The 274,729-nt window shown below is 38.8% G+C and overlaps 3 protein-coding genes across 5 annotated transcripts; 2 read left to right on the top strand and 1 right to left on the bottom strand.

Annotated features, from left to right (window-relative positions):
• The first annotated feature begins 52,126 nt into the window (after positions 1–52,126).
• HTR2A (5-hydroxytryptamine receptor 2A) lies at positions 52,127–74,094 on the top strand. The gene is made up of 3 exons (XM_062514756.1): positions 52,127–52,714; positions 56,693–56,893; positions 72,851–74,094. The coding sequence occupies exons 1-3, from the start codon at positions 52,315–52,317 to the stop codon at positions 73,663–73,665; spliced, it is 1,416 nt and encodes a 471-aa protein (XP_062370740.1). The 5' UTR covers positions 52,127–52,314; the 3' UTR covers positions 73,666–74,094.
• Positions 74,095–87,475: 13,381 nt separating this feature from the next.
• On the top strand, positions 87,476–98,200 carry ESD (esterase D). Of its 3 annotated transcripts, none has more exons than XM_062514758.1 (9): positions 87,476–87,494; positions 88,932–89,007; positions 89,936–90,024; positions 91,531–91,629; positions 94,201–94,325; positions 94,642–94,761; positions 94,971–95,069; positions 96,811–96,978; positions 98,054–98,200. In XM_062514758.1, the coding sequence occupies exons 2-9, from the start codon at positions 88,940–88,942 to the stop codon at positions 98,132–98,134; spliced, it is 849 nt and encodes a 282-aa protein (XP_062370742.1). In that variant the 5' UTR covers positions 87,476–87,494; positions 88,932–88,939; the 3' UTR covers positions 98,135–98,200. The 3 variants fall into 3 exon arrangements, with proteins under 3 accessions (XP_062370742.1, XP_062370741.1, XP_062370743.1); XM_062514757.1 differs by lacking the exon at positions 87,476–87,494 and adding an exon at positions 87,722–87,861; XM_062514759.1 differs by lacking the exons at positions 87,476–87,494; positions 94,971–95,069 and having other exon boundaries at positions 88,865–89,007.
• Positions 98,201–112,136: 13,936 nt separating this feature from the next.
• Positions 112,137–217,233, bottom strand: LRCH1 (leucine rich repeats and calponin homology domain containing 1). The gene is given in 22 exon segments (XM_062487709.1): positions 112,137–112,343; positions 119,941–120,018; positions 121,497–121,634; positions 125,055–125,164; positions 128,898–129,002; positions 134,822–134,894; positions 136,104–136,151; positions 138,159–138,272; positions 138,969–139,005; positions 139,099–139,114; positions 139,117–139,187; positions 141,872–141,958; positions 142,850–142,917; positions 144,436–144,548; positions 145,659–145,764; positions 150,116–150,200; positions 152,027–152,154; positions 153,320–153,456; positions 153,931–154,036; positions 159,270–159,396; positions 162,245–162,389; positions 216,990–217,233. Coding segments are annotated over 22 exon segments (2,343 nt in total).
• Positions 217,234–274,729: the final 57,496 nt, after the last annotated feature.

The raw sequence follows: 274,729 nt of genomic DNA on the forward strand, positions 1-274,729 counted from the left end.
TACAGAAGTTCCTAGAAGTAACCTTGTCTGATAAAGACCCCCCAGTGACAATTTTTTAAAATCTTTGAGACAGACAAATTAAGTCACTCATTATTTATTTTGTTGATACCCTAGAAAGCTCCTTTGTTCTTCACCATATTGTGTGATACTAAACTGAACAATTTGTGGAAGTCTGAATAATACCACACCTGTTTGATTGCCACTGCCAGCATAACTTGTAATTCATAAAAAAAATGAGAACAGGGTTGTCTGAAAACAGCTGGATCCTTAAGCTATATTGACTGTCATTAATTGCCTACATTCACTGTGTACTTATGTCAGCTGGTATGCTACTTTGCCTGTAGCAGACATAGTTAAATATCTGTGCAACTTTAAAGTCATCCCACTGCACATTTAAATATTGGCAGAGGAGAAGCACTTTTAAGGTCTTGCACACTTGAACTAATATTGCAAGATTTAGTGGGAAATTACTCAGCTAACAAATGTAAAATATATTTATCATCTCTTGATTGCAAGTAGTGTAGGACTGACAGTTACAGGAATATATGTAATCTACACAGAGTAATGTCCTGATTTCAGATGGGATGGAGTCAATTTTATTCCTAATTCCCGTGTTTTGGATTTAGCACAAGAACAATGTTGATAACACACTGATGCTTTAGTGCCACTGAGTATTGCTTGCACTATGCCAAGGACTTTTCCCATGTCTCATGTCCTGCCAGCCATCAGGGGCATAAGGAGCTGTGAGGAAACCATGGTCAGGACAGCTGACCTGAACTGGCCAAAGGGATATTCCATACCATAAAACATCATGCCCAGTATACAAACTGGGGACAATTGGTCCATAGGGGCTGATCACTGCTGTGGGATGGGCACAGCATTGGTCAGTGGGTGGTGAGAAATTGTATAGTGCACCACATGTTTCTCTTGTGTTTTATTCTTTCTCTTTTTCCTTTCCATTAGTGGTGGTGGTGGTGCTGTTATTAACAACATTAATATATTTCACCTTATATCAATTAATAAATTGTTCTTATCTCAATGCACAGGTTTTACCTTTTTCTGATTCCCTTCCCCATCCAATTGGGCAGGAAGGGAGAGTAAGTGAGCAGCTGTGTGATGCTTAATTGCTGGCTGGGGTTAAATCACAACAATAAAACAAAGCAATGCAACATCCTGCAGCAACATACACTTCATAATTCTAAGACCTCACTCTGTGCTTTCTGAACAATCTGTAAAACCTTTTTTAGTATCTTTGCATTTTCAGCACCATTATTAAAATTCCCATCTAGTACGTAATCTGTACCAGTGGCAGGGCTTATTTTGTTCCAGAAATGCCAGTTCCTTGATACTTTCCTCTAACTCAGAGAGACCAAGACTTTCCCCAGTGCCTACCAATTTCTGTTGGTTGCATATTCTTGTGAGGTGTTTCCTGGTTTAGCAGTGACATGTATGAAGCTGATTTCAGGACCCCACAGAACCTCACCACCTTGGACCTGCTCTTTGAAGAAGGTGATGAATGACAACACATCACCCTCAAATGCATACTAAAATTATCAGACAAGCACTAAAATATTATGCCTCTGTATGTTTTGTGTAAGGAAGGAACCACAGCAAATGATGGGTATTTAACTTAGTCATGTTACTACACGGAGATTTTAGCATACAACAGGAGCTTAGAAAACTGATGTAGATGTAGGCATCTGAATTAAGGATTTTTGGACATGCACAGATGAATTAATGTGTCTTGATTTTGAACTGAATCCCACCCTTCTGGTTCCTTCATGACAACCTGGAACTGAGCCTTTTTATTTTCTTCTTTATTTCCTTATATTTATTTTAGAATGTTGTCATCTCATACCAAGATAATTGCCAAGATGGGCTAATCCTCTGAGGCAGAAGTGATCTCTGTAGTCCCGTAAAACTTCTCAGTCTTATGATGATGATGTGGGTTTTTTGCTTTTAACTGTTTTTCTGTTCATTCTCAACATGTTTTGAAGCATTTTAGTTCCTTACTTTTATCCTCAAGAGTAAAGCAGTGTTAATTTTACCCTTTTTCATCTCTACTCAGCCATGCAGCGGCACTGCAGATGTTGAGGCAAATTCCTATACTTTAAAAATTGAGTTCTGCCTTCTACCACAACATCAGATGTAGCTCAGAAAAAGACATTTGTCATTAAAAGAGAAGTTTAAGCTTTAGTCCATAAGGCCACTAATTTAGCAAAGCTTTCTGCAGCATGGTCTGACAATTCTTCAATTGTCAAACCATAATTTTCAAATTATCTCATATAACAGCATGACTGAAGAAGGGTTAAATCTCTGTCCATTTGATCTTATTGATGCTGAAAACATCTTTTCAGTTTCTCATACCAAGCCTTATGTGTGAGAATCTACTAATAACCCATTAGACTGTGCACTTTTTCACTCATTAGAACTCCTTTTTTTGTGCTGTTTGTTCCCATTAGTAAGGCAAGAACAAAGACGTGAGCTTTGTACTTGAAATGGCATGAAGTGTCCTGTGCAGCCACTTGTATTTCCTGCAGATTTTGCTCACTGTGCCTTGAGACTGCCTTTATCCTCTAGACTCCCAAACGAGTTATGTCTTCTTTATGATTGGATATCTTGACCTAGACACCTCTGCTGAGCTACAAGAGTGGAGATTCCCGTTTGAACCTTTTGTGTTTGGGTCCTCTCAGCTCACAGGACTGAGCTATCGGAAGGTTGGGATGTGAGACTGAAAATAAATTGGGACAAAGAATAAGTTGGGAATATGATAACATGGGTTGTGAGCAAGACCTGGTTTTGCAGTTAGTGTCACTGTTGAAGGTCGAAGGTTTTGTGATCAACCAAAATATGCTGCAATACTGGGATCCCATGCACTACAGCTGTGTGAAAAAGGCAAGCTGTCACCACCCAGATGAAAAGTAGGCCCTGTTGTCTTACTGCATTTTCATAAAACAAGGTGTGGCACTAACTTTTCATTTACAAGCAGGCTGATTGGTCATTGTTGAGGGTTAGTTCTCTCCCTTTTTTCCCTCTGTGGAATTTTCCCCATTGTCATGCTAAGATACCTGTTGACTGGGCCCTGGTGACAAGGGGGAGGGGACGGGAGGGAAGAAGCAAGCCCTGCGAGATTCAAACAGCCAGAAGAGGAAGCGGAAGGCTGGGCCTCGGCCCATTTCCCCCGCGGAGTTCAGACGAGAAGGACGATCGCCGCCTGTGTCCCATCCCAGCGTCGGGAAACCACCATCGGACCCTGCCCGGCTGTCTTCTCGCTGTGAACTACCACCATCCAGCACTCTGCTGAGCACCAGGACCCACACCGTGAGCGGAGAGCTCTCTCTCCATCTCTCTCTCCCCCTGGGACAGCGCTGCCATCACCCCCAGCCCTCCTGCGGCTCTGCGGGACCTGCCCGCCCCCAGCACCGGGAACTGCAGCTCAGGGAAAAGGTGCCTGCAGCCAAAAAACACTGGGACTGAGTTACTGTTCTGTTTGTGGGTAATTTCATAGCTGTTGTTGTTCTTGTTTGTCTTGTTAGATATACTAGTAAAGAACTGTTATTCCTACCCCCATATCTTTGCCTGAGAGCTCTCTTAATTCCAAAATTATAATAATCAGAAGAATCACGTTTTTTTTCAGTCCAAAGGGAAGCTTCTGCTTTCCTTAGCAAACACCTGTCTTTCAAACCAAGACAGTCATGTACATTGAACATGCCATGTGCACAGGAGAACAGTTTCAGCCCAAGGCCCTGTAAGATGGCAGCTGTTTCGAGCTCTCTCCTAAACTCCCTACCTCTGGAAAATACAATTTAGCAACAGAACTTCTATTTTGGCCTTGAGAAAAACTGGGTTTATTTATTATTCCCTGATCCTACATTCCTCAGAATCAATGGAACCATTGATTGGCAGAGTTTAATTCATAATTTTGTGTTTATATTTCAGTTGTGCAGTACTGAAATTGTATTTTAATTCTATGCCATATCCATCAACTAGTTCTGTAGTAAACTGCAGGTAAATCTCTATTGAGGGCTGTTTCCAATGAACCTCACTAACCCAAATATTAATCCAGCAAGTTCGTCTTGATTCTAATGTAGAAGTTTCTGTTTCTCTATCCTAGGAGACAAACTAAAAGTCAGAAAATGAATTTGAGGCAAAAAAAAAATTATTTAATTATAATAATTAAATTATTAGTTAAATTGATATATTTGACCATTTGTTCTTCATTGCTGTTTTACTATCTCTATAGTCATAAAATAAAAGCTGTCAATGTAGTCTTCTAATCTTCCTTGTTACATTGACAAAAATGGTGATTCTGAGGCTTCAGTTGGGTCCACACTTGAATTTTGCCTTCATAAATAGAAGTGCTTTAAAATCCCCTTACCTTCATGATTTCAAAATAGGTTTTACATTCCCTATAGAAATGGATGCTAATTAGGAGAACTTTTAACCTCCCAATTACACAGAATCAAAGTTTACATGATTGCTGGAGGAATCATGCCCATGTGAGAAGAGAGTGATCACCAAAAACTCTCTGACAAGCATTTTTAATCTTTTATTCATTATTTGCAGGACTCTGCTAAATCAGACCTGAGAATTTTCACTTTACATTCCAGGGGGAAACACAGATTTTTCTCTGCATTTCTTACTGAGACTGAGAATAATCCTGATTTTTTCTCACTTGAGTCATAACATTCTTTGAGGATTAAAAAATCAATGAAATTCTGATTGCTAGTGTTTGCATGCCTGCAAGTGAGCCTCATCACAAGTATTTTTCACAGATTTAAAATTAATAATGAATGATTCAACGGTAACAATCATGACTCCTTACACCCCAGCCATGGTGCCTGGGAGAAGGAAAGGACTCACCTTTGTGTTCTGCCTTTTCTTCATCTTTCTTTCTTTCCTTCTGTGCTGGATAAACTTTTTGCTGTTGTTTCTCTTTAAGTCACCCGCTGCTTATTTTTTGTTACTTGCACTTACTTGTCTCTTTCTACCTTTCATCCAGACCTGCTGCTGTAACGCTTCTCAGGCAACATTAAATTGTGAAAAATGGATTCATGCTGTTCTCACCTTTCATCACAGTTTTTAAATAAGAGAAAATCAAAGCAAAAGCTCTTTTTCAAGTGGAAAAAAAAGTCTGAATAAACTAATTACATTTCTTTCTTATCTTTTTATTGTTCATGCAGGTTCTTTCTCCACTCTTACTCCATCTCTCAAATTTCTCATTCAATCTATAATAACTTATATTTAAAACTTAGGAAGACAAATTGCCCAAACTTTTGGGCTTGTTCATGGGAATAACTTTGCCAAAATAAACCTTTTTTCAGTCTTTTCAGAATATAAATTATTCAAGCCACATTTTAAGCCCTGGCCAAAATCCAGCAGAATGTTTATAAGAAAGTAGTCAGAAAGTTCTTCTCCTCTAAGTAAACTCCAGTAAAAGAAGAAAAGAGAAGTAAAAGAGACATTTGGGAAAAGGTACCTCCAGCAGCATCTCTATCACCCTGCCTGAGACAATTTTCTTATGCCATCCCCTTCCCAGAGACTTATGGACAGAAGACCTTCCCTTTCCAAACTCTTGAAGATGGAAATACTGAAAAATCCACTCTTACTCTGGTATGATATATTAAGAAATAATGGTGCAGTGATAAACTGTGGCAGACACAAGCTCTTTGTCATAGTTCATTGCTATGTTGTAATATCTTCAATCTATTCTTAGGTTTCCTTATGCTACTGATGCATTTTATTATAAACTCTTCCCTTTTTAAGATTTACACAGTTCTGGCCTGTATCATGGTGAGTGACACATGGTTCCAGGCTCTAACCTGAGAGAGTTTATAGTCTCTGTATGAAAGAATTTATACTCCAAGTCAAATATTTCAGTTGTAAATTCTGTCTCAGCATCCTTCAGGCACCACATCAACACACAACTCTGTTCTCACCACCACTGTCCTCTGATTTCTTTGTACTATAACCTTTTGTACAGAGTAGAGAGAATTGACAAGCCACAGCTTCTTATAAGCAAATAGCTGATCCTCTTGGATGGAATGAAACCTGTGCACCCTGCTGTCCTTTTTGAGGGTTCTCCCCTGCAAAATTAAAATCTCTTATAAATTGCACAAGTTTGGCATGAAGAAAAAAAATCTAGAGATCTGGCTTTCCTGCTGCGTCCCTGAAGTGCTGAATGATTAGCTTTTCCTGTGGTGGTGAAAATAATGTGTGGAAACTGGCTAAGCTTTCTCAGGATAATCTCTGAGCTGGTGAAAGAAAGAGCCCTCCACAACCAAGAAAGAAAGCCATGAGCTCTGCAAGCTCTTTCCAAAGGTGAAAGGAAAGCACCTTAGTGCTCACCAGAGAAAGGATATTGCTCACAGCAGCTTTGACCAACTTCACTGCAGTCAGTGAACAAATCACACTAAAACCTTATGTTGTGGCTGACAAAGACAGATAGGGCTGAGGAATGAGTAACCAGGATCTGCCCTAGCAAAGAGCACAGACATTAGACAAGGTCCCTGTCCCATCTCCCAGCATCTGAGAAGATGAAGCACATTGTCTCTGAGCATCCTTAGCAGGGAGAGTCCCTCCACTCACAGGTATTGGAAGCTTTCTGCAAACACGTGAAAGATGGCACAGACAAAACTAAGGAAAATGCAAAAGAACGTGCTGTGTAAACAGCAATTGTATCTTGATCCTTTGAGAAGGCTTAGCAAAAGTCCACCTCATTCCTCTTCTCACTCTCCACCTCTGTCTTACTGATGTCTATGAGGCAGTTGTCCGTGGGTTATTTTGTGTTTTCCCTTCACTCATACTTTTAATCAATTGTAGCAACTACCCACAAACTTCTGAAGAGCTGACTGGGACTCCAAGAATCCTCATCCCTGCTCCAGCGTGAAAACACCATCTTTAAAACACTTCTCTGATTCACAGTTTTTAATTTAAAGTTTATCTAGCTCTTGTCCAGTGATCTTCATCTTCCTCAATACCTCTCAGATCACAGAGCTGGAAAACCTCTTTACAGGAGTTCTCTTCCCTTTCAATCATGTGGGGAAGTGCCACAGTGCTTGTAAAGCAAATATTCAATTTGCATTGCCATCCACAATGCCAGTAATTAACTCACTAGCTAATTTGTTGTTAGCTGCAACTAATGGACTCAAGATGAAACATGTTCTTATTTTATAATGAGTTGGTCTTTGGCATACTTTCTTCTTGCACAGAATCTGAATAATTTTACTCAAATGCCCGTGTTTATAAATTCCTGACAGGGCAGAAATGAAATGTTGCATGCAGAGTTATTTCCACCTTTCATAAAGTCTGATGTGTTTCTACTGAAGCTCAGTTTTCAAGTTATACCTATCATTGAATGCTATGATCCCTTTTTCCTATTCCAGTAGAAAATTGTGCTGGGCTCTGAAACACAGAAAGCACTGAAAGGCAATTTAGTTGCCATGAACAACCCAGAATTCATCTCTTATTAAACAGAAAAAGTGGGTAGGAATATGAATTTTAGAGGTCAGTAATACTCATGGTCAGAAAGGGGCAAGACCTTCTGAACTTACAAGAGGAGGCTCTTGATCCCACTTTTCACACTATGACATTTACTGGAGCATTTATTTCCTCCTCTTTCCTATACGTCCCTAAGATAATTTTACAGACACATAATTTGAGCTATATCAGCAACCTCCCTTCTGCCCAAGGTCAGAAGGAATCCAAGGGAGGGCTGAGTGACTTCGACCGGAATTACTCCCAACAGTGCATGGATCCAGCGGTTCAGATATGCTGAGAAAACACAAAGAACAATTACATTTGTGCCAGAGTATCACATCTCATTACAAGAGCCAACCATGAGATGTTTTCTCTTTAAGTGCTGCTTGTGCCTTACAAATTAATTAACAGAGGAATTTGCTTGCACTTCAGTTGTTCTCCTCCTTACGTAAGTGACCTGGAGGGTTGCATAACCCAGCACTACACTGTGATTCACTGCAATGTTCTACCATATTTAGTCTTATTAGCAGCTATTTGAGAAACGCTGCTGCTCACTCTGGAGAGACATCATTTATAGTGCTATATAAAGGTCTCTATATTTTTCCCTCATGAAAAGGATTACTGCAGCATTCTTATCTGTAATGCAATCCAGAATAGGAAAGACTCATTGATTTTTGAGGAGGCGTTTTCAATATGGTGACCTGTTCCATACTTTCATTTGAAGTGTAATTATAGAACAAAAGACTAGGATGGGAAGTTCATGTTGTAGAGGAAAAAATCAAATGCACATTTTTTTCTTGACATTTACTGAGAAAGAAACCTTGCCTGTTTTCTAAATGTTAATGAACAGCGCACACAAGAAGAACCAGGGCATTTCTTCACAGAGTTAAATACCTACCACGCTTACACCAATTGCAGTGACAGTATTCTGAAAAATAGTGTGAGGGCTGAATTTTTGCTCCTAATGGTAGCACTTCTGCTGGAGAGGAGCAACCAGAAGACAAATCTTCACTGAATGAGCATTTTAACATCAAAGTCAAGGAATATATCCCTTGTCACTTTGTCCTCCTGCACTATGACTGTCATTTCCTGGATTTTGACAGAATCAAGACTAGTCCTAGTCTTGTTAGTGCAACTGGAAGTGGAAAAGAAAGCTCGGTGCTAGTGTTAGTCTGTTTGCCAGAAAACCCTTAATTTTTGCAGCTTTAACCTGTGTATTTTATAATTCCTTCTGTCTCACAAAACTTGAGACAATTCATCAGATTACACTCTGCTAATTTTAACAGTAAATTATTTTTCTTGGAAAAAAATAAACCTGTAATTCTGGTTAATCTTGATTTTTCATTTATGGGAAATGCCCATTTCCTTCCCCATCAGAGCAAACCTCAACCAGGCCCTACAGAATTTATCAGAAGGAATATGATTTTCAAGCTGTGAGACATCAGGAAAGTCCTGACAAGTAAAGAACAAATTCCATATAAGCCACTTTCTACCAAAAGTTATATCCAAGAGCATTTCCAGGAAGAATCCAGCATTTTTGGATATTTGGATCTTTATAACTTTTTCATTTTTCCATGGAGAAAATGAAAAAAAGGAGGTGCCTATATGGTATATGTATCTATATTGGGTTATTTTAAAATAAGTATTTTTATTCTTTATTATCAAGTTATGCCTTTTCTTCTGCTATATATGATGTACATAAAATCTAAAAAGGCACTAGAATTGCTTGGTAGTTTTATGAAGCTTTTAAAATGCAATATTTATACTTCAGAATTATTAATTTTTTTCATATTATTTCTGGTATCACTGTTGTTTTTCTGAGACGTGGAAGAAAGAGAAAGAAGCTAAAAGAAAGGGGATTATTTTTTTAATATGGGGAGAGGATAAAAGACGTGGAGCAGTTCCTAACCATTTAAACTTTGGTTTCATGTGCAGTAAAGATTCCAACAGTACTGCCAATATCATGAGGACCAAGGATACTACTGTGTGATATAAGAGACAGATGTCCAATACTGCTGGATGACACACATACAAATATATCTTGGCTTTTTTAGCCCCTCCATCTTCAGGGGGAATATGCTTCTCAAAAACAGATATTCTCAAATCAGCAGGGCAACAGGGTTGTCACTGTCCTGATCACAGCTTTGCAGCCACCTCCACTGCAGCTATCACACAGGAGATGTTGTCACGTGTTTCCACCCATCAGACAACTACCAGATCTCATCTTCAGGGTGTCAGGAGCTTCCTGCAGTCAGAAGATTACAGTGTGATAGCAGGTCTAGATGAGTCAGCCCGGGGGCTATAGAGATGACAGATAGGATGGAACAGTGCTCAATCACGACCTTTCAGATCAGAGTCCTCTTAAGCAACTTGCATTTGTTGTAACAGCTGCCATCTGTGAACATGTTGATTCTGTTCATAGTCAATCAACCCCCTCCATCACAGTTTTCTTGTGCTATCTGTCTGAAGTGGAGACAGGAACACCAGGGAATCAAGCAAACAGGACTGGACATAAGGAAGTACTTTATTACTCAGAAGGTATCACAGAGCTGGAACAGATCCCTGAAGCAGTTGTACAAGCTCCACCCTTGAAGGCTTTTGGGATTTGTCTGGATGAAGCCAGAAGTGCTAATTCTGGATTGATGTCAGTCCTTTTTTCAGTGGAAGGCAGGACTATATGACCTCCTGAGGCAATTTCCATTTTTATGCTTTTGTGAAATCACTTTAGGTGTCATGTAGGTAACCAACACTTCTTTTCATACTAATTTATAATGGAATTGAAGCTATGCCAAGCACTGATCACATGTTGCCCATCCAAACCCCACAACACTGGGCTAATGCTTTAAGGTAAAGAACAGGTACCACAGTTCTGATGACTGCTGTGATTTCAGTGATGAACTTTTTTTTGCCCAGTGCTCTGACTACTTTACTTAGCCAGGATTTACAACTGCTTTCTTCTTACTGCAGGTCTGCTGGTTTAGCAAAAACTCTCATTGAATGTCACTGTTAATTCAGTCCCCCATCCCACTGTCCCTTAGACCTGAATATCAGACTTAACAAATCTATAAGACCACAGAAAAGAAAATTACTGTGGGGTAGTAAAGAAAAGTAGCAACAACGATAATTTATAAACATACACATTTAAGCAGAAATGAAAGAGTAGGTAGTGTCTTTCTGTCACACTGAAAAAGATGGAACCCAGCAGAAACCAGCTGTGACCCCACTGATTATGTATTTTTTGTGGACTGTTAATGAACTGAAAGTACATACAAATTTGCAGATAACATGAAGGAGAAAAGTATGTAAGCACTCTGGAGGACAGGTTCAAAACTGAAAATAATCTGGATAAACTGAAAAAAAACCAAACCAAAACAAAACAAAAAACCAAAAACAAACAAAAAGAAAAAAAAAAAAAAAAACAAAACCAAAAGAAACAAAAAAACCAAAAGAACCCAAAAACCAACAAAAAAAACCCCAAACCAAACCAAACCAAAACAAAAAAACAAACAAAAAAACCCCAAAAAACAAAGAAACCCATTAAATCTGAAGGGTAGAATTCTGCAAAGAGAAGAGCAAACTGGTCCACTAAGGAGACACTGAATGAATTAGTCTAAAATGGGAAATGATGCAGTAGGGAGAAGTACTACAGAGCATAATGGATAAGTAAGAAGATAAGAGTCAACTGTGTGAACCTGCCGGGTGGAAAAGACAGCTCTAATATCTCTATTAACAGGAGAGTTACACATAAGACATAAGACACAGGAAGAAATTATTCTGCTCTATTTGTAACGGAGTAAGCCATAGCTGGAATAGTAGGTCCAGTTGTGAACCCTGTTCACTGAAGAAATGTAAAATTTTTGCAGCCTACAAGAGGGATAAGAAACTTAGAAAATATGATTTAGGAGGAAAGAATTTGGTTTGTTGTAGGAATTTTTGATTATGCAAAGGATTGCTCTGGGGATGGGGATGATTCACTTTACAGTTTTCAATGTCTCTGCCAAACATCTACTGAAAAAATGTAAGAACTGATTCCCCCCCAAAACAAATTGATGGACTGCATGATATCTTTGATGTCCTGCTCTACTCTTCCAGGACATGATGAGTTGGTCACAACTTCATTGTGTTCTAAGGAATTACCTTGCTAATCCTCTCAAAAATCCCATAGCCAGTTTTGTGGATAATTGTGTGAGAGCAGTATGGATGAAGCAATTAAAACTGAGGACCAGGGGGCAAAGCAATACTACCAGAAACTCCTGTTCAGATCAATTCTACTGGCTATATTTAAATCCTACTTCATCTGACACCTTGCACCAATATCCTATGTCATCCCCAGGACATGTATGTATTTCTGGGAATTGCTTAATTCAGACTTTCCAACTCCATTCTCCTCACACAAGAAGCACATCCTGTCACACACACTCTGATATCCCCCTTACAGAATTCTTTTGCAGAACCTAAGGTGGCCTCTGAAAAGTGGCATGTTGTAGGCAAAAGCTTTTCACCTTTTTGAACAAGACTTTATTGCTGGGTAGCCATGGGAACATGTCTGCCTTCAGCTCCAAGTCTGCATAAATGCACACCTCATTGTTCTAGGTCAGAAGCAATGAGTTATGATTTGAGAGGTAGCACAGTGGGTGAGAAATCTCAGTGAAAAATCTCTTTACAGAAAAGATGCAATCTTAATACTGACACAAACCTCATTGCTGTGTTTCTTCAGCCACACAGAGATTTTATTATATTTTATATTTTCAGTACTTGTCATGAAATTCCCCACCCTATGAGGAAGAAAAGCACTTTATCTTTCTGCTGATTGGAATGTGGATTGGAAAACCAACCAATGTCCATGACTGAGATGATAGCAACTCCCTCCACCTGCAATGCTCTGCCAGCATGTCCTACCCTTCCAGGGCCTACTGGTGATGTACATCACTTCCACTGCACTGTGTAATTCTGATCCCATATAAATTTGTTTCATGACATATTCTGTACAGTCTTCAAAACCAAAAACCATTCTGTAAGAAAGCATCATTGTCTAATGGTTGTCCCAGTGAAAAATAGAGAATAACATCATCTATTGGCTGCTCCAGGTGTTGGAATCCTACACCCCTTTACATACATCCCTGTGATATAATTCTGACTTGCTATTACCCAAAATGGAGCCCTTTTTTTTCTCAGTATTCCCCCTGCATGAACTATTCTATGAGATTTCCTAAGTAAATTGGGCCTTCACTGGGGGAATCAGACTGACTCCAAACATTGTCATGTGGATAATTTTTGAAGTGTGACTTTGTGTGTTGTTGATTTTGAGGTTCTGCTCCTGGGAACAGTTTGGTGAGTGTTGCACTGATAATAGGTCTGCATATAGGTAATAAACAAATGACTGTAGTTGCTGCTTGCAAGCTACAGTTTCATAGTAGGCTGCAGTATTTAAATATATACTAGCTGTTACTATTAATTACGGTTACCTTTGGTAGATATAGATACACACATACTTTTCTGGCACAGCCTTTGAATAACTTCATATATACGTTTGCCTTATTAGTAAGTATAAGTAAGTATACTTGCAATAATAATAATAATAATAATAATAATTTGCATCAATCTGTGATAAAAATATTTATAAAATGAATCTTAAATTTCCTTGCATATTATGAAATCATTACAGTGTCACAAACTCAAACACAGTGTCACAGTAACCCTTTAAGTCACAACTGTTGCCAAAAAGCAGGTCTACTGAAATTACTATCAATACCAACAGGCTTATAATTTTGACATTTCTTACTTTATTTTCTAACATGCATCAGAAAACTACGAATGACAGCAGTGGAAAAAGTAAAGCATCGTAAGATGCAGAGTACAACCTGGTTACTGTCCTTACCAGTGGCTGTAAATCTCCTGAAAAGGGTGACCATTTGATGCAGTGTAGACATTACAGAGCTGGTTCCCAAAGTGGGATTTGAGGAGAAAATAGTAGAAGAAATGTAAGCTGGGGGTGGAGAGATTTTTTCTGAAAAGTATAGCAATTCTGTTTTGTAGTTTCAAAACAAGCAGTAGCAGGGGAGAGGAAAATGAGGCAAACATGAGAGATGGGAGAAAGGAGAAATTAAATAGCAACCATTCAAAGGCACATGAGTGGGGAGAAAAAGGACCTTCAGACTAAAGTACCAAAAAGTAAGGTGGGCTGTTGTGATCATAGGCAGGAGGATCATTGCTGGTAGGGGGACTGGGAAAATGCTGTCCTTCAGCCCTTCTCTTGTTCCCAACCTCAGGCTAGCCTGGGAACACAGCAAAAAAGTCTGAAGCTCTAGGCCAGCGACTCATTTCATTGCACTCAGCAATGCTGGTCATTTACTGGAAAGACCTGTCCTTCTGCATCTCCCCATCTATCTGGAGTGGAGATTTCCATCAATATTACAGAACATGACACACAAAAAAACTTGTACATCTCTAGAGCTGATGTCAAATAGCTGATTCAATCAGTTAGATAGACACAGAAACTTGATGTTCCATCAATAGGGAGCAGCTTTTCTTCCTGGACGCTTTGGCTTCTTTCCCTGTCTGTAGTGACATATTTGCACATGCTGGAGCTCATTATGCTGCTTGTGGGTTTTGATGTAGTTTGGCAAATAGATAATTGCAATTCAGCATTTGTGTCCATTTGTTCAGAATCTCTGTCTCACCAACAATGCAGAATAGGGGCATGAAAAAATTAAGGAAGTTGGTAAAACAGGCTTTTATTTCCAAGTTCTTCTGTCTGCATGAGAGGACTCTAAGTGCACCCAGCTCCACTCACTCATGTTTTGTGGTTCCAACAGCACAGCCCTGTCTGCCAGAACATGTCCCAGGCTTTCTTCTTTTTCATTTTCATAGTGCCATTGTACCACCGAGGTGAACCAGAGACTTCACAACCTATGACATGCAGAAGCCCACTCTTCTTGCCATCAGAAAGGTAGTGATAGACTTTTCAGTCACACAAATCTCCTTTCATTGATAAGAGCTCATTTTAATTCACACTGATCTGATGCACAACCTGAGCACTTCCTGCAGCCCAGGCTAGTCCAGACAGAATGATATTTCCCCCTGCTTTAAATGAGTTCGCCTGGGAGAGCTCATAATAAGGAAAAATACACTGAGCTGCATTCAGTGAGAGCCTTCAGCTGCTCTTTCTTCAAATTATTTCATCAAAACTAATGAAAAGTTGATCCAATTTCCCCTAGCTTCACTCACTTCACTTCATCCCAGAATAGTGCTAAATCATCCGCAGAAATTGTTTTAAGTATTAATGTTTCTGGAGGGAAAAACTGTTTTGCAGTGTTGTCACATTGAATTTGTGGAGGTAGGTATGAATGATGCGTACATGCCTGCCACAGGACCACATCCCTGGCTGCTCCTCCAGGTCTATGAGGTCCTGTCCCCTCATCCTCATTCACCCACTACAGGACTTCATAGTCACCACATACTCCAGAATGTTAATCCAAGAAAAAGCTTCAGAGGTCTTTCTGTCCACAATCATGTCTCCCTATACACTCAGTGAGGGATGCCTGTTGGGGCCCAAAGCAAGACACAAAACACCAAAGATTTGAGCATAACAACATAACATCATCAACTTCTCTCCAGTCTTGCACTGCCAGAGTTTCCAGTTCTGCAGTTCTTTGCTGGGGGAAAAAAAAATGGCTTAATAGGTCTCTTGGGCTTAGATTTGGGAGTAGGCAGCTATGTATGGTATTGTCAATAGAGCTGTGCTTGTCAGAGCAGTCACAAAATGGTTGTTTCTAAAAGGCAAGAACCAGTGTTCCGAGATAAGCCTTCTAAAATGAAATTGTCTGGTTAGATTTTTCTCTATGCACAGGCGAAACCGATGGGGGGCACACAGAAAATTGTTTTAAGGATAGCATATTGAAATGCTAGCAGGACATATATTTGCAAAAAACACAGGTGCATAACTTGATTTTGTGGACAAATAATGCAACTGTCTGGATTTCTGCTCGAATGGAGACTTCAATCATGTACCTAAGCCCTGCTTTAAATTATTTGCATATGTATTTGTCTTTAGAGGCAGCCATACCACTGTGATAGGGAATATAAATGCTGTTTTTAATTTTTATGGATTCTAGTTTCATTCAAATTGAACTTAACTGCCTGCTCACATCTCAGCAGATATAAATTTTGCTGGCAGGAATAAACGCGGCTTAAAATTGTGATGTGAATTCGGCTCCTGCTTTTTTATGCTCCTTGATTTTTAAAAAACAACTCACAGAGTGATCATTAGACATACATCTACATTGGTTATTAGCTTCAGCTTTGAAGTTATCTGCAAGGACTCTCAGGTACATAACAGACCTTTTACCCACATTACAGAATATTCCTCAGCAAAATGGAACAGTAATACAGCTTTATCAAGGATGCCTTTTCCCTCTTTCTGGACAGGAGAGGAACTGGGAGAGGCATGGAAAGGTGAGTGATTGATGCTGGTTGTCTCATTGTGTTAAATACTACCATAGGGAGGTAAGTTCAGCAGACTTGGCAGAGGATGGCAGGAGAGACAGGGATGGCCCAGGCTCCGTCCCTCAGTGCATGGACTATGTGAGACTGGTCTGGATGGGTGAGGAAAACCATAAGCCCACCCGCAGGTCCCAGAACCTGGTCATATTCTAACCCTAGGAAGGAAGAGGGGCTCTCCTTCCCCAGACAGAATAGGATTGCTGGTCAGGGGAGCAGCAACCTCTTCTGTGGATCTTATCTGACTTTGTGAGCTTGAAAGAGACAGAAGTTTTTGTCCATGTAAGGACATTTCCTTTCAGCCCTTGCAAAGGGTGAGTGCCCAATAACAGGAGAAAATAAATGATGGCAGAAGAGTAGGGGGAAGATCCAATCCTTAATGTGATTCTTGTTTTTCCTTACCTGGAAAGCTCACGCAGCTCCTCCAGTTGGGATGTGAGTCATACACTGCACTTCCATTTACACTGTCATGTCTTCTCTCTAAGGATGCTTTGTATCACTACTGTTTACTAGTGGAGCCTTAATCTCTCTGTTAAGCCCAAGCCCATGTGTTTCTGATTAATAGGCAAGATTTCTAAAACCTGAAGAACTGACACTCATTAAGAGGATTAGTTCCTAAAATTAGGTTGTGAAAACAGGTTTACCTTCAGCTCTGGGTGTACTAGTCCAAGGAACTATTAACATTTATTTACTATTGTTGAATCCCTCTGAGAAAATTAGGTTATCACTTCATACAGATTAATCAATTACTTTGCTTCAACCTACACATGACAGATTTCACTACATTCTCATATACTTTACATCAGTGATTATTTGAAGGAGGAAAGTACCAAAGATAACAGAGGAAGAAGTGTATGTTGCTGTGTGAAATGAAATTTTATGCTGAATACCACAATATTATTATAGTGAAACTGGAAAATCAGTATTACATTGCTTTCCTTTTTTATACAAACAGAAACTTAAATGCAAATGTAAATCCACTTAAAATTTAGTATGAAAGGTGACCACTGGGAAAAGAAAGCAGAATAAAAGAAAGTACAACTTATAAACAACTTTCTAAATGTTGATAAATCTCTAAATGATATTTGTCTGAATCATGGTCAGTCAATATCACAGCAGATGGTGCCTGACAATTTCAATCCTGTTACAAACAGTATCACCAAAAACATTCAGTCTTCTGTATTGTACAAAATCTAGCACATAGGGATAGTTGCTCACAAATCCTTAGTTATCATCTCAATTTTGTCACATAGATTATTTTTGAGACCACAGGGCAGAAATTAACAATAGAAATTCATGGTCTTTCTGCACCATGAAACAAAGTAATTTTATTGAGTGTTTGCCCACAGTTAAGAACCATAATGATTCTGAAAGCAACACCATAAATAATAGAGAGGCGGTAAAATAGTGTCAGGAGGCTTTCATTTTAGCCAAAAGTAGATCAATGTACTTAGAACTTTAATATTGATCAGAAGATGAGACGTCAGATTTCACTGGTTTTTAGCAGGTCAGAAGAGTAGAGTGTTCAAATTATTAGCTAGATAAAAGAGGTACACCTTGTAACCCTGCAAACCACAGGAAAATAGATACTGCTCTTCACACTAGCACTGAACACAGCTTTCCTGATGCGAGCAAGCAGCTCACATCTCCAAGGAATACTGTCTGCTCATGTAGCTGAGGAAGACTCAGCATATTCTCAGTTAGCTTATAGCTAACAAGAGGTTAAAGAGATCCTGCTAGAATTATACATCATTGAGGACCTTAAAACTGGAAGCAGATAGTCAGCAGCTGATAATTTAATAGAGATTCCTGAGCAGTGCCTGAAAGTTCTCTAGGAGGGAGGCTCAGCTTACAGATCATCCTGTCAATCACTTTTACCCTAAAATAAAGGACCAACCAGACTAAATAACTATGTGGAATGGGCATAATGGCACTGATTTCATAAACTGCAATATCCCAGAAAGAAGCTACTAAATATATCTACAGAATTCTATGAGATGGGAGATATTATAGCATGCTTGTTCAGAATAGGACATTCAAAGGTAAATGAAGGCTCCCTAAGACAAGCCTCTTCATTGTTGGAAATCTAGTGTCATTAATATACTCTAAGCAAACAAAATGAGAATTATTAAACCTTCAATTAAGCACTGTCAGCTATATTATAATAATGTAAAAGCAATACCATGCAAGATGAATTGTTAAACAGCTAAGAGAAACAGTGGATAAACAAAGATTTTTTATTATAGAATATTATGAAATTACAGATGTTTCAGTCAAGAATAATATGCCATGTATGAGATGGTCAGATGCTTTCCTGTCACTGGTAAGTGCTGGTTTTACTTCCATATTCCATACCTGAGATTGCATAGTAATGCCAACAGACCCCAGAGGGCCCTTAAAATGACTGCAGATCACTTTGCAGGAGGGTTGGTAGCCCCCATAAGACAGGATGACAGAACCCATTCTAGCTAGATTCTTTCTGCTTTTTAAAGCTGCTCTAATTTATCTCTGCAGTTTGCAGGAAACTGTCAAAATTCAGCAGACAGAAAGCCCTCAGGCTAAAGAAATACTTTCTCCCATCAAATTGCATTTAACTTTGTTTGAGTTATAAACTGTTAAAAATCACAAGATTCCCATTAAACCTTGAAAACCTCAAGAAAATTCATTTCCGGCAAAGTGACAAAACAAGTTTAAAAAGAGGGAGGGAAGAGGATTTATTGGTTTATTGCACTGCCAAGGAGCACCAGTAAGTTCTGGGAGACACCAGGCCATGGGGGCATGTGCCAGGTCTGGTTGCTCTGGTCATACCTCTCCTTACAGTTTCCTCTGCCCAACAGCTGGCACAGCAGCTGGAGCACTCCACCACTGTGCTAGCAAGGCTAAGTCCCACATGACAACCTGCTCCTGAGGAGGTTACAAAGATTTCTTATAACTACCTGAATAATCTTGGTTCTCTAATTAATTCTCCACATCCATCATGATATAGTCTACTTTTATTCCTCTGTGCTATTTTTTCCCTTGTTGTGATCCAATTCATCCCACATAGTATAATGATATTCCTCGTAGAGGGGAAAGAATAGTGATAGCACATGCAGCCATGGTATGATTTTTCCTTCACTTACTGTACCCTTGTAATGCAATGCTGATCAGGTCTTTTTACCCCCACTAAAACATACAAGAAATATTGGTGAACATTTGCAGTTGATGAATTTTCTTTTACAATTTCTGACCATTTCCCCCTAACTTCCTGTTTGTGATGTGTCACAGAGTTGTTTTGTTTCATTTCATTTTGTCTATAAACTTCCTTACAGTCAGAAAAACTATTGTGTCATTTAATCAATGCCCCTAGCACCATAAAAATTTTATTATTACATTTTTCTCACTACTAATATATTTTAAAATGTTGCAGCTATCTTAAGTGGTGAGCTAACAAAACTTTTATTGTAAGATTACTTCCTCTTTGAGATTTTACTGATGGAAATTTTTGCCTGACAAAAACAGTTCCTTTAATTTTTTTAAAAAAATCAACATTTCTGCCTTATAATTCCACGCCTTTGTTTCTATGTCTTTTTTAAGCACCTTCACCACGTTCACTGCTTATAATACTCAAAACTTGTCAGGCAGTAAAGTTTTCAGCTAATCAGCATATACACAAATTAAAGCTTTAATTTAATTTTAAAGCTTTTAATTTAGCTTCTCAAATATTTTCTCCCAAGTACCAGGCATTTTGACAGTGATGTTGCAGGGGCTCAGACACTGCTAAATTCTAATGAACAATTAATCTGAGCTGTGTAATTTAGCTTCAGAGTTTACAAAAATCAGAATTCAACTACAATTGAATACAACTGCAACCTGCTACAAAAAGGTTAAAAAAGTAAAGGCAGATAGAAGATTATTACATGCAATTTTAAGATAGCGAGTGAGCCCTTATTTTAAGATGTTTTTTATCCCTTTCCTTTCTTGTATCAGTGAAAGGAAGATGAATCAATTATGAAACCTGGCCAGAACAACAGAGAGTCACATAGCTCTTAGAGTACTATAAGAGCTCTATAAGTAGTGGTTTCAGAATAGAATTCAGCATCATAAGATGTAGCTTTTAAATGAAAATTTTGAAAAAGTTCGTGGAGGTACACCCACTGGAGGTATTCAAGAACCATTTGTATGCAATCCTGGGTAATGTCCTTTAGGATGAGCAGGGAGGTTGGACCAGAGGACCCGCTGTGGTCCCTTCCCACCTGATCCATTCTGTGGACCTCCAAAAAGGAAATCTCTGTTGTTCTAATATGGCTCTGAGGTGCACTTGAAATTAAGATGCACACTTGAAATTAAGAAATCACAGACAAGGCTTCATGTTTGAACCTTTAGAGAACCTTGATGGCATTTATATGCAAAACATCCTTTCACTTACAGCTCAGGTAGACTGCACACTAGTGAGAAACTCCTAAAAAGACTAATGAAGAGCAACAGCTGCCCTACATGGATTTCAGATATTTTACTGCAAAGGTTTAGTACATAGTGTGTTCACAGTAGAGCTGTGAACCTGGGAATAAGCCCTTTTACTTGCAGAAGTGAAAGGTCCTTGGCAGACACCTTACCAGAATCTGGGTATCTGTACAATTTCTTCAGCTTATGGGGATGGAAGGACTCCAGCCCCATTGAGCTCAGTACCCTGAGTGTCCACCTGTCCTTGGTTCATGAGGAAGCTGGAGCCAGAAGAAGTGATGGGCTCCCTTCACAGTCAACCTCCATGCAAAGTATTTTAGAGATAACTGGAGTGGAAGATGACATGAAGAAGAAAAATTTGAAAATTACCTTACTATTTTGCTGTTAAATCAAGAAACCCATCAAAAAGTTAGGAAGAGCTGAGGGAATTATTACTCCATGGGGGATGTTGTACAACTGGAGTGGAACTGTCTGTTCCTGAAGATGGCTCTCATTCCTCCAAAGCACACAGGTGTTTGAGGAGAGGGCCTGTGGGCAGGATCTCAAACCTCAGTTTAAATATCTTCTAGAAGATACTTAAAACCAAAGGGTGTAGCACTTCCTTATAAATGGTTTACAAAAATTATTCCACCTTCCATAGTAACGCAAATCAAAGAACTGCAGCTGAATTTACATCACACATGCAAATTTTCATATCTGAAGAGGTCTTTATGCACAGTGTTCATCAAAAGCAGAGTTAACTACTGTCTGTATCACAAAAGCAGTTTATTATCCCAACATACTGTGGACTGGAGTGACTGATTATATCAAAGCAGGAATGTGTACATTGGTTGCACATTGATTTAGAAGTAGTTGATGACACTGCTTTGTCATGAGGCTGATGACACAGTAGAGATCATGATAACAGCATTTTATCAATTAATCAATATATAGTCCTTAAGCTGAACCAGAGGAACAAGCATTCCTAGAATTAGTATAGAAGTGAATTTGCATGGTTCAGCAGAGAAAGCAATAGCTCCCATAAGACTTAATGTACTTTACAGAGACACATTTTCTTAATTGCTTGTAGACATGTAAATGATCATAATAAATTCCTAGTATGAGAAAAAGAAAACTTTTGAAACATTAGGCAAAGAAAAGAAAACAGCCACCACAGATCTCTACTATATATTGCATACATTTTTTTAAGCAGGTCACTTTAATTTGACAACAAAATTAATTATATTATTCCAAGTTTTCCATAAAATGTTTTATCTTCATAAGACAACAACTTCAGGCATCCTTCACAAAATATTAATTTGCCATTCATCTGAGAATGTTTTTAAAGCCACTGTAGAAAACAGCAAACTTTTTTCTGTGGCTACTAATAATGCAAACCATGGATATATAAAAATGTTCACGATAAACTGTTATTGCATGATCAACATGGACAAATTCCATGATGTTCAAGGCACTATTAGAACGGAAAGAAACACTTCTAAATGTGAAGTGCGTACTGCAGTCAACTTGCTTCAATTTGGCCATACATCATCTGTGACAACATTATGACTATACTGCTAATGATGACTTCGGGATGCACCTTTCTGCCCACAGATAAATGGAGGATAACAAATGGCTTCTTGCCAACTGCCTTCATCTATACAAAACAGCAAAGCATTCAAAAGAGAGATCAACAGATAAAATTGTGGACTGTATAGCAATGATTTTGACCTTTTTTTTTTTTTCTGGAATTTCAAGTTTCAGAACTACTAAGATCCTAAATTTGGTCAGTCTTAAGCAGTGAGGTAGGGTAGCCTGGACCGTGGATCCTTCCATGTCTTGTGATTAACAAAATAATAAACTGGTTTTCTGTTAAGAGGAGTTCCTACAGAATGGTGGGAATTTCCACCTTGAAACTTTGAATTTACTTTAAAATAATATAGTTTGGGAAGAAGCAGACATATTTTTTGTGGCTTTCATTTCTCTCAAAAAGTGAATACTTCTCACAACACTTACAAAATTAGAATACTCCATACATGATGACGTTTATGAACTCATAGAAAAGTAAAATATAATAGAGGAAACATCAGGTTTGTTGGTCAAGAATGCTACTCCTATTTAAAAGCATGAACATGACAAAGCAGGTAAAAGAGGAAGCGAAACATTATTTAGAGACATAAAATTAATATAAATTTCTCTTTGAATTGAGGTACAACAGTATAGCATCTTAACCTATTAACTTTCTTTAAAAAATGCAATTACTTTTTAAGAAACACATAAAGATTCCTGAAAGGATGAAACCTGACAAAAAAGCTAGATCATAGAAATATATATGTGTGGGAAAAAAATTGTGTAATGAACAATTCCGTAGGAGATTTATATATATTTCAGGAATTTTACATTAGAAAATAGGCAATATTCAACCTTAAAATCTTCTTCCAGTTTGTCAAACCATATGGGTTAAGAACAACTTTATTATGTCCAGCTTAAACTCTACCCAGACTAGTTCTTCCAATTTTGAGGGGATTGTTTCAGTGAGCTAGATTCTTCCTAGTTTTTAGATATCCATTCCATAAAGCTGTCTGCTCTGCTCTGTTCTTCATTTTTACCGTCAGTAAATGTTTCACTAAGATATTTTCTCAATCAGAAACATTGTCTGTAGAGTCAAAAACTTTTTAAAGAAACCCCACTTATTTACTTCTCTCTGCATTGTATCCATGTTAGCTTTTCATTGCACACGGAGAAAAAGAGGAACTTTTGTGTTGACAGATTCTATGCAATGTATTCGGACAGTTAATGGAATGTGAAACATGTGGGCATAAAAGCAAACAAAATAAACACCCTTAACATGTGTGTTTATTTTGTTAGCATGCAGTTTGAGAAAATGCACATTCACTTCAAATAGCTGTGCAAAAATTCATCTGGTTTTGTGAAAGAAGTTTTAATCCTTGTTTCAGGTGTGCAGCTTTACATTTGCCAGTAACACTATGGTGTAGTTACTGTTGACACGGTGATGGACACACAACTGCAGCAAGGAGAGGATAAAGGAGTGACATTTGTTGTAGAAAATAGGATAAAAAAACCAAATAAGATGATTTTCATTTTCTCCACTTCCCCTGCTTATTTCTCCTTTCATCTATGTTAGCACACTTCTTGTATATAAACATGAAGACAAATGTATATGTTTCTTTGAAATAAAAATGAATAAATGAAAGAATCTGAACTTGGAGTTAAAATTTTAGTTCCTCCAAAAGGTGTTCTCAAACTCCACTCATGTAAAAGCTCCATCTCTGACTGCTCAGGACACAGCCCAGTGCTGTGTGCCAGGTGCAAGGAGCACAGCCAGGCTGGTGTGGGCAGACTTTTCTTTCTACCTCTCTGTAGATGCCACAGGACTCTAGCAAAAGTGGCAAGAACGGGTACTCCCTGTAGTCATCCTTTATGAGACATAACTTGATGGCAGACCCATGGCAACAGATTTTCCATCGTGCCTTTTATGAAGCAAAACAGCTCTGGTACTAAACCTCTTCTTACAGCTCGGCTTAACGTTGTGAGAACTCTGACAGGGAGCAAAATTATCCTATTTGACAGAGCAAGATCCCCAAGGAGAACTTGAGTACATGCATGGAGGGAAGTGATTAGAACTCTTATTTCAAAGCTCTTTGTAAGAGCTTTGTAAGAGCTCCTTTTCGTAAGGAGTGAGGGATTCTCCATTTGTAGCTGTATGTTGGGTTTTTTTTTCTCCCCACAGAAAAAGACGTGAAATACATCCCCAAAGCCTGACAGTAACTACATTTTGAACTTACTCAGGTTTACAGAGAGGCAGGTAGCAGATAAGGCCAAGTTCTGTCTAGTGTTTTACTGTGCAGCTGTGATTTGGGAAAACAATACCTCCCAGAACTTGCAATACAGGTTGTCGTTCCCTGTGCATGTTCACTGAGATTAATTTGAACAGAATTAATGGTTTAATCTAAAGGTTTCTAGCTAGTTGTACCCCAGACTTATCCCGTTATAATTTAGGAAGTGCTGTTCAGCTAAGGACAATTAATAGGTAGGATGAAGGGTGACAATCAGGGAACTGATAGTGTAGGTTAAGAGCTTGAAGCAGGTGTGAGAAGCCCAGTTAGCATCCGACAACAGAAAAAAAACCCCAATTCTTGGCCTCACACTCAAAAGAAAAATGAAGAGTACTTGCAACGGTGTGATTTACCATTCTCTAACCAGGACACAAGATAAGAAAAAAAGGAATAAAGAAAGGAATAAAAAAAGTTGGCAAAGGAAAAGCAGCTACTGAGGTAAGCACTCCCAGCCTCAAAGGAAAAACTGAAAAAATGATAAAAGTAACAGAACAAAGAACCTGTGACACCAGGACCAGAAAGCTGAATGTACACATAGCCTGTGGCTTGGTACTCATGTACCCCTTGGCACTCCATGTATCTCAAGTACCCACTGCTCCCTAGACAAGAGAGAAGTCAGGTGATATTAGAAAGGAGTACTTATCACTGTTTAGTTTTGTGTAATTTTGTTTGCTCCCAGTAAGTTTCTCCATTAGATTTGTACTATCTCTTACCTTCACTACGAACTGTTAGATTACTTGCTGTCTGGGTTTATCCCTTCAACCACAGCTGTGGCAGTGAAGCAGAGAAAAAAGGGTGAGGGACCAGAAGAGGAATAACTTAGGCAAGGATAGAGTTTCTGTCTAAAAGGAAAAGTTGTATGTGAGAAAACAGTAATTGTAGGAAAGTATTCAGTCAGTGGAGTGTAGTTTTAAATGCAAATTAAAGCTCAGAGGAAAGTGTAACTCTGAAAGTGGGGTTGATGCCAATTAAATAGAAATGCAGCCTGAAACTCAGCAGAAGAAGCAATGGTTCCGCAGCTTTGTCACTAAAGTCTGTTTCCTTCACGAGAAGATGCCTTTTCCATTAAAAAAGCCACACTGCCTTGTTCTCATCTCAAAATAACTCAAAATTTTCTTCCTTTGGTTGTGACTGTTCAGTTCCTTGTCATGGCAGGAAACCAAGTTAAACTGAGCTGCTGCTGTAATTTTCAGGAGTCAATTTTAAGTTCATGCAAGCTCATCAGGGAGAAATACATAAAGCTCCATGGGGTATTAGCATGGACTCTGTGTATAATATCCCCTCTTCTCCACACCTATCCTAAAATAGTGCCAGAAACAAGCTAAAAACACTACTAGTACTTACTACTATTGAACATAACAATTTTGATTTCTTGAGTAATTTACAGGAGATTGAAATGCTGTTAATAGCTCCAAAATCCAACCTCCAAAATGATCACTGCCATTTTTGACCATATGTGTCCTAAATATAACTTGTTTTCTTCTATGAAAACTATGATTAGGAGACTCAGTGAGCCCTATATTTTTAAAATTATTCCACAATTATTTCCCTCATTTTGCTACTTTGCAGCACTTGCTGTTTCCTGTGGCACGAATCTCCATTCCCTGTCAAAGGACTTTGTTATAGCTTTGCCTTTTAAGATCTTGACTGGAGATTGCACCAGGATATACAGCCAGATAGAACCAAGGAGCAGCCTGTAAACAGACCACTTGTTGGTCTGTTATAAGGACATTATAGAAAAAAAAAATTATTGGGAGGTTATAGTAGGTTAGAAAGTGACTATGAGTCAAGAACATGCTGCAAGAAACTTCAGTCCAATTGTGTGATGTACAGAGGCTTCATGAATGGCAAAGGATGATTTTTTTTTCTGTCCCACACAGAACTGTTGAGAACTTGTCTGGACTACAAATTTGTAAAAATATGATGACCACAGAAGAAAATAACACTGTTTCTGAGAGCTTTAGAAAGAGAGTCATGAGAAATTATGTTCAGTAATTTTTTGTTTTTATCTAGAAGAGAGACACTTAAAGAAAAAGAGAAGCAGAGGTCAAATGTTTTCCACATCTTCCAAAATAAACAGTTTTCATAAAGCACTGCAATCAATGGTTTCATTTTGCACCAGGCATGGAATGGAAGGTTCTTTGCTACAGAAGATAAATAATCAAATATAAGAGGAAAAACCTTCCAAAGGTAGTGATATGATGAAACACAGGTACTAGGAATCTATGGTACTTTCAAAACAGCACCAAGAACACACAGTCTCCCCCAGAGAAGGGAGGTGGCTAAAACGACCTCTTCAAGGCCCTTATTGGTTTAATATTTTCTTTAGTTTGTGCACAACATTAATTCTACACACCCAACTTTCTGAGTATCCCACCAAGCTGCCCTCACAGCCGATTGAAAAATGTTACTGTCATCACCAGAAACTCCTAGAGAGATTTCATGCATCAAATATCTGTTGCTATTAGTTGCCAAGTAGGCAGCTGTTCTAGCAGTGAAATCCTCCCTTCCATGGTTCTTCTTTTGCTGGTAATGTTTTTTGCTAGTCTAGTACATATTGTATAAAATCACTTTTTTTTCCTCCTCATTTCTGCTTACAGAAATTTGTTGTCCTCATAGAACTCAAGCACCTTTTGTTTTATTTTATACTGTATATAATATAAATATATTATCTCTATAAACCATATGTTAAGCTGACTTTTACAATGGAACAACTGCCTTGGATTTGGTGGGATGGTTCAGAGAGCTCTCAAGAGCACTCACTCTAAAATCACTGGAGCAGGTTTGTATTCCTCTGACAGAGCCCCTGGTGTATGTGCAACAAGCACACACCTACTTGTGATATGAACCACGTGTTAAGAGGAAAACAGGATGGACATTTGAATGGGCAGGTGCTGTTCCAGTGGCTGAGATTGAAAAGAAATTATTTTTAAACAGGAGGTGTTGATCACTGCTTCAGTCCCAGGCAAGATTTTAACAAAACTGTGTCATATTCATAGCATTTTCCTGCCTTAACCTTCTGACTTAAAAGAAGATTAAATGAAAAAATAATGTGTAATGTACTCCTAATGATTTATCCTGTAAAACTGGTACCCAAAATCAACTGAGATCTATAGTCACCATCTTAAACTCCTTATCACCTATAGTGTTCATGCACAAATGATATTCCCTCCGATATCATAAATTCTAATTATCTTTAACTCTGATGCCTTACAGTTTCTAAGGTCATAGAATCTCACTTTGCTGCAGGATCACTCAAGAAGGAAAGCAGAGCATTGGAATGATAGTCTGATATAATGTTTATAACCTATGAGCATTATGTTCAGGTCTGATATCCTTAATTACAAAAAAAAATACAGTTGTCCCATTTGAAATTTCCTAAGAAATAATAGGACAGATAAAAGTAAAACATTTACAAAATGTTTTGATGTCTACCCTTAAGAAAAATCCATATCACAAATGTATTTTGTACTAGTGTAGTTCACCATAGAGAAATTCAGGAGCTGGTATCTGAATTACACCCTTAATGGTTTAAACTGGAAAAGTGTTGAAGGGTTTACTGCATTGCTGGTATGACATGTTGCCTGCAATTTGGGGAGCCCACTTTTCCTTGAGTTACTGTTTGGTCTTCCTTTATTTAATGCTGCCTTTAAAGATCCAAAAGCCAGCTGCCTCTCACATTTTACGGTTTGTGCCATTAAAGATCTGGCATACTGTGTGCTTTCTTCCATTCTGTTCTAGGCTTGTCCTTTTTATCCACAGCCTTTTTGGCATGGGGATAAAAAAAGTCTTCGTATTTTCTGCTGGCAAACCCTTGTGCTTCTTTTCACCTATGCAGACTGACTCTGTTCCCAAGACAGGCTTTTTTGAGTGCTACCTTGGAAATTAAATTTGAATTTCCCTGGGCTAAACTCAGTTTCACTTTGACTGTATATTACCAAATATCTTTTGCAGAATTACAGGACTCTGACTATCTTCTTTATTCAAAGAGAGACCTGTCCTATATCAACAACAATAACATCTATTTCCACTACTGTAACTTAAAGCTAGACTGCTGCACTGAGGCAAACCCTCCAGAATGATTCAGTGTTCTTGCAGACATGTAGGGTGCTATATACACAAATAATGATGTGCAACATGTTGAGCTAGTTTTAAAAGTATCCTGTCCATAGGAAGTGTTGACCAAAAATTTAAGAACCAGCATATTTTGCCTTATATAAAGCAAAACCTGTTATGCATGGAATCTTTGCCATCACCTTCCTCACGTACTTGTTTTTCTTCACTTCCTCTCTCTTTCTTTCTGCTGGAAAAAAGTAAGAAAAAGTGAATAGGAAGCAGTGGAGTGAATGGGGCAATTCCTCAAATCTTCCTCCTTCTAAAGAGTCTCATTCTGTTTTCTTGCCCTCCCTTCCTCTGTTTATCACAAGCACAGTTTTAAAATAGAAAGGAAGAAAGCACAAGAAGTCCCAAATATTTTCCTTTTAATCTTCCCTCTCCCTTACCACTAAGAAGGGGAATAAACCAATGAGATACACGAAAGAATGAAGGAATCTTCCATGTTTTCAAGACAATCTACTCCAAAATCTTCCCAAATTAAATCAGTGTATTCAATTATGATCATGGATATCTGTAAGGTGACAAGATACAGTGGTTTTCTTTTAATTAAAGTGAGCAACTTGAGATACTCTTTTATGCCTGAAGTTTGACTTTGATATTCATTTAAGATCCTCCCCTTCCAAAGGTGACAGAGAGACAGCAGACATGGACAGTTTAGTTACAGCTGAATCTGCAGTAATGCCTTCTGCAGGAATCCCCCTGTATTAAATATTCATGGAGATTTTGCCCTCTGCCTGTCTCTCTTCTCAAATTTAATTTGCCCTCAGCCCTTTGCAGCACGGCACATCTTCCCAAGGAATTCACCCCTGCATTTCAGAGTGATATTTGGCTTTCCTGCATGCACAGAAATTGCATCTCCTCTGCTGAATCAGAAGATTCTCAGATCTGTGTGTGAACTGGATTTGTTGTGCATTCAGTGGTTGCTCTGTGAAAGCTTCCTAAGTTGTGGAAGAGCAAGGATCAATAAAGAGTCCATCTTCAGGAGAGCAGGGCAGAAATTCAACCCCATTGCTCTCAGGATGGGTGCCTAACACAGCCACCTGCTTGTGGCCACATCACAAAGCAGGAAATATTCTGGCAATGGGGTCCCATACAACTCCTGCTATCCTTTACCCTATGAAACCTGCATCTATGCCAGACACCCACAACACCAGACAAGCACATGATGGAGACGTGCAGCTCAAAACCACTGAGCAATGAGCTCTGGATATTCGTGGTCCCCACTGATACATCATCTCCAGCGTTGGGCAGTGCAGGTGTCAGGCACAACACACAGGTGGGTGGGTGAGAGAAGGAGGTTTGTGCTGTCAGGCTAAAGGCAAAATATACAGTTTGGGGTCACATCTGTACTTCCCCCAAGACATCCCACAGAGTTATGTCCCTGCCAAAACACAGGCATATGTTCTGTTAGCCAGTGTCAGCAAACTGTGTGGTGATGGCCACATTTTTCCTTACACAAGCAGAGGACTTTATCACAGTAAATTACTACAGTACTAAAGCAAATGTCATGAATTGGTTAAACCTCTCTGAAGAATTAGGTCTGAGTTTCTACTTGTCATCCTTCTTGGAGAAAAAATTTGAAAACTAATGCTATTTCTTTAGCTGCAACAGAAAGCGGAACTGAGAAAATTATTCTGGAAATGGAGAGATTTTCCTTTCTTATAACATTATAGCAAACTTTCTCAAACTGAAAATGTTACAGTGATAATGCAATGCATTTCTGCTTGCACTGCTATAAGGAACAGTAATTCCTCCCAGGAGAGGACAACAGCACTCCAAGAACTTTTGCTGTCCTAGATAAAAAGATTCAGCTATCACCTGGCAGCAGTGATATATTCAGGAATATATTCACGAATCTTTGCTAGAAGGGAGAGAAAAGAGCAAACACCTACAACTCCCATGAGATGTTCTTAACACATGTTGCCAGGAATTAATAAGAAATTATTTGATCCCACAGCTTCTATGCTCCAATTGAGTATTCTGTGGTTTCCAAGAACTAGTGAGACTGCATGTCTGGAGGGTCGGTTTTTTTTATTTACATCTATTTTCAGGTTTATAAGTTTCAAGTATTTTTTTCAACTACCTGCCTTAGACCCCTACCAAGGGGAATATCTTCTGCTCAATAAATATGAGCTGGTTCCAGCCACCAGGACACAAGACTGGGGCCTAAGGCTGAGCAGGCCAGAGAGGAACAGCCACCCATAAGCCCCAACACTAGTGCAGCATTTCTTGGGTCTGGAGCAGCACCAGGCAAGTCTGAGGTGCTCTTGGGCCCAATGATAGTCAGAACAATGGCTGCAATTCCTGGCAACTCTTCCAAGCTGCCTCTAGCACAGCTTTGAGCATCACCTGGACCTGTGATCTGACCACTTAGTGAGTGAATTCATTCCTTTATGAGTCAGAACTGATCAACTGCTCACAGAAGCAGGTACAGAAGCAGGTATGGGTATTTTTCAGCTGAGCTCTGAAGTAAAAACTTCAATCACAGAAACAGAGATTTCATGGCATCTTCCTGAGTGCTGTTAGTGATCACTGTCTGCATACTGCACCTCTGGTAGTTTCCTTTTGTACGCAAGAATTCCTAACTTAGGTATCTGATAGAATGCAATGTTTGGGTCTTACCACATTATGGTCTCTTAGGACAGAAGACTACTTCAGTTCTACAGGCAAAAGAAGAAATCCTTTACAAAGAAAGGGTAGAAAGTCCACCAAGGCACTAATTCCAAAGTTTGACGCTGAGAAATATTTTTCACATATATTTTTATGCAGTACGTGCAAATGTACTGTACACATGGTGTAATAAGAAGTAGGGTACTAATTTGGTATGCAACTAGGAAATATCAAGTTTTCAAAACTTCATCAAGTTCAATTTTTGAAGAGACTTGACTTACTCATTAATTAAAATCTGGTCCAGCCTGTTTGTTAGACTTCAGTTAGCTGCTTTCTTTAAGCAATATGTACTCAGTGATTAGACAAAGAAATTTTTTTGTTTTCACTGCAATTTCCCAGCCTTACCAAAACAGTCTGCTCTCAGATACTTTTCTCAGTCATATTCGACATACCTACAGAGATTATTAAAACTTATTCAACAAGGAAGGGTTCCATCTATAAAAATATAAAATAAAATATGTAAACCCCAAGCCATGTCAACTCAACCTCCCTTGTACTCTTTGCTTTCATCAATAAAACACCAGTACCTTGGTTGTGACCTTTGCTCTGACTCTGTGTATGATTCAAAGAGTACCCATAACAGCCCAGCTGGTGTGTAAACAACTTCTAAAAGTTAATGTAGCAAAAACTATGGGAAGTATTATATGCTGCGCAGTAAATGTGCTCTTAACTTTAAGGGGCACTGCAATTGCTCACCATTATGCAAAGTGCGAATCTGCATAAAGTAGGTAAAAATTATTTTTGCTTTCACCAACACTTGAAGCTCTAAATTATGTTGAGTGCAGTTAATTATAAGATAGTTCTTTGCATGGGGAAAAACATATGGTTGCAGAGGGGTGCCCATATTTATTATCACCTCTTGACAGAGGTTTAAAAAGTCTGCTTATAAAATGTTTTCTAGTTTTCTGTAAAAAAAAATTGTCTTTGTTTCTTATCAGTCTAATCCATTTCTCTCTGGCAAAAAAAAAAATATATTTATTTTCCCCAAGCTGTGTCTGTTTTACACATCACAATAATCAGTAAGCTACTTCCCTGTCTTTATCCTGATCTATGAGATTTTTCACACAATTTTCTCTCCTGGTCCTTGTCAGGAGGGGGACAAATAGCATAGTTGGACTTGGGGAACTTGACGTGTAGCCAACAGAATGTCTGCTGGAAAGACTGTCTCCTCTCAGAAGTAAGGTGATTATCACCATACACCTGCTCAGAAGCAATTAATCCCTGCAGGTGATGACCAAGGTGATCATGCAAGTACTTGCAAGTACAGATGAGCCCATCAAGAACCTACATAGAAATAGCCAAGTTTATAATTTATTCTGAGCTGAGCACTCAATTCCCAGTTTACCTCAAAGGCAGAAACTCTCTTTCAGTTCACCCTTTATTCAATAAAAGTTATTTTGCTTTTCTGTCAAGTGCATCAAATTATTTAAGCCTCAACTTTAGTGGAAGGGCAATTTAATTAATTCACAGAGTTATTCTTTTAATTGGATTTGGGTGAATCAACTTTTCTGAAACTCAGAAAAGGGGGTTATTGGCTTGACTTTACAGATGTTATTCTTACATTTCAGCTAGCACCAGAAGCAAAGTTATTTCTCTCTGAGGATGTCAGTCTGAGACAGTTGCATCCACAGAATTTTTATTATCTTACTAATACAAAAATTCAAGAAAATTGAATGTTAAAATCAAGCTCTCTCCTCCTGGATGCTTTTTAAAATTATGTAAATATTAATTAGACTGACACCAAATTGACCATCAGGCTATATCCTTAACTGTCAAGAATAAAAGTCAATTAAAGGGGAAAATATTCACATTTTGGGGATGAAATATTCTTGTCAATTTCATCATACAACTATGGTGATTGATCCACCTGAGCTGAGCCTGATAGATGACACCAGAGTGATGTCCGCAGAACTTTTATCAGTTGCCTTTGCTGTCTAAAGTAAATTCAGTAAAACAGTGAAGAACAACCAGACTAGTCTACACTAAATTAACAGTAGGTTCCTGCTGTATTCTGGCAGGACAACGTAGCTGAGGCCATATTACAAAACTAGGACTGAAACAAATAAAAAACTCTCAACAACAATCTTCTAACCTAAATCTTGAGATGCAAGACATGCATGAGATGCACTTTAGCAACAAGATATGCCAAGGGAAGGCTTTTTCTTTATCTCTTTTTGTAGCAGTGAATTCTTGAGTCATTGGGAAGCACAGATCTATTATAGTCTCATTTCCAAATATTAGGAGCTTCCAATGGTGCTGTAATATAAAAAATGCTCCTGCTTTCACTCCCTTTTCTTTCCCAGTGCACAGACAGGAGTGGGCAGCCTATTTGTGTTTATGTACCATGTAAAAGCCTGATCAGAGTCTGGGACTGAGCACATGGTCCCTGATGGACCCCGGGATGGTGTGAAATGAGAATAAGACACAGCACTTTCCTCCAGAAAGATAATAAGACAAGAGTCTTATAAGAAAAGTCTGATAAGACAAGAAATACTTGTAAAAAGAAACAGAATGCAAAGGGGGTGAAATAATGTTATCCTGCCTACCCACTGCCAGAGCTGGAACTTTGCTTCTCTTAAAACCACACAATATGTTTTGCACCCGCTTCTACAGGACCAGCAGTGAACAGTGTCAGAGAAAGTCTCTCACAAGGGGGACAGTCAGTGCTACCAAAGAGACTGCGTATCTGAACTTCTTAAAATACATAAAATCCACAACCCCACAATAACATAAAGTTCTTCTAAAAGCAAAATAAAGACAAAACTGGAATTCAGGTAAGGCAGTGAAATCGCATTCTGTGGCTGCACTTGTAAACACCAAGGTAGATGTTGACATTTAATTTTCTCACATTTATATTCCTAAGAGGAATTATACATTCAGTTTACACAAATTTATTGCCTCAATTTCTTAGCAGCCCTTGGTATAATATTTAAAAGGTCAGAAAAAAGTTTTTCAATACATATTGTGAGGTCCTGAGTCCCCATGAATTACAATTAGAAACCCTTCCCTCTAAAACAAAGGGCAGTCTAGATGTGAATGTGCACAAATGAAATGGTGTCAGAGATGGGAAAAAGAGGTAAGTGCTGATTTAAGACGTGTGCAAAAGCGTATTTATGGAGGTAAATGCTGTCTTCTGTCAGGATAGAAATATGAGTGCACAGTTGCATCTGAAATCTTCAGGTGTGAGCTTCTCATTGCCTTTCCTAAGCAAAGACCTCATAAGGAAAGGGAACTTGTGGTTCTGTTCCTAGGGAAGTCTGATAAGACCATTCACTTCCAAACCCTGGGACTCAACTAATGTTTTCCATTCATAATTTGTAGTGATGGGGAAATTAGAGGGGTTTATTAAACAAAACTCTTTTGCAGAAAGCTTTGCTCTCAAATGCTTTCAGATTCTGAGGGAAAAACCCTTTCTTTTTCTTAATCAACTATATATTCCTTTTTTCCAATGAAATATCAGTATTTTTAAAGAACATTTCCAAACAGTTCTAGTAGATCTCTGATGTCCAATGACTAATTATGTAACTGATGATCATTTAGAGGTTAATATATGATCTTGTGTAGTGCAGGTTAGCTCTGCTGAAGTCCAACAAGCCACGCTCAGGCAGAAAATTTTCCAAGATAGGATGAAGTCTGTAGCACTGAGCCACACTGTCCTCTCTCTGTTGATGCCAGCCTCTTAACCTGCAGTGATTAATGTTCTGAATCTTACACACCTCCTTCCCCATTCAGATCAGGGCTGCATGCACCACTGGCCATGTGAGCATGGGCAGGAGAGTATTCCTTCTAAATTCCTTTGCACATTTCCCACTTGCAAAAAGCCTGAACAGCTTATGAGATGCCCACTGTGGCTAGAGAGGAAATTGCTTCAATCAAACCATTTCCCTCTCTGCGATGATGATATGTACTGTGACTTCCCTGCAGGACTCCTGCTGCTAATTCAGCTTAATAAGAACGTGCAACATCACGAAATTATTTGGCAACGGCAGTGTTAGGATTCCAACCAGAGCTGTTGGCATGACATGAAGAGCAGTTCAATCTTCTAAACCAGGGAATGATGTTTTAGCTGGAAATGCTACTGACTGTGAAGAATTTAATCTGAAAATAAGGATATGGATTTTTCCAAACGACAGCATGTACATTACCAAACCAGTCTATGACATTACACTGACAGTACTGTAATTTTTACAAATCCTACCTTAATACCATAATCAGTACCTTTATTTTGAATTCAGATTTTCATCTGATTTTGATGGAAAAAGAAATGTCAGAAATTGGTATTCTCTGTGCTTCCTCAGACCAATATTGCTCTGAAAAAAATTCCCTGTGACTGTACAAATAGAAAATACAGCAGCATTTGAGGTATTGTTTTCACCTTCTAGACTATCACATTTGAGTTGGATGTTAGAAATTAGAAAAAAACCTCTCCAGACGCTGAATCTAAATCAATGCAAAACACTTGTTGTCATCTCCCTGTTTTCTAAAATCCTCATTCATGAAGTTCTCTGAGGTAGATTTCTCCAGAAAGGGAAGGAGGTAAAATGATGTAAGAAAATTGTCTCTTTGCTTCAACCTGGTTTTAGTCTACCCTTTTCTTTCCTTGCTTAGACTTTGCTGTTTTCATTTATTCTGCAGAGAGTTCTACAAATACTTTGTGTTTCTGTTGTCCCTTCTTGTATACCTTTACTAACAGTCCAATAAATTGAATTTTTCCTGTTCAGCCCCTACACTTGTTGGGGTTTGTTTGACACCTGGTATGTTCTGTTTCCATTGTCCAATAAAACTAAACTGTGTATGTCTGCAGAGGCAGACCCCATCTTTGATACACAGAGCTTTGCCAGGTAGGAATGAAAACCAAACAGGACACTCCAACCAAATCTGGGTGAAACAACTCTACCAGCCCTCAAATCTATATGCAATTTCAACCTGCTTTCATTTTCACTGAGGTAACTTTAGGGGACCAGCCTTTTACATAGATGCAATTTAAAGTTTTGTCTAGAACTTTAATTCCCAATACTATATGCTGGATTCACTTAGGAAAAAAAATGTCTCACTGTACATTTGAATCAAATATTCAGTAATGATAAAGTAGTGAGCACCCTTTCACTCACAGTAGCTCCTCCTCAGATTGCATCCACTCAACCACCCTTTCAGGGTGTGTTTAATGCTTTATCACTGCTATCTCTCAGTGCCTCCTGTCCTCCACGTTTCTTCAACAGCAGCACTGCCATCCCTATGTGACTTCCAGGATGGGACACTGCTTGGCCAAACACACTGTGAGGAGAGGATGAGGTGGTATCTCTCTTTCCAGCAGTGCTGTAGCCAAAGCAGGTCACAGCTGAAGGCCTTGCCTTCTCCCAGCCTGGCTGCTGTCTGCTCTTCTGCCATCCTTCAGATCAGCCTAGCTAGAACAAAGAGACCGGGAATTATAAATCCTTTAGAAGACCATCTAAAGTGATAACCTTCCCTTTAAGGCAAGTGCTCTCTTTTATTGTGAGAGCTCTGTAGCTTGACCGTTTGCTGCTACAGACAGAAGATTTATTAATCTGAAGTAAGAAAAGAGACTTGCTTTTCAAACCAAAAGAGGATTTTTAAAATTTTATTTAAGACAAAGCTTAAACTATTAAGCTGTTCCAGTGTGGGTGTAAAATATAGCACCAGATCCAGTACAATATTTTGTAAATAAATCTGAGAAGCAGAGACAAGGGACTCCTTGCAATTTCAGATCAGTTTTGGAAAGCAATTTCTCAAGGTACTTCTGTGGCAGAGGGTACACGTGCTCAGAAGAGCAGCACAGAGTGAACAGAGGAGTCAAAGCTAGAGTAGCCAAATGTACAGGCTTCTGCAATGAAAACACATTTTGTAACTAACCCATAAAACATACCGATAGGGCTGAAATCAGCAGGCGCAACAAATGTAGATAACAACATTCCACAGACCAGGCACTCCATGGGCACAATCTACCCTGGAAGTCTGTCCAAACACAGATTCTTCTTTTTTTTTTTTTTTTTTTTCTTTCTTCCCCAGGAGTCAAGAACAATTCAACATTTCTTGAGGTTCTGGAACATAAACAAGCTGTCAGAATTACACTTGGGGGCAGTCCTACTTTGTTTTGTTCATTTATTTTTATGTGTAGGACAGGGTAAGCACCTACAAATATTTTCCTGCCTGGAGCAGGAAGGGGGATGGTTGCTGGTTCAGCAGGTTGAATTGCTTCACACAAGGGAGCTGCCCTTGCCCCTGTGCTCAAGCAGTCATGCAGTTAACACTTATGCAAATGCCCGTCCATGTACCATGGAACCCCCAGATCCATCCTGTGCAAAATAAGGTTGCTAGAAAGCGTCCAAAACCCTGCCCAAGAACACGCAGCTGGAACAGGGGATGGTGACACCACTAAGACTAAAGAATGCAGGCTATTAAATAATCAAGGAACTTCCAACCTCAAATGCGTTTGGGAAACCCTACCACTGTGCTTGGGGAAATTATATTCACTTTTTGTCCTGGATGCTTACTGGTGTGGCAGTGTCAAAGACTTAAAATGGGAAGAGTCAAGTTTGTTTAACCCTTAAATACTTGTTTGCTGGACACTGTTTCCAGCAAGAAAATCTGGATTGAACATTTAAAGGAAAAAAACCCAACCAAACAACCCCCCCCCCAAATGTAGCTAAATCCTATGAGTATTAGAACAGCTTAAGAAACGTGTAAAAACTGCTCAGAAACAGAACAAAACCAATCATTATTTTTGCACTCCAGTCTGTTCCTAGTGGGTTATTTGCAAACCCCAGCAGGTTAATTGAGGCTTCTCTGGCTGTTACCTCCTGTGATGTTCCTGTGACCATTCAGCACCATGGAGCTAAAACCAAAACCAGCTGGTATATACGGCTTCCTTATGCCAACTGCAACAGTGAGTATTTTTCAGAATATCTGTCATCCTGGAGGAAGAGGCAGGATCCATGAAGATGAGGTGGTTTGCACAACTTCCTCCAAATATTGCAGATCCAACTGCATTCTATGCATACTCCTGGGCTTCTCCTGCAGAGGCTTGTTTCTGTAATATCACAATGCTCCCCTTCTAGTGCTATAAAATGAAAGAGGAATCCTTGAATAGAGATTCCTATCAGAGTTTGAAGACCCCTAGCTCCCCCCAGGGTTTTTTTTAAACTCATTAAAGCTCATACCTTTGGCAATCATTTTTGTAACAGTGCTGTATCAAGTTATGCCAAGCACAGGCTGGTGGAAGACCTTTCCATCTTAATGTCTGTTCACTCTGCTCCATTTTACCATCCACATCAAGCCATAGTCTCAGTACAGAAGAATCTCCCAGATCATTAACTCAAGTCTCAAGTTACAAATCCAGCTTTCCCATGCTCTCTGCTGCACTAGGAAGATTGCTTTTCTCACCCTTCACACCCAGAAAGTAATCAAGTCAGTTGACAGTGGTACAGAACCTTTTCTTTTTCTCCCACTGTCCCTTAGCTGCCACTAATATGTCATTTCCTGCTACCTACTTTGGCCTCCCCAGTTCAGCCTTCCAGTGTAATCATTGCTACACCTTCTTCAGCTACCCTGCTCAAAAGCATCTATTTCACACTGAAGCCCAGTCCTCCAAAGCATTTGTCTTGCTTTATTCCCTTCACCTGTTCACAACCTCCTCTCATGCCTTACTTTTCCCAGACCTTTTGAACACAGATAGACTTAATGATTACATGAAACAGCTGAGAAATGGGAAGGGCAAAAGCTTCTCATCCACTTTTTTTTTATTTTTTCCTCTCCTGTTTTTAAGGGAAAAATTCCAAACACAATTTAAAGGACTGAATATGACTGAAATTACACTGGAGGGGACAGTCTGTTCCAGCTCAGAAGGTGGTGGGAAGAAAGTCCAAGCAAAAGCAAATTGTCTATCTCCTACTGTAAAATGGAAGAACAGTAGTATTAATTGTCTTCCATTCTGTATGCAAGGGTTTGGCAAACATGTCCTCACTGCTGTACTACCACCAAAGCTGAAATGTTAAGATGTATGCCCAGTGAGAAATTTTAAAAACAGAGCAGCAAAAAGGATTTGGGGAATGCAGGAGGGAAGACTTGGAAAGCTAGTTATGAGTACAACTGGGCTTAAACACATCTGCAAAAAAACAGGGACAGAAATTTTCTTATCCATATTTGAAGGGTCTGCACACCAAGGGGAGTTGCCTCCTCTAGGAGAAAGAATGCAATTAGGAACAGTGGATGAAATAACAAGGTGAATTTAAACTGCCCATTGTGAAGGGGAAAAAACAAAACCTCTTTACAAAGGAAGATATTTTAGGAAGCAGGCATCCCATTGCTTGGAGTGTGGAGTACTGATCCAATAGAAGCATGTTGCTTGCCTCAGTCCTACACAGTAACTGACCTAATGGGGTTTTTAGATCTGTTCACTCCATGTTCTGGATTAAATGATCACAAACTCAGTATTTGTATATATTTATTAAAACAGTTTAGGATTATACTCCCAAGACAGAGTTGGGGTTGTTCAGCCTGGAGAGGAGACTTTATAGCACCTTCCAGTACTTAAAGGGGGCTACAGGAGAACTGTAGAGGGACTTTTTACAAGGATGTATAGCAATATGACAAAAGGAAAAGGCTTGAAACTGAAAGAGGGTAACTTTCGTTATTAGGAAGAAATTATTTCTTGTGAGCATGATGAGGCACTGGAAGAGGAGACTGTGGATGCCCAGGGAAATTGCAGATGTCCCATCCCAGGCAGTGTTAAAGGCCAGGATGGACGAGGCTTTGAGCTACCTAGCTTAATGGAAAGTGTTCCTGCCCATGGTTGTCAGTACACAATCTTTAAGGCCCCTTCCAACCTAAACCATTCTATGGGCCTATGGTTGGCTCTCTGCTCCATGTCCCATAGCCTGGCATTATTTCATTTTCCTCTGTTGCCAGCACAAGTGCTGCTTCAGTTGTGAATGATGGAGTGGGTTTTTTGGAACCTTTTCTTATCCCAATATATTAAATCTGTCTTGGAGTTGTACTATTGCGTAATTAAATTTAATGCATTTGAGTTGGAGGCACAAATAAGGAGGATGCTGCAGTAGCAGTGCAATGATGGTATTTTTCTCCAGCTGATGACACACACCGGCATGTTTCCAGTTTTCAAACTGTGACTCTAATCGGTCATTCCTGTTCTTTAGCAGGGGCACCTGTGAGACAGAGACACAGAGTGCAAGCACGGAGCTTCTTGTTTTGTAAAAGTCAGTAGCCACACAGCGTATGTGAACCCAGATCAGTAGCTCACCCCAGAAACTGGGTGGGGGGACTTTCAGAAAGCAGACTTCAGGTGGTAATTTGCTATTTAGTTTGGACAGTATAGAGCTTATAGATCTCCCTTGTCAGCACACATGGATGTTGTGGGAACTTGGAACAACATATCTAAACATCTAAAGAGCAGCAGGAGGATGGGAAAATTAGGAATCTTGTCCTAGACAGCTGCAGACAGGAGGTTCGCCATTCTTCAGCTTCATGTTTGCGTTTTTCTGCAGCTCAGGAAATTTCCATTCTGAAGATTTAGGTGGGTAGCACTGACTTACTTATTTTGGAGAACCACCTACAAGTCCCAGTAAGTAATGTACCCCCATGCCAGGAAGCACTGAAGAGTGCAGCCCATAAAATAGGATCTGGATGACACCTTTTTAGATTCACTGAGATAGTTCATGCATTTTGACACAGGAATATCTGCCCCACATTTTCCATGTTACATTTTGTGGGAGCTCAGTTCTCCATTAACTTCACAACAGTGAGAACATTGATGAACAATCAGTGAATTCACTGTGATGAAAAAGAAGTTCTTGCTCTTACAGAGTCTTCCTTTATTTGTCTTGGATCATGCAATTTTCTTTGTTCATGTATCACCAGCACAGGATCAGTCAAGTCGGATGCACCATTTCAGCAGCCTGATATTTAAGCACATATTTACAGGAAAAAGGTATTCCCTGAGCAGCTCTTGACTCAGGACTCTGGCCCGGGCTGGCAGGGCCCAGGGGTTTCAGCCATTATACAGAGCCACAAAACAAGGCTCAGCTCCTGTCAAGCATTTGGGTGGATGCCCGATTTATTTTCAGAGGCAAATTTTTGGCTTGAATCTTGCATTTTAATGCTATGCATTAAATTAAACACTACACAGACAACATCAAGGAAGAAATTCAGCTCTCTTCTGATGTACTGATTCCACCTACCATGTGCCAGGTATGTCTCATTGCCTTGAAATTTTCCAACACCACTGAACATTTTGATTTCTGCTCCCCTCATGGTGGGCTTCTTGGGCACAATGTATAAAGCACAAATGGTAGAAGTGTCCTCCTTACAGCTAAAGTGTCTCTTCAAAGACAGTGCTTTAGGCACTTCTGTCATTTTCACTCCCAAAATGCCCTTCACTCAACTTCTGACTTGAGTAAACAGTATGTTGCTAAGAAGTGAGTTGTGTTCATAATAACTGTGAGGCAACCAGGAAAGGAGATACATTTTTCCCACTGCCTTTTCTCCTGGATTGTGCAATCCCAAAATGCCCTATAAATAAAACCAGACGCATATAAACATACAGGCTCCAACCTCTGCCAAGCAGTCCGTGATGAGACTTCTAGTGGCACCGGGTCTCTTCAAGCCAAAGATCACAAATCCCTGTTCTCAATCTGCTCCTCATTATAACCACTGCAACTAATTATGACTTCTTGCCCACACATCGTTTCTACTGAAAGCACACATGTCCATTCAAAGCCTTCCTTTACAAAGACAGGTTCTTTACTGTTTTTTCTCAGAGTGTCATGGGATTTCCATTGTTCCAGGTACTAAAAGTCAGTCTCAGTCAGGAGAGCATACTGGCACAGTGCCTCGGGAAATGGCAGTAAGAAGGTCACTAAGGCCCAGATTCTGGGCCTGGCAAAGACAAGCTGTTTTCGTGTTAGAGTGAAAACAGATGATTTTCCATTTACATTGATTTACCAGGGGTTTGGAGGACACTGCACTCCCTTGCCAAGCTCTCCTTTTCTTAGTACAAAGAGGGACACAGGTCTAAGTTACTCAGAGCAGTTTTTCTTCTACAGCATGCCTGACAAACACATGGAAACAAAACAGTCTTAGAAATACTGAAGAATAAATGGGCAGTAAAATTAGCTCTTGATAGTGTATGAAAGCCAAGAACACATTGAAATTTTAAAGAGAACCATGAACCATGAAGATTCCTTTGGAGTTTTTGTTTTGTTTTGTTTTTGTTTTTGTTTTTGTTTTTTTGCAAGTATTTGCTCTTGAAGTAACAAACTTCAAACCATGAATATGGGAAAATATTATTTCTGGGCTTTGAACAGAATTTTTGTCAGACTCATCTGATTCTGCATGCCTGATTCATTAATCTGTACATCAGACCATGATAGAGCTTCCTTTTCTCCCTTCTTTCCTTCATCCATCAAACACCAAATCCTTCTCTAGCTTCCCATACACCCTTCACTTTCTGTTCTGCAGGTCCTGCCACTTTGCAGCAGTCCTTGCTCCTGGTATCTCTTCACCTTATCAAACTGAAAGTCTAGTTTCACATATGCTTTTGAAGCGCCTTCCTTTTTGCCCATGACTCTGTCACCACGTGAGAGCTGTGGCACAGGTCCCAGTTAATCATTGCCTGCATGTCCCAGGAATTGCAGTCTGGGCTTTCCAGGCCGCCTCCCACCCTTCCTGTGGGCAGCCCAAGGGTGCTCATGCATCCTCCCTGCCCTTTCAGCCATAGAACTGGCAACTTTGGTGAAGTCTTTCCTTGGTGGTATCTCACAAGGGATAGCTGTCAGGGCTACATGATGTGCTAGCAGCCATCCTCATGAGGAATACACATGTTTTGGGAGGTACTGTGATCCACATTAGTCGTAGGGCTGTGCCCAGACACACATATCTTCCTTGCACTGGGTTGTGCCAGCACATCTCTTGGGACTTTCTCACAGATCACCAGGGCAGAGCAGCAGCTAACTGGGATTTATTGGTGTGCATTAGCTCAGTGACCCTGCATGTACCACAGAAAGCTGCAGTGCCCTATAATGTATTAGAAGACACTATAAAAACTTGTGGCTGGAATAGAGTGGATAACTTCCACCATTCAGCATTTTCATACTCCTAATGCTAATGACTGTTCCCTCATTCCTTTCCCTCATCAGCAGCTCTCAAAGAAGAATCATTAAGACAGCATATTCCCATACAAGAAAGTCATCAGGCTCAGTTCATTTAAAAGACATATTTCAAAAAAGCTAATGTAACATTCAGATCAGAGGTGTCCTTAGGGATTCTTGTGCCTGCCCTGCATGCCTCTAACACTCAGCTGTAGCCCACGTTTGCACAATATGGGTGTGTAAGATCTGGAGATGCCCACCCAGTGAGTGTGGATTTTCCTAAAATACTCTTATACTCAGTCAGCCTTTCATTGCACCCCACAATAAAGCAGTGTTCTGACACATGTTAGAATGATATAAATAAAATTACATAAAGCAATCAGTTCTTCACTTGTAGTCCAATTTACAGTACTTGCTTCTCAGGCGGAAATTGATAATAAACTTGGTATTTGGATCCTCAGTGGACTCAAAAATGAATCAGAAGAAAATTACATCTAAAATGTTTACAGAGATATCAAACTTCACTGGAAAACTATTTTATATTGTAGTTGTATTCCACTTGTTTCTTTAAGTGATTCAGTGCTTTCAGTAAATACTTTTGATTGCCTTAATTGTTCTAAAGAAAAACATTTGGATTCCAGTGATATTTAGGAAACAGAACACAGATAGAGCAGGGTATATTTAGGTAAATAATAACAGCTCCTTTTACAAATCAAGCTGTTGGGCTTTGTGATCTCTCTAGGATCTTAGGAGCAAAGTTCTGTAGGGTCTGAAGAGAGTACCTGTTCACATGTTATAGATATAAAGAAGGTGGGAATTAGCTCCATCACTAAGTGAAAAGGATACTACATTTCCCCCTGAACACCTTAAATGATAGTAAAACAATGCTGTGAGAAACACAGTATTTAAAATACTGGAAGTTACAGCAAAATATCAGCACAATTGTTTGAGTCAGCTAGTTCAGACAGCAGAGTGTCTAGATGTAAAAGACAATTTACACAGCTGGAGGTAACATAATTCTTGTGCTGCATTTTGTGGATCTGTCTTGGCTTCCGCTGTTTTAAGAACCAGACCCTACTACGAAGATACATAAATATCTGGACATGTGAATCGCCATCTTACATGAAATGAGGAGAGGGTGGGATCCAGATCAGCACTGAAAGACTGGCCCTAAATTCACTGCCACACCATCAGTGGAAGCAACCATGTTTCCATGCAGGGAGCTGTTTCTCTATGCACCTACAATTAAGGTGCACATCTATCTTAAACAGGCAAACTGCATCCCAGCATGTAATGCCAACCAACACTCCTGGCAAGCCATAGTAATGATAGCATGAGTGATATTTAAGGGTTTTTCATCAGTCAGTGTGTCTGTATTACTTGTTTGCACCTCCCTGCCAGTCCACATTGCCCAAACAACCTTGATTTAATGCTGGACTATTATGCATGAAGAAAACAAGTTTGCTTATTTCGCACAAAATTGGACCTACTGGGGAATGTCTTTTACAGAACTCTTGCTGACGTCCATTAAAGCTTTTCTAATCAGTTAAATATAACTAAACAGTACCTGATAGCAAAAATCTTAAGTTTACCAAAGAGGAAAAATTGAGTATTTCTAGAAATATAGCACATATTCAATAACAGACATTCATGCTAATTCATGCACTTCATAATGTTCTGCACTTTGATGGTTATAAATTATACACTGTAACTTAATAACTTGGAAAAATTCCCACCCCAGAAATAACAAAGGAAAAACATATCAGCAGTCACCTGCCCGATGTAATAGAGAGTTGTAACAAATAGCAGCTACATTTACTTATGTATATTTTTATATATATATGGAAAACTTCAGGGCTGCAGCTGTTTGATTCTGCCAAATGTATGGAAAGTAAAAATATTTTAATCATCACTCTTGGGGTGCCCACCTATTACACAGCTCTGTGGTACTCTCTGCCATGCACTGGTGAACCCATGAGCCTCTGGAAAGCACAAATACATTTGAGTTAATCCCTGCCACCACCCAATGCTGCAAATCCAGAAGAGATGATCCACATATTTGGAGTCAAAATTGATTCTTCTTTCTCTTAAATGTTTCTCCACCTATTAACATCCAAGCATAAATGTAGGAAAGTCCTTATGGATTAATTTTACTCTTGAGTTTCTGTTTGCATGCTACTAGAGAAATAAGAGTAAAAAAGTAACCAGAGAAATATGGCCAAATCATAGACTGGAACACAAAAAAAAATTGAAATTGCTTTTGCCTTCCTTTTGTTTTCCTTTTCCTTTGTACTGACCATCAAAGTGATGGAAGTTTTTTGAAGAGGGGAAAAAAGAAAGGATTAAGTGCCCCCACTATCTTCTGCAGTGCCTACCACCTGGTAAAAGGCTTTCAACTGTAAGTTCCCCCAGAGACGATGCTGTCTTGGCAGGCAGTTCCCACGAAGCCACCTTTGCAATATGGTGTGTTGGTTTTGATCACCCCACTAAAAAGATAACTGGGGAACAGCTGATGGGAGACAGGCTTTGGATGATGACCAGTGTTAATTGTGGCAGAAGTGCATCTTTAAGCAGTAAGCTAAAGCAAATCAAGCGAGAAAGGCTTGCTACTGCTTGGAAGTTTAAACTGAGGAAAAAGATATTGGAAGAGATTAAGGTATTAATGCATGGAATTTGGAGCTTTATATTATGGAATTTGAAGTGATGCATGTCAGAATGCAATAAAATTATACCTTCAGAAAAACTGGCCAAATGGCAACTCAGCTGACCATAATACAACACAATATTGTCTCAGAGCAAGCCAACCTATCAGCTAGAAAAACTGAAATGGAAATATTCAAAGCAACTCAAGTATTAGTAAATCAAATGTCTGCATAAGCCTCTTGTGGTATAAAAGGCCATTATCAGGTACATAAATAGTTAATATTTACAGCTGAGAGCAAGACATGAAGAAGAACCTTTCCCTTCCAGTTTCAATAAAATAAAGCATAAATTTTTAGAGAGGTTTCTGTAAATAAGGATGCAAGGTTCCTCCTTAAAGCATCAGAGGCTTTTCACTGCTTTTACACAAAAGCTTAGGGACACTCCCCAACAGTTCACCCTCTAGTGGGAAATAAAGTTTTCACAAAATCAACTTTCTATTCAAGGAAAAAAAGCCAAATCAATTTTGCCCAAAGCATTCAGGTTTCCTTTGGGAAAATCAAAACAAAATATTTTTTTCACTACATGGGCCTGACCCAAATCAAATGTTTCAGTTTATTTTTTTAGCTGAACAAGAATATTTTATTTCAACTCAGTTCAACTTGAAACTGCCTCTGGGTGTGCTGTCATGGTGGATATAAATTGCCCAGGAGAATCTGGGAATAAGACGATTTGCATCCCAGCCGGTTATCTGGCTCATAAGAAAATATTATTAATTCAACAATATTAAAGTATCATATTTAGAACAAGGCTGAAGTAATATATTTGGATACTATGAAACCAAAGTCCTTCACAACTTTTCCTCCCACTAAAAAATTTTGATATTGGGAAAGAAATATTTAGACAGGTAAAATTGCACATGAGACAAATAATTCTGACTCTAATTTCCAGCCAACTAATCATTCCATCAGTTTTATGCCACAGTAATTCCATTGAGCTCCACTGGAATGACACAACCTAAAGGGGTTGAAGGTACAGTATTACCAATCTGAACTCAGAGCATGGGTTTAGGCAGATAAAAGATGTGTCTTAAGGTGCTCTGGGTTCTCTCTCACATTTAACTTCCCCTTGGTACTGTAAGTATGCATAGGAACTTTTAGATCCTGAAATAATAGCGTGGTTAGAAAGGATGACACCCTAAATATCCTCAGGAATATGGCACATCTTTCCAAAACTCATAGATGAATGACACAATCAAATTTTTAAAAGCAAGCTATGAATTCAGCTTCAACTGGGATTGAACAGAGATTGAAACCAGCATTAGTGTGTGGGATAGACATGAAAATTTAGAGAGCTTCAGTTATATATATATATATATATATATATGTATATATATATGTATATTTTCTTATTACTTAGAAATTATAGCTAAACTGAGTTACTCCATCTTTCCCTTCTGCTTCAACTTTTAATGTTCAGTTGTCATTCAAAAGCAATACAGAGCAAATTATTACTACAGATACCCAGTTTCACAGCAGATACCCCTACAATACCACACCAGTTACTCACCTCAGGTTTGCAGTCATCAAGACACAGGACTCTGGTGCTGCAACAGCCAGCTTGCTCAGGATGATCACCTGTGAACAGCAAGGTTGAGGGCTGCTGTTCCACATGGTTTTCAGAAGGCTCATGTCAAGTTGTTGTCACCTTACTGCAATGGCATGGGTCTAGAAGGCTAAGAGGTCCAGAATGAGCATGACTGACTCAAAAAGAGAGGAGGGTTTTTAGTTATTAGTTCTGGTTTGTAATAGCTTGCCTCTGATTCACATCCAACAGCCCCTGATGAATGCAAACAGAGACACCAATCTGTAGTAGTCTCGACCACAACACAAATTATTCACATTACACTTGCCTCACTTTTAGATATCAGAGTGATTGATTAACATCTGCAGTTACTATTACATTTATTGATTACAAAATCTATTCAGAACACCAGAGAGCAACAGCAAACTCAGAAACCGGGGATTTTTACACCTTAAACAATCCTGAGAAAACCAAATTTGAATTATGTAAACTAGGTTTTTAACTTCTCATTTACAGATGAAAATTATAGAAAAGCAGCATTTCTAGGAAGTGTTTATGTGCACCAAACATAAAAACCCTGTCCAAGAGAACAGAATAATGTCCTACAAAAAATTTCCAAGCAGAGCTAGGGAACAGGGGAGGGGCTGTCATGAATTTGTTCCATTGGTGCCTTCCAGAAATTAAAAAGCAATATGCAGTCTGTTCCCATGCCAGCTGTTTTTCTAGAGACTGCTTTCTGTCTACCACAGATCACATTATTGCTGTTTTAAGCTAAGATTTCCCTTAATTTACATAGGCTGGGACAGACCGCAGCTGTCTGCTTTTAGCGCAGACGCGCTGCCTGGGACTGCTGTCGGCAGCGTGCGAGGCTCTGCTGCTATCGACTTGCAAGCTCGTTTGTTTAAAATGGAATATCGTGGGACCTACAGGTTTCCAGAGATTCCCACCTTTAGCAAAAGCAATGGTCAAGGATGGTTTGGATACGACTAATCACCCAGGAGTTGTTCCAAACTAAATTCTCAAGGTAGAGCTCGTTCTTGGTTTTGTGGATGGATGAGAGCCCTGGTACCCTCTTTTTGTTGGGCTCTGCAAGTGAAGATTGGACACTTCTTTTGCTTGATACCTGAAGTGATAACATATGGAAGGAAAAAAAATATTCAGGTTCTTGGGAGGAGGTGAGATGAGTGACTTTTGCAGCAAAAATAAAATAAAAATCCTGAGATAAATAATACAATGAACTTGTGATCAGTTGCATATCCACCACACTTTGATAGAAGACATAAGATCACAGATTTTTTTCTGATATATCAACCTACACAAAACTGGTTTCTGATTTATCCATGCTTCATCTGCAAACCTTAAAAAAAAATTAATATGCCTGTGCCTCAGTTTCACATATGCCAAATTGCTTTCTGTGAGGACATCTAGGTTTTCAGAAGGCACTCAGACCTTGTGGTAGATACTCATGTGTTTACAGCCACACTAAAGTAAACAGTGCAGTCCTTAAATGAAGAGCTTATGACTGTAGCTGCAAAGATCTTAGGCAAGGCAACATTCAGCTGACTTGCACTTCACTTTTATGTTCTTGATGTCCAGAGTAGAGATGCAGTTTTAAATGAGTCATTGTACACCCCCAGCCATAGTGTTTGTCAAGGTTCAACTCAGGCCAAGTTTGGAAGAAATTAACTTCTTTATCTGGTATGCAAATATGACTATAAGTCAATTATCTTACTTCATAAATAGTGAACAGTCAGGGCTTATTGATCTCTCCTGCAGGGTAATGGACAGTTTGCCTGGGTCTTTGCTTTGAGTAGTAGCTCTCAAGGTTACTCCTTGGAGTTGAGAGATTCCTTGACTCAAGAGATTCTCAGTAAGTGATCAATAGCATGCTAAACTCTGAAATCTTAGCTAAGTGACACAAAGGATTGATTGTGCACATATAATCCTTGAGACATTAACCATCGCCTAAATCTGGGATTAAGTTTGAAATTCTGAGAAGGAGTTTAGAACACAAGGAGGTATTTTCTGAACCTCATGACTCAAGAGGAGAGTCTCTCTCCCTGCCTGTTTTGTCTGATCCTGTCCTCTATGCCATAAATAATCAAGTGCACCTTGTCATCAGATCTTATTAAACCCTTCTCACATTTACCATGAAGCTTGGCAGAATCACTGGGTTATATTAATAAACATATTGCTACTTCTTTCTTAAGAGTGACATCCATGACTGCTACGCTACAGCTGTCAGAGCCCAGAGCCAGCCTTCTAAGAAAACAACAGTACTCCTGGGCTGCTCACAAAAGTTGTAGGTAGTCCTAGCCAAGGGGTCCTGTGCCCTGTTCTGCACAGTAGCTGCATTCAGCAGAACTGGAGCCCACCCTCTGCATCAGATATGCACTCTCATGTTCATGGGGATGGCTGCCAAACCCTCTGGAGCACGGGTGCCAAATTCACTTGGTGAACACAGTAACCCATTTGGTTATTGTATGAAAGGAGAGAGGATAGTTCCTCTTCTGGCTTCTGGGGAAGACTGCCAGGGCTGAAAAATCTCTTGCTAAACTCAGCATTATCACCTTTTTAAACCAGTTTGTGTTGTCTGATAGGCTTCTGGCCTCAGCCATGGGACTGGGAAGCTTTAGTACTGTGATGACACATTTCCAAGTCCCACAAGGGCACCAGTGGAAGTTACTGCCTTGTCTGACCAGTCTTGCTGGGTTCATCTGTAAGTAAAACTGTTTCCAAAGAACTTTACCGTGAAAGGCTTTCTCTAACTGTTCCCCACTGATCTGAATGGGCTTCAGTGTGTGCTCTGAGGCTCACTTTGGTAACGTTTGGGTCCATAAAGAGATTAGCGCATGCCAGCTGAGCTGTAGTAATGCTCCATGTGTTTGAAGCTCCCTAGGATCTGCAGCAGGGTTAACAGTGGTGCACACAGAGCTGAACTCTGGGAGCAGCCTGCAGCTCCCAAGGGTCTGCCAGGACTCACGGGTGCCCTGTGACACCGGCACCTCTCTGTGCTCTCACTGTAAACTGCCTGAGCCTCCCTCTCTAAAGCCACTGCTCTCAGCATGAGGAAAGTCTGGGAGCTGGTGTTTGTTGGTTTTGTTTGTTTGTTTGTTTTTTTCTTAGTGGCAAATTGAAGAGTTGGCTATTTCTTCCTGCGTGTCCTGGCAGCAGAGGTACATGGCAGAAGCAGTGTCAGTCTGTTTTGTTTCCCCTTTGCTCTATACACACTTTGCTTTACAGAACTGCTTTATTTGGGATGCCTGCTTGGGACAGGCTGGAGTAAGCTGTTACATCCATATCCTGACAAATGAGTATGACATCAGAGTGACTTCAATTTGTTATAAATATCTATTGCCAATTTGATTCACACGTCATCACAGACCTGGAGTTAAAACTGAAGGGGACTGAATATTATGCCTGCCTTTTAAGGCTGGCGGAATTTCCCCTCTTTATGGAAAAAATTTCCATAATTTCCTCTTTATGGAAAAAACTTCTCACTTACATATTTCACTAGTATCTACCATCTCAAGCCTTAGATTTTATCTCTCTCAAGCCTGCATCCTGTAAATCCCTGTAATTGCATGCAGCTGTTTGTCAGCCATCCGCTGCAAATTGAAAGCATGCATTGAAAAAGACCCCAAGCAGAGAACTCTGAAATAAACACTGGAAAAGCTGCTGGTTTACCAAAAGGACCCTCTCAGCTCTGCCCTCCCCTGCCCTCCTCTGCTGTCGCTACCTTGCGGTTTATGACATCCAGGGAGTGGGAGGTCTGACAATCCGAACAAGGCAGCAAGGAGGAAATTCCATTCCTGTTGCAATCAGTAATTCCTCCGTGGAGGCTGCTTTCTCGTGAGTGTGTGTGCGCGCTTTCTTTTGTGTCACTTCAAGAAGGGCTCTGATATTATTGTGACTTTAAATATAGCTTGCCCTAGGGCGGGGAAATGCACGAGGAATGAGCCGGCAAGCAGCCCATCTCTCAGAAGAAAACAGCAAGCCTCGCAGCACAGGAGCTGGCTTCACTCAAGTGTGCAGTTTAGAAGTCAAAAAACTATTTGAAATACCATCATTGTGGAGGAGGCTGAAGAAAGAAGACACGGAACTGGCTAAGCACAGTGAAGAATATTGTAAACCAGGGTGCAAAGTGCATCTATTTGCAGTTTGAAAGTGGGCTCTGAAGTGTAATGTAAGTCTTCCTTAAATTGTATTATTTTATATCTAGTATCTAGTTGTTTAATTTCCATTCTGAAGCCATGCTGGGCCGAAAGGTACAATTAGCTAAAAAAATCAGCATGGGGCAGAATGTGTAGTCTCTGATATAAGGCAGAAAATGATTCTGAAATACAGCAGAAGACAGAGACTCTCAGCTGTATTATGGAAGATGCACTATAAATAAGAGCATATTTAATTATTTCAAGAGAAAGATGCTGGATGGAATCACTAACCAACTTCCTTAATAGAGAAGTAAGAGCTTTGCTGTTTAATACGGCAAGCTATTTTAATACTGCTGTGTTTAAAATTGTGTGATTGTGTTACCAATAGCAATAAGATGTAGCTCCAGAGAGGAGTCTTAGTGGTTGCAAAAGTTCTATGTCTTTTATTTCACCAACATTTTTGCTCTCTGAAGCTTCAAGTCCACATTCTGTATCCTACAGCCTCGTTTTACTTTTCAGCTGGATTTTCAATATATGCCTACACTGGACTTCCTATGGAACTGAAAACAAAACATTTCAGTTTTCAGAATAATTCTGGTATGTTTTTCTACATCATACTTAAATACAAAATACTGGCAAAAATACAGTCGACAAAAGATTGTGCAACTTCAACTTCTGGCATGGAGATGTGAGGAATATAATGCCCAATGGTGACAAAGGGTGATAATTTCCTGTTTTTCACAATTTGTCTCTGTGGTTTTGGACATAGCAATGGATATTCTTTGTGATGGAGAGAGCTCTGTGAACCCAACTGCAAACTCTTTCATACAAATAAATCATGAGAGAAGATTCTACAGAAATGTTTATGGAGCTGGAGAAATTAATATATCACATCTCTGCAACTTGACTGTGAACTCTGACAACCTAACCAATCTTTCATGTGAAAGTAACATGAGCCCACCGTGCTGCCCTTCACAGAAAAACTGGCCAGCTTTGCTGACGGTGATAGTAATTGTTTTAACCATTGCTGGAAATATTCTTGTCATCATGGCTGTTTCACTGGAGAAAAAACTACAGAATGCCACTAACTATTTTCTAATGTCACTTGCAATAGCTGATATGCTGCTGGGTTTCCTTGTCATGCCTGTATCCATGTTAACCATACTGTATGGTGAGTATTAGCTGTGTAACCTACTGCATGTATTGATAAGCCTTAAACATTGCATGCAATAACATTTTGTTGTTATTATGATTTCATTCTCTTACCACAGAAAATTGTTATCACCTCATATAAGTTGAAATATATGTCACTGGTTAATGGATGGAACAGGTGAAGTACTTCTCCTACTTTATATTTCCAGCTACAGAAATACAGTCCATATCACTAGTTTATTACTCAGTTGTCAGATGAGTTGTCTCAAAGTGTGCATGGAGATGCTTTGCTCTTTCTACTGCTTTCAGGTTTTTTCCCTGGCTCATAATTTCCATATTCCAAATGAGAATGTAGGGTCCTGCCAGGGTCCTTTGCTCTCCAAATATGCACTGAAACATTAATGACTACTTTTAGATTTAAAGTAGGGAGTTCCCTCGATTATTTTTAATGAAGTGATACAAATGTAAATAATTTTCTTATCACCCACCCTGCTTAGACATCTAATTACTAGCAAATGCTGGAATAAATATTTCAGGAGTTAAGAAATGGAATGGGCATTAATTCTGCCTGTTTAGTAACATTTACAAATGCAAAACTATAATTTCTTAAGAGAAGTTATTTAACTGAATAATGATTCACACTTCATGCCCTTGCAGGTGATTAATAGTAGATCCTTCTCATTTTCATAAAAAATCCTTTGCAGTACAGCTCACACAGGAACAAGCAGCACCCTGTATGTTCAGCACCAATTTTGTCAGGCTGTTACTCTCCCTAAACTTCAGAAATGAGTCTTCCAGTGCTACAACTGTATTGCTACAGTCCAGAAAGAAACTAGACATTGTCAGGAGGAAAGTGAGATTGTTTGGAAAGATTTCTATTAACTTCACTACTTTGGAACTTAAGGTCCAAACATGAGCCTGTGACTTAAGGGAGATTTAATCCAGCAAATTGGAAGTCTATTTTCCGTTTTCAGTATCTCTACCCATATCGCCCCCAGCAGCATTTGCAAACTGCATTTGGCATCAGTGATGGTGCAACACTGTGACTTAGTGTGTGATTATCTTTGGCGGGAGAAACAGCGTGAAACAGAAATTGTCCTATGGGTGAGATTTGAGTCGTGCGTGATTCCCTGAGACAAGCAAGAGGGACTCCTGCTGGCCAGGCTCCGCTGACGAGGGAAGAGACGCCCGAAATCCGTGTGTCGGGAGGGGTTTGGGGGCTGGGGCGCTGGATGCCTTTCCCGCACGGCAGGAATCCGGAGCCCTGTCCCGAGAAAGGCTGTCCCCCCTCCTTGGGCACCTGAAGGCAAAGGCAGGGGCTGTGTTGGCTTTGCCTCCTCTCTCCCTCCTTCTTCCCTTGCAAGACCAGGAATGGAAGCAGCATAATTTAGGGTGAAAAACCATCTGGTGGCACACACTGGTACCAGGAGAAGCATCTTGGTGTGGTGCACCATCACCCTCTGGGACGATCAGTGATAGCACGGAGGGAAACCTTCCCTTCCACAGGAGCATTTTCTTGGCCACCAGTGCTCAGCTTCAGCCACATCACCTACACTGACAGTCTTGATCTCAAACTGGAGGCCCTTGTATACACCTGCTCTGCCAGGACTCCTGCAAGGCTGTGGAGCAAGAGGGCTCCACCACTTCTGCAGCCCCTTGAAGGGCTACGGTGATTGCTTGGCTCAATGGAGAGATTATTTTCTTGAGAGCTTTATATCTACTATGGCCAATCCTGGTTTGGGTGCCCAGTCATGTGCCTGTGCTGGTCTGCACCCTTTGGGCTGGGCAGGGTTCTCCATCCACACAGCAGACCCAGACTCTGCTGGAAAAGGCAGCACCCAGTAAGTCCTGCCAAGGTGGATGTGTCTACAGAGCAGAAAACTTCCTGGAAAATGTTAACTACAGCCTTACTTAAGGGTACACCTTATTGCATCCAGAGTTTTTTCCTCTCATATACTTTCCCTTTCTTGAATCTGTAGTCTCTAAGGAAGTTTATCTGGCAGATGCTGTTTTATCCCTGCCCCATCCTGGTTTATTGCAAAGACGAGAAGTCTAGAAGGGTATGATAAATGTGTTCCCAAGGATCACTGAAGCAAGAGAGCAAGTGTATGTTGTCAAGTGTAAAAATACTTCAACAGTTTTCCCTGTGCAAACTGGCCTGGCCTAACAGAGAGATGCTAGTGGGAAGTCATGCCCCTGAAAGCCAGCCATCACATAACACACCCCAGGGACCAGATTTCCCAACAGAAGACCTGAAAACGTGATAAAATACATCCATAAATGCTGTATGGCTTGTCAGGGACAGCTTGTATTACAGCAACCCAAGAGCACCAACAAATAGGTCTCCTCAGTACTCACTGAGACTAAACGTAATTGGGCACAGAACTACCTCCTCCACCTCTCCTTCCATTCCTGCTGTTGCAAATCTTGTACTGTATCTCCAAAGGAGACAGGCATTCCCCAAAATATGAACATATTCTCACAATATGAACTTTGAGATTGCCCCATGCCACACTATCATGGGCAGCTTGGGTAATACGCTCTAAATTTAATCACTACAAGATAAGGACCCTGATAACTGCAGAACTTGCTCCAAGGAGAGCTATTAGTGGCTTCCTGCAGGAATAGAAGGCTTTTGAATGGGGGTCCTGCAGGGCTCTCCTTAGCCTGGGTCTGCTCAGTATTACTTTGAGCTACATGTATAGTGTGTGAGTGAGAGCACACAAAGCTTTCCAAAAGCACCAAGCTGGGAGAGGTTACAAGCACTCAAAGAGAGAGGATGACAATAATCAACAAGAATCTGGACCCCTGAAGAGAAAGTCTGAAACCAACAAATACCATCCAGTGAGGATAGGTGCAAAGGTAAAGAAGCAAACCAACTTCTGCTGGTGAAATTTGTCCAGGCTTCAAGAGTGCTGAACAAGATCTGGCTGTCAAAATGTATCACTAGCTAAATGTGCTTCACTAGCATGATATTTTCATACTAAAGGCACTTACCATTCCAGGTTGTATCAGTAAAGACATTATCTTCAAGTTCCATGAAGAAATCTTGTATTTCACTTAGCAGTCAGGAGGCCTTTGCGAGAGTACCAAGTCCTGTTTTAGTCTCTGAATGCTAAACAGGATGCAGATAAATTATACAGATTCCATGGCAGAAAAAGAAGAAGGGAAAAAGTTTTAAAAGCATGATCTGTAAGAAAAAGATAAAGTACTAGGCTTTTCTTAGACTGGAAGACAAAAAAAAACCCCACAAAACTAGGTAAGCCATGATAGCCATCTCCCAACAGTTTTGAGAAAGAGAAGTAATCAATTAATCTTCATAGGTAGTGGAAAGAACAAGGAAAAAGTAAGGGCTTAATTTGGAGCATAGAAGCTGTAGGTTAGATATTGGTAAACACTAATGCATTTGCTTTGGACTGCATTCCCTGGAGGACCCTATCAATATTCATTGACAGAGGGAATATCCTTATTTAGGTATGTGGTAGCAGCCTAAAGACAGGTGCGATAAATATCACTGGTAGGCAACAAAATAATTTTTCTTCTTTAGCTTCCATTAAATCCAAAGTTTTTCTTTCAGAAGGCGGCTTTACATATCAGCAGGTGTTGATAATGCAGTAATTACGTAGATAAAAAGTCCTAAAGCAAAACTGAGAACTTGCAGATTTACAATGACAAAATTGCTTCTCTTTTCATAGATTTGCTGCCAAAAATATTTAATCATAGCACCAAGCACTAGCATTACACAAATAGTATTAAAAAGAAAAAACATATGCTGCCTGTAGCCTGGGAAAGAAGCAGAGTTAACCCCAAAACTACAGTTAGAAGGCTGCAAACAAAAATATTTTCTTAAAACAGTGTCAGGCAGCTTCTAAACGTATCACTTACTACTACTTAGTACTTACTACTATAGTCCTAGAAGGATATATGCACTAAGGCACGTGCCACAACAAAAGGTACATGCCACACCTTTAGCTGATGCCAACTTTCTCTTGTGCAGGATACGAATGGCCTCTACCCAGGAAGCTCTGTGCCATTTGGATCTACTTGGACGTGCTCTTCTCCACCGCGTCCATCATGCACCTCTGCGCCATCTCACTGGATCGATACATCGCCATCCGGAACCCCATCCACCACAGCCGCTTTAACTCAAGAACTAAAGCTTTTGCCAAAATAATTGTTGTTTGGACCATATCAGTTGGTAAGTGAGGCAATATTTCAGCATGTAATTGCAGATTTCCAGCTTTTGAGAGGATTTGACATATATACTGCAGTCTAAAGTTTTATTATCTGCCTGCAATATTTTGCTTTCCACAGTCTAAGTGCTGTAATGTATTAATTATGCAATGGAAATCAATGACAATGGGAAATGGAGGAGGACTGAGCAGCACTGAAAGAATATACATCAGTGATAGCATGACTGCATTCAAGTTTATTATACAGATGTGCTGATTTCCCATATTGGTGATCCATCATTACCTAAACATCTGAAAAGAAAATAATACATCAACTGGAAAAAAAGTATTTCCCTGTTTTATGTAAGTCATTTGTTCCCAATTTCTTATTTAGGTAATTCGCTTAGAGATTTTTCTCATGGGCAGATCTTCTCTGCCATCTCGGTGTGTATGGTGGGGAATTTAGGCATCCTATTTAGGAGACAAGAGATACTATGTACAGTGAGAATGAGAGGAGTCTCTCCAGAGGACAGTTTAAAGTTACAGTCTAAAATAGGTGTTGTGAATGGCCCAGTGCACAAATCTCTTTTTGACTGGCAAAACCTAGAGCCTTGAAACTAGGCAGGGAACACTGATCTTTCATTCCCATGGTGGCAGCATGTCCAGAGAAGTCTTATGGCATGAGAATTGGAAGATTTGGTGCCTGGTGCCATCAGGGATTTCCTCACACACCTGGGGTGGAGGTTCTCAAATGCTTTGAAAACATAGTTTTCTTTCAGTGCTTGTGGTTTTGTAGACCCTTGAGCACTGGCAGCTCACTTATTCAGAGGCAGGAAAAACTCATTCTTTTGGCCTAGAAGAGATGTGAGCTGTCAGCAATCAAAGGCAATTAGCTCCTTCCCTGGCTAATACAAATTACTGCAAGTGGTAACAGTGATCCCTTACCACTCTTCCCAGAGGAGGGAAAGGAGATGATGCCTAACATGCTGCCAGCCTGGCACTCTAAATTGTCTCCTGACTTCCCTCTTGATCCCGGCCCACAGTCTGAGAAAAAGCAGTCTAGCATTGTTAGGATTTAAAATAGCTGTATCTTCCACTGCACAGCAAGAAACTGTGGGAGTCTTCACTCAACCTGAGGACAGTTCTGCGTTTTCCACAACCTGATGAGGTTCAGCAACATCTGGCTCTGGGGTGCAGTCAGCTGATCAGATGTAGATGTCTAGCACAGGCCAGGTGAACTCCACCCTAAAACTACCTAGCTCTCAACTCTAAAGGAAACCTATAGCAACTCAGATGTAGATGTCTTCATTTGGTTTAGATAAATCATATCCTGTCTCTTCTACAGTCACATTTTTTAATCCAGTAGAAATCATATTACCTACTCTGTCCAGTTTTTTCAATTTTTGAAACTGGTAAGTACAAGTATTTTCAATACGTTTCTCTATATAGCCTAAATAGTTCCAGCATTCCTTAAAATTGTGCACACTGTGTTTGTCTGCACTTGTGTGGGGTGCCTTGTGCTTAGTGTGTGTGAAATTACTGTCCTTTTTAAACACAAATTCACAGAATTATCAGAATGACCATTCCAGGGGAAAACCAGCCATCCACTTTTCTCAGCATCTTTTCTCAGGCAGAGGCTTACTGACAGAGTGTCTGAATTATCTCACTATTGAAAGGAATCCAGAAAGAAAGTGTTATTTTAGCCCTATTAGTTAGAACATGGTTTATGTCCTGTAGCAGGAGGGTTTATTTCTTTGATAGCTTGATATTTTGTTTCAAAAGTTATGGCTTTTCTTTGCAGTAATAACTAGTAATATATCAATTGTAAAAACACCTTTTCTGCTCTCTGGAGAAACTATTTTCTAACAGTGATGAGATGAGTCAGAGATGTTACTTGTTATTATTATGGCAAGTGATAGCAATGTGTCCTATTTATATAACTCTGAAAAATATGACTCCTTATTTTATTTGAAACCACTCAAGTGTGGCATGAAGAAGGAGAGAGTCCTGCTCTAGTGCAGCTGGATAAGGACAAATGTAAGGGAACAGTGGATGTCAGGAAAATAGGAAGGGTTATAGGATAACTCCATCTCATTCACACATTTCATATCACCAAAACAGTGAGAAGGTTAAATAGGTACAAATTAATGTAGGCAAGTACACTTAGGTGGGCAGGAATGAAGTGGTGCTCAGCTGCTTTCTGGTCTCATGGAAGCAAGGGGCATGGGGAGACCAGCTGAAGGAAGACAGGTCAGTTTCCAGCCTGGCAACAAGCTGTGGCAAATGGGATGTACTCCAGAGGACAGATAAGAAAGCAAACACACAGGAAGACTCTATAAGAAACTGATGAGCGAGTCACTGCCAGGCTGGACTAAGTTTGCACTGTGCTGTATTGCTATATTAATAGAATAAAGAAAAATGCCAGTATTATCAGATCACCCATGCAACCTGCTGTCTGTCAGTCATCAACCCTTATCCTCCTGATCTCCCACCATCCAGCTAAGAATATGTAGAAAACGGGTTTCTGAAGGTGTTTTCTATATCACTTACTAGCAGGAAATGCTTTCTGGACAAACAGGTGCTCCATGTATCATTTACCAGCCTCTAGGCTCTCCGTGCTACTTAGAGTGACAGGGCGATAAATGATTTAACTCTTTGCATTTTCACACAGCTATGGCTGAGAACTCTCACTGGGATGACTGAGGTGAGGATGGTGAGACACTGGCATAGATTGCCCAGAAAAGCTGTGGATGCTCCATCCCTGGAAGTGCTCAGTGCCAGGTTGGATGGGGCTCTGAGCAACCTGGTCTAGTGGAAGGTGTCTCTGTCTGTGGCAGGGGAGTTGGAATGAGATTATCTTGAGGGTCCTTTCCAACCCAAACCATTCTATGATATCTGGCACAAACAGAGCTGGTGTTGGGCACAACACCATAGTGCCTGGTGTGGCTACCATCTCACTTACAGATACAGATCCAAGGTTTTGCTCTCCAACCTCACTCAGATAGACACCCTTTGACTTCCCCATGTTCCTACAGTTTGCAGCTGAGCTGGTGACCTGTGCACTCTCGTGAAGTATGAGATGGAGAGTAAAACGCAAGAGAAAGACAGGAAAGATGTTATGTTCCCCTTTGCAGAGGTTCATTTTAGCAGAGGAAGAGGGAGGAAACAGCCAACAGTCGTGTGTTGGCAGCACATTCACTCAGTTCCTGTGATTGAACATGCAAACAGCTCAGGCTGAACTGAACAGCACTGATGGGCATACAAGGCTCTCAGATGCTGCCTTCTACCACCATCAATGTGGAAACAATCTGCTTAATCCTACCACTTGTCTTTCAACCTTCTGTCTTTCAACCCATTATTCTTCTACAAGAGGACCTTTCTTCTATTGCCATTAGAATTTAATTTCACTAATAGCCTTTGACAAAAAGTACTGTCAGGGATTTCTGGAAATCCAGGAACATTATATCAGCTGGATTCCCCTTATCCACTGCTCACTGACTCCTGCAAATACTTCTAGCTAATTTGCGGGGCCTGAAGAAGCTCTTGTAGTGCTTCACAACCCACCTAGATTATAACTTCTAGTGTACCCAACTAATCACACTTTTGTTCACTAAATTTGTATTTTTTTCCTTTTATTCACTAAATACACAAATACATTCAGTCGGTTTTAACTGGAGGCAATCTGTGATCTTCCTTCCATTGGCTTCAGTGATATATAAAGCATTTACAAAACAGCAGATAAAAGCACAGATAGTTTCATTTACTTGACTTCTGAAATCTTGATTTTCTCAGTTTAAAAAAAAAAAGTAAATTGTGCTAATATTTGTTTTTGAATTTAGTGGAAGAAGAGCATTTAGCCAGAAGCCTTTGTTTCACTAGACCATGTAATGCCACAGGCAATTGGTTTAAAGAGATTCTAATTACTGTAACGGATTCTAATTGTGTCTTTAATTCTTAAATCATCCAGTATGCACAGTGGCTACATAATTAGATTATTTGTAGTTGTTGAAGGCAAAAGCTCATTAAACCCTCAAAATTATTCCATTTGTTTTAAAGCACAGAGGTCATTATTGAGAACAGGTGTAAAAAGCCAAGGGATTTCCCCCTGTTGGAAAAAAGTAGAATTTTGAATAGAACAGGAATCTATAGAATTGCAAATAGAGCCTATACTTAAAAATACATGTCAAATACCTTTGAGTCCTAAATGGGCCTACCAAATGCATTGCTCTGCAAGAGGCCAACAGTGCATCATTCCCTCCTTGAAAGGGTAACATAAGAGAATTACAGGCATGAATGTTAAGTCCTTATATATACAGGCCTCAATTCTTTTTTTCCCTCTATTCCTCTGTTAATGGTCTAAGTAATGTGAAGTCTGATGAAGCTCAAGAACTCTGAGTTTTCTCTTATCATTTCTCACTCAGCCTACACATCTGTTCACTGCCTTCAGGCAATCTCTGCACTCCCCAGTCACTAACAGCTTAGATTTATTCAGTACTTTTCATACAGAAAAAAAAGCCCAACATGGATCTGGATGAAGTTGGTAAAATACTTCCCACCACGTAACTCTAAAATTTTGCCATTGCTTTTGAGGCTTTGAAAATGAGAAATGCTGTAGCATGTGAAGCAACATTGTCCAAAATCCAGGGTGAAGTTAGCTCCAGGTGTATGAATCCAGCCCAGTGCAACTGAGCCCCCAGCAAATTTTGCAGTGTGACATTTTATGCTGACACAGAGGCTTACACCTCCTTCACAGGCAGCCTGCAATTTCTGTGCATGACTTCTTACTGCCTTACAGCTTATGAAGGGCCAGGCAAGCAGCAGGGACTGGGAGAGTTCAACTACCAGTGCCTCTGGATTGTTTTGCTGACAGCTTTGGGCTCCTTAGGCTCAGTCTTCTTTCTGTCAAGGACAGCTTTCATTTGAAAATCCCTTTACAGTTTTCAAAAGGATCAAACAGCAGGTTGGGAATTCCTGCCATGAATCCTCTACACATCCATTTCTTCCAGGTGACATAATTTGCCATTTAAATCAAGTCTAATTTACAGATGCTTTGGCATAGGAAGAGATAATTTGTTAAAACATGGAATATACTGCCAAGATAAACAAAATTGCAAATAATTACACACTGAACTGTACTCTGGCAATATAGATTTAAAGGTCAGCACCTAAATTTGGAGGTGCTGGAGCTAAACTTAAAATATCTACTACACTACCCTCTTTCCCATCTAGTCATCTACTCTGCTTCCATTTCTTCTTTTGAAGACTTTGACCTTTTGATTTTGCATTCCTAGAAGTTTTTTATCATAATTTTCCTAGGGAACATTTCTTTTATCATAGTCTTGAAACCATCTCCCAGAGAGTGAACATACTATTTGCTCACTCCAGATGCAGAATCTCAGGAGCACACATTGTAGGTTTTGTGTTTGAGCAACCCTGGGACCTTCCCCAACTGTGGATGTAGATGATGCCATAAAAACAAAATGAAGTTGTAAAAAATTGTTGCACAACATACAGAGGAATTTACATCAATTATAATGAAGGAAGTTGGCATGAAATTTCATTAATAAAGTATTAGATCTTCAGAAACATCTCAGAAATAGAATCTTAATTGTATTTTTTCATAGTGATACAATGTATGAGGCTTCATTGCCATACTAATGACTCCTACAGTAAGAACTAATGAGAACAAGCCCTTCATGTACAGGTTATCTCAGGGGAAGATAATGTTCAGTTCCATGAAAAAGGAATATGCAGTGCTGTGATGAGCATTTCTGAGTTGACTAGCACATGTATTCTAGTCATGAGGCATTACTTAAGATGGTTCTGAGAAAGACACATAAATATTCTATTAACTTTGATGTAAATTATCCCCATATTTCCCATGTGACAGAACCCTTTAATTGATTTGTTCTCCCCAGAAGAGTGAACACATCCACCAGACCATCAGCTTACTACATGTACCTCCCTCCCATAACTGTGAAGGTTTAAAAACCTTGCATTTTGAACTTGTATGTGTTTGTTCACCTGACAAGGAGTGTTACTAACATTATACTTTTCTTTACGGGGAAAAAAAAATGCTTAAAAGAATAGTAATGATTGAACTGCTTTCTAAATTCTCCAAAATTGGAAACACAAAGATAAAGAAATGAGGTACAGGCATGTGTCCATAGGGACACATTTGCAAACCAAAGACACTGAGTAGCCCAGCATTCATCAGTATGGGGAAGAATATATTATACCAGTAAATATGTGTCATCAAAGGAAGAATAATTATTATGTATATATTTACCACGTTCTTTGGGTAATTACATCAGGATGAGATGAAGGGTTTTGCCTATGAAAAAGGAATATGCTCATTTTGTAAGCACTCCTTTTGCAAGAAGCAATCTGCTTTTCAGCTGAAAAAAGGAATGAGAGGTAGTCATGACCCTATTGTGTGGCATTTGTTTTGGCTTTAGTTTTATTTTTAAAGGCAAGTTATAAACAGTAGAGCTGTATTTTTCATAGAAAAGAACCTGCTCAGTCAAGGTGCTGATGAAAGAATTAGTTGCCTTTTTTAAAAAAAACTTGTCTTTTTCTCAAAGACCATAAGGACCATGTTCTTCTTCCTCTTGAAGCTACCAGCAAAGAAGCATCAAGTTCAATAGGACCAGGCCAGTCCTATTATGAGGTTTTTTGAATTAATAAGTAACTGTTGGTGGGTGCCAATATGACCTCTAATCAGCCAGTCTCTCTTTGTAGGGTATGTCAGAGTAAATGGAATATTTTAAGAAAAAAGGCAGCATCTCTAGCCAGAGGAGCTGGATTTCTGCATAGAAAATGCCACACGCAACACAAACGAGGACAAAAGAAGTGTACGAGGAATTATGTTTGGATTCATAAATTCTGTTGTCTGTATTCTGTGACTGCATTTAATCACCTTCTAAATTAAAAATGACACTGTTTAAATAGCACTATGTTGGATAAAAGAAAATGTCAAGAGAAAATTTCATTAATTTTAAAATTATACAGAACAATATCACAAGTTCCTTTATTTATTATATTTGACTAAAGCCAGATGTTGTGTTTTATGACGTTAAGAAATGTTCATGTATCACAGAATTCTTCAAAATTAAAGCCTTATATTTATCTTTATCAACAGGAACATTGCAAACTATGGGACACTCAGGCTGCACTTAACTTTCCCCACACATTACCTAGCCTGTGCCATTGGCATTCCTTCCAAGCAGAAGCCCAGCTAAAAAAAGTCAGGGGTTTTGTCAGAACTGCAACAACACATTCCTAATTACCTGAGACAAATTTATAAACAACTGTAAGGTGATTTTACCTATGATGTCCTCCAGGGTCATTGATGGAAGATAGCTTGTTGAGCACCTGTGATGTCCTGAATGCAATCTGTAGCATTGTGATAAAGGCTTTCTTTTCTGCCTGATCAAAATTGGAATCTGTGTATTTCACAGTATTCAATCCTGCCTTTATGTTGGAAATAAATCACACCCACTGGGAAGACTTATTCCCTTTTGGCAGAACATAGCACTTGTTACGACTTTTTGTATTTGGTCTGAGTTCTGAAATGTCAAATTGACCACTATTGCCAGGATCACAGACTGAGCTGAACTGTGAGTATCCTGAGAGAAAAACTGTGTGATTTTAGGTCCCAGGCACACTGAGTGAGCAGTGTAAATTTCCCCTCACAAGCACAGAAGTAGTCAGAAGTTTTAGACTGAAAGTTCCCCAGTTAAATCCAGCCCTGCCTTGCATACTACTGCAGGACATGAGGAGGTCACTCATGCATTTCTTGTTGCAAGGACAGTTCATGTATTTATTTTTCATTTTCAGGGTGCTTTGTGACATCTAACAGAAATATAATCCTAGAGATCATGCTGTAGCACCCACATAGATACCAGTATATGGGAAACATGGGTAAATGTGACTGGTCTAACCCAGTCAGACAGGGTGAAGGGCATTAGCTGCAGGGTGGACAGCAAAAGCACAGAATCCTGACTCATCATCTTCAGACCTGTGCAGGTCTCTAAGGTGCTTCTCATTCTGTTTTTCCTTCCAAATTATTCATGGCATCAGAACATTTATCCCAATAACTGCAGCCACTGCTGCAGTCTCCTTGTGTTACTAGTAACAAGCTGACAATTTGCTTATTGAGAAGCTTCTGCAAGCAACCAACCACAAAAGGAGGCATGGAGAAACAAGTGGGACATGGTCTGAGGTCTAGAAAATTCAAAAGAATTACGTTTTTGTTATTTCTGCCCTTCAGATGGAGTGTGCAATTATTGTAAAATACTACTACTACTACTACTACTAATACTATTAATAATAATAATAATAATTCTAAAATTTATCTGATAGCTACATTCAGCCTCCTTTTAAACTACATAATGAGGCCAAGTAGCAGTGCTGAAGAAGTCCTAGAAATACTAACAGAAATCTCTATTCAGTTCAGGAGAAGATTAGGGCAGAGTTACGTAAATTATTCGCATTCAACAAATCACACCATGTAATAATTAAAAGACAGAGATATAAAAACTGGGATATTACAAAATCTTGTCACTTAGACGGCTCTAGGAGGCATCACATTATTTGCTTATGGTAGTGAAATATCTAAGATCTTTCCATAATTTCTATCTTACTTCTGCTATAAATATTTTTAAAAGTATTACTGTGCATGTAGCATATACAGCACATATAAATTAGCTCCAAGGATCCTTTAGGAGCTTCATAGCTAAAAAGACAAACTGATAATATCTGATCTAGGAAGACCCTGTTAAAAAGGTATGTTATTTCTTTCTTCTCAAAGCACTATAATCCCCAAATCTTCTCTCCTAGGGGCCTGAACAGTGAACACTGTGAGGCCATCTGACATGGAATACAGAAAGGTCATATACTAAACAGAGGAGGCATCATAGGTGGCTGGAATTGATCCTACACAAGGCTCTTTTCTTCTGCAAATTAACATATTTACCTAGACCAGTGCCAACTATGAATTTGTAACTTCTTTTGAGTAGAAATTAAACTGTTGCTGCCGGGAGGTTAAAAACACCAATGCAATATAAACAACATTAACAGAGACGCAGAAAGCAAAAGGGTGTTTGACCTACTCTGCTGCATCTTGATGAGCCACAGAAGCAGCAGCCTTAAATAGAAGGAGAACCTTGTCCCTCTGTGCAAAGATAGGCTGGAGACCTGTGGAACCCCTTGCAAATTTTCAGACTAAATGTTAAGCTCTTTATTGTAAGGCCAGTCACTTTTCATCACTTCTAATCACCATGAATGAAGGGGTTATACAGTTGTCATTAGCCTACGCCCCCTGGAGAAGCACATCAAGCCCAGCTCCCTTCCAGCTTTCAAATGGCAGCAGAATTGTAGCTGCTGCCCATCTTGGACTTGGGCTCCACTCAGACAGCATCCCTCAGGCAAGTTGCTTCCTCACCTTTCTTTATTTCCAGCTGTTTGATAAGTGTAGACTTCTGTATGCCCTTTTCTGACTGGGTAACCATCTTGGAGAGATAACAACTTCTCTCAACTGGAGACCTCTGTGAGAAGCCAAAAACACCTTGGAAGAAGCCTCTGTCCAAATAAAAAATAATGTCATTAGTTGGAAATCAAAGATTATACTGGGGAATAATCTCCACTGGAAACTGCAATGCAAAAATATAGCATAGTATTTGTATCTTCCTTAAATACTCAGCCTGAAAAATGCAACAAGAAAATTAGAAGAACCGGAGTGTACACAAATCCTGCAGCATAACTAACAGAGAGAATTTCAGGAGTGCATAGACAGGAAAAGCACTTAAAGCCAGAAGCAAAAAAACTGTTTCCTACTGTTGGATTCTTGCTGCCTTTAGGAAATAAGGCTGTGTGCACATTTTGAGGATTTTATCAAAGCAGAAAGCAACTCCAGTGGCTTCCTTCCTCATAACTCAGCTCACTCTGAAGCCCAGGGTGTCTAAACAGCCAGGTCAAAAAGGGGCACCTGTCCTTCATTTCCTGCACTGTCCTCCCTGTAATTCTCCTCTAATCCTGTTAATAGTTATTTTATTATCACACTTCTACAAATTAATTTGAAGATGCATATCTCTGTTCTTGTTAAGAAAGAGGCTTCGGGACTGAGGACATAAATGAGAAACAAATTAGGAAACTCAGATTTCTCTGCTTCTTCTTCTTTTCTAAAGTGAAATAGATAATTTATGGTATAAATTATAATTTACCATATTCTTTTCACATAGCAATAATTGAATCTATCTCCTGCTAGGCTAAATAATATGTTTCCTTAGAGTTTTTCTGAGCTGTCAAGAACAAAGCCATTTCAAAATTAATAGAATAATCCAACTGTTACCTTGCACCCCCTCTATGCGACATTAAATTTGTTTTCCTTTCTCTTGTATTATATAGAACATGCGGGATCAAATAAATAACATGTGTTCCAAGGGAAAGATACAGAAAACCAGCTCCATGTGTACCCTTGAATAAAAAACTAAATTTGGTCTATCAGCAGTTATAAGGAAAATGCCTGGACCCACTCTGATTTCATTCCTGTGAGTACAGCCTCTTGGGATGCAGAAAGGAGACAACGCTCCCCCATCACTGTGACTCACTTAGCTCTTGAGGAAATCCATCTGAAAACAAATATTATGTGGGGATTTGTGAGAGAAAGCTCCTCATCTGCTTCTGCCTCCGCCAACACATGTACCTACCACCAGGGAAAAATTCTGTGCTGGTCTCACATGTGAGAATTTCTAGCCCAGACTTTGGGGACACTGTCACGCTGACTAGGGAAGGTGGAAGATTTTTAACATTCCTGCTAACTAGAGGCAGCCTCAGATGGTGATTCCCAAACCACACAGAGGTTTTCAACATCCCCTCTTCCCAGGTGGAAATTTCTGCTTCTGCACTGCTGCTCATCAGCAACCTGCATACATTGGAGGTATGGCTGGCACTACTCCGGCAGCAACAACGTTATCACAGCTAAGGGTTTTTCATGACTGGAAAGAAGCCAGTGAGGGAATAATATTTTCAGGTGCATGCAGAGAGCAGCTAAGTGTTTGCAGGTCTGGGGAAACAATGATGTAATGACAAAGCAATGAAATGTAGTGATGTAACAACCATAATGGTGAGTGTCAAAAGCCAAGCAGAGACATGAAGGCAGACTGAGCAGCACTCTGTGGATGTTTAAGTGAGGGTAACTGTTGCTAAACTCCACCTCCTCATATGAGATACAGGCACATTGTCATCCTTGATACTCAGAGAAGGACATGGTCTATGGTCCCCCTGCCACAAGTGGGTCACAGTGGTTTGTGTTCCTTGACGAAACATCCACACAGGGCATCATGGTAGCCCAAAGGAATAAATATTCTTTTGTGTGGTTAATTAAGTAAAAAATACTGAAAATAATATGATGGCAGGGTGCAACAAGGAGACTTTTACACAACATGAAGCTAAGAGTATGCATTGCATGCCTTGGGATGTAGCAGGTGAGTTATACATGGATATCTGTTTGCTGTTTGAATATGTAGATGTACCAACAGAGGTATTTTCTGAGTACAAATAGGCACCAGATACCTGGGCTTTTCTAAAGAGATTAGACAATATGGCCACATTACCTGCTTGAAGGAAACACTGGCCTTCTCAAGCAGCAATCTTTTCAGAGGTTCCCAGAGTCACATCACATCTTTGTGCAGTGGCCTGTGAGCTGGCCCATGACCCAGTATGTCTGAATCAATGTGACTGCTAAAACCTGAGACAGGGAGAGTTTTTTGTATTTCATGAGAAGGTGAACAAAGGTGCCAAAGTTTTTGAGAAACTGTAATGACATTTCTAAAAGGTAGTTCCTAACCCTTGGACGTTTCTTAAGGCACAGAATAATGCCCTTTTGTATTAAACAAAATTGAAATGGATATATGCAAGGTGAAAGCATGTGACTGACAGCTTCTGCTTCAAGGAGACTTCACTGAAAGAAACTTGACCTTATAAATTCACTTCTCCCTCCTTGCCTTCAACCCTAGTAACCCAAGTGTGCCACCTACACGCACATTGTAAATTATGGCTTTGATTCATTGATAGTCTCAGCAGCTCAAGGCAGCTGCACACCCAGTTTACCTGTCCAGTTAAAGTGGTTTTACAGCTGCTGTATACTTCTGAAGCCAGCAATGTGTACCACTATATCAACCTTTGTCAGTTTCACCAGGCTTTTTGAGAAAACAAAAAGCATGCCATTGCTTTACTTCTTAACCTTTGGTGTTTTCAAGAGCCTTTTGTCATTCTGAAACTGTGCCAAAATTCTTGAGGTTTAATGCAGAACTTATTACTCATCTTTATTGTTTGGGATCTGATGTGTGGTTTATTAAAATTCACAGTTTGTAACAGCTGTGTGTGTATAAATCAAACCATATAAAAAAACCACCTTGTACCAAAGGAGCATAATATTTAGGGCTTGTTCACCAGGGAAAATGTTCTAAATGGGAATGTCAACTGGAAACAGAGTGGCTAATGTACCTTCAGTGCTTGAATGGATGCTCCTATTCTGTGCTGAATGCTCCCTTGTGCCTCAGTTTAGTTATTTTGAAAGCCAAAGAAGATAAACCATAAAAAAGCCCTCAAGGGATACCAAGATTTTTCCAGACTGACCTTGAGCTAGTGGGAGCATGGAATGGGCAGCGTGTGGAATAGCTGCTCTGTTCCAGCCCTTCCAGGTTGTTTCCTCCAGATCTACTGTTGGCACATGCTTCACTTCCCGAACACCTGTTTGTCCCTACCTGGTAGCTCTGCATGATCCTTTCTTGTGAAGCTGATTTTTCTTCTTATGACGTTTGAATGCACAGGCACCATCTGTGTCTTCTTAAACATCCAGTCACCAAGAGCAGGGAGCTGGAAAGCAAGGACAAGTAAACCAGCGAGTATACCTCTGAATCATCCAGGTGAAACAGATCATTCATATTCAACATTTAAAGAATTAATTCAGTCAGTTGCAATAATGCCAGTGCAACTTTAGACCAAGACTTTTTGTTATGGGTTACAGCACAAACTTGATCTTGACCAAACATGACATGTGGGTGATACTCTTGGCCATATGTGATGATTCCTAAAAATCCCATCAAAACAGTGAATGTGAGTTGCACATGCAAGCTCCTTTACTGACAGTTTAAATATGGCTGCCTTGGAATTTGGTCCCTGTGTCCTCATGGAATTTGCCGTACTTACACTTCAGAAGTCAGCTGTTGAGGGGGGGACAAACCCTGTTCCTTTCAGGAGGGAAACAGTAAATTTAGTTCCTGTAGAGATATGGAAAGAGAAAAGTGGGCTGGACATTAACATTTTCCATGCAGGAATGCTACAATATCATTTGGGGGATGCCCTGCATCAACTGAACTGGGGTTACGCAAAAAGCAGTTCACAGCTGTCAGTGTTCTCTACCACCAAAGTGTGGTATCTCTGCTGTTTTCAAACTGTATACAGCCCACTTCCCTGTGGCTGTAGGGGAAAGATGCCTTGAATGGTCACTCAGAAAAACTTACGTGAATACAGTGCCAGCTACAGCTCTGTTGGTACAGTATTTTTGTGCTTATTAAAGGAATGGCAAAGAAATGCAGGAACTTCTGCTACACGCTGAAGCCTATTTCCATTTTTTAAGTCAGAAATCTGGATTTAGATGCCAGCCTCTAGAAGCTGCTAAGAACGAAACAAAGCATTTGGGGAATTGCTCCCCTTGTTTCAGGTGAGAAGTTGTAACAGACTTTGGCCCTTTACTTGAAAAAGAGTGCAAATTATGCTAAAACTTTCCTCTTTTTAGTGCTTCTGCCTCTGCTCCCATGCCTCCTCAAGCATCTGAACCATTAGGTAGTAATGAAAAGCATCTTTTTACTCTGTCAATACCATTGTTTATTTTATCTCTGCAGCTCACAGTAGGTCTTTGAATTAAATGGAAAAACAGCCTTGCTGTTATCAGCACAGGGCAGAAGCAGATGGGAAACTTGTGGTATTGCTCTGACTAATGCTGTGTCTTCATGCAGCTGGAGTATGATGCTGGGAGGTGCTGGATGCCTTCAGCACCCCTTCAACTCATCTGAAAAATGAAAACTAACTTCAAAGCATTCCTCATTTCCCTGGAGTTTTCAGCACCCCAGATTACTCAGTCATAGCTGGACAGTCTGGCTTCTGATGGTGACCTCTTCCTCTGTGTTTTCACTGAGATAGACTAGGACCTTTTTAGCCAGTAGCTAAAAACACTGGAGGTTTCTGTCAGCTCAGCTCAGGAGCTGCCACACACTGCAAGAGTTTGCATCTCACTCACTGGCTTCTCTTAGCTCAAGTTCAAGCATTTAGAGCTTGTGCAGGAGAAACTGAAAGGGTAATACCATAGGCTCTCCACCAGCTTCTGCCCTGGTCAGATAAGAGCAGCACTTTTCTAAAGTGGCCTGAGGCAATGCCATGACTCAGTTCAAAACTGCAAAGACAAAATAAGCTACAGTGTTCCTAGAAAAAAAAAAGATCTTTGTAGAAGCTCCAGAAGAACAAAAAGAATGAAGCATTTGAACAGAATCTAATATTATTATTACTGTGATTATTATTTTTGGGTGTTGAGCCTGTACTCCACAGCCTTCCTCTAGAACTGGAGCTGTTATGGTGGGAGCTGGATATGAGCAAAGTGAAGAGAAAGGCTATGGTTTTAAAGGGCTCCCAGCTTAAGCAGCAGAGGGGGAAGAAGGGAAAGAGACAGAGGAAGGTACCACTGAAATGCAGATATTTTAGGACTCCTCTGTGAACCAGTAAGGACAATCCTGGGCATCCATTGAACAAAGTAGAGCACAGCATCCTCATATCATAAGCAATTCTTCCCTAGTCAATGTTTTTATGTTTCATAAACCAAATACAGCAAATGGAATTTCTGTTCCAAAATGCAAACGGGACTGAAGCTCCCAGGAGCTCACAGGAGTCAGATTCCTCAGTGCTTTTATCCAAACAGGGTTGCATTATCACCCCCTGCTTCACTCCACTTCTGCTATCTTCACAGCACGTCTTCTCTTTCATTGTCTGAACACTGTCTCTCTTGGAGAGACAGCATCCATTTGGAGGGGAAGTGACAAATGCTGAAAAACCCCCAAAACCAACAACCTAAGAAACAGCTGCTGTTTGATTTTACCCAGACTCTAGCAGCATTTGCAGAAATTCCTGAGGAAATGGCTGAGTAGGCTTGAAACAGACAGAGCAGTCCAAGGAGAATGGACTTTGTCACTTGTCTTGCCATTCATGACAAGACAAGGACACATGCTCCAGGGGAAGACAAATTTTGCATGGCTGTGCACACAGAAGGCAACCTCTAGCATCTGGAAATACAGTGAAAGGGCTTTTGCAGTCCTGCAGGATAAACTACATCTCAGGCTGCCTCATATCAGTGTCTCTAAGTGCTCAATTTGTTCCCATTGTTCATCTGGCCATTGCCACATGGGAAGCTGGGTTTTGTTTACAGTCAACATATTTAGCCCATGTTGACCATATGGAGATTACAGCAAGAAAAGAGAAAGATACAATGAAAGATTGCTCTTAGACCTATGACTTAAAATTATCTTTCCTCCTAAAATCAGTATTTCCCAGCCTATTTAGAACCCAGAACACTTTTAATCCTCTAATGAAAAGCAGCCCAAGATCACTCTTACGCCACTCCAGAAAAGAAATACGTAGTGTCATCTTAGTCATAGTACATAAAATCCTTTGCCAAGGTGGCAGGGACCAAGGAGTAAGTCTGGAGATCATTACAAGGGGCCCAAGATCCAAAACCATGCTTTTCTGACTACCATGTGTTCATAGGATAATTGGAAGGAAATAAATGTTTTCTACCTGTGGCAGAGGTAATGTTTATATGATCACCTCAGCCACAGGTAGAACACAGGTAGAAGTTTATTTGTGTTTTCTTGGAGGCTGGAAGTGCTTTTCATTGTTGTTTTTGACCTCTCCTTTTTCTCATCCACCTTCAGGTATCTCCATGCCTATACCTGTCTTTGGACTACAAGATGACTCCAAAGTATTTAAGAAAGACATTTTTAAGAAAGACGTCTGCTTACTCGCAGATGAAAATTTTGTTCTAGTAGGCTCTTTTGTGGCATTCTTCATCCCTCTAACCATCATGGTAGTCACTTACTTTTTAACTATCAAGTCACTGCAGAAGGAAGCTATGCTATGTGTGAATGACATTGGCCCTAAGACCAAGTTTGCCTCATTCAGCTTCCTCCCTCAGAGTTCCCTGTCCTCAGAGAAACTCTTTCAGCGCTCCTTGAACAGAGATACAGGGACTCCAGGGAGGAGAACCATGCAATCCATCAGCAATGAGCAGAAGGCTTCCAAGGTCCTTGGCATCGTCTTCTTTCTGTTTGTTGTGATGTGGTGCCCATTTTTCATCACCAATGTGATGGCTGTTATTTGCAAGGAGTCATGCAAAGAAGAGGTCATTGGAGGACTTCTTAACATATTTGTTTGGATTGGCTACCTTTCTTCGGCTGTCAACCCACTCGTATATACGCTGTTCAACAAAACCTACCGCTCAGCTTTCTCTCGCTACATCCAGTGTCGCTACAAGGAGGAGAAGAAACCTTTCCAGCTGATTTTAGTGAACACTATCCCAGCACTTGCATATGACTCCAGCCAGCTCCAGCTAGCACAAATGAAGAGTTTGAAAAAAGAGGCGAAAATTATGGCTAAGGATTACTCAACGGTCACGATAGGAACACATCGTTTAGATGGTACCTCCAAGGGAAGTATCGGCCCAGGGAATGAAAAGGTTAGCGGTGTGTGATGGTCAGCAGCTGCCATGACAACCACCTTCTGTGCACTGAAAATTTCACCTGCTGTGAGAAGCTCTGGTAGCTTAGGAAAATCAGCTGTGCTCAAGAGACCTTCCAACAACATCATATACTCCTCACATTATCCTGTGGATGAAAAGCAGGGTTGAAAGGGTATCAAATGTGCAATTTTTTTCCATACAGTACTTTGGCTGTTTTAAGCACAGGCTTTATTAAACTTATTTTTTTAATATTCTAAAGGATATATTTCTTAAAGAAAAAAATGCAATTTCTGGTATTATAATATGGGCTGTGAAGAAACCCACGCCTTTCTTTTCTCTTTGCAAATGAAAGCTAAGCTGTCCTTTGATGTTCTTGCAGAGTATGCTCCAGCTAGTTTGTCTTGCTACAATTGAGTTTTGTTATCATTAACTGAATGAGCACTTTACAGAATTTTAAATAAAATGATGGTTCATTTGCTAATATATATTTAAAATAAATCCTAAACTATTAAACAAAATCTATTCAAACTGCTATAGATTAATTATATGGACATTTTGTTAACTGTTTTTATGCTATTTTTTTTCCTCAGTAACCATCCTGAAATGCCCCTGGGCCTTTCTGCCATTTCTTCTGTATTTCAAATAAGCAATCTTCAAAGGTAAATTATACTTGAATAATCCTCTGTTCCCACCACCACCTGTAATCTTTATTTCAGGACTTGTAGTTTATTTGCATTCAAAAATTTCACGTGTTCATCTTAAAAATTGAAAATAATGTTTTCAAAATTATTAATCTTAATTCCCTGCTCTTCCCACTACCTACTAGTGTTGTCAGGGAGGTGAAGTGAGAGAACAGTGGAAAACCAGGCACAACATTGCTAAATAATTTCAGCATCACTTCCAGATTCACGACTTTGTTCAATTCCAAAAAAGTCTGATTTAAATAATGTCAGAGGAAGCTTTGCATGAGAAAAAGCTTTGCTTTTCTCTTTGGTTAAAAAAGGCCATTATGAAGAATGTTCTAGTTTCAGTTTAGGGCTTGTAAAGCCAGAATTATTGGAAAACTGTTAGTCGCTATAAATTGTTTTCCCTTGTTTCACTGTATTGCTGTTAAGGCAGATTGCTCAGGAATGGTCAGAAGATTGCACTACTAGGATTCAGCCTTAATGAAATATGTATGGGCAAATGGGGTTCACTTGAAAAATAACAGGACCTGTAAGCAACACTGCATTTCACCTGCAAAGATCCAAGGGCAGAATACATTGCATAAAGAACATAAAACACATTGCTTGACAGACATGCCTAGTCATGAAACTTTTTTTTTCAGGCATCATAGCCAATGTGACTGAGGCCAGTGGGACTTTGCTATCCTATCATTTGATTAATTCCATTAATTTTGCAGCCATAATCTCATCAGAACCAGGATGAATTCCAGTTTCTCTGGAAAAAACATTGCCCACCCAGAAGCAAAATCCCAATACTTTCACCTGTCCTTCTATTGAAGTTGTTCAGTTTTTACAGAGCAATTAAATTTCCACTAAGTCAAAGAAGGAGAGAGACAGAGAGAAACTGAACCTTATTCTAGCCTACCAGGTGGGAATCTTGGAAGAAGGCAGCATTTAGCTTAACATACTGATCTGTGGCAGACAAGGGTTTAAAGTTGGCTGGGTATTTGACTGACTTCCAAGAAGCTGGTTTATTGTCATATATACAGTATAACTAAATCTGCTAGTTTTATGAGCCCTTTCCTCTGACATGGGATAAGTAGGAGCCGCTGTGCACCGGTCACACAGAACCTCTGCATGCACATCATGACACTGACTCACCCCACAGACCTCAGCCTCCATGTCTGGGACAAAGTGTCATGCTCTAAACCCATTTGCAGTGATGATGCCATGCATGTCATCTTCTTCTGATGATGACATCACTTCGCTGACATTCATGGTTTTCCTCCCAAATCTGGTAATTTAGGATGAACTGATAAATCAAGTGGAATAAATGCAGTGCTCACCAGGTGCTTTATATGGTCTCTCTGTCTCTGGGCACATTTGATTACCACAGTCAAACTGAACAGCTTCAGCAGAAGCAAAAATGAACTCACTGCTCCTACCTCTCCATGTATACATCCTACTCCTGTACAGCATTGTGTGAAGGGTGTCACACTGGCAAAGAAAGGATTCCAGGGGGATTATGCTAAATGCAGCTGAGCATGAGGACTACTACAGTAGTAGGTGGGAGCAGTGACTTTCCACTGTTTCCTGTCAAATTTGATATTGACCCTAAAACTGCTACTTTGAACTAAGGACAATACCCATCTTGTATCCCACAGATGTCTCCACTCTACAACTGGTTGGTTTTGAGGATTTGCCCTTGGAAACAGGTATCTCAGGGAATAAGCAGGCAGTAATAAAAAAGCAAAGGTGTTTTGTGAGAACAGGTCTGAGGCTCTAGACCTGCCACCAAACCAGATTGCCTTCATGTGATGAATATTGAAAGGGGACTGAAGGTCTCTAAACCTACATGTGAGGGGAAAGGAAACAGAGGCTTCCACCAGTGGAGAGAATTGGCACAGTTTTTCCATTTATGCCTGACCTGATGCAAGTTTCTCTGGCCTTGGTAAAGAAAGAAGTAGGTGGGACAGACAGCTTGGGTCCTGTAACCCATTTATGCTGGGGAGCAGAGCACCTGCATCCTGTATGATGTATATGGCAACCTGCACTTCTCCAGAGCTCAATTCCTCCCAAATCTCCCAAGGGTCCAGTTGCTGCTTTGCACGGTCTCCTTCACCAGCTCGTAGCTGACAAACTGTTACTGAACATTTCACATTCAATGATTATGCTCTCCACTTACAGTCTGCATTTTGCCCACGTGGAAGAGCAGATCAGCCCTCTGTTTCCTCTTTCATTTCACCTTCTGTTCCTCATTCACAATATCAAATTGCTCAGGTTGCAAATACTGACAGGGAATGTTTCACTACAATCACAGAGGGTTTCAATTACTAGCTTGAAGTTTCATTACAAGATGACTCTGAACAATATTTTTTTTCCAGCTTACTAAAATAAAACCTATGTTTTGGACATAAGAAACTTGACAGCATTTCATTAATTGACAGCTGGAGATAATATAACACTTAGTTCTTGCTTAGAAGCGGGGAAAACTGATGCCTGACATTTTGATTCTGAAGCACTCAGATGGTTTTATTGAGTGATCAGCAGCTTTTGTCTATGAAGCTTCTCAAGGCCAGGAATGCACAGCAGATAAAAGCCAGTATCTCCAGCTCTTTATAGACATTTTTGATAGCTTAGAAAGCCCTGATTCTGCCACCTTGTATCAAAATATTAATAGATTTTTGTGCAGTTTGCCTTAGTGAGGATGACAGAGTCAGGACAAGAATTTGTTCTAGCTACCATGCCAAATCTGCTAGAGGTTGTTCATCAGTAGACAGAATTAATGGTCTCATTATACTGCAGACAGTTGACATAGTTCAGCTGTTTTAAACTAGTATTTACAGCACTTGGCCCATCCTTGGAATGAACATCATAGTTTAATATGACCATCTTCAGAGCAACATTTACATCCTCAAAAAAAAAAAGTGTTTTCATTATGTATCAGACTGGAATGGAATTTTTTGTAATTATTCAGGTTAAAAAAAAAGAGAAGACATTTATACAGACTGGTTCAGAGGTTAGGGCCTTTCGCTACTCCACAGGAAAAGCATGCTGAGTCAGTCTGTCGTATCTGCATCCAAAACAACCACTTCATCTGAAAAAAACTTTTCAGCATCAATTTTTTTTAAGTAGATTGAGATTTTATTACTGTTAAGACTGCAGCTGAAAAATGTCCAAAGACATGAAGCTCACCATGTATTTCCTAAGCTGGTGTGCATCCTTTTTACACTTCAGGGTAAAAATTCCTATGTACCTATCCCATCCAGTCAACCATGCACTGTACTTATGTAATTATTGCCAGATGGTGAGATGCATTCTATTTTGAATACCTATATGTTTGCTTATGTAAATACATAGAGAAAAAATATTGCTGTATTTTGTAATGTTAATGTAAAATGGTGTTTCAATGCTTTACTCTTTTGTCTGATTGCACTGCTAGTAAAGCAGATTAAAATATTCAAATGCCATCAGTTGTTTTATAAACTGGAGGTTTGTCTTAAGTAGTTAATTTGGTTTGGTTTTATTTATCCCATAAATATTCAGTACAATGTCTGCTGAAGGCAAAAGTAATTTTACATATTTTGCTGGACAAAAAGAAAGAGCATGCTGCAGAATTTAACTATCTCAGTAAACTGGTCCAAAATGAGCCATTGCAATCATTCTCTTTTTCTAAGGACAGCCATCCTTCTACTGAAGAAATACTCTTTGGGTAAGTATATACAGTACATACATTAAGAATTTTCAGTCTAAGTAACAGTGTATTTGCAATAGTAGAAAGACAAATTAATTTCATTAAGAAGTAGAACTGTAAGATTAAAATTAATAAAATGTATTGGTTTGCATGGTAAAGTTTCAGAAGTGAGGAAGCTACAGGAATAGGTTCTGTGAGATGCTTCCAGAAGTTTTGCCCACATCTGACAGATCCAATGCCAGCCAACTCCAGGACAAACTTCTGGCCAAGGCAAAGCCCAGCAGCTGCTGCTATGGTGCCAGCGGGGTAATAGATTTAAGAAGTGGGGAAAAGCTTCTCCCTTGCAGCCAGAAAGAAGAGTGAGACTATGTGAAAGGAGCAGCTGGGCAGACACCAAGGTCAGTGGAGAAGGAGGGGCGGGAGGGAGCAGAGATTCCCTGGTGCAGGCCATGGGGAGGCAGCCCCTACAGCCCAGGGAGGTCCATAGGGGAGCAGTATCCCCCTGCAAGCCGTGGAGAACTCCACGCTGGAGCAGGTGAATGCCAGAGGAGGCTGTGACCCCGTGGGAAGCCCGTGCTGGAGCAGGGTCCTGGCAGCATCTGTGGGAAGCCAGTGGAGAGAGGAGCACCTCTGGAGCAGGTTTGCTGGCAGGACTTGTGACCCACAACGAAGCAGTTCATGAAGGGAAGGGATGTGTGTTGGAGAAGTTCACGGATGACTGTCTCCAGAGGGAAAGACCTCAAGCTGGAGCAGGGGAGGAATGTGAGGAGTCCTCTCCCTGAGGAGGAAGGAATAGCAGAAACCACGTGTAATGACTAACCACAGTTCCCATTCCCCATTCCTTTGTGCCACTGTGGGGGAAAAGGCAGAGAACATCAGGAGAGAAGTTAAACCCAGGAAAAAGGGAGAGGGGTGGAGAGGTGAATCTGTTTTAAGATTTAGCTTTTATATGTCATTAGACTACTCTGATTTGATTGGCAATAAATTAAACTAATTTCCCTAAGCCAGGTCTGTTTTGCCCGTGACAGCCACTGGTGAGTGATCTCTTCCTCCCCTTATCTCCGCCCACGAACTTTTCCTCGTGTTTCATCCGCCCTGCCAGGCTGGGGAGAGGAGTGGGAGTTCGCTGGGTACCTGGGGTCCAGCCCGGGCCAGCCCCACCGCCAGAGCAGCACGCACAGCACGGCACCGCTACAGACAGAAATAACCCCGGGTCACAGAACCACAGTGCCATCTATTGTCGGTATTTTCTTTCGCAAAGAGCATTGGAATAAGAGCCTCAAATGGATTTTAATCGTTTTTATTTTCCCCGTCTTAAAACCAAAATAAATTTATTCCTCCAATTGATCTTACAGCATACAAGCCCTTGTTTGCGATGGTAACACATATCAAAGTAGTACAGCTGCTAGTAAGTAATCCCTTCAAAACCTTGCTCTAATTTTAAGATTTCATCGAGCTATATGATGTGTAGAAAAAATCATACAAAGCTGTATTTTTCAGGAGCTATCACACACAGGGAATCTGGTTGTTTTAGCGGCAAATATGTGACATACCACAAAGTGAAATGTACCAAATAAGATTCCTGAACTGCAAATCTACTCACTGTTACCTCAGTACTACTAGACCTCTGTATGTAGGCTCCAGCATATCATAATTTGTTATGTTCTTTGGAAAACTCCCTTCCTGCTTTACCTATTTCTACATAATTTCAATTGACAATTTCAATTTTGATTGAAAGAGAATACATTTAGTTTATCAATGCAGCACTTTGAGACATAAAAGGAAAGACGTTTGGAAGACACTAAGTTTCATCTACAGATGTATTCTCTGAAGGGAGTCAGCATTTTAAATGCACCAGCACAGTCCCTTATCAAAGGGTCAAAAAACCCCAGAAGTTAAGATGGTTTCTTGTTATTATCATCAGTTATCACCATGAAAGCAGGACACCTACTCTTCCATAAATATTTCTGCAAGTGCATTTGTAATTGCCATAAAAAAACCTCAAAGAGTTTATTTGCAAATTCTTAGCTCACAGTTCACTATCAATACAAATATTAGTATTTTGTGAGTTCACTTTTATTCTTCCTGTTACATGGTAAACGTTCTTAGCAGTAGAAGAGATTGAGAGTCTCAGAATCCTTAAACACTTTTGTTCACAGCTCTCAGGAACCCAGCAGTAAAAATTATATTCCTGCAAACACACAACTGCTGCAGGAAATTGAAGCAAAGAAATCAGTAGTTGAAATTATGGTTGCTGAGTTTCCAAGCAAATTTACAACATGCTTGTTTTGTAAAGTATCTGCTGCTGAATAATTTGAAATTACAAATTACATGTTTGGGTGATCCATGGCTCTTTGCAGAAAAAGAAAAAAGTGTGCAAGTTGAAAAACTTATTTTTTTCATGGAGTCATTTAGACTGGGAGCTGCTGGTGACTCCTAGTTAAATGTCCAGGCCTCAGCCAGTTGGGCCAACTCCTAGAGGCAACAGAGAAAGAGAGGCAGCCTAAAATTAGTATTTTAAGCAAGTGGAAAGAATTACCTTTGGAACTGCTACTGAAGCAAACCCCAGCCTTCAAATATAACAAGTATAAAATATCTCCATTCCCAACTAACAGCAGATATAATGTGGCTACATAACTACATAACTTTGCTTTTCAAAACTAAATACTTGGGGCTTATGGGCCTAAGGCAAAGCCTGGAGATAGGTATAGGGAATGTTTTTCCCCCAGTAAGAGGACTATTAACAGTCACACTGGAGATGCTTGAGGGAAAACAGCTTCTTTAATGAATGGGTCTTTTGAGAAACAACCACCTGGAAGAAGGTAAAAAGATTGAACTGTGCCATCTTCTGCTCTGCCCAAGAAGCCAGTGGCTGATGAAAGAGGATAGCACACTGTGACATATTAAGCGAGGTTTCACCTTACAGATCTATACCTAATGATAAAAATGGGGAAAGAAGCACATCAAACAGACTACTATAGCCACTGTCAGATTACATTCACTTTTATTTAGTCTCACAACTGTTTTCAGGAAGAGACAACTGCTGCTGGGGACTTATTTGCTGATGGGCAACTGAGGTACAGTGAGATAGAATTAGCAAAAGAAGCCTCTCACTAAGCTATGAACAGAAACCAGAACTTAAAAGACATATATTAAAGTCCCCTTCCTACAAACCTCTCTTTTCCAATGCTGGTGAAAACAGATTTCAAAAGCACCTCTGGAAATCTGCAGTTCTTATTGACCCATGGACAAAAAAATTCTAGCAATGCAGTTATTGCAATTGAGATTTACATATTTGAAATAAGTCACATTTACTTACTTTAGGTTTGTAGAACCAGCAAAAGTAGTTTATAAAGGCACTTCTTGAGATGAAGTACAGCAGTTGTGAGACCCTGAATGACCCAAAGAAAGATGGTTTATCCTAAAATTTCTCTTTGAAACTTCCCACAAGAAAAAAAATGACAGCCATTTGGGAAGCAGCACAGAAGATTTGAAAATCCATCCAAGGCAGGATACCTACTTCAGAAATTTTTTGAAAGAGATGGAACTATTCAGGGTCCAACAAAGGCAGAAAATCTCAGCATTCAGAAGCAGACTAGTCCAGCAGTTATTCCACCAATATATTTGGAGTTGCTGCATATAACTATGCATAAAATAAAGGATGACGTTTCCACAAGAGTGTAATCACCATGGCTGCACTCTGGAAGTCAACAGTTCTCCACAGAAATTATTTTTCCCCCCTTCCTATCTTGTAGACAGTGAAACTTTCAAGTGAGAAGGTTTGCTTCAATAGGTTTCTCTGCAGTGCTTTGCACTGTGGACCTGGTCACTGTCAAGAGCAATAAGTCCTTTCCCATTTTTTCAACGAGCTGCATTATCAATAGTGACCTATATTATCAATAGTGCCTTCTTTACTGCAACTTAGATTCTTTTTTCCAGAACTCCAGAATATGTTTCTGAAGTCTCTTCTTTTCCCAAAGATCTATTATCCTTCTCTCTTTATTACTGCAGGGAGTGATACAAACTGGCTTCCTCTTACCTACACATCTCAGACTGCACTCCATCTCATCACCCCGGCCATTAATAAAGACACTAAGCAGTCCTGTCCCTCGTATTGATTCCTGAGCGGTGTCAGTCTGACAGCTGGACTCTGGACTGCTGATCAATATTCCCTGAGCCCAGCAATGAAGCCAATTTTCCACCCACCTTATTATCCACTAATCGAGCTCATATTTCTCCAATCTTGTTAAAGGAGACAAGGAGACTATTAGAATTTATTTCAAAGCCCTTGCTAACGTATACAACTCCCACTGCTCCCGCTTTACCCATCGAAGCAGAATTCTCTTGAGAAGGTAATTTAACTGGTCAGGTGTTCTGTGCTCTTGGCAAATCCATGTTGGCTATTCCTACCTACCTTCTTGCTCTTTGTGTACTGGAAATGGCTCCCAGGAGGATCTGTCTTATTACTTTCCTGGGAGTGCTGGTAAGGCTGACCTGTCCTTCATTTTCTTGATGTTTGAGACACTAATTCAGATGCTTCCAGACACTAATTATAACTAAATAATCCCTACACTAGTGACTGAAAACTCGTTCCCTTCAAAGTTTATTCTTCTTTTAAACTTTCAGAAGACTTTTCTTAAAATTCAGATCAATCAAGTTTTTTTGCCTATTGTCTTTGCACAATATAAGCATCTACTTTAACTTTTTCATCTTAAAGGATATTTGAAGTCTTCTGACCCTTTCACTGCCTGTACTTCTTCTAGGAATCATACTATTGAAAAAATATTCTTTCTGCTGGGGATCATGCCGGTTGTTCCAAAATCCATGTAGGCATGTTACCATACTCATCTTTGACAGCGATAAATTACTGCTTTTTCCTCAGCTTTTCTAAAAGCCATGTTCTTTAAAGTAATTTTTTATTGTAATTTTGTAGGACTCTCTGTCTTACCTCATTATAACAGATTTAAATAATCCTCACAGGAAGAATTTATTATACACATGAACTCCTGCTACTTCAACTCTAATTTTGATAAATGACTTCAAGTCTGTGGCCTGAACTGTCCACCAAGACCAAGAAGGAAAGTCTACTGTACATGTATTACTTCAAGGCTCATATAGGGATCAAGACACGCCAGCTGGTATTGCTGACCTTAACTTATTCCACAAGACCTAAAGAAAAGTCTGCCTCCCTTGGAAAAACAACCACAAGCCTAAACAAATGGCTTTTATGCCTCCACATCTCCTTGCAGCTCCCATTAATAAGACAAGCCCTGATGTTCTACTATATTATTTATTGGCTTAAATTGAATTTAAATTTGTCCTTTGGCATTTACTGAATCAGATCTTCACTACTACATTCCTGTCAGCCAGTATCTTTCCTTAGCTGCAATTATACATCAAAGTTTATTTGAATATCTGAATTCAAAAACCAGCCTCAAGGGCTCAGTAAATAAATGTGAAATTTAAAACTGTATGTGGAAAAATTTCTCAAACAAGCAGACTATTCATAGCTTCAAAATTAATCTGTACTAGAAAGAAATAGAAAACAAAAGACAGAATACAAATGCATGCAATTAATTTACTATGGAAAAACAAGACCTTCATTTTTAATTGTAACACATTAAGAGGAAAATACTTTCTGTCAGAATTATCAGGAGTGTATTCCTCACTGTATTTAATGTCAGTTGTAATGTGCTTAATTTTCCATTTTTCTGAAGTGATAAGAAAATATTATTAATATTTCTTACATTACTGTAATAAAAGAAGCATGATTGGTTTTTTTTTTCCTTTGAAAAAGTTTTAAGTGCTTTACCTGCTCGAGGGACAAAGATTTCTTTTAAAAAACTTACTTTTTCTATTTTCTTATCACAAATTACTTGTTTCTGCAACTGCAAATCTTCTGTGTATATATTTTCCACAGCCTCTCTGCAAAGAGGATTTATTAACATGCTCAGCCTCGTAGCAGCTCAGAGCTATTGAGGCCACTCCTGACCCCCAGTGCAGTGCTGCAAGAGCACCAATCCAAGATAAAGCCAAGTGAAAGAGGAGTCAGGGGAGCTATGTAACTGGGATTACAGTGCAAGCAAGACCAAAGGACAATGCTGTATTCCCAAAAGACCAAAGGACAATGCTGTGTTCCCAAAAGACCTAGGGACTCATATGACACATTAATGAACAGAAAGAAAATAATGAAATCAAGAAATGGAACAAAGAAGAAAAAAGCCCTCAGTGTACACAGATAAAGAAAGTGAGGGTGCGTAAGAAGGAAAGAAAAGAAACTCAGATCTAACTTCCATCTAGGAATAAAAGGTAACATGGATGGATGTAAAAGGAAGGGGAAATAATACAGATAATCAATAACAATACAGTTGTGCAGAAAATTCTCCCTTTCCCTGTGCAAACTATCTCCCTTGAAAAGCTACAGATCTGAAACAGGTTGTGTCAATACAGCCAGCATGAAATATACTGAGGGATGATACCACTGCAAGCATATATGTTTCTTGAAAATGACTGATAGCATGGCATAAGACCATGATAAGTCTTAAGATAATTTAGATAAATGTCACATTAGAATTCTAAAATATTTAATTATAATCAATTGCTAAAATGAACACTGGAGAAGATCTTTACAGAAAAGAACAGCATACAAATAATCTTTGGGCAAAGTCAACAGTGAAGTGTAAATTCAGAGCCCTGAATAACCAAAGTGATGGGATCACATACAAAAAGTTGAGAAAAAATTACTGAAAAGCAGGCAGGAGGAAGCTAGTAATCACCAGTCTTAATTCAGACTACCACAAAAACATTAGAAAAATGTGTACCCAGATGCATGGCTGAGGGACTGTACTTACCGCAAAGAAAATGGGAAAAATTTGGTGCCATAAAGACATATAGGTTGTTTGGCTACAATGTGGAAGTTTCTTGCTGGAAGCTTTACAGAAAATCTGTTTGAGAGTGTTGAAGATAATGGCATGTTCCCCCAATGTATAGAAAAGATGGTGAAAATGCAAAAGTCTTTCTGACAATGCAAAGACTTTCTTACTGATACCAAGAGAAATTCTAGGTAGATGATGCGAAATCATATCTCATCACTGGATAAGATCAGTGGTAAGATGGTAGAAAGCACTGTCTGTGTAGGGGGAACATAGACAAAGTATGTTGGAACAGTATGTGCTGTACTAAAATATAGTAAAGTAATAAATAAAGCAAGAGTACATAAGTCAAAAGGTTTTCCAAAGTGAGTATCTGTCATTATTTTCTTTTAATGTCCTCATTTCTACTGGTTGCCCTGCTGCACCATATGAGAAGCCTTTTAATGATGAAGGAAAGGAAGCCTATTTCACATCTGGTATTTTTTAGAGCATCTGAAATGATAGGCAGAATGGAAACAAAATTATTTTACAGGTGAGAACTGCAGATGCTGTCTGAAAGGATACAGTAATTGATTTAAGGTTAAATAAATGTGCATAACCAAAGATACTAGAAAGATCTATACCACAGCACAGAAGAGACTGCACCAGCTTGGCTCCCTCTGCCTTACACTGTTCTTAACACTATCCTGGTCCGTCAGCTCTGTGCCATGCCAACACCCTTCTGGAGGACTGAGACACAGCCCTCACATAATTTACCTATGCATTTATGTTCAGTCATTTTTGACTGAAAAGATATAAAAATAATGCATACATCTTAACATCTTGACGTGGAGATGTGGGGAGGCAGGGAAACTCATCAGCAGCCTCTCAGGTGAATCCTTCTGAATATATCACTCTGAAATGGGAGTAAATAGGGCAGAGGTTATCTAATGGACTTGGATAGGAAGACCACAAACACATCAAAATCTTATCAGTATCATTGCCTGAGTTAGGCAGATTTCATACTGACAATAGATAAACAGATAAACAATTGCAGATGCCCAGGAAAATGAGATGTGTGTAACAACAGCTCTCTATAAATATATATCAGAGAAAACAAACTGGCTACAGTTCAGTTCAGATAACTAACTGGGCATATCTTGCTGGTAAGAGACATTTAGGGAGCTGCAAAATGCACACATAGAGATGGAAGGCACAACCTGAAGAGTACTTAAGTAGTGAAGAAACATAATTGAATTTGATTGATGGCAACTTAGTCACAGCTTGAAAAAGAGAAGTTGAGACCAGATTTAAACAGCTCAGAGACAGACTATTTGTATCAACTGCATCCAAGTACAGAGGCAGGATAGGAAAGCCACTCTGGAAGACAGGATGCAAGGCCCAGGTCTGGAGTCCAGCAGCTGTGGTCCAAATGGATCTGCTGGGAAAGGATAGAAAGTAATGGGGGGACAAAATTGTCAGTACTGTGCATTGCTAGAATTAGGGACCAAAAATATAAAAGGAATTGGAAAAGTCAAGACTGTAAAATGTTACAGGCAAAAACAGTTACTGCCAATGCAGTACATGGTACCAGACTACAAAGTAGGAGGGAGCTTTGTTGAGGACATTTTTTGACAACTAATAGGCATGTTTAACTGCAAATTAATAGATAAAGAAATAAATAATGAAAGCCCAGCACAAAGTGGGATAATTTGGGTTATGAATAAGATGGAAGCACTGCCAAACAAGTATGAAGTAATGCAGTTATCTTTGTGATCTTGCAGGCGAGGTGTAAACTACCTACACCAGAATTTGGATTTATTATAAAATCAGCAGTTTGTCTGGTGGCACCTGCTATGAAGAACTCTGAAATCCTGAGGGGAAGTAAAACATTTGGAATGCAGCAATGCAGTGGTCCCAGCTCAGGCCACTACAAGAAGATTTTTTCCCCCTTGAAGTGGTCAAGGGGCAATGACACAACCAGAAACACGGCTTGGAATAGTTCTCTATTATGCATTCTGTGGTGGGTTTCTTGAGTCAGTGGGCTGCGAGCCGATGGTCACGATTTCTCCATCAGAATTTTCTTCTACCCAGTTAGAGCTGATTTCAGCAGCGTTAATGAGTTTTCTTCGTTATTTTCTTCCCAGTCCTAGGAGTTCTGCCAAATGTCCTTGTGGCCCGTGAATTCCGTGTTCTTTGTGCCCACTGTCAGCAGCACATCCCTGTCTCCAAGCTCTGCTAACCTCCCCCTAGATCTGAGACCACGGAAACATGCCAAGCTCTAAAATTTAACAAGGCAATTTTACCGACAAACAATTTGCCTTTCTAGCACCTGAGCATCAATTAGAGCTTGTTCGCTGCTGTTTCACGGATTAAATCTCCTTTCTTGATTAGGCTTCAAAGCGTATAACGACCAAAATCACAGAGCGACCTTGTTTAAGAACACGTTCACTCATCGGACACGCCGCAGGCCCCTCAGGCCCGGCTAGCCCGGGAGAAGGTCGGGCCCGGCACCGCCATGGTGGGAGGGAGGGAGGGAGGGAGGGGGCGAGGGGGCGGTGCGGGCCAGCCCCGGGGCGGGGCAGGAGCCTCCTCCGAGCAGGGGCCGTCCCTTCCCGCCGCTCCGCCGCGGTAAGGCAGCGGGAACGGCAGCGGGAGTGGGCCGGGCCGGGCCGGGCCGGGCCGGGCCGAGCCGAGCCGAGCCGAGCGGGGAGCGCGGGGAAGTGACGGCCGGAGGGGGTGGGGGGGGTCTCGCCGCCTGCGAGGGCGGGAATGGAGGCACGGGAGAGCGCAGCGGGCAGGAGTGACTGTGCGGACAGAGGCGTCCCGAGCCGGGCCGGGGCCTTGCTGCTGCCCCGGCGCGGCGCTGCCGAGCCATGGCGGTAACGCGGTGCCCTCGGGCCCGGCCCCGCGGGGGCGGCGGGAGACGGCCATGAGCTCCTGAGGGCTCCCCGTGCTGCCTGGTTCTGCTCGCCCCGTGTCCCGCAGGAGCGCGCAGGTGTGAGGCGTGGAACGTTTTCGTTTTGACATTTATTACCTGGTCTGATGTTACCTGGGTTCCCCTCGGGATTTTCTTGTGTGCCGGTGGCAGGACCAGAGAGAATGGCCTGAAGCTGTGCCAGGGGAGGTTCAGATTGGGTGTTGGGAAAAGGTTCTTCGCCCAGAGGTGTTTGGGCACTGGAACAGCTCCCCAGGGAAGTGATCACAGCACCAGCCTGGCAGAGCTCAAGAAGCATTTCCACAGTGTTCTCAGGCACAGGGTGTGACTCTTGGGGATGTTCTGTGCATAGCCGGGAGTTGGACTCCGCGATCCTTGGGCCTCCCTTCCGACTCGGCATGTTTTGTGATTCTGTGACCCTGCAGTCTGTTCACCTTTCAGCTGCCTGCTTGGCCTTCCTGCCCCTGTGCAAGCTGACAGCATCCACTTTTGTGTCAGCATTCCCGAGTTTCCTTAGCACGCTTGCACTACCAGCTGTTCTAAAACTTCAGTGACTCTCCTTTGCTTGTATTTTTCGTGCTGTTTGCCCTGGAAATGCTGCTCCTCTGTTCCTGCTGTCCCGCAGACTGTTAGAACATGGTAATTAACTTCCATCAAAGATGAGAATAAGGCTCACTCTTATGTGGTAGTTAGTGGCTGGATACTGTCACACACAAGAGAAGGAAAGGTGGGACAGGTTTTTCTCCTGCATTGTGACTGTGGAGGTAACAGCCTGGCACAGGGAGCTCCAAGTTAAACCACAGCATGTGGGAATGCTTGTTTGGTGGCCAAAGAGCAAGCCACAGTTAGTGCTGAGGTAAAGGTCATTGGAGATGTGGGTCTGTAGGAAAGAAGGTAGGCTTTGCCCATTCTGCTCACAGGAGTTCAGCCTCCCCTGCCTCTTTTTTTGTGAGGAAATAGAAAGTTAATGAAAGATCAGAAAGCATGTGCAGGAAATTCTTCTGAGAAACAATAACATTAAGCAGAGATACTACAAGTATTCAATTATTCTGTTCTCAAAAAGTCTAAGACCAGGATTGTTTTATTTTCAAATTTAACTTTCTCCCTTTTTTCCCCTTTTTTTTTTCCAGTTCAAATCATGGCACTGAAACAAGTTTCCAGCAACAAATGCTTTGAAGGTTTCCAGAAGGTGTTTGAACACGACAGGTAAACACCACTAAAGCAACAAAGGTGTTTAGCTTGAGGCAGTGAATCCATCCTGTCAGTCTGCAGGAAGACAGCATGCCCTCACTACTATCCATATTTCAGTCACGAATAATGTCTACTACTGCTCTGACTGTGCTGTTGGATTTCTGTGTTAATGTTTAACATAATCTAGTATGCTTAGTGCTGCAGAGCTGAGATGGGAAGCTGGTATTTTTACCTTTGAAAATCAAACTTTGTTACTTTGGGCTGTCCTGTTTGCAGAGAACCACTGTGTGTGCAAAGTTCCACTTACTACTGGATGTCTTCTGTGCACGCTGGAAAAGTGCTGTGAGCAGTGACTCAGTGAATAGATTCTTGTTTGATGAAGGTGCACAGAAAACAAGTTTTTCTGAAAAAAAAATGATCCAAATAAAAAACGAAATCATCAGTTGTGTTTAGATAAGAGTTTATTGATTGTTTTTAGGCTTTAGTATTAATTGAGCAACTAATTGGTCTGTAGACTTAGTAGATTGAAAACCTCCTCTTCTGGCTCATGCTGTGCATTTTATGTTGTGCAAGTCATGTGGATGTGTTCTTCAGTAAAAATTATTTTGCAATTTGGCAGCCAAAGCACACGCTAAATATTGCTGGGATTCAAAATTCGATTTTCACATGTTCTCGGTTAGCAGCACTGTGAAAATTTGGCTTATTTGTAAGTCTCTGTTTTAAGTATATTCAGAACAAGGTTGAAAAGTTAGCTGTTGCCAAATCTAGAGTCTAAGGCTGAATTTAAAAATTGATTTTTCCTTCCCTTAACTTAGTTATTACAATTCACTGACCAGATCTCCCTTTGAATGAAGTGCACTGATGCACTGATTCTTTTTTTTTTAGTGTTAATGACCTTGTTGATTAAGTAGTGGTGATAACAAGAAGTATTTTATTAATACAGTGCAGAGCTAAAATGCAAAATGAAATTTGGAATCTACTTGCCTCCAAAAGCAGAAACTGGGAAGTGTCCTGTGCTGTATTGGCTCTCAGGTGAGTAACATGAGTCTTAGTAACTTAAAAAATACAGTCTTATATATTTTTAAACTACTACATTACAGTTACTGAAAATTTAATATAGAAGTACTGCAAGTGGCAGCTCTTGGATTCTACAGAAACTCAGCTTTTGGAAGGCAAGCTTAGGTTGAGTATAATGTGATAAATCAGGATGCAGCTTGGGGGTAGCCAAATCAGATTATGTTCTAAAATGCTCAAAATGTTCTACCCTTTTGTTCTAAAATGTTGATACCTTTTGTTCCAAAGCATATATATAAAGGCTCTCCTGTAAGGCCTTCCTGTTGGGACACCTCTTGCTTTCCTCTGTTTTTAAAAACTGCTTCAGCTAACAGAATAGGGGTGTGAAAAGAGCCCATGGAAGCCAGCACATTTGTCCTGTGGACTCTACCTTATTCCAAGAACAACTTTGCAGGAAGCAGCTGGTGAATTTGAAAAGAGAGGTGCTGTCAGCTGCCTTAGCACAAATATGTCTAGTGTGAAGCAAACCTGTGGGATCAGAAAGGGTCAGGGGCTGAAGAGGCATGTGCAACGGGAGTGAAGCTTTCTCATCAAAAAAATAATTAAATCCTTTTTTTTTTTCTTTTATTCAAATAAAAACCAGAAACTCTGCTCTATAATTTGAGGAGTTGCTTTATTCAGACTTGTATTTGGAAAGTTGCAGGCTGGATTGTTAGTGTGGAGACTTTGTGGTCCTTGTATATATTCATTTCACAAAATATCTGGTGTGTCATGACAGTGGACTGGGTAAAAATGTTTATACTTGAAGTTAGGAACATCAAAATTGTCTGAAGATCTCTAAGCCATGCAGCACATTTATTTTATTGAATGTAAACTGTATTGTCTTGAGTAATATATCAGTCAAATTAGGTTACTGGCAGCTTGTCCTCAGAAAAAAATAGAATCATTAACTCTTCTCAAATTCTATAGTGAAGAAAAATTGAAATATTGGTAAAAAAAGTAATTTATTTGAAATTGGACTTTATTTTGAGGTGCTGCTGTACAAAAGGCATGTATTGCTGTGGGTTTTGGAGCCAGGTTGCTTATGAGCCCTTTATCCAGTCTGTAATATGTAGAATTTGTCAGACAACATGTGTAATTCTGTGATGCAAACAGCTGAGACAGTATGAAGAAAAATGTATTTGCAGGATTGGGTGTCAGAAGTTAACAGTGTCAGCCTTAGCAAATGCCTGTGCTCAACAGGTTTAAATGCACAGTACTTGAAGACACTATGCACTGCATGAGTGGGTGCTCCAGGGAATACAGGGTGCACGTGCATCTGGTTTTGATCACTGTTAGTATGTCCAGATGGGACAGTGCAACTGTGTTTATGTGGATTGTTAAGTATTGTTGAGCCTAATGAAAACATCTTCCATGTTTATGGAGATAGGAATCCTTGTTTTTCGAAACCTTTTCTGTCAAAAAGAGTTCTGGAACCAGTATGCCATGAGCAATGGGTAACCAATGATATTTTTCTTTCCCTAGGGCTGACCTGCACAGAACAGAATTTTATAACAAAAGCTGCATTTCAACAAGCAGCCGCTGAGCACGGCCTTATTGTGGTGGCACCAGACACGAGCCCACGTAAGTTCAGCAAGAGACATGGCAGCAGTCATTGCACTGAAGTGCACACTCTGCCCTCAGAGAATGGGGTGCTGCAGTGTGCTGAAAAGTGTGTTGCCCACCTGAGTCAGAACTGGACCTCACCTCTGCATCTTGCATTGTTCACTAGATTACACTGTGTGTGCTCTTAGTAACGGGGTAGTGAGGGTTTGACATTTGGAGCTCTTATTGTTATGGCACTAAAACTAGAATAAAGGGGCTCTAGAGTTCAGCACACACAAGGAGAGGGAAGAAAAGTAAAACAAGAAATGTGTGTTATTAGCATTCTTGCTGACACTTTGTGTGCCTTGCTAAGACCCTATAAAACCTGTAGAGCTGTGTTGCCACACAAAGATGCAATGCTTGCTCTTAATTGTATTGTCTTCTGAAGCAAATTAAATACATGCCTTCAGAGGATTACAGTACTTGAAATTCTAGAAACCCGTCTTCCCTGCAGCTACAAAAGACTGTGGATAAATGGATTTTTAAATGATGTGATGTTATTTGTATAAGGCTGAGCTTAAGGTATGGGAAACCAGAAAATAGTGGATCTGCAATTACTGGAAATACTGGGGATTCACATTTTATATTTCGTATTTGTTGGATTCTGCCACAGTCTCGTGAGTGCTGTAAACGAAAGTGCCAGCCTTCTAATGTTTCCCAAGCTTGAGTGGGTTACATCTGACTGCAGGCAATATGGGAAAGAAGTGATGTTCTTTCCATAAAGTATTTTTTACATCTAGGTTTTGAAGTTGTGTCAGGTCAAAGAATGTAAATGTTTCGAATGAAGGAGAGGGACAGAAGAGCAAAACTTGTGACTGAATGAGTGAATTTCACACTTTGTTGATGCTATTTGCTGTAGGCTAGAGATGGGCAACTAACGTTTGCATTCTTCATTTTGGGTAGTTGTTTTTGGTAGTATCTGTGTAAATTGTCTCTATCAATGTGTAACTACCTTTGTGAAGGTCATTGCTTTGTCCATTTTCTTTTAAGTCCTTTGTGGCAGCTTCTCTCTTGCCTTTTAGCCTAATAATTGATAAGGATTGCTATTTAAATGAGTTTTGACATGAGCTTCATATAATAATCTTAAATTTTATCTCAGAGACCCCAGATGTTCTTAAGTCTCTTTGAGCTATCTGGGGAAACAAATGAAAAGCAATTCAAATATAATCATGAGCTGAGACGTATTGAAAATGCTTACTGTGTAGTGCATGAGATTTACCTTCCTGGAGCCAGGAGATGTATCTGGATGGGGAAAAAGACTGCGTGAAATCATTAATACTTGTCATTATAGACCCTCTGTCAGGCCTCGATAGATTTTACTTTTCCTACTTTGAAGGGGTTTGTTTTTCCAGACAGGTATACTGAGCAATATTGTGTGGATTCCTTTTCAAGCTTCTTTTTTTTTTTCAAGGCTTCCTGAAAGTTTTTTGAGCATAATGAGCATTATGCCTTTTTTGCCTGGCAGGACTTTGAGTTTTTGTCCATCTCTAAGGTACTGAATGTAGACTTTTTCCATCCAACACATTGTTTAAGTACCCTAGTCCCTGTGATTGCTGGATTGTTAAGTTACAGAATCACCCAGTGTTCAAGGGCATGTCACTGGAGCAAAGTCATCTTTGATCCTTGTACAAATCTGATTTCATACTGTGGCAGGGTGGCAGCCATCTCTGCACAAATTGTGAGGGACTGTTGAGTTACACATGGGTTTGCAATGTAATCTGACAGTGGTAAAAGCCTGTGTAATTTTGGATTGCAGAAGCTAGGAAATAATGGCCTCTCTTTCTCCAAAACATTCCTATCACATATACCTTGGAATATTATATTTTGTTCTGCAAACCAGGCTGGTAAATCACAGACTAATCCAAGGGAGGACTTGGATGGGATGTACTGACTTTCAAGAACACAGCTGCAAATGTATTACGAAAGTGTAGCCTTGGAAAAGAGGATACAATCTTGCAGTTATTCAAAGCAGAAATATTTAAGTTTTATGGAAGTTTTAGGTGGGAGCAATGAAATAAATTGCAGAAAAGCAGAGGTTTGCACTTGTGGAGTTATAGGAACAGTGAATTATTCTTCTGGAGAATCTTAAAAAGGGAGGTGTAGCAGGCATTATTTAAAGCACATAAATCTGCTTGGACTGGTTCTGTCATTCTGGGTAAAAAGGAATTTTTCTTCTGTTTCTCACACAGTTTCTTGTACTTGATAGGATGAGGTCTAATTACTGAAATAAGCTGGTAGCACCAATTAACAAGTGCCAGCTTTTGATTACATTTCTAGGTGAATTGGACAAAGCTTCACACAACTAATTTAGGAGATATGTATATGCTGTATTTATTTATGAAGAGATATTGAAACTAGAAATTGGATGTATCTGTAGGTATTATGTGTAATTTTGAGTGTTTAAACAACACTTGCAAACATTGTACTAATGAATTAAAATCTGAGTTGTCTTATAGTTGAAGAGGTAGCGATACAATTGGGAAACTTGTGTCCTGAGTCTGATTTGTATGGCAGGTTCACGTAGTAAAGGAATGATTTTTTTCATGTTAGGTGGCTGCAATATTGAAGGAGAAGATGAAAGCTGGGATTTTGGCACTGGTGCTGGTTTTTATGTGGATGCCACTGAAGATCCTTGGAAAACCAACTACAGGATGTATTCCTACATAAAGGATGAGGTAAATTTGCTGCTGGGTTTTCCTGGTATTGCTGGTAGGATAAAGGGCTGTGGCTCCATCATGGGAATCTCCCATCTCTTGTGTTCCAAGGTTATGGGTGATTTCTGTAGAGATACTTTGAGTTACTTATGGACTGTTTCCTTTTGATTTCTCATTCCCCTTCAGGTTGCTTTCAGGCCTTGATCACAAATGCCAGGCTAGAACCAGAGATGTGCCTTTGGTTTCAGTGGCATTAAGAGCTGGTTAGTTGTGTGCTTTTCTTTTACAAGTACTCAAGTTGCTTTAACATTTTACTACACTTTTGTTTCCTTTACAGCTGCCTAAACTAATAAATGCCAATTTTCCAACTGACCCTGAACGGATGTCTATTTTTGGGCATTCCATGGGAGGACATGGAGCTCTTATTCTTGCTCTGAAGAATCCAGGGAAGTACAAAGTAAGATGAATTATAGCTGATATGAGGTATACTAATGCCTATATAGATTTCTGTAGATGTGACTGAAGAAAACATAATACTGAGTTCTTTGAGGGCATTAAATGTATACATAGTTTCATTTACTGCAACTCATTGTTACATATTTTTGTTTGTTTGTTTGTTTTTTGTTGTTTTTTTATTTTTTATTTTGCTGCTGTCTTTCTGAGCAGTCGGTGTCAGCGTTTGCTCCTATCTGCAACCCTGTTCAGTGTCAGTGGGGGAAGAAAGCCCTTGGTGGGTATCTGGGACCAGATGCGAGCAAATGGGAGGTATGTGTTGCAGCCCCGGTTCTTTAGTAACAGATGAATGAATGATCTGTAAATACATCACAGCAGGAGCCTGGAAACAAACTCTGGAGTGCCCATGAGCTGGTACTGTTGTTTTACTCCACCCCTAAGCACAGAAAACCATTGTTTGTCTCTGGCAGGAGTTACTTGCTGTTGCCTTATGGTGCTTATGAAAATCTAATGAGATACAGGTCTCTCATCAAATCAACTACATTCCTCTCAGTTTTCTGAAGATTTAAAAGTCTGGGGTGAGAACAATTATGAGCAGTGTATTTTTGTAGTAGCCTGAAGAGAGACACTGCTGCAAGCTGTTCAGACTGATGAGCCTCATGGCATCTTGCAGGGGCAGCCTGTAGGAGGCTTGGATACTTGGAAATTGGTACCTGCACAACAGCATTAAACTAGACAAAGTTAGGTTTTACCTCCAGGGCCTTAATTTTGAGCTATCAGTAGTTTTATATGAATGGCTAAGATAAAAAAATATTTTGTCTGCATGATTGCTGCATTATTTGATCAGCCCTTCAGTATTTTTAATCTCAAAGGTTGCACTGTATTTCTATCATTAAGTTAGAAGGGATTGTTGTGATCGTGTACTCAGGTTTCCTTGTAAATAAGCACAAGCTGCAGTTCAGTCCCTTGTAAATTGGATTAAAGTATGTTGTAGGAAGACTTCCAGGTCTGATTAAAACTTTACAGGATTGGAGAGTGTTCTCTGCTTTTCTAATTGTTTATAGAGTACTTTGTGTACTTAGAAACCACCAGTTAAACTTCCTCAGACTTAATGTGATGAATTTGTTGGGAAACAAAACAAAACAACCACCCTGTTTTCTGTTCCCTTGTTTTGTAGAGCTAGTCCAATAGATCAAGAGCATTCATCAGGAACAGATGTAGATCTGCCTTTGGTACAGATATGCAACCTCTGATCTCTCTATTTTGGCTTAAAATTGCCATGTAAATATGTTCAGGATAATTTGGTACCATGGTCACAGTGCTGGGCTGAGCCCAAGCTCCCATTTCCATCATAGTGTCATTTCTGGATCTGGTGGCATCCTGGAAGGATGGCTCTGATGCCTTGGTGTAGGACTTTGGATTTTGCTGTCCATTGGTGATTGGTCTTCTCCACAGCCTTAAACACTCTGCTGTCTTTTTAAAGGAGTTATTTTGAGCATGTAATAAGCACAGGACCCCATGGGCGACATGTTCCCATCATTGAATTTTGATACATGTATGTTTAGAGTTTTGAATTTTTGTTTCTCAATTGAACCAAATTTTCTTTGTCAAATGATCACGGTAACCTTCAGGTGCAATGCCTTCCCAGGAGTATAGTTGTGTTACACTGGTGTTCTGACTTTTAGCTGCCAGAGTAATTACACTAAGACACCAAGTTTCTTCAGCAGCTTATAGTTTCTGCACAAGGGTGTGAATTAGTACTGGCTTTATGGCTGTTCTCCCATTCTGTAGGAATTCAGCCCTGGGCTGGATGTGCTGTTTGGTCAAACTGCCAACTTCGTTATTACCTAGCTCATACATTTGCCCTTTTTTAAGCAATGGGTATTACTTTTCAGTTGCCTGGAATTTCTCTGATTTTTTTTTTTTTCCTTCCCAAGTGCAACTTCATGTCCTGATCAGTGCTGCCCAGGACTCTCTTCTTTTCCTGCAGTCGACAAACTGAAACCAGTTGAACATATGTAACAGAACATAATTTCTCTTTTTTTTTCTGCAGGCATATGATGCTACACAGCTTGTGAAGTCCTACTCGGGCCCTCGCCTCGACATCTTGATTGACCAAGGCAAGGATGACCAGTTCCTGTCTGCGGGCCAGTTACTGCCTGATAACTTCATCGCTGCCTGCACCGAGCGGAAAATCCCAGTGGTCTTCAGACTGCAGCAGGCAAGTTGCTTCTGCAGTCCTTGGTTGCTGGATTCTCGTTTGTGATTTTTAGTTCTGTACTGCAGGCAGTGCTCAGAGCGTCTGTAAGGAGGCAGGCAGGCTCTCAATGTGGTTCTGTCCCTGGCCACTTGAGGAGGAGGGTGGGAAAGTGACACTTTTCCTTCTAGCGGGCCATGAGGGTGTGCATCTCCCACCCGATTCAGCCGTGCTTCTCCACTAGGTGCCGTCGTGCTTCCAGCTTGGACAGGCTGATCCCTGCACGGGGGCTCAGGCTGCCGGTGCTCGGCTGAAGAAACAGCATTTACAATTTTAAGGAATATCGCAGTCACTGTACAGCCAAAGTGACACATGGCCTTCTGCTGCATCCCTTATCTGTGCTGTGGGTTTCATGTTTACCCTAGAACTTGGTGATTTAGTTTGTAAGTGTCTGTGCAAATTGGGAAGGGGTGGAACTTCGTGAAATCCTAGATTCGTGTAAAGACCCAGGTGGAAGGATGACTCTTAACCAGTAGTGCAGTGACCCACAACAACACTGTCCTGAGAGCACTGGAGTCTTTGTATGCCACTGGCAACTTCCACCTAGACCCAGTGAGGAGCCCAATTGTGGAGAGTGAAGGATTGTCCTCTGCTTTATTATAAACCTTGCACTTAAAGATAAGAGTTAGTGCTGATGAATGGGCGTGGGTGACATTTCAACACAGTGATGGAGCAGTAACTCAGACCTGGGCTATGTTCTCCTTATCCCCCCCGTGTTTTACCAGAAGAGCAGTTCCTGTGAGGGCAACTGTTCTCTCGGATTGCATCTCACGCTGCAGCTGGCCCTTGCTGGTACCCATCTCTAGTTTACAGGCCCAGATCTGGGCAGGTTAGGGGACTTTCTGTTTGTTTGGCTTCCTAGTTCTCATTTGTACTTAGCCTGTTATGTGTCCCTTGCCATTTTTATATATATTCCAGGTATTTCTTAAATGGATAAAACCAGGAGAGTCATTACATTTCCTTTACGAGAGCTTAGCATGATTACTTTATCACGAGCTGTATGTTCTCTGCTGATTGCTTTATTGTTTTTCTTTTCTAGGGTTATGATCACAGCTATTTTTTCATTGCTTCATTTATTAATGACCACATCAAGCACCATGCAAAATACCTCAATGCTTGAACCCTTTGGATGTGAGTGCTGCCTGGCCAATATGAATCAAGAAATAGTGGTGAACTAAAAAATAATTTGCTGAAATAATGTTTGTAAAATGGAGCTCTTCTGATTGTACTTTTAAGAAAAATAAAAGTTCCACATAATTTGAAGTGTGTGCTTTAGAGTAAGTGTTGGGAATGTTCTTGCATGCTTGGAAAACTCTTGATGCCATGAAGTTACATCTGCTGTATTTTGGGTCAAAATATATGCCAGCAGATGAGTGGTTTTCAGACCATGAGTGTGGGTGTGGACATGGCACCTGCAGACAGCTTCTAGTGCAGCTGTGCAGACTGTGATTAACAACAGTGTGCCCATTCAGCTAATTAATTACTGTCGTCATCCTTTAATGGTGAAGGAAGCTGTTGGTGGCACAAGCTACTTAATTAATCTGAAGGGGTAGGTGTGTGTTTTCCTTGGCCTGTGTAAACACTGTCCACGGACCAAGTTTGGTGGAGAATGTAGACAAAAGCCTGCTGTGCACAGTAGTTTACTGTCCTGTGTGTTATCAAGCAAATGATCTGGAGTATTTCAGGGATGATACTTACAGAAAAGACCTCTTAAAAAACAAATTAAGGAAGCAGTCTGTAGTAAAAAGGATTTTTTTCTCTACTTGCCTTTGATTCTTAGAATTTGAAATACTTGTACTGTGTATCTTAAGAGTTGACAGGACTGAGAGGAAACTGCTAAACAGATCTGAAAAAAACCCAATTTCTGTCTAGATGATCTAATATCTCATTGTTGAAATCAAGTATGTTCATTTTACAAAAGATGGCAGAATTTAGTCCTAACAGTTGTAGATCTAAAATAGCTCCTGGTGGTGTAATTCTGCCAGCTACCTTGGACAAGAACACAGATTGTTCCAGTAAGCTGCAAGTAATCACTTGTAAACTCAGCTTTCTCATGGTTCAGCTGGACCCGAATCATTGCTCAAAATTTGACTCACTCTTGTGAGAGGAACTGTAGGATGGGTTTCCTTTTTTAAGCAAGTCTGAGTGGTCTTCTGGGTCTCTGGCTTCTGCTACATTCTAGGTTACAGGGACACTGGTGCTGGTGACAGCCTTAAGCTGTGCATTGACTTGATCTTGCATCTATTTATTTATTTTGTATCAATCTCGCATCTCTTTATTTATTAAGTAAACTCTGAAGGCTGGGAAGATACAACAGTGTGCAGAGTTCTCCAGAAGGAAATTATTGCAGAAAGATCTTTTGTTTCCAAAATCCCATATTAAGTGTGAAAAAGTACAGCCCATAAAGTCACCTGTTCACTAAGGCAAAGAGATTCCATTAGAGGAATTGGAATCTAGAATCTGTACTTGGATGAGTTCAGAAATGTGCCTGGCAAGAGAAGGCTGGGTGCTGTGAGCTGCTCCTTGTTTCTGCAGCCAGGGGCAGAGCAAAGCAGTTGAGCACAGCCCTAGCACACTGGGTTATCCCTGGGGCCAAAGGGGTGACTTATGTTTACTGCTTGGATTCAAGGAATCTTGAGGTTTTGTTTGCTGAAGCAGAAGGCTGCAAAACAATCTCTGCATTTCAGGAGGAGAAAAGGCTGCCCTGGGGAGAGAAATGTTAGCAGTAAAATGAACAATGTTCATATACCAATGTGAGCTGGAGCAAGCTGAAGGAGGGTTTCCCTGATCTCCCTGAGCCCAATCCCATCCTGGCAGCAGAGGGCAGATAAGTCACTGCCACTGCTGCACTGGCAGGAGGCCGTCACAACAGGAGCAGCAGAGGTGCAGGGAGAACATGACAGGTACCCAACAGCTAACCAGCTGCACCTTACGCCTAGTTTAGCTGTAGAAATTCCTTCATTTGCACCACATCATCATCTCCCCCATCCCCAAACCCATCATTTCCAGTGTTAATGCTCTCCAACTACAATCATTTTTACAAGAAATCATCGGTCACAGGGAAAAGGCAGTAAAGGGTTTCTGCAAATAATATAGTTTAATTGTAACTACAGTAAAGATTTTCTATATACATTATGTTCACTGTGGAGGTTATTACAGATTTGCCATGCATGTCTTATTGCACATATAAATATTGTACAAAGGATCATGAAGATTCTCTTTTTAGCCATACAGGTTAAGACTGCATTAAAAAAGCTGTATTACAAAATACTTAGAGCTATTTATTTACAGCCAACTTCAAGCAAATACTGAAAGACACAAGCAGGAGAAAAACAAAATTTTAATTATGAAAAAACAAGATTTGTCAAAATTATAATAATAATTACAAAGCTTCATGTTGCCATATATACATTGTAAAAAAATACTCAGGAAACCTGCATTTTATCCCTCAAGATGCAGAAATCAATATTCCTATTTTTATACTTGATCCTTGAATACTTCTAAAATTCGATAAACTCTGACTTGAAAACTTATTTTCTTTACATTGCTCATGCTTTTTGACAAAACAGATATTTGTGCAGCTCTGTAAAATACTAAAATACATTTTCTTTTAGTGTTAAAGTGCACAGTACATTTTATAGGAAACAATATGCTAGCTGCCAATCAAATTACAATTTAAGTCCATGTTCCCTCTATAAAATAAATGGTTTTGCTTTGGTTGAAGTAACTGGACATTCCATGCATACTGTCTGTCTCATAGTCTATGAGTCCACTTCCCTCCTCCTCACACGCTGCTGTCCCTACCCCCCAAGCCCATTTAGCAAGTGGTGGTGTTGAAGTGTGTGCTCTGCCTTCAGACACCATCTGAAGCTCAACAGAACTGCTACTGAATGTTGGAGGGGTTTAAAAGCAGCGCCTGTGTGCAGCTGCCTTGAGAGGGGGTAGTGACAAGTATGCATCACTATGCCCAAAAGCCTTCATACAACAGCCCTCCCCACATCCTCTTGCTAAAATATTTAGTCCTCCCACACCCTTGCCTCTTTTTTTTTTTTTGCCACTCTACTTTCCAACTCCCTGCTTGTGTGTCCCCAGCCAGCTTCCCTTTTAACCACATGCAGCTGCCCTGTCCTGCTTGCCCAAACCCCATCACTGGCTTCTTGTGTGAATGAAAATGGGATGTTCCAGACAGAAGAAGAATCACTGTGCTGGAAACTTTCTGATCTAAAATGTGTGATGTCTCAGTAATAAATGATACTTTTAAAAATCTCTTTGAAAAATGTAAAGTGGTGATAAGGAAAAGACCATTTATTTCCTGTTGCTGACGTGGAAGTAGAGGTCTGATGCTGCAAATGTGCACTACAGAACATTGTGCTTAATTCTGTGTATACTTTTAAAGAGAAGCACTGTAGCCAGGCAGGTTGAATCTGGACGCTCAGGTCTTTGAGACTGCCTTTGGCAATTTCAGTAATTTTATCTCCTCTTGACAGAACCACTGGAAAAAACAAGTTAGTATTTTGGCTACCTCGTGAGTCTTGTTAATGGTCTTGTGCTATTTTTTACTATTTGCTCTGTAGTGCTGTAATCTTTAAAATAAATCAAGTTACAGTGCAAAATTACATTTCAAGACACATGATCCTAATGCACATAATTCATTTTTTTCTGGCAAAAGTTAAATGTTTTGTGCATAGTAAAATAAGCAATCAAAAATATTTGTTCACATTTATTCTTCAAGTTTACATATTTCCTTTTGTTTTTTTTTTTTTGTTTTTAAACATCTATATACAAATAAAATGGGTGTGCTCTCACTTTCAGCCAATTTAGTCTAGTGAGGGGAGAGGTGTTACTGGAATGTAGGAAACTCAGTGGAATGCAGACATTTTTTACCAATGTTCCCCAGATTCAAGAAATAAAGAATGCCATTCCAGCTAGCTGTTCTTTTAATAGAAGCACCTATTTTGTTGGCTTTTTATCTTACATATTAGAAAATACAGTTTACGGAGATCTAGAGCTACTGCACACCAAGTAGAATAAAAAATAACTAAGTATTTATATTAAAATAAAGTGTTTAACCACAAAAAAAGCAGTAATAAAATACAGTTTTCCTAATTTACATTTTGCATCCAAAGGATGAATAACAACTCACTAATAAATAATATTTATATAAATATTTTATGTCTGGATATTTTTAAAAGGCAATAGCCTGAAGCAACTGCAGAAAAACCTAAGGTGGTAGCAGTGTGATTTGCTCTCCTTCTCCCTTCCCCCCAGGTGATTACAGTGACTCTTAGTTTAGTAATACAAAGGTATCTTGCTGCAAGACAGCTGTGTACTCCACACAATTTTAAGTGGCAGAGAGGTGGTAGTTTTAGTAAGTACTGTACAAAGTGAGCTATAAAAGCAGTGAAGTGCCAACTTGCTCTAGAAAATGTTTCTGTTCAGTTTTTGCTTTGTAGGTTGACACATACATACAGTCTGAAATAAGAGTTTAAAACCATAAGAATACTCTGGGAGTACTGGCGTTGTTTTCAATGCAGTTTGAAAAAATGGGCAGTTTTCTGATTCCTTCATGGCACAGTGTAGCTGGTAACAGCAGAGAGAGTAGTTTCATGTGAATAAAGCTTGTTTCACTGTGGTTACATCTAGCAATGCTTGAACTGTTATGCTCACTTTTACCAAGCCCTTTTCTTCTAGGATGTGATGTGGTAGACAGAGCTTCTCCTAGAAAAAGACAAAAAAAGGAGTAAAAATTAGAATATTTTATACTCACTGCAGAACCTCACTTCGCATGATCACATCTGGAACACAAAGCCCAGCAGGCAGCAATCGTTTTCTATTTTTAATTAAAAAGAACTTCCTGTGATTTTGACAGAAAGTCTCTGATTTTGCTCCTGCTACACCTAAGAGTTAGTGAGAGATCTGTTCGTGTTCTGGGCCCCAGAACCAAGCTGCTCTGTAGTCATTACAGCATGTAAACAGCTAAGAGGGACAGCCAGCAAGCACACACCAAACTTTCACCTACAAAGCAGGATAATACAACATTTGCTTTGTTATAACATGTGGGAGATAGGGGGTGGAAGGCTGACATTTTTTTTAAAAAAAAAGCAAACTAAAAAACCCCCATTCTCCCACTGAGTTCTAGACAGGTCCCAGGATATGCACCTTGAAAACTACATACTAGCACATACAGGGGAGTGTGTGTGCAATGTTGTGCATTCAATGGGCAAAGTGTTTCATTCCAAGTATTTGCACCTTATTTGAAACACCCAGGAATCAACTTTATTCACCACGAGGACACAGCAGTCATGGCCAGGATGGAACACACTAGCTTGTCCACAGAGGCTGTTACAGCAGAAGAGAGTCAAGTCAAATACTGTATCCCCTACAGAGAGAGCAAGACACCCACCCATGAATAATTAGAGAAAGCCTTAGAGAAGCAACCTCGTGTCATGACTGGCTCTCTCTTTAAAGAGTTTTTCTCAACATTACGGGGTATTCTTAAGAAATCAATGGAACTATGAAATCGGGCAGCAAGTCTAAAATAAATGGAAAAGCCAGACTACATCACATAAACCATAATTACAACTGTGAGACTCACTGCCACAACACGGAAGCCAAAAGCGTAAATGGGACGACAAAAATACACAGGTAAGAGAAAAATCCAAACAGCTATTAAACACAAAGACATGGAAACAGCATCTGGCTCATTAAATCCTTCAGCTCTATGGCATTACTTTAAGCATAAAAAAAGGCACCCTCTGTGTGATCTAACCTGTTCCTTCCCTATACATCCATATGTGACCATCAGCAGACTTGGAATACTGATTTGTTGGAAAGAAGAGGGTGGTTCTGATATTCTCACTGCTGAACACCTCAGTTATTCAATAAACTTTCAGCTTTTAAAACTACCAGTGCATTTGAGATTGTTTTAATTAATTGCCCGTCTTCTGCTGAATATTCTTCTTGTGTATGTAATGTTAACTAAGGGTCCCTTGTTTTATCTTTATACAGTTCACGGTCCTTTTCCACACTTATTCATATTGATTACTTCTTCAATTTAAACCTCACTGATTTCTTCCATCTCTTTTCTCATGACACATTCTTTCAGCTCTAGTCCCTTCTAGACTCCTGCAGAGCCTTGCAATTCAGTATAATGGAACTGGTACACAAAGGAACAATTCACACAGTCTTTATTATGTTATGCACCTATGTTTAATTGTTTTTATCTCCTTCCACTCCTGTCCAGTCTTTGCTCAGGAGACCTCCTCCAGTGTGCCACAGCTCCAGAAAAGCATCAGTACTAAACAGCTGTTCCACTGTTTCTGATATTTATGACTTTCCTTTGTTAATGAATATTTCCTTTATGCATAACTACCATTTAGCTTGCTTATATTCCTTGAGAAGTTCCTCACACCCCACTCTAGCCTCAATGAGAGGAAAAACTGCAAAATATACCTACTGACTACTGAACCTGAAGATGAGAGACAAACTTCATTCCCAATCATGGCATCTGATACTGGTAAATTTTTACTGTAATTTATCTCTATTTTGTTTACATTTTATATTTACTACTGAAGTTGGTTTACTCCTTATTATTTTATGTTTCAAAGATTTCTTTAAGACCCAAGAAACAACTTCAAACAGATTATTTTCAAGGAGCTTGGCTGAGTAGGTTGGCAGGAGAAGGACAACACACATTTCTCCACATGGAAGGCACTGTAATATTCTTGCTAACGCTGAGTTACTACTCCTCTGAGTTTGTGGATTCTGATTCACACTGACCAAACTGTGTCAACTGCCTCCTGTTCCTGTTGGCCACCCTGCCCCCGCGCTCTGCAGCAATTATTTGTCCAGCCAGGCCAAGGAACTACTCCCATCTTGCAGCCGTTCCAGGTCATCACCCACATTTCCATTCCAAACCTACCTACCATAAATGATCATTTAAGTTAAGACGTGGAGTTCTGCAGTTCATTCTTGTTTGTTTTTCTGACTGAAATATTGACCTGCAAGCTGTCAGAGATGGTTTCCTCCAACTTTTATTCCTCTGAAAAAAAAAAAGTATCTCTTCCAGAAAATCATATAGTTTAGGATGCAAACTCCTAAACTGATACAGATTAGCACTGGAGTGGCTACATAAGAAGCTAGGTACATTGATATCAAATAAAAGGGGGGAAAAAACCCACCCCAATATTCTACTTCAGAGGTGTGATTTCTACTAGACATTTTGCCAATCTACTGACCTGGGAGTCAGTTCATCTAAAAATCCACAGTGCTCTAAAATTTTGATCATTTTTATAAAAAATAATTATATCAATCTTATTTGAGAATGCAAAACACACACTTGAAGTGAAACGTTATTCTTTCCACACTTTTCTACTTCTTTCCAGTGTCCTTGCACAGTAGACTCTTGTTTCACAGATTTGGTGGCCCTTAGCATGCCAGTATTTCACTGTTCTTCTATGCTAGACCAAAGGCATTTAATAAGAAGGCCTGCTGAATCCAGTATCTGAAAACTAAAGAACTGGCATTACACGGCTGAAAGGTATGGGCTGAGCCAAAAAAACCCAATCCCTAAGAAAACCTACCTGCTAGATATTTATGTTTGAAAATAGTCTACATTTTGCTATTGAAGTCCGATTTGCTTGAACCACCACAGCTAAGGATGTTTACTTAAGAAAAATTTAAATTCCAAACCCACCGTTTTTGTGGCACCTTGTAAGCACTCACTGAGCTGTTCTGTCATGCTTTTGTGTTAGGGTTTTTGCAGTGGTTTGTAAGTCCATTTGCACTAAAAGTATAAGGGAATGCATGCCCCATTTCCTAAAAACCCCCCATCCAATACGTTTTTCTTTTCTGTTTTTAAAGGCAAGCATTATCTAATTATTTTAAATACAGCATAGTAATTTAGTTTGTTTGAAGCAACCTCTCTCTACCTGCTGCATTTACAAGATGCATACTCCAATCAGGAAAGCTGTTCTAGGAGATTTGTAAAAAAATAGGACCATACAACTGTGGTGTAGGAGTGAAGTTTCCCCACCATGTAACTTTATGTGTCATTCTATGTTAGTGCTCAAAACATACACGCTTGACAGCCTTCTATTATAAAGCACACAGAACTTGGCTTATATTTTATAATTCTGCAGCTAAACACATGGCTTCAGTGAGCTTTCCAAACTTGACAATGAGACTGATGCCATCTCCTAAAATGACCAACTTCTCTTAATGTGTCACAAATCAGTTCTGATACACTATCTTAAAAGCTTTGTAAATGGCTTTCATCAGCCCTGTCTTACATGTTTTTCAAATACGAGTTTTGAAGTCACATATTTACTCCTCAGACCAAGAAAAGTCAAATCTTGCCAAGGATGGAATCCAAAGCACAAACACAAATTTTCCAGAACAGCAGTAACATCCCAGGTGCCTCCATACTTAAGCTCAGCTGCTGTCCCTGCTTTTCCATGCTTTGCCTCATTTCCTCACCAGGTACAACTGCTCTCCGGAAACCACCAACAGCAAAGCTGTGAAGCTGCAGGCCATGGAGATTTCAAAGTTCTCCTTAAATCCTCGAATTTTGAAGCAAATGCCTGACCAACCAAGAGGAGAACTTGTCCAACTCTGAGGAGACTCAACTTCACCCACTTCTCCTCACATTTAATAAAATTTCTGTCTCAATTACAATAGATTCAAATGCATAACTTCTATACAGAAGTGTGAATTCTCTAAAAATGCCCCTGTTGAAACCATCACTGATGGAAGAAATGGATACTAATTCTACAGACCAGCCTAAAACAATTGTGGTAGGAAGGGCAGCCACTCCTCTCATAGAGAATAGAGAAATTGGTGCTGCTATCTACTACAAAAATGAAGGTCTAATATATTTTTAAAGCCTTATTTTCTCTATAAGAGCACAAAGGAACTTATATTACTTTTGGCAAGCAAACCACCTTCTAAAGACACACATCCCTTTTGAATGGATAAAGATGTTTTGAAACTCATCAAGAAGCAAAAGAACAAACTTCTCCTGAAGGAAAAAACATTAATAAATGCACAAAAAAGGAGGCAGCAGCAGAAGGCTGAATCACAAAGCAGCACAAAGAGACAGTACCACAAATGTGCACGTGTGCATGTACTTGCCATAGCAAGTTTCTAATCCTGGAACAAAATGTTGATTTACGATAGAAGAAAGCCAGGAATAGACAGTGACACTAATCCCTCAAGAACACGTGACACACTTCACATACACATCTATTTTCTTTGGCACTAGATGACTTCGAAGTCAAGACAACTGTTTGAATTAGTTTATGGAAGGGCAAACAGCTTGGCAATTCAGATACAGTAAGTACTTATAAAAAAAGACATTGATGCCATAATATCAGATTGGTAAGTGGCAAAAGGACTACATCATGATAAGACCAGGGCCCAACTGTCTGTTTTTTGTTAGTAAAAATACAGAGAAATGGAATCCCAGGATTCGGCAAGAGCGTCTTTGTTCCCTGTATTTGTAGAATATGAGATTTCAGATCTACAGGGGAAAAATATTAATAAAACAATGAATACTGGGATGTGCAATTTCTCACAGAACAAATTAAAAACTTAAGTCCACGTAATGCACATCATTTCATGTTTGTAGCCAACTATTTTGAAGTGGGAAGTCAATAAAATAAACTTCAGAGCACTACACTTAAGCAAACTTATGTCCAATATACTCAACCTCTAATTTTTTTAAGTCAAGGCCAATTTTCTTTCTAAAGAGCCAAAAAAAAAACCTAAAGCAAATATTCACTTTTTCATATAGCTAAGGCAATTTAAAATCATGTCCTTTTCCATGTTTTTTCCTTTTCCACTATTAACTGTTGATGTTTGTATATGCCCAGATGCCCTGAACTTCCACTTCAAGTGCAAATGAAAAGAGATGTAAAAAAGCACAGTAATTCAGACTATACTGCAGCTGCAAAATTATGTATTTGTAGTCATAGCCAGTTAGACATCTAGACAGGTGCATCTTCTGCACATTCAATATACTGGAAATATCTGCAAAACTGTAATTGCCAATGATGGGCTTTGGTTTCTTCAGTAAGTCATGACCTTGAGCCATAAAATGTAAAAGCAGACCACATATTTTACAAAATCCCTCACAGTTTTATTCTAACATCATTAGAAAACAGTGACCAGAAACTTCAAGGAACAAAAATGTTAATAAAGACAAGACACACATGAAACAGTAAGAGAAAACAATCTTAAAAAGGAAATACCAATTATACCACAAACTTGCATATTAAATTCAGAGAAAGTGATGAGTGTTATGTATCATCAAAGCAGATTAGATCATTACCTTACAGAATTTTTCTACTGCTCTTTCTGCATAATACATCTTGTATTCTAGAAATGAGGGAAATGGCTAAGGTTCACAAAACCAGCTGTACCACTTTTTTTCTCAACCTGCATGTATGACAGGGTTTTTTGCCCTTTTTTTTGTAACAGGAGAGAAATTTTTGTGAAAAAACAATGGCATGGCAATTATTTGCTATCTTATTAATGCATAGTAAGTAGAAATCTGTACTGAATAATTGCTCAGATCTAATTCAGTCCCCCATTCACATAGAGTTCAACTTTCAGAACACTTACTAGGAGCACAATGGGACCTATAAACAGCTTTCAGCTATAAAAACTTATATACAAGAGGCATTTGAAGGACTATTATACAGCATTACACTGAACTTGAAAATATTTCTTCTTTCTGGATCAAGGAAAAAGAAAGCCAAGTCCTCCTATCAAAATGCCACTTGTGATCCAGTGCAAATGCATTTTGCCTGCAAGAATATCCAGTGCAAGCTGTATTTATTATTTTACTGAAATATGGATGAGATGACCTCCACAGGATGTAAGCATAATTAACATGATGGGCACAGAGCAGATTGGAAACCAATTTATTAGGAAACCATTGTCTGAAAAATTTCTGGTGATCATTACGATATTAAAAAAAAAAAAAAAGAATGGGAAAAGAAACAGAGGAGCAAATATAATTAATGTTATTAATAAATATAGAGGTGAACTACATTGCACTTTTTCTTTTTTTAAACTCAAGGCAATCAACTTAATTATATGACTGGCTATGAGCAGTAAGTACTAACTTTATCTAATTGGATATCTCAATATTGACATCTCCTTAAAGGTGACAAACCATCAAAGAGTTGAACTGTTTGGTTCACAAGTACTAAAGCCACAGAACAGCAGCACAGAAACAGGACTCTGAATTTAGGAAAGAACCTATTGGAGTAGATTAATGATGTTTTAGTTTCCAGTACTCCATTTAGTGTAATAATTACTGACTTCAGAGGTGGAAAGACAGATATTTTTCATATTTGCATTATGTCTGAAATATACTTCGAGAAACTTCATTACATTTCAGACTTAGAAAATGTAAGGATAATTTCATTTTCTTTTCCTGTAAGATTTGGAAGTGTAATCAATAACAACCCCCCAAAAATACCAAACTGGATAAGCTTCATGTATGGTAGCACAGCTGTATTTGCCATGAACCAAGTATGTTTGGTGTTTCTAATCATCTCTCTCAAGACGGCTTCACCATCTCTAACACTAGAAACTGCACATAATGCTACACTTTAAATACCAGATATTGTCATAGCTGAGAACACACAGAAAATGGTGCCTAAGTAACTGAGTGATGACTCTGTTTGCATGGTAACCATACACAAAGTTAGGACTTCAGACAAGTCTGAGAGTTAAGTGTCACTGTGGCTAGGGTATGTTCACTTGGTCTACACTGGCACAACAGTAGTTCAGTTTCTAGCCCAGTCTCTACTCTGATAAATCATTCAAAACCACTGAAGACATGAACTTCCATTTCCACACACTGAAAATGCAAAACACACTGATTACTCCTCTTACCACCCTCCAAACTACTGGATACAGTGGATAATCAGATGTGCTATTAGACAATAGGACAGATGTGTATTATAGGATGGTAGCAAAACCTTTCTCCACATGATCTTCTAATTTGAAAATATGTACTTATACATGTTCAGCACTATATAAGGAGGGCACAACACAAAGCAGACAGGAGACCTGTTTACCACTTATGGGAGCAACAGTGAAACCCCAGCCCTACAGAAGACATCACTTCTGTCTCAAATGCCAACACTGGACTATAGAGAAACATTAATAGATTCTGAACTGATTCAAGCCATATGTCATTCAGTTTCATCAGAAAAGCAAAATAATTAGAACAAGACAACAAAAATCAAAACAAAGATCTGCTCAAAGTGGAAGCTTAAATGCCAAGCTGTGACTGAGTAAACAAATGTATGGTGCTGAAATTTGGGACACAGTTAGAAGACAGCTTTCTGCAGGATGAGGGCATAGGTCTATAGCTACATACCAAATAAGCTTTAAAGTACTCACTGAACTCTCACCTGGTCACAGATGACACTCTTAACAATAAAGTTGCTGCATGTATGCACTGGAAGCTGCCAGACACCAAACCCTTTAAAAATTGATTTATCTATTGTCTGAAATTGATTTTTCCACTGTAAAAAAAGTATCTAATAACACATTACTCCTTGTTATCTATATCTATCTATATGTTTGTATCTATATTTATATATTTAAGCCACAGAAAGAAGGAATAGAACTGCACTTAAAAGTTTTTAAATAAAATTTTACAAGTATCTGTGGAGTGGGGATATTTACAGAGCAGCATTCAATAATAACTGTATGGCCAGAATAATCAGTAACGTACCAATTCTTATCCTAGTTATACTCTAAAAGTCTATAGCTAATTTCATTATATACTAGATAGAGGGAAATGAATGCATGTATTTTCAAGACACAAAACTGAGGTCCTTTGGTTAGCTAGCCTGAGACCGACTTAGAAATTTGGCAACAGCATTTTGGCCAATATAGGTTTATACTCCAGGGTTTGTATTTTTCAATCAATTTTCATTTGTATATTTTGTGTCAATAAGGAGAAAACTCAAAAATTGCTTTATTTTAAGTATTGAAATAGATGAACAGAACACAGGACTGGAAGGGAAATGGAAGTCATCAGTCCAGCAGTCTAACCATAGGCAGAGTTCAAACATACCAAAATAGCTCCTGGCTAATGTATGTCTAAGCTGCTCTCTAAAACCTCATAGGATGGAAAAGCTAGACTCTTCCCAGAGGATCTATTTTCCTGGCTACATTGTCTTTGCTCCATTGGTTACACAAACCAACAAACAGACAGTATGTGCATTTTCACGGGTGGTGCAACACAGAAGATAATGATGGGACTTGCTTGATGCCACACTAAAGAATAGCAGGTAAATGGATCTAATAGCATATTCCCAAACCGTCTCACTGTACTGCATGATCTTCATCCTGAAACATTCTAAAGTCTCTTGGATTATATGGCTTGCTCACACCCACTGCTAATTTACAGTCACCTTTGAGGTCTAACGTAACAAGTGTTTAAAAGGAGTTCAACACTGTTTTGTGTGACAGAAGAAAAAGATTATTCTACCACAGGAAAATGTAACTACTCCAGTATGGAATTAAATCAGAACAGTAGAGACGAAAACTACTCTTTAAAGTTACAGTCGTCTTGTTAATATTTAAGAATTTAAAAATCACAGTAATTTGAAAGATAGTTCTCCAAGTGCTCTTAACACAGTACATGCAGAGACAATTGGCACCCACTCAGAAAATACTATCACCTGCTGGAGGTGCCACCTGAAGCTGCTTCAATATCTGCAGCACTCTTGGATTTTCACAAAAAGAAAGAGGCTCAGTTCTATTTAGCCTGTGACAGACATCCAGCCTACACCCAAAAATGGAATAAGAGGAACTTCACTGCTTTAACACATTTAGTGAGTAGTCTAGGCAACATGAAAGAAAAACTATAAATAAAGAGGTACATAAGTTCTTAAACTATAGCTGGAGGGGATAGAAGACAAGGGACTTGCCTTCAAGATGCTACTGCTCTCTGCTATTTCAAGAGATTAATAAAGATATTACAAGGAAGGGAAGCAAGGGAAAGGGAGAAGTTTGTAAGGCAAAGGAAGGAAATTAAGTACCTGTAATTTGTCAGAGACAAAGCAGAAAGTTTGTGCGCACATGCGAACAGGTTATGCTGTTAGCAAATTCCAGTGATAAGTTATATACATCAAGACTATAAAAAGTATATGGAAAAGACAAAAGCCTATTAGATCCCAGGAGCGAAAAGTAGAAGTTGATTGTGGGGGTTTCTCCCCGAGGGCGAGCAGAGTGTCAACAGTCTTTCGAATGTGACGAATATCCGACTGCAGGATGTCATACGGAGAGCAGAGGTCAGCCTATCCCGAAGGGCAGCCATTAGAACAGAAAAAGAGTGCAAAAAATTAAAAATACAAAAATAGAAATATATTGTTAAATTATCACAATATTCTAGCATAAACATGTAGGAATAGTTTCTTCTTAGTATTGCCTTAGACACTAGACATCCCAGCATTCTTATTTTCTCTATATTCTCTAAATACTGAGGCTATCATATAACATCAGAATGTTAAGATACAAGAGCTAATCCTTCCAAAATTATGCCAGAGTTCAAAAGGGCGAGGAAGTACATGTGATCTGCTCATACCAATGAGGTCTGCACACCTTTATCCATCTGGACCTTATTCAAATGCTTACATGGAACCAGCTGCAAAACTAACTTACAAAATAGCAAACAGTGGGTTAGAAAGCTGTTAAAAGCACAGGCAGCAGCAATATGAAGTCTCAAGAAAAAGTACTTATAGAAATCATTAGAAGTATGCAAAATCCTCTAAATATAATAGTCTAAAACTTGGTATTCAAATACCACCTCAAATGATACCCTGGGACACAAACTTAAAAAGTCATTGTAGCACTAACTATACTTCATTTTAATAGCGTTTCTAAACTGAAGAACTGGATGCTAAATTCCTTATGTAGCATTTTTACAATTATTAGCAGGTTAGAGTCCCATACCTTTCTTTAAAGTATCAATGACTTATGTGGCAACTTACCCTAGACTAGCTATACAATATGAAGTGTAATATGTAATAGTATCAATATATTCACACAAATATTTAACATTTAAATCAAACCAAGCAACACTAGTACTTTCAAAATGCAATCTAAGATACACCGTTTTACATTGCAAATAAGGCCTTACTGAGATAACGAATACTTACTGAACAAAATTACACATGCAGTAAGAGTCTGAGAGAACACTGTTCCTGTGGAAGCTTTCCAGCTTCCTTAATGAACTGACAGTACACCAAATAAACCAAGACATGAAAGCTCAATGTCTGTTTTCTGCTACTGCAAAGTTTCAAGATCCAGTTTGAAATAAATAAAACTTTAAAATACTTTAAATGTCTTTCTACCCTGAAAAGTGGCTAGTGAAACTGGAAGTCAAAACTACAATTCATACAAAAATTAAAGTGACACTGGGTTTGTTTTTTTTTTTGCCTTACTACCATAACTGATTCTAGCTTTACCAGGAGTCAAAAGCTGCAAAATTTTGTTATTTAGGCCAGCAGACATAGAGCAGGGAACCAACCTGCCTAGCAACAACACTTTTTTTGCAGTCATTTTTCAGATTTTTTTAAACTAAAAACTCTAATGTGATAATAAACTTCAAGGCAATTCTGTTAGTCTTTATAATATGAAAACTCACAGACAGCACAAAACATGCTGGTCTTGTTTAAAAATGGGATAGAACTAGTACTGTATTTGAGAACACCTACATCCATAAGCTTCTTACCACAGAAACAAGTTTTAGTGCAAACTGTTCATGACTACCAGCTACATAACATATTGCATTTATACTAGACACCAATAAATCCAATAAATGATGGATTAATTTTGGAACAAAACTCAACTCCTACTTACTGCAAATACATACCATGAATAAATACCTAACATACATTCAACTTCTATTTTAAAAAGAAAATGCCAGAACTTTATAACGAGGACTTTTTTAAATTTTTTGTCCAAAAAAACCCCAAAAACAATGCCTACCGTAGGCAAATGGAGAAGGGAGTAATTTCAGAGTTTTTGGGACTGAGAGCTGGTAATAGGTTGACTTTTTACAGATACTGATGAAGTTGCTAACCCAGTATTAACATCCTAAGCAGCATAAGGAAAAGCCAAAGCGTACAAAAGCAGCCAACACATGCAGAAAAAATTTCTACAGAAACTGACATGTGTTTTAGTTAAATTCAGTGAGACTTGGGGAAGCCTTAGGAATGTCTATTTTTATGTGCTCTGTGACAATGGATAATTTGGTATTAAATCCACACTTTATAATGTAGAATATTTATATTTCATGTATTTTAGACTTCTGTAATGCAACACTAGATGAAAAATATATAAAATATATAGCTCTTCTGTAACGGTAGCAGTAATTTCCACTTATTGCACTGATATTGTGCAACAAAAATATAAAACTAAAACATGACATCATGAAACAGTGAAAAAGCACATGACTCGCACACAGCCTCAAAGATAATCACCCATCCATCTATGACAAACGCTACCTCTCTCATTTAGGGGACTGAAATTATTGCTAATAAGAACTACAAAGATACACCTATTTAATCATTACCTTTGTGGACTGACATTTTACATCTAGTAGGAAGCTGTATGATTGAATCATACGGCTGTCAATCATGCACACAGAATAAACACAGCAAGACAGAAATGGGACAGCAAAACCATAACCAGCTATTTGTGCACACAAACACCCTCATTCTGCATGCCCCTGCAGTGACTGAAAACAGACAGGATTTGAGAACTGACCTCCTCGGACTTACACTCTGGTCAAACAAAGTCAAGAGTAGGTTTGCAGAAGTACATTAAAGAAAGAAACCTGTACTGCATATGCACTATACTCAAAGCACAAATGGAAGAAACCTCAGAACTCTGCTTTCAGGACTGTAATTGAGAGTGTATCGAACCACTTAACTCCATACCACAGGCCAAACAGCGTCCATTACCGAGTCCAGAGGGAAAAGCTGGAGAAAGGAGTCCTACCTGATAAAACTTACTGCAACTTCATGGGTGTCTCAGGATGAAACTATGGAGAAGTAACTGATTATGTGAAGTGACTAGAAAACAAGCAGTAAGTGGCAATGATAATATACCTTGCATTAAACTGAAAACATGATTACCAGTTGAACAACTAACAGGTGGATAGAAGGTAAAACACTTTACAGTCACTGCCTGGCTGCCTCCTTTACTTTGTTTTGCTACATTTTTAGAATACAAAAGCGTCCTGTTTTGTTTTTCTGTATTATTGTTTTACTTCATTTGCAATTCCTACACTAACTCAAATCACACTGATTTTTAGAATTAATCTGACATCACCACATAGTGGATCTCATTATCAGAGAACAGGTTGAAACACAGTATTAGTTAGGTCCCATTTGCAGCACTCAAAAGTCACTCAGAAGGCACACAGCTAAATCTTTCATAGTCTGCATCTTTGTACGATGACTTGAGATACAAAAAGCCATCCCTTATCACCCTCTTTTCTGCTCAATATGTTTACACAATATAAATGACTGAAAATTTAAGAGACATGGCAGAAGTCTCTCATTCCTACCCAAGATATTTGTCCCACTAAATCATGGTGCATCACTTCTGATGTGCAGGAACACAGACACTTGGTAAACCTGCTGGAAAATTTGGCTATGAAATATTTCATCACTGCCTTTTATAACAGAAATTACCATTCTATACGAATCATGATAGGCTGAGGTTATCTTTTTTGTTAAAACTGTGTGAAGATCAACACAGTATGTTATGTGGTGAAAGTCTTGGTTTCCTTTTTAAAAAGCTAAATCTTATTTCTGTGACCTGACCCTGTAAAGGGTCAAAATATGCTCAAGTGCCTAGACTGTTAAGATGTTACATTAGTGTAAGCTGCATACCATAAAAATTCATTCCTGTCTTTGTAAAAGGCTTATTTCACAGACATTGACAACACTTTATTTTATTTTTCAAAAAAATTCTTAGAAGATCCTATTTCTGGTACCCCTTATTTGCTCATAATTGAGAACCAGAAAAAACACAGCCCAAAACTTGTAACATTAGTCTTTCAAATATACTACATGTACAGCTTTGCTTTGATCCAATTCTTACTTAGTAAAGTATCATTCAACCCACCACACATCAATTATTTTTAACTTTTGAAAGGAGTATTGGTTAACATTACTGAAATTGCATAATACCCTGTAATATGGATTACCAGGAATAACAGCTACCAAGAAAAAAGTTCAAGTTTAATTAAATTATTAATTTTCAGGTTAAAATAAGAAAGTCTTCATCCTTGCTCCTAGTATGAATACTGATTCGGCAATGACAAGTTGAAAAAATCTGCATGAACATTTTTGCCTTTATTTACAGACATTGTTACTGGTTTTATGAAAGAGCTGTTGTGTAAACAAAATACTTTAATAAATTCAAATGCAAGGTAATGTGATGATAATTCACTCTTCTGACAATTTCTAATAACTCTGGGATGAGATGCCACTAGGAAGAGTAAAACTGCAATAGAACCATTACATTTGACACTTTGGGGGCCACATTTCCACACAAAAGAGAAGTAAAAAAAAAAAAAATCCAGCTTTATTTTTCAAACCCACAAAGTATGAGAGAGGGTGGGTGCAACATGGATGAACTGAGTAAGCATTGAGGGTGGTATTATTTGTGGGTTCATATGACATTAAAAATACAAGTCTGGTGAATGGGACCATCCAAGTACTTCATGCCACTGAAAAATGCAGCAGGACCTCAGTCCTGCTGGCCACACATCTACTGCCACTTGCTTATTCAATCTGCACCAGCCAAAAAGTAGGACTGTTTGTCACTGTCGCTCCTATAGATGAAATTAGGTAATTGGATGGGTTTTAGTTAATAATGCAAAATAAAGTATTCTTAGCAATTTTCTAAGAGACAAAGATTGCACCTTTTTGTCATACAACTCCTGAGGGGCACAGCAGACATTTTCTGAATCTTCATGCTTTCAGATACTTACCTGACAACATCCCTTTCTCCAATCAAACAAAAACGTTGTATTGTCTCAAAAAGTCATCTAAAAGATTCTCTGATAAGGTGATACAGCAAAGCCTAGTGGCAAAACTGGACACAACTTGATTGTCCCACAATTCTCACACTTTTCACAACCTCCTGGTGCAGCCAGAGCATTGCTATTTAGTTTCTTATTAAAGGTCAGACTTCAAACCTCCCTTGTGATCCATCAAGTTTTCTTCTGCCTGCAATTAGAAGCTTCAAGTGGCTATTAACAGAAATCAATTTCAATGTGAACCCCACTGAATTGGAATTCTCACCCGGCAGGTGGTAGGCTTTCAGAGTCATCTACATACCAGTCATTATAAAGAGACACTGGTGTTCCTGAATTTTGTATTTGCAATTCTTTGGTCAAGATTCCAACTCCTGATACCTAGTATGACACATGTAGATAGCATCTACATTGTTCTACATTTGTGTGAAATTTCCCAGGTTCATTCTGGGAAAGTAAAATTTTGATCTAAGAATAGAATGCAGAAAACCACAGAAGAGACCATGCACATCAGCACAACACTGCAATTACTTAGCTATTTTCTTATTTTCATTTTACATAACCAAACAGGAAATTGTTCCAAACCTGTGGAGTTCAAGAAACAGTGCATACTCTATTCGTTAAATAACTGAGGACAAACCAACACAAATTATGACCATTTAAAATCCTTTTCAAACCCACACAGCAGAATTTCAAGACAATTCTCAGGAACTAGACATGGGCATAACTACCACAGAAAAGCCCAATACCTATAGGTACAAAGACCTAAAAGTAGAACCCATCACTCTCACATAAGGTACTTGTTTTAAAAAAGAAGTCCTCCACTGCACTTTTTTTCCTGGTCTCTCCAGAGATAGTCAGGCACTGCACAACTCAATCTGAAACAGCATGGCCAAGCCATCTGTAGTTCTTTCAAAACTTTGACAGCTGTCATACTCGCTATTACACAATTTTGCATTCCTAATCCATGTCCCTGCCCCACACAGCAAAATTCTAGCATTGACCAGCTAGTTCCACAACGATGTATTTTCACATAATACAGCAAATATACGTTTGCAAATTACTGATAGCTAATCAAAAAACATACTCAGTACTTAAAACCTATTATAAGTTTACAATTGCAAGTAATCCATTTAATGTTTAAGTGAATTGAGCTTTTCCCTTCAAGAGAAGTTAATGCTTATTTAGATACATAAAGATGCTGAGTTTACAAATCAGACTGGTAAAATGTGGCTTTGTGCCCAAGCCTTCATGCAACTCCTCAACAAAAACTTGAATAAAATTTCAGAAAAACCCTAAAGAACTCAACAGTAATTTTGATGAAAGAATTAAAAAGGAGGGACAATAAATATATATATGGAAATGCCTATTCACAAAATACCAAAAAGACATTTCTCCAGAGGGCTTACTTACAGAAATCCAAAATCCAAAAGAAGGAAAGACTTGTGAAAAATCCCCTAACAGCAATGAAAAGAGATGTTAGCCTTTTCTTTCCCAAAAGGCTACAGCCAGAAAAATCTGACCTGTATTCTATTCATTGATGATTTATGATGCATCAGAAGAATTTTGGGGCATCTTAACAAATACCCCATGTCTAGAAGGCCACAATGAGATTTTCATCTTCTCTGAAGTGAAATCTTACCCTTAATATGAAATCATTCTAACATAATACATTACATAACTAGAAGAACTAAATGAACCATTACAACCTAAGAGACCCAGCCATTACACTGAATTGTCAAATTAATGATGAACCATTCATTAGAACTGTAAGAAAGTTTCCCCCCTCAAAATTCCTACAAATAGCAAAAATGATCTGTCACTTTTGCTGTCCTCCAAATCAAGTGCTAAAATATAGATTAAAAAAAAGAATTCTTTCCCAATATGAAATCTTTGCATTACCATCTGCTCCCCAAGGGGATGGTGATAGAAATCACAGAAAATCTCTCTTCATTCCAGCACTCTTGAAACAGACTAAGAAGAACTCAGCCCTCATTATACTATCATATGTAGGCACCAGTGAAAATACATAATGCAATTTTCCTGTGTTCAGTTTAAAATGACCTTATATAACACTTTACCTTCTTTTGAGGCTCATGTATTTGAAATTTAACATTTTCCTAAATGGTTCTTCTAAACCATAAAGGACTCTCTGAAATAATCCCAATGCAACTCCAGTATTCATTACATTTGTTATGAAGATGAGAATAAATTACATGATGAGTGATACCATTCTTGAATAAAAATCAGAAAACACCAAGCACTGCAATTTCCCTGTTTCCAGCTACTAAAACGCTTATAACTACATTGTAGGCTCTTACACATACGTGCTTTCCATACTTAACATACAATGCTTTTCTTCAAGTCATTGCAGAAGCATTTCAATGCAAGAGATGAATCTGCCATTAGTCAACAATGCACAGAATACTTAACATAGGAAAGGAAATATTGCAAAAAAACCTGAAAAGAATGAAGTTCATATTCTAAAAGCATGAGGAAAAAATGCAGTTATGCTAGGCAATGAAAAAAATTGGCACGCTTTTGTCTACTTACATAATATATTATCATAATTCCTTATTTATTTTCCATGGCACAGAAAGCAATATTAGAGATAATAGTGAATTACCCTTCTGAGACAGCACTTGCAATTTTTAAGTGCTATGAAATAAGCCATTTAAATGCTCTAAAGTCATATTAAACCACAGTATTTAGCTCATTTTTTAAGTTCCATGTCTTTATTGCTAAAAATCTGTAGTTCATAAAGCTATCCTTCAGATTTCATGCAATTAATATGTTTGCAATGTTTGAACATCTAGAATTGACAGACTTAATTAAATTACCTCTGGTATCCCCAGTTTTCTACATGCATCCAAAAAGTTTTCCACATTTCTCCTGCATTTGGCCATGCTAAGTTTAGGCTGTAGAACAGAAAAAAAAAAAAACGTCTTTAGCAAAAGAAGTAATGAAGAACAGACTTAACTGTAACTAACCAGCTCATTCCTTTTAAATTTTCTACATAGTCACAAATTTATACATAATATTAATGTCTCTGAAGAATCAATGTCATGTTACTCTAGAATCTCAAAGGCTTCTATAATTTGTCTCCCTGAGGACTGTTCACCAAATACTTGCAGAAGTATCATGTTACTAAAAAAAAAAACAAAACAAAAAAACCCAAACTTCTCACTATTTTAGTTTTTTCCCAATATCAGATGTTAAACAACGGTAATTCCTGAATACCCACTTACACCAAGAATTCACTGTAGTAGCAAGGAATTCAAAAAACTAAATTTCCAGTCTAAAGTAACTCAAAGGCTGTTCTAATAAAGAGAACATCAATATAAAGTTGAAACAAAATTAAAAAAAATATATATACCCATTTTGTTACAGAAAACACCAAAAGATACTTATTTTTAAAATCAGCATGAGAAGTTTGTACCCCAGACATTCAAGTCTGCATATATTGGCAATGTCATATTTTTACCAAAGATAGCAATTATTTTAAGTCAGGGAACAGCAAAAGAAACTCCACTAGAATATCTGAGGAAATACATTTTTCTCAAATCTGGCTTCTTGGAAATTTTTACAGATTGCCTCCAAAATCCACATGGTATTCTCAGAATCTACTATCAGGGTGTACATGGCAATTTTTCACCAAAATGTACATTAAAAAAGAAAAAAAGGCAAATAGTCTTAAAATACACCCAACCTGTTCAGAACCAGACTGTTACCAGAAATCTGGAACAATAACTATTTCAAGGAATAGACATAAACAGAGAAAACAAAATTCTGTTTTCCTAAGTTTCAAGCAGTGCACACAGACTTTATGTCCTGAAATCTTCAGGTCCTGAGACTTAGGCAAGCAAGTGCAAGTTTCTGCTCTGTCTGCAGGTAAAAGGGGTCACCTCTACATTTAACTTAACAGGACAAATATGCTAATAAGTGTTTTAAGTGTTTTAGTAATATGATATCTACTAAGCCACACACTGCTCACTGAAGCCAACCTCACATTTTTTCAATCAACAAAGGAGGGCCTAGTTTTCTTTTTTAAGGGTGTAATAGAATAAAAACTTGTAATCAAAGCATTTCATACTGTTGTGAACAGAAATGCTGTTAAGAAAATACCTGATCTGGATGCTAGATCAGGGACAAGGTAGGATAATTTTGTTCATTTATAGATGTGCTTGTATATATACACACACATACCTAGATGATATATATAAAGGTATTATATGTAGAAGTTAATGAATATTTGAATTTGCAATTATATAAATGATGCCCTTAGCAGCAAACATCATTTACTGAGCAGTAACATGGTTTATGTACCCAAATATCACTTGGGAATGAAACAGTAATCAAGAAAACATTTCAGTGCAGCAGGAAACATGCAACTTACTACTGCTGGTGAGGGTACATGAATACTCCCGACGGACCGAGGGCGAACGTGATTCACTAAATGGCACAGAACGACACCATCCATCAGAGCTGAGCCCAGGTCTTCGGGCAAACAAATCTTTAGTCTTGTTTCTATGTTCTGCAAAGGAAGAATGCAGGCACACTTGGATATAGAAATGGATGGATAGGAGAAAAAGGGAATAAATACCCTCATCACCTATGCTGTAGGCACACAGGCAGATTTGGAGTTATTACAAAAACACTATTCCTTAATATAACTAATGCTTTAGAAACTAAACAACCACCTTTATGTGGGTCACTGAACTACATAAAATTCCTTAAAAACTCAACACTGCAATGCTGCTGCTACAATATGCATCCATTTTTATATAGAGAGGTATAACACATCTGCATGCAATTAGTCATGTGACTAAACTACATTTGGCTCCCTCCTTTCAATGTTCTCCCAAGTCTTCTACTCATCCATCTTAAATTTTCCCTATCAGCAGCTCACTGGAACAGAACTACATTGTGTTGATGACTGTACAAGCAGAGAATTAAAGGCAATCTTTTCCTAGTAGCCTAGAAATTAGTCACTAAGCATTAGAGTGATCAAAAAAATAGGTAAGGGAAGGCAAAACATTCAGATGTAAGAGAGATATTCTGGATGCCTATTAAGAAAACAGAAGTCCCAAAGAACAGAATATCGCAAAAAAAAAAACCTATTGAAAAGATTTAAGAATTTAAAACACCACCAAATCCAATAGATTGTTATATGAGTTTGCTGAATTGTGCTCCAATCTTAAAAACATTCCAACTCTACACTCAGAGATAATTACTCCCATTATCTTTAAATAGATATTTCTTAGTTGAACCTCTTAATGTTATTACTCTCCATTAATGTGCCACTTCAACCTATACTGGTAGAATAAGTATTAATAGATAATTCTTTTTAGAATAAAAGAAGTAGGTTGGAAGGGATTTTTGGAGGTCACAGTCTAACAAATTTGAAGTGACACCAGAGCCCTGGTTAGTTAAGTTTTGGATATCTGCAAGGACAGAAAGCCCTCAAAATCTCCAAGCAACTTTATTCAGTGTTTCACTTCCCTTTTGGTGAAGACTTTTCTCCTTATAACTACTTGAAATGTCTTTCTCTGCAATTTGTGCCACTGTTTTTCATGGGTTCACTGGTAATCTTTGAAAAGCCTGGCTTTATGCTTTCTCTTTAACTACTCTTCAGGCAGCTGAGGACAGTCATATGATATTCTAGCACTAAAGCAAGAAATTCAATCTAAAGAAATCCAGCTCTTCACTTCTTCCTCATACATCCTTTATCTGAGTGGCACCACCACAAAATAGTCTCCACTGAAGCACTCCGGGTTTTCATTATGTTTTCACATTTTACACACTACTCAAATACTTGTACATAGATTTCACAAGTTGCAAACAGGGGAATGTATCATGTTCACTAATATAACATTTTGTTTTCACAAAAACAAAATTTTTGGTTTAATTCACAAATCAGAAAACGTTTTGTGGTATATAAGTACATAAAAGAAAACACTTTGAGACTGCTTTTCCAAAACCTGCTAGAAAAAAATTTATATACATTAATAAATTAAAAATTAGTTAGAATACTAATTTGTCTGTTGAGAGACTATTCAGCATAGATCAGGCTACACTTTTAATAGCAGCACAGTGCATCTACAATACCAACCCAATGCCATTTCATGCTCTGTGGAATCTCTCTAAATGCTAACTTACCATTAAACAATTTGAAAGCAAAATTTACCAATATATATTTATGGAATAAAATATAAATGGAATGACTTATGTGTTCTGGGCTATTTTTCTTGTGCAGTACATGCCCAAATGCTCTTGTGTTACTAATGTCACTAAAGGACCCAGTAAACCTAAAAAAGTTTTATTCATTTGAAAAAAATCTCACTTGTGTTTTCAAACACAATCAGTCTTCTAGCTCACTGACCTGTAATCAAACTTCTCACATGAAACAAAATTATTTGCATACCAGGACATGATATTTCAGGTTGAGAGGAAGAAAGGATAGTGCATGGAGCTGAAGGTCAGTAACACATTAAACCAGCATTACTGGTAATACCTAATACTGCATAGAGACATCCTTATTACCTCTCCACAATCATGCCTTACATGGTGAATCAACTTATTCTGCTTTTCACTGTAAGAACTAACTGACCTAATGCACAAGGCAGAAATCTTGCAGAATTTAACTATGATTATTTTTAGCAACTTGGGGACTTGCTTCTTTTTGCTCTTCAAAGCTTATGAATTATTATTTATTATTACTAATTCTTTATTAATTTTGTTTAAAAGCTCCATTGATGCTGTTGAACAGACTAGGCGCAGAATAACTACAAACTACTGCAGTTTATTATTACTATTTCCCCATTACCACATTTTCTTCTCAATTACCAATAAATTTGTCTCATCTAATTCCTGCATCTTGTCCTTTTGGTATCATTCAAGTTTAGAATTGATAATATACTATATTCTATTAACTACATAAAATTTTCAACAAAACCTGTTCTGTTAAAAAAAAAATGCAGGGCAAAGTTAGGTTAGTTCATACTTGGAACAGGTGAGGGCCTGAGGCAAGACAATGCAAATCCAGAAGTCTACATAGTTCAACATAAAAAACACCAGTAAGTGTTTAAAAGGTGGTAAAGAGAAAAAGACGAAGCCTGTTACTTTCAAATTGAACAATGTCAGATATGTTATTTAAAACAAACATAATTTTTCAATTCCATGAAGCTAATGAGATGATAACACATCATCTTGTAATTCAGCTGTGAAGTGAACATTACCTAACACTTTCAGGATTTGCAGCAACACCCTCTGTTCTGTTACTGGGACACAACTGGAAACCTTCACAGGCTCAGGCTTAACATTGCTTGCAGCAAAGGCTGTCATCTCTTTTTATTAAGCACAACCAGGTGTCAACACAAACATTGCTACTGAGGTATTAGTTGTGCAACAAAAATCCTACGCACCAAATATTCCATCAGGCTCTAGCTTTTACATTCAAGACAATGTATCAGGAAACCACCTTCTGAAAATCTGCTTCTGATTTTCTACTGATGAAATATTGATTTAATTTCTTGGAAAGCTGTATCAAGCATTAGTTATCTACTTTCAGCTTTAACTAAGAAATTTCACTATGCCTTTTACATGTAAAACTGAAGATTTTTCCAGCTGTTTAAAAATAGTTCCTAGACCTCTCTCTCAAGTGCACACTTCATCCTGATTAAATTAATCATTAATTCCACCAGTGCAAGGCATGCTGATTAACTGGATGTTATTCAGATAACTCCCATTACTATTTCTCATTTAAAAAAAACTTTCCTGAAGTACAGACATCCGATTGTGATAAAGAACTTCAATAGTCTCATCAATATGATTTACAGAAATAATATTTCCTCATTTAATCTTTCTTATGTTTTCCTCCTTAGGCAACTTTCCCAAAGAAAAATTTAAAAAGACATTCCATCAGCATAAATTAATTCTACCAACACTCACATACCTCACGTAGCTGTTCCACAAGCTCTCTCTCTTCTCTCATCTGCTCCATTTTCCTTCGAATCGTGAACTGTGGATCTATTGATTCCAAATTTCTTTGTGGTCTTAAGAACACTGTGATTTTTAAAAAGAGATATTTTAGTTTAAGAACAAACACTTTTATTTATTTCTAAATTAAGCAAAATCCTTAGGCACTGCCTCCAGCAAAACCAGTAAATTTTTTTGTCCTTGAGAGGACAAAAAAATCCGATCTTGGATTACAATTAATAATGGCTGCTTTTTGGATATTGCTCTGGACAGCGTCCTGAGGCGTCAATGATGCAGATAATTTATCGTCCAAATCCTAATCTCAATAGGTGAGTTTTGTCAGATGATTAAGTACCAGCAGTGTCCCTTAGAGAGTCTGATCTGTACAACACTTTGTATTTAACATGGCAGGAAACACCTCATTCTTAAGTAGAGCTCTCTCCTAACAAGATGCTGATCCGCATAAAAAGCTGTGACAAGCCTCCTACACAGAACAAACTGCTTACTAGATAAGGTTATATGAAAAAAAACCACACAAAAAAAACCAAAAAACAAACAAAGCCAAATGTAGGAGGACTCAGCCATTCAGTAAGAGCCTACACAAAGAAGTTGTATTGCAAATGTAGCACTGCACAAACTCTTGGCAGTTCTCTTTCCCACCAGTCCTGTCGACTCTACCACGTTGCCCACAATACAGTCACTTGAAATCATTACAGGACATTTCCTCAAATATGCACCACTACCCTTCCATTTCTGTGATCAGTGACTGCTTTGAATGGTTCAGAAGAACAAGATGTACAGCCCAAATGCAACTGTCCCTGTTTGTGACTTGGCCATCTCATACAAGTGTAGTCATGAGGAATCCCAGCTGTGTGTAGGCTCACCTGTGTGCAAGCTGTTTAAGTAATGAGATGATTTGATCTCGGTTACTTCTCTAGCCAAATGGACAGACAGACAGCAGCAACAGCATTTTAGCCAAAAGGCACAGTTCTTTCCCCTAGTTACCATGAAAAGCTTAAGACAACAAACTCCTTGCATATCTTTAGGCTATTCATCTGAGGCATCAAGACAGAATAAATCATGGCCAGTTATTTCAGCAAGGAAACTTGCTTCCTTCCACTACTTGACTCATACAGTCCTAATTTAACTTTTTTTCAGGGAGCAGAAATTTGCTACATTGCTGTTAAATCAGTGATTTCTGGAATGCCGTATTAATGCTATTTGTTAAACAGAACTGCTTTTAAATAGAATGTCTAACATTACAGTTCTATATTAGTAAACTCTGTTCTTTGTAATGTCATCAGAAATCCCAGGGGCAGAATGGGAGAGCGTCCTGTAGAGAATGTGCAGGACTGTGAAATACAGAGAGTGACTGCAGCTTAGTTCCCTTCTCCGGGGGAACATCATCTTCATCAGTGTCACCATTCAGAAGGATCTACACAGAGGTGCACACATCATAAATAAAAAACATTATTCATGCTGACCTGCCACAGAATGCATGAGAGTAGCAGGCCCATGCCTTCAGATGCAAAAGGCCCACAGTTTTATTGATGCTTAATCTTTTGTTTTGTAGAAAGCAAACTGGACATTTGGAATTGAATTCTATACCCAAAGTAGAGCGTATGAAGAGATCATACTTCCTAACATTTTGCAGAAAGGTGACACATGACTAGGACTGTACATGCCCAAAAAACACAGAGGCTGATAGAACACTGATATATGGTAAAAAATACCTAAAATGTTACTTATGAATTGCATAATTTGACTACCAGAACAAAAAAAATCAAATCCCAAGCTTTTCAAGAGCAGAAACCCTTATCAAGGACTTCTATTAACTCCAGGAACTGTACTGTATTAAAACTTCTGCATTAGCAACTCTAATAATTTACTGGAGACTGTTTCTAAATTTTTAAGAGGCAAAATAAAAATCTCCTATCACATTCATTAAAACCAGTAGCTGCAATTACTAAGATTTTCTAGTTCATTGTACAAGTCTAATAATTGAGCTTCGCTGCCTCTTACAGATGAAATACCTAGATAAAAATCCTTTTTGATGAGGAAAACCATGGTTTAAATGGTACTTAAAAGCCACTGTAGCTTTATTAACAGTAGCAACATTTCAAATAATTATCTACAAAAACAGTAGTATAGAATTATGCTCAACTTTCATGGAATTAGAGTATCATTATGGTCTTCATTCAAGCTGGCCACAGTAATCCTTTCTTAGGCCTTTGAGAAGACAAAGTCCCAAGATTTACTTCCTTCCAATTTCAGGTTACAAGTGTTCCTTACTGAAAGGTATCAGTGTTACTTTATCAATTCCACCACAAGAAAAAGGCAGGCTAATGTCAGGCAGTAAGATACTACAATTAGAAGCTTTTCAATAAAATAAGTTTAACTGATTAGTAAACAAAATTCAAAAGCCTCCACACTCAGACAAAGTAGGACTATAACAGGCAGAGATGAAGTCAGGCAGGAAGTTCATAGTTACATTTCTCTTTGATTGACTCATTGTCAAATTTAAGTAACAGAAATGCAATAGCCCCAGTTAAAAAAACATGCAGTTGTAAAAGCAGTTCCGGCTGTAACACTCCAAGATAATCAATGTTAACATTTGCATTTGGCTTAAGATTTGAGTGACATGATGCTTCTATCTGTCCCAAATGCACAAGCTAGTCTGTGCCACTCCTTTCATTTAGAAGATTAAAACACTAACAAATACAGGTTAACACAGAGCACATTCTGCACTGATAGAAGAAGCACCTCTAGGTTTCTTTGTTATAATATTCATCAGTGAAATGTTAGCTTCACACTGTCATGAACTAAATTGAGTTTTTTCAACTTACAAGTATCAAATTCTTATATTCCACACTCATTTCCCTTATGGAGCTGATTCCTTATGTTTTTATAACCAAGAACACTGAGGCAAATAGGAAATACTCTCAACTAAAGAACCGAACTAAGAACAAAAATTCCCCTTGTGAAGGGGCTTCAGTCGTGAAGTCTTGGGTGGTACAAGTGTGATTTCCAGAGTGACATCCGGATAGTCAGACAGGAAAGTTTCCTAACAGTAAGCTAAATGTTTGCATTTGTCATTCAGTATTGGTGGTCTTGGTTTCAAACTCAGGCTTTTGACACTTTTGCTACCTTTGAATACCTAAAAACACATTCCTACTTTAGTGCAACTAGCAAAACATGGCCCACTTTGCCTATTAGTGCTGTCTCAGTATATTACAACCATAAAGCCCTGAAGAAAAACAAAACAAAAGCAGCAACAACACAAGTCCACTAATGTACCTGACCTTCACTGCGAGCAGCTTATTAACCATTTCTATTGGATGCAAATCACTTTTTTGGCTTAGTTGACTGTTTCAGCTTTGATTCTTTACAGATTCTTCTAAGCTAGTTATGCACCTGCACCAATAAATGCAGATGGAAGCAGAGCATTTTAATAGTCAGTAACTTTCAAAAAATAATAAAAAAATGCAGAAGAGAGAATGGCAAAATTAACTGCTGTTTTGAGTACAACTTCAACAGCTCTTGAAAATAAAGCAAGTAAATAAACCTACACTGAAAATAGTTCTTGGAATTAATAGAATGGGAAAAACTGTTTTGCCAGAGCAGAAAAGAGTGAAACCTCACTCATTGACTTTTGACACTACATATTCCAGAGCAAATGAAAGTGCATCCTCTGAGGAATTTAGTCTTATAAACCTCCCCTGGAGAGTACTGTCTTTTGCCCTCAGCCATGTAGGGCATTCACCACATACTCATGTTTCTGAAAACACAAAATTAAGTAAAGTATATATGGAACACCTACCATTGTCACTGTCTCCTTCAGATGGGATACTGTAGCTAAAGTTGTCCCATGTTTGTGCCTGTGTAAGTGTGTTGAAGGAGATAGGAGGGAAACTGAGGGATGGGTCTGCTGGAGGGGAGTGATAACCAGTCCAACCATGATGGTAATAAGGACCGGAGTGGGGATAAAAGTGGGCAGCAGCATTTCATATATGGCATCAGGATTGTATGGTAATGGCAAAGATGTAATTCAAAGGTGATTAATACAAAATGTATAAATTTTGAGAAAAGAATGAGAGATGGTGCAGAATAAAAAGAACGAAAAGTTAAATGTTAGTACTTGCAAATCATACATTATATGTGTAGTTAAGGCTGTTAAGCTTAGCAAGATCATTGTAACCATAGCACTTCACACAACTTGTTACAACCAAGTTTTAAGAAAAAGTACCCATAGATTTTACATTATACCCTGAGAAAAACCTTGACTCTGAATCAGAAGGTAAATATACCTGTGTGAAATTTACCAGAAGGTAAATATACCAGCTGTGAAATTTTAAGAAGGAAATTTTCACAGAATAAAACTTTATCTATTTGTGTAACTACATAGTAAGAATCTCTTTCAGAAAGACAAAGAAAATTTACACATGCATATGAAATATTTTTACATTAGTTTCCCAGCTGATTTTGGAAGTAGCAACTACATTATCACTTGGATTCTCATTTTGTTGAAGGATGTTCAGTAAGTACATGTACCACAGATGTTTTCCTACAATTTTAATTCACTTAATAATAAATGAACAGCTACTTTCTTTCTTGCTAACTCCCCCAGCAAAATATTCAGATCTACAATGGGTCCATGATGCTATGTAAGTACTGATCCTCCACAACTTTTACAGGCTTCCCAGCGACATGAACAGGTATAGAATAACTCCCAAAGGCTGATAGTGAGTTACTGCAACAAGCTTTGGAAAACTTACATCACAGTCTTCTAACAAGCACAATATCATTAATTATTCTACTGGGGTCCCTAAAGTACACAAAACAGTTACACATAAGCTGCAACAGCCTGTAAACTATTCACCAGATGACTGTAAAAGTATGTCATTCCTACAGTTCATGACTACCCATGAACTCATTATGGAACTAAACTGGGGCAGCAAAACAGCCCCTGTTCTCCCTGTCCATTCTGCCTTCTCTCCTTTAACTAGTTACACCACCAGCTCTTACTGCCCCTCAGATCCTTCTGCAGAAAGTTTTATTCCTTCCTTACCACATCTATTCTGCGCTTCTGTCTCTTGTCTTGATTCAGGCAAGGATTTCTGCCCAAGCTTTCCTCAAACCAGCATTCTACAGTGTTCCAGAACTGGATACTGCCCCCTTAAAATATCTCCTTCCTGAATCTCTTCAGCATATCATCCATCTTTTCAAAGCTTCACACTGGTTTCCTATTTTCTGACAGATTTAAATCTCTTCTCTGCCTTTCACAGTGATGTTGCTCCTTAATGAACTCTTCCTGTGTCCGATCACAATGTTCCTTACCACTCCTGCAAAAAAAATTTCTAATTCGCTCATTTCGTGTTTGGCTACGTATATCTCCACATTCATCTACTGAATCCTACACACAGGCACTATTAATGTTCCTCAGACAAAACTAGAGATTATAAACTACCTCTATTCTAAATGCTAAACTATAAACACAAATCAATTTAAGACTGCTGAGTAGATCTAAAAGCAAATAAAACAACATAATCACAAAGTAAAGTTTCAGCAAGCACAGAAAGTACCTATTTTCTACCATTCCAAACTAATATTCAGAAGGAATTTAATCATGTAGGATTTCTCCTTCCCACAATTTTGGAATCTGTATTAACATGATAATTCAGGCATTGTCACATAAAACTTCACCTTAAACTTTACCGAGTTCCACAGCTCTCTGTCTTTAGACTTTTCCAAGGCTGGGTCACTGTTTCTGGCTATTGGGACACCAGCACAGGGTAACAGAACACAGATTTATGGCAAAAGATAAACAGTTTGGCTCTGGTAGCAATTGGGATTCTCAACAATTTTCAGAATTACCCAGATGATGCAGTTAGGGAAGAAAACAAAGGGAAGGAATAAATATCCAGAGATAGAAAAAGAGTAAGGAGCACTCAAATGAGAGGAAAATACCATCAAGTTTCAGTGATCATTATATGTTCCAATTAACTTGAAATACAAGCATGTCTACCATAGATACTAACATTGTGCTTCAAGCTCTCTACAAGTCACCCAAAATGAAGACACTAGATTTACAGTAACATTATGCTACATAAACAGTTGCAAGGGAACAGCTTCTCGCTTCAGAGTACAAAGTGATTTGTGACTTCAAGTTTTGTCAGTGCTTGTTTTAGCCTCTGACAGCAGAAGTTTTTTTGTCTGTGTTTCTGTCACTTTGTTCAGCAGAAATTAAGAAACAGTGACCTAGAAATGGCACAACATGAAAGGAAAAACAACTCTTGATCTCAAGATGTATAAGAAGTTGTTCAGATTTGGAGGTTTGGTATATTAAAGATACCACAAGACCTTGGCAACCATCAATTTCAACAACTAGCACCCCTACGAACATTTCAATCAATTCATGGATGAAGGAGGGAGAATTTAAATTTGCTATTTTGAGTAATTCCTTTTCAGAGAGCAAATGCACTTCCCAAGAGGAAAACTATAGCACTAAGAAAATAGCTTCTGTTCAATAGCATTTTTTTAAGTTTTTCAAAATTAATGTGAATTTGAAAGTCTATACTCCCTGAAAATACTTAAAATACAGAAGGTAATCTGAAAAAAATAAAATTTTCCTGTGCTTTTACATTCAATGTCAACTTCTAACCCTTGGAAAAAATCATTCAAGAAATGTAAACACATTCATTACCTTTGAAAACATTTTCTTTGGGTACTTTGGGTTCTGTAAGCCATCAGATATGAATTTTCCCAATGTTTTGCCTAGCTTAAAAATCAAAGTATAACCTTTATAAATGAAAGCATAAATGAAAGTAACCTGCAGTCCTGAACACATATCAGTATGTACTAACACAGAAGTTTAAGCCACTGTGGTTTATCCTCTGGAAGCACTTACATTTGCATGTGTACTTCAAAAAACTGTAATCTTTACCAGAAGTCTAGAACAGTTTACTTTCATCTTTCCAAGACATAAACCATTATGAAATTATGAGGAGGATGGAAAGTCAAATAGAAAGCAACATTCATTTTAAATAGATGAAAATAAACACAGTGAAAATAAACCCTCTAATTTCAGAAAAAAACCATGGCTGCATGTATTTTCATTGAAAATTTGCCACTATTTTTTCCACCAAGCATGATGGACACCTTTTAGTTAGAATATTTCAATGTTCTTTAAATGTTGCACTTGGATTTAAGAAATTTATAGAACCAACTAAATCAAATGTAAGCTCTAACTTATTCAAATGTAATTAGTTAAAAGTCACTAAGACTATTTAACTTCATTAGAGCTTACATTTCCAGTAAGTTTTAACATTTCCCCTAAGGTCACTAAGAATTAAAATTAAAAAAAAAAAGAAAAAAATTATTAAAAACCACTACAAACTAAGCTGAAAAACTTTGCTGGGTCACAGAAATACTGAACTTCTGCACTAGCTCAAATCCATGACAATAAAGCAGTATATAAGTAATAATTACAAATTCCAGCCAGTGATAGTGGTTCAAATGCACAAAACTTGCACAAAGGTCTAAAGGAAATACAATGAAGAAACTACAGACCTGCCAAGCAAACCAGCTTGAAAAGGAAAAACATTCAGACTTCACAAACATGCCAGTATTTTCAGTCATGTACTACTTCTACCTGTAAGTATTTCTTACGTGTTAGCAAAACAGCAGAAGATGAAACAATATGAAGCTTTACTATGCCTTTGCAAGGTTTCAGTTTGCTACATGGTGCTACATAACTAATATACTGTATTTTTATCTGAAACTGGACACAAAGTTTCACTATTGCCAAGTTCCCCTATCTTACCATGGTATAAATTTACTGCAAGATGACTGAAACTAGACATGATCAGGTGAGAAACTGTGCTGTAATGGGTCTTATGTGTCTGTGGTGTCTCATATGGAAAAGAAAATAAAGTCCCATTATCAAGTTTAATGCAATCATAATGTTACCAAAAGACATTACAGTACTGGCAAAGCTTTTAGAATATATGAACTTCAATTAGTACCGTGAAGAAAATCAGCAGGTTCCAACCAACTGATTTTGGTATTCAATGAGGTTATACACAGCTGCAATATAACCAGGGGATGAACTGCAGGACTTGTGGAGGTGTGCACATCTGGTCTTGAATCATGCGATTTGGAGGTTTTCTTGCAAAGGACCTCAAACACTGCAAACAGTCTTTCTAGAAATTCTCTCATAAAAAGAGTCACTGGTCCTATTTTTCCTGGTCCTATTCTAGCCATTAAGTAGAAGGAACTCAGGCACGGTACGGCAAGATTCAGAAGCGCACGTTCTGCAAACACTTGAAGAAGAAGTCAGTCTCAGATATTCTTCCACACAGCAGCTTCCAGTCCCCAGCAGCAGATTTCACTGTGGGCTCAGAACACAGCCCACATCCTGTGAAAGCAGCAACATGGCCTGGGCCCCTTTGCTTTCACACATCTTTCTTCTGACAGTGATATTGCAATCTTGCCACTGGACTATGCAGTATTACTCAATGTTTTATTTTCAACAGACCCTGAATGGACCCATTTGCTCATCCTTTAACCCATATTTTAAATTTATGTAGAAATATCAACATTTCTAAATCATCAGGAACAAGACAGACCCAGCGTTTAACATTCCAACAAGCAAAGAAATGCAGTTGAACAGATCTGTGTATCACAGCTACATGAGAAACTTAAAATATCTTCCTTCATAAAAACAGCTAACACTTTAAAAAAACCAACAAAAACATCTAAATCTATGGGTACAATTTCATAAACATTTTGGCAATGTTTCACCAGCAGTTTCATAAACTGCTGCCATTATTACCAGGTATTTTGCTACAGAAACTAAAAGTTTGCAGGGGTTTGCCATCACTTGATTAAAAGCATTTGTGCTGAATGAGAGAAAACAGAACTACGGTATTAGTATGCTGAAACATACTGAAAACCTAGAGCTACTCATTAGAGGTGCCATGGCATGATTTACTATTGACTATCTCAGCACAGAGAAGACAAAAACTGAACTAAATCGTGTAGCTAATCCAGTTTTAAAGGAAGCTGTTATCCAAGCCCTTAAATACATCTCTAAGTTTGGGAGGTTTTTTTGTTGTTACTTGCTTTTAGGTTTAGTTTGTTTGGTTTCAAATAAACTGCTGCTTGTTAAAAAACTGGTGGTTATGCAGATACAGTGCATTGCAAATTCACTGAACTCAGTTGCTGGCTGAAGTAAAGACTGTAACCTTTCCATAATGCTTGATATTTACTCAAGTGTAACTATTGGCAGACTCAAAGTAAAAAATTTTCAGTCAGAAATGTTTTCCAAAATAGCCTAATTATTCACATGTATTATTCAACAAAATCTAAACTGTATCACCACGTATCGATCAAGCAAAATGACATACTAATTACTTCAATTAGTATGTCAGCACATATGATACATATATATATGCATATAAAATGTGTAGTTATATTCAAACACATTTTTAATATACATATAACTTTACAAAACACCCAATTTACTAATAATGGATGAAAACTGATCCATATATATATAACGTGCCAAATAAATATTTTTTACAAATCCAAAAATAGAGAACTTTAAAATATTCCAAACTTCTTTTACCTGTTGTACAGAAAATGTTACATTGCTTGCTTAAGGATAAAAATAGAGCTGTCTAATAATAAAAGAAATGTAAAAAAAACCCAAATCAGTACACACAAACTGGTTTCCCACATTACCTGATCGTGGCTTCAGACCAAAAGGGATTGTGGTGTTTGTAGTAGGAGACATTGTTGGACTTTTATCCTTATTCTGTGTAATCCAAGAACGTACATCAAAGTTAGAATAACACTCAGAATATATCTCAGCATATCTGACCATGCCAAATGCAAAAGTTAACAATACTGCTATAACTACTCCACCATAATCTGATCACAATATAGTCCCAAATCTATGATAATTTTTTATGGCACCCTATTTCTCTGCTAAAAAACAAAGTTTCTGACAAAAGAGAGCAAGACATTGCCCCTAGTTATAAATAAGATCAATTATCTCTAAGTAATCTCCCATGTCATCACTTGGATCCATCAAACATACATTTTGTGGCAGAGTACATCTAAAAAAACAAAGCAAAGGCATGGTTGTTTCCTTAGACACATTTGTTTCTTTCACAGAGTTAATTATGGTTCTGCATGGTATTCTCCATGCAACACTGAATTTCTACATTAAAGACAGAGAAGAGGCAATTAAGCTTATGCCTCCGAGCAGGATCTCCCCTGACCCTGAACTGGGCTAAGAGTTTAGTTTTCCTGCAGCAGGGAGAATGAAGCAGCAACATACAGGAGAGGGGGAGGTATAATCATCATATTGCCAATGGCAAAACAGAAGGAGCCCCAAGACCAAACTCCATAATGGGAATCTCATTTAAAAAATGATTCCACTGGGAGCTGGGAACTACAACAGAAGTCTCATCACCAAGACTGGTGGATTGTGGCTGGGTGTTCACAAATTTGCAAGATGCTCGTGCCCAATGCAATATAGAGAGAAGACCTATTTCTGCATTAAAAAAAAGGGTAAATCTCCATAAAGAGCTCCATACTGTTTTTACCTTTTTTGGTCTTTCAATGAGATTTGCACTAGAAAGCTATAGGACCAATAGCCAGATTCCTCTCTGAAAACTAATCAAGGACATGACACAAATGTGCAAAAAAAAAATTGCACTGAAATCAATAGGAAATCATGTTGAACAAGGAAGAATTAAAAAAGAAAAATATAGAAAGTGCGTCTGAATGGAGAAAATGTAAAAAATTTAAATGTTTTATACTAAACTGCATAACTCTGAAACAAGCTGATCAGAAAGTATTTTTATAACCTAGTAAATCTCCAAGATGACAAGATTAAACCACATATTCATTTCTGGTAAAAATCTCAGTCATATATTCTGTGGAATTCAGTTATGTTTCATTTAGTCTATGAAACATTCATATAACAAATATAAGAGACAAACAAATGACATCTTACCTCATTGTGAGAGGTTTGCCCACTTGCGTTCCAAACAATTAGGTCATTCTGCATTGGAAAGCAAAAAAGTAAAAAAGACAAACATTTCAGAACCTGTATTAGTGACACACTTCAATGGGACATTAATTGTAGTCAGATACACATTAATACCTAATTCCGCTTTTCACTGAAATTATTTATTTGCATGAATCATAAATGCTTCCATTGGTAGCCAAAGAACTCTTTTTAAAAAGCATGTGGAAACTAATCATACAGATTTATCATTAACTTTTTGTTTCAATAATAAGGGATTATAAGTGCATTTATAAGATTTTAATGTTTGTTGATTAAAATGTAGCACTTTTTTAAAATTAAACTGTCACAAAAGTTTCATTTGCAAATAGATTTTTAATAATACACATTTGAAGAGAGAAATATTCTGTAAACAATTAAATTTATAACTGCAACATAACGTACCTTCTGTTACCACTTCTGTAGTACATAGGAAACATGTACACCACATTGATAAATATGAAATAAAATCACTAATTAATCATAACTCAACAGAAAGACAACTGACATAAGTAAAAGTATATTATAATTCAATCCAAAACAATTTCTCTAGGGCAATTTTTTTTTAATTGACAAAAAAATGTAAACAAAAGAGAACACTTGGTCCCAACAGTCACAGAGCTTTCCAAAATTTAGCAAAATAGGCAGGAAGATGACACATTCCAATTTGCTTCACGACCTTCCTTGGCCACTTTACAAGACTTAAAAAAAAAAATAAATCTTCAGCCTTAGACACCTTTCATAATAGTAGCCCAACCACTGTATTACCTAGAATAAACAGAGTGAAATCTTACTCATCCCAGCCATTTCTACCTGGGGACTTGCATGCTTGAGCACTTGTATTTTATTCTAGTCAGAATTTTGCATGTATGCTGAATTGAATTCATTTAGCAACACAAGTGTTTACTGTACTACACAGAACATAGCATGATTAAAAATTTGCTCTTGCAGGACATGCTTCCATTTCACAGAGTGTGCCTAGCATTTTCACCTGCATAAGACAGTCCAGATCAGACCCCCACAAGTGTTCATGAAGATTCTGCCTCTCTTGGAGAGGTCAATTAGTGGTGTATCTTTGCTAAACAGTTCATGAAAATACAGAGACCAGTTTGACACTGAATTAGCCTTATCTGTTAATCTCAACAATGAAGTAAGAGCTGCTCCAAACAAAGTGTGGTAAATACAATGTACAATAATATAATGAAGGAAATCGACCAACTCCATTTTTTGATGTTTTAAAGAAAAAGCAAAGACAAAATTAGGTTAACAAAGTCACAAGTTTATCACAGGAGAATTTGGTATTATGACGATGATTACACATGAGAATATTTGAAAAGCATCAAGATAAACCAAAAAACACCCCTATTTCTGGATAGAACAGACAATATTAAGGTACTGCCAATTTAGACAGCATCTTCTGTAATTTTGTTCTCACAATCTGCTTGCAAAGTGCAATTACAAAATCCCTTTACAGCAAGTTCTGAAGTAATAACATATGCCCCAAATATTTAAATTTTTTGGGGTAGCTCTACATTTCTGGATCATTACAGTATACAAATCTTGAAATGTTTTTGAAGCTTTAAAAATTATCATCATCTCAACCTATATACAGTCTGCTTGCAATATTAAACACAATAAAAAAACCCCCACTGTTAACATAAACTTAGAAACTTATATAACTGAGAATTTTCGGGGCAAGGGAAGAACAGGAGTCAAGGTACTACATTTTCTTGAAGATCTAACTTTGAGATGACATTTTTTTCAAAGGAATGCAACCCCCGCAACTCCTATCCCTTTTTATTGGATATATTTATTATCCAAGTTCCTTCCAAAGGAATAGGTCCTAATCAACTTGCCATTTACAGTCAAACCTTGAGATTCATGCTAAAGGCAAGAAAAAAAGCCCAATCCCCACACTGGGTCTAAACCTATTATCCTCACACACAAATGGACAGAATGCATCCCAAATGTTTCCATGTTTATTGCATCTGGACACCTCCGTACCTGGCTCAGTGACCATTTTTCACCCTGTTCACAAGTTCTTGCTTCAGGCTTTGCTTTCTCCATAATCAACTCCCTCCTCCTCTGGAATTCCAGTTCCTCTTCAGCATTTTCTCTCTGTAAGATAAATAACTTCTGTCTATACTACTGGAAATAGAACTTCTCTCTTTTATTTGCATAACATTACCTCAAAGTACTTAAAAATACTGTGATGAAAAGCAGACAGAGATGTAAGCAGAGACTACATAAGTACAGTTCCAACATTAACAGGTGGATAATGTAAATCTAAACCAACTACTTCATAAAAACCATCAATTCATTGGACAGGATAGACAACGAAAAACAAGAAACATATCACACTGTAAAACTCAAAACCCATACATTACCTATACTCTCTGTAACTATAGTAATAATACTCTGGAAAAACACTAACTTTTAGTTTCTAAAATATTTTGGGTTTATCCTTAATGAATATACTGTTTTCCTGCAACAAAACGTGGAGATAGGGGGGTCAAATGGTAGATGATGATGCATAGCTGAACTGGCATACATGGAGACAGGGTGGGGGTAACTAAAATGAAAAAGTAAAAAATAAACAAAAACATTTTACATATAAAGACAGACAAAAATAAACAAATTCCATAACAATTCTATAAATATGTTATGGAAGAACTCGTTTTGCCCTTCAGCCTACTTACTTTTTACCTTCCCTACTTGGCAGATGACTAAATGATGAAATCATGGGCTTAATTTCTGTCTTCCCTCACCACCCCACCAAAGAATATTTTTGTAATTATACACTCATTAACATACCTGTCCAAGAGAAGACATGTCCATCTGTATTTGACCACTAGGTATAAAGACAAAAGCAAATATGTAATTCATTGTGTAGCAACTGGAACATGACACATCTTAAAAATTATTTTTTTTTCTATAAACACACTTCACTGTAGACTCCTGAATTCTAAAACACTTGCTGGTTCTGTGGGATACAGACTCACAGCACTACTCTCTGAAATATCCACGCTTAATCTGCAAGGTTTGAAATAAGAACATTGCACTGGACTATAGCTTTGGTAACCACTCTGTTCAATATTTAATTTCAAATAAATATACACATGAAATACTTTTATAATTATCATTTTAACTTGTTTGGTGTCATGTCTTAAAAGCTTTTGGAAATGCCTCCTGATGCTTCAGCTCAGTGTGAAGCATCATTCTTGGTTTCATCTGCAAAGTACCACCCTGAGCAATAGCTTGTATCAAAACAAAAGGACCTATTTTACTACCAAAAACCATGTTGTTACCTAGAAGCTGCAGATTTCTGTATCTAACCTCTAGAACCCAGTGTTCAAATGGAAGTCACAGCCCTGCCTAGATATTTCCACTTAATTTACAGTGGCTGAAAATAAAACAGTGAAACAGAAAAGGAAAGAAATCAGGAAATATAGGAAAACAAATATAGAAATACAATGCAACATATTGAAAATATTGAAAAAGGTTGAATCTGAAATCTCTCTCCCCAGAAATGAAATGCTGTCTATGTCTAATGCACCCTATGTACAATAGGGTATACAGATTTAAAATTCTGCAGAACACTAAACCAACAGTAACTGGACAACCATTTCACAAGTTCAGTAATCACACCCACTAGCAAAAACAGCTTGAAAGAATTCCAGTCAGTGTACATTAGGTGTACCAGCATCACCAACTGCTTCAGCCCCAACAGTGTTTCCTCCTAAAGGGCCTTCAGTGTGACATATGGATGGTCCTGGATAGGGATATTTTGTCTAGGCCACCAGTTATACAGTTGCACAAAAGAAAACTGGAAAAAGTTACAATATTTGACATTCTCTTAGGTTTAAGTTAAAAGCAAATGCCAGCTTTGTGCATTTTAAACTAAAGAGCAACAGAAGCATTCAAATTCCTTTCTGGATCTGGATAAATACAAAACCACTTAAGTATGAAAAAAACATTTCTCATACTGCTTTATATAAAGCAAGTATATAAGAAAATGCCATAAAATCCAGTAATTATTAAAGAAAAATAAATTATGAGGAATCCATGGCTCAGAGGAATGAAAGTCTATAGCACCATTCGGCAAATACTGGGTACTCAGGTACTGCTTTGGTCTGGATGCCAATATACAGGAGGCGTATACTGAAAAGCCTATATACTCAGAAAATTAAATATAAATGCTCATATTTTAAGGTTAGAAAAAGAAAGTGTAGCCACAACCCCCCCAACATTCTGTAAAAACAACAGTAGAGAAATACAAGCATATTTGACATGATTAGCCACTTCTAAATGTAATTTTTGAAATTTACTGTAGTGTTACTAATGAAAACATATCTGTATGCAAACAAAAACCAGATTTTCTGTATTTCATTGACTCTCTTAATTTAATAGAGGTATCTAAGTATGTAGGAAATATTAGGGCAATGGCTGGAAACAGAAAATGTCTGGAAACAGAAAAACAACATTTATCAGGCTAACAACTAAAATATTTTTGCTTGTGTTTTTTCCAAAACAAACACTTCCCTTTTTTAACTACAATACTCTTCTACCAAAGTAATAAACCTCATATGAGATTTAGAAGCAATGGCACTAGGAAGCTAAAGAAACTAAAGAGAATTCCTAATTGTCTATTTCCTAATTTCACAATATTTTATTACGCAAAAATATTTTTGATTCAAGTATTTAGTTTATGATTGAAGAACTCAAGTATTCTTTACATACACAAAATAAAGCCAGCTGTCTCTCCGGAAATACTAACAGGAATCAATTTCAGTCCTAAAAGTACCAAAGTCTGCTAGGTGAAAAAGCAGTTCAAAATAGGCATTTCAAGTAAAGAACAGTGTAGCCACAAAAGCAAGCAGCTATCAAGGGAGGGAAGAGAACTTAAGGCTGAAGTGACAAGGAGGTTTCTACTCTTCAGAGAAATTAAGCTGTAAACCAGCTACCTCATAGAAGTAAGAATTAAAGTGGGTTTTGAAATGAATTTAATTTCTGAAGGGGAGAAAAGCAATAGCAAGCATCTGGACAGACAGAACTACAGGCACAGGCACAGCTAAAGTCATACTTCTCCAGCAGGACAAGCACTTGTTTTCTTTTAAATACTACTTGTTTTGTTTAGTCACAGGTCCAGAGCCATTCTCTGTGTGACTCCAGCCACTTTAAATGGGCATCTAAAATATAAAAGCTGGCCTTCTATAGTCAGGGGAAATCCAAGTAACTTTCTTTGCCTCTTCTTTCCACTCTGCATTTCCAGAAACTAAAGAAACTCCACCATTAATTCAGGCACTTGCTTTATATGATTCATTGAAGTGGCATGAAGACAGGCCAGAAGCCCTTCTCATTCCAGCAACATATACCAAGCATGAGTAAGAGGAAAATTTATAGTCCCTAACAGAAATGTGAGAATCCTAGACAAAACTTCCAATAATCACATTAGTGTACGTGAGATGAATTGTTAAGAGGTGTCCCCACCTCTGATTTTAATTTCTTAATTTACTGGGAACCTTGTCTAGATACTCGAGAGTGAATGTGAGTTTCCTTCTTGACTACCTTGCACACACTGGCAAGCTAACAAAGCATTTGGTAACTCCAGAGAGCTTTCAGTTGTCCGTTAAAAGAGAACTCTAGCCTAATTTACAAGAAACTTGAAAATTCATTACATTATTATTGTGTTATTATATCAGCTACTGTAAGCATACCTGTTGGAATCTTGTAATAAATCTACAGCTTCTCTTAGTTGTTCTATCATTGCTATATCAATAGTTTGTTCTTCTGATAAATTTATTCTATAACAGAAAACAAAAACATTCAAAAAAAATGTACAACAGCAATTACCAAGGGTAGTCTGAATTTCAGTGTGTGAGCTTTACCTTCCAACTGGCATGCAAACACTAAGGGGGAAAAACAGCCTCTCTGCACACCGGGATGTGCTAAATTTACAGAAAGAGCTGCTTCTGAAAAAAATAAGTCCCCAACACTTTGCCCTTAACAAAGCCCCCCAGCCTAATACATGCATAAATAAATGTGATGAAGTAAAACTTTTGGTATTCAATTAAACAGAATGATTTCTAAAATCGTAAATTTATTTACCAATATCTGACAAAGGCACTCATCGCACGTATTGTCTCAGTACAAATACTAAATACAACTAATTTTTATAAAGGCCAGCTTGCTTTCTTTTGCTTTTCAACATTCATCATTCTTTTTAGGTAGTAGAAGTATGACCTCCCATTAGTTCAGCCAATAAGGCTCTTTCAGAAAGTACTTATTCTTTCCTTCCTTCAGGTTTGGGTCTTTTTTTTTTTTTTGCTAATATCTTCTAGGACTACACTGCTCTGATGAGTGACAGCTTCACAGTACAGTCATGTTGAGTTCCCTTTCCTTATGCACTTATCTCACCAACTGATGTTCACTTCTTCTGTTCTGGAATTAATACTTACAAACTAATGATTGCTTCAAGGTTAAAATTATGACAAGTGATAAAAAAATATGTTTTTTAATTAAATTATAACACCCACTCAGCAATAACATGTAAAACACTGAGCATGCACAAAGTGCAAGGTTATGCTATTGTCATGCCTCCAAATCTACAAAATGATTAAACAGCAAAGTCATACCTGTCCTAGTCAAACTGAGTGACACAGCTAATTATTAATAAATACATAAAAAATACTCACATTTCGTCTGCTTGCCATTGCGTGTCCTCTTCTATTCTCAATAATTCATCACATTCTGCTGCTCTGCTCTACAAGCAGACAAAAGTGATAATGAGAACTGAACCTTGCAATTAGGCAGGCAGATAAATTTTGCTTTCTGACTCAGCACTGACCTAATTTATGTAACGTTTTAGGTTGGCTGGTTGAAGCAATCCAACACTTCTCCTCCATTCCTCACTCTACCCCCTTTTAAGATACTGATTACAAGATCTTCTATTCAGAAGATTTTATTGAGGTCAACAGCCCTTACCCTCCTTTAACTGCAAAAAGAAAGTCAAGCAGGATAAGAATTCTTTGTTCTATGTCCCAGTTTCCATTTGTGACTTTCTGGCATATAGAAACAATGCTTCATTTAACCATGATCCCAACTCCCCTCCTACTTGCTCTCCTACTGCAGCCAGATTTGTTTACAAAGCAAGGAAATTCCAAACATGCAAACAGCAACAATTATGTACTTCCTGCATAACTATTAACAGGATTCATATTTGACAATTTTGACAGTCATGAGTAATTTCTTTTTTGAAAGGCACAAATTGGAACAAAAGTTGCATCCAGGAATTCATATCAGTCAGACAATTATTTTGGGTTCAGTGTAGTCATAAACTGGATCCCCCACACCTATAAAAAGGAAGTGCTACTTATTTAAAAACTTGAATCTCTTTTATACTTCCACTTGGTGTTTGGCAACTCTTTCATCTCAGACAGGCAAGAGCACTGACGCAGTTCAGCTGCCAGTAAAGACAGAAGCTCTCGGAATGAATGTGTATTTGTATTTGTAGAGAAGGAACAGCAGAAAACAGAGACTTATCCTCTTTTGTGTCATGTGTTTGGCACATCAGTTGCATCATCCTGTACCAATAAATTCTACCCAACTCTGCTGTGTATGCGACACTGAAGAGTGTACCAGCTTCTCTAACACTCTTCAATGATGGCTTGTTTCCCAGGGACAATCCCGAGTAGAATGAATAAAGCCATTCTTTTTCATCTTTCTTCACCTTACAGGAATAAAGACCATGGTGTTTTCCTATAATAAGTGTACATACCATAAGACAACAAAAATGCAGGACTTATTCTAGAAGGCAATTTGATATAGTTTGTCTTTAAGGATCTCTCAACTGCTACTATAGTGTTAAAAAATAAAGAAAATGTATTTTACTACCATAGCATTACTTCAAAATCAATTTAGCCACCACAGCTAGCATGATGTCATCTTACATTTTAGCAATGTAACATACACAATATACTGCTGAATTCAAAATATAAAACAAATAGCACAGAACAAACCTGCCATTTTGTCTCAAAGATTTAAACATAATTAAAAGATAACTTCCACATATTTTAAATAGAGTCCTGGATAAATTATCCTAGATCAATTGCAATAATTTTAAACCACCTGCTTATTTTTGTTTTCTGTATATTTTTAGAACAATGAATATCAACTGCAGTCTCTTATTCCTTAAAATACTTGCTGTTTATCATTCTCATTTACTCTGCACTTCTGAAAGCAGAGGAAATATTTTCCCCATTTAACATTGTCACAAACTTGCCTTAATGTAGCTCATAAATTCAGTAGAAAGAGTATCCGATTCATCAAAGTGGTTTCCTGTTTCTCGTGACTTATCATTGACAAACGTGTGTGAAGATCCTTGATGGAATTCCACTAGGAACAGCAATGAAAAAAAAAAAAGGAAGAATTATTTCAAAAACAAAGTTTGAATTCACATCAAAAATTTCAAACAGGTTAAGATCTTGTCACTGTAAATAGTGATGCCAAATAATTTCTAAGTTGCAATAAATCAATTCTTGGGCATATACAATTGTATATCAGAAGCACCACAGCAGGCATTGATGGAGCCAGTTTTGAACTACACCAAGTCTGTCTTGCTAGTACCAATACAAGAACCAAGACAGACAACTGTGCAGCGTTTTAAGACACTCAGATGTCTCAGGCAGTGACTTGCAATTAAACGCAATTTCAGAGTTACCATTCTGCAACAAACCATCAAACAAAAATTATTCAGAGCCTGTCCCAATCTCTTGCCTACATATACTATTTCCAAGGATATGATCCTACGATTTACCCTTTCCAGTTTGCTAATAAACACTGTAGGATACAATACTGTTATGTGTCTTCATATTCTACCAAACTCCGGTGAGTATCTCAGCCTAAGTTCATTAAAGTGTGTAACACTGAGGGTAGGCCATCTCCTATTTATGTGGTTTCCATATGCAACTTGCTGACTGCATCCTGCCATTTATTAGTAGTATGTGCAGAATTTGGAGAACAACTGTTTATCAGTATGTAGTGTAATTTAGAAAAATACAAATTACTCTTAAAAAATGGGATAAAATTAGACTTCTCACAAATACAAAGAGATTTACTTGTTTCCAGAGGTGATGCTGACTGACTAAAAAAGCTTTACACATATACTAAGACCAGCTGTAGAAATAGACTCCATTATTGGCACTTTGCTAAATTACTAAACACTGATATTAGTTGTTGGATAGCATGGCTCAAACCAACTTTTCTCTTCCCCCAGCCAGAATCAGATCTTATCAACTCTTGAGACAAGGTACAGTGAGTTTTTTGGAATCACTACGGAAAATTTTAGACTCAATTCAGAATAGTAAAGATTTTCTAAGTAGCATACTTTTTTCATTTTTACAGAACTGCACACGCATGCCCAAAACTTTCCGGATAAATAAATAGGCATGGAATCTAAACAGACTCTCTCTGTATTTAACTTCCATGGTTTTTTTACATTCCAACCTTTTCTTGTGTTAGCATGGTGACCTGAATCATCCTTTATAATATGATCTTCTTCCACAATATCCGACATTGGAACATTAAAGCTGATAGTATCTTCATCAGATGGCTAGGAACAAAAAAGAGAAACGCTAGTCCCAGCTCAAAACAAGAACGATAAAAATGTACATGTCAACAAGAGTGCTCACTGAAAAGCTGCAAATTAACATGGGAGAGGATACCAGAGCATCTAACATGACCACATCCTGTTGTAAGAAGTTGCAGTCATGCTGAATATATCCTCACAGGAGGTTTGCCAAATAGAACAATTGACATGTCCTCTTTTCCTGTCTTACTGCACTAGTCCTCCTCCTTGTACTGCCACCACAGCACTGTGCTGCTCTCTGTGCTTCCCTGGAGCAGCTGAAAATAGGGCTTCCCTGCAGCCACCAAACACTGTGGAAGAAACACTAAGCCACATATCACACTTTTTTATTTTCCCTCCACAGCTCTTCTTTCCTGCTTTACCATGCAGCTTCTGAACTGAATGCCTACAGCAAGCAAGATCAACAAGGCAACATCTTTAATTGTATTAACTGACAGAGCTGAAAAATAAAAAGCATAGACACTCAAATACACTAGCTTTTTCTGACTTAAATGCTCACCAAATTTTTTCAAATGTATTAGCTGGTACACTAAAACACATGACTTGTATCTACAAGCCTATATTGTCTACAACTTTAGAGATAGCAACTGCACAAGGAAGCACAGACTCAATTCTGTACCTGGCCACTATGCCTCTGTTTCTCTGCAGGGCTAGTAGTGACCTCCTCAAGTGGGACCAGCTCACATCCCCTCCTGAGGCAAGCCAGAGCAAATCAACAGTTTACAGAAGAGGCCAAGTTTTTATTCTTGCTCTCCTTAGACAGAGAACTTACCATTACAACAGTCTCAGAACCTTGCAAATACTTTTTCTAGTAAACCCATGGGTGTTGCTCATTCTTTAAATGCTCTGTTTCTGTAACTCGCTACTCTGTGCATACACTTTTCCATACATGTCTTCTGTAATTGTAACTGCTATAATACATATAGCACTTTGTTCCACATACTTGAAGAATATATCTTTTAGGGAAATCATATTCACCCTTTTATCAGCTCAGACCACTGTAACAAAAAAGATCCGCAATGACATGTGTTACATAGAATTAGTTGTTTAATTCTAGCTATCTTCTAGTAGAAGTTTGCCATGCTTGCTACTTCTATATGTTCATGTAGAAAGCATTTTTTCTAACTCCTCAAGCTATAGTTGATAAAGGATGGAGCAAATCCAACTTGCTCTTAAAAACTATATCAAAGACACATGTGATTATTCCTATTTTTCAAGAATACCTTGGACTCAAAAACTGTAAATGTGGACCACAATGAATGTTCTTTCTGATGAATAAACTGCATGTTATTAACTCTGAATTCATTGGCTGTACTCTTTGGCTTAAGAAGAAATAAATTCAAAACGGTGTTTCAGGGGCTTCATAAAGCCTTTTCAAAAGAAATTTTAAATTTTAAAATTAACAATATTTTAAAATGAAACTAATTAGTAACGCCAATAGAAAATAAACGATACTCCAAGTACCCTAGGCACAAGAGTATTTCAGATCTGAAGCAATGACAATCCAACACCTTAAAATAAAAAAGACAGGTACAATATAATTGCATTCAGACAACCAAGGTTACAGTAAAGTTCCTTCTCTTAAAGGCTGTATCTCACATGACATTTAAATACTAAATTTAATTATTTTAGATTAAAGTTCATGTTGCATTAAATTTTAAATATCCTTTGAAAACTGTGCAGTAAAATGTTCCTACATACGTTATTAGAAGCTCTGGACTTGAAACTGGCACTACTTCTTTTTTTCCCCTCAGCAGAGTAGCACACACTTTGAGGAAAGTATTTGGTATAAAGGAACAGACCATTCAATCTGGAAACCAATAATATTCCTTTAACAGGCTAAGTCTCACTTTCAGGACTTACAGAATTCTGCAATTAATTTTCCAGGTATTTCCTGCCACTATACTACGAAACAAAAACTATCCAAAGCGGCCTTGGATAATACAAAAAATATTTCTCCTTCACAGGTGGAATATTGTATCCAGCTTCCTTCTTCCACAGTCTTACTTTTTTATTCAGATAGCAACAAAAGACAAAAGACATAAGAATCAAAAATACCCTATTCCAAGACAGAATTGAGATGAAGCACTTTCAAAGATTCTTCATATATATTCCTGCTGGTACTAATGCATCACTCATACAGGTAATAAAGCACAGACATGACTCTAATATAATTCTAACTAATTTTAACAAAAGAAAAAATAAGGCCAAATGAAGGGGGGAATTAATCAAAATGCCGTATTTTTCCTAGAAGATGAGGTAGATGGTACACTTCCTTAAGGCAGAATTTGCCTTCAAGTTGCAATGATCAATTTTACAGCAACACTACAAGATCTCTTTCACCTGAAATGCCCAAGATGGCTATAGCTGGAAAAATGTATAGCTGTAAGGAATATATACTGTAAGGAAAAAGCTATAGCTGTAAGGATCCTTCCAAGTCTGAGAGAAATACATATACAATTAATTTAATCAAGTACTCCCTCCTCTGTGTATTCAACCAAAGTCAATTAGCAAGCTTCCTAAAACCTACATTAGTTTTCAAAGAAGTGATTCATTCCTGTTAAATTACACATGAAAAATGACATTGTAGTATTTTCTGTAAAAAAAAAAAAAAAATAGAAATTCAACAGCCATCACCGTCCAGACTAAACAGTAATTTATATTAATAAAAAAAAAATGCTTTAATGATTGTTTTATAACTGATCATTTAATGTATATCCAATGTTTGGTATGCAACTTTCTGACTGTAATTAACAACACATGTCAACCTATATTTGCATCATGCTAATATTTCTTGCACAATTCCCACATGTTACGCCGGTATTAAAGGTCGCATTAGAAGGAAAGTGAGTGATAAATTTACTACCAAATGCATTTGGGGTTACTGATCTCAGCACCTATTTCTCCTTAAAAGTACAGTAGCAGTCAGGTGGGGATAGAATGAGTAAATAATTCTCATATAAAAAAAGCTTTGTGTTATTAAAATGTATTGGCTCACTGTTGGTAGTCTTCAAAATATTTTTGCAGCATTTCAATTGCTATACTTTGATTACAAGTAACATGATTTATTTTCCAAAGGTGATATTTATAGCTAAAAGGAAATTCTGGGATAACAGTTTCATTAACAAGCCAATAGAGCTTCAGGAAGTGTAAGACTGGAAAAACAGTTTGTAAGTGTCTCTGAACAAACTGAATGCTCTTACAGCTAGAGGTAAGCCATTAGAGATTTGGCTAGAAATCATAACAATTCTGCTTCACTTCCATCAGCCAAGAAACTTGCCCAAACACTTGGAAATTCGTGTGGGTTTTTTAAAGTACTATTGTATATAAAAGTCCCATCAGTGAGTAAGTGGACTCATATTCAATTTGCTTTTGCATAACTATAAATTCAGTACCTAAGCTTAATTCTTCCTACATTTGTTTCAAAACAAACAAAATCCCTTTTCCTCAAAGAGGGAGAAAAACACTAAAGAATCAGTGTAAAACTATTTTAAGTAGCAAGAAGGTCATCCTTTCATTGTCAAGCATTTCCCATTAGGTCAGACCATAAATCCCATTATTGTACGTCTCAGATCATAGTCACACACTTGTACTGCTAATTATTTACTTATTTATCATTATCTATCCAGTTCAACCCCACACAGATTTAGTGCCCTGTTCAGCTAAGCAGTGTCTCAGAAAAAATCCTCCGTGAATCAGTTGTAACTGCATAGGACAACACTAGTCCCACAAAGCTATCCTTTCTCTTTGCTCAGCCAGACTGCAAAGTTCAGGAAAAGATCTGAAGGTTTACTTTCAGCATTGCCCAGCTGCCAGAACATTTAAACACACCAAAATCTGCAAAGTTTCTAAAGTTTCTACACTATAGCAATCTGCCATAACCACGTCATGGAACATATTTGGGCTAGGCACTGTAAATTCCCAACAGGAAAGAGTAATCAGGCAAAGAGAAAAATATGTGAGAAGTGATCAGCTTGTAACCTGTTAGCACATTTACTTTGTTGAAAACAGCAGACTTGGATTCTGGTTTGTTTCTCATTCTCTAGATTACATAAACTGCCAGAAAACTGTAGAGAACTTTGACTATTGATAAGTCTGTAACCATTTGGAAACAAGTATCTCATTGCCTACTCCAGACAAAAAAAAAATTAAAAATCTACTTTTATCTTTGTTTTAGCCATTTCTTAGTGTAAAATTCACATCAAGGATATGGTTGCAGAGTTTTTAAGTCTGAAAATCTTTTCAAATTACTACTTAAAACAGTCAAAAGAAGAGTGCTCAGAGGGGAGTTTGACACAAAAGGCAGGTAACTTACCTCTGTTGCTGACAAACGTTTATCACCATTATCACTACCAACACCTGAATCGGAGTCCTTTTTACTTGGGTAGATGTCATCAATGCTAGATGTGAATAATAAAAACTAAAAATCAGTAAAAACTATCATAGCATTCACATTCCAATTCTGCTCTGGTTTCACCTAACTGAGCAAATGACAAACTATTCTTAATGGCAGAAGGTGAAGCAGCCTAGCACAGTAAAACACTAAACATCATAATCTGGTGATGGTAAAGTAGATCAGACTGAATAGCTAGTGAGCCTAAGGACCAATGAAACAACAGAAATCATCTGCTATCAGCTTGCTTTTGTCTACACACCAACTGCTTAGTTACTACCTAAGCAGCACAGGACTGAAGCAATTTAGCCATGGGAGAAAAAACCAAAATAGTAAAACTCAAAGTGGAGTCAACTGATTTAATTCTAACCACTGATCCATTAAAACAGAACTCCTATATCCCTCAGGCTTGAAGTAATTATTAACACAAAAACCCTCTTTTGGTGCCTTAAAATAGACTCTGGAATTTAGGTTTTTGAGAAAATTACTGTAATAATAGCAAATGCTCTCTCTATTCTGGTTTCATTACCCAATATGACCTCTACTCCTTTTCAAGTGCACTACTAGATGCAATAGTCTCATCACCTAACTTCTTTTTTTTTAAATATACCTTATTATCCCTTTATTTGCAATACTGAAATCAAATTGACGCAGCAATTTAAGAAAGGAGCTTTATCAGTCTTCACATGAACAAGATATCTGATTCATTAATCCTCACCATAAAATTACATCTCATGAGTAAACACTGAAGATTGTTTTGCAGAAATGGCCTTTGGAAATCTACTCTGTACCATCCCCTTATCATAACCTGAATTCTTCAATATCAACAAAACACCAGACAGGACATGACATTCCTGTCAATTTTCTCATATATTAAAAGAACAAACCAGAAAAATAGTAGGTGTTTCCCAAGTGGAACACCTACTCTTCATTCTGGATTCTTCTCACCTTTGACATTTATTCGATGGAAATTCACAAAGGGATCTCCAAAGGTACGTGGAGGAAAACAATTTGAGGCAAACCTTATTGAGATGACTGAAAGGGGGATTCTGTAACAGTTCTTGTGTTTTTTCCTCCCAGGGTTTTAGCAGTAACATCTCTACTATTATTCATATCAACACTTCATTTTAATTCTCTTCAAAGATACCATACTTTCTCTGATTGATTATATTACACCACCCTTGTTAGCAAAGAAAGACCAGGCTACAAGCTGATTTCCAACCAGCTATGGAGAGCTCACAAAAAGGAGCTGCTTTGTATCTGGTTCCTGTCCTTAAACCATGGATGCCATTTCCTACAAGTCTGATGCAAGACATATAAGATTTTGCCTCATTTTGCTAACGAATCAGCACACTTAATTTTAAAAGCATCTTGACATTCATGCAGTTCTCTTTGACAGATGACTTTAGATGAATTAAGACTAAGATGTCATGAATGTGTAAACTTGCAAATCACATAAATCATAAAACATAAATCACAACAACATGTGAAATTAAAATTTATTTAATGTGTACATAGATAGATCAAGCCAACACCTAGTGTAACTACCATCTGATTATTTTCAATGCATTCCAGGAGTCCACCAGAAAGAGGTGAGATTTAAACTAAGGTCCACTTTTAACTAATGTGCTGCTAATTTTAATCAGAATTGATTTTTAATTTTCTGAACTCTTAAGGGGATTTCATTAGAATAAAAGCAAATGAAATCTCTGTGCAAAAAAGTACACTCTGAATAGTATCTAAAGAAATGAAACTGTAGAACCAAAAGATAAATACTATTTTATTGTTTGCAAGGATTACAAGAAAAAAAACAAGTGAGACTTTCATACACACCTCTCTTCCACAGGTTGTGGCAAATGCTGTGGCTCTATGGCATTAAGATACAGCGAGTCTGCTGTTTTAATCTGACAGGCTTGTACAGTCAGATACTTGAATATATGCACCTTACCCTTTGTACAAATCTGTGGGACAAGAAAAAAATTAGGTTTATAACTAGAAAAAAAGTCATTTATTCTAAGTGTCACTTAGTGCAAACTCCCTGAAGATCAACTAATATTATAAATTTAACTTAAAGGAAAATAGATTCTATTCTTTTTTTTTAATTACTATTATTTCAATTATCTACTCAACTATTTTTGTGTACCAGTAGAAATACCCTCAGAGACTAAGACAGGAAACAAGAAAATAACATATTCTGCTTTTAAAAAATTCAAATGAGTCTCTAACTCAAAATAATTACATTAAAATAAATGGTATGGCCTATTACTAAATAGAAATTGAGTAACTATTTTTTTCAAAATTAGAGTGTAATGACAGTTATTCAACCAGCATGCCCTTTATAGTCTTGGTCACACTGTTTTTAGTAGTATCCAAGCATACTTATGATGCAATTTCATCATCATCTTAGAATTTTAAGTGCACCCTTCAATTTGCTTTGTATATTTTTAGATTAAAGGCAGCATCACTACTGTAATAAAATTTTTTAAGTATTTCAACAGCTAGAACAACTGTAGCTTTCAGAGATGCAGTTTAAATCTACTGTCCAGTAAGTTGACAATAACAAAATTGTCCTTAAGCAGCAAACACAGGTTGCATTCATTTATCTTTATTACTCAGAGTGGCCTATAGTTCAAAAGAGGAATTTTATTTATTTGTGTACCATAATCTATAAGCTTACTTACTATAAAGTAAGATAAATTTCACATGGATTATGTTTTAGACCATCTGCACATTTTTTAAGTTAAAGTTAGGAAATCACTGTAGAACCTTCTAGAACCGGATTCTTTTTAACAGAAAGAAAAATTAACTATGAAATTTATCACTATTCTTTTTCAAAATTGCACACATATTCCAACATTAACTTTCATATGCAGATAGAAGTCACAAAAAAGCAAACAGAATGGACATCTAGATGTGTGCTAGTTTAAGTGCTGTACAAATTCATACTGAGTACAGAGGATATTTTTAATGTCTTATTTAGATATCAACAACTATAAACAGTCTGTGATGACTGAAATTCAGAAGCCAGCAATTGCATTGGTGACATTGTGGTGACATTTTATACTCTAAAATGTGTTAGCAGCCATCTGAGTATAAAGTACAACTTAAATTATAGCTGTAACTTACTTGTGCTGGTGGAGATTGCAAAGGATTATTCTCAAGCAGTAATATTTGTAACTGCACCATCTTTCTAAAACAAATTGGAATCACGAGCACTTTATTGCAGGAAAAGTCAAACTTTACCAAGGGAAGTTGTACTAGTTCTAAAAGTAATAAAAAGGAGAGAAGGTATTACATCTGTTTTTATTTTTGGCATTAAAAAAGAAAATATTTTAGAATAACCCTTCTTTTGCATTCAGGAAAAATACAAACAGAGGAATGAGATCAACATTTACTCCATTTTACACTGGGAAATAAAAGAGCTGCTGTTATACAAGTGACAATAAATTCTAATACAAATACTTCAAGTTCTTTTTCCCTGAAACTCAGCTGACAGTTCCCACACTGCATTCAGACACTTGTTCAACCTAAAAGTTGCCTAGAATCATAAAGATACCTCACACACTGTTCTTCAGTGGATACCATTGAATGTTATATTCTGCAGACCCAAATTAAATAAATTTGAACAGAAGCCAATAGCTACTTTTTAATAATATCTATTTATATGAATAAAAATACTTTCAAAATTATAGTAAGAGCAGCTAATGTAAAGATATTTTTTGTTCATTTGCTTTTACCTTGGGGTAAAACTTCGAGATAATTTCTTCTGACATTCAGTTCTTTTAAAGATTTCAGCTGGCCTATCTGCTGTGGCAAAGCTGTAATTTCATTACAGCTGACATCCTACAGTAAAACAGTAATAACAAATAATAATGAACTTTCAGCTCTTACATGTCCCATAATACAAACACAGCTATTTTGCTATATAATTTTCACATTTTATTAACCTGAAAAAAAGGCAACCATCTATGTCCTGTAGTCACAAAGAAAAATAAATATACATGGGAAAATATTTGCACGTTACTGAAACCAGACTAAAATCTTATTTGAAGAACAAGGTAATTTAATTTCTATAGAAATATTCAAAACTATTTAATTAAGAAGTTGCAATTTTTTGCTCTTTGCTTCACATGAAGAATTAAGTACAGTGATTACATAACCAAATATGTTACAATGAAAGGTAAAAATCCTAGTGTGTGGATCTAAGTTCTTAAAAAGGTTCTTGTTCTTCTAGATGGAATAGTTAAGCAAAATAAAATAATAGTAACAGTAATACAGCAATAGCATTCTGTAATGATGTTCAGTAAAGGCACATATTTGATCATCATAGCACATAGTAGGCCATAATGAAAAGGGACAGAGCTTATTTAGCATTACTTGACTATTTCAAGCAAGAAACTTCTTTGAATGTGTATGAAGGAAGGATCAACTTCTTGGATTAAGCCAGTCTGTAATGAGACAAATAGTAGCTGTCATTTTTGCTGCCAGATGGACATTGAAACCTCTGCTTACATGCCAGGCAACCTGCAAATTTAAAAAATGTCCCAATTATGCTGTCATTTCTGTACTAGAAGAAGGAAACAGTATTTCACAGTAAGAAAGCTAAATGGGGCAATGCCCAATTTTCCTAAAAAAACCAGCAGAACAGTCCTACTGTCTCAACTGTTTCAAATGGATTTATAAAGTATCTGGGAGCTCTTAGACTACAGAAGTTGGAGAAGTCAGATTTCCAAGTCCTGTCTTTGAAGATGCTTGCTTTAATACCAATCAAAATCATTATATCAACTCCCTATCTTTGAGCCTAAAAATCTAGTTAACAAAAAATGACAGTAAAACCAAACTGTGATCTAGCAGTGCTGTTCCCTGTATCTGACAAGTTTCTTCTTGTTACAGAATCTCATTTTCACCAAGAGTTCTTCCCCTTCTCAAAACAGAATCAGGAAATTACTTTTAGAGAAGGAAATTAAAAATTCCAGTTAATGAGTGCATTTTTGCCTAAGATGTCAAAGTTTGGTTAATTACACTGTGCCCTGATAATTTATTTTTAAAGCTTTACTGTCCTAGTTTTAATTTACAGTCTTTAAATTACTTCATAATTAGATACTTAATTTTTAGAGCGCAGAATTTAAAGTCACCTTGTGGCAAAGAAACTCTAGACCAAGTGTATTTAGGCATACACATCAGAACAAGTCAGGGAAAGAGACAGAGAATTCTAAAGGAAGCACAAAAAAAAAAGAAACCTGGCAGTGCATAACCTCAAAAACAAAGTCCACCTGCACTTACAGCCTTTCAAAACATCCTCAATAAGACTGATCTGTTGTGACAGCATGTCAGCATTCACAAGATTTCTAGAGACAGCAGTGTCCTTTATCCTACTAAGCATTGTAGTCCAACTTGCCTTTTTTTTATTACTTTGTTTGAATAGCCACAAAGACTTATAACATTAATCCACAGTTATACTCTTGACTTATTATTAGACTTCATGAGTGTGTATGTAACAGAGACAGTGTTAAACTTTGCCATTACTTTGGCACTAATGGAAGCAATACTATCAGACTCCTATGGCTTCCAATATGGCAATTTTTTAAGGAATTATGCACCAGAAGTTTGGAACTTGGCTTCAGGGACACTTGCAGGTAACTGAAGTGCAAATGCTTAAGTTCCATGGGGAACTAGTATTTGCTGAGGTCAGACTTGATTAATTCTACTTTGTTTTCACCAGATAGGCCATGGCCTGTAATGACAAGGCAATTTGTCAAAATCAGAAGTGTATGGCTTTTATTTAAACATTTATTAAATTAGGGAAATTTAACATTAATATATGTGGCATGAAAGCAAAACCATCAACTGCTTTCCTTTGTTTATGGCCTTAACCCAATCAAATTCAGCATGTATGTTCAGCAAGATAAACAGAAAAAACAATAAGGTATTCTGACTCCATATTAACATTTATTCATACACACATGGAAGTTTATCCAAACCATTCAAATTGAGGCAAATTTCCTCCTTGTGTAAAAAACTCAGGCCTCCTGACTGAGCCATTATTCCTAAAAAGCACCTGGGTTCAGTCAGAACTTGTGACATAGAAGCCATACTGAAGAGTAAAAAGAAGGTGCACAGTGTGTGAGGACATGGACCCTTTTAGGAAATAGCAGGCAGAAAGTCCCACATGGTGAGGCTGCTGTCTCTGATTAGATGAATGAGGACATAAATCCCAGGTGAGAAATTTGAAGGCTTCCAACATGAGATAGGAGCATTCCCAGAGATGCAGAAGGCTGTTATCTGAAGAAGGCAGAAGCGCAACACTTGCCTGATAGAATGGAGAATAGATTTTTACTGTACATCTGATAGTTTTGGGTACGATTAATGACCCATCTCTGCCTAATTGCTTTTCCTTGGCAGAAAGTAAATTCCAGATTATCTTCATACTAGTTTGGCGCTCTCCTGGCTGACAGTAGAGGCATGATTACGTTAAAGACTTAGTTTTATTTGCTGCAAAAAAAAAAAAGTTTCCCAACCATTTCTTTTGCCAAATAATGGCAATGTATTCTGCAGGGAGAAAAATTTATGTTACAATTATGTTAAAAGCATCAAAGTAGCTGTCAGTAGCCTAAATTTAAAAGAATATCTGAAAGTTTTCTGCGTGCAATATCAGCATTAATTCTATGCCACAGGTATGAAATCCATAAAAATACATACCTGTGATAGGAAAACCATTACCTACCCCATTTTGGAGGACAGAAGGGAAAATGCAGAGTTTATTGGAAAGATCTAATTTGCAGCAAATTATGCTTGTATCATTCTACAGTGACTATAGGGGTAAATTTTGTATTTAATAGGCAGATAAAAAGAACCCTTTGCTGTGTACACCCAGATCTCACTGCATGCAGCTTGTAAAATATCTGGGGAACCTGAGGTTGCCCAGAAATGTCCTATTGATAGGAGAACTGTATGGAGCCAGGTGGCATCTCAGAGTCTATCCCCTGGCCCAGGCCAGCAAGAGCACAGTGCACACACCAAAACAGCATTCCCTGCCAGAGGGCTGGGCGATGCTGCTGCTTGAATCCCAAGCTATTCAGGCTGGCATTGCTCTCACACAGCTGAATTTTTTGTGTAACAACTGCAATATGACTTAATGTTTTTTGTTTGTTTCTTTTACTCATTTTAGAACAATGATCACCTTATAATCTAAAGTGCTTTATATTATACATGCCAACACAGATACCCACTCTCAATGCTACCACTATTTGCTTCTCCCAATACATCACAGTTATGTCATTTCCAGCTAAACAGTGCAACTCATTTCACTAGAAATGTGCCAAACACGCATGGTGGCATCAAATTGTGTAATCAGGTCATCTGAACAGACTCATGCTCAATTTAAGAAAAACTTGTTTGTCATTCAGCCCCTGAGCCCAATGCCTAAATAAATCACAAAGAACAAGCATCAGACCTTTTTCAATTTTCATACGTCTTGGCTACCAAAGTGACATGCAGCTAGAGCTCTCATATTAAATACTTTTAGAGCAAGAATTGTTTTGCTCTTCATGACAAACAGTAACACTGAAACTATAACATAACTGGAAAACAATATGAAAACCCAGAATTCCAGAATTCAAAGACATGATATGCTTGAACTAAACAAACCAAATTTGCTTTGGGTATAATCAACATTGATTTCAAGCTTTTAGTTTTTACTAAATTTAACTTAAACTGGAACCATCACTTTTTATTGTGCCTATTTTAAGCACAACAAAAACAGTGCTATAATACAATACATTTCTAAGAATAGTTAAATCAGAACCATCTGTGTAAATCTCACTAAACCCATCACAAACACAAAAAAATTTAAAATATTTGGTAATATAAATTAATAATGCTCACCAAACAAAAACTTGATAGTCTTGAACTCAGTCATAACTCAGAAAGGAAAAGGTAACTACTACCCCCACCATCCTCATCAAGATCCACATCAATTATCATATATAACAGAAGCCTGATGCCACAGGGTGCTGTTCAAGAACATCAAAAGGAAAAGGCTCTGCGGTTGCCACTTCATGCCACCGATAAAGAATCAATAGCAGGGCTGGGGCCTCAAGCAAGGTTATTAATTTCTGTAACATAATTTACTGGAGGAACTAGTATTATAAAAAAACAACAATATGATAATAAGACACTTTCAGGTACAGAAAAGGTATGCAAAGTAACTGCTGTCAGTGGAGATACCAGCAGCTGGAAGGAAGTTCAAATCAAGTTTTTACTATGCATAAACTAACAGCGTCAAAATGCAGTTTGTCAATTTGTATCTCAAAAGGTCAAAACGAACAGAAATAACCCCAACACTTTTGTCATAAAGAATTCGGAGTCTCAGTTTACAATATATAGCAGAGGAAGATAAAGGGAGAGAGAGGGAAGCATTCTCTCACATATACTTTCCACAAACATTCAATTAAATTAATTTTATGCTGTAGTACAAAATAAGTTTTGCTTTTTCAGACTGGACAATATCTTCTAAGTGATCTACTGCTTGTAGAAACACTATTCGTTTGGACAGCTTTGAAAACAAGAAGAGCACAAACATTTTGTAGATCTGTTTAGATGGGTGTTCCAGGAAAGGAAGGCTGCATGACAAATGTAGTGAAATAAAATGAAAATAAATTAGTAAGACCAGTATCACAACAGGAACGCAGAGTGGTAAGCAGACAGCAACAACACAGAAAGGAAGCAGGAGGAGAGAATGCTACAGGGGAATGCAACCTTGCAGAGCCAGAACTTAGGAACTTGATGCAGTGAACAGGGAGCCAGGGCAGGGAGTGAGCAAAAATGGTGAAGATTAGCAACTGTGAGTTTTGAATGAACTGAGGGCAGTGCTGTTATTTAAAAAGAGTCCTGAAGAACATAAAGGAAATTCTTGCTTTCTTGCTAGCCAACACACTTGAGAAGTTAAAAAATTAAGTTTTGCAAACTACATTATACTATTAAGCAGTTGCTCAAATATATGTGAAAAGTGAATTTTACTGTTTCTATTTAAACTCAAAAGAAGACAAAAAGTGAAAACAAAAAATCAGTAACATACCAATTCCATTAACTGTTTTAGCTGACCTATCTCTTCTGGAAGGGAACCTAGCTTATTGTTACTTGCAATTAAGACTTTTAGAGGAAGACCACACAGGCAAGCTGGCAAAGAGGAAAGCTGATTTCGACTGCAACAAAACAAAACAAAAATATTAAAACCATCAGTGATGTTCTACTGTATAGTCACAGAAACTCTTGAGTGCTACAAAACTTCTTCATTTTCATGGGTCATATTTTATGCAAACATAATTGAAATTTTCAAATGGCAATCACTAAGACAAACACCTGATTATTGATTAACAATACTGAGAAATTTCCCACTTTGGAAAAATTACATTGTATCAGTTTAACAACATTGTAACAAATCTGCTAGTCACACAAAGAACAGCTGTTTCCCTTCTTAATGAATACAGGAAAGTCAACTGAGACAGTATTTCAGAAGTATTTAAACATTCCTGTGGTTTTATGTGCCATTAAAATGGATGCCTTTTGTTACACCTAAAAGACAAATATATAAATCACAGACAAAATGGTGATTTTCTTCAATTAATTTAAAGCACACTTACAGTTGAAGATTACTTGATACATCTTATTCTCTGGTTCTGTGCTATTAACCCAGGTAAACACAGAAAAAATTTCTGGAACTACCAGTGGTTCATTTTGCCCCAAGATTCATATGCTAGAGCTTAAAGATGACAAATGTCATGACCCTTTGTGACATTCATAAGACTAAAAACAGTAATTTCTGGCTCAATTCCCAGAAGAAATTTTATGCTCATCAGAATAACACAGTAATTATTCTCTCCTAGAATATTTAAAAGTTTTCTTAAAATATAATTCTTATGATTACTAACCCGTAGTAAACCAATGAATAGTAACTTAAAATGGCACCCCAGTATAAACTATTTTAATTAGCTCCTGCCTACATTCTAAGGCTTCAGAAAGCAAAGACAGATGACTGAACTCTGGAAACACATGGCAAAAATTTTCCTGTGCAATTTCAGTAGGAGTTGCAATATTGAGGTGAAACAAAAATCCAGATTCCACAAGTTGCAAAGCATTTCTTCAACTACCAATCCAGCAGTGTGCTACAAAGCTGCACACAGAGATGCATATTCATGCTCTACACAACAATCTCAAAATGTTGTAAAGTACACTACAATCACATTTCTCTTGCACACACCAGGATACAGACAGATATAAATATCCCAAAGCAAATAAAAATGAGAAATCCAATTACTAATCAGCAGCAGCTGAAAAAAGTATCACTGCTTATTTTGAAGCCAAGTTTCTTGATTCTAGTGTCCTTACAGAAGGCCAAGACAACTTTTTCTAAAATTTACTTAGAAATATTTTATTCAAGTTCTAAAGAAATCAAATTGAGGAACCTTGGACTCTAAAACAGTAACCCTATGCCACAGATGAGACACAGACAAAAAATAAGTAAAAAACAATTTTTAAGCTCCACAGAACTCAGAAGCAACCCACTAAGAGATAAGGAACAGAACATAACCAGGGTGAGTAATAAGTCATCATTAGCTTCAAAGGAAGTTCTTTAAATAAAACATGAACAGTATCCACCAAGGCCCAAAGACTAAAAATAGATCTTTTGGCATCACTTTCTAATGCTACTCAACATATGGGCTTTGCTGGTAACAGGCAAAAAGGTATGCATTTTAAATCTATTATGTCTTGCTTGCCAAGAAACAACGTGATTAGAAAGCCAAGAATGTATTTCCTTGTTCAGACTGTTCACTATGTCCAACTAACAGAGGGAAGGGCACATTCAGGTGAAGAGGGCAATTGAAACTGAGAGAAATGTCAGTTACTTAATCAAATGAAAAAAATCCTTTTATTTTGTCCAATTTACAGTCATATGTGATACAAAACGTATTATAGTTTTGTGATTACTCTGATTCTATCATTATACAGAGTTCTAATTCACGGTTTCATTAAGTTCTAACCAAGTGAATTCTAATTCCTAAATTTACCAAGATGTTTTATGTATAATTAATAATTTAATCCAGTTTAAGTTCTTTACATATATCTAACAAATACTAATTCAAAATCTCAAGTCCTACTTCTTGTATGCATGCAGATACTCGAGCCACACTATTCAACTTTGATTTTTAGAGCCAAAATACTGTTCCACAGTGGCCAAAACTGCAGTATAGTAGTAATACAGACTTGAGAAAGATCCTTGGTGTTGATAAAACCGATGATCAAGCCTTCATTTCCAGAAATATACCAGACCAAGAGACACTTCACTCTCTATTCAGACCTCATTTTTGCAAAGACCAGACTGTTACATCTCCACTATTAGCTGTCTCAGTTAACTGCAAAGAAAACTCCACACCTTGCTCCAACTGAAAAAGGGTTCACCTTCCCTCCACGAAAAGCACAGGTACATTCAACTGCACTTGAACTAACAGCAATTATCTCTACTCATTAGTATTCACACAGATTTTGCCTGGAAAGGAGGCAAAGATGTCTAATTCTCTGCCACTTGCTCCTAAAAAAGGCTGTAGCCAGATTTCTTTCATAATATGACTATGCTAGTGATAGATATAGTATCACACTTCTTCCATTCCATTCCCCATGGAGAAAAATATAAATTCTCTGTCTCTCCAACTTCTCAACTGCAAAACCTATGTCAAGCTTTACAAAATTTGTCATCAGAAATGAATTAAAAGAATACAACTGTGTGGATATGATGAGCATTCTTGATTTGTTAGAAGATTAAGTGACAGAACTGGACTAATATTGCTTGGTTTTCTTTTCATAATTATTTTTACATTTTGGTATTTATGATGCCTTCATACAGAACTGTATCTGCAGCCAATAAACTTTTGCATTACCCTTTCCAGCAATGTGAAAAAATACAGTCAGTTGTTCCAGAACCTTAAAAAGTGCAGACAAAAAAAAAAAAAATCTTTACCTAGTTGCAAATAATCAAAAAGTGGCAAAGAAACTTACCTCAAGTTTAAGTAAGTTAGCATTTGCAAGTTTACTATGGCATCTGGTATGACTTTAATACAATTGTGGTATAGATTTAGTGTTTCCAGTGACACAAAATGGCACAGCTCTGTAGGAACTTCAGTTAAGCGATTCTTGGATAAATCTGAAAGCAGGAAAGAGAGAAGGTACATTTTTTGAACCATTAGAAAAGCTGCACTTCATTAAAGTAAGTGAATAAATACAATTTACACAGAGACAGAAAATTAGATCAGTATCTTTATTATGCAAAATAAAGCGAGTGCAAACTTTCACAGTTTTGAAATGGAACAGGCTGCATATAAAAGAGCAAACATTCAATTAGGATTTATTTGGTCTAATAAAAAGTAATTATTTGCAGGACTCAATATGCTGAGGAAATAGTTGCAAACAGATTCCAAAGCTCATATAATATATCCAAAGATCTAGCCAACACACAGTTAGACATCTGCAAACAATGACAGCATTGACAGAAAACAAGCAACCAGGATTACATATTTAATTTCTTTAAATAAATAAATAATTCAGGCAATTCTTTCAACTGAGCTGCATTTCCTGGCTTTAAACCATTTATAAATTAATGCTACCTAAAGAAACAGCGAAGGTCTTCAAGAATGGATTTTATGTAAGTATACACAAGACAACAATGATGGATTAAAATCCTCCAAGCCACTGCTTGTACCCACAGAACAAAAGCTTTGACTTTTGGTCAGTTATTCATTCCTCATTTCCCATTTTAAGCACACAGACACAGTTAAACAAGGAGGAAAAAAATGTTACTGAGCTTTGTTACTTAACTAACACTGTATGAAAAATGAAGTATCCTAACACTGATGTGAGGTCAAGTCATAAAATAATAGTGAATACCAGCATCCAAGTGAGTCAACTGGGTTCAAATCATTGTTTAAATAGCATTGCAGAACAAATATCTTATCCTCAGAAACTAAACAAATGCAACTTAGAATGTCACCAGCCAGATAACCTGAACTGAAGAACAGTCATGTGTTAAGTGGAAGGAACAGGAATGCCCCTATGCAAAAAGTGAAATGTCTAATAGTAAGGAAAAAAAAATAGAACTTAATGGTCTCCTCACTACACTGCTGCTATTTTAAGCCCAGTGCCTCAACTTCAAAATTTATTTCAAAGCTTACTTAAACTTAATAGGAAAAAGCAGCCAAAATATGGACTATTTCCACAGTCCTGATAATCTGTCTCATACTTTTAGAGCTATAAATCGCATTTTTGCTTTTTGTGAACAAACAGGTAGAAGTCTGAAGAATTTTTTAACTTTCTTTGACGTTTGTAGTGCAGAAGCACAGCTTGAATTCAAAGCTATCACCAGCCAGAAAGACTTATCAGTTTTTGTTCTTGTCTCCTGCAATGCAAGCTGAAATTCAGCACATTCTATTCTTGTCACTCTCCATTTTGCTTCATCTCATTGTGTCCAACAAGAAGTTGGTTTCATTATTCCATGGCCTACCAAGCAAGATAATTGTGATGGCTTAGAGGCACAGTAAACTGAGAGCAGTTCTGCTGACCCTAATGGTAGCACAATTGAATGGAGCACCTCAACCAGAATTATTCACTTCTAAGTTCCTGTACAATAGCAACCGTAACCGCTCTGCTTTCTCTTACCAGGTTTCGATGGTGGTTAGATGCGGCATTACCTCAGCTTCTGCTTCCCTTCATTTCTGACATCAAACAAAGCATTTCCTGTTGAGTGATTATTACTACTGTTTCAAAGCAGGAGAAAACTCTTGATTGTTCCTCTGGTTTAGTGCTTTAATTCTCTACTGTTTTCTGTTTATCCTGAGAGCATTTGCTTACCAGCATGGCATTCCAAAAGAATTCTGCTGCCTTTCTATGTTTATTATCAGATATTAACAGAAGACTGCCATGCAGTAACTTCTTGAATCTTGCAGGGGCTATTAATATTTTACAATTCAATTGCAAAGAAAACCTCACTCTTAAATCATGCTTTTCTGTGGTGACATTGCCAGGAACATCCTGCTCACTTTCTCCTTTAAGGTGGAAGAATCAGCAAAATCCAGGTGAGTGAACTGAACTCTCCGTCTAGGGTGAAATACAGCAACCACCTGTATGGCACTAGATGGAGAGTAACAACCCATCCTTCACCTGATCCCTCTCCACTGATGCACAGATTAAAACCTAAACACTAAACTGTGTGAACACTAAAATGTTACTATATCTCAAGCTCCTAACACTGCAGTCTGCCACCTTAACTTCCTCTTCGTGCCTGTTCTCATTTATCATCACATCAAATAAAAGATTGTTGCCACAATATTTAACTCACTCTTGAAAAATTCTAATATTTCAAAAAAAGCAAAATAGTAACTGGATTAGCCCTGCTCCTAAAACTGACATTACTAACACAGTTAAATGCTTTCAATATTTTTTAAAATTATTTATTGCTATCTTTTATTCTCAAGGTTTTAACTCTGTTAAACTGATGAAAGAAAAACAAAAAACCCACAGATCATAACAGAAAAATCCTTTCCTGTCATCCACAGTACCATGGGTTATAGGACACACTACATGCACAACAAAGGAACTCAATTACTTGTTGCTGTCCAGTTATCACAGTAAGATAATTTCAACACTTGCATCTACTGTTGCTTCCTAAATAACTAGGATGACAACAAAAATAATTTTTAAAAATCTAATCTGTTCACAGTATAAGACAGAGGAATAAAAACTACACATTTTATTTACACTGTTGTAACATAATAAAAAAACCAGAAGTTTGTCACTATAATTTATTGATAGAAGGTATCATTAAAAGTAAATCTGAATGTCTTTGTGGAACACAGTACTGGAATGGAATCTGACATATAGAATGCCCATCACATTTTTAACTAGTGGTATAACTTTTGACAAAAAATAGACCTCTCTGATCATATGGAAGTTAAAGAAGAAAACAGATTGCTTTTATACAATCCTAGATAGAATGTGTGTCTCTGAACACAATGCAGCTGTGAAGAAGGCTTAGTAGCTTTCTGAAAATTCTACAGAGGAAAGCACATGTTGTAAGAAACTAAAAGGAAAACAGCCTGCATAACAGTTTTATACTGTACCTTATAAGCCCATACAAAACATGTATCAAAATCTCTGAAGCTTACATAACTATTTTGATACTACTTTATACAAAGGTACTTTTGCCTCAAATTTCTGCATCTTACAGTAAGTCTGTATAAAACTCAAAATTAACCTTAAATACGCGTTCTGGAATAAACTACAAGGGTTCAGACTTTAGGAAACTGCAGAAGCTTTTGAACATACTGAGGAAAACAGTATGCACATACCTTAGTTTTATCACCATTCATAAACTCAAAAATATTTTGCAAAATATTTCCTTGGGTTATTTAGGGAAAGGCAGAATGCAGAAACTACACTTTTTAACAACTTGTGAAAATACTTTTAAAGTACAGAAGCAACTAGCTGGCAAAGTAAGTTTCTTCCTGCAATTCTTTAACTCCATAATTCCCAAATTGCTAAGTTACACATCCCCCTTACGTCATTAATTTGAAAAATAACACTTCATAGTAATTACTAATAATGAAGTTACTGTACAGACTGGCTTTTGCTACAGAAATGAAAACAAACACAGGGGTGAATTTGCTGGTGTTTAAAAGAATTTGGAACAATTTGCTTATACTATGCAACACAAGGGAGATCTAACAAATTAATGACTCTATAGTAGCAGAAGGACATTTCATGGTTGCCCAAGATAGTACAGGTAGGTTTCACCTGAGGTCACTATTTCCTGTAACTTCCATTATGAAACTGGTGACAAATATGAAACAATGGGGCAGGGGGAGTCCATGCAATGGAGTGAGCTTCCTGTTTCAAATGAAATACACCATTCATTCATTATTTGCGACACCAAGACATTTTCAAACTACATCTAGCTTCACTTCACCTTTCCCTGCCAAGAACAAGTTTGTTACAAGTCCAAAATAAAGTAACAGAGCACAAAAAAATAAGCAAGCCAGTTTAGAAAAATATTAGGTGGAACCTTAATCTTTAAAAGAGTCAGCAGAATTCTGGCGCAATGACACGGCTTTTGTATGAGAAAAGTCACTATGTTGGAAGCCAGACAGGAACTACACAAAATAAGCACTTCCTTAGCTGGGAGCAAACAATAAAACGCAAAAAAGTTCACGCTGTTAAATAAGCATTTAACAGAAGATTCCAAGCCTTGTTTGGTGACAGGCACACTGCATGGCGCGAGCCATTACAGCGGTAATTACTGGCCCCCATCCCTGCGGCAAAACCTTTTCATTCCTACTGCTCTGACAGCTCTACCACAGTGAAGAGCCACCACTGAGTAGGACCTTCCTGACTTCACACTTTACAGCCAGATAACCAAGTGCCACTACACTTATATATAAAAAACTGCACTGCAGAAACCAAAATAGTTTGGTCCAAATAGCCAAGATAATATTAGAAGTCAGATAGTTACATTTCTTTTACCAAAGCTACCAAAGTGCTCCAATTTCACTACTTTGCAGTGATTAAATCAGTTATTAGTACATTATTAAATTAAAATTGCATGCTATTCATGGGAATAATAAGAATTTAAATTGTAAAAGTAATTCCTTAAATACGCACATTCAGTACTGCATCATAAATCTTGATAAAGAATTTTAAAGAAAGCAGTTTATTAAAAAGAAGTGATTTACACATTTCACATGTTAGTCAAACTCACTATAAGTTTATGTTCCCAGCACACAAACCCACAATAGACAAATTGTAATTGTGCTATAAGCAGCTATCTACTACTGAACAGGAAAAAATAAAATATATATATATATATATATATGAAATAGCTGTATTTGCTATGAAGTTCTGAAATCAAGACAGTGAAAGGGACAAAAGTGACCCAAACAACCTTAATTCCAACCCACTAAGTTGCTTTTTTCTGTAGGATTTAGCACTTACTGAAAAAGACAGGAATCATTTTGAAGAAGCTATTTGCATTTGCACTAAGATATCATTCAAAGTATTCAAATGAGATGTCCGAAATACATTTGACAAGGAATTCAAACAATTCACAGTAAAAGCAAAAAAAAAAAAAAAGTTCAACCCTAATTACATAACGCAAATAACATTAGAAAATACATAAAGAAGTCTATAAAGGCATAACCACATGGAGCTCTTCCTTTTATACTGTAAGCTCCCCATAGTTTTATCAGGCATTGAGGAATCCTGTATTTCCTCATTAGCAAGCTACATCTTCATTGGGAACTGAAGCCATAACATGGGCACCTTGTATCTCAGGCACCTTTTGGAACAACTACTTAAAGTGCACTTCAGATCTTTGACAATGCTGTCCCCCACTTTAGCAAAGAAGTAGAGTCATCTACCATCAATATAATTGCACCTATGAAAATCAATCAAATGTCGATGCTCTCTAATGAAGCAATTCCTTTGTTCTAGACTTCCCCCTCAATGGTAGAAAAGTCCACCATTCTAGAGACAAATGCTATCCACTAGTCATGAGAACACTAACCAACTATGAAATGCTACATACTTTTAAGACATGCCCCACAAGTTAACATTACCTCTATACTCATGGCACAATACCTACTTGCCCTCTCCCTCTGCAGAATTTACGAATAATATCCTGGGTGTACAGCTAGCTGCATCCAGCAACTTTAGGACAGTTATGCTACATGAGTGAAAAAGAGGCAAAGATCTCTACCACCTCCAGCATCAAATACATTCTGCTTTACTCATGACAATTATGCCAAAAAAATGCACGGCATTTCTTCACTAAGAGACATTTCTATTTCAGTTATTTAGCAAATAAAGTAACAAATAACAGAAGACAAAGAACACACAGTAAAGTTAAAAAAAAATCTGCTTCCCTATTAGAAAAAAAAACATGAGACTGCAATGCATAGACTCAAAGTTTCTCTCTGAAAACACAACTTGTATCAGATTGAAAAAAAGGGTAGCTCTAATGTTGATTCCTAGCAAAGTCATCATTACAGATCCCATAGTATGCAACAGAATCTGAACACTGATCAGAGTCCAGATGTACACCTGCTGACTCAAAATATGCGGAAAGTGCATCTGTCTCAGGCAGAAAGACAAAAACACACAGACCTTGCAAGACAAGTATTTTGAAGAGATTATGAAGATTATGAACTCTGCCATCTCATACACTTGGTAAGCATTACTTTTGAGCACTGTCAGCAAGTGGTCCATTTCCATCTGTCTCCCATTCATGAAGAACCAACATTAAAAATCTCCACCTCAAAGGCACAGTTAAATTAAAATTAAACCAGAGATGGAGGAAATTTCCAAGTGATTACATGTATACTTTTGCATCCACTTCTCTTTTAATCACTAGGTTTAACACAATTTTTTTTTCCTTTACCACTGTGTATAATAAGTGGGCAAGTTAAAGGACTAATACAGAGAGGAACTAAATGAGTGACTTCGAGGAAAGGGGAAAAAAACTCGGGGGACTGAATAAAAACAGGCTGAGAGTAGCAAATCGTAGAGCCTGGCAGAGATGTCACCACTAGAGGGGGCCCCGATTACACAGACTTGGCCACCACCCTGCAAGGATGTTTCTCCTTTTGCTTCTTTCAGAGCCCATCCCCAGCAGATGAAGGGGGTAGATACAGGAAGGTTCACTTTAAAAGCACCCCTAGGCCCTCTTGTGAACCTGTCACTCACCACAGTTTTCATAATAATACAAATGTGGCCGTTCAGTTGCAACCCTTACTGCAGGAAGCAAATACATACACCGATTTCCAACAGGAATAAGCCCTTAAGGAGCAAGTCTGTTCTGAAATAGTCACACTGAAATACTTTTCCCGAACCTTCATTCAGATGATGCAAGAATGTAAAGCATCCTTGAAGCCTCTGTAGTACAGCAATAGCAACGTTTGGCCAAAAAGATGATACATTTGACAAAGACCCTGCCTGCATTCCACCCCAGCAATCCTTATTTACTCTAATCCATCCATCACTCCACAATGGAATACACAGCTTACTTTTCCACAGTGACCTGCAATAAAGTACAGCCAAACATAAGAAACATGCATCCTACTTTCCCCGCCCCCCCTCAGGTAATGCACTAACTAGCTCCAAGCAATCCAGCAGCATAAATTGGCTCTTCCAGTGATCCCAAAACTTTGTGCAAACATCACTTCAAGGTTTTTTGTTTCCTCGGTGTGAAATAAGAGGGGAAGGAGGGAGCAAAAGGACAGCATATATTCTCTTGATTTCCACAGAACACTCCAGCTCCAAGGACACAAAATGAAATTTCTCTGCAAGAAACATTTTCAAAAGAGTATCACATGTCTGAAGGAATAATAATAAAACAAAAGGCTACTATAGTACTCTGCTTTATTATTGTACCTGCTTTTAGGTGACAATGTATAACATCTAAATTTCTCCTTTATCTTCTACTTCTTCCTCTTTAGGACAACAATGATTTGGGGTTAAGATTATCAGAAAAATACTGTTGGGAGATGAACCTGTGTGAAAGTGCATAAGACTCCCTAAAAATATACAGTAAAACAACAGGATTATTCCTGCAGACCTCCATATGGGTGCAAACAGATGTGGACTGTGATTGACCCTGGCTGGCCACCAGGTGCCCACCCAGTGGCTCTATTACTCCCATCCTCACTTTTCATCCCTCAGGACAGAGGGAGAAAACACAAAGCAAAAGCTCATAGATTGAGCTAAGGACAGGAGAGACCACCCACTGTCATGGGCAAAATACAGACTGAGCTTGAAGAATTTGATTTATTGCCAATTAATAAGAGAGCAGGATAATGAGAAACAATAACAACTAAAATCACCTTTCCCTTATACCCCTTTTCCAGACTAAACCTCTCTAATGATTCTGGTATTTCTCTCCAACCCTCCATGTCCCTCAGTGGTGCAGGGGAACAGGGAATGGGAATTGTGCTCAGTCCATAAACACTTTGTTTCTGCCACTCCTTCCTCCTCTTCCCCTACTCCAGGACAGGTTCATTCCACTGGCTACAGCCCTCCATTAACTTTTCCAACACAAATCCTTCCCACAGGTTGTGTAGTACTTCAAGAACCGCTCCTGTGTGGGTCCTCCTGCCCTGTGAACCCCATACAGGCACTCAAAAAAAACACTTTTTCCATCTGATAGTACAAGTATCTGGTAACAAACATGTTCTATCAACACAACAACCATTAATAACATCTGTTATGAATCCACTTCATGGCCCAGGAAGAATTCCTTCTCCCATGCCTTCCACAGAAGAGGGAGGATATAAGTCATTAATTTTCAATCCCCAATAAACAACCAGCCCTAAGAAGGACCAGTGGATTGTATCACGCCAGTATTGTACACATCAACCCGAGCAGGACAAATATTTCAGGTGTTTTCTCAGACACAGCAGCAGTAGGAAGAAATCTTCGTTCTGCTCTAAAAACTTTAAAACCTGCCATCTATCTCCCATTTTTAGTCTTTACAGTAAGTTGATTCAGAGCACTGGAGAAAATAGCTGAAGTTATTTTCAGTCCATCTGAATCCCTTTATTGCATGGAACTACACTTCTGTTATCCATCTGAACTGCTCCTATTGACATGTGAAAGAAAATATTTCACAGTGAAGACCTACAAACAAGGGCAGGGCTGCCTCTGCCTTCTCTTTGGAAACAAAAAGTGTATCTTGAAAAGTCCAAGATTAGTTTCTGCCACCAGAGATACACATTAATTATTAGCATGGAATGATGAGAGATGAGGTAACACTGCAGGCTATAAGGGGACTTCCAGGTATGTTAGACATGTCTAATAGAACTACGACTTGGATTATGAAATTCTTTTCTGAAATAATAATAGTGACCACTACTTTCATCAAATTCAAAAAGAAGAGTTGAAAAATACAAGTTTCATTTACATATATATAAATGTGCAGGCACAAAAGTTTATTTCATTCAAGCAACTTCTACCTATTGAAGAACTGGACAAGATGTGAAATAAAACCAGGAGTTAACATTCTATCCAAAAGGCAGTGGATCCCTGCACATACATGCTCTTTCAATACCTTTTAGTACAAATCTCTTGTTTCAGCCACAGGAATCTTCTTTCTTAAAGCTGTCTACTTTGGAAGTCAACACCTTCTACCTTCATGGGGGAATTCCACATGATGTTCTCAAAACCAGCAGGATGTAATTTAATGGTCTAGAACCTTTTCCAGCCCAAAGACAATACTAGAAGAAACAAGCTGAATGCAACATCCAGGTTTGTTTTTCATTACATTCTCTCTTTTAATAGCTATTATTTATTTCTTTCCTTTCAGGGTGTGAAGAGAGGACATTGTTTATGCTATGTATTACCTGCCTCAGTGACTTGCTCAAAGAGGAGTTACCTCACACTTACCATCTGGTATAAGCAGCACATAAACCAATTTCTGTGAAGTAGCTCACTTTCCTGCACTTTGAGGATGATTATTTTTCACACCTGACAGACTTGAATATTACATTTACTTACTTCAAATTAATTTTACACATGAACAGTCTCACTGTTCAGTAAGAAAATCTGCTACAATCATGGGAACAAACAAAAGTCATTTGATCTTTGAGTATATCAAAGGCACGAGGGCAAAGACATGAGAAAGCTACCTGATGCTAATTTACAGTGGCATGGAAAGCAGAGTATTACTCATCTAATCACTTCCCTTTCTGTCTGCCCATCTCCCACAGATGTCAGGGTTAATCTCTCTTATCTACATTATTCATGTCCTTCTCCCACAACAGTTCTTGAAGTCAGCACAACATAATTGTAACAGTTTATCAACATAAATCTGTTTTGTACCATGAAAGCTGACTTACACTATTGAGTGCAACCTTAAACAATGAGGTAATTATATGGCTGTTACACAGGAGGTACAACATCTGAAAGAATGGCTAAAAAGTATTTCAGACTCCTAAACAGAACAGAAATCCACGAAAACATTATCAAAAAGGTACCAAGAAAGAAAAATCCTGGAATAAACACAGTAAGTTGTAAAAAATAATCAAAAGTCAGATAGCTATTCCTAGATAGAGGGAAGAAAATTAAATAATAATAAAAATACTTTCTTGAACTGAAAGCAAAACAAGCACAGCACATATTTCATCCATCCTTTAAAAAAGCCCCAAACAAACTAAAAACCACGTAGCTGGAACCACTAGAACTACAGAATTGTAATTTCTGCACTAAGATTTCAATCCTATGTAACTGTTCCCATGGCTCTCTCAAGTTTAAGACCATGTTTCTCAACCTTCTAATTTTTTTTTCCTTCATAATCAAAGAACCTTGCCTTGCCTTCTTTGGGGAAAACAAAACCAAAACAGATACCCAGTATGCTGCTTGTCAGTCAGGGAGGGGCTGGATGGGTAACTTCTTCCTTTAACTTGTTTTAACAAGTCGTCATTTACAACAGGATTTTAATCTAACATCTTTACAAGATCAGACACATCAGATACACAGACTCCAAAAATACTTGGGGGGGAGTAAAATTCACACACACAACCTCTACCTATAAACAACCAGTGCCTGTGACTGGGCAGGCAGAAAACACCTAATGTTTGCTATAATTCTTGCTGGGGAATAGAAGTGGGAATAAGCCAGCAGGTACCAATGGCACTTGTGGGCAGCCTGAAATCACAGGTATCACTGCTATTGCTGTGCAACAACTGCATGGCAATGTGTATTTAGGACAGACAAAAAAAAAAATCATTCTGATCTAATTTCTTCCATTTGGTGCCTTTTCTCCTTTTTTTTTTTTTTTTGGGGGGGGGGGGGGGGGCGGTACACCTCATAGACAATCTTCTGAAATGCACAAAGTAATTTAATGCTTGTCCGTATAGCCTACTAAACCTGGCAGACAATGTCTGCTTCTAGTGTAAATTAATTTCTACTTCCTTACTCATTTTTCTTTCAAACTACCTTTCATGAGGTCAAAGTTCCACTTTACAGGCTAAGTAGTATCATGATATTATTCTATAGGATTGATTTTGGGCTAAGTACTCTTTCTGAAGGAATTCTGCTGTGCTTTTGCTTTTATTTGTACCTTACTTCACACATTCCTCTTAGTTTGACAGCTTGTGTGTTCTCACTGCGATAACACTGGGTTATCACAAACACAGAACAGGTTGCATAAAAAGCAGAGAAGGGACAGGAAAATGTTAATTCACTATGCCATCCCTAACAATAATTAAAACAAAATGTAATGAACTACAGACGCAGAGGTCTTATCCTGAAGAGGCTACAACAGCTCGTTTATTTATGCCCAAATGACACCCCTGCAGGTTGATAATGAGGAGAGCTGTGAAGAGCTGATGGACAGCATTATTTCCCTTCAGTTCTCACAGCCTCATGGGTAGATGCAAAGTCTAAGTAAGATTTAATAGATCTTAGATTTAAGAAGTCCAGTAACTGCAGTGTTATAACACTATTAAAAAAAACAACCAGCCTTTTACTCAATCTGCTATCTTCATGGTGATAAAATATAAGGCTTTAATGAAACAGCTGGGGGCAAATTACCCTTGTCTGAAGATCAGTCTTCATTGTACAAGCTGTGAACCTGCTCAAAGCAGTGACAAATAACGTTTCGACACATGTTGCTGCAAATTCGGGTCAGGTTTTGTGAAAAACAGAATCAGGCTAAAAGCTTCAGGCTTAGAACATGAAAGATTTGGGGGAATACACCTTAAATTGTGGCAGCAAAAAGTGCAGAAGATTGGGGGTGAGGTTAAGAACTTTTAGGCTTAATTTGTTTATCGAGCATATACATTTTAAAATCTTTCCTATGAGATGAACTGCTAACTTTTAAGTTTTCCAATCAGAGGAGGTTCTGAACCTGCTAACCTTATACTAGCACTACTATTACTCAACAGCTAAACTCCTGCTGAAAGCATTAATTCCAAATGTGTGATTTTGAGTTGATTCAATTTAAGTCATTAATGCACTGCAAAACTCACTGATTTAAGAATGTACTTTTAACTGTACCCTCTAAACAATCTGACTCAATAACTGGTATTTCAAATGTACCCCCAAGAAGTTCACTGATATACAGGGTAAAGAGATCCACTGGTGATTTAGACAATTTCATCACTTTTCAGACAAATCATCCTGTCAGGACTTTGAGTCTTACCAAATCCATTTTCATGACTCAATATCTCAATGTCAAGTAGACCAATCATGCCTAGGAAGAAGAGGTTACTGTTACTGAGAAACTATGGTTTTAACCAAAAAGGAGCCTGGCATTCTCACATTACAGTTTCTTTTCTGCATTCAGAAAACAAGTCTCACATTTTTATCTAACTCACTCCCAATTCAGCCTCCTTTTACCCAGGAAAAGAAAAAAAGAAAAGGAAAAAAGAAAGCCAAGAGTTCACCAGAGGCTCTAAAATTTTTATTTGGACTTATTCCAAAACTCCAGTAATCCTTGTGACAGACATATATTCTCCTCAGCTCACATCCCCTCTCCCTCTGAGTCACCAAAACATTTAGATAGGAAATTCATTCTTTTGGGAAGAACTTCTAAAGAGATTCACCAGCAAATGTACAATTACAAGTGCATTTTCCTTCAGAAAAAAAAAAAAAAAAAAAGCTCTGATTATGCAGAAATTATGAATCATTTCAACCAGCAGTTTTTTTCCTCTGCAGAGATGACAATACCACATAGCCCCTTTTGTGTTTCCTATGCTTACTTAATGAAATTCTCATCTCTGAAGTTGGTTTAGTCCAGATTAGCAGATAGCAGAAAATCAACTCTAACACAAAAAGCTTCTAATGTGGTTTGTGCTGAGCTCTCTGCCAGCACACCTGCAGATAAACTGAAGGTGTTACTTGAGACTATTATTCCAGAGTTATATACTCTGGGCAAGATAGGAGACAACTGTTGTGCCAGAAACTATTAGTTGCTCTCTTTTCTGTACACACCAGGATTTGACAGAAAGCTAATTTTAACCCTTGACTGAGGACTGAAATATCCATTTTATACCATGCTCTTGTAACAAGCAGAAAAGGTCAAAAGCTTCTAGAACTTAGTTAAAAGGTTAATTTATGCTTTCAAATCAAGCATCTCAAAATTTTAAAATGCCAGGAAGCTTAAGATACATTCCGTCAAGGTCTGCTATATCATCTGAAATTTTTTACGAGAAGCAATTGTGAATAACAAGTTCTCCTACAGCTTTTTCCAATGCCTGACATGCAGGAGGGCTTTTTTCTTGATTCTATAGCTCATTTGCTACACAACCACCCACATGGATATGCAATACTAAGGACAAAGACTTGTCCTTTTAACAATTCCTCCCCCCCCCACTTCTTCCCAATGATATTCATGAGAACATTACTTTTTTCCCCCCCAGGGATTCTTTTAAAAGACTAATAAGCAAGCTGGCTTCTTCTAGTTTCCTCTTGCTGCAGTTTTCCTGACCATCCAAGTCCTCTTCTGCACCTGTTCCAAACTCAAGTCATCTTCCTTGAACATGAATGGGACAGAAACTACCATAGAAGTTTTATGCTACAACATTGCAATGCATAAAATCATGAAGAATTTCTAATCTGCATTGAAACACATGTTTTGATAAAGTCTCAAGACAAAATCAGATAGTTACAATTTGTCATACTGGTGCCTTGTGACCATCTTTACAAGTATCATACCCAGGCTTTCTTCCTTTACTAATTATCAGTGATGAAATCACTTAGAGCAGCTACTTCACTTTGTGACCCCTTAAATTTTCTTCTAGAAAATTCTTCACAGAGCAATGAATGCTAAATGAGTGCTAAATGTACCTTGAACGTTTACATAAATCAGCGCTTTCACCATAAAGAAGTCAAACACTAGATGTAGGGGGAAAAAAAAAGAAAAATAACCACACCAAACCCTGACACTAGGAAATTCTTTGTTCATATAACAAAGTTTCAGGTCACAGAACTAAATTACCTACTTCAGCTGAAATTAAACAAAAAACAAAAACAAAACAACCAACACCATAAAAATAAAGAAGGGGAAAAAAATTCCACCAACATTTTTGCTCACAAGTAGACTGTAAACCACAGCATTTTCTACTACAAGTTTCTAACAACAAAGTGTTAGGCAGGTATCTGCAAGAATATCTGGCGTTACAAATCTCAGTTGTAATTCCAAAGATAAAAGCTATGAACTTTCAGTAAGCCAACCCAGTAGTTGGTTTATCAGTGGATTTGAAAATATGTATATTGTCATTTGTTATTAAGTTTTCCTAGGTCTGCTTTTCTCAAACACCTGAAGAGAATCTTGCCCACGCACTTCCTTCCCATCAACACATCAGCCATACCTTAATAATGAAACAAAAAACATGTTCTTGACATTTTCCAACAGCAAAGCGCATTTCAGAGGTTAAATAAACCTCTAAAGGAGAAGAAAAAATAATTTAGGCTTAATTTAAGGTTTGTTTTAGATTAAAGGTCTAAAGCAATGTTTAGCAAGACAAATCTCTTTCACAACATAAACGCCTGAATCAAGCATGAACAGATTAAACTGCATATGTTATTAAGAAACACTTTTTTATATCAAGCATACATAACTTATAAATACACTTCATAAATTAATAATGTATACTACATTCATGGGTTAGTCTGCTGATGTGAAGTAACTTCAGCAACTCCCCATCAACAACTCAGAGGTATGCGCTAGCATTTCCACTTCATGCTGCATCTTTTCCAATGTGACATAATCCATGCAAACCACCTCAGTAACTCCCATCCGGGAAGACTCATTTCTTATCCCACAACTCATTTCTGATTGGAAAACAAGAAAAGATGCTTCAAAGAGGCAAGGTATGGCTATTGTACAACGAGTACAAGTCTGGATATTGTAGATAAATTCCAAGAGCATTATTTATTAACTATATACACACTGAATTTACATGCAAATATTTTTCAAAGATGGAAACAAATACTAGCATGCACTGAGGAAGGAAGGAATTTAGCCTTTCCTTCAGGCACGATGGGTGACATCATTAGTGACTGTGGCACAGAAACTGGGCAATGTGTGCACACCAGCAGTTCCCCAAACACAGCAACTGTGGACGAGGACATTGGCAGGAGCAGGGAGATGCTGACACGGAGGTGGACCAGCATTCCCTTCATCAGGCAACATTGTAATGAAAAATACAGCCTAGTCCTACCAGAGTCCTTCTTGCATACCTCGGAGACAAACTAGGAAGCAGGAGTAACAGCATCCAAGATGGAAAAACCCTTACTTGCTTAGTTCCAGTGAACAAGTGATCATCAGCACCATGTAGGACATAATACCTAAAAACATTTCAGGGCCACGAATCAAAGAATGACTCAATCAGAGTTATAAACAGACCCGTGAGATCATTGCCCTTGACAGAAAGGAAGGGAAGGCAGAGCCAGAGTTCTGCTGCCTTTCTTTCAGCAGGTCAATAGTCAATACAGACTGTACTCAACAACACGCTTGCCTTTGTTTTTCCAAGCACATAAAAGCAGAGATTATTTCACCCAACTTTTTTTCAAATGTACAAGTAAAAAGATAATAACAGAGAAGGAGCAATTTCTCCTCTAGCTAGTGTTCTACTCCCTTCTGCTGCAGTAGGTTGAGTTCATCCTCCTGTATTATCTCATGATACTGATATAGTGAAGAGGAAAAATAAAAATTGGTCACTGCCATCCATTTATCAGCACTTGAATGCTTAAAGACAGCGTCAAAGCTGAAAGCAGAGTTTTCCTTCTAGCATAATTTATTAATAATAGGATAGACTAGGATCACTGTGTAAAATTTATCTGGTTTAGGTAAAACCTGAACAAATTAAGAATCCAACACAGATACATGCTTTAGAGGAAATGAAATTGCTCTTCAAACAAGACTACATTATTTTAAGGAGATATAAAAAAGGTTGGTCTAAGGTGCAGGAGGTTTTTTAAGCATTGTAATTATCATATTTGTTCCTTAGGAGACATTATCACATGTACCAAAATGGCTCTGGATTTTTTTAAAAGTAAGTAAATTTCAATTCAGATATTGCACAACTATTACAAGAACAATTTGTCATTGACTGGAACAAGTAAATAAGGGAGGGGGAAATTTCAAATCCTTTCAAGTACGCATGGATAAGAAAACCCTCTCCAAAGCATCAATGTCACTAACGCACTAACTCTTTAGACTATAATAGTCTTATTACTACACATGTAATATTATATGTATTTAAGCAATGGCATGAAAAAAATCTCCTTAAGCACAGAAGTAACTGCTTGAAGTCTCTTAATACATATTTCATTTCTTTTCTTTTGGCATACAAAGCAACTGATAAAAAGCATATCACTCAGTTGCCTCAAGCTGCTTCTAGATGTAGATGGGAATTTATTGCCAGCAGGAGCAGACTACATTTTTTAAATTGTTTCTGCATTCTTTGTATACACAGATTGTCAAATTATTTGCATGTGGTAGACTCATGTCATTTCCAGCTGCTCTTTGGTCCTTACTGTTTTGCACCAACATAACTTTCAGTACAGTTCATTGAAAACTTGGCCATCGAGCAACAGTATCTTCCAAAAAACCACAACCAAACATGCAAAACCTCCCTCCCAGTCATTAAAAGGTATAACAAACAAGAAATACAGCATTTCCTTAACAGCCAAAGCAAACAACACAGCTTTCATTCATTGTGCTTTAGCAGCTTCCACTACCCAATTCTGACAGGGTAAAAGGCCCTTTTAGGCCTCAAAATTTGCTTAAAACTAATTAAGCAATAGTGAAGTGCCTTTTGAGACCACCATGAGTCATCCATATATTTTCAGTAAGTCACATACTGGCTTTAAGAAGTCGTACAACAAAAGACTTGTATCTAATAAATGAACTCCAGTTTTTGTACACAAGACTGCACTACAAAAGCAGCTGGTGAAAGTCTATCAGCACTCTTCAAAATTTATTTCCAGATTTCATATAAATTTTTTAGTTGTTCCTAGAAGTTTTCTGGTCTTAAGTACTTTGAAGAAAGTCCAGTTGCACATGGAGCTATAAATTCTTTGCCTTCACATGGTTTCCAATGTTCACTTTGAAACATGACTAATCTTGCACTGACTTAGGAAAATAATGTTCAAATAACTTATATATTGATTATAAATTATAATTTTTCAGAGTACTAAATTCAGTGAGCTATCAAGTTCACCTAACTCCACTGCAATGGTCAGTGAACTGCAAAGTTCACTAAGAAGTTAACCAGGTCACTGTCTGGGTACTATACACAGGATCACACAGACTGACAGGTAACCCATACAATACCCAGATTATTCAATTGATCAAAAAATCATGAAGCAACAGAGAAAACACTCCTGATTTTACACTCTGCTCTAACCTATTCCTTGGCTGAACCCTCTTGATCAAAGTTATGTGGCCTTTAATGCTATCCTGCCATGGCAAATTCCCAAATACACAAGCCAGAGACCGATTGCAAGATTCTGCTACCAGCTACTTGAACCACTATTAAGACAATGAGTTAATTCCATTTTAATTTATCACACAACTCTGGCCCATTTTCTACAGGCAATTACCCACCCTATCAGCAAGGAAAATATTTTAACATTTTTAATTGAAATATTTGAATAATTATTTATTTTTTATTTTCTTAACGAAAATTTTAGATATGTGCAGTACTAAAAAATAAACCACAAAATTACTGAAACAGTTTGGAAAGGACAAGGAATTGTAAAGTTTAAGCTATCCTCTTCAAACATAATGTTTAGGGCTCACAGAATTTCTTCTTGTTAATTACTTTGCAATGTGGTCTCGAACTCTAGTATGTCCCCAGCATTCAGGGACACACATATGAGAGCAAGAGGTCATAGGACTCCATCATGCTCTTGGTCTACACAAAATCTACATTTTTATATACATGTGACAGCAAATTACAGCGCTCTATCATCTATTTCATACCTGCACTGTTCTGATTCCTCTTCAAGACAGTTTTTTAACTTGCCAGCAATTACTCAGATATCTAGTACAGAGCAATATAGTCCATGAATATTTTCCTAGAACGCTGCAAACTAATCTAAGTCTGAAAAATCAGAACATTTACCCAAAATAAAATATTCAAGAAAAAAAATAAGCAGCATCTTTTCTTCCAGCTTTTACCAGTAAAAATAAAGCTTCACAAACATGCTATTTTATGGCTCCGGAAACAATTAAATCACAGGCAGACCAAAGTGGCGGTCCATACAAACACAACATACAAAATTCAGGAGGAGTTTAAATGTCTTTACTGTAGATCACAGCAAGTAGCTTGTGACCACCAGTAGACAGGAATGAAAACAAGACCATTATGATATGTAGTTTTCAACTTAAACTTCTGAAGTTATTGTCCAAATCTATTCAATGGAGTGAGCTTATGAAGGAAAAGTGTTGACTGTGCTATTATTAGTAATACTGCGAATACATTTATTCCCAGATGATTGAATTATCTCAAATGTTGTTTTGAATGCTTAAGCACATGAACTATAGCAAATGCTTACGGCAAATCAACTCAACACAAGTAAAGAAGACAAGTTCCTGACAACTACTTAAATTCAGTAAAGACAAAGTGGAAAAAGAAGAGAAGAACTGCATCCAGAACTCCATAAGACACAACAGAAGTTTAGCTCTATTTTATACTGTTGTTTGCACAGTGCTACAATTAATTAAGTATGCTGTGTACATCCCAAATATATTGCATTTTACTCTACACTGAACAAAGAACTCCATAAATAATAATAAAAACTCTAATGCACTATTATTCCCCGCAGAAAAGAAATTTCAGTGTCCCTACCTTCACTGTCAGGAGGTGAGATGTTGTTTATAGATATAATACTCAAAACAGCTAAACACAGTTGAATGCATTCACATCACATTGACATCAAACATGCCCAACCTTCTAAACTGCTTTAACTGGGAGTCCCAAGAAACATCTAAGTTACTATAAATATCCATGTAAAAACAAATTTAAACATAACTGAAATTAAAATTAACATCACAGGAATCTAATATAAATTTCTGTGCAGAAGTTTAAGAATCTAAATCAAGAAAAAATAAACTTCAAAATAATGTTATCTTAGTCTGATCTTACAATTGAAATGTTTTCACTTACATGATTTTCAACAATGTCTTTCACCACTATATTAAAGATACTGTTTTATCCTCCATTAATTTAGTTCCAGAATGTTTAAGTTATGACTGCCCCTTGTTTGAAACCATTCAAATTGATAAGATGCTATTGTGTCCATACATGCAAGCCAGCCAGCCAAAGAGCAGACCACAAGGCCTTTGGCTTTATTCCTCTAGTGCTACAAGATCAAAAAAGAACATTAGATGAAGGAATGTGAAGAAGGTATGATAAAATTATCAGGGTCAGATCAAAGCAGCTTTATAAGCTTTTATCATGAGCTCAGCTTTTAACATTTATTTTGCAAGCTGTAGCTCTACCCTGACTAAAGGGAGAAATTGAGGGCAGATGATCAAGTGTACATAGAATATTTCTCTATATTGTTGGTAAGTCAATAATGCTGCTTGCATTCTGTTAGCCAAACAGTGGCCTGCCAGATCGTGACCAAGTTAACCAGTCCAACCTCATAGGTGATAATACAACACTTCTCACGCCTGTAAAGACAAAGGTCAAATGAAGTGTTGTCACAGACAGGAACACTGTGCAAACACTGCTACACGGGAAGATGAATGAAGCATAAAAAATAATGCATATGGTGGGTGGAAAACTGATTTAACACATCAAATAATGGGATTTAAGGCATGGGAAAATAAAATCTTCATCCAGTGCAGCATATTAGAGTGACATACAAAGTCCCCAAAATATGCAGAGTACTGATAGAAGATTTTCAGTATTTGAGATGTGTTTGATATTTTCCAAACCCTAGAAAGAGGCAATCAGTAAGCAAAGCTGGATTACACTTTTGCCCCATTTTTCTTCACTGTATGTTGCTTCAGAGAATATAGATTTCAAGTTACATAGGATTAACAAAGAGCAGCACTCATCCATGCTCATTATGAATTGTAAAAGTAATTAAAACATTAGGAAAAGCAAGCAATGAAAAAAGCATAAACAAATTAAATGCAAGCAATTATGTCACCAAATAAATCCACACAGTTATGGATCTATTTTGAAGACTGTATATGGTTCTAGCACACTCTGCACCAAAAGAACATGGCCCAAAAAAGGCCAAAGAGGAGGAAAAAAAACAATGCAAGTGTCAGAACAATTTCCATTAAAAGAAAGATTGAATTGTTTGGGATGGAGACAACCTGCTAGAAGAGATATGAGAATCAAAGTAAGGATTAGAACCAACTTAATCAGTAGGAAATGGTAATTCAACTGTCTCCGTAATACAAGAAAAAAACAAAACAAGGCACAGAATTCCTTACAAGAGTCTACTGGAATTCAAAAAATAACAACACAAACTTGCTGAGAGAAATAACCACCAAGGACTTAAAGGCAACACTTGTGCCTCATCAAGTCCCTCAACTGCAAATTTTTGAAAACAGGCCATATGCTCTGGAAGGGGTAAGAACATGTGCCTGGCTAATCAGTTCCCTTCTCCAGCACACATGGTGGGCCACTGAGACAGGCTCCTGGGCTAAGCAATACCTACTGCTCCAATCTCTTTATCAGCCAATAAAAAGCTCAGATGAAATTAAAGCCTGCAAAAACTCAGAGAAACGGCTTTGTTAAAACTGCCAATTGACAGTCATACATTATGATTAATGACTCCAGTTCACTGATTTACCATAGTCCCTTTGCTGCACAACAAAGGACAGCAAAGCTATTAGTCTCTGTTTTATTGCCCAAATTACACTTTCGTTCACTGTGCTATCTACACTGCACACCTGCTATACAGCACTTTTTACTGTAGTGCAAGTTATTTTAAGGTTAAAGCAGGCATTTAATGTACCTCAATATACTTTAAGACTTTCAACCCTAAGTTCTGTATGCAGAATCTGCTTGATATTTTAAGATGACAGACAAATGAAAATAAGACTTTAAAGGAAAATGGTTGCAGCCCCTCTGTCACTGTAATGATGGCTTACATCACGGAATATATTTCACGGAATGGAATATATGTGCACTCTCCTAAAAACAGACTGGAAAAGAGCTTCTTCACATCACAGAAATATACTCATTTAATAAGATTATAAACAGAACTGTTTTAGGGGCACATCACTATTAAAAACCCTACAATCTCTATAGAAGAGTTGTGAACTTCATACAAATAACAAATGTGCGTTACATAAAGAACAAAATCTCTTCTCTGAAGTTATTAAATCTAGATGTAGACTACTACACATAGATGATGTGCAACATGCAAAAGACTACACCTAAGTTCTACATGACCTATGCTTTCCAATAATAATCTTCCACCTCATAGAGCATTTCATTCAGAAGTCACAAAATTGCACAATATTGGTTTTGCCAGGAGACAACTAGAAACACAAAAAAGGAAATGTAACCCCCTGCCTTCCTTCATAAAAACTGGCAGATCCCTGTTAGCATTATTTTTACCAACAGATAAAGGGCAGGCAACAGAAAGTGCTAATTAAGACACCTTTCTGATAGGACCCCACACGTGACAATAAACGAACCACAGCATCAATTCGGTTGGAAAAGAACCACAAACTGATATCATCAAGTCCAACTTAATACCAAACATCAACTGTCAACTAGACCATGGCATTAATGACCACATCCAGTCTTTCCTTAGGTCTCCATCACCTCCCAGAAAGTCCACTCCAACATCTCATCACCCTTTCTGTGAAAAAATTCTTTCAGATGTCCAAACCCAAACCTCCCCCAGCACAGCTTAAGACTGTGTCCTCTTGTCCTGTCGCTGGTTGCCAGAGAGAGGAGGCCAACCTGGCTGCACCCTTTCAGGCATTTGTAGGAAGTGATAAGGTCCCTCCTGAGCTTCCTCTTCTCCAGGCTGAACACTCCCAGCCCTCCCAGCTCATCCTCATAAGGCTTGTGAAGTTATATGCTGAAATTCCCAGCTTTTTGAGATTTCAGAATAGGAACAAAGTTGAGACAAAAAAAACCAATTGGCTTGAGTCTCTGACTGACCAGTTGAGATGCTTGCTCCAAAACTATCCATAAATTACATGTGATTAAGCAAAACATGCTTTATTCAATTAATCCAGCAATTACACCTAAAAAGGTGATGAACCTGAACCTGCATCTAACACACTTGTGGGCACTGGTTTACAAGCACAATGGTGACAGTGAGCTTAATACAGGAAACTGAGCTGCTATGAATAACCAACGGTACACTGAATTTATATTATGCCAAATATTTGACTCTCAATTACAGTATTTTACAGCAACTACATAAGTAATATATTCACCATTCTGCAAACATGAGTTCAAGTGTAACTTTTTCCCATTTTCTTCCCCCTTTGGCTTGAACATTATGAAAATTTAGTCACATTATGGTCTTCTAAGAAAATCATGACCTAAATAAACTGGCTAGACAGAAAAACAGTTGCTTCACAATTTTGTGCAAAACCAGTCATTGCCCTGCAACAATTATTTTTTTCAGCAGCAGGTGACAAAAATGCAAACCTCACAATGGATCTATGATGGGGGATAAAGTTTTGTACAGCTGTTCAAGAAAACAGTGCTGGTAAAAACTTCAATTAAAATCAAGAACAGGTTTCAGCAGGGTCACCTACTGAGAAGACCTGAAATAATTTTAATTGGATTGTGGTCAAATCTATTTTTATGTAAAACATTGCCTAACTTTTATCTATTGTAATAATTTTTATATACAATTACTTTAATGCAGGCTGACAGAGTAAAACTAATTCTACCTGGAATGGAACTTAATCATAAAAATAAGTGCAAACTAGATGTCAAGTGACTTTTTACTCAAAAACACATGATGTTGCCTAAGAGATGCAGAAAGAATGTATGCCACATATAAAGACTGATTTCAATAAACGTCAAAACATTTAAAGATATGTGCCTAGATACTTTAGGAGACCAAATTCCACCTTCAGTGATTTCCAAGTCTAAAATCAGTAAGAAAGCTGGTCCTTTGAAAAAGTCCACCTACATACATAAGCAACTGCCATATAAGTAACAATCCAAAAGGCTTTCAAATCATAGGAAATTCAATTTAACTCAGCATGTCAGAGCACTCTGTGTATTAAGGCACAGGTGAAGAGAAAGACCACTAGATTATTTCAGCAATTCGTTACCCAACTACAGCATTGAAAGGAAACAAAAGCAGCGTGCTTGATTAAGACGTTCTCAAATCAGTTTGCTGTAAAAGCATTTCTAAAAGAGCAAAGCAGACTAAACTATTTTAACAGAGCCAGAACCATGCCCCAGATTTTACACTACTGAAAAACTTGGATATAAAATAACCATAAGATGAGAGCTTAAAGTAAAGTGTCATCTTGACAGGAAGGACAAACATCTGTGCTTTGTTTATAATGGAGGAGAGGAAGAACCTCATACAAACCTCACCAAAGCCTGACCAGAGGATGGAGAAATCACTCCACATCCTTCCCAATGCATCACACCCTTCCCAATGCCTTGGGAAGCAGCCTCCCCACAGAGTGACATGGGCAGTCACACTCCAATCAACACAGTGGCAGTTGGGAGGGCAGGAAGTGGGGGAGTCCATGGCTTGGTGGGCTGTGTGACTTGGGATGGAGAACACATTTTACTGCCAGCCTACATTTTAGCAGATTGGGTGGCCCTGCCATCAAGCTGGAACATCCATACTTCCAGGAGGAGGTGTGTGCAATTAGGTGAACTCACAATCCCAGACAAACCAGCGCTGCTTGTAGCCCACACTGCCCATGAAACCTGGCTGCCAATAACTGTGGGGCAAGAAGAGGATTAGAACTGTCCATGAAAAGTTATGAGAAGTGTTGATATTTGTAGATGTTTATTAATTTCTCTAATGATCTGACACTGGTTTATCTGTTGTATTCTTCACATGAATCCCAAGTACACAGTTTCCTGATTACTGTTTACATTGTATTAGTAAGTCAGTAAACTGTTTTTTGCAGTTTAAACTACATGATCTGAGGATTTTTTCCCTGCAACAGTCATCGAGTCTTTGAATAGATCAATCTTTACATTAATTCCTATTGTTCCTTAGCAGCTATGCACAGATAATACAGACCAAACACACTTCTGCGGGGGGGGAAAAAAACACAATCCAAAACATTTCCTCAGAAATTATTCATTATTCAGCTACATCCATTTAACTTAACAGGACTGTCCCAGTTAAGGGAGATTTGGGAGGAAACTTTTGAATGGGGTTCTTCTAGGAATCAGATCTAAGCAGCTCTTATTCTAACTGGTTGGGGGAAATATTTTGGAAAGAAGTGAGGAAAAACCTGTTTATTTAACAGGCAAAGCACTTTTTAAGCACAAAAATGAACAATATTAAGCAACAAAACTTCGCACCCCTCCAAAGAGATGACAAATCCAGCAGAGTCCCTTCCATGGGTTGCAGCCCGGCTCACTCAGGATGTTCTCAGCCCCTTCAGAGCTGGGAAACGTCACATCCCAGGACAGGCCTGGTGGGACACAGGTGTGAGCTCCTGGTGCTTTTTTGGTTTTCAGTCCAGAGCAGTTTTGAACAATTCTAAGGGAAGTGGAAAAAATATACTCCAGGAAGCTTTTTTCCTTCAGTTAGCCAGAAAAACCGACCAAGAGCAAAAAAGAGAGCTCTCTCCTGCTGTCCACTGCAGACAACCCTGTCCGTGTGATGGATCTGGGGAAGCAAGTGCAGTCTCTGATAACAAACTCTGCACCTCTTCTCTCCCCCTTCACTCCTGGAACCAGCCTTAAAACTCCAGAATTCAATACTCAACACCAACAGAATAAGCAACTGGAAGATACATGCATCATAAAAGTCACCCCAAGACAAAAAGATACATCTTACAACTAGACTTAGATCAAGGAATATGGCCAAAAAGAGACATTCAGTACCTTTCTGAACTCTCCAAATTCATTCACCTCTGATGAAATTCAAGGTGGACCTCTCCATCAGCTGAGTTTTTTTTTTAATCTTATGCTAGCCTGTTTTCACAGCATGACATTACAGCCAGCTTAATCAGAAATCTCATACATATGCATGTTACTCAAAAGAGAGTTCTAAAAGGAAAGCAAAAATACATTGAAAATTGCTAGACTACAACCATGAAACTTCACACTTCAGAGCAGCAGCTCATATACCAACAAACAAGCAGGAACAGTTCAAAACTCTTGCATTTTAACAACTTCATTCAAAGCTGGTTTTACAGCCTCAAGTTCTCAGGTTTGTTCAACACTGCTGACTAAGGTAGCAAAATGTTTACCTCTAGGGAACTAAACACAAGGTCAGTCTCAGAAATACAGGCTTGCCTCAGCAAGTTTACCTCAGCAAAACAGAAATACTTGTCCTCACTGTTTCGCCAGCACTGCCCACGCAGTTACCATGGTTACAACAAATTTGAGCCCATGCCACTCCCACTATTATTTTTCTTTTTTAACTGTCAAAGCAAAGCCTCAGTCCAGCCAGATGGCTTCAGGTCTCCCAATTCAAAATGTCTCTGCCCTGAAGAACCACTTCATTATATACATAATACCAGAAGAGAATTGAACTTCTAGTTATAGAAGAACAACATATGATACTTAACAATACCTTTATCCAACTATCACCTTCACAAATGGAAGCTAGGCATTGTAAGCAAGGCAGACTGATGCACAACCCACACCTCCCAGATCACACAAGGCTTTGTGTTTCACAGTCATCTACCTCACAAGTGCCTGGCAGGAACAGAGATACGAAAAAAAAAAATAAAAAAGAAAAAAACCCCCATGACTCATAGGAACAAATCCAGATCTACAGAAAGAGAACAGGTGAGCACATAGTTACAGAAGTCATCAATATTTTTGGTGGTTTGTCCTGTGTGGTCCATCGTACAAACAAAACTACAGCAGCTGATGAATAAATAAGCCCAAATTTAAATTGGCTTTGTATCTTCTGGTACAAGCACAGTGCTCAACCCCACCTAACATTCCACAGGCAGTTTCTTTGAAATGCACAACTTTTCACAAAAAGCTGTCTAATAATTTCTCTGATGCAAAAAATTTAAATGGCTAAGACTTGAAAAACAACTCAACTCCCTTCTGAATTTCCTTCCTGCACTTCTAACGTTACAATCCTACAAACTCAGCTGCTTCAAAAATCCTTCCAGAAAAAGCTACACCTGAATTACTAACATGAAGACCAAAGAGAGACAAAATCATTCAAGGCAGATGTAAGGAGGTATTGCCAAGTTTTACATCAGACTGGTTAAACTAAAGAAACAAACAGAAAGCGAGCAGCTAATATAAAGTACTAACAGTTTACACATCTGTATTTTGAAATAATGACTGGAGTAAAGAATGAATTAGAAAAACCCCACAGAAAGACATTTATATTGCACAGAAAGTGTAGTACTTAATGGTGTTTTTTATATATATATATATATATATCTATATATGATTACTCTGCAAATCCCTACGGAAAACAATATCTAGGTGCATAATCCATTAAAACATATATGCAGTATTTTATGATTTACAGTTGGGATATGAATTGTGCACCTACAAATCTTCTTCCTTCAACCTCTTTCCAACTAGCTCAACTGGCTCCCAGCAAACTTTTTATGAACATTCACCAAACAGTCTCAATGCCAGTGCCAGCTAAAAAGATCCAGCCAAACACAATCCATTTCTTCATGCTCAAATACAGTTGTAAAACAAAAATACAATATACTTAAGGCTTTGAAATCCTAGGACTTGTGTGAGGTAAAAGAAGCTGATGAAAGTAATGATTTAGCTTTTTTTGTGTTTGACAATATTCCAAGTATAAGAATCTCATTTCCTCGAGAAGGCAATTAAGTTGTAGAATTCTTGTACCACAGTAGAACAACTTCAGTTAGAAGCTTCTAACTATAAACAAAACTGAATAAATGATTTTCAAAAAGTAAATACAGTAGCATAAAGACTCATCAGTATTTTAAAAACTGTTAGAAATAAAACTGTGCTAAATATTAAATAAGAATCAAATTCATTATTGATTAGTGATTTTTTTCAGCCCTGAAACTTAAGAGGAAAACTGCTCCTGCCAGTTGCAGTTTTCAGAACACTTTACAATGAAGGGGGGAAAAAAAATACATATATAGAAACCAAAACAACAAACTATGAAAAGCAGAAACAAAGAAATATTTACTGTAAGGGAATTCCTAACAATCATTATACATGGCAAAACAGACTTCTTTCATTTTTATGAACAAAGTTCTTTAAAATTAATTTCCTAAAAGTCTGAAGTAATCGGTAGCTATTCTGAAAAATAATCTTTTGCAACTTTTTCAAAATTCCCTGTTTTATCGTCTCATTACAGAGACAAGTCAAAGAATCTGTGGTATGCCACTGTAATGTACAATTTACATACCAAAAGATTAGTTTCTAAAGTGCCTTACAGGCTGCAGATGATGGATTATTTCTTTTTTACTTCTAATGAAAATGTGACTTTTGATCAAATTCAATTATGCTTTTAAAATTCTGGCACATACAAAAGTAAAACTAACTGAATTCTGGCAAAATAAAACTTAAGATTTTTGTGCCAGTACATTCTGATTCTGAAATTCCATCTGAGCCAACAGAGTTCTCTTTTGCTAAGTAAAAAGGATAACATAACAATACGACTATTCCAAACACATGGGGAATGTTATATAATGGATTGATGAAACAGGAAAACTAGAGTCACCCATTCATCAGAAGTTTAAGTGCTTTCAGAGTGGAAATCAACAATCTACCCACATAATTTATTTCTAAGAGGTCAATACAGTTGTTTGTTCTATTATTGATTGTCTTCACTAAGTATTCAATAAAGAAAACATGTTGAAGAGACTGAATGCACAATGTACACAATAAAATGCCATATATGCCCACAGGAAATGCTGATGGGAAACAAATTGCCTAATTCTTGGAATTTTGCAACTATCTCTGCAAACATACTATCAGGTCAGTAAGACAGACTAGATAAGTAAGTCCATCTATCACAATTCCTTGGTTACACCAACAGGGTTGCCTCTCTATACTCGCTCATATTCATTATATCCAGATTTTGCTGAATTAAGTTATTCAGTAACCTCATCATATAAGTAACATACTTAACTCAGAGGATACACAAATTCTACACCCCATGTTCACTTTTTATCTTCTTCCATCTGATAAAATATCATACTCTACACTTCAGTGACTTATTTTTTTTGTTCTACATTTATTAAAACATTTGGAAGACTTTGACAGGGCTTTATAGCAATGTTAGTATTGCAGTGCTGTGGACTTGCAAAAAAACTAGTAAATAAAGATTGATAGCACATAATAGGAGACAGCATTACTGGAGAAAACTTAGTTTTGAAAAACTTCCAGTCTTTCTTGGCTGGAAAAGTGACACCACATAATAAATAAAAAGTGTCTTCCTTTAAAGCAACACCACATATCATGCTTCTGATGCACCTGTATTAATTTTGTTGGCTGCAATTGCAACAGGCAACTGAAAATCGAGATTATTTAATAGCTGAAAAAGGATGACCTATTACAACACCTTGGTGTTAAATAGTACTGGTCTGAAAACAAAAGGTGACCCATCCTAGTCAGAAATGAGATCAGACCTTGGGCTTACATACCTGCTAGAAGATGAAAAATTCCTGAGGGGGAAAACCTAAGGCAAGGCTGAAACTCATGAAGCAGAGTCCATGATGGACAGTGTGATTACATGAACTACAGGAAGTCTAAATTGCAATCTCAGATAAAAGCATGCTCTGGAGAGTGCATCCTTTAGGAAAAGAAAAGGAACAGCTCTAATTCTCCATGGCTGTGAGTGCTATAACTAACACAGCTGTACAAGAACCTGGTCAAAAGTCAAGTCGATTTTTCTAAGAAGTTGTTTTTTGTTGGTTTTTTTTTTGGTTGTGTTTTCGGATTTTTTTGTTTTGCTTTTTTTGGGGTTTTTTTGTTGGTTTTTGTTTGTTTTTTTAATATAGCAATGGTGCCAGCTTGACCTAAATTTTCATTTCCTTGTTGTCTTTTTGGGCCCCCTTTTTTTCAGCCATCTGGTTGGATAGCAGTCACTTCCACAGCAGAAGCAGCACAGTTTGTCTTCCATCAGCCATTTCCTAATGTAAGGATTATGTTTTGGGTGCTGACAACAATCACTGCATCTACTGATCTATTACTGAGACTATGGCTTATACATTGATCTTTTTAAGTCCCAAGAATTCTGTACCTTTTACTACTAGTAAATTTTCACATTCTTTATAAAGGAAGAGAAAATGGTTGAACTTCTCAACAACAAACACTATTTTAACAGCTTCAGAAGTGATAAGTGATACAATTGCCTCACTTTTTTTTTGTTCAGTCACACACGGAGTCTTTCAAAGTCATTACTTTGTATGTACTGACAAAAGTACATACTTTTCACCCAGAAATCAGGACAGTATGCAATACAAACCTAAGTAAACAATCATGGTATTTGTAGGTAAAACGTACCCATACAATGAAATTATACCCCATACAGAATGAGAGGAACACTGATAACTTCAATTTCTTTGCTTTAAACCGCAAGTGGCAAGTAACTGTAAGATTTGCCATCCCTGCCAGGAGTAGACTTAAATTAGTAGGATGCAAGAAAGATCTTACCTATCTTGGCAGTCAGATATTTCTACAATGTTTCTAGATCACAGTTACTCTCTGTCAAACATAGAACAATGTTTTATGTCTTAACTAGAGCTGGTATAACTCATTCGTCTTGCAACAGTACTCAGAAAAGTTGTAACACTTTTTTTGTTACAGAGCACCTAAAACTAGAGCAAGGACCCTGATGCCACGTATACGACCCTGTCACAAGATGAATTCCCATTCACCAAATGGAGATGACAAATTAGTTAAATTCTCTTCACTACTGCATGAGAACAATATTCAGTCAACTCAAGGAAAGTAAACAGTAAAGTGGAGCAGGGCAGCCTTACATTTCCAGCTAGAGAAGGAGGAGATGACTAAGAACCAAGTACTCTTAAGAATTCAAAATCAGCTAAGAACGCTGGTTGGCATAAAGCTGGCATAAAACAAACTGTTCAGGCTTCTGAGATCAACATCATGCTATAAAATCATCTCTCTACTTCAGTCGTGGTGTTTATTAACACAACTGACCACAATTGTACCAGGCAGCTTTTGTTAAAATAAAACCAGAACATTATGAACAGCAAAGCTTTCTGAAGCTGCCGCTACACTACTTCTAATCACATCCTGTAGTATGGAGGCAAGCTTCTCTCACACAAGCAGTGTCCTGTACTTTCAGTTATGCTGGCAATAAAATAAATTACAGGAAATTATACAACTGCTGCTTGTTCCTCTTCAAATCAATACTTAAAACTGCGCCTGAAAAATCCAACTACAAAATCATGGAAAGCATTTAGAAAACTCACCTCCAAATATATCTTGCAGATTTACTTTCCCCTGACACAAATGATGCTTCATCAATCAGATGTATAGCAGGTTAGTCCTTTGGATGGCTGAGTTAATCACAGGCAATTGGCTTCTTTATGGTAAAAGGGACCACTGAACTGGGATTGCGAAGAAGACAAGCATACCCAATAGGAAACTTGGTTTCCAGTGTAAGCTTTGGAAAAAAAGTTTTATATTAACAGCACTTTAGGAAACATTGAAAAATAAGGGTTAGGAATTGGAGTAATCCTAAAACACACTTAACTACTCATGTTTACACCTTTACCACTGTTTGTGTTAAAACAGTTTTGCATAGTTTCTCATATGCTTTCTCATATAAGTCATACAATCTCTCTCCCCCACTATTACCTTCTACTTGTTTCTAATACATAATTTTATAGCAATAACAGAGGATTACTTGAAAAACCAAACCAGAATACTTAGCCAATGTGCTAAAAAACACACTGTACATATAAATGAGTAACTGTGCTTATTCACTGTTATGGGAAGAAAGTTGATAGGACTCTGCAGGCATTAAAATGAAAAAGTGAAAGTACCCTAACTTTAGGAGGTGATAATTACCTGAAGGACATATCAAATTCCAGAAGAGTTCAGGGTGTTGACTATTTTTTGGATAACAGGCCTTCAACACCGAAAATCTTGTTCTGCATTTTTAGATGCAATCCTGACACAGAAAACTTGCCTTGAGGGCAGCATCAAACCCTGAAAAGGATCCCTCACAGAAAACTAATAACTGAAGCAAAAAGCATTTTTGTTAGGGGTAGGCAAATAAGGATACTGCGAGACTCACAGAAGCTCTCTTCTCTTGGCTTGGGGAATAAGAGCTATTGCTCCCTAGTACCTTTCCAAGCATCAGGTGGAGCAGTCATTCCAAAGGGCAGAGAGACATGTTGTAGGTAACACATGTCACCACAAACCCACAAATGAATAGAGGGGAGTAGTACTGCACTGGATGCCTACACAAACACAGACACCACAGACAGATCTATCCTGTTCCTAAGGTTCAATACTAAGAGATAAAAACCCTCCACTATTGTCTCAATTAGCTTTTGTCCATCCTCTGTCTCACACTTAGTCTACTTGCTGGCTACTCCATCCTGAAGCCTGGTAGAAGATCATGCACAGATCCCACAGATATCCACAAGGCAGGGGAATGGAAAGAGAAAAAGAATTTTTTAAAAGAGTTTCATAGGTAAAGCCATGGTAATAGGGCAACACAGCCTCACCAGGCAAATGTACTAGCCTGCTTGAAATGTAACTGTCCCATTCTATCCCTTTCTTGCTGTCCTTTTCCCACATGCCTTCCCCTCCTCACTTTCCTTGGATCCTTTTCCACTTCCGATCCTTGCCTTAAGTAACTGATATTAGACCTGTACAATCTCAAAATTATCTTACTCTGTCCCCAGTGCTGCTCTAATACATCTTACGCACCTTTTACAACAGTCACCCCTCCCCAGTCTGCCTGTCATTCCAAAGAGTTTCTTCCAGTGAATCACCTCAGCAGGTTTTGCAACAGAGATAATGGCTTCACTGGTCAACTTTGCTGGCTTTAGGAGCAGCTTAACAGATTAAGTGGCCCAGTTTTCCACCTTATGGCTATTCCTCTCGTCATTATCTGACTATCTGAATAGCCAGTAATCAGATGTCATTACACATATCTCAAAAAAGCAAGAAGCTTTTGAGACAACTTAGTTACTATTTCACCAATATTTTAGCTTTTTTAGTGTTTTATCATGCCCTGTTTTTATTTAAGAACATTTAAACATGATTTAACAAATAAGCGTGATTAAACACCTATTTTCAGTATACTATAGTCATTGAAAAATAAGAGGTCAGAAGAAAAACTTCATAATAGCTTAATGTAGCTGCAAATTATATCAAATTCTTAAAACAGCTGCAGGTGAGGGCAAGGCTTCTCCTTCCTACTACAGCACAACCTATCTTTCTCCCACTCCTAGCTCCAAAGTTTTGGCCATCTTTCCCTAATCATTCCTGCACTTGTTCTTGTACCTTGCTGCCACATTATAATGAGTCCTGAGATATTGGTGTGTCTCTCTTTATTACACTTGCTCTCATGTTTCTAGTACATAAAAATTGCTGCTATATCTATTTAACTAGGAATTGGAGACACAGTGACTTCTTTGAAATTAACTTTTCAAAGACATCACACATTACTTGAAGCAAGCACAGTGAGAGTTGTATTATCCATATTTAATAAGTAACACAAACCAGCAAAGCCAGATTAATAGAGAGAAGCCAGATTTGTGTGTCTTATCCTAGATATATGTTCTAAGATGACATCTTATTTTCCTAAGTGAAAATTCTCAGGCACAAAGCCTGCAAAAGGATTCTGAGGAGGAAAAGAAATGCACAGTAATATTGGTGAAAGCAGCAGAGAAAGAGTAAAAAAGAGAGGGATTCAATCTTTACCACACACAGTTCTAAAAACCAGAAGAGGAAGCCAGCTTTTGCCTGAAGAATCCCAGACACTTTCAGTTTATTTTGTTTTGCTGAAGACTGAAGAGTTCCATTGCCCAGCAATTACTACATGTAGACATTAAGATTCAGTAAATATGCCTACATGGGCAAAGTTCAGATTCCTGGTTTGTGCTGGTGCATTAACAGTAAGACTGCAGACCAAAAGCTAGTAGCAGTATAGAAGATACTTTTGGCATGTCTTATGGCCTTAAAGGTCTTTTTACTTGTGATCCTATAAAAGGATAGAATAAAATCCTATTATTTTAAGATTGGTTCCAACATCTTCACACCATTTTAAAATAATGCACTCACTCTCTCAGAATTAAAAGGTGATTTGCAGTGCTTTATATAGAATCAAAGACTAGGCATTCATTTAAATAGCTAAATGCTTTCTTGTCTGCTTTTCTGGTGTACTCCTACATAGCAGCTATATTCAATGATAGAAAAGGCTCCATTCTACCAAGAATCAAAATATCACACACTAATTGCACGTCAAAAAAATGGGTTTGTTAGTATTTACCATCAACACAATCCAGAAACTGTCTATACTGTGGTTAGTCTATTTAATTATGGTCAACCACATGCTACTAATTTGCTAAGTTATTTACAGGTTTTATCTTTTTTATTGTATAGTTTTATTTGCTTTTCCCCCTTTGCCCAATAGTCACATCTTCATTCACATTCATTTCAGACAATTCCGCAAGGAACACACAAGCGCTGCCAGAATTAGGGACCTCAGCATAACTCTTAAGAACCTACATCCTTTCCTACCTCTCTTTTTTTAAAAGCCTTGCAAATTAAGCACCGCAACTATAAAGGTACAGAAGAACTCTAATATGACACCCAAAAAAAATATAAATCAGAAGAAGATTTTAAACTTGTTTCTAGTTCTCAAATAAAAAAAATTAATCAGGACTATTTCTAAGTCTATTGTAAAAATACACTATACTTTTAGATTAACACAGAGTAGTTTCAAACTTTAATATAAACCAGATATTTAAATAAAGGATTTTTCAGAGTCTAAAATATTCATATAGAGTGCAAAAAAAAGTAACTCGGAGTTGAAGTTGTTACATCAAAAAAAATTCCTTTCTAGAATCTCTGGACTAGGTTTCTTAGCTCTCCCTTAGAACTGCTGAACATAGAGAATTCTCTTTTGCTTCTGGTTATTGCTTGTATTTACAGCAGTAATAAGGGAAAGAGGACATTCTTCAGAAAATCCTCAGCTTTCATGTCAAAGATCTGCAAATAGTTTTAATGAGATGCCACTTTCAAGCTTTTATGAAATCAGTGTTTTTCAGTTGGGAAACCACTGTTCTAGAGAAACTGTCCAAAGTGAAAAATCAGTACAAGATGTCTTCTGCAGTGAAAAATCAGAACAAGACCTCTTCCATCTCCAATTCCGAGAGATTGAAAACACTTAGAGAAAGTCTCTCTGACACAGAGCAACTCAGCAACCCGAGTTCAAAGGGAAAGGTTTTTTACACTTCTGTTTCAATAAGAAATTCTAAGTAACATCTGAGTAAGTTTTCACACACACTTGAATGTTACATGTCTGACAGCATAGTTAAATACTTTTCCTACCTTAATCTATTCTTTCAAGTCTACATACATCATATATCTTGATTTGACAAAGACATAGGAATGTCCTGACTGTTACAGTGGTCTCCATCTCTGCAGCTCCAAAGCATCAAGACTGTCTGAAGAGACTTTAGGCATTTACTGCCATCATAGTTAGGGACACACCTGTATCAGCATTACATTGCTTTTCTCAGACCCATCGCAATCTTGGAAAAATGACTGAAGCTCATATGGACATATCCACAGAAATTATAAAATCATGAGCAAAGAGAAGGGCAAAATGTTCTTTTCTTGCTGAACTGTAGCCAGAAAGAAAAACAACTGCACAAGGACACAAAAAATTACATGAGTAGGAAGAATTGCCTGGTGCTAATACTCTTTTACCACTTCCTTTATCTGTAAAAACAGAACGGTGATTTTAAACCAATAATCACCCCTTATATAAGATTGCTACACAACATCATATAGTTACATAACAGAGAAGCTAATGCTAGATTATTAACAAAACACAATAAAAGGGTTTAGTTGTTAAGAAATTACTATAAAAATAACAAAGCATGCGTTGTGAGTAGCAACCAAAATCAGAATTAAATATACTACTTCTCTGAATAAATTCTGCATAAACCACAGAAACTTTAAATTGATCCTGAAAAGGTCCAGTGATTACACTAATTGCCTCTAATTTTAAAATTATGGACACAAGAATGTGTGAATTTTTTCTTCTAGCTACAAGAAAAAGAAAGCCCAAATTTTGAGTCCATATGCCTGAAGTGTGCACATATGTCTACATCATGTCCCACATGTCTATAAACACGGGCTTGCACATGCCTGCAAAAAAGAATACAATGCACGAAGACTGGAGTAGTTCTTTATTCAAATCCATTCTTGCTTGACAAACTGCATCATACAAAAGTCTGTTAGCAGTAATTTCCATAGTCAATATGATTTGAAATATTTTGCCTGCATATACTTATGAAACCCTAAACAGATGTCCCTTTACAGTTGTTATCCTAGGGAACAGTCTTTAAGGAAATACATTCTCCTGGCTTACCTGCAGTTTTATCTGGCAAAAAAGATACCAACCAAGGTATCTTACCTACCCTACCAAGGCTCAGAGAGGCCTATATCTGATGAAGCAATATTAAAAAGGAAAGTGACTTAGACACATTCTGAGAGGATGCCCTTTTCAACCTGTTACACTTCAGATTTTGCTTTTCTGCAAAAAGAGAAGGTGAGCTCAATCTTCTCTTCCCCTCATTTTTACTTGGTATCAGAGGGAGGCCAGACAGCATTTGCACTAAGACTCAACTTTTCAGTGGGCAAACTGGTTTCATCACTGTAAAATGAGGTTAAAGTAAGAGGAGAGAAAAAAATTTCCAAGCGGTATCCTAAAATTCAGTATTGCTATCTTACTCTCATATACAATACAGCTCTATTCATTCTGCCACTCCAAGTTAGCTACTAAAGCACTGCAAAACAATAAATTCATACTACATAACTTAAAAATTTTCCAAACCATCAAATTGCATGAAAATGGCTAAAAGTGTGATGGTAGCTCGGTGCCTACATAGTAGTTTTATAAGATCAGAAGTCAAACCTTCTTTAACAACAACAACAACAAAACAAAAGAAAAAAAAAACAAGCTGCAGTATAAAAAATTACCTTTGACCACATTAGAAGTCCAGTGGAAAGCCCCTGAAAAATTTATAGATGAAACAGTCAAGTAACATTGTATTTAAACACTAACTTCCTCCAGTCAATTTACTGCCAGGTACACTGACTTTCACACATTTTAAATGTAAATTGAGGAACACAGAGCAATTCCCCAAAGAAAACACATACATGCTATTGAACTGTAGAAATACAGCATAGTATTATATAGGGATATACAGCATAGTAATATATAGGGATATAAGCTCAGTTATCATAGTCACTGTACTTCCTTTTTCTTTAAAGCTTACATCTTACTACCTTTATGAGAACACAAGAGACAGTTTCAGATTTAAACACACAAGTTCAAAACCATTCCACCCACCTAAGACAGTAAAACTATAACTATTTGTTACTATTTTGCCTAATAGTTACTCCTTGTTTCTTTACCTTCCGCTATAAAGGCTAACAGAAAGCACAAAAACCCAAACAATAACCAAAGACTTTCAGAGGGCTAATATTATTCAGGAGTTATTTAGAAACTCGTCACTTCCCAACACACCTACAACCTGTTCCAGTCCTCATCAACTTCTCCAGTTATAACAGGAAAATCCTCACTAGTTGAAACCTACTATTCTGCAGCTTTATAGCCCTTGACAGTTGTTATTGGAATAAATTAAAAAACTCAACTCAAATACTGTTAAATGCTGGCTTAATATTTTACGAGGAAGAAATATATTGGTAATCATGTTACAAAGTAGAAAATTTAATTAATGGAAGAGAGTTTGAGAAAAACACTCTAAGACATAATTTGATTAAATGTTACTGTTCAAGAAAATATTGCCCAAAAAAAAAAAAAAACACAAAAACCCTGAAAAACCAAACAACAAAATCCAATGTAACAACAGCAATGTTGAATAGCAGAGTCTGCAGTGTATTTCACTACACACTAATACATGGCTGAATCATGAAAGTAATTTGGTATCATCTTGCCACAGATGAGTTCTCCTACAGATTTTCATATGATTAAATACAGAAAACAGACTCCTTTTAACCGCTACAGTTTCTGGTGATTTTTTGATTAAACTAAAGAGAAGAAACCAAAGAGAAGGAACCAAAGAAAAACAGGTATTGGTCATGTATCATAAATTCTGCTCCTCCATCTGCATGGAAGGAGACCTTTCACATCAACGTATTTAATGAAGTTATACAGGAGACCCACTGCATATAATGAAAATATATTGGCAGTCAACATAAATACCAGGAATAATTTTTTAATATTCAGATACTGGAATATAAGAACAAATTCTCACAGTATTTTATTGTTTACCTCCCTGCTGTTGTGGATTCCTCAACACAGTCAAAAAGAATGAAAACCAAGGCATAACATGCAAGACCATACATACCATCTAGTGAACAAGAATAACCATATTCCAACAGCTCTAACTGCATTATAGTCACATTATTTACAGATTTTCACAGTGATATTCAAACTCCTGCTGAGCTAACTAAATTCAGATGCTGAGAACAGGCCAAGTACAGCAGTATAACAGGGGACCTTGCCCAGGAAGTAGGTTGAACAAGCCTGTGCTGAGGATTATGCAGATGAAAGAAGACTGATAAACTTCCTTTCACTGCTATAACCGAGTCCGAAGTATCATTTGTTTGAGAACATTAGAACAGGGAAAGTCCCAGATACATCAGTCAGAAGGGATTTTGCCAATAACTTGACTCATGCCCACATTTTGTGTTACCTGCGTTTGCATACCAAATTTTCAAAACAAACAAACCCACCTACAACTTATTTTGCTTTGCTTGCATGTGCAGCTTTTCCTTTACCTATTAAATTCACTGTCTCAACCCACACTTCTAACCCTCTGGTTCATTTATCCATTCCACTGTGGGGGAAGTGAGTGAGCAGCTGTGTGGGTCTTAGCTGCCTACTGGTCTTAACCCAGTACAAATAAGTAAAACTTACGGCCATACAACTTGAAACAGTTTAGTAATTCTCAACACAGGCATTCCACAGCTGCCATCAGAACTTCATAGAGAGAAAAAAATCACCACACACTATGTCAATATAAGCAAGCCTGTGTCTCTGAATACTTTTTACTGAGAACTCCAGTCTTGAGTGCTACAAGTGCCTCATGAACATCTTTCTAATGAAGAAATCCCAATGCACACAGAATAGTATTTAAAACTAAGACCACATCACATTCTGTTTTAGAGAGTTGTAGATGCACTTCCAAAAATGCATTAACCTAGCTCCTCTATTTCCTTAATAGACTAACAGTAAGAGTCTACATTTGGTAATACAGATGCAAAACATGTCAGAATTTATGTCCATACACAACTGGAGCAAAACTCTACAAGTAGGTCTGTGGATAAATATGTCAGCAAACAAAAGGTGTTTGAATAGTGTATTTTGCGTCGCTACAATGCAAGGCTGTAAAACAAATCTAATCACCTTGGGTATTCTTTCACCACAAAAATGCTGGGAATTCATAACAGAAGGAATACCTGAGACTTTGAGATACATGGGAATGCCTCAGCTAAATGAAATATGCTTCAACTGACAAGAACAGACGAACAAGTTTAGACTTGACTCAGCTCTGCCCTGGTGATTGGGTAGTGACCTACAGGGGCCCCTTCATCAGCATCTTAGGTCCTTTCATAGTCTATCCTGTGATCCTATAAAATTTAGATAAAGTTTTTATTAACTGCATATTTTAACTGATACTTACCATTTATTTACAAACAAATATTCTCTTAAGCTGTTTTTGTGAAGTTGCAATTAGATCTTAACCAAAAGTTTCTAAAAGGACAACTCAAATGCCAGTGAAGCCAAAATTATCACAAGTGAGAGAAAAACACATAGAAGAGATCCAAAACCAGTGAACAACACAGCTCTGCCATACAAGAAAGGCAGTTGAAGGGTTATGTTTTAGATCACAAAATTACCTGAAACCTACACTGCAATTATTTATAAAAATCCAAAGCACTACTACTACTCTACCTTTATTGTCTTAGATTTGATCACCTAGACACCTGTATCACCAATTCACCTAAAATAAGATTGCTTAGATTCTAAGATGACTTAGAATGCAATTGCTTTTATGTCACTGACACTTCTAAAGCGGGTCTTTCTGTATCCATAGCACCAGTACATAAAAAATTCTGATGTCATCTGCATTCCACCAAGGGTGGAGGCAGACAAACACTTTCTCGAAATGAGTTCCCAAGAAATCCACATTCATAAAACCAAAACATCCTGTTTCTATAAAAGGAATTGACAAGCAATCCATTCTAGGATAGATACTCAGGGAGGCATGGTTAATTATTAAGCAATTTTATCTATATTTTATTTAAAACCTTCCTCAATATTACACAAAATATGAAAGGAGACACAAGTGAAAAATTATTACAATAAGAAAAGTCCACCTCGACATCTTTAAAAAGACATGGTCATAAGCTAGGATTTGCACACTATTGAAATAAATAATATTCTACAACTTCATACAAACATACTATCTACTAGCAGAGATTTTTTATTTGCTCACACCAGAACATCAGTCATTTTTATGTGGCTGTAGAAGGCTAATCCAATGTCTACTCAGAGAAAATGAACAACACCCTCAAGGAAATCATTAAGTGTCTCATACAAACAATCAGTTTTATTTCTTCACAACCCAGCATCAGTCAGAATTTTCAATACTTTCCTCCCTGGAATACAGAGCCACCACTGATAAAAAAATACATGAGTGATTGCTGGTAATGGTGCTGTAAGTAACAGCAAGGCCAAGTTACAGATACATGGGGACCTGGAGCACATGTTAGGTCAGACACAATCAAGGTAATATTTAACTCTAACATACAAAAATGTAAAAATACAACAAGAAAGAACGTGATCATAGAATCACAGTCTTGGCAAGTGATAGCATAAGCCTGGAACAATGACAATCCCACCAAGTCTAAGGTGCAAATTACTAAAATGAAAGTTGGGTGCATTAACAGTGACTAATGAGAAATAAGCTGAACACACATTACCCCAAGGAAGGTATTTACAAAGCAACTCACAAATTGCTATGCCCAATTGTCAATAACAAAATAAAAGACAATAAGACTGTTAAAGCATCCAAAAACCTGCAAGGTTTTGGGAAACTGCAAGATTTGGGATCTGAAATCATATTTCACAGAACACCAAAGGTTCACCTGTTTAGGACTCTCTTACAAGCCCTTGCCATAATTATTACAGCAATGTAAGATAGGCTCAACTCTGTCCCCCACTGCTCTGAGGTTTCCTTCCCAAGAACAGGCACAGCAGGCAAAATCTCGTGCCAGCTCCTTAACACCACAACCCAAAGCCCGTCCCAGTAGTTTAAATCCACCACCATCATCACCATTTAGGTTGCCATCCTATTTAAACAGGCAGCAGCTTTCAGCGGGAAGCTAGATGGACAACTGCAGTGGCACCCTAAATTCCTGTAATTGGAATTATATCTCATTAATCAATTACCTACATTTACTAAATACAAAAGGAAAAAAAAAAAAGTATAAACAACTGCAGAGGAGTAAAAGTCCGCTACAGTGTATTAGCTTGTCTAGAGAAAAAAAATAAATAAATGACCAGAAGTTGAAGCTAAAATACAAAATTGCTGTGTAATCTCTTATTTGTTGCCAAAGGAAATATATAATCCATCATACTATTATCACTGGCATACTTTAAAATTGAGACAGTACACATGAGCCATGGATTTCTGATCTAGATACACAGACTCAGCCAGGAAAATTGATGGCCAGCATTAAACAGAGGGACGAACTGTATCAACATAAAAGTCTCTTTTATAAAGACCAATCAACTGCATCAACATGTTCCAGCAAGAACAGTCCATTAGCATCAGGATGCAAACATAATAAGGTGAGACATCTGGTAAAGAAAACAGGACTGACTAAATACTCTGGGTATTAGGGAAATTCCTCTAAAAGCAAGCAGCTTCTGTTAATCAAGCAAAATGCCCTGGCAGCTTACTACCCTCTACCATTTTCTTTCTTGCAAGACTGCTTCACAATGATTTATTTACCATCTTCCACAGGAAAAACAAATTTATGTTGACATAATCGTAATTTATTAACCATAATAATTACCAATAAAGTAATATATTTCACCTTATATTCTGTTTTTTACACACATTTATTGGGTTATCCTCATGCTATCACTATTTCATGCACCAAGGAAAGGTTTAGAAACACATGAAAAAGAACTCTACCACACAAAGTGGAGCAGGTGAAATATTTATATATAATACACTCGATATATTTAATACACACAATGACAATGTAAATGCACTAAGACTGAGCACAAGCAATACTTGGGGTTTTTTTCCAAGCTGAATCAATTACAAGCAGAGGAGTACCTCCTGCCTGCAAATGTTTTTATTTCTATGAGAACACTGAAAAACAAGATAGTTTTTTAGACAGACTAATTCCTTCAGATAACGTTAACCAGGAATGTAATTTATCTTCAGTAAGTACCTTAACAAAAGCAACCTCTAAAAATAGCAAAACTATTTGGCTAAAAGCTACAAGAGAGAAATATAACCAGTATATAGTACATAGCCATCAAAACACAAAACAAAAGACTGTTTTACAGGGACACCTGTATATAGGAAAGCTGGCAAGGTTTCTGCTTAGTCCAGTAAGCAAAATGCAAGCCTTCTGCAGACTGAGCACAGGTATTCTACAGAAGTGGATCTGGAATTATTGTTTTTCATAAATTGTATAGAACAAGAGGATTTGCATTTTAGAAACTAATCCTGGAGGTAAATAGCTGGCTGAGATGCCAGTGCTTCACTACCCCCATACCAATACCATGATTTATTTCTTCATTTTAGAGCCTTAGCATCAACAACAAAATCTGGTAACTGTCTTTGAAAAGTTATTCATTAGACTGACCCTCTCAAATTTGTGTGATCACAGATTTGATCAGAACTCATTTTATTTTGTCCATATTTCCAGATTACTGTGTTAAAGCCTTACATTACAAAGTTAGAGCACAAAAAACCCAATACTGATTTCTGGGATGATTTTAAAACGAGAGTTCTACAGATTTTTAGAAGCTACATCTAGAAAAACTCTGATTCTCATGAAGAATTTACCCATGTTGACTTCACACACACAAAGAAAAAAAAAGGTTTTTAAAAAAAGTGGATTTTTAATGAATTCTGTTATTCTGTTACTGAAAACTATTTTCTTGCTGCACCATATATTATTCCTATTTAGTCTAATACAAAATTGGGGAAAAAGCTAGCACATCTGTGAAGCACATAGAAGGAAGCAACCTCCAGCCTTTTTTGCAAGTTTTCAGACTTTTTATTGGTATTAGAGTTTTCAGATTTAACTAGCCTGTTCACTCTTCTCCTGACTATTTCAAACTCCTGGTTTAAAACTCCACCCAAAGTACTCAGAAATCATTTAGAAACTTTCATTTACAATAAGCACACATTCACATCTAGTAACTGGTCTGTTTGTTTGTTTCACGGGGGAACAGCAGTGTTAGGGTTGGGGTGGATTTTTTTTCCCTTTTAAAGGTAAACCCCACAACACTGGATAGAAACAAGGAAACTTCACAGACTCCTATTACCTACATGTACAGTCTCAACTGCAAGGCTTGAGTTTCACTGTTCCCACAGCAACACCCTGATTAATTTCTTCATTTTAGAGCCTTTTCCTGCAGAGGCTAAACTTCACACTGTCTCTTACTTCTCTCCAACAAATACTTGTAGAAAAACCTCTTTCTTCAGGCTACCAATGCTTCATAGATAAACATGGCTTAAATTTTTCTGATAAATGGAATGCTGGAGGGATCCCAGAGCCACATCTCCCACAGCTTAACATTTAAGTGCATAACTAAAATGCTTCAGCAAGACTACCAATTACTGCATTTCTGTTACTACCACACAGAACTGCTCAACACCAAACAGAGCTATGAGATTCCAGAAGCCATTTTTAGCCCAGGGCACTAGGCCAAAAATAACCTTTTCAGTTCTCTAGGAAGCCAAATGTACAAAGATATGAAAACTGGCAGGAGGAGTACAGCACTTCTTGCAAAAACACTGATTTTTTTTTTTTGTGCAATGTTACTACTCTTTCACATTAACTGATTCTTAACTGATTGCAAATCTATAGTGATATTCTTTGAGAGACTATTTCTGAGCTGTGTACCTGTACCAGATGCTACTATAAAGTGAGTTTCTGTATTGTGTTAATACATTAAACCACTCCCAAGATTTAAGACCTTAATGGAAGCTTTAAGTCTTTACTGCTATCCCAACATCTTCCAGAACAAAACTAATTGAAATGCCTCAACACCCATTCTTCAAGATATCATACACTGACATTTAAAAGACCATACAATAAAAAAACTCCAAAAAATACCAACCAAAATTGGATTCCATTCACAGCTTTGTCTCTGATCTGTTCTGAGATCTTGATTAAGCCATTCAAAATTCCTGCTGCTCAGTTTTTCCTATCCATACAACCAGAAATAACCTGCATCATTACAGAACAATGAAATAATTCACTGAGCAAAGTTTGCACAGTAATTATTTAATGCAAACATAGAGCAAGATCTTTGTGAGGAACAACTAAAAGTAGAAATCTTAAAGTCATTATATTAATGACATAAAGACTTAAGCTCTTAAAGTCATTACATCAACAATCAATATAATTACATAAAAGGCTTTCAAGTTACAAGAAATTAAAAAGACTACTTTCTCCACCCTTAGAAGTTCCTGGCTGGTTGGCTGAATGTCAAAGTCACACTCAGCACACTTCAACAGAGCAGTAATAGCAGCAATACCACGCTACAAAAGTGTCTCAGTCTACACCATGATAGTGTGTCTTACCTCTAAATTCCCTTACAAAACCTTAGCAAATTGAAGTTACTGCTTATTTTAAATTAGTTCATATTTTCTTTCAAATCATATGACCATCACCACTTGCATTAAAGACTTTTTGCAGTAAATCTCCCAGATTATCTTCACTTTTTATGGTGAATTTGAGACAGCACATAAAAAAGTTCTAAATATGGGGGAGAAACTTTGAAACTTTCCAATTTTCTAAATGAAAAACAATTTTAGACTCTGCAGCCTTTTTTGTCTCCCCCCAAATAAAACCTCAGAAAAACAGCACCTAAAACTACACATTGCCAAATTAACATAACAGTTTTCCATCACATTTGAAAGTTCAGACAGTGAATGGAAAACATCTATTATAACATAGCTACAATTCAGTAAATCAGTCTTAATTTCTGCATATTATGACTAAGAAGCTACATCATCATATTGATGCTGTACAGAAACTAGAAAGAACTGGTACTGATGGGTCTCAAAACCAAACAAAGTATGGAAACATTTCAGATGGATGGCACAAGGATATTCTTGGTCATACATCTTCCTTCAAACACACTAGCAAGCAGAGGAAAATAAAACACCATGTGCAGCAAATCTTGCAAGTGACAGGACACATGTGAGTGAGGAAAAAAACCAAGTCAGTAACACAAGACAATCTGAACGGCTGCTAAGTGGAACACAAGCAAGGAGCAGGCATTCAGCCAGACTGGAATTCAAACCTTGGAAAGGGGATCACAGACAAAACCTACCGAGCAGGGAAACCGCACTGTACAAAGTAGAAGGCAAAGGACAGCTTCCTTGAACTGGGATGAACTCAAAAAGCAACAACAAAACAAGCAAACAAGAAGCCATAGCAACACAAAATAAAATGATCATGGGGAAACCTCGGGTTAAATTGTTCCCCTTGATCAATCACAGCTCTCTTTAGTAACCAGGGCATCCTTGTCCTGCCCCTACTGCTGAGAAAGCTCCTTTCAGCTTTGACCAGACACCCATTCCAGAAATCTTCATAACTGTCTGCAGTTTTTAATTATATAACATATGAATGACACTATGTTCTTCCTCCTTCCTCATTGAATAGACAGACAACTTTGTTGTTACTGTCCTTGCCCTGCCTGAAAAAGACTGAATTAATTCCACTAACCCTCAGTATTCTCAAAACACAGTAATATAATAGCAGCAATGGTACTACCTGTCTAGAGTCCAATAATCCCTATTTCTCCTGTCATCAGGTTTTCAAACAGTTAAAAGTTCAAACAGTACAAAAAATAATTTTAATAATAAAAGCTTTGCTTACCACGATAACAATTTCACTGTCTTTATAATCTCATGTAAGGTTCTTAACTATACATAAACTATTGCACCTGTATTTTTTGGTATCTTGCCTTACCCTGTAAAGGTTATCCAGGGGTGTATTCTGCTCCACTTCTCTCCTTGGCTTAATCTCTGATTCAATTTTCTTTTCCTATCTCATTTTTGCCCATTTTACAAAAATTTTCCATCAGTTTCAGTGACTTGTCTTTGCACACATGTTTTATGAACATGTTTCTTTCTGTTCACCAAAACAACAGATCCAGCTTCTTACTCATGCTTTTCTCTTCACTTAAATGTGGTGGATTTTTTCCCCCATCTTATTTATTTTTCGTTTTTACTTTTTGCCTGTCTAATGTAACGCTACAAAAGAGAGGTGTCACTGCAAATAGCACAACCAAGATGCAGACTTCAGATACTAAAAAACCTCATGTATGTTCAGACACGAAGTGAAAGTGTCATTTGCAGTCATTTTGCTACTTTTGAAACATACTACTTTAGAACATAAACTAGTATTGTAGTCGTATTTTAGTATTCTTTACAGTATAATGAAATCAAGTTGCATGCCATATTTAAACATACTTCCAAAATGTACTTAGCTGAATTTTATTTAACTCAAAAAAAGTATTTTTTCTTAAATCCTCCACACACATATTAATCGCCAGCTGTTCCAGCAATGTCACCACCTACCAGAAATATATATTTATCAGGCTACAACAGTAGAAAATACCTAGTTCATATAGTTAAATCCAAAACCTAGAAACTAAATATGTTACTAATCTAGTATTTTAAAGCACCATGGTCCTGAAAGGAAATAAAAACATTACAACGACCGCACTTCGCGCCAAGGAATAAAATCACCCATCTACAGAAAACTTACATAAAAACCTTATCCATTCAGCAGCACAGATCATGTTAGCACTGCTAACATGGTGCTCAGCTACTTCTCATAAAAAACACTATTCTGATATTTAAAACCTCCAGCTACTTCCAGTAATTTCTCTAACCATTCCTAGAAGAATTACCTCACATAATCATAATGAACTTATCAGCTAGCTTTTAACTAAATGCACACAAGCTCAGCTGAACATGAAACACTTCATGCAGCTACAAAAGCAAGTGCAAACCTCAGGCTCCAAATTACGCACAAAACCAACCCCTACTTTGGCTCTGCCACGATCATCATCTCACAAGTTTTGACTTTTTGTTTTTTTTCCTTTAAGAATATTTCTCCTACAGCCTAGGATAGGAGGACAAAAGACTGTTATTGTTACTTCTATTTTTAAATAGTTAGGAGGTTTACAGGCATTAGGGTGTTCTGCACCATACAAGGAAAAAAAGAATAAAAAGCTGGCCAGCAAGACACCCTTAGAAAAAGACGCTGGGGAGAAGCATTAGAATTTCATAAATTAACTCCTCCCCCAAAGACACATCTATATACAAATTTAGCAGAAAGAAATTATTCCTCCAGAAGTTTAACTCCATCAGTATCATTTCAAAGAACTGCTCTGATGCATAATATGTATATTGCACAGCATGGTCAGCAGAGTCACACACAACAGTCAGAAGACATAACACCCATTTCCAGTTTTGACAGTAATCCGCTTGCCAAACACAGGGATAATGTTTCTGGCTCTTTCAGTTTAACACATCAGAGGACAGTAAATGGGTACACTTGTTGTAATTCTGGTCTGAGTCTAAAATATCTCTGTTTTGGGAAGTGCCATTTCAATTATTTAAATCATATTTAATTTCAACTGTGAATTAGCAATCTAACCATCTTGGGAATGTTCACAAACCTAGCAAATGCTTACTAACAGTCAGCAAGAACACAGCAGGCAGAACAATGAGCAGTCAGCCTGTGGCCCAGTGAGGTTGCTCATCCTGATACACAAAACACCACTCTCTCCTTCTTGGTTGATCTTGTAACTCTGCAAGCACCAAAATCATTGGATTTTCCTTATGCAGACAAATGGATGCTAAGCTTCCCAAACTTCAACAGTTAGCATTTTCAAGTAGGAATTTGAAACTATTATTTGTAGCATAAAGCCTGTAAATGTCATGTATCTTGGAGCCAAACAATTTTCTCCATGTTAACCTGATTCTCTATGCACACAATTCTAATAATTTTGAACATAACTGGCATTTTTCTTCAGTTTTACAGATTTCAGATAATTATCCCAAGTCATTACACACATTTCCCTTCATTGATTTCATATATTTTCTTTCAACAGTTATAAGTTCTTTCTCTATAACACTTCTGCCTTTAACAGTATCATCTTCTTATCCATTTCCTTGTTCAAACCCATATTGCATTGACATTTGCCCCCTTCCTCTTCCAAGCCACAGCTCTACTGCGCAAATATTCATTCTACTTTGTCACAGCCGATTCTGCCCCAGCCTCTTCCCCTCACAGAAGTATTCCATTTTTTCCAAACTCTGTGTACAGTAACTGTGTTAAGATTCATACAGTCTCTCCTGTTTAAGAGATGTCTAAACCAAGACACTTTTTTGCTGGAGACACAATAGAAACAGGCCAGGAAAGGACTAAAAGGTGGTTCATAAACAATGCAGGGATATTTGGCTTCTACCTCCCACCAGACCAGTGATCACAGGAGAATGGATCTGCAAAACTGCCTGTCTAAAAGCATTTGAAAAGGAACCTGTAGCACCTTGACTTTCATAACAGCACTTCTGCTCAGAGTCAGTCATTCCAAGCAGACTGACCAAGAATGCACAAAATGACAACATTTCTACAAAATCTTCAGCCTTTATTCATATACATGCAGAGCATGTCAAAACATAGCAATTCCAGGCAGAGCCGTTTAAAAAACTGCCACCCTAAAGGGGAAGTTGACTTTGGGGGTAAAGGTTCAATCCACAGCAGAGCCTTTTACTGCTGAAATTGGAAAGGGGTTTCACCCTTCCTCCCATCCAATGCTTTTTAGGCTGGCATCTTTCCTACCTCTTAGCCCTAGTTTTGAAGCCTCTCTACAGAGCAAGTCAAAAAGAAAAAAACAAACACAAGGGAAACACACACACAGTCAGTGGTAGAAAGCCATTAATCTGTTCAAGCCACATTCTGAAAAGTAACCAGGCAATTGTGGACTCATAATTTGTTCCATGCAACAAGTCTGAGCTAATTCACATTATTTTGTGCTGAGGAGAGTCTAACAGCACCTGCAAAGTCACTGGCTACATTTCAGCTATGGGAGCATAAGTCCCCAGACAAAGAGGTAACTTTCAAAAGCACCACTGACTAGACTCTACAGCAACAGAACTAATAGACTCATTTCAACAGAAGTCAACAGCCTTGGTGTTTATAAGATCCACAAGCAAAGATATAGTCAGGCTTCAGGAAGAATAAAAGGGCCAAGAGCTTCTAAATGGTATTCTGCAGTTATAAGTTGCTATGCACATCAATGTTTCTAAAAGAACTCTTTTAGTTTGATAAAGCTCTTTCCCAAAGCACTACTTATGAATTAAAAAAAAAGGAAGCTAGAATATGCTTTCACAGAGATGTCCAGCTAGACCACACAATCAGGTGGTGTCAGAAGCTGTTAAATACATAATAATGTTACATATACTGCTGGACACATAACAATGAATACAACAAAATTGATTTATCTTCATTTTTTAGCCATAAGAATTACATCTCCTTGTCACAGTTAAGTCAAGATGGCTAGGGCTGGTATCACTACTAGCTCTTTAACTGGCATTCCCACCAGTCCTTCATTTGCAAATTCTGCATGCCTTTTTTTACAGACTTTCTCTCATGCAATTCTGACTCCTTCCTTCATAGACCTCTCTTTGATAACTCTCAATCCTCCTCTTATTGACAGCTTCACACAGTACTGATTCCTTTTCTTATAGACAGTTCCACACAGTTCTGACTCCTCCTTTCATTCTGCATGATGGGCTGAACCCAAGATGTCCCCTTCCCAACCGCCTAACCCTAACTCTCCCTCACACAACATCATCTTACCTTATCTGTCCCTTACACAACTGCATGTCCCTTGCCTCCTCACAGCACAGCCAGCAGCCTCCTTCTCTTACTCCAGCAGTCTTTCAATCTCAAGCTCCAACTGCAAATGCCTGTGACTAGTGGACAGCTATCCCACTCCTTTATATCCCTCAAACCGATTGGCCAGACACAGATGTTTCCTCTCCTTGGTAATCAGTACAGCTGCAAGTCCTTGGAGCAGATTCCCTCCTGCACTATTCTTTCAGCCTAGCTCGCCACAAATTTTCCCTTTTTTATTTAAGTAAAGTAACTTGACATTATAATACATTTACATACAATAAGGACACATTCACATTTTCTACTTAAGACCAACAGCTACATAATTGCCTGGGCAACACATTATAATAAAGACATATACTTCATCTCCTAAGTTTTGGCTGCAGGTGCAGGGTAATATTCAATTCACTGGTGATAATAAGCAAATATATTTATTCTCTCTCCCTGTCCTAACATACTTAAGATATTATTTGAGCAAAAAAACAGTAAGGTTAGAAATCTTCAAACAAACACAGGAGGGCTGTAGGAAGGGACTGACTTTTGAAATTAAAAAGAAATAGAGTTCTATTCACTTTTTTAGTCTTATAAAGAGATTATTTATTGATATGAGTTTAGATTAAATGAGTAAAATCATAGGATCTCTGCCTTACCCAATAAAACACACAATTTAATCAAAGTATGAAGACAAAACTATGAATTATTCGAAGTAATTATTAGAGAGAACTCTTAAAAGGAGTGGGGCATATAAAATATCTTCTTCCCTAGTGGCCAATTAACAATCAAATTCTAAACAAGAGTCTATTTGGTCATATTTGGTATTTGAAAGTGTGGAGTAGCACAAACAAACCAGTCTGGATGTGTGACATCCAGCCCAGTACAACCTGCACTCAGAACAGGTGGAACCAATTGCACATCTACTGTTGCAATTAGAAGAATTCTCAGACATGAAGGAAGAATTACCCCAATAAAGCAGGGGGATAAAATAAATAAGATTAAATTGTGGCAATCTAATGTATGCAGGATCACAGAATGCTCTAGGTTGGACTGAACCTTTAAATGTTATCTAATTCAACTCCCCTGCACGGAGCAGCAACATCTTTAACTACATGAAGTTGTCTGAGCCCCGTGCACATCATACTTAATTTTAAAAAAAAGGGGGGGGGGGTGTGGAACAAGAAACACTAGTGTTATTGCTGTCATCAGCAAAGAAGAATGAAAGGAACATATTGCACCTGAACCAGCATCACCACTCACAGTGATACTGTTATTTTTCAACCATCTTGAAAGAAAATCCATAGTTATACAGTCAAAACAACTATTTCAAAGATGCTGCCAGGCAAAGGTGTCTTCAACACAGCATTGTCTGACAAGTGCAGTCCAGTTAGAAACACTTAAAAACAGCAGGTAGGACAGCATATTATTGCACCAAAAAAAAAAACCCACACATCCCTTCCAAAATTTCTGTCCAAAGTAGCAATCAAATACTTTAATTTGTAATTATTTTCTAAAAATCTAGCATGTAATTTAAAGAATTTATTTTTTTTCTCTGCCAGGTCACTGCCAGCAGCAGCAAGTAATCCCTCCTCATGTGCCTAACTCACCCCATAGAAATGGATGAAGCAGGTATTCACCAGAAAAGGTTCAGAGGATCTGTTGTCAGTAATACAATCAAAGCCCACAGAAGGAAGGTGAAGTAATACAGTAGGCAGCCATGGCTACATCTTTGGGGCCTTTGCTTGCTCTTTTATAAAGTAACATGCTTCCAGCATTCCCAGTGGTTTGGAAGAATATAATTGCATGCTATTACTTAAGAACTGTGTGATTACTGTGCCACTGCCTTTTGCATAACCCAGCCTGTAATAAAAGTGATAAGAATAGCTTTTATTATTTTTGAAATGGTTTTTGCATTGCATCCACACTGTGGTTTAAAACGTCTGACTAAACTCAAGACACTTTACATAGAAGTTTTATTTTATTCTAACAGTGCTGGACACCATGAAAAGTCCATTCTTTGCACAGAGATCCTGCCTGAAAGTTCAATCTGTCCAGGTCACTCAGCACTTGAGCAGAACTCTCAAAGACGGAGGAAGAAAAATTATATCACATTCTTGTAACTGAGATGTACTGAATGCAAAGAAAAGTCACAGAAGAAAAAGCATAACAAGAAGCCACAGGAATAGAAAGTGACAAGTACAGTTCAGCTTCTGGAGTTACTACAGAATGTAACTGCAGCAAGAATTAGAAAAATCAAACTATCCCATCCCATCCCAGCTTCTACAGGCAAACAAGCCACGTCTCTTTTGTAAGTGCATCAGTTGCTATATAAAATCTGACTTCTAACTGCAGGGAAAAAAATGCATGAACAGAGAACTTAAAGTCGATCACGTTTTTTCTTCCTCAGACCTATAAAAAGCACTCATAACCTTTCTAGAAAACAAGTTTGATAATATTTTAATTGAGAGAAGCTGTAGACTATCACTTTCTGAATCAAAAAAATATTTTCGGTCTGTAATACTAGAACACTGTCAAATGCAGACATGGTTTCAGTTTTCTGGAAATTCCCTGCTCCTCAGACCTCTAAACTGAATCCCCCTCACTAATCTCTACATCAATGAGTGTCTCCATTTTCCAGTGAGACTAGCAATCCCCTCCTCCCCTCAAAAAAGCAGTGAAAGGCTACCCCTACCAAAACACAATGTTTCAGGACTTCAGAGACATGTCAGCACATCAGATCCAAAACTGTAAGTCACTCATTTCAAGGATCTATTCCACATAGCACAGGAAAGTTTTATACCATGCACATTTATGGAGAGGAAGCAGGAGAGAGAATTCCCATCAAGAGTTTACCCCAAGAGTTTCAGAAATCTGGCCTTAACCCAAGCATCTCTTCTGTTTATCTGTTTGTTATGTAATGTAACAAATTAAAAAAAAACAACATTGATTTTTTGGAAATATATCAACATACAACTTTCAAGGCAATTCCCATTAAGCGGTTACAACAAGCTGTTACAAACAAAACCTTAGAGCAACTATAGATTAACACGGTGTTCTCCAAAAATGGGATAATGATAAAAGGGCTGCTGTTGTCACAAGATTACAACATGGGTTGACCTACACTACTGTTTATATAAAACAAAAAGAGAATGAAAATACAGTTCTACATTCAATTTCATATTGAAAGTTTACATGTAAACTCTGACAAAAGCACAATCATGTTTGAAGATAAAGATTATTTTTCCTAGAAAAATCAGCAGAACAAGCAAGTATGTAACAAGCAGGTGCTCCCTGTCCATACTACACACAGCTCATGCCTGTACAGCATATACTTACACAATACACAATTTCTAGCATGCAATCACTACTAATCAAACCATTTTCTTCCCAGTAAATAACCTCCTCAGTACACAATTTGGTTTTCCAGCAGTTTGGTTCAATATTAGGTCAAACTAAAGAAGTTCAATTTCTGTATTTCCAAACTATTTTCTTGTACTGTGGCATGTCTGCTAGATTTCAACTTTAAAAAATAATCGAGATTAAAAAATGCCTTGCTTGGGATGACAAGCTGAAAGTAATTTTAACCACATACAGTTCCTCTACCATGCCTTTCATATCTGCTACTGAGTCAGCTAATGGTTAGTATGGTAACTCATGCTATCAATTCATGGTAGTTTCATTCATCAAGCTTCCTTCACTTTTTTTTTATTGAGATGATGATATAGGTGCTCACACCGATCAGTGTGAAATCCACTCAGCAACAGCCGTCAAGTAACAAAGTTAAACAACAGTAACACATGACACCTACCACACATAAGAGGCACTAACTCTAGACAGATACAATAACCAGGGAGGACATGTGTCTCCACATACAGGAAGGCATAAATGCCCTTATGTGCTGGAGTAGCTGAGAATTTAGATTCATGTTATCACACGTCTGCATGCAGGTATAGCACCTGCTGTTTTGTGGGACAGGAACAAGTGACTACACGTCTCCTGCTCTGCTGCCACAACACAACTATCTCCAGCAGGCAAATGGGCTCACAAAGGCATGTGGAGGCTGGACACGGAAGACCTTAGGAATACACTAATACATTCCTCTAATGCGGGTTCACACCATTCTACCTAGTGCCACCACGTAAAGAAGGGACTAGGTTTCATCATCTGGGATAAACAGGGGCAGGAAAACTGATATGACCCTCTGAGGTGGGTCTGCCTCCCTAGGTGAGAAATAAGCGTGCCTTTTCCAAGTTGGAAGAAAGGTGTGAGAACAAGTTAACACAAACTGAATACTTGTCCCCTCACCACTCCTGCCTGCAGGGTTGTCAGGCCTGTTCCCTCTGCAGATTTACATAATGATGGTGTCCCCCACTATAGAATAAATACAGTGCCTGTGAAGATGGGAATTTCTCTCTACATTTGCCCTGGAAGACAGTATTGCATAGAGCTGGCACTTGTGGCTATACGACTGTAAGGACACTAAGGGGGGATGTCAGCCCCAATGCTGAACAAGTGGCATTTGTGAAAGGTAGCACGCTCTCTGGGGCACCTGCACAGCTAACAGTCTTCCTATGGACATGCCTCCACCTATGGCACGCAAACAGGTGACACGTTCAGAGGTACATGAGTATCTCGATGTAGTTACACACGGACTTGCATCCCCTCCGTGCCAGGTGGGCTCACCCACGAGCAGCAGGTATCTATCCACGCTGGCACTGTGTGTGCATTCCTGCCGCGGCTGAATCAAAGGCGGGCTGGCTGCCACCGCAAACCTCAGCAGTCGAGGAAAACGGGCACAGAGACGCACATTCCCCAGAGGGAGAAGAAGACAGGTGCGAGCAAGAATTCCTCACACATTCCCCCAGTGCGCCACGGGAGAGGCAGCTCTGCCTCACCAAACGCCGAGTGGGGGGATGGAGGGGAGCGAGCACAGACCCAGCCATATGGAAGCAAACACCTACCTCATACACCAGGGCGGGGGGAATAAAGAAAGCACAGGGTCCACGGAGAGATAGGGATGGGCTCCGCTTCCGTGTGGGGACGGGCCCCGGGGGAAGGCGAACGAAAGGGTGAGGAGGGGGTGTTCGCCTCACAGGGAGGTTGGGGGGCACCAAAGTGCCCGAGAGGGCGGGGAGGGGGTCCCTGGCTATTCAACAAACCCACCTTCCCCGCTCCCCGGCCGCCCCCTCCCTGCGCGCCCCCGGGCTCACCTGCCCGCACCGTGTCCGAGAGGTCGTGGCTGAGGGCGGCGGCGCTGCGCGGGAACTCCTTCAGCTTCCTGCCGCTCAGGTTGAGCCCCCCGGAGTGAGCCGCCTCCTCCAGCGCCCGCTCCAGACCGCGGTTCAGCGGCGCCTGCAGACCCAGCGCCCCGCTGCCGCCGCCGCCGCCCACCCCGGCAGCTGCCGCCAGAGCAGCAGAGGGGAAGGGCTGCGACTCGCCTCCCAGCGTCGCCATCTTTCCCTCGCCGCTGGGGGTACCCGAGAGGGCCGCCGGACCTGCCTCCCTCCCTCCCTTCTCGTCTCCTTCCTTCCACCTCCTCCTCCTCCTCCTCCCGCTCCCGGCGGCGGCGCGGGCGGGGGGCGGAGGCGCGAGGCTCGGGCGAGGCGCGCCCACTGCGCATGCTCCGCCCCTCCCGGCACCGTTTCCCGCCGCGGCGCCGCCTAGCGGCGGCGCGCCGCTCCCGGCGCTGGAAGTGCCAGTGGGAAGGCGGAGAGGGGCGGCTCTCCATTGTTTCCTTGCCACAGCGTTCCTTGTAAAGCCAGCTCGGGAGGCCTGCCCAGGCCCTTTGTGTCAGCACTCGGCGGGGCTGTCCCCCAGCAGGGCCCAGGGGCTGGATGGGTGGCGATGGGCGGCGGGGCGGTGTGAGCCTGCAGGTGTGCCGGCAGCAGCGTCTGCGGGCTCGGCTTCTCCTCATTGGGAAGTTAAAAGCTGCAGCGGCTGTTCCACCGAGCGAGGCCTTGGGGAGTATCTGCCCTGCAGAAGGGCTTTCTGTGCCCTGCTTCTCCCGCAGGGAGACACCTGTCTGTAGCTCCTGCGCACAGCCTGCCCCAGAGAGACCCTCGAAGGATTTGTAGTGGCAAATCAAGGATCCACCCTCCTATGTTCAGTTTCCGGTGGGATGATATTTCCGAGCACCAGTTTCCTCTCTATGCAGGTGCATTTGGAAGGTCACATTCCATGTACTGACTTTGGTCAGATCACTAAGTGGCACATCCTGGCACAGCAGCTGAACTGAGCTAGTGGCAAGCTGTCACTGCAAGCAGCCCTTCCATTCCTTGCCCCCCACCAGTTTCTCTGTGACAGTATTTGCATCTGTTTGACTCTTCAGTAGGACCTAGAACAGCTTAAAAGGAGCTGCTAGGAACAGCTCTAAGAGGAAAACAGTGCATACTCTTCAGCAAGCTGATATGAGTGTAGCAGAAGAGAGGAGACTGCAGAAGGAAGTCTTATGGATGGTATCAGAAGAGAGGTGACTGCTCTGCCAGTTGGGTCACGTGTAATGGTTGTGACAAGTAAACTCATATCAGAGATGCATAGAAAATACCACAGCTAAGGGAGACATGAGCCCTAGCGTTTTGGAGTGAATTTCTATGACTCTAAGTTGTCAGGGAAAAAGGCAAATGGCAAGGCTCATGTGGCTTGTGAAGATCAGAGTTGGGTGGGGGACTTATGTGCAGGGAGTTGGCCCCTCACAAAATAGCATGAGACCTCAGTGTTAGACCTGTCCTGTGTTAGAACATGGAACTTTCACAGCATGGAGCAGGTGAACCTCACTTTACTTCAGCATGAAGTCTTTCACCTCATGCTCCATGTGCTCTAAGATAATGCTGAAGAAGGAATTCTGAAGAAGGAAGTAGCTTAGACACAGTTGTTACACCAATGCTGTCTTCACATGAATTATCACAGGTGGACAAGCTGTCTTGTCTGGAGACAGAGACACCACACACATTAAGTAAAACATCAAACAGAAAGTGTGTGGCACTCAGCTTGCAAGCTGCTCTGTTTGGTGCCACACAAAACAGCAGCTACAACTCAGGACACATTATACATCCTTGGTAGCTTGACAAACAGCACCAGGACTAAGAAAATTATTAGAAGACTCTCAAGAGAAAAAGTATGCAGACTGAAGCATCAGATGGCACAGAATGAAAGATGCTCCTTTCAATTAGAGCAAAGACTCCCTACCTCGCTCACAGAATTCCTGGGACAAGCAGTTCATAGCAGACACACCAGAAGAATTAGTAGCCTACACAGAGCAGACACACCAGGAGAATGAGTAGCCTACGCACAGCAGACAGTGCACTGGAGCTTCCTTGCAGCAAAGCTGGTGAAAGGAGTTTGAAAGGCAAGGAAGCTATATCAGGAAATAGCTCAGAAAAATCCATCTATAGCACACCTACCTCTCAGAATACTCAGGAAGGAAGAAAAAAAATGGGTGAGGGGAAGAAAAGAACAATTCATTGATAGGAGACAAGAGATCAGGAGAAGCTTACATAAAAAGCAGGAGCTCAGAAAGTAGATAAGCAGGATAGTCAATGCTCAGAAGACAAACAAGATTCATCCTTACACAGACTCAAGCGAGCTCACTTTATAAAGGAACATAATTATTTAATTGCTACTGAAAAAGAACCACTTGTTGCCTTCCACTGATTGTGACAAGCACTGGGAGCTCAGGCAACCATCTCCCTTGCTGTGTCCTGAGACCTAGCAGGTGGGCAGGCTCAAAACACACCCTGAGTGATGGTTGGTGGGACTCAATTGCCCCAGGATGGATCTCAAACACTACCACGTACGCTGGGCAAATTGGCAAGGTTCACTGCCACTGTCATGGTAGTGGTGCTCTGTACAGACACTGATGGCAAGAGGACAGACACTCTAAGAGATTATGACCACAAGCTCAGCTCTCAGCTAACTGGTCATGAAAATAGACCCAAATGCAAACTAAAACCAAAATGAAATTTAGTGTCACTGAAACCTTGGAAATAACTAAAGAGTTAAAGGCAATGCATTTACATGTCCATACTTGGAATACTAATTTAGCTCATATTACTAGTTGTAAACTCACAGAGTTTCAATTTTTTCCAAAAACCTTGAAATATGCAATGTGATAGAGTGATAACTATAGCCATTCTTATCTTACATCAACTTCAGCAGAGGTTCAGATGATTGTAACTGTGATGGGAGCCTTGCTCTTGAAACAGGAAGAGCTAATAGGTGTTTGAATTGTGGAGAGCAAAACAAAGACATATCTAAGGTGGGAAAGGATTGTCTTCCAGGAGTTTGCCTTTATGAAAATTTGAATCAGCATCTGGTAGGGGAAGAAGCCATCAGAGTAAGATATAACCTGTCTTCTAACAAAAATAGAGAAGGCAATTGGTTACTGTCAACAGCAATGAGGAAACATCTATGGAGACACATTGCTGGCAGCCTCACAATACGTCCAGTGTATGCTGTTGAAATAAAACAGTTTATATGTCTGTTCCAAAAAAATCTACACAAACCTGATTTCCTACCCACATCAGATTTTTAACACAGACACACAAAACAAAAATAGAAATAGCAAGTCCTTGGTCTATTGCAAAATTCAGAAAATGCAAGGAGATAAAAGACATCTGCCAACCAGCTGAATTCAGGTTTCTAGGTGGTGCACACAAGGCAAAGACTTTGTAAGATCCGTGTTAATGATTGTGGGAAAGACAGCAGGTAGAATGCTTCATATCTCTTTAAAGAACAGCAAAAACACTGGGACCAAAGAGAATAACTGCCTGGTAAACGATGTGATGTAGAAGGGGAAAGTGAAGGTCCAAAGGCCAAAAGCAGCAGTGGAAATGAAAGAACAGCTAAACCCTAAATGCAAGCCCAAATATACTCCCTGCAAACCACACAGACCATCTCTCTGGTGTAAAGAAGTTCTTGAGATACCGGGGAACTCGGTAAGAACTGTGAACCAAAACAAACCTGGTAGTTGCAAACCACTCAGCTGACTTAGGGAAGTGATTTTAGTTGACCAGCACAGTGCTTAGGCCTTGTCCTCAGTCATTCCAGCCATGTTGCCAATACCAGTCAATAGGCAGCAATACATTTGGAGGGGAAATTGCAAAGAGGGCACCTGCCATTGGGAAAAAAATATACCATGCATGCAGTTCTTGAATGGGGAATTGTACCCAAAAAATGTGTTAGTAGCCAGATCTGCTCTGATAATGTGCACAAATATGGATCCATTGTGACCACCTCTCTGTCCAGAAAGCGTTTCACCCTTAAGAGGTATCTTTGTTTTCCAAATATGTGTCCACTAAAACAAGAGTTATTTGTAATAACAACACCATCAGAACAAGACTTTTACTAGCAAAGAGTAACCTCCTCCTCCTTGGTTGTCCTAATAGCCCCCAAACATCAATAAGGGTGGCAAAATGCAGTATTTTATGAAAGAGTAAGTCATGTGCTCTCAGGTTTGATCACTTGGTTTAAATCACCTTCCGTGGAAGTGAAATTGTATGTGTTTTATAGACAGATTTTGGCCCATATGGGAATGTTGCCTTGCTACACAGCCATGGAAAGTGCTTCAAGAACTGTGGCTGCATGGCTACAGAGAAAATGCATGTCTTGGAGCAACCTTGATTCTTTTCTATTTCGTATATGATGCCAGAGCAGCTGATGCATGTCTTGCAGGTGATCAAAAATAACTTAAATCCACATTTGCTATGCTGCAAGTACTATGAAACAGGTCTTGAAAATCAGTGGCAAAGAATCAAGATCAAAGTTTACCATTTAATTGCAATTTATGTCCTCATCCTTTCCATAAAGATCAAGGCATTCAGCAATTCATATTAAACTTCCCAAAACCAATAATTTTGCATAACTAGCAGGAAATATATAATTTCCTGGTTTCTTTGACAGAAAAACAGCAAGCTATCCTGTTTTATCATAACATCTAAAATAACTATAATAACTCTGTAACAAGCACGTTTGTAAGCAATATTTTAGAGGCATTCTATTCACAGTTAGTTACAGAACACAGCAGTCTTAATTTCTTCCAGCACATAACAAAGCCTCCAACCTGTGGTCACTTGACATTAGTTTCCAGTTTGTGAGCTGGATCAGTGGAGCCCAGCATGGGCTGAGCTGGAGTGCAGTGGAAATGCGGAGTGGGGAACCTGAGGAGGTGAGATGGCTCTTCTAGGTGTGACTTTGCTGCTACATCTGCAGCAGGGAGCACTTCCTTGCACTGCATCACAAGCTTGCAGCATATGTGAGGTGAGCAGAATCCTCACACAGCAAACCCTTGGTGCCTTCCAGCGAAGCCTGGATCTTGCAATCACAGTATGGGGATATGAACTTTCCACCAGTCCAAAATCTTGTGTGCTAGGTACGTGTGAATGACCAGACACAGTAGGAGTTGTGTGGGAACCACAGGCAATGCTCAGATGAACCGTGATAGAGAGGTAGCACTCTCCACTGCAACCTCCCTCCAAATTCCATGTAAGTTGTCCCTTGTCCCTGTCACTTTTCAAATCACACCATTTGCCAAAGTCTTTGCCAAAGCTGACACTAAGTGACGGATTGCTGTTTAGGGCAAGTTCCTAGTATTTTTTACTTTAAAAGTGCAAGAAGACAATTACTGGCCAGATTTTTCTTGCATTATAATAATTGAATCGTATTTCATATATACAGGCCTGCATGTTTGGTGACTGAGTGCATACCATGAAGTAAGAGGCATATTATCAAGGATCTCAATGGAAATAATAGATTCCTCTTGGGAAGAAATAGTATGCAGTGTTCCTAGTAAGACTGTCTGCAAAAGTGCTCAAAAATAGTTCACATGGGATAAGTCCTGGTTCTTGCAGTGCTGGGAATACAGCACCCCTCCCTTTACCTCCTCCTCTTTCCAGATACACTCTGTCAGACTGGGCAATGCACAGCCAGCACAGTAACTTTCTTTCTCACTGGCAGGTGGAGTTACAGCATGGTCTTGGACATGGAGAAATAAAGGGAACCCTCTTAGCTGCAGACTTTCATATCCTGCACGTAGTGAAAGCCAAGAAAGTGTCCAGGTATGGGTGGTGCTCTGGCCGTTTTCTCCCAATTGTTTGGCTCCTGGGAGATGCCAGAAGATCCTCCCATGCTGCAGAAGCTGATGGGAGTGAAGGGTGCTCACTTTCCTGCAGAATCTGTGTGTAAGAGGCTTCCTTACATTCTCAATGTGCACCCATTTAAGGACAACTACATGAATATCCTTTCTGTTCTCTCCCAGTTTTGTTTGAGCCACCTCCTTTGCCTTCAAGTGCTCTCTTAATGTCTCACACTCTATTTTTAACAATAGGAGCTGAACCTTGAAACATCAGAGCTAAGTGAAATGTATGTAGAGAGAAGGGGAAGGAAAAGCAATTCTTCACCCATCCCCCCATCAGTGTGATCTGTACATCTGTGTTAATATGTAAAACACAGAGCAGCCTGTACAACCTACATTACATGTAGCAGTTAAAGTAGGGATGTTGTTTCCATGTGTTGCCTATGGCACTGAAAACACTGCTATTGCTACAACACCCAAGCAGTAATAAAGTTACTGGTCTTCAGTAATTCTAACAAATGAAAGAGAAATAGCAGACCCTGAAAAAAAACTTTTCAGGGATCTTGATGCCTTTCCCTGAACTCATTTGGGCATATATTTGGGCAAGGGTATATCCTTTATCTGACTCATGAGAGCCTAGACAGCTGTTTAGAAAGAATGAAAATAGCTAACAAAGTGAAACAAATGTTCTTAGTACTCTGAGGAAAAATAAAAGTAAGAAGGAAAGTGCTGGTCAGGGAAAGCATCCATTCAAGGATTTCCATGACAGGTAAGAGTAGGGGATAGAGATTATCTTTACAGAAAAATAATGGAAATAGGAACTAGATGTTGAGACCAGTTCTTTACTGGTTGGTTGGTTGTTGACGTTTTTTGGTTTTTTATTTTTCACAAAAAAATTCTGATTTATCAATCCTTTCAAAGAAACAATTGATTTTTCCAAGATATTAAGCTGGGAAATTATTAGGATGATTGATACTATAATGCTTCTGTATTGTAGAAGCTTCTGAAATGCTACTATAATATATTCTGCTCTGATGAGATACCATTCTCTGTAATTAAAGGCTACAAAAAAGAGGCATGTTTCATAAACAATTTCAGAAGTTGTATTCTGAACTTAAAAGTTTCCTTTCTTTTTGTAAATACAACACAGTTCAAGTTCACACAAACCAGCAGCAAGCTCCTCACATATTTCATCTATGGCCACTTCCTTGTTCTTCAGGCCAATGAGTCCTTCTGCAGCAACATCTCTTAAAGGACAAGTCAGAGGGTTCCCCATCTCTCAGCAAGCACTGCCCACCAGCACTGGAGCATGGGGAGCTTTGGTCCAGCTCTTGAGTGAGCTTGGCTGGTTCACAGCAAACTTTTAAATGCCTGTAGGACCCTCTCAAACTGCCTTTGTGTGGATGTTTATGCCAAGTGTGCCTAATTTTGGACACAAATTTGCCTAAGTTTGCCTAAGTTTGTTAAAATTAGGATTCAAGACACTCATATCCACATGAAACTCGTGAAATGCCTTCCCTGAGCTCTGTTGGAGGTACATAGCCCAGGCACTTATTCACAGCAACACTGGATCTTTCATTCACAGTGTCTCCAAATTACCTGACTTTTGTCAGGTCGTGAATATTTAACTAGAGAAGTGAAGAAGATTGATTTCAAGACAAGCATATATTTAAAGCCTGATTACCAGGTGCACCTCATATTTGCAAAATATCTGCAATAAAACCTCTGAAAATTGGCCAGCGCTCATGTTTATAACAGAACGCCACCCAGCATTAAGTCAAAAGCCTTAATAAATCTAAATATATTACAGTACTTTTATCAGCTAACTATATAAATTCCTCAAGTGTGAAATCAGGCTTGCTTTGCAATAACTCATTTTCACTAAACCATATTGATAGCAATAATTATATTTGCATACGTCAGCTCCTTTGAAGCCCCATGTCATTTTTCTGTCATTTTGCCTACAACTGATGTAAGCTAACAAGCCTGTAATTAGCGGCTTGTCACACCCTCTGAATTCTGGCACGGACTCAGTATTTCCCCATTCTTATGGAATTTTCTGATTCCAAGGTGTTTTCTGAACATCTTTATCTGCTGATGTGTTGAAAGTCATGTGTGATTCTGCCAGATTACAAGCACACCCTGCTGTATACTGAAGAATGCTTTTCTGAAATATTTATGCCTGTTCTGCACCACTGAGATGGTTTTTTTTTCTGCTTTTTCTCTAGTGATAGGCCTAAACCATTATCATCATTTCTAGTAATTGAATGTTTTCATATTATCCTTGGCTGTCATTTGCAGATTTTTATTTACTTATTTTCAGCACATGATGACTTCTTGCTTTCATGGCTTGTTCTTTTTTTCACTATATAAGTTGTCTTTTCAAAACTGATTTCCTTTATTCACTGAATCATAAATGATGTTTAGTCCTTCAGTGACAAAGAGAAAAATGTGACAGTTTTCTATCTAAATAAACATCTCTAAAATAATTTTCCATATTTATTTTTATTTTTCTATTTCTGTTTTATTTCCCATAAATTTTTTCTTAATTTATCCTTCATCAGGAATTTAATTTTTAGGATAACCAGTATACATACACCACTAGTGGCATGTGTGCAGCTCTTGCCTATATTAAACATAGTCAGATCATGGTCAGTGACCCTGAGGCAACCAAAGCTTTCCATGGTAGCCATTAATTTTCTTTTATGAACGGAGACTGCAATGCAAATCCTGAGCCAACAGCTAAATTAAAGTCATAGAGATTATGTGAATTCCAGGAGTTTCCGCCTTTTGAATATCTGTTTTTTACAACAAACCTTCATGTTCTTCTAAAATAATCCTGTGGGGAGAAGGTGGGAATGCACAGATTTTTTTTTTTTTTTTTGCCTATTCTTCCTTTTTTTAAAACACCTGAAAATACTGATTGCTCGCCCCCTGATTTTGCCTTCAGTGGAATGGTCAGCACCAGGGCTGGAGCTGACTGGCTCAGCAAGTGCCAGAGGACTGTAGAACACTGCAAAGTGTTATTGCAGGTGATTGTCTTCTCAGTAGCCCTGTCCTCGAGAGAACAGGCAAGGGTCAAATCTGTCTGTGGATTAATTGAAGTCTGTGGCCCCTACATGGATTTCCCCTCAGTTTTGCAGAGATCTTGTATAAGCAGCCACATGTTTTCCTCCCAGTCCTTCTCAAATTTGACCTCTTTTGCTCCCAGCCTGTCCAGACTCACCTTTTCCCATTCCTGGCCTCTCATTCCCAGTCCCAGCCTCCTATATTTTCTCACCCAGCCAATATCTCCCATCATTATCCCATTCTGCCCTTGCTCTATCCTTGTCCAAAATTGCTCACATGTCCAAGCTCTAGCTCTGATTTTTCCTATATCTAAACCAACTTATGTCTCCTTACTACCACCTGCCAGAAAACAAGGAACATTAGGAGGCCAGGAAAAACAGAACCCAAGTCCATGACAGCCCAATTACACCAGTCCAGAAGAAATGGAGTCCACCTCAAACATACTTTTCAAGGTATTTAGCACACAGCTGCAGCAGAGATTTACAAAGCACAGTAGCTGCATTTTTTCTGCCCTAAAAGGTCTATAACTTGGCCATATTTGGGTTCCTTTTTCTGGAGATACAAAGTATACAAAACTCATCCACAGTTAGTTTCTTGTCCCTCCTATAAGCATAGGGACCAACTAGAGTTTCCAAATGAAAAACAGAAATTAACATAATAAAATAACACATATTTTCTAGCCACATTCTTGGAAGGGATTGAACTGTTTTATTTATGCACTTAAATTTCAGCTAAATGAACAGATCCCCAGCAGGGAAACTTTTATTCCCTATTGTTACCATTTGGCAAAGTTATAAGCATAGGGAACAGGAGTTCATCATGGAAAGCATTGGACAAACAATAGATGCTGCCACTATTAATACAAATATTTTTATTTTTAGATTTCCTATAAAATCTTCATTAAGTACATGAAGAATTTGATACACTATTCTTCACTGCAATTACATGAACATTTGACTGAAACCTCTGGGCAATGAATGAGAGCTAATAGCACCAAAAAAGTGCAATTCAGCTGCTGAGATGGATACAAGTTGAGGAGATTTTGGAGGCAGCTTTATAATAACAAATAGCATGTTATGAAATTGGACCTACTGGTTAAAAAATTCTGGGAAAGGGCAGGGGGGAAGCGGGGGTGAGGAAGAGCAAAAATTAACTAGAAAGCTAAGGGAAGTGAAGCCACAATATCTATTAGTTGAGTTTGTGTCCTTCCCCACTACAGTAACCAAGAATCTATTTTAAATGCATATAAGAAAACAAATAACAATGAGAATACTATAAAGTTATGACCAAAAAGATAAGCAGGGAATAGGAGATAAGAAAAACTTGAAGAAATTGTCAACTTGGGATAGTGCATTGTACACTAAGATTTATATTAGTTACACAGGTGGACAGACAGCAGTGAGAAGAGATGCACTAAGTAAGAGCATTAAGACAGAAGATATGCACTGATACAGTTCTCTGGTGTGCTCAAGTGCATCAGAGCTGGGATCCTTCAGCCACCTGAGAATCTTGCCAGGCATGACCAAGTACAGCCTTTGACTCATGTTGTGCAGACTTAGGTTACTCTTGTCCTCGTTTTGGTTACTGTATTTATCTATCTTAGAAATTCAGCTACCTTTTGCCATTTGCCTCACACCATAATATATAAGTTCTTGATAACAACACAGTGAGGTTGGAAAGTCTCAATTAATAGACAGGAATCTGGAAGAGCAAGACCACGATATTGCAGTAGGAGGCCTTAAGCAGGAATTAGGCAATCATTTCTGTATTTTGCTCCCTCTGACCTGAAATTACTTGCCCAAAGACACAGAATAAGTGGAAGAATCCAAGTCTAGAATGTCCTACTCTAAGGTTGTAGTGACTGTCTTCCCTTAAAGCACGGGCAGTTAGTGGCATCCTGACACTGCATTTCCACATGGAATGACAGTGTGGACACTGTTCAGCTTCAGGAATATTTGGGAAGAAACCTTTCATCAGAGTGTTGATTCATCAAAACCAAAATATTTTCCATGGAAAAGAAAAGAAAGCAGCATGGCAAGAGAATTTGAAGTTCAGACCCACCCAAGGATCAAAGTCATTTGGCCTAGGATGGCTGCTGCTGTTGCCAGGTGATTGCAGGAATCTCAGCTGTTTTTGGCACTTCAGCACTTCTGTTCAAGGTCGGTTCAGTGCATCTGCATTGCACTTATGGCTGTGAATGCAGCATAGGCATATGCTCCGTAAGTGGGTCATAGCTTTCAAGATGATGAAAGCTAAATCATACAGCAATTATGCTCAGGATCTAATCTGTTGCACTAATAGTCTCAGTGCACTTTGACTCCTAAGAACCTTTAAGTAGGCTGTGCAATATTAGTTCCAAGTGATTTGTGCTTTACCTAGTCCCAGTGCAATTTTTTTAGGTAAAACTTTAGGAAACCATTCAATCTGCAGCTATTAGCAAAGGTCAAGTGTCTAGTTTAAAAAAACACAATAGTAACAGGGGACAAGTCAGTGTTGATACTTGGTTTTGCTGACCATGTCTCTACAGATCAGACCCCTGCAGAGCTGCTGCTTACCTGGATTGCAAGACAAGCCCAAGTGTCAGGTGTTGGTCATCCACTACCTGGCTACCCCAGTGACACAAAGATGTGAGAGTCCATAACATCCCTCCCTGCAATGACAACTCCTTTCCCACTGCAAGTCCACCTTCAGAACTCCGAAGGCAGGTGACATCCCACCTGTGCCAGCAGTGTGGACATCTGTGAGCTACTGCAGCAAAGAGAGGCCAGAAAGGTGGCCTTTTAACACAACAGAACAGTAGGAAGCATTTATAACATACAAGAGGGAGACACGTAAAGACACCAGTTTAGCTGAGTCATTACTGCCAAAACACAGGGAAACAATATTTAACACTTCTATTTCCATAATATATAATCTCACTGTCTGGGCCTTTTAACAGTAATGTAGGTTATGAATAAGAGAGATTCAGAAAAATACAAATATGAGCCTGGGTACTGATAATCTCTTGTCAGTTTTTAACTAACATGGGAACAACAGCACTTAATTCCTCAATGAAAATTACTCAGAGCCTGTTTGTTTCCAACAAGGCACTTAAAAGATTTAATAGAAATAGGTGTTCCAACACTCAGTACCTTGCAAAAGCTGGGTTATGTTCATGCTTTGATATAGCTGAATGAATTACAATTTGAAAACTCTGGCAGGAATTTGTCAATTTAAATGCAGTCATCTTCTATCATCCTTTGAATGCTTGGATACATGTGTATATATATGTGTTTAATTAGAGCTGTCGTAAAACTATAAGATGAGACTGACTGGGCTTGTCTTTCTGTACACATTGTTACTGATAAAAATTTCCTTAAAAAAAAAGGTGTCAGATGGTTTGAGAAAAATACTCTCAGTTTTTGTTTGCCTCCAATGGTACTGTGGGTTAGCACAAGCAAGAAGTATACAGAAGAAATAATGTTCATGCTTTTGTTGGCCAGAATCAACAATATAGCTTCCAGCTTTGAGACCTAGAACATTATTTCCATATTCCTCTCTAGACAAAAGACAACTGTGGTTCAATAACCCTCACTAATACAGAATTTAATTCCCTTTTTTTTTTTTTTTTTTGCACAGCAGCCAGTAGTATGGGAAAAGGCCACAAAAGGATTATTTTCATTATAGCAAATTTTTCAAGGTCCAAGACAGCCACAAATTTGCTCTTTGTGATAATCTCCATATTGCATAAAAATATTAGCTTAAAATATAAGCTAAAGGCATTCCAGAAGAAATGGTCTCTCTGGTTCATGGACCATTGAAATCTTAAGCATAGCAAATATTCATGGTACATAAAATACCTCTGCACCAGGATCAGATGCAAGCTTTAAGGAAGGAAGTTATAAATATAAAGAGAGCTAAAGGGCTTAGGTAAGAAGTAGCTTTTTTTGGTGAGATTCCACTACAATACAATGCATCTATGGAAAATTTGCCACACACCACATGAATCAAGTATTGTCAGAAAGGACCAAAGCAGCTTCAAGTCCTTCTGCCTTCCTACACCTTGCAGTTTCATAGAGCTCTCTAAATCCTTATCCTTCTTACACCAACACCTGTACCAGATTTGCACATCTCCAGCATGTGGCAATAGATTGGTGTTTTATTACCTTTGGAGCGCTGTGAGGCAGGTCAGCTGTAAGGAAAAGAGGACACTCTACCCTCTGCAGAACTGAGCGTGATCCATAGTGCACATCTTATCCCCTGGGGATTAGGGTGCTCAAGATAGCTCTCAAGGCAGGAGCTACAGGACTGAGAAGCAAATAAGGTGTTCTTGGGAGGAAAAGGCCTGTTCACCTTCAGCTTTACAGCAACTATCGTAGGGTTCTATCAATACTGCGGGGGACTGGAGTTTAATGATGTTTTCCAAAATCATTACCCCAGGTATTTCTCATTTACAGCTTCTCAAGGCTCATTTGATAAGGAGGAAGAGAATCAAACCAACCCTTAGGCGGACATAGCATGATATGATCTGCTCCTGTATTTAATACAAGTCATAGCAAACATCACCAAGGGACAGGGGAATTCTGGTAACTTTCCAGCCTTAAAAGCCTCTAATGTTTGCTTTTAGCTGCAGTGCTGAAAAAAGCCATTACAATGACAGAGTGACTTGAAGAGGAGCTCCTTACAGTGTCAGTGACAGCTTACTAAATCCTATTTATTCTGCCTTCTCCCTAGAGTTATCTATGCAGCCATGCAGTGAGCCACTCAGGGAAATGGATTGGATTTTATAGTCTCGGGGTTTTTTACTTTTTGTTTTGGAGGTGAGGTAGTCAGACTGTACATTTAGACTGGACGAGAAGATAGGAAAAAATTTTTGAGAAGAACAAAGAGCTACCAGGCAGGGCGAGAGGGCAGCTGCTTGCTTAAGACTTCCACACGTGTCAATGCCACATGAGATCAGCATTGCTGGCTGGAATACCTAGTAGCTCCTCTAGCACATTCATTTTATCTTCAGAGTTTTGAAATTTTTTTAATCTGGATTTTTATAGCACATTATAACCTCCAAATGAGTGGTTAAACTGCTTTATCTTAGCATTTTATATACAGGACACAAAGGAGAGGAGCTGTCTGTTTTGATTAGCAGCTAATTTGACATTTCTTGGACCAAAGGCATTGATCTGTAGCAAACATTGCTGCATTTATAATTCATAACCATGGGGAGTGCTGAGTCCCACTAGGAGGACGGAGGTAAGACTAATTATGTGCCTTTGCTATAAGTTTCCATAAGGCACCATATTTTGTTTAGGTTGTTTTCTGGTAATTTTATTCCTTACTCTCAATTTTCTTAGTTTGCAGTGTATACTTCTTCCATAAGGAAATTACTTGTATATTTCATCTTAACCCTTTGTAACCTATTTGTGTTCCTGGCCATCACCTCAGGTGTATCTAATCCTTAGTTTTCTCTTCGGCATCAACTTCCCAAGCAATTTCCAGTTTTTATTTTCAAATAGAAATGACCCTCCTTAGAATAGCTTCAGCTGGCTGAGTTTTGGCTAAAGACTGCCTCTGCCTGAACAGTGCCCTGCAAACATTTGCTAGCACACAGGAGGAAGCATCACCTCCCTTGCAGCAAGGATGCCTAAAAGGGACCATGAAAGAGTTTCTGAAATTTGTTCACCCTTCGTTCTTTTGGGTTTTTTGGGAGTTTTTTTGTATATTTTCTAATGCAGTAAGTAACAAAAGAGAACCAGTTGCTTTGTTTTATTGAAACATTTCTGAACTCTAGTAGGTTTACAAATATACATGAAGAGCTACTGCCAGCCAGCAGCTCTAGCTTTCCCCCAGGGCCTTGTGCCTGTGGCAGGAGCAGCTCTGCAAGAGCTCCCACAGTGAACAGTGGGCTGGAGGGGGTGAGCAGTGATGCCTGGTGTCGTGGCTACACTTCAGCCTCAGGGGTCTCCCTCCAGAAGATTTGTTGCCAGGCTCCAGCATATTCCCAGCTCCAAGCACCAAAATTGCTTCCAGCAGTAAGTTGTCCCTTGTAGGAAATGTTTAGCTGGGAAATCAAAGGTGGTTCCTTTGGCAGTTCCTTGGCACTGGCAAAAAGAGGATACTTCTTGCACTGTATGTTTTGCATACATATATATATGTGTGTGTCTGTATATATATATATATATATATATATATATATATATATATATATATATATATATATATATATATATATATATATGTTATAATGTGTTTATATATAATTTATATATTCCATAACAATAAAGACTCAGAACTGAGAAACTTGAGCTGTAACTGGATCAGAATATTTGGACTCAATGGTCTTAGGGATCTTCTTCACTCAAAACAATTCTATGATTTTAAAAAACCCTCAGTTTTTCTCAAGCTGCATTTTGAACTTGATTTATTATATTTGTTAAGTCTTTTTTGAACAAGAAATGGAAACAGGACTGAAAAGCGATATCTATAGATTGGTTTAAAGTCATGGTTCAGTGAAGGATGTTGTGGTACGACAGATAATTTTGCCTTTTCCTTGCCCTTTGCCCTGCCTCTTTAAGCCAACCATAAGTTAATTCAACAAGCTGAGATGTACTGATCTGCTTATTAAATCATTATAAGCCCATGTTGAAACAATTTCAGCCTCAGCTGAGGCTGAATCAAGGGCTCACACATAAATTTTGCAGGCTGCTATAGGAATGTATTATCTGTTTGTTGAAACCCCCTAAATTTTGCAAGCTACTGTGGAAACATGTCCTTGTCTTCTTAGCAAGCCCACAGAAAGTGGAAATTGGGCCACTGATATTGACTACTAGATACCATATACAAAGGTTGGGCCATCTCATATTGCATAATTATGTATCCAAGTGACAGATCCAGAGGAGTCACAGATGTCTAAAACTGGCCTTCGTTACCCAAACCAAGAATGGCAATGCTGGAGACAACTGGTCAATTCCAACTCATCCTGGGAGAATCACAGCCTATAAAAGAGGCTGTCTGCAATGTTGGAATTTCCTTGGCTGACTGAAGTTCTGCATCTCTACATGAGCAGCAGCAGCAGCAATGCATTTTGTCTATGCTGAACAGGTGCTGGAGAATACCCACCATCCTGGAGTAGGGACATCTTCCAAGCCCTGTGAGCAGCTGGGTTGGGAAGTCCTGCTGGCATGAGCTTGCAGGGCAGCCTTCCACATTAAATGGAATGAGATGCTGATTTCTTTAAAACCTGGCAGAGTACTTCAGGTCCTTCATTGAACTGGATCCTGAGTGACCACCGTCCTCATTGCATTTGCTCTCCACTTTCTCAGCCTGGTGCATATGCCAGACTGGTAAACTACCTATAAGATTGTTCTCTAACACAATTCAGACAAAACTAGCTTCAGTAGCCTAAAAAACATAAATAGGCCTTTGCTATTAAAGCCTGACACACTTCATGTGAAAGAGGATTGATTGGGAGTGAATGTACAAGCAAACAAACCATCTGTCAAGAGATGGCAGGGACATGGCAGGGACACAGAAGCAGACAGAAGTCTCTGTTTATACCAAAAGCAAGGCAGAAGCTTTTGATGGCTCTTTGTTGCAAAACTAGGGCCATATACACCTCTTCCCCTGGGAGTGTGTGACAGACTGGGGACAAATCAATGCCATCTAATCTGACACCTTTATGGAGAAATGTCTATATCTGAAATGGCATCTCCATAAGCAAAGGAGAAAACAAGACATTTCTATGACACAGATGATATGATTTTATATGCTACCATCTGCTTCATCCCAATTCCCTCTCTCTCTCTGTCTCTCACCATCCCCTTAGCTCTCCCTAGCAGGGTAGCCAGAGCTTCACATTTTCCCTGCTTGCATACAGAGCACAATATTGACCAGGAAAAGAACATTAAATACATACTGAAACAGCTTCCTTATACCTGCTGCCTATCAGAAAGGTACAAGTACTTACTGATAACTTCCACCTATCCCACCTCACTATTCCTGTAGTCCTACATCCCTTCACACTCTGTAGTTTTTTGTCTTGCTGGATTCTGCCTCTTCAGCACCTACTGATGTTTAGTGAGAACCAGTAACTCACAACAGTAACTCACAACCTGGTTTTCATCTTTCGAGGGTGTCTGTTACCACCCCCTTTCCAGATTATGCCCCCCCACTCCCCCTTTATATTGCCTATCTTGCAAAGTGTATTGATGAAATTGCAAGTAAATGTCATGCCTTTGCCTGTTAGGTTCAACACATTTATTCAGGGTCTCTTGTAAATGAGAAAGGAGAGGAGAGATGAGATGGGTTTGAAGACCCAGGCAACACCAGGCTGTTTTTAAATTGGCTTGAAAAAATGGATGGGTGCACATATATATAAACCAAGGGCTTGATATACTGCTGTCCCTATTTTGGTTCACTCTTCAACCTGCTAATTAATTTTAAGAGCCCATTAGGGAGCTCACAAAGCCCAAAAAGAGCCTGATTTTCCTGTCACTTCATGCACTTGTCTCAAGATCTGCTCTTCTCTACAAATCCTCCCCAAGCCCCAGTCCTATGTGGGCACCCACATGCCCAGCAACTCTTCAATATTTTTATCCCAACAAGAACCCTACATCCTGTCAATCCTGCACCACTCAGCTTGTACCCACAGCTCTTGGGGCTCTGCATTCTCTGCCCCAGAGGTGGTGGAGGGAGAAGAGAGCAACCACAGTGGCACAGCCAACTGCTCCTCCTTGCAAGCTGAGGAAAGCATCTAATGAGTGTTTTCAACTCCTCTTCTTCCCAAATGAGGTGATGAAGGAGAAGAGGAGTAGTGAGCACCAAAAGTGGCAGGACAGGGAGGAAGATTTATTTGGGTTTCCAGTGGGTTTCTGTTCTCCCTCCTCAAGGCAAGGCTTGGAGAACAGCAGTTCCTCCCCCACCAGAGCCAGCCAAGGAAGAGAGCAGGGTAGTGGAAAGCTGTGGAAAGGGCCTTTCCTGAGAAGGAGAAAAAGGTATTCAATACTAAGTGATCCTCAGAGCTAATTGAACATTTTCTCTTCTCCTCCAGTGAGCACTGGCACCCTGTGGTCCTGGACCAGGCAGAAAAGGTGCCTTTTACAGAAATAACTGTGAAATTATAGGAAAAGCTGAGGTCTTCACTGAGGCAATGGTGTATGGCTTGTAGGTACTCAGCAAGTACAGCTTCCTGGTGGCAACGTGAAGGGGATGTAGTCCTCCCCAGAAATTTTTCAGAGCCAGCCTTCCAGATGAGCTCTATCCCACAGGGACAGGGCACTCACTTAGTGGGGTGATGCCAGGGTCTTGAGCACCCCATCAGTCCTTTGCCACAGCAAACACCTCCATGCAATTGTCCTGAGCTTGTGCAGCTCAGAGCTGGCACTTCGATTATCACAGAGGCCATGGTTGCCATTAGGGTAGTCACTGAAATAAACCCTCCCTGCTCCCTTTGCCCTGATCCTCCATCAACTGTACACTCCCTCCTGAGCTGCTTCTCCCATGCTGCATGCTCCCAGAGACTCACAGCTCCCTGGTGCTGGCAGATTTTGATCTGGCTCTTCCAGTTTTGTTACATTCCCATCAGAAGCACAATAATCGCAGCAGGTGCTGTAGCACGATCTGTCACATGGGTCAGCAAACTGTGGATCCTCACATCCTGCCGGGCAGAGGCTGCATCTGTCTGTCACAGGGCAGACAAAGCCACTCTGGGTCTCACCACTGCTATGCAAGTCCTTTGCATACAGCATTCATTTTCTCTGGGCCATATCCTGGTGGCTACATTTAAACAAAACTCCGTCTGAAGCTGATGGGAGTTTTCCCTGTAGAAAGTGGGATTTTTCCATAACTTTCCACCCGTTTCAAAGCAAGCATTTATCTAGCCCAGGCTGAAACAGACTTGTCAGGTTAGGGAAACTGTGACTCCTCATGTCCCTCTAAAGAACATTCCTGCATACTTTCTTATCCCAGAAAAAAAAGGTTCTTCCTTCACACCCCCCCGGGGAAATGGGAGTGATCTTATGAAAGCAACAAAGAAAAAGAAAGGTTGTCTTTCTCTCTCTCTCTCTTTTTTTTCTTTCTTTTTTTTTTTGTTTGTTTGTTAATAAAGAAGGATGGACATGTTAGCAATCATGGGGTTTTCTGGACAAGAACACAAGCACCCCAAGCATGTCATCATTGCCCCATAGCTGCAGAACCTGATCAGATTAGGGCTGTACTGGCTGCTGGGATAGAAGGCAGGATTAGGAGATACTGGAAGGTTTCCAGGCAATTTTCTTGGAGAAAAACCCAGCGTGACTGCAGCATGCTAATTTGCCCGAAAAGATCAGCTTTGCAGGTGTCATCCCACAGGAATCAGGTAGGAAGTGTAGGTCCTTCACCAAAAGGATGAAGGTAAAAATTGCCTACTTAATCAGAGTGAAGCATGCATTGAAAATGGCCGGAGATGCATTACCACAATTTTTCCATCCCAGGGAAGGACATGACATCTCAAAAATAGCTCCAGTATGTGCAGGCTGCATCTGTACAATGTGGTAGTGGTTCTCCATGGTGTAGCCTGACAGGAATGGCTTCTGGATTTCATGGGTGGTGAACAGAGAGAGCAAATGACTCTGTGGCAATCTGTTACCACAATTCCTCCTCAACCTACCCAGCACCTCCTCACCCTACTCACCTTGCTCCTTCCAGCTCAGGTAAGAGAGAAGGCCAGGATTGCCATTTAAGGGACAGATTTCTGTGTTCCTGCTGATGAATCTACGAGGACACCTCTTATCATATTTTGCTAAGAGTCACACAGAGCCCATCTGCATTATTTGCAGAGGAGTTTGTTTCAACATATCGGAATTGCTCCACAGCCTCCAGGAACCCAACAGTGCATCAAAGACTCTCCTTCAGAGGAGCTTCAGGTTTCCAAAACTGTCCCTACATGACATGATGGCGTGGATTCTTCCCTGCCCCCCCTCACAGCTCCTGATTCACTTGCTCACAAGCAGTTTCATGTTTTCCTGCTATTTTTACACGCAACAGTCATCTTGGTTGTGTGCTGTGGCGCCTGATGCACACTAACCTGACCTGACATCCTTCCTGACATATGTGCATATTTGACTAGACCTTGGGTCAATGCAGGCAAAATCACGCAGGCTGGTCTTTTGAGTGTCAGACATGAATTCATCTGTGGAGACCTTATATTAGGATAAGCTTATGTGTGTATTCATAAGCCATTATGTGAGGCTCTGTTATGTCTGGATGAACAAGACATTCAAATTAACTAAAATGAATTTATCCATATGGTGCTGCAAACCCTAGTCACAGGAAGGAAACAATGCATAGAAATATCACATCCAAATTTTTCAGTGGTGACCCCTGGTGCTGGTGCCTAGCATCCAAGTTTTTCCTCACATGTTTGATACATCATTGTTTCCCTATTCTGTTCACATTGAGGACTTTGCTATTTACTGTATTTTGTATATAAAGCTCCAATTAATGTCAGTAGAACTTCTGCCTGCAGATAAGGGAGGAATATTAAATAGATCTGCAGTGCAGAGAGAGAGGATATTTTAGTTCCTTTCATGCATTTGAGTAAGAAAATAACACTGTAGTTGGTTGGTGCCTTAAACTCCAAGACATCTCAGTACTCTGCTCAATACCTAGGCAGAAAACTTCCCACCACTGAAGGGAGGTTCCTCCTGGTGAGGGGATCATTAGCTAAGCCTGATGTGAAAGAAAAACTAGCACACTACAGGTGAGCTAGAGTAGGAATATAGAAGGTGTTCCACGCCCAGGTTAAACAGGCAGGGCTGCTCAGCACTGGCAGCTGCAGCAGAGAGACAATGGGGAGCTGAGCTGAGGGCACAAGAGCAGAGTCCAACAGTCCATCTCAGGCAGAGCTTTGTAGAGATGATGAAACATTTTTTGCCTTTATGGGTAATGAGCATGGAAGCATTTATCAAATGTCTTTTTCTTCAGATCTCCAGTGTCCCTCACTGGATATATCAGGGAGTAATTCAGATGTTTTTCAAGGGATGAAATTGAAATTGCATTGGACTTCTATATGGCTAGAAGATGAACATGCATTTCCAAACACTCTTATTGTTGACCACTGCATTAGTGCAATTTATTTGAACTGGAGACTGTCTGGAGCAGCTGAGATGTGCTTTCAAACAGTATCGTCTTAAGACTGCCTTCACCTTGGCCTTACAAAGCACCCTCTGTGTGCTTAGTTGTGGAAATCACCATAATAAGTGGTCAGATCTGTTTTTGTCTTCAAACCTCATTTCAGGAAGTAATCTGGGGCTTTTCATGCCTGCTCCCACTCACAGCAGGACATTCTCACCCTCCTTTGAGAGGCAGAAAATCAGAGGAAAGCAACATTTTCATGATAAGCATATGCTGGCAGGAACACTGCTATAAAACTTGCAACAAAGACTTTAAGAAGCCAGTGTCATAGCAATTAGGTTCACAACATCTATCAAATTATAATTCCAGCAGCACTGAGGGTGAGAGAACTTGCCACACAGAGCCAGCACCTCTTCCCACCTCCCTGAACATTTTTTTTGCTGGCGCAGTTTGATGGGTTACAGAAAGACACCTTGAATATGGCCAAAGTCACTCCTTTAGAAAGATAAGACAAATATTTACAAGTGTGTTGCTTTAGTTGTCTACAAATATCCTTCTGTCCATCTAAGAATCTGCCTTTAGTACTGTCACTGAACATGAACCGGCCATGAAAGACCAGGAGGCTGGGAGATGGCAAGGGGCTGGGCACGGGAAAGCAGCCGTGGCAGCGCAGGAAGAGCCGTGATGTGAACTGCAACAAGCGCACATGCAGAGACGGCAGCATAAGGACAGCTGCCCCAGTCCCGCTCGCAAAGGGCTTTCAATGCCCTAGCCCTTATTCCTGAGACTCCAACCTCTCCAGCGGCCTGGTGGGGCCAGGAGGGGACTGCACGCCTGCTCCTGGGGCCCAGCGGGGCAGGTAACAGTACAAAAAGCCGAAGAAGAGGATGAGTCGTCTGCTCTAGGGCTCTAGCAGGGAAGGAGAAGCTGGTGAAGGCACCGGGGATTGCTGCAATGCCACGGCAGCTCCCCTGGCTCTCTGGGCTGGTAACATGCCTTCCCCTTTCGGGCTACCTTAGCATAATTCTGCAACTAGCTGTTTCTTTGCAGCTACAACCTAGGGAAAAGTCCAAGCAAACAACAAAAGAGAAAGAGACAAAAGAGCAAGTGCAAAGTAAATGGGAGGGGCTTAGGAGCAGCGCTAGCTCTCAGCATCTCACTCCGACAGAAAAGAGACGGGAGCAAGAGGGGAGGTATCGAGAAAAGCATAACATAAATCTTTGTCCCAACAAAGAGTTGGGACACTCCTGCACAAAACATGTTACCCAGATGAATTAAAGAGTAAATCAGCAGGTTTCTACTTCTGGGAAGTTTTTTGAGTTCAACAGCATTGTCAGGATCAGGGCTTTAAACCATATTTATCAGATCCTTGAGCAGTAGGCAAATGCTTTGAAAATCATGAAAGTTTCCTCTTTGTTTGGTTTTTAATTCGATTTTATTTTAATAAATAGTAAGTTCTTTCATTTTGTCTGCTGGTTTCTGAGTCTTTAGGGCCTATTTAATTTGCATATTCATGTCACCTTATGCAATGGTTCAAGCCTTTTAAAATTATCTTTTTAAATACAAACTCAGATTTTCCCAGAATCAAATACCAAGTAATGGCAAAATGCCAAAAATTGTGATGGCAATGATAAATTAGCAAGCTAAATTTAATAAGAATTTTCTGATAAAGGACAAATAATTAACAGACTGATTACATCAATCCTTATTTATATGCTGTTGACCAAAATGCCATTGTATGCTCTTTTTATGTGCCCTAAGTGTGGCCTGACTAATGTATGCACAGATCCCTAGTATTCTGAAATTTGGGAGTTAATCATATGCTGAAGTAGAATAACAATAATCTGATGAACTTGTTATATGGCCTTTTCCTTTAAATTACTTCATTTATATTTCTAGTATTTTTAAATTTAATTTGTTCTCTCCTTGAGAATCCCCATTAGAAGGTATCAGATTGGAGCCTTTGTACAGGGAATGTTGTGTGAACTCAGCCTGCATGTCTTACAGACCTCTGGGAAATATCTTTTGATAAGCAAGAAACCATTCTTTGGTGGTTTGGATTTTTATTTTATTTTTCAGCTGAAAATCTTTTTTCCCCACAAAGCAAAGCAAACCCTTTTGTTCAACTAGAGGACAAGTGTCTTTAACATTGTTGCCCATTGAGGATGCTGAAGAAGTCAGCCAGTTCCAGAATTCTGTGGTGCCTTAAAGGCAACCATGGGCACATCACATTGATTTAGGGAGGAATCAGAGAGCTAGGAAGGAATAGGGGACTAATGTTGTGTGACATGATACCCACTGACCCTTACTATCAACTTCAAAGCAGCTCATGGGTAGTGGAGTTATTGCCTCTCAGCAGACAGATGCTTCTGACTTATCTCAGCCCTGGCCACAGCCCCAGTAGATGTCAGCATCATTTTTACAGACTACAAGTGAAATAAAAATAATGTCAGGGAGCAGGGAAGGAAAGACAGTGGGAGAAGGGCCAGTGGAGCCACCAGCATTAGTGGGAGGATGGCCAGAACTGGAGGGCAAACTGGAGCACATTGAAATACTTTGGGTAAGGGAGGGGAAACTCCCTCCTACACTGCCCTAGGCATGAGGGAGGGCTGGCAACACCCAAAAGAAAGGACCCACAGGAGACCAGGAGTATAACACAAATTACTAGAGTTGTGCCTGGGGGTTAGCAGTGAACAGGACCAAATGTCACACCAGAAAGTGTGACACTCTCAAAGTGGGCTGGTATTAAAGGAGGCAGCTGAGTTACACAGTCTGTTTGCAAATCGAGTGAGATGAATAAGCTTGGGGTGGAGGGGGAAAGAAGATTGAAATTATTTGTGGTAGGATGAAAGCTTTTCCTCACAAAAGTTCAGGACATAAAGACAAAATACAGCCTAGTCCTCAGAGGCACTGGGAAAGAACTGCCCATCAAAGCTGCAGTCCAAGGGGGAGTCTTCAACATCAGTGAGAAGGAAGTTTCTCTTGTGGGTTTTTTTGGGGTTTTTTTTGTTTGTTTGTTTAAAAAAAAAAAAGGAGATTTTTATGCATTTTGTTCTTCACTGATGTCTTCCAGTATCACACAGGAACATATGCAGATTCTAATCCCGGGATATTGTAGATCAATGTGGTGCCACAACTGTTGCATCATATCAGATATGGCTCTTGTTTTCCCTTTATGGACTCTGGTTTTCCCTTTTCAGACAAATTTCCATCAATATAAAAAGCAGATCAAGAAAAACAAAAAATGGAGGAAAGTGCTGTTATTAAAATAAAAACTTCCTCTTTGAGCTCACATGCCAAGAGACATCCAGCAATCAGCATGGGAGAGTGAAGCCTCCCCTTTCCTCTGGAGACATAGAAGCAGTGCCATTTCTCTGCATTAGGTACTTGCATTCCATCCTTCCAGCTTTGAGAGCTATCTGCATAACCATGTTACACTGTCTCTACAAATAAGTGTAACATCAAAGAGGATTTTGGGGCTCTGAGAACATGACTGTAAGAAATAAGCCTATGCATTGTGCCACTGTCAGGATGCCCCTTTGAGCCACTGAGCTCTTGGAAACATCATTGTAAACAGCTGTATTAATCAAATGATGCTGAATACCCAATAACTTGGACATTCCTGCAGCTTTCCTCTTTCACTGCAGCTAGTTTAATTCTGATGTTGCTAGGATATATCATCTTAGAGAACTTAAACCCTACAAAGCCCTCACCAACAAGAGGATTAGAAGTCTGTCTACCAGTGGATTATGTATATGAAAGAAGAATAAAATCAAACAAAATATTTAATTTCTGGCTAAAATTATGTAATTCTGTGGATGCAGAGATGGCTTTATCAGGGTGGCTTTATCAGTTGTCCACCCCCAAACAATAATGCTTTGCTCCAGCTGTTTGCTCAAGACACACATCTGCAGAAAGGCAGTGGTGGTTTAGGAATTACCACAAACTTCTCTGTCACCTGATTAAATGCGGATAAATCCAAAGTAAACATAAGTACTCAGTGCTTGGCCTAGGTAACCTTATTTCCCATTTATCCAGTGTCAAGATTCACGTGATTTTAGAGAATGAGTCATTCCATTCTAACATGGGGTGGAAATTGCGGCATTGGAGAACCGGGCCAGAGAGGTCCAACTCCCTTTGCTGGGGACTCCACCAGCCCTACCCAATCTGGCAAGGGTGGGGCAATGGAGTAGCTGTGCTTGCTCATGAGTCCCTACCTAACTGCATCAGCAGAGACACTCTGCCATACATACATACACATGTAGAGACATACACTTATGTACACATATATAAACCTCCAAAATCATAGGACCTCTGTGTATATGTGTCTATATGTGTGTGCACGTGTATAAACTGCTCCTATGTTGTTTTATTAATCAGATTCAGGTATTTCAAATTTTATGATAATTTCTCTAATATGTCACTAGAGAAAACCTGCCTATATCCATCAGGCCTATTGCCTCTTCCTCAATACCATGTAACTGCTCAAACATTTTAATTGTTGCATTTCAGCAGTCAGTCTTGGATTTGACATCTGTATGTGCACCAATATGACTCAAGTAACCAGCAGGAGTTCAAGTCTGTGCTGATTTTGCTTGGCTAGAGATAATTTTCTTCACAGTGGCTGGTATGAGGCTGCATTTTGGATTTGAGCAGAACACAGGGTTAATCATACAGAGATGTTTTTGTTATCGCTGAGCAGGGTTTACACAGAGCCGAGGCCTTTTCCACTTTTTTCATTGCCACACTGGCAAGGAGGCTCAGGGTGCATGGGAGGAGACACAGCCAGGACCCAAACTGACCAAAGGGAGATTCCAGATTCCATATGGCATCATGCTCAGTATATAGAATGGGGGAAGAAAGAGGAAGGGGAGGACATTTGGAGCAGTGGTGCTCGTCTTCCCAAGTACCCATTACACATGATAGGGTCCTGCTCTCCTGGAGATTGCTGAACACCTCCCCACCTGGAGGAGCAGTAAACCAATTCCTTGCTTTGTTTTACTTTTGTATGCAGCTTTTGCTTTCCCCATTAAATGGTCTTTATCTCGACCCATGAGTTCTTCAGCTTTTACCCTTCTGATTCGCTCCCTGATCCCACTGGTGAGGGAGTGAGCAAGAGGCTGGGTGGGGCATAGCTGCTGGCTGGGGTTAAACCACAACCAAGTCACTGCTCAGTGGACTGTAAATGCATGTGTACAGATATGCTCATACCAAAATGAATAGGATTAAATTAATGGATTGCCACACTGGCTGGTCAAAACCCGTCTTACTTAATTCATTAAAGATTCAAATAAATTGCTTGTAGACTTAACAGGAATACTGTGAATATCCCAGTCATGTGTTTAGGCTGGTTTCAACTCCAAATTTTCCTTCTCAGCAAAACTCTCCCCTCCGTGGTACCCCTAACATTTGGGGGCAAAGTCAGAAAGTGATGTAAACCTTAGTGAAAGAGACCTGATAATATGCTACAGGTATTTGTACCTAAATACTACACATGCTTTTGTCTAAAGCACCACTCACTGGTACTAAGCAAACTTTAGACAGAGGGATCAAATAACTGTAAACCCATCAGACCTGGTGACTGATCTGCACTAATCTGTAGTTGTTTCTCTACTGTGCACTTCAGAGTCTGCAACTGTCTCTGCACCAAAACAATGTGCTGTTTGATCTTGACCTTTTACCTAGACTTTGATCTCGATCTTTTCCACTTACTGTCTTGACTGTGATCTCTTTGGGAACTCCAGATGAAATGGAATTTCATGGATACCCTTCCATAATACCATGCATTCATTCCCTATGAATGTTCAAGATATTTCAGTATCTGAGATCCCAGATGGCATTCTTTTAGCCTCTGCACAAAAAAAAACCCAAAAACAAAACCAAAAACAAAACCAAACAAAATCAACAGCAAAACCAAACCAAATTATAGACAACGAATTCTACTTCTTGTTTTCTTCTGAGCTTTGGTCTTATTTCCTAATTCAAGTTCTCAAACTCATTAATGTGGCACCTCTGGGAACTCACTGGTCACACAACTCTCCACCTCCCTGCTCTTGCCCTGCACAGTTACACCACAAGTCTAATTAATACTTGCAGCATTAAACACTGCAAGAACCTCACAATAATTTGGGTTCTTTCCTTCAACATTTCCACAGAGCAAGCCCCCTCTCTTTAACAGGTCCCCAGTTCAGCTCTTCCTGAGCATCAAGTACTCTTCAGACCATCATAGGGAGACATTGGGATTGTGACGAGTTACAGCAAAGCCCAGTATGTTTTTGGCAAACCTGAACTGTAGTAGAGCTGGCCAAGCCAGAAAAACCTGGTGTGCTTCCTCACACCTAGTCCAAGCACACTCTTTATGTGCATCAGGCTTAGCAGCAAGCACTCACATGCAAAGGAGGGGTTGTATCAAGGTATCTACAAATCCTACTTATCCCTGGCAGGCAATGCCAGGATGCTTACTAGAAAGACCACATCTTTCCCATCACCATGTGACAGGCAATAAGAGCAGCTAGGACAAAGAATTCCCAGAGCATCTGAACACTGTGGTCCATGTTAAGGGTTTGCCAAAGTTCAAGCTTTCTCCATCAGATCAAGCTGAAAATCAGCAGAAATCTGTGTCTGAGTGCTGCCAAGGTCTTTCTTGGGAATGAGAATAGTCTGAAGTGAGTCTGTCCTCAGGCAAGATGGTTTTCCAAGGTTTGTTGGAGAGTCATTTCCTACCAGAGCAACTGGAGTTTTAAGTCAGGACTGAACAGAAGACTGCTTATGAAATCCTGATATAAAATGCTCTTTCAGATAGGCTAGGTGGAGATAAGTTGTCTTTCAATACCTGAGAGGCCTCACTGTGGTTAGGACAAGTGAAAAACTGTCCGACATGTTACTGCACAAACTGGCTTGAGGCTTGTTTATTGTCATTCACGTAGCTCTGCTCAGCAAATCAGACTCATTTCAGTCTCATTAGCAGATGTCCTTGAGGTGTTTGAGGCTGGTGCCTCAAGACAAAGAAAGAGGTCTGCAGATCAAAGTACACCTTTGATCATCCAGAACATTATTTTTATGAGCTGGGCTAAACCACCGCAAATTCCACAGATTCAAGCATAATGAATAGGTCAGACAGCAAGAGATGGTATAACTTGACACTCAATTTCTAAATTCAGAGGTGGCTTTCTCAACTTGGTGGCTGCTGGGCAGTGTGATTTATGGCTTTGCCCGCAGGAGGTAACTCTACTGCTAATAGGAAGTGAGCTATTTGTTAAACAGAAGAGCTGGGTGTCCCTCAGTTTTGCTTCCCACATTGTGGCTTTTGCTGCCAGCATTATGTTTCAAATCATTACTTCAAAGCTTTATAGGAAGCTCAGTGTCTGTTTGAGGACCTATGAATCCAATACTGGGACAAGAACAATGTTTTGTGTTGGAGAGCAATGAGAACCTGGCTTTGCCCTGTATATGAAGTCCATGACACATACAATATAAGGTCCTCTGCAAGGGAGTTTGTGTGGATTGCCAGAGCTGGAAAAAGGCCATCAGGGAGGTTGTATAAAGGCAACTTTTCTTTGTCTTTCCAAGGCTGTTTCACATTTCAGACAATATAAGATGTGTGCACCATTTTATGTGGGTAACCTCATTGAATGAGCAGAACAGAAGGCACATGAGGGAGTCACATACTACTGACAGAACTGATCTGAATGCTGGGGTAGAACATACATTTTTCCAAATTGCTTTCCTTTTGCCCTAAAATGATACTGGTTTTTGTCAGAGGAAATGCTTACAAAGTTCAGCTGTATAGGATGTGAAATACCTGCTGTCACCCTCCAATGCTTTTAGCAGTTATAGATATCTCTCATTAGACAGATATACATACATCTAGACACACATCCTTACAACCTGTTTGTGACACAATACTGTTGCTGAGCTGATTTAGTCTTTGTCAAGTGCTTTTTCTTGTGGATGTTGCCCATCTCTTATGGGGTCAGGAGCCCAAAGAGCTCAGCTGGCAACAAGTATGACCAGTGCTTACTGGTCATACTTGGGTAGAAAAACTACGGGGTAGTTTTTCTAGAAAAACTATGGTAGAAAAACTATGGGTAGAAAAACTAAGGGGGGTAGAAAAACTTCGATTTGTGTTCAGACACATTAGCAAGATGTCACTGAAATGCAGTGGAGTGTATTACTGCAGAAGCTTCAAAATATTTCATCAGTGTACTCCAAGATCATTGAGTGACAAGATCTGTCAGTACACAGAGATATAAAAGTTTTGTTCTGTCTACTCACTGCGTTCTGTAAGTACCCATATTCAGTGTTCCGGCTACGTATATTTTTACATCACCCTAACAGATGCAAAGACTGGAGGCCCAGCTTTCAGCTATGTCTCGGCAACTGTAGATCAGTAAAAAGTATCCGAGTAGTTGCCAAGACAGTTGTGTTTGCAGCGTGACTGCTGCTGGGAGTGAAAGGGCTATAGAGGTATGATCTGCCACAGTTCTTCCACTTCAATGCAAGTTGATAAGTTTGGCAGAAATCCAGAAATGGCAAACATGGCTTGGAAAGGGTGGGAACCACTGACCCAGTTTTATGTTTGTCCAGATCATTACCCACAGGAAAAATTCACACTGAGAACAAGCTCTCTCCCTTTTTTTTTATTTTCCTTTTTTTTTTTTTTTTTTTTTTAAGATTACATTACTCTGGAAAACTATTTAAAAAAAAACTTGAGTGGAATGGGATTTCTTTTCCTGACACTCTCATTGTTTTCCCTCTTCCTGCACTGCTAAATCATGTTGTGAGTCTTATCATGCTTTGGCATTGTCAGCCTGGTCACATGTCAAAATCAAGACAAAGTCATACTGAAAACTGCACAGCCCTTGCCTCTAGACAGACCTTGCAGCTTGTGCTTGCAGCAATGCCAACAACCCACAGACTCTACTATCTGCAGTAGTTACTTCCTGCCCCTGCAGTCCCAAGTACATTTCCTAAGTCAGGAATATTCTCCTATGAAACACGAAATTGTCTTCCAAGTAGCAAAGTAGAAGTAATTGGTGCTGCAAACCTTCCTTCTTGTCCCCAAATAAAGAAAAAATAGAAGGATGTTTTGGTTGTTACCACAAAGCCAATAAACATACTTCAGGGGTCATTAGCTTCAAATCTGCTCTCTTGGAAAAAAGATTAAGTGCAGCACTGTACCTTATCCTGAATCCCCTGCCAAGCTTTGTTTAGAAACAACATTTTACTGACAACTTTGTTTTCCTCCCCTGTGAGAAAAACATGCTCACCCAGGGCAGAAGCTGACTGCATGCAGCACCTGGCAGCATAACAAGGGCCACCCTAGACTGATTAAGCACATTAAGAGAGCCTCACTTCTCTTTTTATTTAAGGGTCTGGTCCAGCAGTGATAAGGGAGTTTAATCGCTGTGACTCAGGGAGCAGCACAGCACAGGAGGTGAGCAAGCACTCCTGCCAGCCGCTTTGAGGTCCCACATCAGCATCCGCTGGCTTTAGGTCACCCACATCCTGCCAAAGTGGTTCAACCAACTCCTGCTGCAACCTCCTTTCATGCTTTTGATGAGAAACTGCCATGAAAGGAAGCAGAGAGAAACAATTAGGAGATTTTGGGCTCAGGAACCTGGAGAGGGGAAGGGAGCCAAGGTGGGGCAAGACACCTGGGTGTCTATTTGGGGCAGGGCTCATTGGCAGAGTGGATGAGTGCAGGTCTTTCATGGCACAGGTTGTCACCTCTTGTAAGTGAGCCATGATTACTATGGGATATTTTATGGGGGCATGGGGGCATTTTCCTTTTAATTGTGGATGTGTCTTTCAAGCATTCATTTCAAATACCTCCAATATCAGTTTACTGAGCTCAAGGGCATCATTTATTTTGTTGTTATTGACAATAACATGTTATAAGACATTTTTATGTATCCTGCATGTCTTGAAATCAGGTAATACAATTCTCCCCGGAAAGACTGAAATTACTTTAGTTTGAAGCCTCAAATAATTCAGTTTTAACAGCTTCACTTGTGAAAAATATTCAGCATTTTCCCTGCATCTGAAATAGGAAAGGCATCATGAGTTCTAAGGGGTTTAAGATCATGAAAGAAGGATTTAGCCTATTTCTTCATAAAAGACTCCTGACACATGTTAAAGCTGCTGTGCTGAGAATCTCAGTATATAAGAAGTCTTATGAAAAGATGTCATATTAAGCTTTCTATGACATTGAAGTCACTCAGGAGAACTTACAGTGCCCTGAAAATAACTGGGGTTTTTTTCAGAGAAATCATCTTAGTCAGATGCAGACTAAAACTAAAGTATGAAGTCAAGCATTTATTTGGGTATGTGACGAAAACCTTTTTTTCTGTTTACTAAGAAATGTTTTAGATAAAAACTGTACTTATTACTGAAGTACAACCAATTCTGTCTTGTGACTTACCTTTCATGAATGCATGATGTAGTTAATTTCAGCACATGCATCATTATGTCATTCAATTTTAATGTTATCATATCAAAATAAATCTTATGATATACTGTGAAAGAAATGTTAAACTTTTGATAATATCTCTCTGTCAACTGCATCTAAATGATCATTTAAGAATTTTAAAGTGAAAGTGGAAAATCATTATATAACACTGAAAGAGATAAAGAAGGAATTTTGCTTCTTTTTAAGTGCTAGAAAATATATTTTAATTCCTTTTAATGCAACTCTATGAGATAACCATCATCAGAAGATATACCTAGATATTTTCATGTGTCTAAAGTTAGCAAAAGTGAGATCTCTCCTGCAATTATAAAAGTCTTGGAATTGAGAAAATATCTGTGTTACTAAACTGCTTTTAAAATCAAATTCCTTTGCTGTATATGAGAGGTTAGATCAGCTAGAAGAAAATATCTTCTTTTTTTCTGCTAGAGAGGCAACTTCCAAAGTTAACATCTTGCATTATCCAAAGCTATTGATGACACTGTGAAAGTCCAAATCACTTGAACTTAGTTAAGTTCTTACACTTTCAGATAATTCTTTGTGTAGTTTTAGCACCAACTTGAAAAGAATAGAAAACCATGATCAGTTATTCCCCTTTCATATCTGTGCAATAATGAACTACCATGGAAAATCATTTGACATTTTTAGTTGAAAACATAGATTAAAAAAAATTAGATGTATTCAACCATATCTCCAACATCTTCTCTGTTGAAAAAGAACAAAGAACTTGAGGACAACACAGAAAACTTTCAACCTACCAAAATGTATCGTATCAGCTCCTGGCTAATCTTGGGAGCAAAATTATTTAAGTTACAGTCAAGACAGAATGATCTGCATGTTTAACTATGAGTAATACAGCTGTAGCAGCAGCAGCAGCAGACACTTCTCTGCTAGCAACAAACCAAATAATTAAAAAAATTCCATCCATTAATAATTCCTCTTGTGATCAGCTCTTCTTGCTCTTAGTCTACCTTCCAGTAAAAAACACTTTATCTTCTCTACATACAATGCATATTGGAGCAATACCATGTACTGGGCCTAATTTAGCTCAATACTTATCCCCTAATAACTGCATAGGATAAATTACCTTTAGATAATATAAGGAAATGTATGGAAGGTTATCTTAGATGCTCTTTCAAGTAAGGTAAAGCTTTAGTTGGACTCAATGACCTTAGAGATTTTTTTTCCCAACCTTAATGATTCTATGATTGATTCTATCATCCCTTGAAATGCATTTAAACCTAATATTTTTACATTTGTACATTGCTTAAAATTGCTTCTCTATGAAGACTGGAAAGAAACAGGACCCTTTGATTTTACAAACAATTCTTTAACATGAACATAAGAGTAAAAATGCACAGAGCTACAACAAGAGAGTTTGGGGAAAATGAAAAAGCATCCAGCAGAGATAACTCTAGGTAATTCATTCAGAAGTCCTCCTGGAGGAAGGAGTCTGCTCAGTTCTTTGTTCCTTTCTCCCAGGAGGTTACCTATCCAGGCCCTGCTTTTCCTTCTGCAAACAATAAAACTGTGAGCATACCCACTTAGGTTTTTTGGAGGGTCTTCCAATCTCAGTTCACCTATAAAATCCTTACCCAAGCTTTGACCTGAACTCAGAGGGAAGCACTTGCTTTTCCATGCTAAGGTTATCAGGGAGCTTTGTTATTCCAACGACTGCTTTAGTATCACAGAGCCCCTGGTACAGCACACTCAATCTCCCACTGCTGAAGCTGGATAATCATTTTCAAGAGCCTTGCTGATACCCCAGTCTTGACATCTCCAGGCCATGTTATGAAAAAGTATCTTGGCACCATGGCTTAAAGTCCAACCCTGCACACTGTATTCACAGGAGAAGCATATGAATGAAATTTGTTTTGGTCTCTTGCTAAATGGATGCTTGCCAGGGATGTCCACAGCTACTCACCTTCCTTCAGAGGTGCCAGGATGTCCTTCTGATGGCTACAAGCACAGTGTGGGCTCCACCCAGATGTGCACCTCCAGCCAGATGTGTGCTGTCGGAGAGGGGGCTTGGCAAACCCTGAGGGTGGAGATGTGACACTCTGAAATCACAAGTCATACAATGGAAAGGGGCACGAGGACTGGGTCCATTCTGTGAGCAAACCAGGCACTTGCCTGGGACAGACAAATTAGAGAAAAGTGTTCTCAGAGCTACAATGTGACCTGGCTATCTGCGACATGGATTCCCACACACAAAAAAGGACATTTTTGGTTCATCAATTACGTGAACTTGTATGCAAGGACTTGCTGTCTAAGCAGTGTGCTGCCTTCCCAGGACCATAGGATTAGCTCCATGAAGGAACAAGGCCAGCCCTGACTTTGGGCTAGACCCGTTGTGTTCCGGCACAAAGCAGCAGTAGGAAGAAAATGCTGGATTATGCACAACCAGGACTTAGGAAAGAAACCACAAACCTGTTATATACGAAAGGAAAAGAAAATAGCAATAAGAATAGGAAGCAATTTGTTATTGCAGAGACTCTTTCCTTAGAGTGGCAGTCCTTTCTTGAAGGCTGTGCAGAAGAGGAGTCTGTATGTGCTTTGGGCTGCCCTGCATGGCTCTGCAGACCAGGTGATTTTACCAGGCCATTTTTATGATGATCTGTGGTCTGTCCTCAAGGTACATTTATACAGTCGTGTTTCCTTCAGCAGAGTTATGACTACACAAACTGAGGGCTGAAATCAGTCCATCTGAAGTGAGTCAAAGCAGAAGAAACTCGTTTCCCCTTTGGGCATGGTGGTAAATAGATCTGTCAACCTGATGTTTATGGTAGTGCTGTACAAGAAAAGCATTCCTCCACCTCATTGCTAATGCCCGCCCATATGCTTATAAATACCCTTTGGCTTGGGCAGGTTAAATGCTCAGACCTAATAAAAGTCCACATTTCACTGATACTGTACCCACTTCCTCCTCATCTAATTTCATTTATAATAATGATATTTCTTGTTGTAATTTTGTTATGTCAGGATGTGGTCTTGCTTGTAATTTTTCTCAGTTTTCCTCATATTACATGATCTATATGTTACCAGCATGTTATGAAAATCAAAGGAGATGTAAATCCTTCTAATGCTGGCATGCCTACTTTAGTATTATAAGCTACCAGGAAAACATCTGAGCAAAAATGAGAATTAAAATTCACAGAAAATTCAGTTTCTGTTGGAGTCTTAAATCAATCCAGATGCAGCTGACACCTTTCACAGCCTTTTCTGTGGTTGTGGGTATTGATGTGAACTGGAACACTTACTGTCTTGCTTATTTGTGACTGTGCATTAATGCTGGTATAATCAGTTATATGTATAGCCCTGGCACAAAACATACACAAGTTGAAAGATAAGCAGCTTTTGTAAATTATAAACACCTCAAACTGAAATAATTTTATGATCAGCCATGGTACTCAATTCTGTATTTCAGTCCAGCCAAAGGGCTGGAGAAACTTCAATGAAAGCTATTTGAATAGACAGTGAATACAATACTCTAAGTACAGAAATACTGAATTTTGTGCACTTCAAGTGACTGGAGCTCCAGAAGCTGCTACTATTGTAAAGCACAGTGACAAAATGTACAGAGCACTTAGGGGCTGCCTGGGGGAAACCTCATGATCACAGATAAATTCTATCAATGTGTCTGCCAGAAAGGCTGCTCTGCACTAAGGAACTCAATTAACATGATTTGTGTCCAAGATTTATTTTTGTCAAGCCACCTATTACACATGTTTTATGTGTGTTGCTTCCCCTCAGCCAAGGAGGGCAAATATATTACACTTCTGACATCATCCTCATCGTGTTTCTCCACTTGCTAAAATTATTTGGATTGATTTAAGTAGAACTGGCATGATTTACAATTTCATTTTGCTTTTCTTTTCATTTTTAATAGCTCTCATATTTTGAAGCTTGTTGTTATGGCTTGTACCACTATGTGCATGACAACATACTTTGGTCTTTCCTTAGCTGGGCAGTCTTAGACACCTCCACCACAGAGGTGAGGGTGGGACCCTGGTTTTGGAAGATGCCTGCAAAGAGTGGGGTTGTGCTGCAACACCACCTTTAGCCAGAGAAACTCCACATATGTGCAGGAAGAGGCATTATGGTAACACCCACAGAAAACACAGGTTATCAACACCCAGCAGCAATGACATTGAAGATGGCTGTGAGTGTTTCTTTGGAATGACATGATATTTCCTGGACTGGTTCTTGTTCTACATCCCCAGATCTGTGACTGTGCATCTGAAGCTGCCCTGCTCCAACCTTTCTCAGATCTCAATGAATGGTAATGATTATAGCAGGATCAGTTCACAGGAAAGTGACCTCCTTGCTCCTACATAATGTTGTTTTAAGTGTATATACTGCACACATTTTTCAGGGTTTTTATTCACAGCATCACACTTCAGTTGCTTAGTCCCCATGGCTCCTGGTATATTTTTAGCTGGACATTTAGTTATGGACTCCTTGCTCTGCGATTGTTAGAGCTTGGCTCCTGCATGACTGTACAGGTCAGGGGCTGGTGGGAATCCTTTACTATCTCTGCAGACAAGCTATGGAACAGGGCTAATCATTTGGATCTTATGGGAAATGGCCCATCTGTGAGACCACAGCAAGCTGATGGGTTACTGTAATTTGAGTCATCTCCCAACAGTACAGCTTATGCAGCCTTGAAAATCAACGTTCCTCTTGTAGACATTGCTCAATACCTCTTCCAACAAAATTCATCACCTTTCTGCCTCTTAACGTCCTCCTTCCATATTGTTTCTCTGAAGAAAAGCCTTTTTCTTTTTTTGTATCTCAGAAAGATTACCAAAATACTTCATGTTCTTTCCAGTTCAAATTCTGCATAAAGGAAAGCAGAAAACTTGAGCTGATGCTCTACAGCTGTGCTCTGAAAAATCAGCAGGAACTTCAAACTTCAACCAAGCAAGTTAGGAAAAGTCAGGCTGTTGAATATAACCCAGTGTGATACGTCAAGGTGTCATTTAGTACACAAATATAAGTTTACCATAATGGAAAAACTTTTAGGTGTCATAAAATATAACAATTCACATTTTAGACTTCACTTGAAGATTCCATTGAAGAGGCATTCACATCTTTCCTTCATGTCTTACTGCTTCAGTGGGAGACCCTCATGTGAAAATCCCTGCCTCATTTTTTAATTTTACTTGCTGGTTTAATTACAGCATTTCTGTTGAGCCTTCCATCTGGTTCAAACTGAAACCAAGACACCATCCTAAAGACGTCTGCATTTTCTCTCAGTCAAGGTCCCTAAGCAGTGCAATTCTCTGGTTTCTTACTTTTCTTTTGAGATGCTAAACAGAAAGAAGTCTTCTGTTTTCCTTATTTCAGTTTTTATTTTTTTTTCAGTTCTTTAAAATTCCTCTGGCCTTCTCTCTGTAGTTTTTATCAGTCTGTTTCAAATGAGCTATGCAGATCAGATGCCAGACTGGTTTACTGAGCCCTCAGCTCTTGGCCCCAGATTGCTCCTAACTAGCTGACTCTGTCCCTGGCCATGGTGTGTTCTCTTTGTTCTTACTTGGAATCCTTTCATGTGGCTGGGCCAAAGCAAATCAAATATTACAATAAGGCCTTTCAACAAAACTGCTATTAATATGTATTACAGCAGCGCCTGGAGTAGCCAGATGAGATGGAGACTATATGTGTTGTCTAGTTAAACACTGCCTCTGTCCTGAAACAGCAACAATCCCTGGGTAAATTCTGCCACACTCTCCTGGAGTATCTTGCTGCTCCATTGAATTCAGTGGTACCATCCTTGCATCAGAGTATAATTTTTCATGAATGGCAGCAGCAGAAATCTGTTAAAGTTCAGAATTACCCTCTTCCCTGGATGTGTGAAGTTTCTTGAATTCATTATGAAGGACAAGGTGAAAGAAATATTACAAAGATCAGTAGAGCTGCTTGCAAATCCCTTCTGAGAAATCTAATTCTCCTACAAGGATAGCAAGAGACACTTTTAAACTAGGATTTAGGAATGCCACTTCATTAAACCGGTAGATGAGGACATACTGTATGTCCATTTGTAATTAGAGGACTTCAAAGGATTCAACTGATATTGCATAAATTAACTGACTAAAAACTTTATTGGAAGACTATTAAATCCAGAATGAGACCTGGCTGTTCCATTTCAGCTTGACCAAATGCCATTATTAATAAGTTCTGGCTATTATTGTGGTCATATGACTGTACAGGGGCCTTCCTATCAAAGCAAGATCATGGAACAACCTGTGCAACCTTCTAATGTATAGTTCCATTGTCTCCACATTAAGTCTAAATCAAAATGGGCAGATAATGATGAGGATAAATGAGCCATCAAGTTTCATTTGCTCTCATTTTTAGAATGGGTTCAGGGCTTCAGTGAGTATTGCAGAATTTCAAACTTGTTATTTACCCAGAGCTTTATAAAATGAAAATACAGATGAGTATTACAGATAGACTGAATAATAAATACAGAACAAGTGTTTGCCTGTTTTAATACACTGGCAAATTAGATCTTCCTCTTACAGACTTGCTCAGCTGCAGGTAAGATTAAAACATCTGGATTTATTAGCCTAAAAAAAATAAGTTGCATTGTGCTTTGTCTTTCTTTTTTAATTCACAAAAACGCCCAATTTTTATGCAGATTTTTTTTAAAACTCTAGCTTCAAGCAGAATCATCTTCATTCTTTATCAGATGAAATGGGCTGCTGTGCCACTACATGCTCCAAGGATTCATTCAAAGAAGACAGAAGATGGGGATGCCAAAGCCCCTACAACGCAGACAACAATGGCCCTCAGAGACTCCTGATCTTCAGGAGCAGAACAAGAAGCAGAGTCTTCCCACCCACCTGGTAGGAATACCCTGCTTTCCCCTATGAAGCTGCCCTACTTTGCAACATGGACTAAAAGATTGAAGGGGACAGTAACTGAGCATAGCTGTAGTCCAAGGATTAAGGGTTCAACCAGAAGGGAAGAAAACTGGTTTAATCTCTTCTTCAAGGGCTGTTTTATGATGAATGCAAAACAGGTAACCTGCCTGTGGAACAAGTGGCATGAAAATACCCCTCTTTATGCAGGCATGAGCTTTGATGGGGCTAGGGGAGGGAGGATTCCTAAAGGAAGGTCCTTTCGGAACTGCTGGGCACTGTGAGGTCTCTCTGCAAGGCTGATGGACAGTCAGTCATAATTTCAGCACTGATTGCAATAACAACAAGCCTGAGCCCTGGGATTTTCAAGAGTTTTAGGATGAAAGCAGCTGTGTAAAGTTGAACCACTGTGCAATAAGTCATTACTTTAATCCATTAACTCTCCATTATGGGCTAAGTATGTTTCTTAATTACCACGGGTGACTTTGAAGGGTAGCTTAACCACATGATTCCCACTAATAGGAATGAAAAGTTTATTATTGCATCCTAGACTTTGCCTAATATCTTAATTTCACCCTCTGAGCTGTGCCTGCAGGCAGCAGTCAGATGAGATCCATTTAAAGAAAAATGTGTTTAGCGTTAGCATTCAGGATTTAGAGCACATAGCTTGATTCTCGTTATTTGTAATTCCCTGTTCAGGCATTTCCCTTCAACACTGTGAGAGCATCTTGAGCTCTGAAAAGGCTGGGCTGAAGGATAACATGTGGTGCAATTAGAGCAGAGTTTCTTTTCCTGAAGTTAAGGAATGTGAACAAAAGGCTTCCTGGGCCAGCCCAGTTTTTAAAATCAATTGTGTCAAGCAGGGAACAGGAGGCAAGGAACAGACAGGGCTTTGGCCTTTTTCTCCTCCCTTGGACTGCCTCCAGCGTCAACCAGTGCACAAGCTACAATCTCAGCTCTCCAATGACTTCTGTTCAGCTGCAGGGAGATGCCGCATCCCTGCCCCCGCTGGCAGCCCCTTCAAGGGCATTGCAACAGCTGAGAATAAAAGGAATGCAGCAGCTCAGGTCACCTTTCTCTCATCCCTGCTTCAAAATACTCCTCTTCCAGAAAGGAAAGCCATGGTTTGTTCTGTTAGTGCCACACCTTTGAGCAACTCTCCTCAAATTCACAATAAGCAAGGTTGTGGGGAAGACTTTAGAGGTGTCAGTGCAGAGCAAACAGTTGGCACCTTAGAAGCTGAGGCTCTTGATTTGGAAAGTCGTCTCTGCCAGTGGGAAATGGGTGAGAAAAACTGCTCCTCTCTCCATTTCAGCCCCTTCCTTCCCAGCCACATGCTGCAGCTCATGGTCCCCTCAGTTGTGCCAAGGCAGCTGCTTTCGGGACTGCTGCAAACAGGATGGCTTTGACTGTCTCAGTTGAAAAATAAACACTTTTTTCCCCTATTATTCTTTATCTTAAATTATGTCAATAATCCACTCTGCAGTCCAGCCACGGAAGCTGGTGCATTGCTCAGTGGAGGGGACAGAGAGACACAATGCTGGGAAGCAAAATTGTGGCTGAGAAACTCTTTTATTGTAGTACTCCCTGTTCTCCCATCAGGTTCCTATAGTATGACCTGGATATTTCATTTTATATGGGGCTCCTCAGTCATTAATGCTGAACTGTACATGACTTGGTCAGGCAGCAGTAGAAATTTATTCCCAGTGAAACATGGACACACCACTGCACTGAATTTAGGAAATAATGCACCATGGACTGTTTCATCTTTAAATATATGTGCTAACCTTATCTTATGGGAAGCAAAGCAATACCTTTCCTGCAGAGACTGCAAAGACAAAGTTTCCTCATCCACAGTCCCAATTATCTGGTATTATTCCAATAAGTAGAATTTGGCATGTAAATCAAGCCCACATTTTGAAAGAGAATCCTCACATGTTTGAATGGGACCCTTCAAACTTCTCAGTAATGAAAACAGGTGTAACTAAAAGCAATGAAGTGAAACTACAGAATGAAAAATTTACATTAAATAAAACCAGAAAGAAGTGCTGGATTCTGCACAATCTTGTGTGAGAAATAGCCTGCATTTCTTATAGTCTAGAAAAAATGGATTAAGTAATCAAACTACAGCATAGGGAATAATTTTTCATGGGAGATACGGAGATAAACTTTCCAGTCTTTATCCCTGTCTACTTTCTGTGAATCTGAAAATGATTAATGGATCTATTTCTCACAGAATATGTAAAATAAAGTGCCTTTTTTACCAGTCACAACATAACTGATCTCATTTTAAACTCATTAAAATTACATTATTCAGCTCAGCTAACCTGTTCATATGAATAAGACAACAGACATCAACCACAGGATGGCCATTTTCTGAATTGGCCCGAAAATGTCACTGTAGCCACAGCCTTGGCACTGCCTGCCAGAGCCAAGGCAAATTTATATGCTGGATCTATAGCATAACCTCCACCACATAGTTTTTACAGTGATTTTAACTATTTTGACTCAAGGTGTGGCTTACCTTGAGGAAGTTTAATGACACTACCCCAGAGCAGATGCTTGAACCATATTTCTGCTGGAACTTGTGGCTACCTTAAGAAGGGTGGGCTATATTAGACATGGTCCCATCCAACCCAAGCAAGTGGCTGAGATGTTGCATCTAAGCAGTACCTAAGTTGCTACTGACTTGAACCCAAGTTTTCTCTGCCTCTTTTCAGCTGGGGAATCCTGAGCTTGATTGATTTGCTCTGTTGAGTTGGACAACAGCATAAAGACAAATATTAGCAGCCAACTCTGGGTGGTGTATTTAAAGAGGAAAGAAACTTGTTAAAATGGATGTCTACACTTTGCCAAGTCAGACAACATCCTCAGCCACCACCTGCATTCCTCCATTTATTCCATGATTTTTTTTTTTTAAGGGAAACACTTCCCCAAAGGGACAACACGACTTATATTACACTGCAGGAACAAGATGAGTGTTTCCTACCAGCTATGCCTTCTTTCCATTGGGTCCTCTCTGCATATGAGCATTCTAGATGCTGTATTGCTTCAGAGATACCTCTATTAACAGTAAAAGGGATACTAGATATCCAGATAAGGAATTCTGGTTCTCCCTGCTGGGACCAGGTACATTATTTTTAAGCCTTGAGCATAATGAAAGCATCAGATTTGGAAGATGAGCATTGCTTGTTGAGTTTATCCTTAAAACTCTCCGTAAGACAGGGAGGTCTTATGCAAGTTGGGTGGGGTTTATTTCCTAATTACACCATGATCAACCCAGAAAAATATTTATCTGTTATTTACCTGTGGATATTCCTCTTCAGTCCATCTGAATTTTGCTTGAACCTGAAACCCAATATTGACAAGGCTGACATCATGAGGCAGTTTATCATCCTCGTGACCGAAACAGAATTCCCCACACATTTTGGCAAGATAAACTTTCTAACTTCGGAGAGAGCAGCATTTCCTGCAAACACCTCACTTTTACATGTGAATGGCAGCTTGAGATGTGAACAGACAATGATGCCAACGAGGTGTGCCAGGTGAGGTGAGGTAAGACAAACAGGTGACCCCATTTCTTCCCCACATGCCAGTAGTATCAGCACAATAGCTCATTATTCCTCTGCTTACTTGCGGGCTTTTGTATATTTACCCTTCCCCTGTTCGACAACATCAGCACTGAATCTCTACTCGTACCTCTTCTTTTCTGAAGTGGACAAAGACTATTAGCTGGCCCTTAAGAAGCACGGGCGTCGTGAGTCTCCCTTTTCTTCTCCAGACCCGCACTCTGAGGATTGGCGTGCGGGACGCGAGGGAGCACCGCCAGCCCCGGGGCGCTCGGCAGGCTTCCCGCGGGAATTCCCGGGAATGCGGGCCCGCCGAGCAGGAACGCAGGGAGCGGGGCGCTGCGGGCGGGCTCTGCCGCCCCCTGCCGGGCACTGCCCGCCAGGGCCGCCTCACGCCCGCCCTGCCCGCGGCCTGCGGCGCGGTCCCCTCGCCACCTGCGGTCCTTCGGGGCCCTGCTAAAGCTTTCAGCGTTCCTCTCCGGCCACCCAGTGTGGGAGGCACAGCGCAGACCTCAGAGGATAGTGGAATCGTTTACGTTGGAAAAGACATCCAAGACATCCAGCTATTAACCCGGCACTGCCAAAGCTGCCACTTAAACCGTGCCCCTCAGTGCTACATCTACATATCTTTTAAACACCCCCAGGGATGGGGACTTAACCACTTAAGAACCACGCCTGTTCTAATGCATGGCCATCCTTTCCATGCAGAAGTTTTTCAGAACACCCAGACTAAACCTCCCTGGTGCGACTTGAGGCCCTCTTGTCCTATCACTTGTTACCTGGGAGAAGAGACTGATCCCCACCTGGCTCCACCCTCCTCTCGGGCATGTGTAGAGAGCAATAAAGCTCCCCCTGAGCCTCCTTTTCTCCAGGCTGAACACCCCCAGCTCTCTCTCAAAGGACTTGTGCTCCAGACCCTTCCCCAGCTCCGTTGCCCTTCTCTGGACACGCTGCAGCCCCCTCAATGTCCTTCTTGTAGCGAGGGACCCAGAATTAGACACAGCGCCTGACGTGTGGCCTCACCAATGCTGAGTACAGGGACGAACCTTGACCCAAATCTACTCCTTTCTACCATACACAGTGATGCCATAAGCATCTGAGAGCAGTACTAGCCAGGGTTTTTTGATGGCACAGGTCATTGCACAGCCTCTGATTCTTCTTTAATCAAATGTGGCCTAAACTTGAGGCAGAACTGTGTTCTCCAGCATCCCACCCAAGATGAGTTCATCCAAGTACTCACTAGCCACAGGTAGGTACATAATACCAACACAGGTACCATCAGGATCTTAGTTCCCATAGCCACCCCAGGGGAAATGGATATCCAATGTCCATTTTTGAAAAACAGAGACTAGTATTTTTATCAAAACAAAAGTTGTCCTCCTAAAAGGAGGAAGGTGTGGAATGTAGTACAACTTGTACTTGTGGGTCCCTTCCAACTCAGAATATTCTGTGAATCTGTGAATCTGTAAAAAATTACTGTGAAATGCCAGAGAGTTGTGTTTGCAGAATGTGTCTGCTGTTGGAATTAAAAGTATTTGCTACTATTTAATGACCTATAAACAAAGATGTCTATGTGAGTATTCCTCTACAGAGTTTTCCCTTTTCTCAACCTCAAAACTCCAGTTTTGGGAAGTCTGTGTACAGACATGACATGGGGCCAGATCCCACAGCCATGCACTCTCAACCACACACCCTCCAAAGCAAATGGACACAATGTGAAATAAAAAGCAACTGTTCTATGATGGCTTAAATCTGCCTCATCTGAGGCTACCATAGTCACCTCCCTCTCTTCCTTCCTTCCCCTCTCAGAAGCTGACATTTGTCCTCCAGCTGAATTTAAGGAATCTGACTTCAGTTTAGTTTAGAGATGACCCTGGAATAGCCTTCAGGCTGCCTATTATACTATATATACCTATTATACCATACTATATATATATGCACCATATATATATATATATATATATATATACACACCTATTATACTATATATATATACCTATATATACGTCATCCCCTGCCATTCAACAACAGACTGAAGTTATTCCAAACAGCCTATTAAGTTAAGGAACTACAACAGAAGCAGAAGCATTCTATGACATACAGCAATTGTACTTTTAGCATTAATCACCTGTTTGTCTTGCAGGAGCCAGAACATTTATTTCTTGCTAATTAGATTGCATGGGGAGCTACCCAGCAGCTTGTCAAAAGCAAATGTGATCCCCTCCTCAAGACACAAAAATGTTAAAGAAAACCTCAGTGATGTTTTAATAATGCTCTTGTGCAAGTTGTTTTTATGTTTGGGGATTTTTTTTTTGTGGTTTTTTTTTGTTTGTTTGTTTTTTGGTTTTTTTAATAGGGACTATCTAATTATCTCAGACTAATCCTATAAACATCAAACATTCTGCAGCTTCAAGCAGTTTATTTGCAAGTACAGGTAAATCCTTGCACAAGGAGTCTCCCTTTATGAGCTTTCTGATTAGGTTAGTACTTCTCATAAATGAGTAACACTGGCACACTTTCTGCTCTCAGGATCCCAGTGCATTTTACTGCACAGATCTATTAGATCACCTAAGTCAATTGACCTGTACAAATTGGGTCTTGTCAAAAACAGAACGCCTTTTGGGGAGTTCATTACCTTTTTTTTCTGAGAAAGCAGTAATTGGAAATCCTATTTTAAATAGGTAACTAGTTTAGTTTCATATCAAAAGATTAATTCCTCCTTTCATTGCTATAAATGCCTAAAATGCCTTAATTATCAGTGCCTTAAGTCTAGCACATTCTTTCTCAGCATTAACATATATCTCTCTGCTGCTAAACAATGCTGAGAATGGAAAGGGGGACTCTGCATTCATTTACCTCCATAGGAAGAAGTCAATGTTGCTGCCAGTCCCTGTGTTACTAATTATTCCTGGTGATTTGCTTCATTCAGGATCTCTTCTGACTATGTGAAACGTTTGGTACTGCAGCATGGAGCCTGTGAACCTTTCTGTGTTTGGCCATCAGCTGACAGAGAGACACTGGCAGGTCTCAAGGTGGCCTGAGGCACCTGTCACAGAGCCATATAAGCAGGGGTTTTCTGCAGGGTATGAGTTAGGAATATGAGGTGACATTTTCACGGGCAAGGCAGCCACAAAGTTGGTCTCTTTTATCTCAATATACGCCAGCTTCGTTCCATTAAATCTTGGTCTGCTGTGGCTGGCTCACCACTGCAGAAGTACCAAAATAACTGGAAGCCATGGCCAAGAGAGGGACCATCAAACCACTTCACAACACCAGCCTCAGCAGTGCCCCACAAAACATTATTTCTTTCAGCACAGATTCCTAACCCAGGGCTTAAATTCCATGAAGGCAGAGTGACGTGACTCTTCTGTATGCTCCCACGTGTCCTTAGCTTTTATAAAAAGGAATCAGAATGTCAGGAAAAGGAAAGAAAGACAGAAAACAAACCAAATCATTTAAATAGAGAATAGGAAGTGAATAGGAAAAAAAAAAAAACAGCCAAAAGAGGATGTAACAAACATTGCATGCCTGAAGAACAAAAACAAACCCTGCATTTACTTGTGGTATTTAATTAGAGAAACAAAAAACTCCACTGATTTAACTGAGGGCAGAATCATACCTTGTCTTGAAACTTTTGAGTTTGAAAATGATACCTGTATTTTCCATTTGAAATAACCCTTCCATACTGAAAATTCACTACCACGCATCTGCCAGGCCTTCATCCAGCTTCAAGGACTTAAATGGTCATAACAAAACTCAGTAACTTCTCTCTTTACAGCTAAGTTGTCTTTAGTCACATATACAAATATTAAGATCTCAGCATTCAGAGTAGGTCACTGATTTTCTTTGAAGAGTCTATGGACTATTTTAGCCTTGAAATGTAACTAAGAAAAGCAAGGATATTGACAACAGGCTTCCATTCACCACAGAAATTTACTCCTTTGAAAAATGTGCAGGATGCATGCACATCAGAACAGTTCAAAAGCACTGTGCATACCATCAGGAAAAAACCCCAAACCCCAGAACTGGAACAAGACAGGGAAGGAAAGACGTAATGCAGAGAGAGACATCTGTCCTAACAGGTCAGCATTATAAAGAAGACAGAACAGAAGGATATAACCAGACAGGTTCTACCACTGGATTTAACCAAATTCACTACTAATGTTTGAACCTTCACTGCCAGATTAACACCCCCCCAGGTAATCAAGGACGTCTGCTGTCTCTTCCCTGTTCAGGCATTAATACAGCAGAGGTCAGCGCATCACTGACAGAGAATTTCTTGGCAAGAGTAGTTTACACTGTGTATGTTCAAAGCAAGGTCTGCCTACCAATGTCCTCTCCTTTGTGTGAATGCCCTGACAGCAAAGCTACACACTCAAATTGTTGGGTTTGGGGGTTTCCAATGAATTCTTGTTTCACGTGACATCTTTATTCAGATAGAGACTGAGCACATGCAGGTCACAGCAACCCAAACCCTAATGCTGAAGACACTAAACACAACTGTGTGAGACCTCTCACAAGGAGGAAGCAACTGCACCCACAAAGTCTGCAGTCTTCTCAGTCAGAACCTCAGTCAGCCCCTTTCCGAGAGCCTTGCTCTTTGCTTCCCTGAAACCGAAAGTTAGTATTTTCTTCAAATACCCAGCAGGAAAAAAAAAAAAGGCGGGGGGAGTAAGAAAAACTGAATTATTAACGTTATTAACATTTATTAATTTGACAGGAAAAGGCATGACTGTTGCTCCTGGGTTTTCAGCTGTTCAGACAGGCAGTGAAATGAAAATTACTCTTTCAAATAGTCCCACCCTGGTGTCAATTAGCTGGGAATTTGTTCAAAGACTTCAGGTTTTCTGACACAAACCCACTTATGGTTAATGTATTCAGTCAGTTGGTTGCCTAGATTCCTGAAAACTGATAAAAGTCTGCAAATGCAACAGTTTGTCTGTTTTCATACAGCTGGTGCCAGTCCTCTCAACGTCCAGAAAAGTTGCCCCTCCCTTCAACCTTACCTCTTCCAAAATGTGGAGCTCTTAGTAGCTGCTAACAGATCATTTTATTGTTATCATACATTGTTAAGTTTCAAATATAACCATCCCTGCAGATTGAGGTGGTGCCCTATCATCTCCTTCCCTGGTAAATAGCTCCCATTATCTAGTACAGTAATTCATTATGAAGTGATTTTCAAGAATCATGTGAAAATTTTGGTAAACTGCATCGATGACAAAGGTTGGAGGGAGCACTGACTCCTTTTAAACCTCATATAGTTAAACCTCATATAGTTAAACAAAGCTAAGTGTAAGGTCCAAGTGCTTGGTCAGAGCAAGCCCTAGTACCAGCACAGACTGGGGAACGGATGGGTTGAGAGAAGCCCTGAAGAAAAGGACTTGAAGCAGCTGGCAGATGAAAAATTGGACATGACTTGGCAATGTGCACTCACAGCCCAGAAAGCCATTTGTATCCCAGGCTGCAACAAAAGCAATGTGGCCAGCAGGACAAGGGTGGGAATTCAGCCCCTCTTCTCCACTCCGGTGACACATCACCCGGAGTGCTGCATCCAGCTCTGGGGTCCTCAGAAAGACATGGACCTGTTAGAGTAGATCCAGAGGAGGATCACAAAGAAGGTTAAAGGACTGGAGAACATCTCCTATGAAGACAGGCTGAGAGAATTGTGGTTGTTCAGCCTGGAGAAGATGCAGGGAAGACCTTAGGGTACCTTCCAGTGCCTAAAGGGGGCTACAAGAGAGCTGGTGAGGGACTTTTTATAAGGAAATGCAGTGATCAGACAAGGAGGAATGACTTCAAACTGAAAGAGAGTAGGTATAGATTAGATGTTAAGAAGAAATTCTTTAATTTGAGGATGTTGAGGCACTGGCACAAATTGCCCAGAAAAACTCTGAATGCCCCATCTCTGTGTTCAAGACCAGACTGGATGGGGCTCTGAGCAGCCTGATCTGGTGAAAAATGTCCCTGCTCATGTTAAGGGGGTTAGACTGGATGATCTTTACAGCTTATGAAATCAACCATTCTATCATTCTGTGATTCATGAAATGCTACCAGTAGCTCCAACATAATTCACACACTTTGCATGTTAAACCTGAAGACCTTCTTCACAAAGCTTTTTTCCCTATGTAGTTTTGTACAATTACTACAGGTCTGCTTTTCCCAGTGAACCCGCATATGTGTCAAGCTGGTGTAACTAATGAGAAACCCAGACTGCAAGACACATATTTTGAATAAGTATCAGCTGTTCCTTTTATGCACATGTTGCCCAGTCCACATAAAATGCAACTCATTGCAAGTCTGACTGCTGGGTGATGCTGTGAAATGAAAAGATGATTTGGTTTGGCTTTTGGCCACTTGCATAGATATTATTAATGAGAGTTTGGACTAATTTAAATTCTTTTTCAGAAGACTCCAGAGCCAGGATAAACTCTGTACTTTGTGCACACAGTGAAGTTCAGTAACAAGTCTGTACTTGAAAACAACTTCAAACTCAAACTCATCAGATAACCTGGGCACACCCAGTATTTTATTCTTCCAAATTCTGCCACACACCGCCCACTGTGAATTTACAAATTGGTGTCTAATTGACAAATAACTAAGCAGACATCTAGATTCTCTTTTCTGTGTTGTGAAAGAAGAAACTGCCTTTCTCATAATCAGTTGCCCTACATCTCAAAGGCACTGTAGATTTTATCTGGACCAAAGGATTTTACCAGCTGAAGTCCTGCTAGCACAGGTTTCTACTGGTGGTTTTGAAAAGCTGCCCAGAAAAGTGCCTCAAAGCAGCCATGGAGAATGGTGGGAGATATTACAGTGATGTCTAACAAGACTCACATCATTTAACACACTGAGTGAAAATACACACTAGGGCAAGCTAGCCTGAAACCTTATTTCTTAAGTTCTTTAACTGAGTTTGTTCTAGGTCAGTAGTTAAACAGTTCTGTAAGTTTTAGGGTTTGAAATACGTGGTTTGTGCAAAGATTTCATTTTATTGGTATAAGCTGCAGACACAGTAGGAAATTTTTTCAGTAAGATTTCAGCAAAATTTTTCAGCTACAAACCTGACCTGAAAACCAGCTGGTTTTAATATCTTGGAGAAGTAATGCAGCCTCATGCCGTGATATTAGAACCAGCTGATATTCTCATTTATGCAGTAAAAGAAAAAGTAATTTGATATGGTACTATGTACAGTAGTACCTAATATGCTCTCTCAATAACATTAAATTAAAATTTTTACATTCCCTGCAATTCTTTTTCCTTCAACAAAAAACAACTGATTTGTTAACAAAAGTACCATGATTTCATGGAAATGTTTTTGTTTCAACAGAGGACTCTTCAGAGAGAAAATAATACATGTGGAAAATCACTCTGACCTGCAAAAATTAGCAACAAAATTGTATCTATATTTAAGGGCAGATTATATACTTATATATATTTAAGGAAGGAAAGCAGAAGCCTACTGCTGTAAGTATTTATCCAGTCACATTTAGCTTTGAATTTAAAAGAAAATGTCAGTGGTACACAAAAAGTTATGTAGTTTTTGCAGGGGATGTGACAATTTTGAGTTACAGCTCTGCTTTCCAAGGGATCTAATGGGGTTAAACAAGAGTAAACACTAAGGTGACAGTTATAAACTATGTCTTGGATGAAGCAGTTAAGCAACAGGAGCTCAGGCACTGCAATTCTTAACACAAGCATGGCTGCTGCAAAGGCTGTTTGCTATACCCCACTACATCTTTTCTTTTCCAGAGCACATGCACAAGGTTTGCAACATGCTACTGGTGGCAACTCCCTGCCAAGATTGACTTTAGTATCTGAGCCCTGAGAAGACAAAAAAATCAAAAATCTCAGCTCCTACTGAGAGCAGCTGGACTAAGAAGCTCAAGAGAAGTGCGCAGCCAGATCTCTCCAGCATCCCTTCCAAATCTTGGGCAGTGGAAAAATATCCTGCAGCTCATCCTGCAAGCATGGCTGGAGCTTCCATAACAGGTATGCAGCACTTGAGAGATATCCCTAGCAAGATCTACTCATTCATTTTAGTTAATTTATGTCCTTGGAGGACATGGTTGCACAGGCATTGCTTTGAATGGCAATAGTGCCCCATGGACCTCCCACTCCCCTTGCAAATTCTCAGGCCTGTGTTATCCATTTACTGATCCAAATCGGGGGTGTGTGTGTGTGTGTGTGTGTGTGTATGCAGCTGCAAGGTGAACTGATCTGGCTGGAAAACAACTTCTTTTTTGTTTTTTTCTGAATCATCCCAAGCTGTCCCCGTTCCGCCACTTGGTTCACAACCTCACTGTGCAAGCTGCTGCAAGGGTGGTTTGTGGAGGCAATGGGAACAAGAAGCCATGAGCAGAGCAGTAGGAACCAAGCCCATTAAGCATTTTAGGCAGCACTAGCACCAAATGTAAAACCAGGGTATTCCACTGTATGTGTTGCAAATAAATGAAGGGAGCCACAAGTGTGCAAACAAGTGCTGGCTTACAAACCCTTGGCATAGACTTGCCCTCACACAGGACACTTTAGGCCAGACCCCAAATCCCTCATAGCTGTTACAGAAGTCCTTGGTCCACACAAAGAAAAGTGGTAGGAAATCAGAACCTTAACTAAATTCAGTGAAGTCAGGTCACCATGTAAGAGATTTCAGGAAGGGGAGTTCTCATGATATATCTTGGTAAGGGAGAAACAGCATAAATTTTGTACCTCACATGTGGCTTGCAATTAGCTTCATCTGTGCATGACAAGCCAGGCCAGCCTGACTTCCAGTTTAACAATTAGTAAAATGTTTTAAAGACTATACATTTTTTGAAGTCTGGAGTTGGGACCCTTATTTAGGTGCCTACAGGACAGGTTTCTGATCTCTTCTGGCTGTTTCTTCTTAGGAGGAACTGAATCACATCCTAAATGTACACAAGTGCCAGCCTGGCTGAGGATGACTGGCTCAGAGACAGGGATGGAAGTGTTGGGTGAAATGTGTGGCTCCTCACCTGGGAGATGCAGTCAATGTGCAGGGTCCCCACCTCAGTGCCATGGGGTAGGTAACAGCTGCTGATATGATAACACGCAGCTGAGAAAAGTGTGAATGAACAGAATCCCCAAATACACCTGCAAAGGCATTTGGCCCAAAGCAGGTCACACTAAAAAGGAAAATAACAATAATGAAGTTTGCTTAGGAGATGGCCATCAACTGGATTAAATAGTAACCAGGAAATTACCGAGAGACTTGTCAAGTAAAACAAAAAAAGAAGTTGGCTTCAAAAGAAGTCTAAACAAAGCATTAAGCTTCACAATGAGGGAAGAGAAACCTGGCCTGACAATGCAAGGCATCATGCCATGGGGCAAGGGAGTTATGGGTGCCTGTAGCTCTGTGCACCTGGGACGGGGTTGAAATTCTGGGGAGTTCTCACAGAAGTGTGTTCAAGCATTTGTCAGTGTTTGTTAACATTCTGATTTATCTGTTACAATACAAATTCCATAAGTGTAGCACACTGACCACCATGTGATTATGTGACATTAATAAATTAGTGACCAATTATTAATGAATCCCTGTGATTAAAACCAGATGGGTGGAGCAGTTTTTCCATGTGATGGGAACTAGCAAATTCTACCCTTGTCGCACTGGCAAAAATACAGGCTGGAGTGGAAGTAAGGCTGAAAAAGTTTAATGCCAGTGTATTCATACAGCTCATCTCTGAGACAATCCTTTTGGAAATCTGAAATGCTTGAAATTTCTGGATTTTTTTTCTACTCTTCCTCCAGCAGCAGTTCATAGTGATTCATGGCAGACAGGCACATATCCATTATCCTAGATCACATAAAACTGTCTATGTGGTAGGAATTTAGCTCTGTAACAATATTTTTGTAGTGCACACCACATCCCCATATTTGAAAAATATATTTTAGACTGCTTTCATGTTCTGATGTACTTCCACATGTAGGAAAGTGTCAGTATAAGATGTGAACTTCACTAAATGTGTTTCTTTTGTCTCACATCAAAACCTAATTTTCTCCATCATTGCTAAATTTGGTGATGGTCAAGAAGACCATTTTTCCATGCCTAGTTAGAACTACAAAGTTTAAGCTTTTTTCTGATTTTCTTTTTTTTAAACCAGCAGCAAGAAGTATCAAAGGATTTCAGTGTGGGGATATACCATTTCATCTGTGTTTATAACAGAAAACCTTTCATAAATACAAAGTAATTTAAAACAAGAGCCTTTGGTTTAGACTGGGTTTTTTTTTTTTCATTCATTGATACCAGATCTATGCTACAGCATCACCTAAGAGTATAAATTTCATCCATATGAAGTGCCAGCCCACAAAACCTCTTCTGTCATGTTAAAGCATAAGACATAGTGTTTACATACATGTTATAGTCCCTGGGTTCTGGCAGATGATACCTGATCCACTGTAAAATATGCTTGTACAAAATTATCTCTGCAAAATACATATTACACTTCAGCTGGCATTTTGAGTTTGCATGACTCTGTGTCAAATAACTGCAGTGGTTTTGATCCTGCACTTTGTGTCCAAGGACCCAGCCTTTCATCATGTGGAACGATGGCCTTGGATGGTTCCATTGTTCAGGCTCCATGAAATGGGCCCCCACCCTCAATAAGATGAAGGGCTTTTTGTGTTCATGAAAGCCAGCCTGTTCTTCACCACTGCATCATCTGGTCTAATAAAAGATATTACTTCTCACTGCAGCCATTGCTTCTCACTTGTAACCACTTGATAGTTCAAATGTTTCCCACCCTGAAAGAACACCATGATATTTCTGTATTTTCTCTATCACCAGAATAGTATGTGAGCAGAAAATGTCCATTATATAAATGAGATTCTATCACAACAAGGAAACTTCTCCAGGAAACACTCATCAACCTGGGTTGCTCCTACTGTGTTTGTCTAGGGGGAGAGCTGTGCCTCCTTATATTCCTCATGATTTCCAGGGAACTCTGTGAGCACGATGCCATTTCAAAAATGAGAGTTCTGGCTCTGCCTGCAATTCAAACACCACACCTGTTTCTAAGTCAGCCTAATTAAACAAATGCACAACTGTCCTGGAGAGAAAGTTGAACTGCTTTTGCAAGATTTGTTTATTTAAAACAATTTAGTGTGGCAAATACTGAAAAGCAGAAGTTCATAAAATAACCTTGCACATGGATTGGTTCATGTCACAGTTGAAAGGACGTGGGATGTCTAAATAGCAGAGCTCCTGTTTAAAATTGGAAGGCAGAAGTAAGTGAATGAGTAGTCATCTGTTTCAAAGATGCTGAACTGCAAAAATCTGCATTTCCATCAACAGTGTTAACAGTGATGAAATGTACCCACTCTAAGTATGTTGCTGTCACTTGTGAACACAGAACGCTTGGAGGAAAAAAGAACATTCTTGTTGATTTTGCATTTTGTGTGCTTTTCTATGTAGATAATGACCTAGAAGCTTGATGACAGAGGCGAGAGCAAAATATCTTCAAGCAACTGAAAATATTACGCAGTCTGATATAATTTGTCTTGGTCCTGCTGCTCAATCACTCAGCACTCATTTTTTTCCACGGTGTTTTTGTACATTTTATTTTCACAATAAACAGCAGATGTCACCAGGACTTACCTTAGAAACCGATCTAAGCAGCAGCTCTGCAGGCTAAGGAAGTGGCATGAGAAGACACTGCAGCATGCTCTTCAGCATTACAATATGAAAACGTTTGAGGGTCTGTCTATGACAAATGGACCCTCTAACATTTCTCAGGGTAAGACATCCTGTGAAAATACTCAGTTCTTCTTCCACAGCCTGGCAGCTACATCTCACTGGAACAGACGAAGCATCATTTCCTCATCGTGCAGCTCTCCACTGCAGTGGTTACACAGCTCAGACGTCAGAAGTCAAACTTGTGATTCTGTGAATGAAACATCTATCACTTTGTAGAGTGCTAAACATTTGAATCAAAAAGAGCCATGGCCATGAAAAAGAGACCTTAATGCAAATTTGGTGCATCAACTTCACATTTTCATTTGATTCACATAGTTTTCCTAGCAGAGACTGGAGGAAAAGAAGCTGTGCCTATCAGGTATGCCTACTTCAGTCACTTTCAGTGACTAATCCTGCTTGATCTTTCATCTTCCCTCTTTTCAACTGTGGTTCTCAGCATTTTATTTTAGGTGCTTTTCTGAATTATTTAATGCAGGTGAAATTACTTGCTACTGAAGTTTTGTGAGAAGAACAATTTCTTTCCTCATAGTCAACCACTCAGCACCTGTGATGAGCTAAGTGCAAGAGGAAAAACCATCTCTTTACAAGTGTCTGGTCTAGAGATATAGCTGTAGCTCCTTGATCCATTTTATTTTATGAAAAAACTGGTTTAACCAGTAATCAACCTCATATTTTCCCTCATCTGTGTTTTCTTCTCATATACATGCTTTCTCATCTATATCAGTCCTGTGGAGCTGTGCTGTACATTGGATTGCCAAATAATTAAATTTAATAATAAGCTACAATTCCTGTTAATTTTCTTCTTTGTAATGTATAGTCTGAATATTACAGTGGCACTGGCAACTGAAGGAGCCATGCACTGCAGACTAGATGTGGGAACACAGCTATGACAAGACACCTGGCAGCAAGGGCAAGAATTACTTAAGCCACTTTTGCTATCCTAGAAAATATCTGTCTCCACAGAGATGGGATATGGAGAAGTATCACCTCAACAGTATCTGTTCTCTCTGTCATACATTTATGCCAAAAAACCCCATTGTCATTGGTAAGCATTGTATGAGCTTGACTCTCCACTTCAAGTAAACTTAGCACAGTAGAGTGATAGCTCTTAAATGTCTCTATTTCCTCTATCTTTAGCCTCTCTGTGATTGACTCTTCTCCCTTTTTCTCCATGATCTACCCTTCCAAACACACTTCACTTCAGAAATTGCTATGCAAATTGTGTTCCTACATTACTGAGGGTTTTTTGAAGTTGTACTCATGTGGAATAGTTGCATCCTCAGCTAAATGAGAGGCTAAAAACAGAAGTTAATGAAGTATGAATGTACATATGGTATCTTTCTGACTTTAAATACCCTGTATAATCTTTGCCTCAGCAGTTGTACTGGTGCAGAGCTTACTATTAAAAACACCCAGAAGTGATGCTTTCTCAACTGTTTCTGATGTTCAGTTCAAAGCTGTAAGGATTACCCTTTTCCCAAGATGCCAAGTTTACCCATATGTCTTGAAATTAAGAATACTGGAAAACCTTTACAGACTGATTTTAATGGAAAACTGCACGGTCTTTCCCTTTTTTCTTTTCTCAACCTCCAGAACCCATCTCAACTCCTGCTGAAAGCAGCTCCTCTCTATCTTTGCTCTGTTTTCAATGTTTAAAAGGATGCATAGAAGAACACTTGACTCTGTCTTCTACTGAGAATCATTTAGCTCAATACAGTGTTTTTAAATAGGCTGAAACTCATCTAAAATATTAATATGTGTCAATTATGGCAGTTGCACTGTACCAGTAATGCAGAGTCATAATTTCTGAACAGGAATGACTAAAGTCACTTCAGACTCCTTGACGTTCTGACTTGGGCGGCCAAACTACTCATCAACATCTATTAAACTACTAGGATTAAATGATATTGCCACAGAAATTATAGTCTTTGGCTGCATCAGAATTTACTACATATTTGTAACTAAGTATCTACCAGGAAAAAAAAAAATATGGAGCAAAGCAGGATGTGCATTGCTCGGATGGAGATGTAAGGTCTACCAGCAAGCTGAAGCTCCGGTATCTTGCTCAGGAGTAGAGTGGCCAGAGACCCAGCTGGGTGGGAAGCTGAGGACACTGTCTCAAGCTGTCATCTTCTGCCAGGGGAACAACACCCTCAGGCATATTTTGTATTTTGTGTGGATGCCTGTAAATCAGCATGTTTGGAATTCTTTAGAAGTTCAGCTGACCACCAATTTCCTGGATGTACATTTGGCTTGGAATAGTTCTCCGATCCTTGTAATTATTTTGGTTTTCCATGCAATTATTTGTACACTTCCTCCTTCTATATTGCTTACATGTTTAACTTTAAAGCTATTCCTGCTAGCTCTTTCCTAGAGAATTAGGAATATTGAGTCTTTTCAAAATGTAGAGTTGGGCCATTCTGCAATATTAGCTTTAAAACTAAAAACAAAAGACAAACAAGAAAATAAAGCCTTTGGGGCTTCTCTGTAGAAGTCTTCCAAATAATTTCCAACTTTGAGCTATTTTATTTGTGTTTAAAAATCCTCCTCTTCCTGATTTCTTTCAGGCTGTTTCATGCAAATATTATGGAGGCAGGACTCTGTCAGGAACAATGCCTTTAACAGTAAATAAACTATATTAGAGATCCCAGGTAAATCTGCTTTAGTTCTCCCTAGTATTCTTTTGGACCTCAAAGATCTGAGTGGTACATACCCTAAAGTTTACAGGACATGTACTTCCATGCCCCAGATATGGAAAGTAGGAAGATTCCTCTATGGAAGCCCATTGATGGGCTTTTAATTTGCTGTCTCTGCTTCCCATCTCTGGGTTTTGACATTCTGCTGTAAGGTTTGGGACACATTTTTGCTGATGCTTTTTGTTTCGGCATATACACCAGAAAAAATAGATTGGGTTTGCCTCTTCCTAAGCCAGTGCGGGTGATACTGGTATTGGGATGAGATGCCAGTTTGGTGACCCTGGCTTTATTGAGTTTCCATCTAATCAACTTTAAAAACTCTGACATTTTCTTCTGCTTTTTCCTTGTGATTTTGCATTTGTCCAGTTTTCTAATATTTTTGTTGGTGACATCTGTGAAAAGTGCTTTTAATCATATCCTGAGCAAGGGATCTGATACAACATACACAGTTCCTGGCAACACACACACACACACACACACACACACAAACACATACAAGGAGTGCAGCAAGGAGAGAGAAAAAAAGCACTAAATGGATGTGAAAATGCCACAACTTTTTTTGGTGTTGTGTTGCTTTCAGACATATTTAGTATTTTTCATTTGTATAATTCTTTTCCTGTAAAGATTTTGGAAAACTTTATGGGAATAAAAGACAAATTCGCTAGCACATATTTTGCCAGGCTTTAGTAAAAACTTCAAATAAATTTATAACCTTTCCATCTTACTACCTGCCCTTCCTGACATGAATATATCTCAAAAGTAGAATTTATTTTTACAAATAATAATGTGAAATTACCATTCTATATCTGGGACTTTGAAAGTCACACCATAGAATAACATAGAATCATAGAATGGTTTGTGTTAGAAGGGACATTTAAAGGACATACAGTCAAACCCCACTGGGATAAGCAGGGACATCTTTGATGAAATCAGGGTTGCTTAGAGCCCCATCCAGACTAAATTCAGGAAATTGTGCAGCATGGCCAGCAGCTCCTCCTAAGTTTCCATAGCCCATTTTCCCTGTCCAATTTACTGGCTAAGGCATCATTTGTGCTTAAAATGAGAGAATCACTTCAGAACATCTGAAAGCAACATTTTCAGCTGCAGCTCGGTTTTGCATTCTATTTACTGCTTCCACTTATTTCTGCATGGTACCATCCGGACTCTATCTCCTTCCTACTTCCTCATGATTTGCAATTTCCTAAGTGCCTGCACATATTTTTTGCATTTATGGACAATCAGCAATTTTTTAGTTTCACAAATACAGCTCAGCATTCCTTCACTCTATTTTTAGCTCAGTACTGGCTACAAGGAACTTCAGCCTGCTAGTTTTAAGCCTGCTAGGGCAGCTGACTCGTAGATAATCTGGCAGATGGCACAATTCTTTTCCAAAAGCTGAGTGAGAATGGACCTGTCATTTCTAATC

This window comes from Cinclus cinclus, chromosome 2, assembly GCF_963662255.1.
Source record: "Cinclus cinclus chromosome 2, bCinCin1.1, whole genome shotgun sequence".
Lineage (NCBI taxonomy): Eukaryota > Metazoa > Chordata > Aves > Passeriformes > Cinclidae > Cinclus > Cinclus cinclus.

Excerpts from the sequence above, each read along its gene's own strand:
- HTR2A (XM_062514756.1), top strand. The coding sequence starts at position 52,315 with ATGGATATTCTTTGTGATGGAGAGAGCTCTGTGAACCCAACTGCAAAC. Across the intron at positions 52,715-56,692 it reads CATGTTAACCATACTGTATG|GATACGAATGGCCTCTACCC; the intron begins GTGAGTATTAGC and ends TCTCTTGTGCAG. Across the intron at positions 56,894-72,850 it reads TGTTTGGACCATATCAGTTG|GTATCTCCATGCCTATACCT; the intron begins GTAAGTGAGGCA and ends ATCCACCTTCAG.
- ESD (XM_062514758.1), top strand. The coding sequence starts at position 88,940 with ATGGCACTGAAACAAGTTTCCAGCAACAAATGCTTTGAAGGTTTCCAG. Across the intron at positions 91,630-94,200 it reads GGCACCAGACACGAGCCCAC|GTGGCTGCAATATTGAAGGA; the intron begins GTAAGTTCAGCA and ends TTTTCATGTTAG. Across the intron at positions 94,326-94,641 it reads ATTCCTACATAAAGGATGAG|CTGCCTAAACTAATAAATGC; the intron begins GTAAATTTGCTG and ends TTTCCTTTACAG.